Source organism: Oncorhynchus clarkii, chromosome 12 (assembly GCF_045791955.1).
Source record: "Oncorhynchus clarkii lewisi isolate Uvic-CL-2024 chromosome 12, UVic_Ocla_1.0, whole genome shotgun sequence".
Taxonomy (NCBI): domain Eukaryota; kingdom Metazoa; phylum Chordata; class Actinopteri; order Salmoniformes; family Salmonidae; genus Oncorhynchus; species Oncorhynchus clarkii.
This window is the reverse complement of record NC_092158.1, coordinates 31,570,191-31,838,947: the sequence shown is the minus strand read 5'-3', so window position 1 is coordinate 31,838,947 and position 268,757 is coordinate 31,570,191. Positions and strand designations below refer to the sequence as shown.

General features: G+C 42.5%; 13 protein-coding genes across 19 annotated transcripts; 4 read left to right on the top strand and 9 right to left on the bottom strand.

Annotated features, from left to right (window-relative positions):
- Positions 1 to 6,657: 6,657 nt before the first annotated feature.
- LOC139421994 (immunoglobulin superfamily, member 5a) lies at positions 6,658 to 28,466 on the bottom strand. Its single transcript, XM_071173137.1, has 8 exons — positions 28,421 to 28,466; positions 19,151 to 19,462; positions 12,357 to 12,647; positions 8,897 to 9,010; positions 8,062 to 8,086; positions 7,861 to 7,952; positions 7,520 to 7,587; positions 6,658 to 7,008 (listed from the first exon to the last, which is right to left on the bottom strand). Exons 1-8 carry the CDS (start codon positions 28,461 to 28,463, stop codon positions 6,901 to 6,903), a joined length of 1,053 nt encoding a protein of 350 aa, XP_071029238.1. The 5' UTR covers positions 28,464 to 28,466; the 3' UTR covers positions 6,658 to 6,900.
- Positions 28,467 to 38,449: 9,983 nt separating this feature from the next.
- On the bottom strand, positions 38,450 to 50,697 carry LOC139421993 (guided entry of tail-anchored proteins factor 1-like). Of its 2 annotated transcripts, none has more exons than XM_071173135.1 (5): positions 50,573 to 50,697; positions 48,400 to 48,565; positions 39,904 to 39,971; positions 39,601 to 39,715; positions 38,450 to 38,942 (listed from the first exon to the last, which is right to left on the bottom strand). In XM_071173135.1, exons 1-5 carry the CDS (start codon positions 50,660 to 50,662, stop codon positions 38,869 to 38,871), a joined length of 513 nt encoding a protein of 170 aa, XP_071029236.1. In that variant the 5' UTR covers positions 50,663 to 50,697; the 3' UTR covers positions 38,450 to 38,868. The 2 variants fall into 2 exon arrangements, with proteins under 2 accessions (XP_071029236.1, XP_071029237.1); XM_071173136.1 differs by having other exon boundaries at positions 39,655 to 39,715.
- Positions 50,698 to 51,114: 417 nt separating this feature from the next.
- Positions 51,115 to 54,786, top strand: LOC139423070 (non-histone chromosomal protein HMG-14-like). Its single transcript, XM_071174692.1, has 6 exons — positions 51,115 to 51,318; positions 52,893 to 52,919; positions 53,111 to 53,140; positions 53,238 to 53,273; positions 53,385 to 53,492; positions 53,824 to 54,786. Exons 1-6 carry the CDS (start codon positions 51,301 to 51,303, stop codon positions 53,869 to 53,871), a joined length of 267 nt encoding a protein of 88 aa, XP_071030793.1. The 5' UTR covers positions 51,115 to 51,300; the 3' UTR covers positions 53,872 to 54,786.
- A 14,156-nt stretch (positions 54,787 to 68,942) lies between these two features.
- LOC139423067 (mitochondrial intermediate peptidase b) lies at positions 68,943 to 92,772 on the top strand. 2 transcript variants are annotated; one of them, XM_071174690.1, is made up of 20 exons: positions 69,177 to 69,597; positions 69,823 to 69,996; positions 70,080 to 70,168; positions 70,277 to 70,363; positions 70,579 to 70,642; positions 70,832 to 71,014; positions 71,174 to 71,330; positions 71,475 to 71,523; positions 71,649 to 71,709; positions 71,825 to 71,877; positions 72,119 to 72,272; positions 72,453 to 72,530; positions 72,615 to 72,819; positions 73,101 to 73,210; positions 73,704 to 73,778; positions 73,854 to 73,970; positions 75,440 to 75,561; positions 78,355 to 78,428; positions 92,565 to 92,594; positions 92,681 to 92,772. In XM_071174690.1, exons 1-19 carry the CDS (start codon positions 69,460 to 69,462, stop codon positions 92,588 to 92,590), a joined length of 2,016 nt encoding a protein of 671 aa, XP_071030791.1. In that variant the 5' UTR covers positions 69,177 to 69,459; the 3' UTR covers positions 92,591 to 92,594; positions 92,681 to 92,772. The 2 variants fall into 2 exon arrangements, with proteins under 2 accessions (XP_071030790.1, XP_071030791.1); XM_071174689.1 differs by lacking the exons at positions 92,565 to 92,594; positions 92,681 to 92,772 and adding an exon at positions 82,725 to 85,143 and having other exon boundaries at positions 68,943 to 69,597.
- LOC139423069 (tumor necrosis factor receptor superfamily member 19-like) lies at positions 83,477 to 92,017 on the bottom strand. The gene is made up of 7 exons (XM_071174691.1): positions 91,691 to 92,017; positions 91,495 to 91,605; positions 90,860 to 91,038; positions 90,688 to 90,773; positions 84,586 to 84,747; positions 84,295 to 84,411; positions 83,477 to 84,131 (listed from the first exon to the last, which is right to left on the bottom strand). Exons 1-7 carry the CDS (start codon positions 91,751 to 91,753, stop codon positions 83,920 to 83,922), a joined length of 930 nt encoding a protein of 309 aa, XP_071030792.1. The 5' UTR covers positions 91,754 to 92,017; the 3' UTR covers positions 83,477 to 83,919.
- LOC139422449 (gamma-sarcoglycan-like) lies at positions 92,653 to 123,268 on the bottom strand. Its single transcript, XM_071173625.1, has 9 exons — positions 123,178 to 123,268; positions 120,207 to 120,223; positions 103,301 to 103,486; positions 102,776 to 102,877; positions 101,498 to 101,588; positions 94,477 to 94,596; positions 94,207 to 94,279; positions 93,063 to 93,186; positions 92,653 to 92,826 (listed from the first exon to the last, which is right to left on the bottom strand). Exons 1-9 carry the CDS (start codon positions 123,266 to 123,268, stop codon positions 92,653 to 92,655), a joined length of 978 nt encoding a protein of 325 aa, XP_071029726.1.
- A 6,990-nt stretch (positions 123,269 to 130,258) lies between these two features.
- On the bottom strand, positions 130,259 to 147,147 carry LOC139423066 (glucose-6-phosphate exchanger SLC37A4-like). Its single transcript, XM_071174688.1, has 10 exons — positions 147,074 to 147,147; positions 145,384 to 146,110; positions 143,278 to 143,510; positions 137,671 to 137,908; positions 137,329 to 137,484; positions 135,853 to 135,938; positions 135,659 to 135,772; positions 135,440 to 135,505; positions 134,351 to 134,489; positions 130,259 to 134,227 (listed from the first exon to the last, which is right to left on the bottom strand). The coding sequence occupies exons 2-10, from the start codon at positions 145,529 to 145,531 to the stop codon at positions 134,061 to 134,063; spliced, it is 1,347 nt and encodes a 448-aa protein (XP_071030789.1). The 5' UTR covers positions 145,532 to 146,110; positions 147,074 to 147,147; the 3' UTR covers positions 130,259 to 134,060.
- A 2,057-nt stretch (positions 147,148 to 149,204) lies between these two features.
- Positions 149,205 to 173,900, top strand: LOC139423065 (nuclear pore complex protein Nup98-Nup96-like). Of its 5 annotated transcripts, none has more exons than XM_071174684.1 (33): positions 149,205 to 149,378; positions 150,645 to 150,751; positions 150,921 to 151,019; positions 151,685 to 151,732; positions 152,305 to 152,490; positions 156,106 to 156,248; positions 156,511 to 156,618; positions 157,206 to 157,392; positions 157,479 to 157,657; positions 157,759 to 157,902; positions 157,998 to 158,130; positions 158,257 to 158,349; positions 158,533 to 158,673; positions 158,886 to 159,207; positions 159,443 to 159,562; positions 159,650 to 159,809; positions 159,952 to 160,153; positions 160,245 to 160,383; positions 160,620 to 160,797; positions 160,882 to 161,037; positions 162,864 to 163,091; positions 163,202 to 163,331; positions 163,630 to 163,895; positions 164,179 to 164,360; positions 164,504 to 164,736; positions 164,925 to 165,191; positions 168,126 to 168,283; positions 169,824 to 170,107; positions 170,257 to 170,478; positions 170,850 to 171,091; positions 171,178 to 171,332; positions 171,633 to 171,744; positions 172,400 to 173,900. In XM_071174684.1, the coding sequence occupies exons 2-33, from the start codon at positions 150,673 to 150,675 to the stop codon at positions 172,585 to 172,587; spliced, it is 5,484 nt and encodes a 1,827-aa protein (XP_071030785.1). In that variant the 5' UTR covers positions 149,205 to 149,378; positions 150,645 to 150,672; the 3' UTR covers positions 172,588 to 173,900. The 5 variants fall into 5 exon arrangements, with proteins under 5 accessions (XP_071030785.1, XP_071030788.1, XP_071030784.1 ...); XM_071174687.1 differs by having other exon boundaries at positions 157,995 to 158,130; positions 158,602 to 158,673; XM_071174683.1 differs by having other exon boundaries at positions 157,995 to 158,130.
- Positions 173,901 to 174,926: 1,026 nt separating this feature from the next.
- LOC139421992 (neuronal acetylcholine receptor subunit alpha-10-like) lies at positions 174,927 to 186,998 on the top strand. The gene is made up of 6 exons (XM_071173133.1): positions 174,927 to 175,137; positions 182,462 to 182,607; positions 182,767 to 182,921; positions 184,439 to 184,685; positions 185,049 to 185,334; positions 186,147 to 186,998. Exons 1-6 carry the CDS (start codon positions 175,077 to 175,079, stop codon positions 186,992 to 186,994), a joined length of 1,743 nt encoding a protein of 580 aa, XP_071029234.1. The 5' UTR covers positions 174,927 to 175,076; the 3' UTR covers positions 186,995 to 186,998.
- Positions 186,999 to 201,188: 14,190 nt separating this feature from the next.
- LOC139421991 (olfactory receptor 8G17-like) lies at positions 201,189 to 211,855 on the bottom strand. Its single transcript, XM_071173132.1, has 2 exons — positions 210,945 to 211,855; positions 201,189 to 201,207 (listed from the first exon to the last, which is right to left on the bottom strand). The coding sequence occupies exons 1-2, from the start codon at positions 211,853 to 211,855 to the stop codon at positions 201,189 to 201,191; spliced, it is 930 nt and encodes a 309-aa protein (XP_071029233.1).
- Positions 211,856 to 218,711: 6,856 nt separating this feature from the next.
- On the bottom strand, positions 218,712 to 219,650 carry LOC139421990 (olfactory receptor 52N5-like). Its single transcript, XM_071173131.1, has one exon. It carries the CDS (start codon positions 219,648 to 219,650, stop codon positions 218,712 to 218,714), a length of 939 nt encoding a protein of 312 aa, XP_071029232.1.
- Positions 219,651 to 244,225: 24,575 nt separating this feature from the next.
- LOC139421989 (olfactory receptor 52N4-like) lies at positions 244,226 to 245,164 on the bottom strand. The gene is given in 1 exon segment (XM_071173130.1): positions 244,226 to 245,164. A coding segment is annotated over 1 exon segment (939 nt).
- Positions 245,165 to 256,549: 11,385 nt separating this feature from the next.
- Positions 256,550 to 257,931, bottom strand: LOC139422448 (olfactory receptor 52D1-like). Its single transcript, XM_071173624.1, has 3 exons — positions 257,498 to 257,931; positions 257,069 to 257,295; positions 256,550 to 256,902 (listed from the first exon to the last, which is right to left on the bottom strand). Exons 1-3 carry the CDS (start codon positions 257,929 to 257,931, stop codon positions 256,550 to 256,552), a joined length of 1,014 nt encoding a protein of 337 aa, XP_071029725.1.
- Positions 257,932 to 268,757: the final 10,826 nt, after the last annotated feature.

The following is a 268,757-nucleotide window of genomic DNA, read 5'->3' as shown; positions in this document are numbered from 1 at the left end:
TACAAGGCACCTAAATATTTTGTCTTGCCCATTCACCCTCTGAATGGCACACATACAAAATCCAATTCTCAATTGTCGCAAAGCTTTAAAATCATTATTTAACCTGTCTCTTCCCCTTCATCAACACTGATTGAAGTGGATTTTACAGGTGACACCAATAAGGGATCATAGCTTTCAACTGAATTCACCTTGTCAGTGTACAGTATAGTCAGAAGATAGCTGTGAGATGTGCTCTGACCTGAGGATAGGTAAAGGATAAAATAAGTTATTTTGATTAGTTTGTAATGAAATCTTAGCTGTGAAAATGGAAGGTGAATGAGGAAAATCATTCAAAGAGGAAAGAGAGACAGCAAAACATTATGCAAGATTGTCATTATGCAAGGTTCTGGGAGAGAATCTGGGCTCAACTGGTGCTGCCTGGTCCTGCCACAGGCCAGCCCTCCACAGCCCCTCCCCTCCCACCAGGACCAACCACCTTGGGCTCAACATGTCTCCTCATTACCCATCTAGAGTCATCAGGAGCTGGGAAGGACTGAACTTTCCACTGAAATGTCAGTCAGTCTCTATAGACCTCAAGAGCCTACAGAGGATTCATGCACTCTGTCAACTGTAAAGATGTTCAGATATGTGTCCCTATAGCGATTCCAATGTATTGTCTATCATAATTTCTCCTGTAAAGCAACAATCTTCTGTTATGTTTACCACAAATGTGAGTTGGGTTGCAGTCATGAGATGTATTACATAGGAGCTTTCTATCCATGCCACTGAGTCCGCTGAGAAAGAGAACACATTCCTTAGATCCTTAGTTACTCATTCAAGGGTTTTTCTTTATTTTTACTATGTTCTACATTGTAAATGAATAGTGAAGACATCAACACCATAAAATAACACATATGGAATCATGTAGCAACCAAAACAGTGTTAAACAATTCAAAATATATTTTAGATTTTAGATTGTTCAAAGTAGCCACCCTTTGCCTCGATGACAGCTTTGCACAGTCTTGGTATTTTCTCAACCAGCTTCACCTGGAATGCTTTTCCAACAGTCTTGACGGAGTTCCCAAATATGCTCAGCACTTGTTGGCTGCTTTTACTTTACTCTGCGGTCCAACTCATCCTAAACCATCTCAATTGGGTTGAGGTCAGGTGATTGTGAAGGCCAGGTCATCTGATGCAGCACTCCATCACTCTCCTTCTTGGTCAAATAGCCCTTACACAGCCCAAATAAAATAAAATCTAATTATATTGGTCACATACACATGGTTAGCAGATGTTAATGCAAGTGTAGCGAAATGCTTGCACTTCTAGTTCCGACTCTGCAGTAATATCTAACAAGTAATCTAACAAATTCACAACAACTACATTATACACACAAATACACACAATTGTTAAAGAATGAATAAGAATATGTACATATAAATATATGGATGAGCGATGGCGTGCAGCATAGGCAAGATGCAGTAGATGGTGTAGAATACAATATGTACATATGAGATGAGTAATGTAGGATATGTAAACATGATTAAAGTGGGGTTATTTAAAGTGACTAGTGATACCAAAATGTAAACATTATTAAAGTGGCGTTATTTAAAGTGACTAGTGATACCTTTATTAAGTACATTTATTTAAATGGCAAGAGATTTGAGTCAGTATGTTGGCAGCAGCCTCTCTATGTTAGTGGTGGCAGTCTGATGGCCTTGAGATATAAGCTGTTTTTCAGTCTCTCGGTCCCAGCTTTGATGCACCTGTGCTGACCTCGCCCTCTCGATGATAGCAGGGTGAACAGAAATGTCTCTGTTGGTTGTTGTCCTTGATGATCTTTTTGACCTTCCTGTGACATCGGGTGCTGTAGGTGTCCTGGAGGGCAGGTAGTTTGCCCCCAGTGATGCGTTGTGCAGACCGCACTACCTTCTGCAGAGCCTTGCGGTTGAGGGCGGTGCAATGGCCGTACCAGGCGGTGATACAGCCCAACAGGATGCTCTCGATTGTGCATCTGTAAGAGTTTGTGAGCATTTTAGATGACAAGCCACATTTCTTAAGCCTCCTGAGGTTGAAGAGGTGCTGTTGTGCCTTTTTCACCACGTTGTCTGTGGGTGGACCATTTCAGTTTGTCCGTGATGTGTACGGAGAGGAACTTAAAACTTTCCACCTTCTCCACTGTTGTCCTGTCGATGTGCTCCGTCTGCCGTTTCCTGAAGTCCACAATCATCTCCTTTGTTTTGTTGAAGTTTAGTGAGAGTTTTTTTCCTGACACCACACTCCGAGGGCCCTCACCTCCTCCCTGTTGGCCGTCTCGTCATTGTTGGTAATCAGGCCTACAACTGTAGTGTCATCTGCAAACTTGATGATTGAGTTGGAAGAGGGAACAAGGAGTACAGAAGAGGGCTGAGAACGCACCCTTGTGGGGCCCCAGTGTTGAGGATCATGAATATGAATATGTCCATAAACACACCAGTCACCTGGTCTGCACATGCTCTGAGGACATGGCTAGGGATGCCGTCTGGGTTAACACGTTTAAATGTTTTACTCACGTTGGTCACGGAGAAGGAGAGCCCACAGGTTTTGGTAGCGGGCTGTGTCAGTGGCACTGTATTGTCCTCAAAGCGAGCAAATAAGTTATTTAATTTGTCTGAGAGCAAGACGTGGATGTCCGCGATGGGGCTGGTTTTCTTTTTGTAATCCGTGATTGACTGTAGACCCTGCCACATACGTCTCGTGTTTGAGCCGTTGATTTGCAACTCTACTTTGTCTGACGCTTCGATAGTTTGATTGCCTTGCAGAGGGAAAAGCTGCACTGTTTGTATTCGATCATGTTTCCGGTCGCTTTGCCATGATTAAAAGCGGTGGTTCGCGCTTTCAGTGTTGTGCGAATACTGCCATCAATCCACTGTTTCTGGTTAGGAAAGGTTTTAATAGTCACAGAGGGTACGACATCTCCGATGCACTTGCTAATAAACTCGCTCACCGAGTCAGCGTATACATCAATGTTGTTGTCTGAGGCTTTCCGGAACATATCCCAGTCTCCGTGATCGAAGCATTCTTGAAGCGTGGAATCCAATTAGTCAGACCAGCTTTGTATTGACCTGAGCATGGGCGTTTCCTGTTTTAGTTTCTGTCTATAGGCTGGGAGCAACAAAATTGAGTCATGGTCAGACTTGCCGAAGGCAGGGCGGGGGAGGGCTTTGTATGCATCGCGGAAGTTCGAGTAGCAATGATCCAGAATACTACCAGTTCGAGTCACGCATTCGATATGCTGATAGAATTTAGGAAGAATTGTTCTTAGATTAGCTTTGTTAAAATCCCCAGCTACAATAAATGCAGCCTCAGGATGAATGATTTCCAGTTTACATAGAGTCCAGCAAAGTTCTTTCTGGGCTGGCGAGGGATCTGCTTGGGGGGGGGTATACACAGCTGTAACTATAATCGAAGAGAATTCTCTTGGAAGATAATGTGGTCGGCATTTGATTGTAAGGAATTCTAGGTCAGGTGAACAAAAGGACTTGAGTTCCTGTATGTTGTGATTACGCCATGAGTCGTTAATCATAAGGCAAACCCCACTCCTTCTTCTTACCAGAGAGATGTTTGTTTTTGTCGGCACGATGCGTGAAGAAACCGGATGGCTGTACTGACTCTGACAACAAATCCCAAGTGAGCCATGTTTCCGTGAAACAGAGAATGTTACAATCTCTGATGTCTCTCTGGAAGGAAACTCGTGCCCTAATTTTGTCCACCTTGTTATCTAGAGATTGGACATCGGTGAGTAACATGCTCGGAAGCGGTGGATGGTGTGCTCGCCTTCTGAGTCTGACCAGTAGGCCGCTCCGTCTGCCTTTCCTGCGGAGTCCGTTTTGTTTTGGGTCGGCCTCTGGGATAAGATCACGTGTCCAGGGTGGAGGTCCGAACAAAGGATCTGCTTGAGACGTATTCCTGGTCGTAATGATGGTAAGTTGACATCGCTTTTATATCCAATAGTTTTTCCTGGTCTGTATGTAATAAAACTTTAGATTTTCTAGGATAACAATGTAAGAAATAATATATAAAAGAACAAATAACTGCATAGTTTTCTAAGAACCTGATGAGAGGCGACCATCTCTGTCAGCGTCATTTCACTGGAGGTATGTTGGGTATGTTGGGTCATTGTCCTGGGTCATTGTCCTGTTTAAAACTAATGATAGTCCTACTAAGCCCAAACCAGATGGGATGGCGTATCAATGCTGTGGTAGCCATGATAGTTAGGTGTGCCTTGAATTTTTTTTTTAAATCACAGACAGTGTCACCAGCAAAGCACCCCCACACCTCCTCCTCTATGCTTCATGGTGGGAACCACACATGCAGAGATCATCCGTTCACCTACTCTGCGCCTCACAAATACATGGCAGTTGGATCCAAAAATCTACATTTGGACTCATCAGACCAAAAGGACAGATTTCCACAGTCTAATGTCCATTGCTCGTGATTCTTGGCCCAAGCAAGTCTCTTCTTCTTATTGGTGTCCTTTAAAGGTGGTTTCTTTGCAGCAATTTGACCACGAAGGCCTAATTCACACAGTCTCCTCTGAACAGTTTATGTAGAGATGTGCCTGTTACTTGAACTCTGTGTAGCATTTATTTGGGCTGCAATTTCTGAGGCTGGTAACTCTAATGAACTTGTCCTCTGCAGCAGAGGTAACTCTGGGTCTTCCTTTCCTGTGGCGGTCCTCATGAGAGCCAGTTTCATCATAGCGCTTGATAATTTTTGCGACTGCACTTGAAGAAACTTTCAAAGTTCTTGACTGACCTTCATATCTTAAAGTAATGATTGACTGTCATTTCTCTTTGGTTATTTGAGCTGTTCTTGCTATAATATGGACTTAGTCTTTTACCAAATAGAGGTATCTTCTGTATACAACCCCTACCTTGTCACAACACAACTGATTGGCTCAAACACATTAAGAAGGAAATAAATTACACAAATAAATGTTTAACAAGGCACACCTGTTAATTGAAATACGTTCCAGGGGACTAACTCATGAAGCTGGTTGAGAGAATGCCAAGAGTGTGCAAAGCTGTCATCAAGGCAAAGTGTGGCTACTTTGAAGAATCTTAAATCGAAAATATATTTTGTTAACACTTTTTTGGTTATTACATGATTCCGTATGTGTTATTTCATAGTTTTTAAAAAATCTCTTCACTATTATTCTACAATGTAGAAAATAGTAAAAATAAAGAAAAACCCTTGAATGAGTAGGTGTGTCCAAACTTTTGACTGGTATTGTAGGTTTGAGATAGAACGTCCTTGTATGTGTGGTTGAGTGTATTTCTGTCAACCATCCTCTTTAATTGCTTCATAAGTCCAAGCAGCATTGTTATGCGACACCATGATGCAGATGATGTCATTTCAGATTAGAAAGCACTGAGATCCACTGATGCAGGCTGACCGATTGACTCTCCGTGGCTTTTACACCCCATGGCTTTTGGTCATTATTATTTCCCATGCTTATGTTGCACTCTGAAAGTTCATATTAGTCACGGTAATGTCCTTGGTAGGAAAATTAGAAAGTGTTTATTTGATTACATCATACATCACTACACTTGACCCGGTCAAAACAATTTGACATACTTCATCTGGTAAATCCCTACCTCACAATTACAAGATGTTGCATATTACAGTAAACAATTGTTAAATGGAATGGAGGTCACTCATATGGAATTGTTGTTATTTTTATTATAAATATATAATTGATTTATGATAATGTAGTTATTACACTATGATAATGATGGAAGACTCTTATAGGAAACTTTGTTATGGGTAGGGTTAAAATACATTCCCTGGTTTTCCGGATGATTCCTGAAATTAAGAGGGAATAAGCAGGAAATGGAATCCGCCTTCCTGGATTTCTAGAAAACCTGGACATTTCTAGAAAGTTACAAGAATTTTTCAGCCCTAGTCTCGGGTAATTGCACTTCTCAATATGTCTACCGAATCACATTGCATTCATGCCATTAACAAAATAGACCTATGGGGTAACATTCCAGAAGAGAATATGTTTGAACATTGATATAGGCCTAAACCTGAATGGCTGGAGCAGTGAGAGTTCCAACAGACTCTGACACCTTCTTATGGGCTGAAGGGAATGTGGAGGATTCTCTCTGAGCACTTCAGCTCACTGTCATAAACCTCTAGTTCAATCATGCTGAATTTATGAGGCCCACCACAATGCTATCTGGTACAGTAGATAGAAATGTGGCGGTGCTGGGGCTGTGGGGGGACAAGCTCTTAACCTAACAGAGTTATGGAGCCCTGTGCTCATGACGGAGTATTGAGAGGCAGGCCTTGGTGCATCAATCAGTTTGTCAGAGTTTCCATCACATTTACCTTACTGTCAAAGAGAATTTGGGTGCGTGCTTATGGACTAATTTACACCCAGTTTGCCATTATATAAAACCCTATAGAAATGAATAGCTTGCTCAGTGTGACAATTATTTATCTTCCATGTACTTTAATAAACATTGGCCCCCTCCAGGTCTCCCTTGTGAAAGAGATCTTTCAACCTCAATTGGTCAACCTGGTTTTTCAAGTTTACACTGCTCCTAATACAGAAATTTAAAAAACAGATGATGTCCTTTACCCCTCTGATGTTCTCCTAAAACTCAAGGAGAATTTGTTTGGTTGGCATCATATGCTCCTGCCCTTAGTTGATATAGATGTGTTTTGACATTATTTGGCCTGGTAGGTTGCCCTACAAGCAAACCCTTTGAGGCTTAGTTCCAAAATAGAGGCACCACTTTGTTTCAAAAGTTGGGGAAGTTTCCAAAATGATAACATGAAGAGCAGAGAAGGGCAACATTAAAACATTTAGAGAACATTTTACATATTTTACAGCTTGATTCTGCTGTATGTGAGTAAGATTGTACAATTCCTTCACACAATAGTAACATGTCTGTGTTTCCTGACACCAGTTACACCCAGGATGTTGTATGCACTGGCATGGCCATTTGCTGCCTGGTTACCGTTGACAAGATCAGGAATCTGGTAAACAAAAGTAAAACATAGTTTACAGTGTATACTCTTCCCTAAATGTGTCCCAAATGATGCATGTGGTTTACAGTTTATGTTTAACTTCTCCCATTTAGGTAATGAAAGAGCCCAGTAACACTTTACAGCTCTCTCGCACTCTCTCTTTTAGGGTTGTTGGTTTGATTCCCACGCGGGACCAGTACGAAAAAGTACATATGCATTCACTATTGTAAATCGCTCTGGATAAGAGTGTTTGCTAAATTACTAAATTGTAAAATAACTAATAATCTTCAGCTGAAAATGCAATCACCCTGAAATTCTTAGGTTATGACTTATTACAGTTGACTTTAATATTACATTTGTTAAGTTTTATGAGGTACTTCTTACCAGACTCATTACTGTAATGAAAACTAATCAATTACACTGTAAATAAATCATACAGAATAAATTGGCATCTGAACAAATGAATAAATCCACATCTAAATCTAGAGGCCACCTTATGTGTCAATGTATTATTACGTACCTCAAAATGTTTTGTATGGTTAGTCTGGATGTAACCACTGTCGTTGAATTCACTGTGGGTGACACCTGCTGTAAGAAAGATACATCTCAGTATTTTACCAGTGGAGTGTTTTCAGGGATAGAAGAATGTGTACACATGTGACAGCATGGCTGTGAACATGTGACAGCAAGAGGCTGATATAAACATACCACGACATAACTTAAAGAATTTTGTTAACATTAAAAATGTGTTCTGTTAATCGAAAATGTCATTATAATCTGTGTGTAGGCATAAGTGCCTATGCGAGTGCATGTGTGTGTGTTTGTGTGTGTGTGTGTAAAGACAGAAATGATAGCTCCTACTTGTTTGGCCGTCTATCACGTATGCAGGGTTTTCCTTGCCCTGTCCCTGTCCCACTGCACCACCACTCATCTCAATCTGGGACCTCGTTCTCCTGGGATACATCAAACACTTCACTGCAACAATCACACTATAAACCTCACATAATGATCAAGGTAACTGATCTGGTAATTTGGGACAAAATGGTAGCAGAACTCTCTTACCCCATTTCCTTCTGGTAGCTGGATTCTGAAATGAACCCCCGAGAGAAAATAATAATGAATCAGGTGTTGCTTTTGGTGATGGTAATTATGCCATGATGAATGTAGTAGGTCAAACTTTATTTGGATAGTCCATCTGTAGATGCTATCTACAGACTATCAGTAACATTTCAACTAACTATCTACTAACCCTAACACTAGCTCTAACCCTAACCTTAACCTTACCCTAACCCTTATTCTAAACCTAACCCTAACCTTAGCAAGCACTTGCTTATCAACAGATAGTTTGTTGATAGTATGACCATCAGTAGAGCATCTACAGATGGAAAATCCGGACTTTCTAAATCAAGTGACCGAATTAATTCTCCAACATTTGTCCCTAGACATATAGGCCTATAGGTGTTATAGACCTATAGTCAGAGTTTTGATATTAGACCTCATGTGTACCCTTTCAGACAGTGAGTAATCTATATCCACAAATTATCATACATTAACCTTTATACTCATTAGAAGGTTTACTGCAAGTCAACCTCTTTGTTAGCATCTCCTTGAAGTCTGTTGCTTGTTGAGCTTTCCTGTATGCATTGCACATATGAGAGGCAAGCAGCGGGAGCCAAACAGTCCTAACGTTACTATATTTTCTGACTGGTGTGTCCTGTATTTAGATGAAGGCCTCTGCATATATCTCACCCTGGCATTGTCCTAATAGAGGACCTCAGTCTACTTGTTTTCTACTTTCTTCAGTGAAACAGAGCAAGAGGCTCGATTTGGGCATGACTCCTGCTCCTTGGACTACAGGAGGTTTGACCTTGATACAAGCTAAAGAAAGGCTTCTTACTTGCTTCTTTTCTGCGTTTGCAGCAGAAGACGATTCCAAGGATGAGCAGCACCAGCAGAGCGAAGCCACCGATGGAACAAACGACAGCGATGAGCACAGTCCAGTCTTGGGGCTCTGGTGAAACAGTGGTCTCGAGATAAGTAAGAGTTAGTGAGTTAGTATGTATGGTTAGTAAATATCACAATGTAGACTGACATCTTAGCCTTAAACTCAGTTGGCTATTGAGACAGTAGGTTATATTGTAAGTCCAACCTGCCACTAGTTGTTAATGTACTGAACCAATCAAATGTGTGACGGAGCTACAGAAAATGATACATGGCAATGTGCTCTTGGAAGAAATACACAACTTGTATCATGTAAGTATCTACCTGCATAAACAATTAATTCATTCACTTATTTATTAATGTAATAAGTAATTATGGAAAAATAATCACAGTCCCACAGAACAGTACAAAGGCATATGTTAAGGGAGGTAGCTCTTATCCTTTCTCAGAGGATTATCTCAAATTTTTTATTGCTCTAAAAATTGTAAGGCCAGCCAGGATCATCAACTTTTAATTGTGATTTTTGGCAGCACCTCAACTTGGCCAGGAACCCATAAAATCCCTTTCCTGACTCAGCAAGGGTTCCCATTTCTAACAGTGTAAGCAGACCTCACTAAATCCTATCCATGTTGAAGGTACTGTCCAGGCTACTGGAAGTGACCAGACAGGGCCGGCACTATAGGCTGGCCGTAGGGGGAATGGCCCGCCCTACCTTACCTCGTTCCTTGTCCAAACATTTCAACATTGATAATTTATTTGATCGAGAAGCAAACAGAAAGACTGATTAATCTAAGATTGGTGAGATACGTGCAAAGGTAACCTGAGAAAGAATCCGAGCGATCAAAACGTATCTGATGCTGCCTGGCCAAAAAGAGTATTGCATATCATACTCTTTTTGGCCAGACAGCATCAGATACATGGGCTACACACAGTAAGACAGAAAAACACTATTTCGCACGCTCGGATGGTTTCTCTGGTGAGATAGTTTCAGTCACTTGCGAATTGAAGGAAAGTTGGCGGGTGCACAGGGTACTGTTTGGATCCTGGAATTATTTTGGACAAACGTGCGAAGGTAACCTACTTTTGAAGTGATTTGTTTGACAATCAGATTAAAACATCAGACTGGTTGTGTTCATGCACATTAAAATGTAAGATCATCAAGGACCACAACCACCTGAGCCACTGCCTGTTCACCCCACTACCATCCAGAAGGCGAGGTCAATACAGGTGCATCAAAGCTGGGACCGAGAGACTGAAAAACAACTTATATCTCAAAGCCATCAGACTGTTAAACAGCCATCGCCAACACAGAGAGGCTGCTGCCTACATACAGACTCAAATCCATGGCCACTTTAATAAATGGATTACTATTCACTTTAAATAATGCCACATTAATAATGTTTACATTACTCATCTCATATGTATATACAGTTGAAGTCAGAAGTTTTCTTGCAAATATCTTGTTAACAAACTATAGTTTTGGCATGTCGGTTAGGACATCTACTTTGTGTATGACACAAGTAATTTTTCCAACAATTGTTTACAGACAGATTATTTCACTTCTAATTCAATGTATCACAATTCCAGTGGGTCAGAAGTTTACATACACTAAGTTGACTGTGCCTTTAACAGCTTGGACAATTCCTGAAAATTATGTCATGGCTTTAGAAGCTTCTGATAGGCTAATTGACATCATTTGAGTCAATTGGAGATGTACCTGTGGATGTATTTCAAAGCCTACCTTCAAACTCAGTGCCTCTTTGCTTAACATCATGGGAAAATCAAAAGAAATCAGCCAAGACCTCAGAAAACAAATTGTAGACCACCACACATCTGGTTCCTCCTTGGGAGCAAATTCCAAACACCTGAAGGTACCACGTTCATCTGTTCAAACAATAGTACGCAAGCATAAACACCATGGGACCACGCAGCCATCATACCGCTCAGGAAGGAGGTGCGTTCTGTCTCCTAGAGATGAACGTACTTTGGTGCGAAATGTGCAAATCAATCCCAGAACAACAGCAAAGGACCCTGTGAAGATGCTGGAGGAAACAGGTACAAAAGTATCTATATCCACAGAAAAATGAGTTCTATATCGACATAGCAAGGAAGAAGCCACTGCTCCAAAACCGCCATAAAAAAGCCAGACTACGGTTTTCAACTGCACATGGGGACAAAGATCGTACTTTTTGGAGAAATGTCCTTTGGTCTGATGAAACAAAACTATTTTTTTTATGGCCAAATAGTTCTAACTATAGAACTATTTGGCCATAACGACCATTGTTATGTTCGGAGGAAAAATGGGGAGGCTTGCAAGCCGAAGAACACCATCCCAACCGTAAAGTACGGGGGTGGCAGCATCATGTTGTGGGGGTGCTTTGCTGCAGGAGGGACTGGTGCACTTAGATGATGGAACCATGAGGAAGTAAAATTATGTGGACATATTGAAGCAACATCTCAAGACATCAGTCAGGAAGTTAAAGCTTGGTTGCAAATGGGTCTTCCAAATGGACAATGACCAAAAGCATACTTCCAAAGTTGTGGCAAAATGGCTTAAGGACAACAAAGTCAAGGTATTGGAGTGGCCATCACAAAGCCCAAAGACCTCAATCCTATAGGAAATGTGTTGGCATAACTGAAAAAGCGTGTGCGAGCAAGGAGGCCTACAAACCTGACTCAGTTACACCAGCTTTGTCAGGAGGAATGGGAAAAAATTAACCCAACTTATTGTGGGAAGCTTGTGGAAGGCTACCCCGAAACGTTTGACCCAAGTTAAACAATTTAAAGGCAATGCTTCCAAATACTAATTGAGTGTATGCAAACCGACCCATTGGGAATGTGATGAAATAAATAAAAGCTGAAATAAATCACTCTCTCTGCTATTATTCTGACGTTTTACATTCTTAAAATAAAGTGGTGATCCTAACAGACCTAAGACAGAGAATTCTTACTAGGTTTAAATGTCAGGAATTGTGAAAAACTGAGTTTAAATGTATTTGGCTAAGGTGTATGAAAACTTCCGACTTCAACTGTACTATATTTTATACCACGTATTGCATCTTGCCTATGCTGCTCGGTCATCACTCATCCATATATTTATATGTACATATTTTTATTCCACCCCTTTAGATTTGTATGTATTAGGTAGTTGTTGTGGAATTGTTTGAGTATTTGTTGGATATTTCTGCACTGTCGGAACTAGAAGCACAAGCATTTCTCTACACTTGCATTAACGTCTGCTAACCATGTGTATGTGACCAATAAAATTTGATTTGATACATTTCTACAGTTATATTACATGTATTTCCTATAAAAACGCATTTAAAAATGTGTGCATGCCCTTGTCCCGTGAACAAAACGTGCCCCCATATGGAAATCAAATGCCTGTCTAACTGAAGAGTCAGAAGAGTTCTTACCAACCACCAGGTAGATGGAGCTGGACAGTGGGGTGGTCAGGGCAGATACGCTGGCCAGGCACTTCACTTGGACACTGTTGACCCCACGGACAGTGAGGAGGCTGATGGAGTTATACAGACTGTCCAGGGCCTCACTGCTACTGTTGTAGCTGTTCTTGTCCACCACGACCCCATCCACCACCCAGCTCACTGTGGGCTTAGGGAACCAACCAGAGGCCTCACACTGGACGATGGCCTGGTGGCCCTGGGCCACTGTCATGTTACCTCCCACAATCCTCACTGTGCCGCTCTCTGTGGAGACAGACAGAAGAGAACAGTCAGCAACCGTGAGGGATGACATCTTACATGAAACACAATGAATATACTGTAGTGTTAATGTTGGACCACCTACAGAGTGGATAATTCTACAGATGTTGGAACTTAATTTGAGCCAGTTTGCTTCAGCAGGAAAATAATCCTTCAACTATGTTCTAGTATGGTAAATGCTTCCTGAATGTCCTGACTTAACACTGGTCCCAGCTGAGGGTTGGCCACAATGTAAACAATCAATGTAATATCGACATCCATTCAGTTGGATATTACTACTGCCTGCCTAGGAGTATTGATACATGGAGGGGAATATGTTTGTAATCAGGTAGGTCCAAATCAGGGGAATGAGAAGTCCATCCATGCACCATACTCTATATCAGGTGTGAAGGTACAACCCAGATGCAGACCACGTCGAATAAACAATAGTTTAATATTCCAACGGGGGCAGACAATGGACAGGTCATGGCAGGCAGGGCTCAGTAAACCAGAGGTGGGGCAACGGTACCAGGCAGCAGACAGGCTAAGGGAGACAAAGGGCTGTGAGACATGGGTTTGACTCTGGAGACATGAAAGGTGGGATGAATACGAAGGGTAAGGGGCAACAGAAGATGAACAGCAGAGGGGCTAATGATCTTGGAGATGGGTAACGGGTCGATAAACCGGGGGGAGAGATTGCGGGATTCTGCCCGGAAGGGCAGATCCCGGGTAGATAGCCATACCTTCTGCCCGAGACGAAACCGGGAAGCCAGGGTCCGATGGTGATCCGCTTGTTGTCGATACCTGGAGGTGGTCTTGAGGAGTGCTCTCTTCCAGGTACGACGACAGCGGTAGACAAACATCTGGGCAGAAGGTATGCCAACCTCTTCCTGCTCAGGGAAGAGTGGGGGATGATACCCAAGGGAACATTCAAATGGTGATAGGCTTGTGGCAGATCAGGGAAGGGTGTTGCGGGCGTAATCTACCCACACCAGCTGCTGGCTCCAGGTGGTGGGGTTGGCGGAGAACTGGCAGCGCAGGGTGGTCTCGAGGTCATGGTTGGCTCGCTCCGACTGGCCATTAGACTGGGGGTGGAACCCAGAGGACAGGCTGGCCGACGACCCAATGAGGGTGCAGAACACCTTCCAGAACCGGGATGAGAACTGAGGGCTGTGGTCAGAGACCATGTCCACGGGCAGTCCATGGATCCAGAAGACGTACTGCACCATGAGCTGGGCCGTCTCCTTGGCAAAGGGTAACTTGGGAAGAGGAATGAAGTGGGCGGCCTTGGAAAAGCGATCTACCACGGTCAGGATGGCGGTGTTGCCATCAGACGGGGGGAAACCCGTGATGAAGTCCAGGGAGATTGGGCCCACTCCAGGACCACGGAGTGGACAGCGTCAGGCACGAACATCCGGTTATCTGGGACCCCCTAGGGTTCGGCTGGGACTGCTGTGCCTCCCAAACCTGTTTCCCAATACCCCAGCTGAGTGCCGTCGCCAGGCACGAGATGGGAAGGATGGTCTCGGGCTCCGGGGTGGTAGCTGAGTGGTTATAGCGGTGAGACAGGGCATACGGCTTGACATTCTTGGAACTCGGCCGGTAGGAGAAGGAAAAGTTGAACCGGGTAAACAGCAGGGCCCATCTCGCCTGCCTGGAGTTGAGGCTCTTGGTGGTGCGGAGATACTCCAGGTTTTTGTCGTTGGTCCACACAATGAACGGATGTTCCGCCCCTTTGAGCCAGTGCCTCCATTCCTCCAATGCCATCTTCACCGCGAGAAGCTCCCGATTCCTCACATCGTAATTCCTCTCCGTGGAGGTGAGGTGGTGGGAGAAGAAGGCGCAGGGATGTAGCTTAAAACGTCTTTGGGATAGGTGGGAAGGTAGCGTCCCACCTGGCCAACATCCGGTGAAATGGCCAAATTCAAATTAAATAACTATAAATATTAAACTTTCATGAAATCACAAGGGCAATACATCAAAATAAATCTTAACTTGTTGTTAATCCAGCCAACGTGTCAGATTTCAAAAAGGCTTTACGGCGAAACAAACCATGCGATTATCTGAGGACAGCATCCAGCACACAAATGCATAAAAAATATTTTTCAACCAGGGAGTTGCGACACGAAAGTCAGAAATAGTGATATAATATATGCCTTACCTTTGAAGATCTTCTTCTGTTGGCACTCCAAAAGGTTTCAGTTACATTACAAATGGTCCTTTTGTTCGATAGATTTCTTCTTTATATCCATAAAATCTCAGTTTAGCTGGTGCGCTTCAGTCAATAATTCACTCGGTTTCTGTCAGTCAAAATGCATACAAAATGAATCCCAAACGTTACCAATCAACTTATCCAAACAAGTCAATCAACGTTTATAATCAAGCCTTAGGTACCCTAATATGCAAACAAACAATACAATTTAAGACGGAGAATTGTTATTGTCTTTACCGGAGAAATTTAGGGAAATCTCGGGTGCTCTCGGCCACGGGACCGTCGGGGACTTCTGGCAGGACTCGGAGGCAAGGTGGAGTCCCTGGACGTGCGAGTGAAATCGAATTTCCTCTCGATCTGTCGTTCCCGCAATCGCCCATCGATGTGGATGGTCAAAGCGATGAGGGGGTCAAACTCTGTGGGTAACTCCCGAGCCGCAAGCTCCTCCTTAACCTCCTCCGAGTTGCTGTGCAGGAACATGTCAAACAGTGGTTCCGCGTTCCACGCACTCTCAGCTGCCAACATACGGAATTCCACTGCATAGTCGGCCACAGTGCGGGCATCCTGTCGGAGCTGGATTAGCTTCCGGGCAGCTTCTCTCCAGGAGAAAGGGGCATCAAGGACCTCCCTCACCTCTCTCACAAACCCCTCCAGGCTCTCGCATATGGCCTGCTGCTGTTCCCATACAGCGGTAGCCCAGGTGAGATACCTTCCAGACATCAGCGTGATGAGGTAGGTTATTTTGGAGCAATCCGAGGGGAAGGAGGAGGGCTGAAGCTCGAAAATGAGGGCACACTGAGCTAGAAACACCTGACAGGTGCTCGGCTCTCCATTAAAGCTTTGCGCAGGAGGTAAACGGGGGAGGTGGAGTGGCCGGTGGGGAGGCATTGCTAACCGCCAAATTGCTGAGGCGTGGAGAATAAACAATAGTTTAATATTCCAACAGGGGCAGGCAATAGACAGGTCAAGGCAGGCAGGGGTCAGTAAACCAGAGGTGTTAAACCAGAGGTATAAATACACAGGGGATAATGGGGAAGATGGGCGACACCTGGACGGGGGTGGAGACAATCACAAAGACAGGTGAAACAGATCAGGGTGTGACACCATAGGAACAAGACCAAATCAATATCCAACAAAGGTAATCCAATAGAGCCAGCAGGAGCCGCAATAAGATGAACAGTAAATTGTAACCGTGAATGTGTAAATGGCATACCATCACCCAAGCCACTAGAGCAAGGAGTACAAAACAGAGTCAACCAAGGACGACCACACTCGCATGATGAGTGCCCTTGCCTGAGATTTGAAGACTTGCATTAGCTCCCTAAGCTAATGCATAGGTTTTAGCTCAGCAGGCTAGCAGGATAGTATTCTTATGGCACACAGGAGACCAGGGTTCAAATTCTAGGTCAATCACACATTTTGCTGAAGTGCTAATAAAAACAGATGTCAGCTCTATAAAACAAAAAATGTCAAAAGAGTGTTCAGTAAAGATCAACTGAATTGAGAATATTCATTCCCGTTGCGATTTATAATCAAATACCAAAATGTTTTTCAACATCTTGTCTCCAGGCTGGAATCTTTCTCTCAGAACATCTGATGCTAAACTTTATTACTCTCTTTTTTGTGTGAACTCTACCATGTGGAAATAAGCAAATTTTGCAAATAATGAGCCTCCCCCTATGCATGGTGCAACTCTTCAAAATAGTCCATAAATGCTGAGCCCTACAAGGCATTTGCATATCCACAGTGTGTTTTCCCTATGCTTGGTTGGTTCTTCTATCATTTTGGGGATAGAAAAGTCACCATAAGGGTAGTAAAAAACAGGAAAATTGTCCCTCATGGGGACATTTCCAGCATGCCCATGAGGACAAAGGCTATTCTAAACTCAGGGGTTTGGTTTAGGGTTAGGGTTGCAATTAGGATTAGGGTCAGAATTTGGGTTAGGGCAAGGGGTTAGTGGTCAGGTTTAGATTTAGGGTTAAGGTCAGAAATTAGGTTTAGGTTGGGATTACCGGTTAGGGTAAGGGATTAGGGAACATATTAATTGTAGTTCCACACACAAGAACATAACGTGTGTGTGTGTGTGTGTGTGTGTGTGTGTGTGTGTGTGTGTGTGTGTGGGATGCAGGAGAAACTCGCTGCTCTGAACTAAGCTGACCACTCTGTCTCCCATTCCATGTACCAAAATGCTGCCGTTGGTGAGGACATTCTCACCTTCACTGTTTAGGCGAGGCTGAAATTTCTACCAACAAAATATTATCTGCCACTCTGGTACCCTGAAAATCATGACCAAATCAGTATTCTACATGAGTCAAATATAATGGAGTCTATTGTCCATGTTGTTAATGCACACAAGCATAAACATTATTGTGTAAGGGGAAGCTGGTTGCCATGGGGAGATGCTTGGACAGCCTTCGGGTGTAGGTGCAAGATGGTGGTGCTGATATTTGTCAGTCTCGGCCACCTACACAGGATTGCAGTGCATGGCCTCCAGATTGCTGGCCTGACAAAAACAAGAGCAAAGCAGTTGGCTAGGTACTGCTCTGTTTTCGCTGTCATGTAAAAATCTTCTCAGCGTGAAATAGTTCCCAATCGTTCTGATTGTGACATCATGTTGTAACTTTCCCAGTCAATAATTGCACACGCGGCTGAGCTCCTTTAGATGTTTCTCTCACACCCCCTCGCCCTTGATTTAGCTAGCTAGCTAACTAAGTAACAAATATATGCAGTGTCAATTGAAAAAGTAGCGCCCAAGTCTTTGCAAACGCAAAAAATCTCTCCTCATGTCAATCCTCAGCACTTTGACTCGAGAGTCCGGGTATTTATATGCAGACCTCACGCCTCAACAAGCTTCTGATTGGTCCCTGGCCACCATTGATTTGCAGACATGTGAAGCAAATTTTTATGCTGGGAGAGATATTACAGAATGACGTCACAATCAGAACACAATCAGAATGATCAGAACTATTGGGAACTATTTCAAGCTGGGAAGATTTTTAAATGACACTGGGCAGAAGGAGGTGCTTTCTGTACCCTTGAGTGCCATTCATACAGGGACCTTTGAAATGTTTGGATACTTTTTTAATGTAAACTTGATAGGTGAATTCAAATAAAGTATATAAAGTGTGTGTGGTGTGCGTGACTTGAGGAGATTGCGCTTCAAAGAAATGCTTACCATCAAAGTAAGCAGTAGAGTACAATTAACCATAATGCAAATCCTACAGCTCCCATCCACTAGTGTGTTTTACCTTACCCTTGTCTAGGAGCCAAAGCATACTTGCTGATTGGAAACAACGGATGCAAGGGTGGTGTACAAAGTATTGTGGTGTACAATGTTTCTCTGGGATCCATAGACCAGCACTGTATTTTCTCTGCACAATTGCTAATGTGTAGATCAGACCAGTGAGATTTTTGGCTACAGCAAAAAGACTTACGTTACATGGACTTGGTTCATTGGTTGTTTATTACACTAATCACCTTTGGCAGCTGTGGCAAATTAGCTAGACAGAGAAAACTTTGAACGTCAGTTCAACGTCTGGTTTTGATTTACATTTGGTTGTGCTGACAATTAACGTGAACTCAATGTTCACGGCAGGGTAGCCTAGTGGTTAGAGCGTTGGACTAGTAACCGGAAGGTTGCGAGTTCAAACCCCTGAGCTGAACAGGCAGTTAACCCACTGTTCCTAGGCCGTCATTGAAAATAAGAATTTGTTCTTAACTGACTTGCCTAGTTAAATAAAGGTAAAAAAATAAAAAATAAAAAAATAAATGTGAAATCCACCAAAAATGTCACCCTGCCCCAGTTACTCTGCAGTTTATTAATTTATTTAATTTAATCTCCTCAACAATGGTACTCTATCATTTCAGTAAAGGTGATTATTTAAATGAACTCCATATTCTAACCTTGGATTATATAGAAGCTCATCAAATGTATTTTAAAGAGTTATTTCTGTCTGAATCAGACTGTTCCATCTGCCTAATACATGGATCCTTATTCCTGTGTTGATGATTAGCCAGGACCTGCTGAGAGAACAGATTATTATCCATTTCTATGCTCAGAGTTTACAGTGTGCTACCACTTCTCTACTCTCTGATCTTACAGTGTATACTACTGCTCTCCAGAGCATAGGTCGGTCATTACACCACTGTCATCTATAGTGATACTGTATGTGCACAGCCTATACAGTGCAGGATGAGATGGGAAAAATACATTATTTAACTACTCTGCACATTTTGATTCCAGTAAAGAGGCCAGTCTTCACTTCTAAGGATGAAATATTGAGGAATTGTTCCCAACCTTGGACAAAGAGCTGAGCGGTCTGGGTCGGCTTTTCCTGGACACCACAGCTGACGTCACCAGAGTCGTTCCTCCAGACGTCCCGGATGATGAACTCCCAGCAGTATATGTCGGCGCTGGAGTAGTTTTTAACGGAGAAACGACGGTTGTGCTCAGACACACCGGTGCCGCTGTTGATGGTGAGGACCAAAACAGTTTTAAGCATCCATGACATGGAGTACCAGGCCTCAGACAGGCTGATGTTAAACCGAGCCTCTGAGCCCCGCAGCACAGTCACATTCAGGGGCTCCAGCTGAGGGACTCCTGAGACTCCTGGAGAGGAGAGGAGAGGAGAGGAGAGGAGAGGAGAGGAGAGGAGAGGAGAGGAGAGGAGAGGAGAGGAGAGGAGAGGAGAGCATCATGGTGTGGTTAGAGTTGGGGGTGAGAGGAGATAATGATTATCTATTTGTAATTTGTTATATTTGAGATCATTAAGTTTGCTGACGACACAACAGTTGTAGGCCTGATCACCGACAACAATGAGACGGCCTATAAGGAGGAAGTCAGAGAACTGTCCGTGTGTGGTGCCAGGACAACAACCTCTCCCTCAATGTGAGCAAGACAAAGGAGAACCGCCTGGTATGGCAACTGCTCGGCATTGGACCGTAAGGCACTACAGAGGGTAGTGAGAACAGCCCAATACATCACTGGGGCCAAGCTTCCTGCCATCCAGGACCTATATAATAGGCGGTGTCAGAGGAAAGCTTATAAAATTGTCAGAGACTCCAGTCACCCAAGTTATAGACTGTTTTCTCTGCTACTGCACAGCAAGCGGTACCGGAGCGCCAAGTCTAGCACCAAAAGGCTCCTCAACAGCTTCCACCCACAAGCCATAAGACTGCTGAACAATTCATGAAAACACCACCGGACAATTTACATTGACCTCTCCTCCCTTTTGTACACTCGCTGTTTGTTTGTTACCTATGCATAGTGCCCCCCGTACAGATTACCTCACCTAGCTTGTACCCCTGCACACTGACTCGGTACCGGTGCCCCATGTATATAGCCTCGTTATTGTTATTCTTATTGTGTTACTTTTATTATTACTTTTTATTTTAGTCTACTTGGTAAACATTTTGTTAATGGTTAATGTCTTGTAAGTAAGCATTTCACGATAAAGTCTACACTTGTTGTATTCCGCGCATGTGACAAATAAATTGTATTTATTTAGATTTCATTTGATATATTTGTGAGTTGTTAGGTACAGTTTGCAAGATAAGCACAGATATGATAAGCTTTTGTTGAAGAACATTCACTACAGAGTAAAGTTGAAATAGCTATGAAAGGGCCATATTGTTGTTTATGGCCCTATGTGGGGGGGAATGGACTTAGAAACAATTAACTAATTCTGTTCACAAATCCTTGTTGTTGAGTGTAGTCAACTTGGCTGGTCTCCTTGGAGATGGACGTTCCCCTGAACTTATACATTTGTAATGATTCTGAGCCACTGCACCGCTCAAAAGGAGAGCTCAGAGCCACTTCCACTACTGCTACTACTGGGGTCGGACTGCTGCCACTACGACTTCTGCCGCTGCAATTCCTGGTCCAAGAGGGTGGAGTGGAGTGGAGTGGAGTGGAGCCGAACCGAACCGAACCGATGGTGCTCCAATGCCAGATGACTGATGCAACACATGCTATTTCCCAGAAATGGGATGATTGACTTTCCTAACCCTTGTGAGTGATTTGAGTGACTTGAGTGAGTGATTTGCCTTGGGGCCTTAGTACCTGTATTCTTGTCTGTGCCACACCTTTAGAACAGTAAACCTCGAGAACCCTCTTGACTCATTATTCTGTCGATAGAACAAGTTCCTAACACAGTCTCAGGTGTTTGGAATGTTGGGCTTGTTTACACTCCGGGGTTGCTCATTCATTACATAATAATAGATGCATTTTACAAAGCTCTTTTCATACAGACTACATCACCTAAAAAAAATGCATCTAAGGAGCCCCATGAAGCTCCAATGAGACATGGATAGGCTTTCAGCAAAGTGACTTTCACTTTTACTTGAGTCATTTTCTATTAAGGTATCTTTACTTTTACTCAAGTATGACTATTGGGTACTTTTTCCACAACTGCTTGTAATGACAGAGTTGTGGGTTCGATTCCAACGAGGGACCAGTGTGAATGAAAATGTATGCACTCACTACTGTAAGTCACTCTCGATAAGAGCATCTGCTAAAAGACAAAAAGATGATGAGGCTACTTGTGGCTACTTCGAAGAATCTAAAATGTAAAATATATTTTGATTTATTGCACACTTTTTTGGTTACTACATGATTCCATATGTGTTATTTCATAGTTTTGATGTCTTCACTATTATTCTACAATGTACAAAATAGTAAAATAAAGAAATACCATTGAATGAGTGGGTGCGTCCAAACTATAAACTCAGCAAAAAAAGAAACGTCCTCTCACTGTCAGCTGTGTTTATGTTCAGCGCAATTAACATGTGTAAACATTTGTATGAACATAACAAGATTCAACAACTGAGACATAAACTGAACAAGTTCCACAGACATGTGACTAACAGAAATGGAATAATGTGTCCCTGAACATAGGGGGGGGGGGTCAAAATCAAAAGTAACAGTCAGTATCTGGGATTGAGATCCGGGCTCTTCGCTGGCTCTGGCATAACACTTCCTGCTGATTGCAGGAAATCATGCACAGAACGAGCAGTATGGCTGGTGGCATTGTCATGCTAGGGGGTCATGTCAGGCTGAGCCTGCAGAAAGGGTACCACATGAGGGAGGAGAATGTCTTCTTTGTAACGCACAGCGTTGAGATTGCCTGCAATGACAACAAGCTCAGTCCGATGATGCTGTGACACACCGACCCAGACCATGACCAACCCGAAACCTCCAAATCGATCCCGCTCCAGAGTACAGGCCTCGGTGTAAAGCTAATTATTTCGACTATAAACGCGAATCCGACCATCACCCCTGGTGAAACAAAACCGCAACTCGTCAGTGAAGAGCACTTTTTGTTTTGCCAGTCCTGTCTGGTCCAGTGACGGTGGGTTTGTGCCCATAGGCGATGTGGTTGCCGGTGATGTCTGGTGAGGACCTGCCTTACAACAGGCCTACAAGCCCTCAGTCCAGCCTATCTCAGCCAATTGCGGACAGTCTGAGCACTGATGGAGGGATTGTGCATTCCTGGTGTAACTTGGGCAGGTGTTGTTGCCATCCTGTACATGTCCCTCAGGTGTGATGTTCGGATGTACCAATCCTGTGCAGGTGTTGTTACACGTGATCTGCAACTGCGAGGACGATCAGCTGTCCGTCCTGTCTTCCTGTAGCGCTGTCTTAGGCATCTCACAGTACGGACATTGCAATTTATTGCCCTGGCCACATATGCAGTCCTCATGCCTCCTTGCAGCATGCCTAAGGCACATTCACGCAGATGAGCAGGGACCCTGGGCATCGTTATTTGGTGTTTTTCAGAGTCAGTAGAAAGGCCTCTTTAGTATCCTACATTTTCATAACTGTGACCTTAATTGCCTGCGTCTGTAAACTGTTAGTGTCTTAACGACCATTCCACAGGTGCATGTTCATTAATTATTCATGGTTCATTGAACAAGCATAAGAAACAATGGTTAAACCCTTTACAATGAAGATCTGTGAAGTTATTTGGATTTTTACTAATTATCTTTGAAAGACAGGGTCCTGAAAAAGGGACGTTTCTTTTTTTGCTGAGTTTATATTTAAATATTTCCAATTTCATAAAATGTTGTTACATGTAGTCTTTTGGTTCAACCGTAATGCATAATAAACATGATCAACAGAGGGAACATATTGGGTGTACTCTGATAAGGTGGAGAAAGAATACATTCATTTACAAGACCTGTTCACAGAAAATATAATTGGTCATAAGATGGGCCTGAGATCAAAGTCAATATTCAGACCACTAGGGGTAAATGTGTTTAAAATAGGACATCCAGTAAGCCTCCCTCTAGTAGTTGGATCTCCATGTTACCTCCTCTCCTTGGTAGAGCAACATGCTCAATGCCTGTGTATTTGAGGGAGGAATTGAGATGGTTAGCTTCAACAAAGTAAGCTGCTATTGGATTGTTAGTGTTCTTACACCTGATAGAGCTGCGGTGTTCAGCTATGCATTATTTTAATTGTCTTTTTGTTTGTCCTACCTGGCTTTCCCACATGTACAGGTGATGAGATAGATTACTCCCGTTGTCTTGCATGAGATGATACCCCTAACAGGAATTTTTCAACCTCTATGTGGGAGTCTGAAGAAGGATGTTGTTCTAGTGCTATTGCGCTGTGCACATGAGCCACATTTGTAGTTCCCATTTGGAATGGGTGTCAAGAGTGTCTGAGTGGGCTCAAGGGGCAGGTCAGATCTCACCAAGTTATCTACATTATTGTGACCATGCTTATAGACCACCAGTGGAAGCTCCTTGAAGAGGTGTGCAATTTTTTTGTCTGATTGCAAAATATGCCAGTGCTTTTTCAGGATTGCTTGGTGTACTTAGTGCAACACTTGGTGTACTTAGTGCAAAACACCATTGTTTTTTGTCTTTGATTTAGTTGTTAGCAATTCCTCTCTTGGTTTTTGAGATATTTTCATCATTGCAGCATTAAGAGTTTTGTCCTTGTAGCCTCTCATTTGGAATGTATCTGTCATTGTCTTAGCATTGTTGTCAAAGTCTGACTGGTGGCCACAGATTCGTTTAACTCTGCATAACTGGCTATATGGAAGACCATTCTTGAGGGGAAGGGGATGCATACTATCCGCACATACTGTAGCAGGGTACCCCAGTCTGCAGCAGTCCAATCCCTGTACCTTTTGCAGAATATCAGTCTGTCCCTTATGTTTTCCTGGAGAGAAGTGGCTTCTTTTCTGCCCTTCTTGACACCAGGCCATCCTCCAAAAATCTTAGCTTCACTGTGCGTGCAGATGCATTCACACCTGCCTGCTGCCATTCCTGAGCAAGCTCTGTACTGGTGGTGCCCTGACCCCACAGCTGAATCAACCTTAGGAGACGGCCCTGGCGCTTGCTGGACTTTCTTGGGCACCCTGAAGCCTTCTTCACAGCAATTGAACCGCTCTCCTTGAAGTTCTTGATGATCCGATAAATGGTTGATTTAGGTGCAATCTTACTGGCAGAAATATCCTTGCCTGTGAAGCCCTTTTTGTGCAAAGCAATGATGGCGGCACATGATGTCAGCTGGTCCTTTTGTGGCAGGGCTGAAATGCAGTGGAAATGTTTTGGGGGGATTCAGTTCATTTGCATGGCAAAGAGGGACTTTGCAATTCATCTGATAACTCTTCATAACATTCTGGAGTATTTGCAAATTGCCATCATACAAACTGAGGCAGCAGACTGAAAATTCATGTTTGTGTCATTCTCAGAACTTTTAGGCACGACTGTACATAACCTGGTTCAAGCATTTATGACATTACCCTGAAGAAGGCACAGTGATGCCGAAACGTTGGTGGGTTTTTTTAAATACTGGGAGGTTATACATATGGAGTGTGCGAGTCTCTTTGTTATTATAGTAAAGTACTTAAGTAGAAATACTTTAAAGTACTACTTAAGTGTTTTTTGATGTATCTTTACTTCACTTTACTATTTTTATTTTTGACTACTTTTACTTCACTACATTACTTAAGAAAATAATGCACCTTTTACTCCATACATTTTCCCTGACACCCAAAAGTATTCGTCACATTTTGAATGCTTAGCAGAACAGGAAAATGGTCCAATTGACGTACTTACCAACAGAAAATCATTGCTCATCCATACTGCCTCTGATCTGACGGACTCATTAAACACATATGCTTCGTTTGTAAATTATGTCTAAATGTTGGTGTGCCCTGGCTATCCGTAAAAATAAAAAAATAAAAACTGGTGCCGTCTGATTTGCATAAAATAAGTCATTTTGATACTTAAATATATTTTATTAATTACATTTACTTTTGTTACTTAAGTATATTTAAAACCAAATCATTTTAGACTTTTACTCAAGTAGTTTTTACTGGGTGACACACTTTTACTATATATTTTTTCTTTTTCTATTAAGGTACAGTGCCTTCGGAAAGTATTCAGACCCCTTTACTTTTTCCACATTTTGTTACATTACAGCCTTTTCCAAAATTTATGAAATTGTTTTTTTCCCTCATCAATCTACACACAATACCCCATAATGACAAAAAAATGTAAATATCACATTTACATACTGTAAGTATTCAGACCCTTTACTCAGTACTTTGTTGAAGCACCTTTGGCAGCGAATACAGCCTCGAGTCTTCTTGAGTATGACGCTACAAGCTCGTCACACATGTACTTGGGGAGTTTCTCCCATTCTTCTCTGTAGATCCTCTTCAAGCTCTGTCAGGTTGGAAGGGGAGCGTAGCTGCAAAGCTATTTTCAGGTCTCTCCAGACATGTTCGATCGGGTTCAAGTCCGGGCTCTGGCTGGGCACTCAAGGACATTCAGAGACTTGTCCTGAAGCCATTCATGCGTTGTCTTGGCTGTGTACTTAGGGTTGTGAACTTTCGCACCAGGCTGAGGTCCAGAGCGCTCTGGAGCAGGTTTTCATCAAGGATCTCTCTCTGTACTTTGATCTGTTCATCTTTCCCTCGATCCTGACTAGTCTCCCAGTCCCTGCCGTTAAAAAAATATCCCTACAGCATGATGCTGCCACCACCATGCTTCACCATAGGAATGGTGCCAGGTTTCCTCCAGAAGTGAAACTTGGCATTCAGGTCAAATAGTCTTGGTTTCATCAGACCAGAGAATCTTGTTTCTCGTGGTCGGAGACCTTAAGGTGCCCCATGCAACATTTTGAACTGATACAGTATCGCCTGTCTCCATGCTTGACAAAATTCATCAGCTTACAGCGAGTGTATCAATGAAATTCAGATAATGAGTGGAATATATTTGCATATATAACCAAAGTATTTCAGCAGTGAATTGTACACTGCACTCCAAATGGTAGCACACAAGAGTGAAGCACACTGGCTGATGGAGAATGATGTACAGTATTTACAACCACATCCATATATGATTTGGTTTTACCTTCTAACATAAATTGATGTCAAATTGATACATTTATGAGGTACAAATATATAAATGTACTCAGTCAATCAAACATGTGCTTCGAGTTTTGAAACATGAGCCATTTTGATGATCTGTTTAGATTTCTGTGCTTAGAGTTGTGAAAATGTACCAGCACTATCCTGATGAGACCTGACTCATAAAGTTTCCTTAAGAAGGAAGCAATATTATAGCCTGGTGTAGTCAACGTAAAGCCGTATCCATTAGGCACGTTAAATTAGAGACCTGTATTTCTCTGCATGGCTGTGATAAACACGAGAAGGCCTCCATGCGAAATTAACAGCTTTAATCACTCCCAAACGAGACCAGTCTAACTAGGGCAAGATGAAGCCAGGGATAAATTATATGCTGAGCTGGGTTCTAATGCTCGTTCAGTGAAATAGAGTTGGATGTTTATTCACTATTATCTATTCTCATGAACAGGGAAATGTTTGGGTAATCCCAATTGCGACGTCAACTATGGATTTTGTGCCCATCCTATCATATTCAGTAGATTTGTTTCAATTGTGAGTATATGGGATAGCGCAATGTAGTGTGTCAAATGTGTGTACAGTGCCTTGCGAAAGTATTCGGCCCCCTTGAACTTTGCGACCTTTTGCCACATTTCAGGCTTCAAACATAAAGATATAAAACTGTATTTTTTTGTGAAGAATCAACAACAAGTGGGACACAATCAAGACATTTATTGGATATTTCAAACTTTTTTAACAAATCAAAAACTGAAAAATTGGGCGTGCAAAATTATTCAGCCCCTTTACTTTCAGTGCAGGAAACTCTCTCCAGAAGTTCAATAAGGATCTCTGAATGATCCAATGTTGACCTAAATGACTAATGATGATAAATACAATCCACCTGTGTGTAATCAAGTCTCCGTATAAATGCACCTGCACTGTGATAGTCTCAGAGGTCCGTTAAAAGCGCAGAGAGCATCATGAAGAACAAGGAACACACCAGGCAGGTCCGAGATACTGTTGTGAAGAAGTTTAAAGCCGGATTTAAATACAAAAATATTTCCCAAGCTTTAAACATCCCAAGGAGCACTGTGCAAGCGATAATATTGAAATGGAAGGAGTATCAGACCACTGCAAATCTACCAAGACCTGGTCGTCCCTCTAAACTTTCAGCTCATACAAGGAGAAGACTGATCAGAGATGCAGCCAAGAGGCCCATGATCACTCTGGATGAACTGCAGAGATCTACAGCTGAGGTGGGAGACTCTGTCCATAGGACAACAATCAGTTGTATATTGCACAAATCTGGCCTTTATGGAAGAGTGGCAAGAAGAAAGCCATTTTTTAAAGATATCCATAAAGTGTCGTTTAAAGTTTGCCACAAGCCATCTGGGAGACACATCAAACATGTGGAAGAAGGTGCTCTGGTCAGATGAAACCAAAATTGAACTTTTTGGCAACAATGCAAAACGTTATGTTTGGCGTAAAAGCAACACAGCTGAACACACCATCCCCACTGTCAAACATGGTGGTGGCAGCATCATGGTTTGGGCCTGCTTTTCTTCAGCAGGGACAGGGAAGATGGTTAAAATTGATGGGAAGATGGATGGAGCCAAATACAGGACCATTCTGGAAGAAAACCTGATGGAGTCTGCAAAAGACCTGAGACTGGGACGGAGATTTGTCTTCCAACAAGACAATGATCCAAAACATAAAGCAAAATCAACAATGGAATGGTTCAAAAATAAACATATCCAGGTGTTAGAATGGCCAAGTCAAAGTCCAGACCTGAATCCAATCGAGAATCTGTGGAAATAACTGAAAGCTGCTGTTCACAAATGCTCTCCATCCAACCTCACTGAGCTCGAGCTGTTTTGCAAGGAGGAATGGGAAAAAATTTCAGTCTCTCGATGTGCAAAACTGATAGAGACATACCCCAAGCGACTTACAGCTGTAATCGCAGCAGAATAATTTTGCACGCCCAATTTTTCAGTTTTTGATTTGTTAAAAAAGTTTGAAATATCCAATAAATGTCGTTCCACTTCATGATTGTGTCCCACTTGTTGTTGATTCTTCACAAAAAAATACAGTTTTATATCTTTATGTTTGAAGCCTGAAATGTGGCAAAAGGTCGCACAGTTCAAGGGGGCCGAATACTTTCGCAAGGCACTGTATGTGTGCATAAAATATTGAGGTCTGCTCACCTGTTGCATAGAGTAAAAGCAACGTGAAGAAAACACTGGCCATGTTGCCTAGGTAACAGTCATGCTAATATTCCCTGCCTGTAATATAAAAACAAAAAAGACAATGGCATGGAAACAACACAGCGGGCAGCAAAATACTGTACACATTCAAACAGACCTGAGCTCTGAACGCTACATTTTTCACCAAGGAATGTTGTGCGAGGAACTCCCCTGTTCACAAAAACACATACATTCTCTGATTGATCTCTGATCAAAGACTCACTACAGCCCAACCACAGAACAGAAACATTATATCTTAATAACTTATCTTCTCGAACAAACATTAATCAAACAAAATATATTATTAAAACAATAATAATTTCAATAATTGCAGTCTCATAGATCTGTCCATTCAGAGTACCGACAGAATCATACTTCCTCCCTAAGTCTTTCCCTCAACAACAACAAACAAGATCATTCTGAAATTGCATTTTTCTTTAGGAAATATTCCTACTGAGATCCAATGTACATCGACATACATCATTCTAATAACTTACTTGTTGAAGACTCTTAGAGCGATGACTAAAATGGATCCAAGGTTAATTTCCTGTTGAATCAGGCCTAGTAAATAGAGGGACTCCACCTTCAGGTGAAACCAAATGTAGCTTCACTCCCCCATATACATATACCTCTACAGAGAGCAAGGTCCACCCATGTAACAGTTCCCTTATCAGTCACACTTGCATGAGTGAGTGCTTAAGCGTTTGTTTGAGTGTGTGTCACAGTTTCACCTTCTTGCATAGTGATTATTGGCATAGTTAAGCTTGCTGGTAGAGCAGAAGGTTAGATTACCTTAGGGGGCTTTGATCCCTACATGACACATCTGGGATGTCGTCTGGGGTGAATAATACCACAGAGCGGTGGTGTTGTGACACAAACACACAACAGCCTTTAAGCAGACACACCCATGTGTTGCATTCGCTGCCATGTTTTAGTGTAAGTACAGCAATTTCAATCTGAGGTAATTCAACATGGGGCCACATACTTCTGACCCAGATACAGTGCCTATGGAAAGTATTCAGACCCCTTGACTTTTTCCACATTTAGTTACCTTACATCCTTATTCTAACATTTATTAAATAAATAAAAATCCTCAGCAATCTACACAAAATACAGCATAATGACAAAGCAAAAAAAAGGTTGTTAGCTATTTCTGCAAAACACATTTAAAACAAAAAATTGAGCTCAGGTATATCCTGTTTCCATTGATCATCCTTGAGATGTTTCTTCAACTTGATTGGAGTCCACCTGTGGTAAATACAATTGATTGGACATGAGTTGGAAAGGCACATGCCTGTCTATATAAGGTCCCACAGTTGACAGTGTATGTCAGAGCAAAAACCAAGCCATGAGGTCGGAGGAATTCTCTGTAGAGCTCCGAGACAGGATTGTGTCAAGGCACAGATCTGGGGAAGGGTACCAAAACATTTCTGCAGCATTGAAGGTGCCCAAGAACACAGTGGTCTCCATCATTCTTAAATGGAAGAAGTTTTGAACCACCAAGACTCTTCCTAGACCTGGCCGCCTGGCCAAATTGAGCAATCGGGGGAGAAGGGCCTTGGTCAGGGAGGTGACCAAGAAGCCGATGGTCACACTGAGAGAGCTCTAGGGAACCTTCGAGAAGGACAACCATCTCTGCAGAGCTCAAACAATCAGGCCCTTATGGTAGAGTTGCCAGACGGAAGCCACTCTTCAGTAAAAGGCACATGACAGCCTGCTTGGTGTTTGTCAAAAGGCACCTAAAGACTCTCAGACCATGAGGAACAAGATTCTCTGGTCTGATGAAACCAAGATTGAACTGAATGCCAAGCGTCACATCTGGAGGAAACCTGGCACCATCCCTACGGTGAAGCATGGTGGTGGCAGCATCATACTGTGGGGATGTTTTTTCAGTGACAGGGACTGGGAAACTACTGAACAATGGTTAGAATACAAAAACAACATATCTGATAATTACATATTATACAACGGGTGGTTCTAATCCTGAATGCTGATTGGTTAAAACTGCATTCCAGCCGGTGTCTATTCCTCAAGTTACCACTGGCTAAATCTATGACCTTAAAATGCCTTTTACTCTGTTCCACCTGACTGCGCAATCCACTGTCTCATCAGCCCAGCCAGGCAATGTATAAACTTGATCTCCACTATAAAAAAAACATGTGGACATTATCTCACATTTCTTTTAGATTAACATTTCGTTTTCAACTGCGGAGATTTGGATATACCATGCTGTCTGTCTCTCCGACATTTGCAACATTGTTTACATTTTCAAATTCGATCACCAGCTGTCCCATAGTAATGAACATGTTGGGAGTCGGAACGAGACACAGTCAGGCACAGTTTCTCAGCCAGTGAAATCATGAATCAGCTGGCATAATTTTTATGGATATATACAAAGAAATGTAAATTGAAAGGGTCAAACAAATGTGTAGTCTTTCCAACTTCAGTTTGAAGTGATTGTGTTAGCTGTGTTGTTGACTAGATCTTCTGAACAACAGTGTCCTGACGAGAGAGGACATTTTCTATGCCAGGAGAAATTGCGCCTCATTAGCTCATTGTTATGGATGTATCCAAATAAATGTCACTAGAAAACAGCTTAAACAAATGCAAATGCAGCTACTGTTGTTATTCTTCTGCACTGTTTTACTGTGACTGTAAGTTAGCCGTATTTGGCTAGCTAGCAAGCAAGGGATAAGAATGTTGCCAGCCAGTATGGCAATGGAACGTTTCGAACGAATGACTGGGTCATCTCCATAGACACAGAACAAGAAGACTGAACGACTGGGTCGCGCCTGTGGCAACTGACCCGATAGAACGAATGACCAGCCGGCTTGGGTAGCAATCATTGTGGAAGGTTGAAATAGTATAAATAAAGTAATTTAAAAAAATTAAAATATGTCAGTCATTATTTGAATATGTTGGTAATCCATTGTGTAAAAGTGATAATGTCCTCGAAGCCGGTGTTTGGAGAAGATATTGACACAGTTTGCCGGCCCTCGACACGTAGGTCAATATCACACTGGACAGGTGGTTCCGCAGTGCAGGTGTCATCATCACCAGAGTCCAACTGAAGAGTTCACACTCTTACTAGGGTGGCATGTGGTGCACTGACGCACATTTGATGAGTGTGATGGGTGGGATCTGGTCATGTTCAAAGACAAGGTCAAATGGAGACTGTTTTATGGCTCAGGAGCTGTGTCCATTACTATGGGGTCATTACACAGCAAAGTAGCACACTATTTATTCATTGATAAATTACCCAATGATGTCTGTCCATGTCCTGGCTGTTACAAATGGAAAGGTTCACACACATAGAGAATTAGTTTTTTGAATCCCTAATTGCTGTTCACAATTATAATATGTCTGGGGAAGCTAACCCTATCCTAATAATTATGATAGATCACACAGTATTTCCATCTAAATGAAAGGAAACACCAATGTTGAAGAGTCAAGTTTCAGTCAGAAATCTCTGAGATGCATTTCTCTCCCTCTACCACTAGAATATCTGTAATATCCTAAATTGGAAACACTATTTGCTCCTTTTGCTCACGTCTCTCAATTTTTTTTAGGAGTATCCTTATGTATTTTTGGTAATAAATGTGTTTATGTAGTATCTTCATTTAATTATGAAAAGAGACAGAATAGCTTCACCATTTAAAATTATAGCAAACTACAACCCTGCAAAGGGTAAATGGACAACATATCCTTGCCTTTTTGTACAATGAAGTATAGAGACCATATCTGAACATACTAGGGCGACATCTGGTGGATCCTACCTCCCCTGTGGGTAGGAGAAACAAGAACCTCGTCTGTCATTGTTCATCTGTGGCTCCAAGCTTTGGCAGGAAAGTGTACTACAACAGAGTTTACATATAGAAACATAGCTCCCATCAAAATGGGACAAAATTATAGATTCTCTGCAGATGTATAATACTTCTACAGCATATTGAAACTGACAGTGCATCGCACTGTGATGATGTCAATGGCCCAATACCATTAATATAAATAAAACAGGAATTGCATGAAGGTGGCAGCCAAAATGGAGTCCAGACAGGCTTTTATATCTGTGACGTAAAGGGCAGGGTGACATATAGAGAGACCTTGGAAAGTCTCCAGACACAGCTGATATTGTATAGGGAGAAAGGAAAGCAGACAAGCATGAAAACAGAAAATAGGTAGTGGCGTGAGGGAGGGGCATGCCCTGGAAGTCTGCTGAATCTGGCTGTATGTTGGTTCTGAGGGATCATTACAGCCCTCTTCTCCATTAAAGGTCCTCCTGCTCCTGCTGTTATCTAGATCATGAGTTGTAACCCTTCAACATTTATCCATTGTCTCCGATGGCTTGACTTCTCCTTAAATATCTTCCTACCATTCTGCTTCTTGCCTCTTTTGCAAGTTTGTCACTGCAGATTGGTTAAGCTCAATTATCCCCCATTGTATTTCACCGATAACAAGCATCGAGACTGGGTTGTGACTAGGAGTTATTTTTCGTAGCAGGTCAGGATAGACTTTTAGCTAACCCTAACATTTTCCTTACCTATAGGCGGTGGCCTATAGAAGCCTATTGTCCCATACTAATTGTCTTGTAGTGTCTTGTAGTGTATCTACTAAAAATGTACACTTTAAACTCCAGACAAAGGCTAGAGCAAGTTTGTAAAATATTTCATTTGAATGAAATGGCTCATTTGTGGCAAAAAAAGATCAGCCAGAGACAAAACAGCTGATAAACATTACAGTATAGTGTTTGCCTAGGTTAATACCTAGGTGTCTGGTAAGACTGTAAACTCTCTTTCCAGACTCACATTACGCATCTCCAATCAAAAATACATCTAGAATCGGCTTCCTATTTCGCAACAAAGCCTCCTTCACTCATGCTGCCAAACATATCCTCATAAAACTGACTATGTTACGGATCCTTGACTTCAGTGATGTAATTTACAAAATAGCCTCCAACACTACTCAACAAATTGGATGTAATCTATCCCAGTGCCATCCGTTTTGTCACCAAAGCCCCATATACCACCCACCACTGCAACCTGTATGCTATCGTTGGCTGGCCCTCGCTTCATATTCGTCGCCAAACCCACTGGTTCCAGGTCATCTATAAGTCTTTGCTAGGTAAAGCCCCACCTTATCTCAGCTCACTGGTCACCATAGCAGCACCAAACCGTAGCACACGCTCCGGCAAGTATATTTCACTGGTCATCCCCAAAGCCAACTCCTACTTTGGCCGCCTTTCCTTCCAGTTCTCTGCTGCCAAATACTGGAAGGAATTGTAAAACTCACTAAAGCTGGAGTCATATCTCCCTCACTAACTTTAAGCATCAGCTGTCAGAGCATCTTAAATCAAATCCAATTTATTTATATAGCCCTTCGTACATCAGCTGATATCTCAAAGTGCCGTATCAGAAACCCAGCCTAAAACCCCAAACAGCAAGCAATGCAGGTGTAGAAACACGGTGGCTAGGAAAAACTCCCTAGAAAGGCTAGGAAGAAACCTAGAGAGGAACCAGGCTATGAGGGTTGGCCAGTCCTCTTCTGGCTGTGCCGGGTGGAGATTATAACAGAACATGGCCAAGATGTTCAAATGTTCATAAATGACCAGCATGGTCAAATAATAATAATCACAGGCAGAACAGTTGAAACTGGAGCAGCAGCACAGCCAGGTGGACTGGGGACAGCAAGGAGTCATCATGTCAGGTAGTCCTGAGGCATGGTCCTAGGGCTCAGGTCCTCCGAGAGAGAGAAAGAAAGAGAGAAAGAGATTATTAGAGAGAGCATACTTAAATTAAACCATAGCATCACCCCCCTGTAGCACGCGCTCCAGCAGGTATATCTCTCTGGTCACCCCCAAAACCAATTATTTCTTTGGCCGCCTCTCCTTCCAGTTCTCTGCTGCCAATGACTGGAACGAACTACAAAAATCTCTCAAACTGGAAACACTTATCTCCCTCACTAGCTTTAAGCACCAACTGTCAGAGCAGCTCACAGATTACTGCACCTGTACATAGCCCAACTATAATTTAGCCCAAACAACTACCTCTTTCCCTACTGTATTTATTTTACTTGCTATAATGTATTTACTTTGCCACCATGGCCTTTTTTTGCCTTTACCTCCCTTATCTCACCTCATTTGCTCACATCGTATATAGACTTGTTTATACTGTATTATTGACTGTATGTTTGTTTTATTCCATGAGTAACTCTGTGTTGTTGTATGTGTCGAACTGCTTTGCTTTATCTTGGCCACGTCGCAATTGTAAATGAGAACTTGTTCTCAACTTGCCTACCTGGTTAAATAAAGGTGAAATAAATAAAATAAAAAATAAAATTCACACAGGACACCGGATAGGACAGGAGAAGTACTCCAGATATACCAAACTGACCCTAGCCCCCCGACACATAAACTACTACAGCATAAATACTGGAGGCTGAGACAGGAGGGGTCAGAAGACACTGTGGCCCCATCCAATGACACCCCCGGACAGGGCCAAACAGGAAGGATATAACCCCACCCACTTTGCCAAATAACAGCCCCCACACCACTAGAGGGATATCTTCAACCACCAACTTACCATCCTGAGACAAGGCAGAGTATAGCCCACAAAGATCTCTGCCACGGCACAACCCAAGCTTACCGATCATTGCACCTGTACACAGCCCATCTGTAAAAAGCCCACCCAACTCCCTAATCCCCATACTGTTATTTATTTTGTTTGCTCCTTTGCACCCCAGTATCTCTACTTGCATATTCATCTTCTGCACATCTATCACTTCAGTGTTAGTGCTAAATTGTAATTATTTCACCACTTTGGCCTATTTATTGCCTTACCTCCCTAATCTTACTACATTTGCATACACTGTATATCATTTATTTTTATTGTGTTACTGACTGCACGTTTGTTTACTCCATGTGTAACTCTGTGTTGTTTGTGTCGCACTGCTTTGCTTTATCTTGGCCAGGTCGCAGTTGTAGATGAGTACTTGTTCTCAACTGGCCAACCTGGTTAAATAAAGGTGAAATAAAGAAGAAAAAATATGAAATATTGCCCTAGTTGTGTCTGTTCTTTTGGCATCTCTCCCCATTGAATAGAATTTATTACCTTCTTGTTCGTCTCGGTCACCACCATGTTGATCCACACAGAGCAATGCAAATAGTCTGGGTAGCCATTTGATTACCTGTTCAGGAGTCTTATGGCTTGGGGATAAAAGCTGTTGAGAAGCATTTTGGTCCTAGACTTGGCGCTCCGGTACCGCTTGCCATGCGGTAGCAGAGAGAACAGTCTATGACTGAGATGGCTGGGGTCTTTGACAATTTATAGGCCCATTGATGTACTGGGCCGTACGCACTACCCTCTGTAGTTCCTTGCGGTCAGAGGCCGAGCAGTTGCCGTACAAGGCAGTGATGCAACCAGTGTTGCATCACAATTGCATGCTCTCGATGCTGCAGCTGTAGAACCTTTTGAGGATCTCAGGACAAATGCCAAATATTTTCAGTCTCCTGAGGGGGAATATGTTTTGTAGTGCCCTCTTCATGACTGTCTTTGTGTGTTTGGACCATTCTAGTTTGTTGGTGATGTGGACACCAAGGAACTTGAAGCTCTCAACCTGCTCCACTACAGCCCCGTCGATGAGAATGGGTGCATGCTTGGTCCTCCTTTTCCTGTAGTCCACAATCATCTCCCTTGTCTTGATTATGTTGAGGGATAGGTTGTTATTCTGGCACCAGTCGGTAATCGAATTTAAGTAGTGGTTCTTAGTGGAGCAGAACTCATGGAAAACCACAGGTTCTGCTGGTTTCAGCAGTCAGTCATCTCAGCAGTTTTTACAGGTAGCTTCTATACTGAACAAAAATATAAATGCAATATGTAAAGTGTTGGGCCCATATTTCATGAGCTATTTCTCTATAAAAAAAAGGTGCCCCAATTTGTTTTACAACCCTGTTAGTGAGCATTTCTCCTTTGCCAAGATAATCCATCCAGCCGACACGTGGCATATCAAGAAGCTGATTAATCAGCATGATCATTTTGCAGGTGCTCTTTGTGCTGGGGACAATAAAAGGCAACTCTAAAATGTGCAGTTTTGTCACACAACACAATGCCACAGATGTCTCAAATTGAGTGAGTGTGCAATTGCCATGCTGACTGCAGAAATGTTCACCAGAGCTGTTGGCAGAGAATTGAATGTTCATTTCTCTACGATAAGCCGCCTCCAACATCATTTCAGATGTCAAACCGGCATCACAACCCACAGACACCGTGTAACCAAGCCTGCCCAGGACCTCCACATCTGTCTTCTTCACCTGCGGGATTGTCTGAGAGTGGACAGCTGATGAGTATTTGTCTGTAATAAAGCCCATTTGTGGGGAAAAACTCATTTAGATTGGCTGGGCCTGGCTCCTAGGTGGGTGGGCCTATGCCCTCCCAGGCCCACCTATGGCTGCGCCCCTGTCCAGTCACACGTCCAAACTATATAAACTCAGCAAAAAAAGAAACGTCCCTTCACTGTCAACTGCATTTATTTTTAGCAAACTTAATATGTATAAATATTTGTATGAACATAACAAGATTCAACAACTGAGATATAAACTGAACAAGTTCCACAGACATGTGACTAACAGAAATAGAATAATGTGACCCTGAACAAATGGGGGGGGTCAAATTCAAAAGTAACAGTCAGTATCTGGTGTGCCCACCAGCTGCATTAAGTACTACAGTGCATCTCCTCCTCATGGACTGTACCAGATTTGCCAGTTCTTGCTGTGAGATGTTACCCCACTCTTCCACCAAGGCACCTGCAAGTTCCCGGACACATCTGGGGGGAATGGCCCTAGCCCTCCGATCCAAAAGGTCTCAGACGTGTTCAACGGGAATGAGATCCGGGCTCTTCGTTGGCCATGACAAAACACTGACATTCCTATCTTGCAAGAAATCATGCACAGAACGAGCAGCATGGCTGGTGGCATTGTCATGCTGGAGGGTCATGTCAGGATGAGCCTGCAGAAAGGGTACCACATGAGGGAGTAGGATGTCTTCCCTGTAACACACAGCGTTGAGATTGTCTGCAATGACAACAAGCTCAGTCCGATGATGCTGTGACACACCGCCCAAGACCATGACAGACCCTCCACCTCCAAATCGATCCCGCTAAAGAGTGCAGGCCTCGGTGTAACGCTCATTCCTTCGACGATAAACGTGAATCCAACCATCACCTCTGGTGAGACAAAACCACGACTCGTCAGTGAAGAGCACTTTTTGCCAGTCCTGTCTGGTCCAGCGATGGTTTGTTTGTGCCCATAGTCAATGTTGTTGCCGGTGTTGTCTGGTGAGGACCTGCCTTACAACAGGCCTACAAGCCCTCAGTCCAGCCTCTCTCAGCCTATTGGGGACAGTCTAAGCACTGATGGAGGGATTGTGCATTCCTGGTGTAAACATGGGCAGTTGTTGTTGCCATCCTGTACCTGTCCCACGGGTGTGATTTTCAAATGTAGAAAGGCCTCTTTAGTGTCCTAAGTTTTCATAACTGTGACCTTAATTGCCTACCGTCTGTAAGCTGTTAGTGTCTTAACGACCGTTCCACAGGTGCATGTTCATTAATTGTTTATGGTTCATTGAACAAGCATGGGAAACAGTGTTTAAACCCTTTACAATGAAGATCTGTGAAGTTATTAGGATGTTTACAAATTATCTTTGAAAGACAGGGTCCTGAAAAAGGGACGTTTATTTATTTATTTTGAGTTTATGAACTGTAACTCAGGCAAATCTTTGAAATTGTTGCATTTATATTTTTGTTCAGTGTCGAAACACTTTTAAAAAAAAGTATATTTCGTGTAAGCCTACTGCGTGAGTTTTGATTCACTTTCCAATCGGCATCTAATTTAGAATAGACTAGCTAGAGGTTGACCTTGCACTTTCTATAACAGCCTTAATCTTCTGTGACATTTATCCTTGAAAGGTACTGTATGTCTTAACTTATAAATCCAGGCACAAATAATGTTTGGCATGTTTTTATTGATATGGCAACCACAAGAATAATTCTGGAAGAGGGTTAGAAAAGTAGGCAACCGACAAACACAAATGGAAAGCAGAACACTATCATGTAGGTAAAATAATGATATGGCTTGAATCCTTCAGAATACGAACAAATTGTAACCAAAGTATTAAGCCTCAATTTTTCACACTAGTTTCATGAAGAGGAATGGATTTGGAAAGAAAGAAAATGCAACAAAACAACCCTGCTGGTTTATCGAAATGCAGTGAAACAAAAAAAAAGCAACAGTCTCAACACAAAACATTTAAATATCAAGGCCAGTGTATGAAAAATATTTACAAATCTTCTCATTAAATTGAACTAAATAGCAACAACAATTGCATAATTTGGTCTCAAAGTAGACAGTCAAGTTTAGGCTGTCAAGCCACCGCTTGGAGAATTATAGCCACTACCTTGTTACAAACAACGAGCCAGCATGTGATTCCAACACCACCTGAAACACAGGCACAAGAGCAGGTGAATGAATAATCATTATATTACCGTTTAGATGCAGATCCAGAGACCAGATCAATGTCATCTAACCTCATTTAAAATTGTAAACGATCAAGATTCTCAATCACAGATCAAGCCAAACAATTTAAATCATAAAAATGTGACAAATCCACAGGCAGGGATTTAGAAGTGATCCATAGGTATTACTGTTCTTAGAGAAACATACTTTTGGGTTTAAATTATCCCCATAGGAAACATCTGCTCAAAAATTACTCTTTAAAGATGAGGGAACTGGTATTCATTCTGCTCTCTTTGAGCTTTAAAACAAAACAGACATTGAGTTGAATGGATTGAATAGTACTAATACAATCCTCATTTATCTCCATTACTGTTCATTTATATAAACAGTAGAGCTATCTGCATACCTAAAGGAAGCTACAGGTACAAAGTAGAGTAGGCTATACACTGTACAGTAAGTTCTGTTATCCTGAAATATCCCTGTGTGTCTGAAATAGCACTCTATTCCCTTTCTAATGCACTACTTTGAAGAGTGTCCTTTGGTTAAAAGTAGTGCACAATATAGGGAATAGGGTGGCATTTGAGCCGCAACCCCTACTGGTGTTAGAGCCCCTCTCAGGGCAGGCGCTGTAATGTTTTACCTGCTACTCCAGATGGGAAGGCCACCATTCGCTCTAGAGGAGAAATCCACTTACTGGGCAAGACCGTCACTGGGTCAGCATAGTATTTCCAGATCAGAGAGATCATCAGCACAGCCTTGGAGAGACGGAAGGGGGGGGGGGGGGGGGGGGGGGGGGGTCAGTCATCATCCCCAGTCCCAAATCTCGATTAAATATTTGCATAGTTTCCTATTGCAGGATTGTGAAATAATCCGAGCTACTATAAAAATATACCAATAAATGTAAAAAATAATAATAACAATAAATCTGCTCTACTTCACTTACCTGCAGAATATAATACACTATGTTGACGACCCATTTGATTTTGGTCTGCTGACCAGTTCTGGATTTAACTGAGGGAAGAAAGGAAAATGCAAACTTCAGACAACAAACTGACGACTGGGTGTGGTTTCCCCACAGAGACAATTTGTCACAATGGGACTGTAAAGGTGTACGCAGGCTTCCCATCCGAAACAGTTTGGAACAGTTTGTGCATATATTATGATGGCATTATGTGACGTTTTGGTCTTCGGCAAGGGTTTCTTCGGCTGTTCGTGCACACAAAAGCATTTCTTGAGGTAAAGCGAAGTCGGTGAAACCGATTTGTCTCTCGATGAATGACCACAAACACTTCATTGAAGAATCCCTACTGTTGACCAATCACCGACGAAGGGGCATAGACTTCGGCTACAAACTTTGGCTTGCCACTAGAAACATTTGTGTGCACGAACAGCTGAGAAAACCCTTGACGAAGAACAAAACAAACAAAAAACTATAGTCATAATATATATACACAAACTGTTTCAAACTGTCTTTAAGGCTAGCAGGTGAGACTGTACAACAGCTGGTTAGGAGTTGAGCGAGACAGTGACAGAGAGGTCAGCAGAAGTGTTGCCCCTCCCCAAAGAAGCTTTGGTCAAGCCACTGGAAGTGTCTGACGTCAAGGTCACCTTTATCTTCATTCATCCTCCACCAGCTCTACCCTGAGGATTATGGGAGATTTATAATTCAAAACCCTCCATGGATTCATACCGATAGCTGCATTCACTTAATCACTTTAGCCAACTACCCTAAAGATATGAACATTTCTACTAAGCATTATTTCCCTGTGCCATTGTCCTTGGACTATGAATTTGAAATGATAGGTGGTGTGGTAGAGTTACTGTGACTCCAGTGAGAACAGGAATATGCAGCCAATACAGCACATTCTACCCTTAAACTAAATGTCAACGGAGTGTAGTACGAACTACTTAAAATGGCCTCTACGAGTATATACAGTGCCTTCAAAAAGTATTTAAACCCCTAGACTTTTTTCCCACATTGATGTGTTACAGCCTGAATTTAGAATGGATTACATTTAGATGTTATGTCACTGATCTACAAACAATACTCCATTATGTCAAAGAGGAATGATGTTTTTAGAAATGTTTACAAATTAATTAAAAAATGAAACGCTGAAATGTCTTGAGTTAATAATAATAAGTATTCAACCCCTTTGTTATGGCATGCCTAAATAACTTCGGGAGTAACAAGTCACATAATAAGTTGCATGTACTAACTGTGTGCAATAAAGGTGTTTAACATGAATGACTACCACATCTCTATTAATTACACTTTGAATGGTGTATCAATACACCCAGTCATTACAAAGATACAGGCATCCTTCCTAACTCAGTTGACAAAGAGGAAGGAAACTGCACAGGGATTTCACCATGAGGCCAATGGTGATTTTAAACCAGTTAGAGTTGAATGGCTGTGGCAGGAGAAAACTGAGGATGGATCAACAACATAGTAGTTAGTACACAATAATAACCTAAATGACAGTGTGAAAAGAATTCCAATATTCCAAAACATGCATCCTGTTTGCAATAAGGCACGACAGGGCTCCCGAGTGGCGCAGCGGTCTAAGGCACACCATACTCGTTGCAAGAAGCGTCACTGCAGTCCTGGTTCGAATCCAGGCTGCATTACATCCTGCTGTGATTGGGAGTCCCATAGTGCGGCGCGCATTTGGCCCAGCATTGTCCAGGTTTGGCCAGGGTAGACTGTCATTGTAAATAAGAATTTGTTCTTAACTGACTTGCCTAGTTAAATAAAAAGGTTACACATACTGCTAAAAAATGTGTGAAATAAATTTACTTTTTGTCCTGAATACAAAGCATAACTTTTCATGGCGCTTTTAGGGGCAAATCCAACCAAATGCATCACTGAATACCACTCTTCATATTTTCAAGCATAGTGGTGGCTGCATCATTTTATGTGCTTGTCATTGGCAAAGACTAGGGAGTTTTTTAGGATAAAAAGAAAAGGAACAGAGCTAAGCACAGACAAAGTCCTGAAACAAAACCTGGTTCAGTTGGCTTTTCAACAGGCACTGAGAGACAAATCCACCTTTCAGCAGGACAATAACCTAAAACGATAAGCCAAATATACACTGGAGTTACTTAGAAAGACAACATCGAATGTTTCTGGCTTAGTTACAGTTTTGACTTTAAAAGCGTCATGAAAATCTATGGCAAAACATGAAAATGACTGTCTAGCAATGATCAACAACCAACTTGACAGAGCTTGAATTTTACAAAGAACAATGAGCAAATATTGTACAATCCAGGTTTGCAAAGCTCTTAGACTTACCAAAAACGGCTTAGCTTATACATTAAGAACACCTGGTCTTTCCATGACATAGCTTTAACCTGGATTCACATGGTCAGTCTATGATCCCTTATTGATGTCACTTGTTAAATCCACTTCACATCAGTATAGATGAAGGGGAGGAGGCAGGGTAAAGAAGGATTTTTAAGCCTTGAGACACGGATTGTGTATGTCAAATCAAATTCTATTGATCACATACACATATTTAGCAGATATTGCGGGTGTAGCGAATTTCTTGTTATCCTAGCTCCAACAGTGCAGTAATATCTAACAACTCACAACAATACACACAAATCTAAAAGTAAAAGAATGCAGTTAGGAAATATATAAATATTAGGACGAGCAATGTCAGAGTGGCATTGACTAAAATACATTACAAACTGGGTGCTTCGAGCCCTGAATGCCGATTGGCTGACAACTGTGGTATATCAGACGGTATACCATGGGTATGACAAAAAAAATAATAATTACTGCTCCAATTACATTGGTAACCCATTTATAATTGGAATAAGGCATCTCCAGGGTTTGTGGTGCATGGCCAATATACCACGGCTAAAGGCTGTGTCCAGGCACTCCTCGATGCATCGTGCATAAGAACAGCCCTTAGCAGTGGTGTATTCGCCATATACCACACCCCCTCGTGCCTTACTGTTTTATTGGAATACAGTATATACATATGAAATGAGTAAAAGAGTATGTAAAAATGATTAAAAAGTGACTAGTGTTCCATTATTAAAGTGACCAGTGATTCCATTTATAGGGAAGCAGCCTCTAAGGTGTAGGGTTGAGTGACCGTGATAGTAGCCGGCTAGTGATGGCTATTTAACATTCGGATGTTCTTGAGATAGATGCTGGTTTTGCTGTTTTTTAGTCTCTCGGTCCCAGCTTTGATATATACTTGTTCTGACCTCGCCTTCTAGATGAACAGGCAGTGGCTCGGTGGTTTATGTCCTTGATTATCTTTTTGGCATTCCTGTGACATTAGTTGCTGTAGGTCTCCTGGAGGGCAGGCAGTGTGACCCCGGTGATGCGTTGGGCAGACCGCACGACCTAGAGAGCCCTGCGGTTGCGGGCGGTGTAGTTGCCGTACCAGGCGGTGATACAGCCCGACAGGATGCTCTCAATTGTGCATCTGTAAAGTTTGTGAGGGTCTTAGGGGCCAAGCCGAATTACTTCAGCCTCCTGGGGGTTGAAGAGGCGCTTTTGTGTCCTCTTCACCACACTGTCTGTGTGGGTGGACCATTTCAGAAGCTTTTTGCCATCTCTACTGCGGTCCCGTTGATGTGGATAGGAGCGTGCTCCCTCTGCTGTCTCCTGAAGTCTACGATCAGCTCCTTCATTTTGTTGACGTTGAGGGCCCTCACCTCCTCCCTGTAAGCTGTCTAGTCATTGTTAGTAACCAGGCCTACTACTGTTCTGTCGTCTACAAACTGGATGATTGAGTTGGAGGCATGCAGTCATGGGTGAACAGGGAGTCCATGAGGGGGCTGAGCACGCACCCTTATGGGGCTCCTGTGTTGAGGATCAGCTTAGTGGAGGTGTTGTTTCCTACCTTCACCACCTGGGGGTGGCCAGTCAGGAAGTCCAGGACCCAGTTGCACAGGGCGGGGTTCAGACCCAGGGCCCCGAGCTTAATGACTAGCTTGGAGGGTACTATGGTGTTGAATGCTTGTAGTCAATGAACAGCATTCTTACATAGGTATTACTCTTGTCCAGATGGGATAGAGCAGTGTGCAATGCAATGGCGATTGCATCGTCTGTGGATCTATTGGGGCGGTATGCAAATTGAAGTGGGTCTAGGGTGTCAGGTAAGGTGGAGGTGATAGGCTAGTTAAGGATCCTATCAAAACACTTCATGATGGCAGAAGTGAGTGCTACAGGGCGAGTCATTTAGTTCAGTTAATTTGCTTTCTTGGAACAATGGTGGACATCTTGAAGGAAGTGGAGAAAACAGACTGGGATAGGGAGAGATTGAATATGTCCGTAAACACTCCAGTCAGCTGGTCTGCGCATGCTCTGAGGATGTGGCTAGGGATTCCGTCGGGCCGGGAGCCTTGCGAAGGATGACATGCTTAAATGTCTTACTCACGTCGGCCACGGAGAATGAGAGCCCACAGTCCTTGGGAGCGGGTCGCGTCAGTGATACTGTGTTATCATCAAAGCGAGAAAAGGTGTTTAGCTTGTCCGGGAGCAAGACGGTGTTCAGCTTGTCCGGGAGCAAGACGGTGTTCCCTATGTAATCCGTGATTGTCTGTAGACCCTGCCACATACCCCTCATGTCTGAGCCGTTGACTTGTGACTCCACTTTGTCTCTGTCCTGACGTTTTGCCTGTTTGATTGCCTTACGGAGGGAATAACTGCACTGTTTGTATTCAACCATATTCCCAGTCACCTTTCTGTGGTTAAATGCAGTGGGTTTTAATAGTCACAGTGGGAACAACATCCCCTATAAACTTCCTGATGAACTCAGTCCGTGTATACGTCAATGTTATTCTCAGAGGCAACCCGGAACATATCACAGTCTGCGTGATCAAAACAATCTTGAAGCATGGATTCCGATTGGTCAGACCACCATTGAATAGACCTTAGCATTGTTACAGATTGTCACGGACCAGGATGCCTTGCTCCCAGGCAGACTAAATAACTTTTTTGCCCGCTTTGAGGACAATACAGTGCCACTGACACGGCCCGCAACCAAAACATGCAGACTCTCCTTCACTGCAGCCGAGGTGAGTAAAACATTTAAACGTGTTAACCCTCGCAGGGCTGTAGGCCCAGACGGCATCCCCAGCCGCGCCCTCAGAGCATGCGCAGACCAGTTGGCTGGTGTGTTTACGGACATATTCAATCAATCCCTATCCCAGTCTGCTGTTCCCACATGCTTCAAGAGGGCCACCATTGTTCCTGTTCCCAAGAAAGCTAAGGTAACTGAGCTAAACGACTACCCCGTAGCACTCACTTCCGTTTTCATGAAGTGCTTTGAGAGACTAGTCAAGGACCATATCACCTCCACCCTACCTGACATCCTAGACCCACTCCAATTTGCTTTCCGCCCAAATAGGTCCACAGACGATGCAATCTCAACCACACTGCACACTGCCCTAACCCATCTGGACAAGAGGAATACCTATGTGAGAATGCTGTTCATTGACTACAGCTCAGCATTTAACACCATAGTACCCTCCAAACTCGTCATCAAGCTCGAGACCCTGGGTCTCGACCCCGCCCTGTGCAACTGGGTACTGGACTTCCTGACTTCCCAGGTGGTGAGGGTAGGTAACAACATCTCCACCCCGCTGATCCTCAAGACTGGGGCCCCACAAGGGTGCGTTCTGAGCCCTCTCCTGTACTCCCTGTTCACCCACGACTGCGTGGCCACGCACGCCTCCAACTCAATCATCAAGTTTGCGGACGACACAACAGTGATAGGCTTGATTACCAACAACGATGAGACGGCCTACAGGGAGGAGGTGAGGGCCCTCGGAGTGTGGTGTCAGGAAAATAACCTCACACTCAACGTCAACAAAACTAAGGAGATGATTGTGGACTTCAGGAAACAGCAGAGTGAACACCCCCCTATCCACATCGATGGAACAGTAGTGGAGAGGGTAGTAAGTTTTAAGTTCCTCGGCGTACACATCACAGACAAACTGAATTGGTCCACCCACACAGACAGCATCGTGAAGAAGGCACAGCAGCGCCTCTTCAACCTCAGGAGGCTGAAGAAATTCGGCTTGTCACCAAAAGCACTCACAAACTTCTACAGATGCACAATCGAGAGTATCCTGTCGGGCTGTATCACCGCCTGGTACGGCAACTACTCCGCCCACAACCATAAGGCTCTCCAGAGGGTAGTGAGGTCTGCACAACGCATCACAGGGGGCAAACTACCTGCCCTCCAGGACACCTACACCACCCGATGTCACAGGAAGGCCATAAAGATCATCAAGGACAACAACCACCCGTGCCACTGCCTGTTCACCCCGCTATCATCCAGAAGGCGAGGTCAGTACAGGTGCATCAAAGCTGGGACCGAGAGACTGAAAAACAGCTTCTATCTCAAGGCCATCAGACTGTTAAACAGCCACCACTAACATTGAGTGGCTCCTGCCACTGACTCAACTCCAGCCACTTTAATAATGGGAATTGATGTAAAATATCACTAGCCACTTTAAACAATGCTACTTAATATAATGTTTACATACTCTACATTATTCATCTCATATGTCTACGTATATACTGTACTCTATATCATCTACTGCATCTTTATGTAATACATGTATCACTAGCCACTTTAAACTATGCCACTTTGTTTACATACTCATATGTATATACTGTACTCGATACCATCTACTGCATCTTGCCTATGCCGTTCTGTACCATCACTCATTCATATATCTTTATGTACATATTCTTTATCCCTTTACACTTGTGTGTATAAGGTAGTAGTTTTGGAATTGTTAGTTAGATTACTCGTTGGTTATTACTGCATTGTCAGAACTAGAAGCACAAGCATTTCGCTACACTCGCATTAACATCTGCTAACCATGTGTATGTGACAAATAACATTTGATTTGATTTACAGTACGGGTACTTCCTGTTTGAGTTTCTGCCTATAGGAAGGGAGGAGCAGAATGGAGTCGTGATCTGATTTGCCGAAGGGAGGGCAAGGGGAGTGCCTTGTAGCCATTCTGGAAGGGAGAGCAACAATGGTTGAGAGTTTTTGAAGCGTGATTACTACAGGCAATGTGTTGATAGAACTTCAGTAGTGTTTTTCTCAAATTTGCTTTGTTAAAATCCCCAGCTACAATAAATACGGCCTCGGGGTATGTGGTTTCCAGTTTTCACAAAGTCCAGTGTAGTTCCTTGAGGGCCGTCGTGGAATCGGCTTGAGGGGGAATATACACGGCTGTGACTATTACTGAAGATAATTATCTTGGGAGGTAATACAGACAGCATTTGATTTTGAGGTATTCTAGGCCGGGTGAATACAAGAACTTGAGTTCCTGAACTTTATCACAACCACACCATGAGTAATTAATCATGAAATACACCACCGCCTTTCTTCTTCCTGGAGAGTTCTTTATTCCTGTATGTGCGATGTACTGAGAACCCAGCTGGCTTTATGGACGGGGACAGGATATTCAGAGAGAGTATGTTACAGTCCCTGTTGCCTCTCTGGAAGGAGATCCTCGTCCTGAGCTCGTCTACTTTATTGTCCAGGGAGTGAACATTACCGAGTAATATACTCGGAAGCGGTGGATGGTGTACACGCCTCCTGAGTTGGACTAGAAGTCCACTCCGAATACCTCTTCTCCGCCAGCGGTGTCTTGGAGCAGCCTCTGGAATAAGTTCAATTGCCCTGGGGGGTATGATGAAAGGATGCAATTTGAGAAAGTCATATTTCTGGTCGCAATGCTGGTGAGTTACCGCTGCTTTGATATCCAAAAGTTATTTCTGGCTGTAAGTAATAACACACAAAAAACATTCTGGGCTTATAATGTAAGAAATATCACACAAAACAAATTAAATACTGGAAAGTTGCTGAGATGCTAGCAGAGCTTCCATATCTGTTGGTGCCATTCAGAGGGGGCTAGACTAAATGAACGGGGTATTGTAGTAGGTGCCAGGCGCACCGGTTTGTGTCAGGAACCGCAACTTGACACAACTGTGGGAAGCATTGGAGTCATCATCCCTATGGAATGCTTGACAGCTTGTAGAGTCCATGTCACGACAAATTGAGGCTGTTCTGAGGGCAACTCAATATTAGGAAGGTGTTGTTCATGTTTTGTTCACTCAGTGTACATGTGCCTAGTCCCCAATAGAGACATGGACCAAATTGGTTATTAAAGAGTTTTCCCATCTACTAAATCAGCTGAGAGGGAAGAGAAACAATTGGTGATACCTCCGCCATGTCTCATTATTTTAATAGTGTTGAATTTTGTGAAAATCTAAAAGTTTGGGGAACAATGCATACTTGTCTGTGTTGACTTTAGATAATAAACTATATTGGTTATGTTGAATAAGGTGTTGTGTGAGGCCTTTTGGTGTGACATTTCTAGAACATGTACATAAACGATCATAGCGTTGAGGGGTAGAGACAGAGATATAATGCCGTCCGCTTATTACCATAAGTCTTCAACTTGTCCGTCATCTTGTTGATCTTGCGCTCGAGCCGTGCGTACCTGGCGAACTCGTCCATCATGTTGATGGAAGAAAGCTCCTTCTTCATGGCCTGAATCGCTGCCCTCATCTCTATCTCATCTTCCACATTCTTCTGGAAAACTTTGGACAGCTTCAATAGAAGAAAATACAGCCAAAAATAGAAATCTAATGGTTTCTAAGCATGTTATTCACGAGTTGCATTTTGATTCACTTAACTACTGGGCAGTGACTGGCTGGGGTAGCTTGCTTAAAAGTGAACTATGCAGTAAGGTATCATCACAGATAATTATGTTATCAAACTGCAGGGTGTTAGCACAAAATAAACGCAGGAATTAGCACTAATCAATGGCCGATTAAGAGGGATTCATGTGTTTTCTCCAGTTATTGATTTGATGGCAACATACTTGTGTATTGACAGTATTCTATTTGCTATTAGTGTTTGCATGATATATCGAATATGTCGTTTTTTTTTTTCTAGACCATGACACACGGTTCATACTAGAATTGTTGTTACTTTCGGTACTTCTGTAAAAAGCCTGCACTGGGAGTCTGGGCTGCATTTTGTTAGCTCCCCAATCATGTTGCACCGAAGTTAACACACTTGAATATTGTGACACAGCATGTAGAAATGTTTAAACTGTTCATTACTGTTCGCAAAACAATGTCCATACAGGCTAGAACACTTTACAATGCAAGAAGATACCAGTAGCTTCCAGCTTTGAAGGCTAACTTTCCTTGCTAGCTGACAGCTAAAGCTAACATCAATTCACTTCCCTAGTACTTTGTGATATTATGCAAACCATAACACAAAATATGCTGATTTCAAAGCTGATTGCCTCCAAAAAATGTATTAATTCACTTATTTGGTCTCGGTCTCAAATCTCTCCCAAAGATTATCTATAGCCTCTGTTGCTCTGATGGGCCGCTCCCCTCTTTCCTTTGAATGACGTCATTAACGATTAAAGCAACAGAGCACATTTTTATCAAAGAAGCTACTTCTAAGTAAATGTTGTTGATCAGTACAACAAATAAGTCCCAAATGTAAGGGAAACATATTGTATGTTACCTGTAGCCCCATGAAATCAGCCAAAACAAGCTCAGTAACTTAATGTATGCACACACTCCTACTGAATATGCATTAACTTGTATTGTGGATAGGCCCTAAACTACATCTTAATTCACCCAGTTTATCAAGAGATGCACAATTCAAATACCATTATGTTGTTATGTATTTATATTGGTAAAAACAAAGTCAAACGTATTGTATAATGTATTAATGAATGCATGCATACACGGCTGTCTCAAAAAAACTTTGAAGTAAAACAATTCTAACATAATGATTTCAAGCATTTCACTACACCCGCAATAACATCTGCTAAATATGTGTACGTGACCAATAGAAGTTGATTTGATATTGAGCTCAATATATCCCCAATAATTGAACAGAGTAGTAGTTGAATTTATCTGTCTGGATCAAGCGCCATTCGATTACTTTAGCTCATATGCATTCTTGTTTTGTTGTTAAGGTATCGAGTGTCAAGTATATATTAAACTTGGAAGTCAAAATGCTGGTATCATGACAACATTATCTGCTACTGTGGCCTACTATGTGGCCAACACGGGATTTGGTGTTTAAGGATCTGACAACATTTTACATTAGTTTAAATGTTGCTTATGGAAGAAAAAAAAACACTCATTTGAATCAATATCACTTTGCCATAGCACTAAACACATGAGATATGCACAGCTAGACTCCATTATACACGTGATGTTATTTTCCAGATTTCAAACTCAAATGTACTACATACCCAAATCTAGCATTTCCCCCTGTATCACGGAAATGTATTAGACTAAAAACACCTATGGTGCTAAAAAGAGCAAGGGAGGATCAAGTCAAATAAATTCATAGAGAAGATTACATCGTTTTGGTGAGAGGGAGATGAACAGTCACAACCAGCCATTAACTGCCGGCGGGTCTTTGTCAATCCCGCCCAGTAGAACGAACGTCATGTCATGTCTCTGTGCTAAAATGTTACAGATAAACATGCGGGCGCAATTTTAAAGTTTGAACACACATTTACCGGTACAACTGGGCTACAATTTCTACACAATGTTACCACATGAATGGCATACTCACATAGGAGGAAATTGAAGGTAACAACATTTTGACGAGGTTGCACAAGACCACAGACCCTAAGACCAGCAACCAGACGTACACAGTCGCCATTTTCCTTTGATTATTTACAATAGCCGTCGCTAGGGAAGCACACCCCCTTGTCTTTTTACCCAGTGTAGATAAAAAAAAAACTGATAATTTTGTATTTTTGCCTAGTAACGTTGGCCTGTTTTATTTATTTCCCCAAAAAATCCTACGTGTATGAAAATACTGCATTGTTACTTTGTATTCTGATAATATGGGGTATTGTGTGTAGGGAATCTCTCCATATGTGGAGCTTAACGTTTTAACCAATATGTTGCCATGAAGGGTATGAGCAAAACAGTATAAGGAGTGGGTGTCGTGGTTTCCCACCCCTCGTCGAAAGGCAAATAAATATAGATCTGATTGGCATGTAAAGATATCCACACAGGTAACTCGCTATGATTTGAAAATGTGTTGACGACTCCTAAAGCCAATCAATGGCCAGGGGCGGAGAGTGGTTTGTCCGTCAGGTTAGCGCTGTAATGAATTGAATAGGGGGGGTGGAATCCAATCCGGTTTGAGCTAGTTTTGTTCCAATGGAACATTAACGTCTCGCTACGCTGTAATAGAACGTACTGTTTGAATCTTATACCGAACAGTATTTTTCTTGCTCCGTTTTGGAACATTGCCCTCTTTTTTTCTTTTAACAAATACGCAAAACAGCCATGCCTAAAAGGAGCAAAGTAAGTATAATATTTTTGTATTGATTTTGTGTCATTTGAGAGATAAAACACAATTGCATGAAATGCATTTATTTTTGCACGTACAATTGTTGAAATGTAGCCACAAATGCAAGTTGTTTTGGTCCTCTTCGCTGCAACATTGTTACACTGCTGTTGTGTGCAGTCAGGAGTTTTAAAATGTATCACTCTGTTTTGATTTGCGAAGTGGCGGGTTTTCTTCGTCTTATCTTGGCACGCTGTGACTTTACTCTTCGGAAATTAAGACTGGTTAAATACTTGGTGCTTTATATTTACCTTATCCAGTCTTGTAACTTGGGGGGTTTGTCACTTTTTTTTTCCCATGGTGGTTGTTTAAAAATGACATTTACTTAAAGCCAGACAAAGAGAAGTAGGGAGTTAGCCATGTGAGATGGCCATTCTGCAGAAATAAAGTTGGTGACATCAATCTTTTTTTAAGCAAATATGACTGCACTTATTGTATAACATTGAATTTTAATTTAATTCCGTGTAACCTTTTGACATGTATCCTTTAGTGCAATATCATTCAAATAACTTAATTTGTTGGGATATGTTCAACGCTCGGTGGGCGGTATGGTATGCACATGCAGAAGACTGCTTCTAGGGTTCTTCAAAAAGGGCACAAAGTCGTGTGTCATGGCTGCCCTTGTGAGGAAGACAAACATTTACGTTTTTCTTGCTTTGCAATATCAAAATGTATAGTTACAACGTAATCTGCTTAAGTTGACGCATGCCACGCTACATCGTGTAGAATGTTTGCTTGTGTGATTTTATTTTCGTGTGCCCTTCATTTTGTTGTTTGCTCGAGACAATTCTGAGTTATGCAATGGCGATTCGTCGACATCACAGCGCCGCTCTTGTTGCTGGGGATTTTAGTAGATTCTGTAACCATTGAGTCGCTGAGGATCTCGGAGAGTTCGAAATTCGAATGAATGGCGGGAACGCAGAGTAGACGGGCTGGTCTGCGAAGAGGACAGTAATGTTGCTTGGCAAATGTCCATTTATCACGAATGAATGCGTTGGGGGGAGGAGTCTGATTCCCCTCTGTAGCGAGCACAAGCAACATGGAGAAAATGTCAACTGCATACTCCTTGCGTCCGGTCTCCTTTCTCAAAACCCATTGGAGGAAAAGGTCAGAAGGGCTTTTTCCATCCAATGTTGTTTGAGAAGGTGACCATGGGCACGCAATTGAGTTTTTCCCAGGGTAATAATTATTGGCAAGTTAATTGGTTCATTACTTAAATGACTGAAGCAAGTTGACATGTACTGTATTTGTATTAAATAGTTTATGGATGATGTAAGTGGAACAAACAAGCAGATATGGCAGTGACCATAACACTGTTGCTTCCTTAGGCCCACTTTTGATTACACAATTTCAATTCACAGGGCTTTATTGGCATAGAAGTATATGTTAACATTGCCAATGCAAGTGAGGTAGATATTATACAATTTCTCTAATACTAAAGGCATTTAAACTGCCCCTCCCCCAGTAAAACCCACCTAACACGGTTGCCCTGCTGAGTTGTCACTAACATTCCTCTCTCCTTTTATCACAGGCAAACGCTGATGCTGAGGCAGCAGAGGTGAGTAACATATTACTCAAATATAATTGTATTTGTATTTTATCAAGGCACTGGTTCTTAAGTTCTTAACAAGTATGTAAATGTTGAGTACAATTATGTTGCTTTGCCACCAGGGGCCAGCATCAACCATGTTGTCAATCTGTTCCCATTTTTATTAAACAATTGGTATTTTCTTTTGAAATATTTTGCAGCCCAAGAGGAGATCTGAGAGATTGGTAAATGTAAGTATATTACACACCTTTGTAGACACATTTCATTTGCATCCAAAAACAGACAATTTCAGCTAAGAATCACATGCTAAAATGCCTTTAATTGCAGAAACCAGCCCCTCCAAAGGCAGAGCCCAAGCCAAAGGTGAGGAAGTGCTGACATTAACCACGTTGAATGTACATTTAATAGTAAATTAAGTGCAGTTAAGGACTTAAGGTATTGTGTACATATATACACATACATACACACACACAGAAGGAGAAGGCAGTACCCAAGCCCAAGAAGGCTAAGGAGGTGAAGAAGGCTGCACCTGAGGAGAAGGAGGCGCCTGCAGAGAATGGTGAAGCCAAAGCTGAGGAAGAGGTAAGGGGCTGATGGGATATGTAGGTATTTCTTCTTACAGATAAATGAAAAAACAATCCAATTGTTGTTTTTAAATCTTTATTTAACTAGGCAAGTCGGTTAAGAACAAATTCTTATTTTCAATGACAGCCTAGGAACAGTGGGTTTAACTGCCTGTTCAGGGGCAGAACGACAGATTTGTACCTTGTCAGCTTGGGGATTTAAACTTGCAACCTTTCGGTTACTAGTCCAACGCTCTAACCACTAGGCTACCCTGCCTCCCCATGATATGGTGCTCTTTTTTTTTCTCTCTCTTTAAAAAAAAAAACAATTTTTGTTGTTTGACTTTCAGGAACCAGCCACAGAAGAACCTGAACAGAAAGAAGATGCGGCAGAATAACATCTCTTCAACCACATCTTTTATCACTGCTCCCTATTCCTCTTTCTTGTACAATTCAGGGGAATATTTTTATTGACTATTTTCTAAATGCAAGTTTTTTAGTAGTTTGATTGTAGAAACACATTTTTTTATGGAACAAATACATTTGGAGACGGATTTCATCACATCCCACATTTTTACATCTCCGGAACAATTACGGTTATTGTAAATGTCAAATGTTTTTATTTTTGCCGTGGGGAAGGGGTGGGACTGGGCCAGGTTGCTGCATCAAGAACATGCAAGCACGTTGTTTACAGGATCCGGTCAAAACAGAGAGCTTGCCTGAGAGACTAACATTCCATAGGCTATATGAGGGATGGTATTTGTAACCTGTATTGTGTGGTGGGGATGAATTCCTCAAGGGGCAACACAGTTTTATTGTTTATAATGAGAAATGTTTTAGAATGTTGTAAGCTGTGTTCCGTATGTTAACTATTGTACTCATGCCATTTTTTTCTTACCCATTCTGCTTAATAAACCTATTCCCTAGCACTGGAGTTCCTCCCTATCAGGCCTGTGCATTGCGTGTAATTGGTTTTGTCTCTGTTCTGTGATAGCATTGCAATAAATGTGTACAGCTGCTGTTTAAAAGGGTTTTCAAACTTTCTATATGCAGTGTGTAATGGTACATTGTAAATGGAATTCTTTGTTCTTAGCCAAGCTAATGACATAAGTGTGAAACATACTGTTGACTATGGTTCCTTTTGATGCTGAGAAACTGTACATCCACTTGAGCTGTCAAATACACAAACCAGCAATATTCATGTGGGTTTTAGGTATCAAGTACAAGTGTACAGTTCTTGTATTCTTTGTTTATAGATGTATCTGTGTCATGATTGGTATAAACAAACCAATAAAAATGTGGTTGTAATCGTTTGATCTTTTCTCATTGTGTGCCAAATACAGCGACGTGTGAATCCATACAATCATGTCAATACTACACAGTATTTTAGATATGATAGTTCTGGTTGTCCACAAATGCATATTGCATTAGCTAAAGAAAAACATGCCAGTTTTGAGACTGACATGGCAAGAACCAGTATCTGTCCTCGATGTGAACAATATAAATACATTTAAAGCTCATCTGCCCGTAAAAATAATTTATCGCTGTGGGGCTAGTGAGGGACCATCAGTAAATTGTCAATAGCTTCACATTCCAATGATGAGAAACTGACTATAAATTGTAGAAATGTATAATTCAATATTGAAAGCATTTAATGAGAACTAAAGAATGTGCAACATGAAAATATTGTCCTATTTACATTTGTAATTTATTGACAGCTCGCAACTAGCCCCAGAGATAGGCTATCGGGGCGGCAGGTAGCCTAGTGATTTGAGCATAGGACTAGTAACCGAAATGTTGCAAGATCAAATCCCCGAGTTGATAAGGTAAAAAATATCAAATTAAAAATCTGTTCTGCACCTGAATAAGGCAGTTAACCAACTGTTCATAGCCTGTCATTGAAAATGTGAATTTGTTCTTAACTGACTTGATCTGGTTAGACTGTTTCAAGTTATCTAGAAGGGTGAGTGTCTGTGTACTGTTTTGGCAGAGTGAATGTAGCTACAAAATTTACATGAGAGAAATGTGAATACTTAGGATGTTTAGATGAGCCAAATATATTTATACCAATCAAAGTTTAGAAGATTAACAAAATGGTAATAATAACAGCTAAATCAAACCCAGTTCAGAATTATAGCCTTTTTGAATGAACTTTGGAGATGGCGGTCCTGTGGAAGTCCTTCATCCAAAGGTTGTTGAATGCATGCACTGAAACAACCCGAAAAACAAAAACAGGATACTGAATTTTTTTATTTTGGCATCTTAAAAAGGTAGAAATTGAGTTATGTCTAATACGCCAATTCATATTTTTCCAATATAAATTTTTTACAGTGGGTCAATATTGGTCAAACACCATGCCCCTTGGGTTAAGCGCTTGACCCAGCTGCTGGTAAATTAGTCTATATAGCTGGGTTAAAACAACCCAGCACATTGGGTTGAGGGATTGATCAGGCAGCTGGGTAATTTAACTAATCCTTAGATTACATTCAGTGTAATCCTAATTTCAATTTTGCTTATACAGTGCCTTCGGAAAGTATTCAGACCCCTTCACTTTTTCAGCATTGTTAGGTTACAGCCTTATTCTAAAATTGATTAAATAGATGTTTGTCCTTTAATCTACACACAATACCCCCTAATGACAAAGCAAACAGATTTGTAGGAATTTTTGCAAATGTATTAATAATAAAACACCTGAAATATCACATCTTACGTAGGTGTTCAGACCCTTAACTCAGTACTTTGTTGAAGCACCTTTGGCAGCGATTACAGCCTTGAGTCTTCTTGGGTATGACGATACAAGCTTGGCACACCTGTATTTGGGGAGTTTCTCCCATTGTTCTCTGCAGATCCTCTCAATTTACACGTCTCTCCAGAGATATTCAATCAGGTTCAAGTCTTAGCTCTGGCTGGGCCACTCAAGGACATTTAGAGACTTGTCCTGAAGCCACTCCTGCGTTGCCTTGGCTGTGTGCTTAGGGTCGTTGTTCTGTTGGAAGGTGAACCTTTGCCCCAGTCTTGAGGTCCTCAGGGCTCTGGATTAGGTTTTCATTAAGGATCTCTCTGTACTTTGCTCCATTAATCTTTCCCTCGATCCTGACTAGTCTCCCAGTCCCTGCCATTGGAAAAACCTAGAGAGTTATAGAGTTGGTTGAGAGCGGTGTTAGTGCCAGCTTCGTTCTGTGGTGGTAAATAGACAGCTACAAATAATATAGATGAGAACTCTCTTGGTAGATAGTGTGGTCTACAGCTTATCCTAAGGTATTCTACCTCAGGCAAGCAATACCTCAATTATTTTTTAATATTAGACATTGCACACCAGCTGTTAATGACAAATAGACACACACCCCCACCCCTCGTCTTACCAGAGGTAGCATCTCTGTTCTGCCAGTTCATGGACAATCCCGCTAGCTCTATATTGTCCATATCGTCGTTCAGCAACATCTCAGTGAAACATAAGATGTTCGTTTTTTTATATCCCGTTGATAGGATAATCTTAATCGTAGGTTATCAATATTATTTTCCAATGATTGCACATTAGCTAGAAGTAAATGGAGTTTACTCGCTTGCCTACGGATTCTCAGAAGACTGCCCGATCTGCGGCCCCTTTTCCTGCTTCTTTTCTTCACAAAATGTGTGGATCTGGGCCTGTTCCAGTGAAAGCAGGATATCCTTCACTGTTCTCATGTCCAGAAGTTATTTTCATGTCATAAGAGACGGTAGCAGTAACATTATGTACACAAGTAAAAAAATAAGTTACACAAAATGCAAAAAAACTAACAAAATAGCACAACTGAGCTCAATTTCGAGTCTCATAGCAGGGTCTGAATACTTATGTAAATAAGGTATCTGTTTTTTATTTTTAATACATTTGCAAAAATGTCTACAAACCTGTTCTCGGTTTATCATTGTGGGGTATTGTGTGTAGATTGCTAAAGATCCTTTTTTTTTAAGAATACGGCTGTAAAGTAACAAAATGTGGAAAAAGTCAACGGGTCTGAATACTTTCCAAAGGCACTGTATATTTGTGCCTTCTCTACCATCCCACCCTCTCCTTTTCTGACACAGTCAAGATACAATGTTGAATGTCAAATAATTTGCATTTCAGAACAAACATCACATCCAATGTAGAATATACAAATATATACAAAATATATAAAATAGCAAATGGAATCAAAGCCCGATTGTCTAAATATGTGTTATTTTATAAAATAAGATTTCATAAGATAGGACTATTTGTTAAAATTGAATTGAATTATATTTCAGAAACCAAACAGTTCAATCAGACTAAAGCCTCAGTTGAACTTGATGTGCACACTCAGATTGCAATCTGAGAAAAAACAAAGCATGCGTGTGTGAGACAGTCTGTCTTAAGTAGTATTAACACAGATCTGTCTATCAGACAGTGCCACAGCTAATCAATAGATTAGCACATTCACTGACACACTTCAGCTATTTTAGGCGACAGCACAAACACACACGAGCTGTGTTCGAATACCCATACTAAATACTACACACTTAATGAGTATATACTACACCATTAGTTCATTTTAGCATACTGTAAACCAACGGTATCCTTTCAGTTGAGTGTACAAGCGCTTCACCTGTCTACCAGAAGTTGATGCTGTTGCTATGCAACCTCTTGCTAGCATAACAAATGACTAGCTAGACATTTTACGATTTGGGGTGTGTTCGTAAATTCAATCTGGAGTGCCAGAGTGCACTCTGGGCGTTTGTAAATCCAGAGCATTGTCCGTTTGTAAATTCAGAGCGTTCCGTGCCCGGAGCGTTCAGAGTACACACTGGACGCTCTGGCTTAGGGTGTGATCCGAGGGTTCTGACCTCAGAACGGCAGTTAAGCACCCAAGCTAACTGGCGAACGTTGGCTAGCTTGCCAGCTACTCCCAGACAAAAATGAGGGAACACTTTTTTATTTCACCTTTATTTAACCAGGTAGGCTAGTTGAGAACAAGTTCTCATTTACAACTGCGACCTGACCAAGATAAAGCAAAGCGACAAACACAGAGTTACACATGGAATAAACAAACATACAGTCAATAATAATAGAAGTCTATATAGTGTGTGCAAATTAGGTAAGATTTGGGAGGTAAGGCAATAAATAGGCAGTAGTGGCGAAGTAATTACAATTTAGCAATTAAAACACTGGACTGATAGATGTGCAAACCTCACTCTGACCATTTTACTCGCCCTACCAGAGCTGGTTAGGCTGTTTTCATGTTATCCAGAAAATTGGTGACTAACTGTGCTGCTGGCAACCATTTAATTACGGGTTTTTTTGCCGACGTTTACTGACACCGGCCATATTTAACGGGTGTTGAGCATTCGTAAATTTATCAGTTATTCTGTACTCTGCCACACTCAGTGGCACATTCGTTGAAAGCATACTCGGACCAACGTGCAGGGTGATCTGGGTTCCACATCTTTATTTAGTGAAACGCACAAAACAATAAAGCAAGAACGAAATGTGACGACAATGGAGTGCTGAACTATAACTACCCATAAACAATATCCCACAAAACACAGGTAGAAAGATGCTACTTAAATATGATCCCCAATTAGAGACAACGATAGCCAGCTGCTTCTAATTGGGAATCATACCAAACACCAACATAGAAAACAAAACTAGAACCCCACATTGAAAATATAAACTACACTAACCCCCCAGTCACGCCCTGACCTACTCCACCATAGAAAATAAGGACTCTCTATGGTCAGGACGTGACACTCAGACAAGAGTGCTCTGAAATCAGAGTAGACAGAATTAGAATTAGCTAATGTTAGCTAACATACTGCTGTAATGATATGTCATGTGTTTCATAAGGATAGCGTAGCTAATCAATTGTCATCCAACATAACGTGTAACCTAACTTATTTGAAAAGTCATTACTTTATTACATTGCTCAACATTTTCTTAACATTTGTCATAATTAGTAAAGCAATGAATTAGTAAAGCAATGTATCTGCTCTCGTTGGACTTCGACTGCTTATTTTCTGCCATTTTCTTCAAATCTGAAAACCACTCCCATTTTCTGAAGAACTGCATAATGAGCACTTAATGCACGGATATAGTGTCCACTGCTTGTATACTTTGTATTTTGGCAAATTTAATACGACATCCGGGAACTTTTGGCATACTAAGTATATCTATACTATGACCAATAAGCAGACTACATACTCAAATTACTTTACAAATAGTACGGTTGGCGTGGTTAGTATAAGTATTCAAACACAGCTAAGCTGTTTTGCCATACAATAATGGTCAACATTTGGGTCGAGTCAAAACACTGTTACAAGTGTAAAATGTTATGTTTGAAGGTCACTACTAAGGACATGGACTAATGACTCATAAAGCAATTTTCATAATCACCAAAATGTAACATTTGTATATTAAATACATTGTTGTGATAGAATGAAAGTACCAGAATGCACTTCAGCCCAGCTTGAACAAAAAAAGTAATTATATATTAGTCATATGAAGATTTGTGCAACAGTAGTTGAACTAAAGGCAAACAAGCACATACCGTATAGTAAGGAAAAATGCATTAAAACAAACAAAAAGTCAATTTAACAGGGCTATGCCTTAAGAGCACATTAGCATTGGAATATGAAGGGGAAAGGGCATACCTAGTTAGTTGCACAACTGAATGCATTCAACTGAAATGTGTCTTCCGCATTTAACCCAAACCCTCTGAATCAGAAAGTCACTCATGGCTCATATATACATTGATATATTAATTCACAAGAACACAAACACATGTGCTTTCTCCTGTCACTACTCACACTATATACAAGAGTAGATACTTTTCCACTATTGTTCAGTGGAAAAAAGACATGCTCGCAACAGTCTTACTGAGGGGGATTCTGTTCCTGGCAGCTGATACACTGTGGTTTGTAGGAATTACCATGCTGGGGCACACAATCTGGGAAAGTTGATATCAAACGCATAATAGGATTTGAAGCACACATCCAGTGCCTCAAGCAATGTACCTTGCTCCAATGCCTAACGACTAAACACCTGTGAGCCAACACAAATGGGTAGGGTCTGGTCACCTCCGACTGGCACATGTGCTCAACCATGTTAGATAGAAATCATTACATTTTAGAATATGAGGACTTGTGCAAAGGATGGAGGCACACTGCCAATGCCATCACACACAATTTATTTTGTATACTATATAGCCATTTACACATAAATAAATAAATAAATAATTGTTTGATGCCTACATCTTCCATTCTTTTGGGGCTGATGATAATAGATTCATTTACACAACAATGTCTTGGAGAGTGCAGTTATGCATAACAGATTTTGGAATGCTGTTCCTTTCATTCAAGGTTTACAAATGCTATCATCTACTCAATCTCCCTATGCCTATCCACTATTTAAACTTACAGGCTGCTAGTCAATTAAGGACTTTTTGGTTTTGGTCTCTTCGAAGCTGGTTCGGAATGTCTTCCTGCCAATCTTGTAGACTGGTGTTGGGAGGACCACTGGCAGAAGTCTTAAAACAATGTCACCTTGTGTATCTGGAGAGAATAATGTTTTGTGAATAACTTGTGAATAACTTTATGAGCTTCTGAAGTACCACCAGCAGGGCCATTTCAAACTATACCTGCACTTCGAAGAGAAGATCTTGGGCCTGCTTCTCTCGGCCGGCGAAGCAAAGGTTTTTTGTCCTTGAAGACCACGATCCAGTTTTCAGAGTATCTCCGAGCAGTCTGGGTTTAAAATGCTTCTGAGCAATCTGTAGTAAAGCAGTTAATCATTAGTGTGGCTAACATTTGACTCTCAATGGCCTCCTGACCTCAGTCTGGAATATCTCTTTGATGTTTCGGCACGATGCATCGATAATAGGGCTGCCCCTGACCCCCCAAAAAATCTTGTTGACCGAGAGTCATCTGTTTTTTCGACCAATCGATTGGTAGAAATGTTAAAATGTATATTTTTCCATATATTTAAATAAAATCAAGTATATGTAGGCTACTGAGCTTGTCTGATGCTTTAATAGTGGTGGCAGCATCATGCTGTGGGGATGTTTTTCAACGGCAGGGACTGGGAGACTAGTCAGGATCGAGGGAAAGATGAACGGAGCTAATTACAGAGAGATCCTTAATGAAAGCCTGCTCCAGAGTGCTCACGACCTCAGACTGGGGCAAAGGTTCACCTTTCAACAGGACAACGACCCTAAGCACACAGCCAACACAACGCAGTGGTGGCTTCAGGACAAGTCTCTGCATGTCCTTGAGTGGCCCAGCCAGAGCCTGGACTTGAACCCAATCAAACATCTCTGGAGAGACCTGCAAATAGCTGTGCAGCGACGCTCCCCATCCAACCTGACAGGGCTTGAGAGGATCCCCAGAGAAAAATGGGAGAAACTCCCCAAATACAGGTGTGCCAAGCTTGTCAAATCATACACAAGAAGACTCGAGGCTGTAATTGCTGCCAAAAGGTGCTTCAACAAAGTACTGGGGAAAGGGTCTGAATACTTATATAAATATGATTTCTGTTTTTTATTTTTAATACATTTGCAAAAATTCTTAAAACCTGTTTTTGCATTGTCATTATGGGGTACTGTGTGTAGATTGATGAGGCATAAAAACAATTTAATCAATTTAAAAATAAGTCTGTAATGTAACAAAATGTGGATAAAGTAAAGGGGTCTGAATACTCTCCGAATGCACTGTATGCTGCCTTTATTTATCCTACAGTTCTGACTTGGTGTACAGGGAGAATACTGTAAGAACGGCCCATGTTCTGAATTCTGTCGCTGTACATTTCAAAACTGCTGAACAAATATTATATTGACTGCGTCCGTCCTAGCTCGCTCATTAACGTCTTTATCGAAATTACAGTTTGTCACCGTTGAAGTGCAATTAATGTATTGTTTAGTGTTGTTTTGTGTAGTGGCTTTGCTGGCATACATCTAACATTTTCGGGGGGAGTTTGCCCCACCAAGATTTACATGCTAAAATCGCCCCTGCACACGCACTGCCACACACAGCCCCCAAGCGCCGCCCACTTCTATTACAAAAGTTGGATTTTCAAATCCCAAAAATTAGAGGTCTCAACTCAATTTCTTTTCTAATTTGAGAGAACCAATAAATTTATGAGTGAATATTGCATTAACAAACAGCCTCCTTTGCAGCCCAGTGTGGTTTACAGCTCTCCCTGAGCGGTGAGTCAGCCAGGCTAGCAAACAGAATCAAATTCAAGTCGCATGTTTTTGTAAAAATAATTATCCACCATGCCTGGAGTAACCAGCAGACACGGATACTCTGACTATCTCGACTGTCTTGGCCCCATTCTGTCTTGTCCAATGAGCCCTCTGGATCGCAATCTCCTTCATGTACTCTGCAACTTGATTTGCCGGCCAGATGTTATCTGGGCTGCCCTATCACATTCGACTGTTGTGAGCACAAAGTACTCAATTAATTTAAAATTCCTTTTAACAATCAGTTTTCAATATACACAATAAATATTTCAACATATACCTGGCAAGACCTAGCTACTACTCAAGCTTGGTGTGTCTAGTTGTTGGGTTTAACTGCCTTGCTCATGGGCAGAAAGGCAGATTTCAGTTACTGGCCCAACACTCTTAAACGCTAAGCTTAACCGCTAGGGGGGAGACTTTAAGGGATAGTTTCACCCACATTTCTAAATTACATACTTTGAGGGGGGAAGGATTGATAAGCCAGGGAATGAGGAATAAGCTAAATTAATAGGGGTGGCAGTAGCTTCGAGGTTAGAAAGGCAGGCCAGGCCTCCCGAGTGGCGCAGTGGTCTAAGGCACTGCATCGCAGTGGTAGCTGTGCCACTTGAGATCCTGGTTCGAGTCCAGGCTCTGTCGCAGCCGGCTGCGACCGGAACACCCATGGGGGGAGCACAATTGGCCCAGCGTCGTCTAGGTTAGGCGAGCGTTTTGCCAGGAGGGATGTTCTTGTCCCATCGCACTCTAGCGACTCCTGTGGCGGGCCGGGTGCAATGCACGCTGACACGGTCGCCAGGTGTATCCTCCAACACATTGGTGCGGCTGAATTCTGGGTTAACTTCTTGACGCTACCCATCCCTTAAGCGGGATAATTGTCATCAGCAACCGCTGAATAGCATAGCGCCCCAGTCAAATAATATTTTTCGATCACATGACAAAACATTAAGTACACTTAGCATCAGGTAGCTTGGTCACGAAAATTAGAAAAGCAATCAAATTAATCGTTTACCTTTGATGATCTTCGGATGTTTTCACTCACGAGACTCCAAGTTACACAACAAATGTTCCTTTTGTTCCATAAAGATTATTTTTATATCCAAAATACCTGCGTTTGTTTGTCGCGTTATGTTCAGAAATCCACAGGAAAGAGCGGACACGATAACGCAGATGAAAATTCCAAATAATATCCATAATGTCCACAGAAACATGTCAAACGTTTTTTATAATCAATCCTCAGGTTGTTTTTAAAATATGTATTTGATAATATATCAACCGGGAGTGTAGGTTTTTCAATAGGACAAGGAGAAACAATGGCCGCTTTACTCTGTTGCACAAAATTCACTCTGAGAGCCCCCACCTATCCACTTACGATCTTTAAGATCTTTCTCGCTCATTTTTCAAAATAAAAGCCTGAAACTATGTCTAAAGACTGTTGACACCTTCGGGAAGCCATAGAAAAAGGAATCTGGTTGATATCCCTTTAAATGGAGGATAGGCATGCATAGGAACAGAGAGGTTTCAAAATAAGAGGCACTTCCTGATTGGATTTTCCTCAGGTTTTCACCTGCAATATCAGTTCTTTTATACACAGACAATTTTTGGACAGTTTTGGAAACTTTAGAGTGTTTTCTATCCTAATCTGACAATTATATGCATATTCTAGTTTCTGGAGCTGAGAAATAGGCAGTTTCAAATGGGTATGTTTTTTAGCCAAAAACGAAAATACTGCCCCCTACACGCAAAAGGTTAAGCGGGTATTGTGTCAAAAAACAGTGCGGCTTGGCTGGGTTGTGTTTCAGAGGATGCATGGCTCTCAACCTTCGCCTCTCCCGAGTCCTTACGGGAGTTGCAGCGATGAGACAGGACTAACTACCAATTGGATACCACAGAATTGGGTAGAAAAAAAACAGGCAGGCCGATTCCAGAAAGGCAGGTCGATTCCAGCGAGTTATGCAGAATTTGCATCCATCCTCAACTTCACACGTCTGACTAAAGCTGCCACTGTCAGAAACCATTGAAAACCCGTACAGTAACACTAGCTAACTCACTCAATCATATTTAGGTAGTCATATTCCTTGGGTAGTTTGTGGGATCTTATTCTATTTTTAGTTGCCTTTAGTTGCCTGTTCTGCACTTCTCATATTAGCTTCACGTTTCATTTTGTTGTTTTGTATAGTTTGTTCAGTGTTCTTTCTTTAATTAAAGAAGTATGTACGCTTACCACGCTGCGCCTTGGTCTCCTCCATACAATGGCCGTGACAGTTACATTACAACCTGTAATTTAAATTGATTTTTATTTGGATTTCATGTAATGGACATACACAAAAAGTTTCAAATTGGTGAAGTGAAATTTAGAAAATAACTTGTTTAAAAAAATTCAAAAAAATGGAAAAGTGTTGCGTGCATTCACCCCCTTTGATATGAAGCACCTACATAAGATCTAGTGCAACTAATTACCTTCAGAAGTCACATAATTAGTTAAATAAAGTCCACCTATGGGCAATCTAAGTGTCACATGATCTGTCACACGATCTCAGTATACAGTTGAAGTCAGAAGTTTACATACACCTTAGCCAAATACATTTAAACTCAGTTTTTCACAATTGCTGACATTTAATCCTAGTAAAAAAATCCCTGTTTTAGGATCACCACTTCATTTAAGAATGTGAAATGTCAGAATAATAGCAGAGAGAATGATTTATTTCAGCTTTAATTTCTTTCATCACATTCCTAGTAGGTTAGAAGTTTACATACACTCAATTAGTATTTGGTAGCATTGCCTTTAAATTGTTTAACTTGGGTCAAATGTTTTGGGTAGCCTTCCACAAGCTTCCCACAATAAGTTGGGTGAATTTTGGCCCATTCCTCCTGACAGAGCTGGTGTAACTGAGTCAGGTTTGTAGGCCTCCTTGCTTGCACACCATTTTTCAGTTCTGCCCACACATTTTCAATAGGATTGAGGTCAGGGCATTGTGATGGCCACTCCAATACCTTGACTTTGTTGTTGTTAAGCCATTTGGCCACAACTTTGGAAGTATGCTTGTGGTCATTGTTCATTTGGAGCCCCATTTGCGACCAAGCTTTAACTTTCTGACTGATGTCTTGAGATGTTGCTTCAACATATCCACATAATTTTACTTCCTCATGATGCTATCTATTTTGTGAAGTGCACCAGTCCCTCCTGCAGCAAAGCAACACCACAACAGGATGCTGCCACTCCCGTGCTTCACGGTTGGGATGGTGTTCTTTGGCTTGCAAGCCTCCGCCTTTTTCCTCCAAACATAATGATGGTCATTATGGCCAAACAGTTCTATTTTTGTTTCATCAGACCAGAGGACATTTCTCCAAAAAGTACGATCTTTGTCCCCATGTGCAGTTGCAAACCGTATTCTAGCTTTTTTAATTGCAGTTTTGGAGCAGTGGCTTCTTCCTTGCTGAGCTGCCTTTCAGGATATGTCGATATAGGACTCCTTTTACTGTGGATATAGATACCTGTGTATCCGTTTCCTCCAGCATTTTCACAACGTCCTTTGCTTTTGTTCTGGGATTGATTCGCACTTTTCGCACCAAAGTACGTTCATCTCTAAGAGTCTCCTTCCTGAGTGGTATGATGACTGCGTGGTCCCATGGTGTTTGTACTATTGTTTGTACAGATGAATGTGGTACCTTCAGGTGTTTGGAAATTGCTCCCAAGGATGAACCAGACTTGTGGAGTCTACAATTTGTTTTCTGAGGTCTTGGCTGATTTCTTTTGATTTTCCCATGATGTCAAGCAAAGAGGCACTGAGTTAGGCCTACATCCACAGGTACACCTCCAATCAACTCAAATTATGTCAATTAGTCTATCAGAAGCTTCTAAAGCCATGATATAATTTTCAGGAATTTTCCAAGCTGTTTAACCATTGCAAGGCTGCTGGCCCAGACAGCACTCTATCTGTGTCCTCAGAGCATGCCTAGACCAGCTGGCTGGTGTGTTTACGAACATATTCAATCACTCCCTATCCCAGTCTGTTGTCCCCACATGCTTCAAGATGGTTTCCATTGTTCCTGTACCCAAAAAGGCAAAGATAACTGAACTAAATGACTACCGCCCCGTAGCACTCACTTCTGTCACCATGAAGTGCTTTGAGAGGCTAGTCAAGGATCATATCACCTTCACCTTACCGGCCACCCTAGTTCCACTTCAGTTTTCATACCGCCTCAACAGGTCCACAGATGAAGCAATCGCCATCACACTGCACACTGCCCTGTCCCATCTGGACAAAAAGAATACATACTGTATGTAAGAACGCTGTTCATTGACTACAGCTCAGCATTCAACACCATAGTACCCTCCAGCTGTTGTCTGTGCCCTACAATGTTTGTCCTCTGTTTTGTGCTGCTGCCATGTTGTGCTGCTGCCATGTTGTGTTGCTACCATGCTGTGTTGTCATCTTAAGTCTCTCTTTATGTAGTGTTGTGTTGTCTCTCTTGTCGTGATTTGTGTTTTGTCCTATATTTTTTAAATATTTTTTTTATCCCATCCCCGATCCCCACAGGAGGCCTTTTTCCATCATTGTAAATAAGAATTTGTTCTTAATTAACTGACTTGCCTAGTTAAATGAACGTTAAATAAATAAATAAAAAATAAAAACACCTGTATTTGGGGAGTTTCTCCAATTCTTCTCTGCAGATTCAGTAAAAGGAAAAGGAAAGGGGTATACCTAGTCAGTTGTACAACACATTTTAAATTTGGATTAGCTAACACAATGTGCCATTTGAACACAGGAGGGATGGTTGCTGATATTGGGCCTCTGTACGCCTACGTAGATATTCCATTTAAAAAATCAGCTGTTTCCAGCTACAATAGTCATTTACAACATTAACAATGTCTACACTGTATTTCTGATCAATTTGATGTTATTTTAATAGACAAAAAAATGTGCTTTTCTTTCAAAAACAAAGAAGTGACTAAGTGACCCCAAACTAAGTGACCCCAAACTTTTCAACGGTACCAGTCAAAGGTTTGGACACACCTACTCATTCAAGGGTTTTTCTTAATTTTTTACTATTTTCTAGATTGTAAAAGAATAGTGAAGATATCAAAACTATGAAACAACACATATGGAATCATGTAGTAACCAAAAAAGTGTTAAACAAATCTAAATATATTTTATATATGAGATTCTTCAAAGCAGCCACCCTTTGCTTTGATGACAGCTTTGCACACTCTTGACATTCTCTCAACCAGCTTCACCTTGAATGCTTTTCCAGCTGTCTTGAAGGAGTTCCCACATATGCTGAGCACTTGTTGGCTGTTTTTCCTTCACTCTGCAGTCCAACTCATCCCAAACCATCTTAATTGGGTTGAGGTTGGGTGATTGTGGAGGCCATGTCATCTGATGCAGCACTCCATCACTCTCCTTCTTGGTCAAATAGCCCTTACACAGCCTGCATGTCAAGGTGTGGGTGTAGCTGGTGCATTGGAAGTCAGGCGCAGGAGAGCAGAGATGAGTGGACAAGGCACTTTACTGAGGCAATGTATGAATAGAACGCAATGCGTCACAAAACAAATGCCCTCAGAACAAGTGAGGCAGCACTAAGTACAAATAACAAAGTACAAAGTACAGGCTGTCAAAAAGCACGGGTGTAAAATATAACACGGCGCAAACCAGCCGGAAGAGTGCCAACCTGACAATAAACAATTACACACACAGACATGGGGGGAACAGAGGGTTAAATACACGACAAGTAATGAGGGAAATGTAAACCAGGTGTGTGGGGAAACAAGACAAAACAAATGGAAAATTAAAGGTGGATCGGCGATGGCTAGAAGACCGGTGACGTCGACCACCGAACGCCGCCCGAACAAGGAGAGGAACCGACTTCGGCGGAAGTCGTGACAGTACCCCCTCTTGACGCACGGCTCCAGCAGCGCACCGTCACCGGCCTCGGGGACAACCCGGAGGGCGAGGTGCAGGGTGATCCGGACACTTGACATCAGAAGTTACAGGGTGTGTTAAGTGGTGGTGTCCCATCCTTTCAGGTTGTTGGCCTGAAGTAGGACTAAATAGATTTAAATAGTGGAGTCGGTGGTGTTTTTTTTGTGAGAGTAGTGTTAGATGGTAGGGTATTTGTAAAAAAAAATAATTAAGCAAAGTATAAGGAAGTTGTACTCCAGTCTAGTAGGTTGCGGTAATGAAACAATTATTGGATGCCAACCGCCGTTAAACCTCGAAGAAGAAATAAGAAGGCGCACATCACAGAAGAAGCGAACGAGACCAAAAAGACAACATGAGAACAAGATGACATAAACGCTCATAACGAAAAATACAAAAAAACTAGATTATGTGATACATGCATTTCGAATATCGCGCATAAACTTACATTTGAAATAATCGATTTAATTCGATATATCGCCCAGCCCTATGGATAGGGTCTAGTCGCGAAAGTGCAGACACGAAACATCGGAACCATTTTGAGAATTGTGAACATTCGTCATTCATGCTTGGCAGTGCTCGTTGTAGCTCAATTCTCAATGGCAGTGGTGGGCTACTAGCTAGTTAACCGAATAATTATAGAGAGACAGTGAAATAAAGACTAATTTAAAATCCAATACTTTTTTGGTATTATGAAAGTATCAGCATGGATGCAAAGCAAAAGCTTAAAACGTGCTTGCTTATTATAGAGATAATCATTTAGCGCGAGCCAAGTTACTCCCCACGGAATTTCCACTTTGACCTACCTTTCTTTTTCTTTCCACAACAATCAGTTGAAGTTGTTATGATGTTGGCGTGTCAACGATTTTTGAGTGTTGTGAGGAACTCAAGGACACTATCACGACATGTCACTACTTGGTCTCCGGTTGGAGCAGCATTCAATGCCCAGCAGAGGAAAGTTGATTTGTTTCAGAAGAACGTGGTAAGTCAGCTAACGTTAGAACGAGAAGAAGTTAACTAGCTGCATAAAATCCCAACCTATATTAAATGTCCTCATTGTCAAAATCACCCATAATTGTGTTCACTAAAAAAATACTTGCTCTTTTATAAATGTGTCATTTGGGGTTGTTGTAATGATCAGCCTCGAAAACGAAGAGTTGGCCACACAGACTTTTGACATGGCATTGTACGTGCTATATTTGCACAGGGATTATTCGGGGTTCCAGGGTTGAGTACTCCGGCTGGTTTCGAGGTGGCTCAGCAACAAGCGCTCAGGGAAACAGAACAGTTGGTAGAAACAGCCTGCAATAACCCACCAGGCGCCCTGACCGTGGAGACCTTCGATCAACTTTCTGACAGCCTTTGCAAAGTGGCAGATTTGGTAATGGCTCACAGTCACACTCAGAGATCATTGGCATCGTCGTTGTCAAGCCAACCCTTGATGTTGTATTTCTTTTCTTGCAGGCAGATTTTGTCAAAGTTGGCCATCCAGACCCTGCCTTTCGGGATGCTGCTGAGAAGGCATGCATAAACATTGGCACAGTAGTAGAAAGGTATGAACCCTCTTCCGTAGTTTCTCTAGTAAAGTATTACATAATGTCAAGCAAAACACTTTTTTAATACATTCTTTCTTTGATGTTTTCTCTTTTTTGCCCTGATAGGCTGAACACTAATGTTGAACTGTGTAGGAGTCTCAAGAACCTACTAGATAACAAAGAGGTTCTGGATTCTTTGGACCCAGATACAAGGCATGTACAATCATCTTCCTGTTTGTACGATGAGTAGCAGTGCATTTTGTCTTTTGCCTGACGACTCAAACTGAATTCTTCCGCTGCTCAATGTTTGCTACATATTTCAATGCAGAGAAGAAACTAATGTCCGTGGGCGTAGTGTTTGGCAGGAGCAAGGAGGTTGGGTAGACAGGCAATCTTGTTTTACTGATATTTCGCAATACATTTTGCAGGAGAGTAGCAGAACTGTTCATGTTTGATTTTGAGATCAGTGGCATTCATCTGGATGAATCAAAGGTTAGTGATGTGATATAAATGACATTATTAGCCTATCACTTACACTTCATGGAATATATTTTTAAATCAATAATTGTCATGTACACATTGATTATTAGCCTACTAAGCCACATCCTCAGGGAAGTATAACCACAATGTGAGCTTAACCTAAACAGCACCTCTGTTTCAATGTATGAATTTTTTTCCTAGAGAGGGAAGGCGGTGAGCCTCAATGTCAACCTACTGGATCTGAACAATGAATTTCTAAATGGCACCCACCTGCCCAATAGGATAGAGAAGACGGCCCTGCCAGAACACATCCGACACTGCTTCTCCATAGACGGCAACTCCATCCAGATTGGAGGTCTCCATGCAGATTCTCCTGATGAACTGGTGTGTGTGTGTGTGTGCACGTGCGCACAACCCAGAGGTTTATCTCTATACATAATTAGTGGTCTTCCAGCTACTGTCCCATGGTAGGAAATGGTATTGGGCATGTTTGTTTGCTGTGCAGTAGCCTATAGATATTATATGCTTGTCTTTTTCTCTTAGGTGCGGGAGGCTGCTTATAAAATCTTTCTCTTTCCGAATTCAAGTCTGTTGCTTTGTCTGGATGACCTGTTGACTTGTAGGAATGAGCTAGCCAAATTAGTGGGCTATGAATCTTTTGCACACAGGGCTTTAAATGGAACTATGGCCAAGACTCCAGGTAAAGTACTCTGGCTGTTTACCTAATTTCTTTGTGCTCTGCTGCTTGGAAGAAATATTTGTAATTGATTTTATGATTCTTTGAACAGAGAAGTGTGTACTATGCTGTGTTGACCAGTGTGTTTAGTATGTTTTTGTTTTGCAGAGACTGTCATGAAATTCCTTGAATTGCTGACAGACAAACTCTCGGACAGGTATGGTAGGAGTCAGATAGCCAGACACTGGCATGAACACTGTACAATTCATCAATGTTTTGCCCATCTCAAACATACTGTAAGAGTAGCACATGCTCACACAATGTCCCTATTCCTCAATCCAGAACTGCCAAAGATTTTAACCTGATGAGGGATATGAAGATGAAAATGAACTCGAGAAGCACCGTGAGTCATCTTATAAATGCGTATAAGTAGCTCTCATGGTTCTGACATCCATGTGTAGGAGATCATGACAATCTTTCTGCTGTTTGATGTTTCAATGTTAAAAAAAAAATCCAAGGTACTCATGCCATGGGACCACTCCTACTTCAGCAGCGCTGTGCGGGCAGAGAGGTAAGATACCTATACAAAGGTATACAGTACTGTAAACCTATGTGTATATTCTAAGTGGAAATAATATGACTTGTCAACAAGGAATCGTTGGGAATCTCCTAAAGAAACTATTGAAAGGTTGACGGGAGTACCTGAGCTTTACTTTCTACTAAAAGGCCTCTAGAGGGGGCTTGTGTATTGCTTAACATTATTCGGGAAACGGTCTGTAATAACATAGCCTTACAAGTGTTTGTGTGTGCAGGTATAAGATCGATCCCAGCCTGTACAGTCCTTACTTCTCCTTAGGGGCCTGCATGGAGGGCCTCAACATGCTGTTCAGCCAGCTGCTGGGAGTCTCCTTCCAGAATGAACAGCCCATGGCAGGAGAGGTGTGGAGTGAAGAAGTCCGCAAGTTGGTGAGAGAACAGTCTCTGTCTGTATGACACTCAACACCAGTTTCTGGGAGCTCCTTTGAGTGAACCAGCAGAAAATGTAATAGTTGCTGCTTGGCTTTTTGTAATTTTAAGGCCCATCGTTTCTTTTGGGGATGGATTTTATTTTAAGCAGTCCTAAATGTCAGTTGGTTCTCTTAACAGGCTGTTGTCCATGAGACCGAGGGTCTTCTGGGATACATCTACTGTGACTTCTTCCGAAGGCCTGACAAACCACACCAGGTAAGACAAGCTGCTGCAGAAATACTGCCTAAAGCCTCTGCGAAAGTAAGATTCTAATGCTGATCATATTCTCTGTGCTTCCAGGATTGCCACTTCACCATCCAAGGGGGGCGTCTTAAGAAGGATGGGGAATACCAACATCCTGTGGTGGTGCTGATGCTGAGCCTGCCCCCTCCCACACGTAGCACCCCAACACTGCTCAACCCCGGCATGATGGAGAACCTGTTCCACGAGATGGGCCACGCCATGCATTCCATGCTGGGACGCACGCGTTACCAACATGTCACAGGTAACCTGAGTCCAGGCCAGAGCCTACTGCTTTAGGAGGGATTTCCCCTGTCTCTCATTATTGCATTGCATATGTTGCGCATTTGCTTAGCAGACACATTTATTTGCTTAGCAGACACATTTAGTGAACTACCATATGATTCATAGGCCTACAGTCTTGTGTTTGTATGACCAACGATACAGTGCTAGCATGGCATGCTATCGCTAAACATTTTATGACATAGTAGAGTTGGTAAACAATCTCTTTTGTGAGAGACTCATCTTCTGACTGGTCTTTTCCAGGAACTAGATGCTCCACTGACTTTGCTGAAGTCCCCTCCATCCTCATGGAGTTCTTTGCCACAGACTATCGGGTGGTAAATCAGTTTGCACGGCACTATCAGACCGGACAGGTGGGCAGCACAAGTTCATACCTATCCTCTGTAACTTTCCCTCACACACAACACAGTCATTCTTAAGATTATGTCATCTATATGGACTAGCAGTAGTTCTTGAGCTGTTTGTTTACTGCTGTGGTCCACAGATACAGTAGTGTCCTAAGCTGTCCTATCAGACTGTCTGTTATAATAATAATAATATAGACTTTGGCAGCCCTTCTTTGTCCCCTTTGGTATGATAATAGTTCTGAGACGCATCACTAGCTCTGCATCAGCTCTGAACCAAATGCTCTCGGCTGCACTTGAACACACGTTGGTTTTGTGTGAAGTCTTTAGTCATGATTTTGAATCGGACTGAAAGTCTGTTGATTAGACAGACTACAAACAGTCAAGCTAATAGCAAACTATTTATTTAGCCAAATACTGAAGATAGCAGAGGTTCACCACACAGAAGACTCGATAGATGGGTGTGTTTTGTGTTTCTCAGAAATATTTTGTTCTATTTCAGCCCCTGCCCAAGAGCATGGTCTCTCGCCTTTGTGAATCCAAGAGAATCTGTGGGGCTGCCGACACTCAGCTTCAGGTATAGCCACAGTGGCAGTTTGTGTCTTTTCAGTACTTATTAAATAAAATTATTGGCGTGTTTATTTTTTCACAGGTTTTTTATGCTGCTTTGGATCAAGTGTATCATGGCAAGCCACAAAATCGGTCAACGACAGACATTCTAAAAAAGATGCAAGAGAAATTCTATGGACTACCTTACGTTCCAAATACTGTAAGTGCCTAGATATCTTAGTGAGTTTCATAATACTGAAACTGTGGACGATGTACTGATCTGTGAATGTCAGATCCTTGGGGGTAAATAGTAATTAGACTATTCTCTCTACCAGATATAAACCATCCGGTTTGTACCCCCCTTACTGTGTGAGAGAGAATTTATATCCACAGAGAAACATAAAACAGAATAGAACAACCCACAGGCTATTTCTTCTCAACTGTAATTTGGACAATGATATTCTCCCTGAATTGGCTTACCACCACAGCTAACCAATATCTACTCCGTGAGTCCATTTTCTATTAATTTTACATTAGTTTGTTGCCAAATAGCAGAGCTCAGTTTTTCCCTGGGGTAGGATAAAAGTAGTTTCCCAAATGTGAAAAGACCAATTTATGTCGGAATGAAATATTATGCCGTACTTCTGACAGTTTCTGATACTTTTTTTTATTTACAGTTGCAAAATGTGGTATTTTAATTTCAGGTGCAATTTAAGTTAGTGCCTGGCCATACAAACCAAACTGCATCTGTTAACTGCAGTGATCATATGGAGCCACTTTCACCCCGGTCTTAGTTTAGAACATGTTTGGAACTGTGACACTCAGCAAGTCTTTTGATAGGTCCTTATCTGTCATTGACTGTGAGAAGCAAAGGGGAGGGTTCCCACTGGATTTGGATTATAACAAGTCACCACACAGACAGCCGGGCTCTTATCATTAAAATAAGACTGCGTAGGAGTTAGAAACAACTGGCCAGAGAGAGAGAATACACAGAAGCAGCATCATTCCGATAGATACTGCACGTCTCACTTATGTTCTGTAGCCAATTTAGTCATCTTCTATAAGGTGGGAGAGAGGTTTGAAAAAATATTTTCAGATTGACAATGTTGCTTGAATACAAAATATTCAATCGAAAATATGGAAGTGTCTTTCAGTGCTGGGGTTAATTCCACAAATGCAATTCAAATTAAATACCCTCCCTGTAAATTCCATTTAATTAAATTTAAATTCCAGTCCAGTTTTTGAATTAAGAGGTAATTCAATTTCTCTCAATTTCAATGTTATATAAATTCCAATAATACAATTCCCAATTCAATATTATCCCCAACAATTCAACAAATTCAAATTGAATTCAATTCCCTCAGGCTTTCAGGCTGATCATGTCGCTCACTGTTCAGACAGCCTAGCTATACTGGAAATATATAAATACAAGTTGAAATTATTTAAAACAAATCCTGCAGCCCATTTTTTATACTAACTACATTAATTCAATATTTGAACATTTCCCAAAGATAAAAACAGAATTAATTCCAAAAATTGAAGATTGTTGAAATTCGAATTGAAGTCAACGTAAATTCTCTACTTAATGTGTGAATTCAAGAATTTAATTGGAATTTCAAATTAAATTGGAATTGACCCCAACCCTGGTGTCTTTAGATAAAGATGGGTAACTGGTATTCTTGTCCCTAGGCCTGGCAGCTGAGATTCAGCCACCTCATTGGGTACGGTGCTAAGTACTACTCATACCTCATGTCGCGCGCCATAGCCTCCATGGTGTGGAGGCAGTGCTTTCAAAAAGACCCCTTCAACAGGTGAGAGAAACTCACCTGACCTATGTTGTAAATATTTTCTCAAAAGTTATTTAGTCTGCCATGTGAAGTCTCTATTTATTTAACCAGTTAGGCCAGTTGAGAACAAGTACTCATCTACAACTGCGACCTGGCCAAGATAAAGCAAAGCAGTGCGACACAAACAACACAGAGTTACACATGGAGTAAACAAACGTGCAGTCAGTAACACAATAAAAATAAATGGTATACAGTGTATGCAAATGTAGTAAGATTAGGGAGGTAAGGCCAAAGTGGTGAAATAATTACATTTTAGCAATTAAACACTGGAGTGATAGATGTGCATTAGATGAATGTGCAGAGATACTGGGGTACAATTAATTGTACAGTTCATTCCAGTAATTGGCAGCAGAGAACTGGAACAAGGGAGTTGGCTTTGGGGATGACCAGTGAAATATACCTGCTAGAGCGTGTGCTACGGGTGGGTGCTGCTATGATGACCAGTGATCTGAGATAAGGCAGGGCTTTACTTAGCAAAGACTTATAGATGACCTGGAGCCAGTGGGTTTGGCGTCTAATATGAAGCAAGGGCCAGCCAACGAGAGCATACAGGTTGCAGTGGTGGGTAGTACAGTGGGGCAAAAAAGGTATTTAGTCAGCCACCAATTGTGCAAGTTCTCCCACTTAAAAAGATGAGGCCTGTAATTTTCATCATAGGTTCACTTCAACTATGACTGACAAAATGAGAAAAAAAATTCCAGAAAATCACATTGTAGGATTTATTTGCAAATTATGGTGGAAAATAAGTATTTGGTCAATAACAAAAGTTTATCTCAATACTTTGTTATATACCCTTTGTTGGCAATGACAGAGGTCAAACATTTTTTGTAAGTCTTCACAAGGTTTTCACACACTGTTGCTGGTATTTTGTCCCATTCCTTCCATGCAGATCTCCTCTAGAGCAGTGATGTTTTGGGGCTGTTGCTGGGCAACACGGACTTTCAACTCCCTCCAAAGATTTTCTATGGGGTTGAGATCTGGAGACTGGCTAGGCCACTCTAGGACCTTGAAATGCTTCTTACGAAGTCACTCCTTTGTTGCCCGGGCGGTGTGTTTGGGATCATTGTCATGCTGAAAGACCCAGCCACGTTTCATCTTCAATGTCCTTGCTGATGGAAGGAGGTTTTCACTCAAAATCTCACGATACATGGCCCCATTCATTCTTTCCTTTACACGGATCAGTCGTCCTGGTCCCTTTGTAGAAAAACTGCCCCAAAGCATGATGTTTCCACCCCCATGCTTCACAGTAAGTATGGTGTTCTTACCAAAAAGTTATATTTTGGTTTCATCTGACCAAATGACATTCTCCCAATCTTCTTCTGGATCATCCAAATGCTCTCTAGCAAACTTCAGACGGGTCTGGACATGTACTGGCTTAAGCAGGGGGACACGTCTGGCACTGCAGGATTTGAGTCCCTGGCGGCGTAGTGTGTTACTGATGGTAGGCTTTGTTGCTTTGGTCCCAGCTCTCTGCAGGTCATTCACTAGGTCCCCCCGTGTGGTTCTGGGATTTTTGCTCACCGTTCTTGTAAAAATTTTGACCCCACGGGGTGAGATCTTGCGTGGAGTCCCAGATCGATCAGTGTTGGAGGCTATTTTGTAAATGACATCGCCGAAGTCGAAGATCGGTAAGATGGTCAGTTTTACTAGGGTATGTTTGGCAGCATGAGTGAAGGAGGCTTTGTTGCAAAATAGGAAGCAGATTCTAGATTTTATTTTGGATTGGATTTGCTTAATGTGAGTCTGGAAGGAGAGTTTACAGTCTAACCAGACACCTAGGTATTTGTAGTTGTCCACATATTCTAAGTCAGAACCGTCCATAGTAGTGATGCTAGACGGGCGAGCGGGCTACGGGCAGCGATCGGTTGAAGAGCATGCATTTAGTTTTACTTGCATTTAAGAGCAGTTGGAGGCCACGGAAGGAGTGCTGTATGGCATTGAAGCTCGTCTGGAGGTTAGTTAACACAGTGTCCAAAGAAGGGCCAGAAGTATACAGAATGGTGTCGTCTGCATAGAGGTGGATCAGAGAATCACCAGCAGCAAGAGCGACATCATTGATGTATACAGAGAAAAGAGTCGGCCCGAGAATTGAACCCTGTGGCACCCCCATAGAGACTTCCAGAGGTCCGGACAACAGGCCATACGATTTGACACAATGAACACTATCTGAGAAGTAGTTGGTGAACCAGGCGAGGCAGTCATTTGAGAAACCAAGGCTGTTGAGTCTGCCGATAAGAATGAGGTGATTGACAGAGTTGAAAGCCTTGGCCAGGTTGATGAAGCCGGCGGCACAGTATTGTCTTTTATTGATGGTGATTATGATATCGTTTAGGACCTTGAGCGTGGCTGTGGTGCACACATTAACTTGGCTTTCGAAGATTTTACTTTAGGGAAATCTCTACTAGCTGGATTCGCTCACACTAGTCTGAACATGACAGTGACAAAGAAAACACCCACATCACAGATGTCACTGTGACATCAGGGGATTTGTGTTTTGAAATTGAGTATTGTTTTGCCTGGGGTGTTATGTTTTTCTCAGAGCTGTTTTTTTCTTTCTGCTCTTTGTGTCTCTGTCATGGGGGCTTGTAGAGTGGCAGACTACAGTCAGTGGCAGTGAAAGCACAGTTCAACCCACAGGAAAACCAAGCCAGTACAGTATTCAGACATATCCTTATCTGTCTGACATAAACCCCAATCCGATCTCTCTATGCCTCTCTCTCTGCCTATTCACCCCTTCCGTTTAATGTCCCCACACAGGGACATGGGAGAGCGATATCGAAGGGAGATGCTAGCTCATGGAGGTAGTAAGGAGCCCATGCTTATGGTGCAAGGTAAGGACACTGTCACTATTTTTCTTGGCCGCTACCTTCCTCCCTTTCTTTAGAGTTCTTGCACTATTTTTCTCCTATTAGTTCCTTCCCCAGGTCACCACTCCTGTATGTATAGTACAGTGCCTTCAGAAAGTATTCACAACCCTTGACCACTTTTTTTTGTGTTATAACCTGAATTTGAAATTGATTAAATGTTTTTTTATTGTCACTGGCCAACAACACACACTATCCCATAATGTCAGTGGAATTATGCTTTTCAAAATGGTAATAAATCAATTAAAAAGCTGACATGTCTTGAGTCAATGAGTAATCAACCCTTTAGTTATGGCAAGCATAAATAAGTTCAGGAGTAAAAATGTGCTTAACAAGTCACATAATAAGTTGCATGCAATAATAGTATTTAACATGATTTTTGAATACTACCTCATGTCTGTACCCCACACATACAATTATCTGTAAGGTTCCTCAGTCGAACACTGAATTTCAAACACGGACCAATATAGAGCTAAGCACAGGCAAAATCCTAGAGGATTCAGTCTGCTTTCTACCAGACACTGGGAGATGAATTCACCTTTCAGCAAGACAATAACCTAAAACACAAGGCCTAATCTACATGAGTTGATTACCAAGAAGACAGTGAATGTTCCTGAGTAGCTGAGTTAGTTTTGACTTAAATCTACTTGGAAAAACTATGGCAAGACCTGAAACTGTTTGTCTTGCTATGATCAACAACCAATTAGACAGCTTAAAGAATGTTTGGTAAGTTTTGCACAATCCAGGTGTGGATAGCTTTTAGAGACTTAGCCAGAAAGACTCACAGCCACAATCACTGCCAAAGGTGCTTCTATAAAGTATTGACTCAGGTGTGAAGATAAATTAAATATTTCTGTATTTAATTTTCAATAAATCTGCTAACATTTCTAAAAATAAGTTTTCACTTTGTCATTGTGGGGTATTGTGTGTCGATGGGTGAGAGAAAAAAAAATTAAATCCATTTTGGTTTCAGGCTGTAAAACAACCAAATGTGGAATAAGTCAAGGGGATAGAATACTTTCTGAAGGCATTGTATATTATCAACTTATATCATTTTGGCAAAGCCATCAATGCATAGTTTGTTTTGTAAGTGTATATGCCTGAGGCACAGGCTTTGGCTACTTCAAACTCTTAATTATAGCTGTGTGATGATGGCAGTTGCTTTGCTTTTCCCTGGGTTTGGAAACAGGTAAGGGCTCCTACTATGCATCATGGCCTTCTGATGCCTCCCAGGTTATCCTGAACCCACCATAAATCTCAAGACGGGAAGCTTTATTTGTGTTTAAAGGAAAGATTCACCCATTCCCCAGGAATAGATCGAATCAAATGTTATTTGTCACATACGCCGAATACAACAGGTGTAGACAGTGAAATGCTTACTTTCAAGCCCTTAACCAACAATGCAGTTTTAAGAAAATACAACAACAAAAAATGTTAGAGAATAACAAATGATTGAAGAGCAGCAGTAAATAACAATAGCGGGGTTATATACAGGGGGCACCGGTATTGAGGTAAAATGTACATGTAGGTAGAGTTATTAAAGTGACTATGCCTAGATAATAACAAGAGTAGCTGCAGTGTTCTGGGGGGGGGGGGGGAGGCAATGCATAGATAATAAGAGTAGCAGCAGTGTATGGGGGGGGGGGCAATGCATTTAGTCTGGGTAGACATTTTATTAGCTGTTCAGGAGTCTTATGGCTCGGGGTAGAAGCTATTTAGGAGCCTCTTGGACCTAGACTTGGCGCTCCGGTATTGCTTTCTGTGCGGTAGCAGAGAGAACAGTCTATGGCTAGGGTGGCTGGAGTCTTTGACGATTTTTAGGGCCTTTCTCTGACACCGCCTGGTATAGAGGTCCTGGATGGCAGGAAGCTTGGTCCCGGTGATGTACTGGGCCGTACGCACTACCCTCTGTAGTGCATTGCGTTCGGAGGCCGAGCAGTTGCCATACCAGGCAGTGATGCAACCCGTCAGGATGCTCTCGATGGTGCAGCTGTAATACCTTTTGAGGATCCGAGACCCATGCCAAATCTTTTCTGTCTCCAGAGGGAGGTGTTTAGTCCCAGAGTCCTTAGCTTATTGATGAGCTTTGAGGGTACTATGGTGTTGAACGCTGAGCTGTAGTCAATGAATAGCGTTCTCAGATAGGTCTTCCTTTTGTCCAGGTGGGAAAGGGCAGTGGGGAGTGCAATAGATATTGCATGATCTGTTGGTGCCGTATGCAAATTGGAGTGGGCCTAGGGTTTCTGGGATAATGGTTTTGATGTGAGCCATTACCAGCCTTTCAAAGCATTTCATGGCTACAGACGTGAGTGCTACTGGTCGGTAGTCATTTAGGCAGGTTACCTTAGTGTTCTTGGGCACAGGGACTATGGTGGTCTGCTTGAAACATGTTGGTATTACAGACTCCGACAGGGAGAGGTTGAAAATGTCAGTGAAGACACTTGCCAGTTGGTCAGTGCATGCTTGGAGTACACGTTCTGGTAATCCGTCTGGCCCTGCAGCCTTGTAAATGTTGACCTGTTTCAAGGTGTTATTCACATCGGCTGCGGTGAGCGTGATCACACAATCGTCCGGAACAGCTGATGCTCTCATGCATGTTTCAGTGTTACTTGCCTCAAAGCGAGCATAGAAGTTATTTAGCTTGTCTTGTATTCTCGTGTCACTGGGCAGCTCTCAGCTGTGCTTCCCTTTGTAGTCTGTAATGGTTTGCAGGCTCTGCCACATCCGATGAGCGTTGGAGCTGGTGTAGTACGATTCGATCTTAGTCCTGCATTTGATGCTTTGCCTGATTGATGGTTCGTCGGAGGGCATAGCGGGATTTCTTATAATCTTCTGGGTTAGAGACCTGCTCGTTGAAAGCGGCAGCTCTACCCTTTAGCTCAGTGTGAATGTTGCCTGTAATACATGGCTTCTGGTTGGGGTATGTACGTACAGTCACTGTGGGGACGACGTCCTCGATGCACTTATTGATAAAGCCAGTGACTGATGTGGTGTATTCCTCAATGCCATCGGAAGAATCCCAGAACATATTCCAGTCTGTGCTAGCTAAACTTCAGGACTGTTTTGCATCTGACCACTTTTATAGACCGAGTCACTGGTGCTTCCTGCTTTAGTTTTTGCTTGTAAGCAGGAATCGGGAGGATAGAATTATGGTCAGATTTGCCAAATGGAGGGCGAGGGAGAGCTTTGTACGTGTCTGTGTGTGGGGTAAAGGTGGTCTGGAGTGTTTTTCCCTCTGGTTGCACATTTAACATGCTGAATAACGGGGATCTAGGCCTGGTCGGGTTTCTGTATTATATCCCTCCCATCTGACTCATTGAAGAACTCTTTGTCCAGTTTGAGGTGAGCAATTGCAGTTCTGATATCCAGAAGCTCTTTTCGGTCATAAGAGATGGTAGCAGCACATTATGTACAAAACAAGTTACGAACAACATATTTAAAAAAAAATAGTATGGTTGGTTAAGAGCTGATAAGATGGCAGCCTTCCCCTCAGGTGCCATCATGGAACATTGCTCAGAAATGCACAAAAACGAGAACGTTCAAAATGGGTGGATATTTCCTTTAATTTGCACACTTAATTCAAAGCCCTATTTATGGTGATACTTTGGAAACTCTCCAGATAGATTTTTACATCCATTTAGCAAATGTTGAAACTAGATGTTATTCCATCCACTCACACCCAAAAAGCTAAACCCACTCTCAACATTCCCTGGAGTCACTCAGAATTTTGGCACTGGCTCTTGTTTTTCATAGTCAGTTGCAGTGGGGCTCCTATAGTCTCAGTTGAAAGATGGGCTGAAGTTCATGATTTGTCGGTATTTGAAGAAGATCAAATACATGAATCAATGGCATTACTCTCCCATAAGGCCAAAGTGAGTTGTATATGGCTTTCATTTTCAATTGCTGTGTTAACTCGATCAGGCTCTGAGAGGTGACATGCATCTCTGGTAATTAACCTCTTAGTAGCTGTCAACATGACATGAGTACAGCCAAAGCTGAGTTGTTACAATACAGAACCAGCACAGATAATCAGCGGTGTATTTCAAGCCAATTTGACATGAACCTGGTTGGATCTAGTTTAATTTCTGTACATATGAATGAACTCAAACACAATGAATCCGGGTTAAAACAATAGCTCAATAGATTGAGCACTACAAATAAAATATCAAGATTTTCTTTCCCCCAGACAAGTTTCAAATTTGTCATTGAAGTCCTTTATCTAAATCTGTCCCCCTCTCTCCTGGCCTGTTCCATGGTTTGCAGGCATGCTTCAGAGCTCCCCTACCCTTGAAGAATTAGTGGACGCTCTAGTAGCTGACCTGGACACAGACTCAGTAACCTGCCGTGATGATTCCTCATGAGCAGATTGTACTTTTGTTGTTTTTTACCTACTGTGAATTATCACGGGAAATTAGGGGCAGGGCCCCTCCCCACTTACCTCATCCTACGCTTAGCGATGTTGAATTTCAAAATTGATATTACTCTGCAGTGGCCTGATGAGTATGAGGAAATTAAAATATGAAGTGTGTATAATATTGTATTTGACTTGTGATGCATCCTTGTCTCATTGTGAATTATGAACCCTTAACATCCATGTTGCCAGTGCCAACCCTATATTGTCTATTTTTTTTGTCATCTGAACAACTAGTGTTCTCTTACTTGGCTATTACTCTCTAAATCTCTAGCTACAGGTTTCAGCTATTGAATGAATCACTCTTGAATACTCTTTTTTGTGAGATAGACCGTCAGCAGCCTGATTAGTGAAACAAGTGAAAGAGCTGTGGGCCTGCTATTGTTTTCACATAGAGAATAAGGGGACGGAGGATGTCTGAAAGGCTGCAGATAAATGACAGACTCACTAAAGCAATACGGCTCCGTGCTGGCCTCTGGAAGAGCTCTGCTGTATTCTCTGGTTTTCCTTCATACTAACGAACACCATTAAAATAATGCTTGACACCCTGCTCGTAACGGCTTCATAATGTCAAAAACAAAGTATTGAAAAATGGGTGCCATCCATCATTGAGATTTTTTATTATTTGTTAAACTATCTTTTTCTAAGCAATTGTACTACTTTAAAATACAATAGCTCAGAATTGTTTGCTCATCTTTATCAAGGGTGCCAATAATTTTGGATGAGACTGTAAATTACAAGCTTTTTAAATGTATACATATTTAAAATCCAAGAGAATTGGTTAAATTTAAACTTGGACTATATCAGACATTGGCCCACACATATTTGGTAATGGCAATGAGATGAGCTCTGGAAAATAACAGAAGCAGAAAATACAAGTTTGAATGGCTTTGAAACCAGCAAGTCACGTTTCTGTCAGCAGTTGCAATGTCTTTCACATAACCACAAGTCTGTTATGATGACAGTCAACATATCAAAGGTTATCCTCATGAAGAAATGGGCTCTGCTTTTAGGCCTACTCAGTACAGTTTAGTGAATCCCAGATCTTTAGTTTAATACAGCATGGGTCCACGTCTTCTCGTCTTCCTCATCAGACACTTCCCCATCAGTTTGGTAGAGGTCATGGTTCAGCTCACTGGGCAATGTGTTCTTTAATGGTCTTCTCTGTGAGTCCCAGGCAGGATATGTGGCCATACCATTGCTGTTCTCCGTGCTGCAAGGTTCCTCAGAGAACTGATAAGGGAAAAGCTTCACTTGACCTTAGGACAGGAAAATGCAGTTTTAGAGATGTTGATGGGACATGTCAAGTGCAGAAATTCAAGTTATGCACTCTTCTCAAATGTGGATTTAGCGCCATGTGCATATTGGTAAAGAATGACATGAAAAGGTTATTTGCAAGCCCAGGCTAACAGAACAACATACCACAAGTTATGCCCGTGCCATGGTAGCTGTTTGAGGTGATTTCATGTAGCTGATAGACCTGAATATTCTCAAAGCTGGGGAACTTTGCATCATGGCAGCTACCACCCTGGCATGGCTCTGATTAGTGCAAAGACAAAAGTTATTTACTTTTTACATTAACACAAGTGTTTATATCAAATATTTGGCATGGTATAAATACAGCATAATATCTGCATTTAACATTGTTTGACATGATTACAATCTTAGTCGACACGAGGGATGAGTGAGAATCTGTGATTCAGGCAGGGTTACCATGAGGTTTCTTCTCCAGCTGTCTTTTGCAGTAGATGGCACAGAAAAGCATTAGGGCCAGTAGGACAGAAGTCAGAGCGATGCAGATGACTACAGCCAGGACAGTGTCCCTGGAGCTTGCCACAACAGACGAAAGGGGCACCAGGTTCACCCTGCTACTGCCTACACAGTAAACATGCATAAACACAAATATCACTACAGCTGTTTATCCTTGGGTGCAATACAGCACACCCACAAACATGCATTTAATTATAGAACAGTTCTTACCTTGGAATATTGAAGTCTCATGTTAAAAGGAACCACCAACTTTCATATGTTCTCATGTTCTGAGCAAGGAACTCAAACGTTAGCTTTTTTACATGGCACATATTTCACTTTTACTTCTCCAACACTGTTTTTGCATTATTTAAACCAAATTGAACATTATTTATTTGAGTCTAAATGGATTTTTATTGATGTATTATATTATGTTAAAATAAGTGTTAATTCAGTATTGTTGTAATTGTCATTATTACAAATAAAAAATGTTTAAAAAAAAAAAATTGGCCAATTTAATCAGTATCAGCTTTTTTTTGGTCCTCCAATCGGTATCGGCGTTGAAAAATCAATCGGTCGACCTCTAGTTGTTATGACACCCACTTTCTCAAAGTATTTTTAAGTGTGGGATAATTCAGATTTGTAATTGAGTGTGGGTGCAGTGTGTGTTGGCATGTGTATATTAGGTTTTCAGTAAGGCAGTGAATGCTATCTCATATGTCCTCTTTGGTAGTGGCTTCTCAAATCCAAAGACAGCACATTGAGTCTGGTTGTCTTTGTCTCCCCAAATCTTTCCTGCTTATCAGTTCAGATAGAGGACAATCCACTGAAACAAATTTACATGCTGATCTAATCATAACACTGTTCTGTGCCAAAACCCTTTGGTTTGACAACCAAACCGAACATACCCTGGGGCATCACCAAACTGAACCACCAGAACAGAGATGTCTAAAAGGTGTCAGGAAATCAAAAACAAGCACCTATTAATTTTTGTCAAGCTTATTTTCTCAAAAAAGTGATTGGAAGTACAAACTACGGTAAGATCCTTCAGTTGGAAGGATATGCAATAACTTACTTGTGCTGGTCTACACTTTGTTTTTGTTTTATAAAAGTCACTATGAATGAAATGCTGCTCCATCACAACTGGAGGCATGTAGTGAGAATACACTTGGAGAGCACTGTCACTCTGGGATACAACAACCTATTTGTCTTATAAGAATTTCACATTTCAACTACAAGAGTTCTCAGATGGACTTCAAATAAGTTTTTGTAATCTCAAAATCATCTAAATATGCCTTTTATGGTATCAAAGTGTGCTTCAATACCAGGAGTATTTTTCCATACCTAACATCTAACAGTAGGTTGTAACATCTGGGAAATGTGTTCTTATTTCAACCCCATTTGACTGCCAAGTTAAACACAGAGAGAGACGGAAGTTCAACAGCCAGCTAGCTCACACTCCACTACAAAATAGTGGTGGGCATGATTTGATCTTCCAAGAATTTCATTTGAGGCTGGTACATAGTGGATATGTGTGTGCAAACAATCCCAGAAAGATGGTTAAACAGACAGACATCAGTAAAGCACATTTCACATGTTCCCTGGAAATATTTTCTTAAATTATTCTAAAAGTGGTACAGTAACATTAAGCGTGCTTATAGTACATGGACTGAAGCCCAATCTTGCCTATGGGGAAATCAAAATCAAATAAAATGTTATTTGTCACATGCACTGAATATAACAGCCGTAGACTTTTCCCGTGAAATGCTTACTTATGAGCCCTTTCCCAACAGTGCAGTTAAAAAGTAAGAAAAAAAGAAGAGTAAATAAGAAGAAATAAAAGGAAATAGTAACATAATAAAATAATAACGAGGCTATATACAAGGAATACCGCTACCGAGTCAATGTGCAGGACTGCGATTACTCACCATGGACTGGCAGAATCCTTTTTTTCCTTTAACGAGTCTGACGAGGCCGACGCAAACTATATACTGTTTTCTCTGGTACAGGCCCAGATCCCTGTGATTTGCATGGAGAGGAGGCAGAGAAAAAGGGGCCGGAGGGCGGGCTGCCTTCTGAGAATTCATGGGCGATCGAATAAACCCCCACTTTCTTCCATTCTGCAAGCAAACGTGCAATCTTTGGACAATAAAATAGATGACCTACGCGGAAGATTAAACTACCAACAGGACATTAAAAACTGTAATATCTTATGCTTCACGGAAACGTGGCTGAACAACCACACTATCAACATACAGCTGGCTGGTTATATGCTGCACCGGCTGGATAGAACAGCGGCGTCTGATATTTTTGTAAATAACAGCTGGTGCACGATATCTAAGGAAGTCTCGAGCTATTGTGAGATAGTGTATCATGATAAACTGTAGACCACACAACCTACCTAGAGAGTTTTCATCTGTGTGTTTCGTAGTTGTTTACATACCACCACAGTCAGAGGTTGGCACTAAGACAGCATTGAATGAGCTGTATTCCGCCATAAGCAAACAAGAAAACGCTCACCCAGAGCTCGCCCTTGATGGGGTCAAATTGGGGTCATGATAGGGGCTGCCCCAAATGTTTGATGTATTATAATAAAATAATTGATATTCTTATGTTGTATTAATAGAAGGGGAGGGGCTATGGGACCCCTCCTCCTCTACATTTATAGGGTCCTAGACTACAGATTAACAATATTTCATTGTAAGGTTTTAGAATTGTTCCAATCTTTTCTAAGTCTCTGCCTCTTATAAAGAAACGGGGTCTGTGAAAAAGCATTTCAAAGATAAACAAAGAGCCATGCAGGGGATTAGAAGAGATAAGAGGCTAATCAGACATAAATCAACTTGGGGGAGTGGACATTTACTGCTGAGTCCTTAGAAAACACTGGAACTATTGTATCTCTTGCAAGTTATTATAGCTGTGTATGCATGGGCTTGGTCTGAGGAGTAGCAGGTAATGACATATGCAGTGACATCACAGGGGGTTGACTACAAGCATGATAAAAGTAACTTGGACTTTTCCTATTGGGCAAAACTCATGAGAGACATCAGTTGTATGTGTGATGTTTGATCTTTGACTTCTGTTTACAGCTGTATTTTGATTCAAATTGTTATATTTATAAGTGCACATTTTGACCATAATTCTATCTTCCTGATTCCTGCTTACAAGCAAAAATTAAAGCAGGAAGCACCAGTGACTAGATCAATAAAAAAAGTGGTCAGGTGAAGCAGATGCTAAGCAACAGAACTGTTTTGCTAGCACAGACTGAAATATGTTCCGGGATTCCTCCGGTGGCATTGAGGAGTACACCACATCAGTCATTGGCTTCATCGATGACGTCTGTCGTAGCAGAATCAGAATTAGTTAGGTAACATTGATAAATAAGATGTTTTATCTACTTTCATAAATATGCTTATGTGGGTAAAGTCACTTGGGGCCCAGAGAGGGGAGAGGTCAGGCTTGTCTTTATATGTGAACGTTTCTTTTAAACCATGTGAAGGGATGATTGAGGGGGAACCAATTATCTCTTGGCTCCACAATGTCTGTGCTAGTCACTCCCTACTTTTCCCATTTGGGGGAAGAGTATGGCAGTGTCTGGAACCATTGTATGTCTCCTCTGATGTTGCCCTTATCTTGACCTAGAGGCTCACTCTCCTCTCCGTGAGCTTGTCCAGGAGGGATTGTATTTGAGATGGGAGTATCTAGAATTGACAATTGATATATGCCATTGGATGAGGTAATGTTTTGGCACTATGTTGTACCAAGAACAAGATAAGAACTTTGTTTAGGAGACCAAACTGAACGATAATTTATAGCTAATGCTGTCTGGCTATGGGATACTCCTCTCTCAAGTAAAAGTCTTCCTTTATGCAGTTTTCCTAAGACCTGTGTTTCGTCATTGTGAGTTGGGAGGGCTGGATCTTTGCTATAAAAGATCTCAGTTGCCATTTTGTAAGCACTCTCAGAATTCATTTATAGACTGAATTGATCTGAGAGTCAAAGGGCTATGGGGAAGCTCATATTATTAAAATATTAAGTTTAAAGTATAACTCTGACTTGTGTGTGGTTTATAAACTCTCTTTTCACTTAATAATACAGGAAATTACCACGACACGTCGTACCTACAGTAACCGTGATGTCAAGCAAAGAGGCACTGAGTTTGAAGGTAGGACGTGAAATACATCCACAGGTACACCTCCAATTGACTCAAATTATGTCAATTAGCCTATCAGAAGACTCAGTTACACCAACTCTGTCAGGAGGAATGGGCCAAAATTCACCCAACTTATTGTGGGAAGCTTGTGGAAGGCTACCCGAAACGTTTGACCCAAGTTAAACAATTTAAAGGCAATGCTACCAAATATGAGTGTAAGTAAACTTCTGACCCACTGGGAATGTGATGAAAGAAATAAAAGTTGAAATAAATCACTCTCTACTATTATTCTGACATTTCACATTCTTAAAATAAAGTGGTGATCCTAACTGACCTAAGACAGGGACTTTTTACTGGTATTAAATGTCAGGAATTGTGAAAAACTGAGTTTAAATGTATTTGGCTAAGGTGTATGTAAACTTCCGACTTCAACTGTATGTAAAAATGCTGTTCATTGACTACAGCTCAGCATTCAACACCATGGTACCCTCCAAACTCATCATTAAGCTTGAGACCCAGGGTCTCGACCTCGCCATGTGCAACTGGGTCCTGGACTTCCTGAAGGGCCGCCCCCCAGGTTTTGAAGGTAGGAAACAGCATCTCCACTCCGCTGATCCTCAACACTGGGGCCCCACAAAGGTGTGTTCTCAGCCCCCTCCTGTACACCCTGATCACCTACGACTACGTGGCCATGCACACCTCCATCCATGCACGCCTCCAACTCAATAAAGTTTGCAGATGACACAACAGTGGTAGGCTTATTTACCAACAATGACAAGACAGCCTACAGGGAGGAGGTGAGGGCCCACGGAGTATGGTGTCAGGAAAATAACCTCTCACTCAATGTCCGAAAAACAAAAGAGATGATTGTGGACTTCAGGAAACAGCAAAGGGAGCACCCCCCTATCCACATCGACGGGACAGCAGTGGAGAAGGTGTAAATATCACCGACAAACTGAAATGGTCCACGCACACAGACAGTGTGGTGAAGAAGGCGCAACAGCGCCTCTTCAACCTCAGGAGGCTGAAGAAATTTGGTTTGTCACCAAAAACACTCACTAACTTTTACAGGTGCACAATTGAGAGCATCCTGTCGGGCTGTATCACGCCTGGAATGGCAACTGCACCGCCCACAACCGCAAGGCTCTCCAGAGGGTAGTGCAGTCTGCACAACGCATCACAGGGGGCAAACTACCTGCCCTCCAGGAAACCTACAACATTCGATGTCACTGGAAGGCAAAACATATCATCAAGGACAATAACCATCCGAGCCACTGCCTGTTCACCCCGCTTCCATCCAGAAGGCGAGATCAGTACAGGTGTATCAAAGCTGGGACAGAGAGATTGAAACTACAGCTTCTATCTCAAGGCCATCAGATTGTTAAACCGCCACCACAAGCACAGAGAGGCGGCTGCCTACCTACAGACTTGATATCATTGGCCACTTTAATAAATGGAACACTAGTCACTTTAATAATGCCACTTCAAGAATGTTTACATATCTCGCATTACTCATTTCATATGTATATAAAGAATACTGTCCTTCACTATCCATTCTTTACTATCTATTGCATCTCAGCTGCTCTGTCACTGCTCATCCATATATTTTATACCTATATATTCTTATCCAATTCCTTTACTAGATTGTGTGTATTAGGTTTCGTTGTGGAAATATTTTCAGATATTAGGTTTTGTTGTGAAATTGTTAGATATTACCTGTTAGATACTGCTGCACTGTTGGAACCAGAAGCATAAGCATTTCGCTACACTTGCAATAACATCTAATAGCCATGCGTATGTGACTAATACAATTTGTGTCTGTGTGAGTGTGGCGTCAATATGCATGTCTGTGAGAGTATGTAGTGTGTGTGAGTGTGCATAGATCATTTGTATTGATGAAAAGGCCTACTCACAGAGAGGCTCATAGGCATGAGGAGGGTCTCCACAGGGTACACAGTCCATGTCCTGAAACCCACTCAGCTTGGTTTTCCTATAGAACCTGTAATACAACAACAACAGCATATGTGATGGAAAATGGAGACACTTCGGAGATAATGGGGAGGATGAGACAGCAGCTGTCCTCACCCGGGCAGACAGTCTCCACACACAGCGTTTCCTGTGGTGGTGCAGTTGGCTCTATGGAGGCGGCTGGTGTGGGCACATGATAGACACGGCTTGCATTTCTGCCCTCCTGCTTCCTCTTTGTAGCGCCCCGGTCTGCAGGGTGCACAGCGAGCACCCGCCCCATAGCCAAAACCACATTCCTGAGGGGTTTAACAAACACACACAGGAGACCCAGTTGATGGTGAGGAGGTGTGGTGGGGGTTGGGAGTTTGTTAAGGAACAGCAAGCAGAGGTCGCTGACAGTGGTTGAGAGAGAAAGAGACAACTTGCATAGCAACATGTGTAAAATGTTTCATATGTCAACAAAGTATGTAACAGGAAATACATAACATTTTAGTCATTTAGCAGATGCTCTTATCCAGAGCAATTAGGGTTAAGTGCCTTGCTCAGGTTCAGATTGACAAATTTTTCACCTAGTCGGCTCAGGGTTTCGAACCAGCGATTTGTATTATCTTATAGGGGAACCTTTCTTACTGGCCCAAAGCTCTTAACCGCTAGTCTACTTGCGGCGCGCACATTAATTATATTCTTACAACGGCATGACTGGTTGTATCAATAATTTTGACAGGAGGGAATACGTTTGATAGACTACTCACCGTGGATAACTCCTGCCCAGATCCACACTGTCTGCAGGCGACACAGTCCCCTGCTTCATCCCTGTACTCCTGCTCCCTGCATTCTCTATTCTCCACTGCAGTTCCATGAACCTGACCAAGAGCATCACTCACAGACTTCAGATACACTACAACAAATGAAAAACTACATCCGTAAATGAAAAACGTTATGCCTTACCATAGAGCACAAAATAATCACCTCCAGTAAAAGCGACAGCATCTTCTTTAGCTTCCACTCCATGTTAACTATTGTCTCAAAATGTCTGCCAATACCTGGATGGGAATCAATGAGCTAATACTTTTATACCACCCACGCTCATAATAATGCGAGTAAACGGTCCATCTTCTGATACAGTACGTCCAATGTTAATTGACATAAGAAGCTATTAAGTACAGTAATATAAGTAGATATCTGGCGGACATGACATATGATGCTACCATAGGCAAGATAAGGCAACAGCGTTTATTCCATAACAGGTTCCTAGAAAATACCGCGCCCCACTCCTAAATACCCAGTCAGAAGTGTAGTTCGCAGACACGGCTATTGGGTAGGCTACTTTTTCAACAAATACTGTTGCCGCCTGCCAGATACTAGCGCATCAAGCTCCCCCTGAACAATCTTCAATCACATATGTACACTGCATGTTCAAAATATCAACCTGTCTTCAGAGCAATGGGTAGGATTTGGAAAATGCATTTGTTTTCCTCCGTTTAGTATGATATATTACCCTACAATAGGTTACGTTATGGATGGAATAGCGGTCGTACAATATCATATAGGACGTATAGTATCATACATGTTATCCGGTTGTACAACATCATAACCAACATGTTTACTGTGAAAGGGATGAACATATCCACAAATGTAATTAATGAAACTATTCCCAGACAAAACAGGTAACATAGTTGGTGCCACCAGAGTAGAACACCTTGCATGTACATCTTTTAGATATGAAGCTGTGAAAAAAACTATTAAAATATACAAATGTTGTTTTATTAAAAGTTTTCTGAACTTTCATATTTTTCTAATATGCACTTTGCATAATTTTCAGGCAAGACACGACTGACTGCACAATGATGATGTATGTATAAAGATGAACCCAGGTAAATACAAATCTCAAGATAATCGAGTGTGGTCTTTTAACAATTGTGACTGTTGTCATGGCAGGTGGAGGTGTGACCAGCTTTGGACAGGTACAGTCTTCCATCAGGACACACACACACTTCATACAACTGCTCCCCAGGACTCCCTTTCTCTCCTTCTCCACTCAGAGGTAACCTGGGCAGCTGCACCCTCTCAGCATCCAGAATCAACTGCAGAAAGAGAGGAAAATAATATGATGCTATATTCATTATTTGTTTGAGCACATGAACTATAAGACATTCATTTAGTTTTTGCTAACAATAAGAAATATATTTGGAAACAGGACAGTGTCCTTATTCCAATGCAAATGAATTCGTAAAAGGTGTATTAAGTATTGTAATCAGGACACTGAAGTAAAAAGTGTTGCCATGTGTGCTATCCTAGATTTAGTGGTGCCTCTTCTTACCACTCCGTCCATAGAGAGTAGAGAGATGTCCATGCTGGACACGGCCTGGCCGCTGCCGGACACTGCTTTGATGTGGACTCCCTTTGGAGCATCCAGGTGGAGGGACCGGGTGGGGGCCTCTAGCCTGAACACACAGAAAGACAGAGTATACAGTAAAGGATATTAGATAATAAGAGAATGGACACAAGTGGTACATGCTTTACACTTAGAAGGCTGAATTGGACTTGAATTAAGCCTATAGGTGGCAGAAAATCCACACATTACCAGTTTAGCACATTTATTCAGTCTACATTCAAATGTATTTAGTCATGTTATCAATTTGAATACTTGAATTTAATTTGTTGGAAATCGGCAGAGACTGAAAGAACTGTGGACAAATTCACTGGGGGTTTTCACCGAGCAATATGAGCCAATGAGATGAATATTTATGCACACCATCTCCAAGCTGTTGCTATGAGACCCTTTGATCCATCCAAATCAGAAATTAGCTTAATACCTCTTATCTTAATTGAACATGTAAATTGGATTTCCTTATTTCCACAAAAGCATCTCTTTACATCGACAGTAAAGCCCCTAAATACATAAGTCCCAATTTATAGGTCTGCCCACTCATGTACACAAAAGAGGAGGTCTCTACTCCCACCCACTGGCAGTACATGGAGTGTGTGGCATTAGGATTACAATTCGTTAAGGTAGGACACTTTGTATGCTGAGGGAGAGAGAGTGAGCAGAGCGCTGTGCATTCTGAGGGCCACACACTGGGGAAACCAAGATGGAGGGAGAGATAACAACGGCACAGGAAACACACGCTGCTCCTAACCCCAGAGCAGGGGACTGTTGTGCCTGTTACGTCTGTGCTGCAGCCTGCACTCCACCACTGCGGACACTGCTGTTGATGGGACATTTATATTGAAGAGAGAAGATGTCTGGGAAATGTTGCCCTGCTGTGTGATACACATGGTGACTGTAAGACAACAAATTATGTTTAATCGTTATGTTGTTTACCCAAGGTGGGATTATTTCTGTCACAGGAAATGGAGACAAAATTATCAAAACTCTAATTTAACAATAGAAGAAAAGCAAAGGCTTCTCTCCCCTATGATCAGATAAAAACTGACATTAGGTGTCAACATTTTAAAGTTACCTCAAGTCCATGGAATGCTCTGCCCTGACCAGGGATGTCTCTATGGAATGTTCACACTGAGCACCACCAGACCCTGTAGAACACAAATGTAGGAGCACTGCCCAGTTTAGACTATATTCTTATAATAACATCATGTGAATCAGTATGCAGATATTGTATGTATTACCATATCCCTGACAGTTACAGTATATCAGACAAAACTAACAAAGGATGTTTCATGATTAAACAAAGTTGGACTGTTTCTCTGAATAGTGTGAAATGCCCACATACCTGTAATGGTTAGCTTATCCGCTCCAACAACTACCTGTTCTGTACCAGCAGAAAATAACAATTTCCCAGTGCTTGTCATCACCTCAAAATGTTGTCCTACGCTTTCCATGGATTGTGGACCTAAATACAAATAAATTATATGACCAAAGTGATTAAAACACAGTAGGCATTTAATTAACACTTAAGTAAATGGATGCACACAGTGGGTTGAGTTCAAATGTTACAAACACATCTACCCACACAGCAATAACTGTGTTGTGGACTGTTGTGCCTGTTACGTCTGTGCTGCAGCCTGTGGGAGATGCGAGTTAACCCCAATATTTAAAAACGCTTAGATTCTGAAATGAAAGGTGCTTCATAAATGGGATCCATTGAGTTGCCTAATGAGGGTCATTACCGAAACACTTATATTTTACTCAAGTTTACACACACTTAGGTTGGAGTCATTAAAACTTGTTTTTCAACCACTCCACAAATTACTTGTTAACAAACTATAGTTTTGGCAAGTCGGTTAGGACATCTACTTTGTGCATGACACAAGTCATTTTTCCAACAATTGTTTACAGACAGATTATTTCACTGTATCACAATTCCAGTGGGTGAGAAGTTTCCATACACAAAGTTCACTGTGCCTTTAAACAGCTTGGAACATTCCAGAAAATGATGTCATGGCTTTAGAAGTTTCTGATAGGCGAATTGACATCATTTGAGTCAATTGGAGGTGTACCTGTGGATGTATTTCAAGGCCTACCTTCAAACTCAGTGCCTCTTTGCTTGACATCATGGGAAAATCAAAAGAAATCAGCCAAGACCTCAGAAAAAAAATTGTAGACCGCAAGTCTGGTTCATCCTTGGGAGCAATTTCCAAACGCCTGAAGGTACCACGTTCATCTGTACAAACAATGGTACACAAGTATAAACACCATGGGACAATGCAGCCGTCATACCACTCAGGAAGGAGATTGTGTCACGATCGTCTTCAAGGAAATGACCGGACCAAGATGCAGCGTGTTAAGCGTACATTCTTTTATTTTAAATGTCGCCAACAAAATGAACGTGGAGCTCTGTAACGCTATACATGCCACAAACAAAGACAACAACCCACAAATGAGAAAATAAAAAAAGGCTGCCTAAGTATGATTCCCAATCAGAGACAACGATAGACAGCTGTCCCTGATTGAGAATCATACCCGGTCAAAAACAAAGAACCAGAAAGCATAGACTTTCCCACCAGAGTCACACCCTGACCAAACAAACATAGAGAATAGAAGGATCTCTACGGTCAGGGCGTGACAGAACATATTTTGGTGCGAAAAGTGCAAATCAATCCCAGAACAACAGCAAAGGACCTTATGAAGATGCTGGAGGAAACAGGTACAAAAATATCTATATCCACAGTAAAACGAGTCCTATATCGACATAACCTGAAAGGTCGCTCAGCAAGGAAGAAGCCACTGCTCCAAAACCGCGATAAAAAAGCCAGACTACGGTTTGCAACTGCACATGGGGACAAAGATCGTACTTTTTGGAGAAATGTCCTGTGGCCTGATGAAACAAAATTAGAACTGTTTGGCCATAATGACCATCGTTATGTTTGGAGGAAAAAGAGGAGGCTTGCAAGCCGAAGAACAACATCCCAACCGTGAAGCACGGGGGTGGCAGCATCATGTTGTGGGGATGCTTTGCTGCAGGAGGGGCTGGTGCACTTCACAAAATATATGGCATTGTGAGGAAGGGAAATTATGTGGATATATTGAAGCATCATCTCAAGACATCAGTCAGGAAGTTAAAGGTTGGTCACAAATGCGTCTTCCAAATGGACAATGACCCTAAGCTTCCAAAGTTGTGGCAAAATGGCTTAAGGACAACAAAGTCAAGGTATTGGAGGCGCCATCACAAAGCCCTGACGTCAATCCTATAGAAAATTTGTGGGCAGAACTGAAAAGGCGTGTGCGAGCAAGGAGGCCTACAAACCTGACTCCGTTACACCAGCTCTGTCACGAGGAATGGGCCAAAATTCACCCAACTTATTGTGGGAAGCTTGTGGAAGGCTACCCGAAACGTTTGACCCAAGTTTAACAACTTAAAGGCAATGCTCCCAAATACTGAGTGTATGTTAACTTCTTACCCACTGGGAATGTGATGAAAGAAATAAAAGCTGAAATAAATCGTTCGCTCTACAATTTTTCTGACATTTCACATTCTTAAAATAAAGTGGTGATGCTAACTGACCTAAGAAAGGGCATTTTTACTAGGATTAAATGTCAGGAATTGTGAAAAACTGAGTTTAAATGTATTTGGCTAAGGCGTATGTAAACCTGCGACTTCAACTGTAGTACATGGAGAGGACACAGACATTTTAAAGAGCATTGAGCATGAATACATTAAGTTGGGAGATAATTAATGTTAATATCCGCTCTCACCCTCATTATGTTATAACCCGTCACACCCTTATCTGTTTCACCTGTCTTTGTGATTGTCTCCACCCCCCTTCAACTGTCACCCATTTTCCCCATTATCCCCTGTGTATTTATACCTGTGTTCTCTGTTGGTCTGTTGCCAGTTTGTCTTGTTTGTCAAATCGACTAACATTTGTCTCAGCTCCTGCTTTTCCCAGTCTCCCTTTTTCTCGCTCTCTTGGTTTTGACCCTTGCCTGTCCTGACTCTGAGCCCACCTGCCTGACCACTCTTCCTGAGCCTGCCTGCCATCCGGTACCGTTGCCCCACCTCTGGTCTATTGACACCTGCCTGCCTTGACCTGTCTTTTGCCTACCCCTGTTAGATTATTAAACCATTGTTAATTCAACATTGTCTGCATCTGGGTCTTACCTTCATAACTAATATAACCCAGAACAGTCTAAGCCGGGAGAGGGAGTTCTTCTAAACTATATAGAATTGTTTTAAGGTGATACCAAGGATAATTAGCTATTTGATTTAGAATTCAGACCCCTTGAAGTTTCTACAAAAATATCTAAATAAAACACTTTCATGAAAAATTGGCCTGAATGCTATTAGCCTAAAACATATTAAATACAATATTTTCCACACGGACCAACAGATTGTGCCACACCAACTCAAAGAACGAGACGGCCGAGTGCTGAAGCACATACAGTGAGGGAAAAAAAGTATTTGATCCCCTGCTGATTTTGTACGTTTGCCCACTGACAAAGAAATGATCAGTCTATAATTTTAATGGTAGGTTTATTTGAACAGTGAGAGACAGAATAACAACAACAAAATCCAGAAAAATGTATGTCAAAAATGTTATAAATTGATTTTCATTTTAATGAGGGAAATACGTATTTGACCCCTCTGCAAAACATGACTTAGTACTTGGTGGCAAAACCCTTGTTGGCAATCACAGAGGTCAGTTTCTTGTAGTTGGCCACCAGGTTTGCACACAACAGCCAACACAGACTGTTAAACAGCTAACACTAACATTGAGTGGCTGCTGCCAACACACTGACACTGACTCAACTCCAGCCACTTTAATAATGGGAATTGATGGGAAATGATGTAAATATATCACTAGCCACTTTAAACAATGCTACCTTATATAATGTTACTTACCCTACATTATTCATCTCATATGCATACGTATATACTGTACTCTATATCATCGACTGTATCCTTATGTAATACATGTATCACTAGCCACTTTAACTATGCCACTTTGTTTACATTCTCATCTCATATGTATATACTGTACTCGATACCATCTACTATATCTTGCCTATGCTGCTCTGTACCATCACTCATTCATATATCCTTATGTACATATTCTTTATCCCCTCACACTGTGTACAAGACAGTAGTTTTGAAATTGTTAGTTAGATTACTTGTTGGTTATTACTGCATTGTCGGAACTAGAAGCACAAGCATTTCGCTACACTCGCATTAACATCTGCTAACCATGTGTATGTGACAAATAAAATTTGATTTGATTTGATGTCCCACTCCTCTTTGCAGATCTTCTCCATGTCATTAAGGTTTCGAGGCTGACGTTTGGCAACTCGAACCTTCAGCTCCCTCCACAGATTTTCTATGGGATTAAGGTCTGGAGACTGGCTAGGCCACTCCAGGACCTTAATGTGCTTCTTCTTGAGCCACTCCTTTGTTTCCTTGGCTGTGTGTTTTGGGTCATTGTCATGCTGGAATACCCATCCACGACCCATTTTCAATGCCCTGGCTAAGGGAAGGAGGTTCTCACCCAAGATTTGACGGTACATGGCCCCTTCACTCGTCCCTTTGATGCGGTGAAGTTGTCCTGTCCACTTAGCAGAAAAACACCCCCAAAGCATAATGTTTCCACCTCCATGTTTGACAGTGGGGATGGTGTTCTTGGGGTCATAGGCAGCATTCCTCCTCCTCCAAACACGGCGAGTTGAGTTGATGCCAAAGAGCTCAATTTTGGTCTCATCTGACCACAACACTTTCACCCAGTTGTCCTCTGATTCATTCAGATGTTCATTGGCAAACTTCAGACGGGCATGTATATGTGCTTTCTTGAGCAGAGGGAACTTGCGGGCGCTGTAGAATTTCAGTCCTTCACGGCGTAGTGTGTTACCAATTGTTTTCTTAGTGACTATGGTCCTAGCTGCCTTGAGATCATTGACAAGATCCTCCCGTGTAGTTCTGGACTGATTCCTGACCGTTCTCATGATCATTGCAACTCCACAAGGTGAGATCTTGCATGGAGCCCCAGGCCGAGGGAGATTGACAGTTATTTAGTTTTTCTTCCATTTGCAAATAATCGCACCAACTGTTGTCACTTTCTCACCAAGCTGCTTGGTGATGGTCTTGTAGCCCATTCCAGCCTTGTGTAGGTCTACAATCTTGTCCCTGACATCCTTGGAGAGCTCTTTGATCTTGGCCATGGTGGAGAGTTTGGAATCTGATTGATTGATTGATTGATTGATTGCTTCTGTGGACAGGTGTCTTTTATACAGGTAACAAACTGAGATTAGGAGCACTCCCTTTAAGAGTGTGCTCCTAATCTCAGCTCGTTACCTGTATAAAAGACACCTGGGAGCCAGAAATCTTTCTGACTGAGAGGGGTCAAATACTTATTTCCCTCATTAAAATGCAAACCAATTAATAACATTTTTGACATGTGTTTTTCTGGATTTTTTTGTTGTTATTCTGTCTCTCACTGTTCAAATAAACCTACCATTAAAATTATAGACGGATCATTTCTTTGTCAGTGGGCAAACGTACAAAATCAGCAGAGGATCAAATACTTTTTTCCCTCACTGTAGCACGTAAAAACGGTCTGTCCTCGGTTGCAACACTCACTACCCAGTTCAAACTGCCTCTGGAAGCAACACCAGCACAAGAACCGTTCGTTGGGAGCTTCATTAAATGGTTTTCCATGGCCGAGCAGCCGCACACAAGCCTAAGATCACCATGCGCAATGCCAATCATCAGCTGGAGTGGTGTAAAGCGCTCCACCATTGGACTCTGGAGCAGTGAAAACACATTCTCTGGAGTGATGAATCACGCTTCACTGTCTGGCTACCTGCCCGACTGCATAGTGCCAACTGTAAAGTTTGGTGGAGGAGGAATAATGGTCTGAGGCTGTTTTTCATGCTTTGAGCTAGGCCCCTTAGTTCCAGCAAAAGGAAATCTTAACGCTACAGCATACATTACAATCAAGATGATTCTGTGCTTCCAACTTTGTGGCAACAGTTTTGAGAAGGCCCTTTCCTGTTTCAGCATGACACTGCCCCGTGCACGAAGCGATACAGAGATCGGTGTTGAAGGAATTGACTGGCATGCACAGAGCCCTGACCTCAACCCTATCGAATACCTTTGGGATGAATTGGAACGCTGACTGCGAGCCAGGCCTTATCGCCCAACATCAGTGCCCGACCTCACTAATGCTCTTGTGGCTGAATGGAAGCCCCGCAGCAATGTTCCAACATCTAGTGGAAAGCCTTCCCAGAAGACTGGAGGCAGTTCTAGCAGCAAAGGGGGGACCAACTTCATATTAATGCCCATGATTTTGGAATGAGATGTTTAACGAGCAGCTGTCCACATACTTTTGGTCATGTAGTCAGGAATCTTAATTTTTTGACTTTATCCCTTATTTTTGGCACTGAACAGTCTCCATATATACTGTACTTCCATAAATATGTTCAAATGGTTGACGGCGGACCTTCAGACGAGTCTTGTGTTGCTCTAGGACGCCCACAACTGACATGTATGTGTTCGTAAGAGGCATTACCGTGTACACCGAACTGTTTGGATGCTACAGACAGAAGTTGGCAGATCGGCTGTACCGACTTCAGACGAGTCCCAAGATGCTTGTGGGGGTCGTAGAGCATCTTTCCATAGAGGGGTCATAATAGTTTGTGGGCCAAACTGTTCGGACGCTACCGACTATTTTGTGAGAAGACCGATTTCTGGGATGTCTCATGGTCTGACAAACACCGCTCTAGCTCTGTCACCTTTCACCGCAGGTGCAGAAGTGCGACATCGGTGAATGCGGTGGACTGAAATGCATCCAATGCAAAAAAACATATCTCTAGCTTAAACGGACTGATTTTTTGTTTTTTTGGGGGGGGGGGGGGGGGGGGGGGTATTTACTTTGATAAATACTCACAGGCTATTTATATTAGCCATCAAATGTAGGGATCTAAAGTATTAATCATATATATATATATATATGAGCCCATAAACTGAGAATAATATATTTCAGGGCTCATGTGGAGGCATCCCATCTATGGCATTTTGATTTGAATACATTAAAGCCATCCTTTCTGATTATTCAGAGTTGCACCTAGCTTTTTTTGACATCTCCATTTCTCATAAATCTATTTAGTCCAGTAGGTCTGCATCTTATCAGTGCCACAGAGAAACTAATAGATACATCAGCATGAGTTCATTATACAGTCATCTATTAAACATCAAAAGTGTATTTAAAAAATACTAGTTTTGAATTTGATTCCTTAGAAGCATGTTTTGAGTCATAATAGCACTATATATCACATTCTTGTAGCTAGCAAAGATTGACTCTTACCCAGGTTAAGGCTACCTAACACACCTCCTTTCCCATTGCAGGCTTGGAGCGTGACATTCTGGGACTCAGAGTGGATAAGAAGGGAGGTGTCCTGTGAAGCAAGATAACAGTGTTTGAGTGCAGTGTCATTCTGATCAGAGAGGTATACTACAATTAAAGCTAAATCTACTCAGGGTTTTCTAAAACTAGCCAGCTTCAGTCAGCTTCACATTCCAGCTCAGGCTTCATTCATTTACGGTGATACGGCCTGTTCTCTCTGCAGAAGGCAGGGCATTCATATGTGTTGCTCTTCGCAGAGCAGCGCAGAACTGTTGTGAAGGATGTTGTCAAGAATGTGAGTTTGTATTTATACATGACCTTCAGCCCCACCTACCGTCAACCAATCATGTCAATGCGTGGCTATACAGAGTCTCCCGCATTGTTACAAAATGTGTGCGCCGCATGCCAATGCAGTATGGAGCTCAATTTGGCCTCTGCATACTTCTGAAGGCTCCGCAATTTCGCCTCCGACCACATTTTCGGATCAAGCATGAATTGGCTTTAACTAGCTAGTCAAACGCCAAACTCTTCATTGAGACAATGCTGAAACGTCAATCCATGGGTGAGTCAGTTCCACATTTTAATTTGTGGCAAAATCAAAATTATAAAAGTGATCTTGCCAATCAAGCAGGCTACGGTGTGAAATAGGCTTGTTGAACTGCCGTCTTTATTGTATAACGTATTGTTAATGCTGGCTTTGGTGCATCCCACCTCTCCTATAAATAAAATAATTTTATAAAAAGTCATACAAAACTTTTACTGTGGATGAAGTTTGAAATCCATCCTGTCATTTTTTATTTTATTTTACCTTTATTTAACTAGGCAAGTCAGTTAAGAACAAATTCTTATTTTCAATGACGGCCTAGGAACAGTGGGTTAATTGCCTGTTCAGGGGCAGAATGACAGATTTGTACCTTGTCAGCTCGGGGGTTTGAACTTGCAACCTTACTAGTCCAACTCTCTAACCACTTGGCTACCCTGCCGCCCCATTACTAAATGTGATAGTAACATAGGTATTTCAATCTTTTTACACAAAAACATTTGATGAATAAAATATTTAATCCATGGTGAAAGGGATGATGATGCAATCTTTGCAAGGGAATATGATTTCATTGGTCCTCAACTCATGGCTCAGACACTTCATTCAGTATAAGTGGAGTTAGCACTGAGTTAGCCAGAACATTGAGGGAAACAGGAAGATATGTACATTTTCAATGTAAAGAACTTGAATTAGTTTACCTGTTTGGAGTGTATCTCTTGGGCGTAGAGAGAGAAGAGGAACTCGGACACTCCATCAAGCCTCACCCGATCTGATGTTATTCTCAGCTGCCCCATTCCTTCCTGAAACAATCAGGAGGAAATCAACTTTTAATACAAACTCTGTTTTGTCATTCTTGCTCTTGTAATATGCTGATATTCTCCTCCAGAAGAGTTAAAGTTATCTTATCGTACCTCTGAAGTGTTTTGTGAGACTGCCGGCATGCCTTGATGGTCTTTAACTAGACAAAGGTGTACAAATGACTTCCCTGTTTTATTATAGATAAAACCCATTTCAAGATATGCTCTCTCATCCAGGATGTCTAGTAATAAGCAACTGTCACTGATAAATACTGAACTGAGCAAACTAGACTGAGCATGTACTCCTTGTGAGTCTCAAAAGTATTTCATTTGATTTCATGCATCCTTCTCCTGGCCACCTACTCAAAATTGTCAGAGGGAACCTCATAGCAGGCGAGAAGAGAAATACTGTTGAAATGCACTCACTGTGTTGAGACAGGTGACCCTGAGGATCCAGATTGTCAGGGCAATGTTGACGAGCAGGGTGGAGAGCAGGAGAAGCACCAGCAGATAGAGGCAGCGCTTCCTCCAGCCATAGACCCCCAGCCTGTGATCATCATTCTGCTCCTCTGTGTCTGGGCCTTCAGCACCCTCTGCTGGTGGGGGGTATTGCTGCAAAACCATCAGCTGAGAAGGACAGTTATAGCACTGTTGCAGAATAGGCTACCTACAAGCTTGGGGAACATAGCATAAACATGGAGCATCACAATGAAAAATGTTCATACAACATGTAAGGTGTACAAGTCATACAAGTTTGAAGTAAATATGCAATAATGTGCTGCTATATGTGTGACCTCATTGCATTGAATTCATGTAATCTGCTGTTGCATTACATAATTTAGATAAACAATTATTATACAGTACCTTGTTTAGAAACTAATCAGAAAACCGAATGCTTCAAACGTGGTGAGAGTGAAATTATCCTTTTGAGCAGAAGTTTTTAATTTCTGGCATCTCTTCAGTATGATGAAATTATTTTTAGAGTGGATATGAGACCCAAAATCCTAAATGTATTTGTGAACTGTACATTTCTCAATCTATACATTGCATGCTTTAAATAACTGATGGGAACAAGATGAGATGGAAATGATAACTTTGCCTCCAAAAGGATGAACAGCACTGAACACTAATGAGATCTTGTTGTGAAGAACCCCTTAAAAAGAAAAACAGGAACAACTCTGCTAAATCTCCCCAGTAATTACATGTCAGTTCAGTTCCTGTTCAAAGCATCCTAATGAGCTGTTCAGTATTCCCCCACTGAAACAGGGGAACAATCTATGGGAATAAGTGGTGTGATGGTCAAAAATGAATCTTCCGTAACATAACTTTAAACGATTGCTGGTTTTTACATAATCTGACTCATGTTCAGGGGATGTATTACACATTTTTATACCATAGCGACAAAAATAGTTCTGATCTTGAAATAACATATGCTACTTAAAAATAACTTTAATTCATATGACATGCAACATGATAAACAATAGGGCAGAATATTCAGACTACTAGCTTGTTCCTTAACCAATGACAGACAAATCAATGACAATAAGCATCTCTTACCAAAGTCTCAGAGAGAAAGTTTCCCTCCTTTGCAGAGGCAATGGGACTTTTGTATGGAGCTCAGACCCATGGACCTGGCATTTACCAGCAAGATGCCATGAATCACGCTCCGAATCGGCACTGACTGAGTGATGCTTAGCATCCCTCCGCATGAGGACTTTGGCTTGCTCTCCTGCATTATATGGTCTACATTAGGTACCCACATTTCGCTGCCTGCCTCACTTCTCCATTCTCTTTGTTCAGCCTAAATTATGGGCTACCTATGGGTATCCATTGGAGGTGAAAAACCATGTCATTATTCTCTGTCCAAACCTTTTTTGCAGAATAGCAGAAAAAAAACCCAGTCAGGTATATGAGATAAAAGAGACATAAAATATACAGTATTTCAAATGATTCTCAGTCTCATTAGAAAATTAAGATGTTTTCAGTACAGCATTCTGCTGAAGGGTTGCTGATATTACTTCAGAATTACCTATAGATTTTTGTAATAATATTAATAATTATTGCATATGATTCATTATGCATGTTGATATTATTAATTAAAACGTGCTGTTGACAAACAATCAGCACCAAGGACAGGTTTTATAATATCATCAATTTTTATAATTCACTCATTCATAATTTCACACTAGAGAAGGATTGTACCTAAATGTTCGCTCAAAGTGGAGATGCTGTGAACGAACATATCCTAAACTGTACGAATGAACACGAGTCATCACGTTTCCTTTCCGCATTCGATTCTGTCTGTCGGTCAGTGCATGCTTTATTCAAATCCTCCTCATTGTAAACAAAAATACCTCAATGTCTTACCGATTTGACAGACTGCACGACTAGAAAACTCGTCTCTGGCATGTTGGTGTTGGATTTACAGGCGTAAAACCAAATATTCATGGCAAAGAAAGTCGTTTAAAATGAGTGATTGTCTGATACCTACACCAATATTACCTTGTTGCGATAGCGCCAATCCTAAAACTCAGATTGTCGCAAATTCTTAAAGGTGTGACCGTGCCACAGCTTTAGATATTTGGATATAAAGAAGACCCCCGACCCTGTCAACTCAACATCTCTGGACTGGAACTCCACTCCAGAATGAGTGATATGATGCCTTTATGCAATGTTGTGTTAATAATGGGCTGCTTATTCTAAATCCCTGTGGGGGCGTTATCACTACAAACATGCCACTCCAGTGCGCCTGGGTGCCATCACGCAAGGACAGGTTTGTTGATTTGGAGTTTACACATCCCAATGCGCACACATAATTAATTCGGAACTTTAAATCACATTTTGGAAAGTAATTTGCACAGCTGTTTGTTAAGTATACACACATTTTAATGAGCCACTTGAAGACCAATACATGCATTACCAATGTTTTGATTTAGTCCTAAGCCTACAACAACGAATCTCCCTACAGGTGAAGTTACAATGTTTCACCATTAAAATCACCATGGTACCATGGTAAGGGTTATTGGTACAAGAATCATATCTGCATCATATCATTCTATATCTTGAAAACTTGATTGCTGACGTGCAAAACATTTTGGGACTATCAACAGTGGACTAATGAAACAAATACCCCAAAATGTCTATACTTTTACAATAAGGGAGGAATTTCATTGCTATGTGGCCTAAACACTAATGGTATATTGTATATACAGTGGGGTGCGAAATTATTGACACCCTTGATAAAGATTTTGATTAACAATATGCAGTACCAGTCAAACATTTGGACACACAATCTAATTGGTTTTTACTATTTTCTACATTTTAGAATATTAGTGAAGACATCAATACTATGAAATAAGGCACATGGAATCCTGTAGTAACCAAAAAAGTGTTAAACAAATCAAAATATATTTTATATTTGAGGTTCTTCAAAGTAGCCACTCTTTGCCTTGACAGCTTTGCACTCGCTTGGCATTCTCTCAACCAGCTATACCTGGAATGCTTTTCCAACAGTCTTGAAGGAGTTCCCACATATGCTGAGCACTTGTTGGATGCTTTTCCTTCACTCTGCGGTCCAACTCATCCCAAACCATCTCAATTGGGTTGAGGTTGGGTGATTGTGGAGGCCAAGTCATCTGATGCAGCTCTCCATCACTCTCCTTCTTGGTCAAATAGCCAACCAGATTTCAAAATGTCATGATGTTCATGATGCTGTTTAACCTTAACAAGGGCCCCAGGACCAGTGAATTTCTTTTGCCCCATAACATCAAAGATCCACCACCATTCTTACAGTAGGTATGGGATTGTTTTCTGCTCATGCATTCTAATTTCAACTCTTAAACCACCACTGTTATGGGTAGCCAAAGAGCTCCATTTTCATGTCATCCAACAGATGGTATTGCAAATGGTGTTGGCACTTGGATTGGAACCGGTGTTTTGGTGAGATGACATGAAAATAGAGCTCTTTGGCCACACACACCAGTGGTGGTTTTGGCGTGGAAATGAGAATGCATAAGAGGGGCGGCAGGTAGCCTAATGGTTTAAGAGCATTGGGCCAGTAACTGAAAGGTCACTGGTTCGGATCCCCAAGCCAACTGGGGGAAAATTCTGCCAATTGTCCTTGGGCAAGTTACTTTACCCTCCTGTTAGTCGATCTGTGCCCGGTTCCCCGATAGCGATGGAACTTAAGCTTATGAGTGTTTTAATGATGCATTCTAAAAAATAACTGCCAAAGATGTCAAACCCGTTTCCCAAAACGATACAAGACACTTATACTGCATGTACCGACATTTGTTGTTTCTCTAAAATCTGCGATTGTGACACACGGCGCTGCATGATTTACAACTGCCCCGTTGACGGGACTCCTATCCCTAAGAAGTAGGCTAATAGGTAGGTTTACTGATTGCACATGAAATTTGCTTGTGTTTTCCTTTTTTTTAAGTATCCTTGCTTCTTTTATTTATAACACAGCAAGCTTTTTAGGCTATTAATATTCATCTATTACATTTTCGGTGGTCACAGAGAGACAGGTATTCATCTTCATTCTATGTCTAGCTGAGATTTTCTGTGTTGAAGTGACGCAGGAGGACAAATGGTGATCTACACACAAGTGGCTCACTTGTGGCTTTGCTGGCAGCATATAGCAGCAACATGTTGTGCGTCAAGAATTCAGCATAGCAAGTTTGTATGACGGTCTGGTTATTAAGTGGGTAAATAGTTGATTACAGCTCAGCTTTGCATTCTTAGGAAACTATGCAGTATTTCGTTTTTTTATGTATTATTTCTTGCACTGTTACCCCAGATAATTGTAAGTCTTATTACATACAGCCGGGAAGAGCTATTGGATATAAGAGCAACGTCAACTTACCAACATTACGACCAGGCATACGACTTTCCCGAAGCGCATCCTCTGTTTGGACCACCACCCAGGACAGTGGATCGGATCCCAGTAGGCGACCCAAAACAACGGCACCGCAGACGGAGCGGTCTTCTGGTCAGGCTCCGTAGTCGGGCACATCGCTCACCACTCCCGAGTATACTACTCGCCAATGACCAGTCTCTTGACAACAAGGTAGACGAAATTCAAGCAAGGGTTGCCTTCCAGAGGGACATCAGAGATTGTAACATTCTCTGTTTCACGGAAACATGGCTCACTCGGGATAACTTATCAGAGTCGGTACAGCCACCCGGTTTCGACGCATTGCGCCGACAGAAACAAACATCTCTCTGGTAAGAAGAAGAGAGGGAGTGTATGCCTTATGATTAACGAGTCGGGGTGTGATCATAACAACATACAGGAACTCAAGTCCTTTAGTTCACCAGACCTAGAATTCCTTATAATCAAATGCTGACCACATTATCTACCAAGAGAATTCTCTTCGATTATAATCACAGCAGTGTATATCCCCCGCCCCCAAGCAGACACCTCGATGGCTCTGAAAGAACTTCATTGGACTCTATGTAAATTGGAAACCACATTTCCTGAGGGTGCAGTTATTGTAGCTGGGGAGTTTAACAAGGCTAATCTGAAAACAAGGCTCCCTGAAGCATTCTGGATCATTGCTACTCTAACTTCCGTGACGCATACAAAGCCCTCCCTCGCCCTCCTTTCGACAAATCTGACCACGACTCCATTTTGTTGATCCCAGCCTATAGACAGAAACTAAAACAGGAAACGCCCTTGCTGAGGTCTGTTCAACGCTGGTCTGACCAATCTGATTCCACGCTTCAAGAATGCTTCGATCACGTGGACTGGGATATGTTCCAGATAGCCTCAGACAACAACATTGATGTATACGCTGATTCGGTGAGTGAGTTTATGTTAGTATAATTTAATTATGCCAATGTGCTTTCATCAATTGAAAGCCCTTCATCTATTTTATGAGAATTTGTAAGATTTCTTGTTTGCATAAAATAGACGCAGACCAGTCTTTAAATAATAGGTAATAGAATTTATTCTCGGAGCACGCTGCCACTCAAACACATGCATCAGTTTAAATACAGATCATGACGTCATTTCACTGCCTTAACCGAACCCCCTCCTCTCGACAGGACAAAGTAAGGTGAAAAGTTCATTCTAACTTACTAACACACTCCCAGATAACTTTTGACCCCTCAACATTATCGATCACCACTGAACTGACAGTTTTAATTAACAGAAACTCTAGGAATGCACTCACTGCCTAATCTAAAAACCCCAGAGCTAAGTTTCAGGTTGGGTCAACCATAGGCTAACGACCTTATGTGTTTACAGTCCACAACCCATTTGTTCCTGCCCAGTTGGAATGGTGTTCTTTAACATTTTATTACTCCTTTCTCCTGTCACACAATTTCTTCTTATGAACTCATATTGTCTATTAAACATAATATAACAGAGTATAAGTTTACTTACAGTTCCATTTAAAATGATTTGTTCAGTCATATTAATCATAATTTCCTAACAGTTTATTAGAAAGTGCATCGGTGATGTTATACCCACGGTGACTATTAAAACCTTCCCCAACCAGAAACCGTGAATTGATGGCAGCATTCGCGCAAAACTGAAAGCGCAAACCACTGCTTTTAATCATGGCAAGGCGACCGGAAACATGACCGAATACAAACAGTGTAGCTATTCCCTCCGCAAGGCAATCAAATAAGCTAAGCGTCAGTATAGAGACAAAGTTGTCGCAATTCAATGGCTCAGACAAGAGACATATGTGACTGGGTCTACAGTCAATCACGGACACCGACGTCTTGCTCCCAGACAAACTAAACAACTTCTTTGCTCGCTTTGAGGACAATACAGTGCCACTGACACAGCCCGCTACTAAAACCTTCGGGCTCTCCTTCACCGCAGCCAACTTGAGTAAAACATTTAAACGTGTTAACCCTCGCAAGGCTGCCGGCCCAGACGGCATCCCTAGCCGTGCCCTCAGAGTATGCGCAGACCAGCTGGCTGGTGTGTTTACGGACATATTCATTCAATACTTATCCCAATCTGCTGTTCCCACAAACTTCAAGAGGGCCACCATTGTTCCTGTTCCCAAGAAAGCAAAGGTAAGTGCTTTGAGAGACTCATCAAGGATCATATCACCTCCACCCTACCTGACACCCTAGACCCACTCCAATTTGCTTACCGCCCCAATAGGTCCACAGACGACGCAATCGCAATCACACTGCACACTGACATAACCAATCTGGACAAGGTATACCTATGTAAGAATGCTGTTCATCGATTACAGCTCAGCATTAAACACCATAGTACCCTCCAAACTCATCATTAAGCTCGAGGGTCTCGACACCGCCCTGTGCATCTGACGGGCCGCTCCCAGGTGGTGAGGGTAGAAAACAACATCTCCATCTCGCTGATCCTCAACACTGGGGCCCCACAAGGGTGCGTTCTCAGCCCTCTCCTGTACTCCCTGTTCACCCATGACTGCATGGCCATGCGCGCCTCCAACTCAATCATCAAGTTTGCAGACGACACTACATTGGTAGGCTTGATTACCACGACGAGACGACCTACACATCGGCATACACATCACAGACAAACTGAAGTGGTCCACCCACACAGACAGCGTGGTGAAGAAAGCGCAACAGCGCCTCTTCAACCTCAGGAGGCTGAAGAAATTTGGCTTGTCATCAAAAACACTCACAAACATTTACAGATGCACAATCGAGAGCATCCTGTCGGGCTGTATCACCGCCTGGTAGAGCAACTGCTCCGCCCACAACCGTAAGGCTCTCCAGAGGGTGGTGAGGTCTGCACAACACATCACCGGGGGCAAACTACCTGCCCTCCAGGACACCTACACCACCTGATGTCACATGAAGGCAAAAATGATATTCAAGGACAACAACCACCCGAGCTACTGCCTGTTCACCCCGCTATCATCCAGAAGGCGAGGTCAGTACAGGTGCATCAAAGCTGGGACCGAAAAACAGCTTCTATCTCAAGGCCAACAAACTGTTAAACAGCCATCACTAACATTGAGTGACTGCTGCCAACATACTGACGCAAATCTCTAGCCAATGTAATCATTTAAAATTGGATGTAATAAATGTACCACAAGTCACTTTAAACAATGCCACTTTATATAATGTTTACATACCCTACATTACTCATATATATATACTGTACTCTATACCATCTACTGCATCTTGCCTATCCCGTTCGGCCATCGCTCATCCATATATTTATATGTACATATTCTTATTCATTAATTCACACTTGTGTGTATAAGGTAGTTGTGAAATTGTTAGATTACTTGTTAGATATTCCTGCACGGTCGGAACTAGAAGCACAAGCATTTCGCTACACTCGCATTAACATCTGCTAACCATGTGTATGTGACCAATAAAATTTGATTTGATTTAGTTTAATCCATTCTCCATTTAATGGATTTATTCACAGGTAAATAGTAATATGCTCTAAACCGCTCTGCTGACAAACTTTTTGCCCTGTTTCCAATTGTCAACAAGTAAATCAAATTTAAAAAAACGTTTTATTATTAGCAAACTAGCTACAGGGCTGGCCTTCTTTTACATACAATATAGCTAGCTAGATTAGTGAATTAAATATCACCAGCTACCAAACTTCATATTAGCTAGCTATCTTGGTGTATTTATCATTGTAAAAAAACAACTCTAAATGCATTTGTAGGTAGCTAGCTAAAAGCCATGGTGGAGGGTGAAAGAATAGCAGCCCCAACTGTCAAAGTGAGAGAATAGGCTATTCTGCATAGGGCAGGTGCTTTTGTGTAGTTCCTCTCCCAGTAAGCATGCTCATAGATAATAGTAACATTAGTAATATAATGCTCAGTGCTGTATAATTTGAGTATAATGAAGTCTGATTCTTCTGATGTTTTCTGTCCTCAGATACAGAGAGCTGTGAAAGCCTGTATGCAGATGAAGATGTCCCAATAAAGAACAGTGGTTCTCAGTCCTGGTCCTGGGGACTCAAAGGGGTGCACATTGTTGTTTTTGTCTTACCACTACACAGCTGGGTCAAATTTTATTTTTATTTTTTTATTTTACCTTTATTTAACTAGGCAAGTCAGTTAAGAACAAATTCTTATTTTCAATGACGGCCTAGGAACAGTGGGTTAACTGCCTGTTCAGGGGCAGAACGACAGATTTGTACCTTGTCAGCTCATCATCATGCTTCAAGTGGTATTTATGTATTCATTTGTGATGCTATACTTGAAATGATCCTGCTGTTGTCATGCTACACATGCACATGTGTGTGCACATGCATCTATCCCAATGTTATCATGATTTGTTATAAGACATATTATACTTTAGTAATCCACAATGACATGGTGATATAAACGTCTAATAATGACATTATCTTCCATATTCCTACAGACACCTTGCAATTGGAGATTCCTTCAAAACGATTGCCTATGGTTACAGTGCCTTGCGAAAGTATTCGGCCCCCTTGAACTTTGCGACCTTTTGCCACATTTCAGGCTTCTAACATAAAGATATAAAACTGTATTTTTTTGTGAAGAATCAACAACAAGTGGGACACAATCATGAAGTGGAACGACATTTATTGGATATTTCCAACTTTTTTTACAAATCAAAAACTGAAAAATTGGGCGTGCAAAATTATTCAGCCCCTTTACTTTCAGTGCAGCAAACTCTCTCCAGAAGTTCAGTGAGGATCTCTGAATGATCCAATGTTGACCTAAATGACTAATGATGATAAATACAATCCACCTGTGTGTAATCAAGTCTCCGTATAAATGCACCTGCACTGTGATATTCTCAGAGGTCCGTTAAAAGCGCAGAGAGCATCATGAAGAACAAGGAACACACCAGGCAGGTCCAAGATACTGTTGTGAAGAAGTTTAAAGCCGGATTTGGATACAAAAAGATTTCCCAAGCTTTAAACATCCCAAGGAGCACTGTGCAAGCGATAATATTGAAATGGAAGGAGTATCAGACCACTGCAAATCTACCAAGACCTTGCCGTCCCTCTAAACTTTCAGCTCATACAAGGAGAAGACTGATCAAAGATGCAGCCAAGAGGCCCATTATCACTCTGGATGAACTGCAGAGATCTACAGCTGAGGTGGGAGACTCTGTCCATAGGACAACAATCAGTCGTATATTGCACAAATCTGGCCTTTATGGAAGAGTGGCAAGAAGAAAGCCATTTCTTAAAGATATCCATAAAAAGTGTCATTTAAAGTTTGCCACAAGCCACCTGGGAGACACACCAAACATGTGGAAGAAGGTGCTCTGGTCAGATGAAACCAAAATGGAACTTTTTGGCAACAATGCAAAATGTTATGTTTGGCGTAAAAGCAACACAGCTGAACACACCATCCCCACTGTCAAACATGGTGGTGGCAGCATCATGGTTTGGGCCTGCTTTTCTTCAGCAGGGACAGGGAAGATGGTTAAACTTGATGGGAAGTTGGATGGAGCCAAATACAGGACCATTCTGGAAGAAAACCTGATGGAGTCTGCAAAAGACCTGAGACTGGGAGTTATACAGGACACAGGTAGCCTTCACACACCTGAATTTCCCAGGAGACAGTCCCAGATGGCCCTGGTCACCCAAACTTGTACAGTGCCTTGCGAAAGTATTCGGCCCCCTTGAACTTTGCGACCTTTTGCCACATTTCAGGCTTCAAACATAAAGATATAAAACTGTATTTTTTTGTGAAGAATCAACGACAAGTGGGACACAATCATGGATATCAATCATTGGATATTTCAAACTTTTTTAACTAATCAAAAACTGAAAAATTGGGCGTGCAAAATTATTCAGCCCCCTTAAGTTAATACTTTGTAGCGCCACCTTTTGCTGCGATTACAGCTGTAAGTCGCTTGGGGTATGTCTCTATCAGTTTTGCACATCGAGAGACTGACATTTTTTCCCATTCCTCCTTGCAAAACAGCTCGAGCTCAGTGAGGTTGGATGGAGAGCATTTGTGAACAGCAGTTTTCAGTTCTTTCCACAGATTCTCGATTGGATTCAGGTCTGGACTTTGACTTGGCCATTCTAACACCTGGATATGTTTATTTTTGAACCATTCCATTGTAGATTTTGCTTTATGTTTTGGATCATTGTCTTGTTGGAAGACAAATCTCCGTCCCAGTCTCAGGTCTTTTGCAGACTCCATCAGGTTTTCTTCCAGAATGGTCCTGTATTTGGCTCCATCCATCTTCCCATCAATTTTAACCATCTTTCCTGTCCCTGCCGAAGAAAAGCAGGCCCAAAAGATGATGCTGCCACCACCATGTTTGAAAGTGGGGATGGTGTGTTGCTTTTACGCCAAACATAACGTTTTGCATTGTTGCCAAAAAGTTCAATTTTGGTTTCATCTGACCAGAGCACCTTCTTCCACATGTTTGGTGTGTCTCCCAGGTGGCTTGTGGCAAACTTTAAACAACACTTTCTATGGATATCTTTAAGAAATGGCTTTCTTCTTGCCACTCTTCCATAAAGGCCAGATTTGTGCAATATACGACTGATTGTTGTCCTATGGACAGAGTCTCCCACCTCAGCTGTAGATCTCTGCAGTTCATCCAGAGTGATCATGGGCCTCTTGGCTGCATCTCTGATCAGTCTTCTCCTTGTATGAGCTGAAAGTTTAGAGGGACGGCCAGGTCTTGGTAGATTTGCAGTGGTCTGATACTCCTTCCATTTCAATATTATCGCTTGCACAGTGCTCCTTGGGATGTTTAAAGCTTGGGAAATCTTTTTGTATCCAAATCCGGCTTTAAACTTCTTCACAACAGTATCTCGGACCTGCCTGGTGTGTTCCTTGTTCTTCATGATGCTCTCTGCGCTTTTAACAGACCTCTGAGACTATCACAGTGCAGGTGCATTTATACGGAGACTTGAATACACACAGGTGGATTGTATTTATCATCATTAGTCATTTAGGTCAACATTGGATCATTCAGAGATCTTCACTGAACTTCTGGAGAGAGTTTGCTGCACTGAAAGGAAAGGGGCTGAATAATTTTGCACGCCCAATTTTTCAGTTTTTGATTTGTAAAAAAAGTTGGAAATATCCAATAAATGTCGTTCCACTTCATGATTGTGTCCCACTTGTTGTTGATTCTTCACAAAAAAATATCTTATATCTTTATGTTTGAAGCCTGAAATGTGGCAAAAGGTCGCAAAGTTCAAGGGGGCCGAATACTTTCGCAAGGCACTGTAAACTTTGGGCCAACTGGGGGCCCAAGGCTGGTTAGGAGACACCGCTAGAGACACTATTATGTAATTGGGATGAACTGAGAGAATATTAGAGTAGCACTGTGATTCATTAATCATATGCTGTCTTCCTTGCTCCTCTGTTCTTACCTTTTTCCCTTTCTGTTACACTCTCACACCTCTCTCCCCACCTCTTTCTTCCTCTGTTTTATAATGCACACCAGATGTGCATTGAAGTACAGATTGAACTTGTATTTATAATATTATAATGTTAATAATCCATGTGCTATGTATCTATAACACTTGGATAATGAACTTCTTTCAATAAAGCATTTCACATTCTCTACTGATTGAAATTAAGTCTATCATTTGGTGAAATACTACACCTATCCTGCATCCTCAGATCAGTGCAGATGAAGGAAATTATATATTGATATGAACCCGTTTTTTAGTATTTACATGATGCATAGGAAGTGTAGTTTAGTGTTTTTTAGATTCTGTTTCTGCATAGAGCACCAGCCAAGTTCGAACACACCTATAATTTTTACTATTTTCTACATTGTAAAATAGTAGTGAAGACCATGAAATAACACATATGGAATCATGTAGTAACTAAAAAAGTGTTAATATTTGAAATTCTTCAAATTAGCCACCCTTTTCCTTGATGACAGCTTTGCACACTCTTGGCATTCTCTCAACCGGCTTCATGAGGAATGTTTTTCCAACAGTCTTGAAGGAGTTCCCACATATGCTGAGCACTTGTTGGCTGCTTTTCCTTCACTCTGCGGTCCAACTCATCCCAAACCACCTCAATTGAGTTGAGGTCGGGTGATTGTGGAGACCAGGTCATCTGATGCAGCACCATCACTCTCCTTCTTGGTCAAATAGTCCTAACACAGCCTGGAGGTGTTTTGGGTCATTGTCCTGTTGAAAAACAAATGATAATCCCACTAAGTGCAAACCAGATGGGATGGCGTTTTGATGCAGAATGCTGTGGTAGCCAAATTCTCAAATTCGGACTCATCAGACCAAAGGACAAATTTCCCACCGGTCTAATGTCCATTGCTCGTGTTTCCCGGCCCAAGCAAGTGTCTTCTTCTTATTGGTGTCCTTTAGTAGTGGTTTCTTTGCAGCAATTCGACAATGAAGGCCTGATTCACGCAGTCTCCCCTGAACAGTTGATCTTGAGATGTGTCTGTTACTTGAACTCTGAAGCATTTATTTGGGCTGCAATTTCTGAGGCTCGTAACTCTAAAGGAACTTATACTGTGCAGCAGAGGTAACTCTGGGTCTTCCTTTCCTGTGGCGGTCCTCATGAGAGCCAGTTTCATAGCGCTTGATGGTTTTTGCGACTGCACTTGGAAGAAACTTTCAAAGTTCTTGACATTTTCCGAATTGACCTTCATGTCTTAAAGTAAAGATGGACTGTCATTTCTCTTTGCTTATTTGAGCTCTTCTTGCCATAATATGGACCAAATAGGGCTATATTCTGTATAACACCCCTACCTTGTCACAACACAACTGATTGGCTCACACGCATTGAGGAAAGAAATTCCACAAATTAACTTTTAAGAAGGCACACCTATTAATTGAAATGTATTCCAGGTGACTACCTCATGAAACTGGTTGAGAGAATGCCAAGAATGCAATCAAGGCTACTTGAAGAATCTCAAATATAACATATTTTGATTTAACACTTTTTTAGTTACTACATGATTCCATATGTGCTATTTCATAGTTTTGATGTCTTCACTATTATTCTACAATATAGAAAATAGTCTAAATAAAGAAAAACCTTTGAATGAATAGGTGTCCAAATGTTTGACTGGTACTGTGTATGAATTACAAATCTGCCTTTAACTAGTCAAATCATGTTTCTAGTCTATTGCATAGTTACAATGTGCAGACATGCAGACACAGGATCATTCAAAGACTGGAATTTGATACTCCTGGTATTAGATAGGACTGAAAAAGAATGTCTCACAGACATTCATACCTGAACTACACCTTTATTTGCTAAGGTAGAGTACATGATCAGTGGATATATTCAATATACAGGCTACAATGTGGGGATCTCATGCATGGTAATAACCACATGTATATATATATATAACTTGTATGCAGGGCAAAGTTATATTGTAGTATACTCAATCCATAGGCTTCTTTAATTTCATTCAGACCGTTTTGAAGTTGATACAACCGGCTATGATAGCTGAGGTTCATAGCTAGTTTCTGAACTAATATGTATAGCAAACGTTTTAGGGTCCATACACAAATCAGCTACATAGCTAGCTACACATCCATACATGTAGTTTTATCCTCCACTGCACAATAAGCAAGAAAATAGTAAGCTAGCTATGTTATTTCGGCTGCATTGCATGGCAAATATCAGCAAGTGAAGATTACAACATTTTACATTCATTTTGCAGTAAATGCTTTAGCCAGCTAGACTCTTTACATCCACTGTTTCAAAATACCACAGCCTGGTTTGCTGGTTGTTTCAGGAGTCCCTAAAACATTAAAACAAGCAGAATTATAATTTCATACTCACCCATAAAGCTAGCTGGCTAATGTTAGCTCGTCAGCTAGCTTGCTAAATAGTGATTTTTGTAAATTTACTCTGACCAAAAAATATGTACAATAATTCTCAACATTAACATATTCAACAACTTTATTGCATGATTCATTATGACGTTATATTTACTTCCATCCTAGTATTTTTGTCAGCCATCTTTGCTGAATAAAGTATCCTACCTTGGATTGCATAGCGTCAAATTCATCATGGGAACCACTTGATATGATTGGTCAACGCCCAGTGGTCACCACTGGTGATTTGCATGACGTTGGGAAATGAACTTTTTCACTGCCTCCCATGCCACTTTTGCGCCGCACAACGATCCTCCGCCCTCTCTGCTTTCCTTCCATTGGAAATTAATGGGAAGCTGTGTTTCACCGCGTGCTAGTGTACACTGGGCATTAGCTGATCTACCAGTGGTCTGAGGCAGGCATTACTATTAAAGGCTGATATGTAATTCATATACACAGAAACAATGTAAAAACAGTACACTACACTTCCAATGCATCAGCAAGTGACTGATGTGGTGTATTCCTCAATGTCATCGGAAGAATCCCGGAACATGTTCCAGTCTGTGATAGCAAAGCAGTCCTGTAGTTTAGCATCTGCTTCATCTGACCACTTTTCTATAGACCGAGTCACTGGTGCTTCCTGCTTACATTTTTGCTTGTAAGCAGGAATCAGGAGGATAAAGTTGTGGTCGGATTTACCAAATGGAAAGCTTTGTACGCGTCTCTGTATGTGGAGTACAGGTGATCTAGAATTGTTTTCCCTCTGGTTGCATATTTAAGATGTTGATAGAGATTTGGTAGAACTGAATTCAGTTTCCCTGCATTAAAGTCTCCGGCCACTAGGAGCGCCACCTCTGGGTGAGTGGTTTCCTGTTTGCTTATTTCCTTATACAGCTGACCGAGTGCGGTCTTAGTGCCAGCATCTGTCTGTGGTGGTAAATAAAACAGACACAAAAATTATAGCTGAGAACTCTCTAGGCAAGTAGTGTGGCCTGCAGTTTATCACAATATTCTCTACTTCAGGCAACCAAAATCTAGAGACTTCCTTAGATTTTGTGCACCAGCTGTTGTTTACAAATATGCACAGACCGCCCCCCCCTCATCTTCGTCCTCTGCGTCGCTTCCTTTTGTGAATAATTGGGATGTCTGCCCTGTGGGGTGTTCGGAGAATATCGTGTGAGTCCTGCTTGCTGCTGTTGAAGAAATCTTTGTCTAATCCGAGGTGAGTGATCGCTGTCCTGATATCCAGAAGCTCTTTTCTTCCGTAAGATACGGTTGCAGAAACATTATGTACAAAATAATTTACAAATATCGCAAAACCCCCCACATAATAGCACAATTGGTTAGGAAACCGTAAAACGGCGGCCATCTCATCCGGCACCATTTTGCAATGCTCCATCCCCCACGCCACATGTAAATAGTCTAAAACCGGTCAATCTGCACTGATCTGAGGACACAGGATAGGTGTAGTATTTAAATTAGACTTCATTTCAAACCAGAGAATGTGAAACGCTTTATTGAAAGAAGTTCATTATCAAAGTGTTATAAATACATAACACATGAATTATACATATTATTATTGTAATATTATAAATACAATTTCACTCTGTACTACAATGCACATCTGGTGTCCATAATAAAGATATAGGAAGAAAGGAGGTGGGGAGAGAGGTGTGAGAGTGTAAAAGACATAAATGGAAAGAGGTAAGAACAGAGGAGCAAGGAAGACAGCATATTAATGAATCACAGCGCTACTAAACTTAAAATTCTCTCAGTTCATCCCAAATACATAAGTGTCTCTAGCAGTGTCTCCTAACCAGCCTTGGGCCCCCAGTTGGCCCAAAGTGTATCTTAAGAGCAGGTGAGGTGGCGATGATGGGACTTGGAGTTGGCATCCTCTCTCACATCAAAACAGACAAGACAGATGGAGAGAGTGATAGCATGATTTAGTTTTTTTTTTTATTCTAACACTGTCAGTCATCATAATAATCAGGAGGTGAAATACAAAACTGACCTTGGATCATTAACTCTGGGACTACTACATCTCTCTGTAAAGCATCTCTTTAATAATACTTCCTGTTGACCCAACTAAGTGACCTCTCACCTCTGATAATGCTGTGCCCTCTATGTAGCCAGTTCAGATGCAGGAGGGCTTCACCGACACAGTTGACATAACCTAGAGGATTTAGGGAGAAGAGGGAGGGGGATGAAGTAAAGGAGAGAGACTATTGAGAAAATAAGGTAGTTAAAGAAAGTGTTCAACAAGAATATGTGTGTGTGGCCTCACCTGGTGCCCACATTAAGTGGCTGCAGAGTACTTTATACTGATAAACATGCACAGACACACAAGTACAAATAATATAGCATAGTCATAGAAATAATGACATACTATTCTCTATGGTTGGTCCTCTTGCCTATTCTTTGAAGGTGGAAGGAGCAACAGTAATACACCTGAACCTGCACAACACAATCCATCAATCAGATTGATACACGTGTGTAGGTGTGGGTTATAGGGTGTCTAATTGTTTTTTTTTTATCTTAAAAAAGAGCCTGTTTTGTTTTTGTACAGACATCCATCCCCCTTACGTAAACAGTATCCTCACCTGAGAAATAGAAAAGGAGAGAAACTGAGAATTCAATAACTGTGTTTGACATAGCTAAGTAAATGGAAAAATACTCTTATTGCAATGTGGATGGCTCTTAAAGAACCTTTGGTTGTGTATAGAGTAGTCTATGGTGTTGCCAGGGAGCAGCACCCTCTTCAAAGAAGTAGGTGGTGAAGAGCTCCCACACACGGGAAACATCCTGCAGAGCAGCAGACCTCTCCTCTGGCACACGCCGGCAATCTACAGATCCCCTCCTGGTCCTCGTGTATATCCTTATTAAGTTATGCAGGACACAGGTAGCCTTCACATGCCTGAATTCCCCTAGGAGGCAGTCCCAGATGGCCCTCATCACCCAACCTCACCAAACACAGTAACTGTAGGCAATCAATTTGAAGGAATCTTCAGTTGCATGGTATCTGTAGGAATAATGGAAGTCATTAGACTTTTACGTCACCAGGTCATTGTGGATTACTGAAGTATAATAACAAATCATGATAACATTGAATAGATGTGTGTGCACGTGTGGCATGTGACAACAGCAAGATCATATCAAGGATAGCATCACAAATTAAATACCACTTGAAGCTTGATGAGTTGATCATTTGACGTAGCTGTGTAGCGCTGAGGAAAAAACAAAAGGACCAGGACTGAGGACCACTGCGCTTCATTGGGACCTCTTCATCTGCAGACAGGCTCTCACAGCTCTCTGTATCTCAGAACAGAAAAGATCACAAGAAACATACTTTATTATACTCTAATTAGACAGCACTGAATATTATGTTACTATTATCTCCATCCTCACTTCTAGGGACTGGAACTACACAAAAGACCTGCCCTATGCAGAATAGCCTTTTCTCTCACTTTGACAGTTGGGGCTGCTATTCTTTCACCTTCCTCAATGGCTGTTACAGTGCCTTGCGAAAGTATTCGGCCCCCTTGAACTTTGCAACCTTTTGCCATATTTCAGGCTTCAAACATAAAGATATAAAACTGTATTTTTTTGTGAAGAATCAACAACAAGTGGGACACCATCATGAAGTGGAACGACATTTATTGGATATTTCAAACTTTTTTAACAAATCAAAAACTGAAAAATTGGGCGTGCAAAATTATTCAGCCCCTTTACTTTCAGTGCAGAAAACTCTCTCCAGAAGTTCAGTGAGGATCTCTGAATGATCCAATGTTGACCTAAATGACTAATGATGATAAATACAATCCACCTGTGTGTAATCAAGTCTCCGTATAAATGCACCTGCACTGTGATAGTCTCAGAGGTCCGTTAAAAGCGCAAAGAGCATCATGAAGAACAAGGAACACACCAGACAGGTCCGAGATACTGTTGTGAAGAAGTTTAAAGCCGGATTTGGATACAAAAGATTTCCCAAGCTTTAAACATCCCAAGGAGCACTGTGCAAGCGATAATATTGAAATGGAAGGAGTATCAGACCACTGCAAATCTACCAAGACCTGGCCGTCCCTCTAAACTTTCAGCTCATACAAGGAGAAGACTGATCAGAGATGCAGCCAAGAGGCCCATTATCACTCTGGATGAACGGCAGAGATCTACAGCTGAGGTGGGAGACTCTGTCCATAGGACAACAATCAGTCGTATATTGCACAAATCTGGCCTTTATGGAAGAGTGGCAAGAAGAAAGCCATTTCTTAAAGATATCCATAAAAAGTGTCGTTTAAAGTTTGCCACAAGCCACCTGGGAGACACACCAAACATGTGGAAGAAGGTGCTCTGGTCAGATGAAACCAAAATTGAACTTTTTGGCAACAATGCAAGACGTTATGTTTGGCGTAAAAGCAACACAGCTCATCACCTTGAACACACCATCCCCACTGTCAAACATGGTGGTGGCAGCATCATGGTTTGGGCCTGCTTTTCTTCAGCAGGGACAGGGAAGATGGTTAAAATTGATGGGAAGATGGATGGAGCCAAATACAGGACCATTCTGGAAGAAAACCTGATGGAGTCTGTAAAAGACCTGAGACTGGGACGGAGATTTGTCTTCCAACAAGACAATGATCCAAAACATAAAGCAAAATCTACAATGGAATGGTTCAAAAATAAACATATCCAGGTGTTAGAATGGCCAAGTCAAAGTCCAGACCTGAATCCAATCGAGAATCTGTGGAAAGAACTGAAAACTGCTGTTCACAAATGCTCTCCATCCAACCTCACTGAGCTCGAGCTGTTTTGCAAGGAGGAATGGGAAAAAAATTCAGTCTCTCGATGTGCAAAACTGATAGAGACATACCCCAAGCGACTTACAGCTGTAATCGCAGCAAAAGGTGGCGCTACAAAGTATTAACTTAAGGGGGCTGAATAATTTTGCACGCCCAATTTTTCAGCTTTGGATTTGTTAAAAAAGTTTGAAATATCCAATAAATGTCCTTCCACTTCATGATTGTGTCCCACTTGTTGTTGATTCTTCACAAAAAAAAACAGTTTTATATCTTTATATTTGAAGCCTGAAATGTGGCAAAAGGTCGCAAAGTTCAAGGGGTCCGAATACTTTCGCAAGGCACTGTAGCTAGCTACCTACAAATGCATTTAGAGTTGTTTTTTTACAATGATAAATACAACAAGATAGCTAATATGAAATTAGGTAGCTGTTGATGTTGGCTAGATAGCTGGTGATGTTGGCTAGATTGTTAGCTAGCTACATTAGCAGCTCATTTGAGTTAGCATGCACTGTAGCTAGTTAGAGTTGTTTTTTAAACTCTTTATAAAGGGTGTAAATAATTTAGGACTCCACTGTATATAAAAAATAAATGTGACGTTAAGTTAGAGGCCACATTCAATAGACGCAAAGATGGCTAAATGTTCTGTAACCACGGATGTAGTCTACTAAATGTCCAATATGAACACACGTTTGTTCCTACTGAGTGCCAACCACCATCTATGCAGTGCTATTGAAAGGATCACCTAATTTCTTCCTTACCTTCCTTCTCCTCCTTTTCTGCGCCTTCACCCTCCTCAGTGCCCCTTGTGTAGATCACCTGTGCTCTGTGCTTGGACACCAGCTTGATCATACCTGTGGAAAGCAGATAGGAAGAATATGCTGGATAAGAACACACAGCACATTTATAGGAGCACAGAGGCTATTAACAAATTACTTCCAGTGAGCTTCAATCTGCAGATTCATGGAGAAGAACATGTCCAATAGATGGGTCACATGTATGCAACTAATATACTGACAAAGCTACATACTGATTAACCAAATTCATTCTTAACTTGGCAATTTGCTATGTTCCAACTCTCTACCCTTTCCCTCAGAATGTGCAATCATTCACTCCCCCCCAAGTACTTAAAAAAATGTGCAGGAGGGTTTTTTGACCATATTCCTTACACTGGTAGATTCCTTTAAATATTTGATGTTCAGGAGGAAGAAGGGTAGAGAACAGGACTGAAGCCAGTTTGAGGTATACCTTTAGACAGCAGTTCCTGGATGGCTACCCTGGCGAGACAGCCTCTGACCTTTAGCCTTTCAGATACAATAGTTGGGGTGATGAGTTTGTAGTTGGGCACTTCCTTGAGCAGTTTGTTGTAGGTGGCTTTGCCAAAGAGGACCAGGTTATTGAGCGTGTCCCTCACTTATCCTTAGGAACACTTCTACTCAGGACAGAGAAAGAAGATATTAACTACTTATTATACAAGGCCAAACGGTGAGTTATTATAGCAACCTATACCAATAGCTACATTTCCATTGATGTTAAAGTTACATCAAATCCAATCAAATTGTCACGTTCGTCACATTGATGAGACCAAGGCGCAGCGTGATAAGCATACATTCTTCTTTTAATGAAGGAAAAACACTAAACAAACTAACAAAGAAACAAACGTGAAGCTATATTACACGAGTGCTGCCAGGCATAGACACAGACAATAACTCACCAAACCCAAAATGGAAAATGGCAACCTAAATAGGATCCCCTCTCAGAGACGACGATAAACAGCTGTCTCTGATTGGGAACCAATTCAGGCCACCATAGACCTACATACAGTGGGGCAAAAAAGTATTTAGTCAGCCACCAATTGTGCAAGTTCTCCCACTTAAAAAGATGAGAGACCTGTAATTTATAATATGACAGACAAAATGAGAAAAGAAATCCAGAAAATCACATTGTAAGATTTTTTATTAATTTATTTGCAAATTATGGTGGAAAATAAGTATTTGGTCAATAACAAAAGTGTCTCAATACTTTGTTATATAACCTTTTTTGGCAATGACAGAAGTCAAACGTTTTCTGTAAGTCTTCACAAGGTTTTCACACACTGTTGCTGGTATTTTGGCCCATTCCTCCATGCAGATCTCCTCTAGAGCAGTGATGTTTTGGGGCTGTTACTGGGCAACACGGACTTTCAACTCCCTCCAAAGATTTTCTATGGGGTTGATATCTAGAGACTGGCTAGTCCACTTCAGGACCTTGAAATGCTTCTTACGAAGCCACTCCTTCATTGCCCGGGCGGTGTGTTTGGGATCATTGTCATGCTGAAAGACCCAGCCACGTTTCATCTTCAATGCCCTTGCTGATGGAAGGAGGTTTTCACTCAAAATCTCACAACACATGGCCCCATTTATTCTTTCCTTTACACGGATCAGTCGTCCTGGTCCCTTTGCAGAAAAACAGCCCCAAAGCATGATGTTTCCACCCCCATGCTTCACAGTAGGTATGGTGTTCTTTGAATGCAACTCAGCATTCTTTGGTCCTCCAAACACAACGAGTTGAGTTTTTACCAAAAAGTTATATTTTGTTTTCATCTGACCATATGACATTCTCCCAATCTTCTTCTGGATCATCCAAATGCTCTTTAGCAAACTTCAGACGGGCCTGGACATGTACTGGCTTAAGCAGGGGGACACGTCTGGCACTGCAGGATTTGAGTCCCTGGCGGCGTAGTGTGTTACTGATGGTAGGCTTTGTTACTTTGGTCCCAGCTCTCTGCAGGTCATTCACTAGGTTCCCCCATGTGGTTCTGGGATTTTTGCTCACCGTTGTTGTGATAATTTTGACCCCACGGGGGTCAAAATTGCGTGGAGCCCCAGATCGAGGGAGATTATCAGTGGTCTTGTATGTCTTCCATTTCCTAATAATTGCTCCCACAGTTGATTTCTTCAAACCAAGCTGCTTACCTATTGCAGATTCAGTCTTCCCAGCCTGGTGCAGGTCTACAATTTTGTTTCTGGTGTCCTTTGACAGCTCTTTGGTCTTGGCCATAGTGGAGTTGGGAGTGTGACTATTTCAGGTTGTGGACAGGTGTCTTTTATACTGATAACAAGTTCAAACAGGTGCCATTAATACAGGTAACGAGTGGAGGACAGAGGAGCCTCTTAAAGAAGAAGTTACAGGTCTGTGAGAGCCAACAATCTTGCTTGTTTGTAGGTGACCAAATACTTATTTTCCACCATAATTTGCAAATAAATTCATTAAAAATCCTACAATGTGATTTTTCTTGATTTTTTTTCTCTCATTTTGTCTGTCATAGTTGAAGTGTTCCTATGATAAAAATGACAGACCTCTCATCTTTTTAAGTGGGAGAACTTGCACAATTGGTGGCTGACTAAATATTTTTTGCCCCACTGTATACCTAGACATACCAAAACCCCATAGAATACAAAAAACCCAAGACAAGACAAAAGCACACATACCACCCTCGTCACACCCTGACCTAACCAAAATAATAAAGAAAACAAAGATAACTAAGGTCAGGGCGTGACACAAATTGTATTTGTGTCAGGTGTAGACCTTACCGTGAAATGCTTACTTACAAGTCCTTAAGCCCTTAACCAACAATGCAGTTCAGAAAATACAGTTAAGAAAATATTACCAAAATAACTAAAGTAACAATAAAACCCTACAAAAACTAATTTAATTTCCCCATAGGCCTTGTCAACCAACCATGGCAGAGTTAGTACCTACCCCAGACACCATTACTATTGCTCTCTATTTGTTGTACTTCCGGGAAACCCTGAGTCGCCGCCTCCTTCTTCTTCGTGTGGTGTTCCAGCAGACGCCTCTTTGTTGCGTATTGCTCCCTTTCACAATTCGGAAAATGCATTGCACATTTGTTCTCAAAAAAAGGGAAAATGGGAATGGGGGAAAAATGGAAATTGCGCCACCATTTAACCCTATATATACACATCCACAACACACCTCACCACCCCTTCCCACTACTTTGGCCCTAACAGATCCTACTTCAGGCTGTTGGCCTGGAACCCCTTTTCTCAAAACCCTCTACAGTTCTTCTGCACTAAAATCTCTGACACCCAAAACTTCTCTGCTGCTGCTACTACCAATTACATTTGAGATTATCTTTTAATTTGTCCGGTACAATTAATGACCATAGCAATAAACGGCAAGAAGTCAACCTTAGCAAAGCACAAACAGTTCGGGTCACTCTGTACTGACCTACTACTCACATGGATTCTCTCAGGCTCCGTTAAAATTTGCCCTCCATTCTCTACTTTCCTCACTGCCTCAGCATATGACACATTCTGCACTACTATCACCCTGGAAACTTGAACCGGTGTCACTCGCACAGGACATTTCTGATCCCCAGCAACATGGCCACCCCCACAATTGAAACACTCCACTTTTTCCACTGAAACTACACTCCTTAGTCCCATGCCCTCCTGCTCATACCTCAGAATAACACTCAGAGCCATTGGGCTTGTACGACATTGCAGGCAGCTTTCCATACCTTAAGGGATCATTTTGACATTTGCCATATGGTTAGTGAGAAAGTCCACATTGCAAATGTACGGTCCCTTACTAGAAGTCCGCCAACGTTTCTAAAATTTGCGGATGGCGGCGGGCTGTGCAGCAGGGCCGGATCTTCCGAGAAGTCATCAAACGAAGTCTCTCGGACATTCGGTTTCCGTTTTATAAAATGTTCAAATTTTGGTCATTTTTCCGCTGTCCCGGTAAATCCCACAAGAGGGCGAATAGAATCATATTGCAAATGTACAAAACATCACCAATCACGACTTGGCCTTATCTCCTAAACGGAAAAGACTTCGAAGACGAAACTTGGTGAGCATAGGTTTGGCATAATGGGCAGTTGGCCCCGAACAAGATGGCGTCTAGGCCTCAACGGTTTTTGAGTTATGGCCATTTTTCTGGGATTAAAGGTAAAAAATGAAAATAGAAAAATTATTTTACCGCTTCACGTCAAAGTAAATGAACCTACGGTGTCAGGAAAAAAAGAACCAGCATTTATCGATCGTAATTTATAAGAAATCGTACAATGTATAATTGGTGATATAATTTTTTAAACATTTTTAAAAAAAGTTACAGATCCAGTTGCAGTGTGTTCAGACAAATCTTTTTGAAGTTGTTTCCGAGCTCTGCGAGATTTCTGTGATTTTCTGAAAAAACACACACTCATTCAACCCTCTGTAAATAAGTCAGTTCTTTACATAAACACTTAAAACTCAATATTCTATAAGTGCCAACCCCAAGGAGGATATGTGTTCACTTTCAGCTTCCTGTGTGAACCGGAAGTGCCTTAAAATGGTGTCATAGGTGCTGTTTTGAAGGGTTAAAAAGGTCAGATCTTTTCAAAACTTCATATGTGTGATTAGGCAACCCTCATGAACTGGAAGTCAGTCATTTCTCCCAATAGTCAAAGAAAAGCTCTCTCTCTCACACACACACACAGCAAGGATGGAGGATGCCGAGTTCAACGAGATGCCCCGCTTGACCGTAGCTCGCTCGGTCTAAGCGCAGCGACCATGAGAAAAAGTAGGCCCAAAATGAAGCCTGGCCCTAAATTTAATTTGCTTTTGGGTGACCGTGGGAGAACCTTTAGGGTGAGAAGCACAATTTGACCCCAGGAACATTCCTGAGGTCCTCCCAATCTGTGCAAGCCTAACCTTGACCGTGTGGCATTAACCCTTAACAGTTAAAAGAAGGTGTTTACATCAAACAGTTTTCAATGACTTCTCTCCCCATAGGAATACATTGCCTGCACCCCTAAATTCAACCTGAAGCCTATGTGGGTTATGAATGCCGTATGAACCTGTCTTCAATGACAATCCATCAGGCCACTATGAGGTCTACCTGTGTTCATTCTAAGCTTCATGAAGCAACCAGAAGTGATTAAATTCACCCTAAAAGTGTTTTGCCATACTCAACCTGATGTTTGATAGAAATAGTGCATTCAACCCTGTGTAAATCAGTCAGTTCTTAACGTAAAGACTTAAAACTCAGGATTCTGTAAAACCATACCCCAATGAGGATATGTGTTTACTTTTAGCTTCCTGTGCCAACCAGAAGTGCCATAATTGGTGTAACAGGGGCTGTTTCGAAGGGTTAAAAAAGTCAGATCTTTCCAAAACTTCATATGTGCGATTAGGCAACCCTAATGAACTGTAAATCAGTCATGTCTCCCATAAAATTTCCAAGAAAAACTCACACACACAGCTTGGACAGAGGGACATAGTGTGGTGCGTAGAGAGACAGAGGCTGCAATAGTTACCTTTGTTCGAACTATTAAAGAACCGTCAGACCTAGAGTTCTGAAACTTTAGAAACCTGTTCTAGAGCTCAGGTCGATAGTGCGTGGTGAGTTATGTGGCTCTAGAAGGTTCTCGGACCGAGAAACAGCCTCGTACATTTGCAATAACTTCAATTCAATTTGACAAAAGTATATTCATACAGTTCTTACACGTGTAATTGACAACAAAAAAAATCAATTTTCAAAATGTAACTCTTGGGTCTTGACTTGTGTTACATTTGCAATATGAAAAATTACGGTGGAGCGCACTCGCCATCTGTTGGATTTTTGCAGTCTAACACTTGACATTTACCATGTGGCATTTGCAATCAACTTTGAATGAAACGACGTCCAATTGAGTGGTATTGGACACCGTGTATTTGTTTCGTACGGTGCCAATATGTTCCCATTCATTTTTTGTACATTTCAGGGGGTGTTCCCTTACATTAGATAGCACAGCCACAAAGTCAAAATTGTATGTATCGTAAAAAATGTATGTAAACAAAAATGAGCTTGGTCATCATTTAAGGTTAGGTTAAAAAAAATCACATCTTAAGAAGATAAATTGTAGAAATAGCTGGGGTTTGACTTTGTGGCTGTGGTAACTAGTTTTGACCTTGCAGGTGACTGCTGACTGACTGATCGACAAAGAACCTTGCATCATAAATAACTACTCATTATTATTTGTAGAGAGTCGGACTCATAATACATTACGATTTGATCCTCTCGAACATGAGGTAACCTAAATAGCTTGCGTTCCTGGGACATTGAGTTTCTCGTTGGTACCTCACATTTTTTTCTTCATATCCACCCATATCACATTGTAGAGATTTTGTGTTGTTGTATACACTGACCAACATCTACGAAGGTTTTTGTACTATGGGACTAATATATATATACTGAAGAAAAATCTAAACGCAACATGTAAAGTGTTGGTCGTATGCTTCATGAGCTGAAATAAAAGATCCCAGAAATGTTCCATACCCACAAAAAGCTTATTTCTATCAAATTTGGTGCACAAATGTTCTTGAGCATTTCTCCTTTGCCAATATAATCTATCCACCTGACAGGTGTGGCATATCAAGAAGCTGATTAAATAGCATCATTACACAGGTGCAACAGACGCCTCACAAGTCCTCAACTGGCAGCCTCATTAAATAGTACCCACAAAACACTAGTCTCAACGTCAACAGTGAAGATGCGACTCCAGAATGCATGCCTTCTTGCCTTCTATTAGGGCCAAAATGAATTTATTTAAATTGACTGATTTCCTTGTATGAATTGTAACTCAGGAAAAACAAATGAAATTGTTGCATTTATATTTTTGCCCAGTACATATTTTTTTTCATTTAGTCCCATAGTGCAGAACCAACAAATATGTGCAAAATGTGCCCAATTTGGTTACTTCTATTTCTGTGGTAAATGTAACCTACAAGGCACATTGGATTAGAAAACCAGTACGTTTTATGATTAATGGTCTGTCCATAACAGGCTTTAGGGTGAAATAAGAACAGGGTGACAATACATTCATAGCTCTTTATTAGTTTTCCTTAACATTTCAATAATTCCAGTTAGACAAATATGCCTGAGTGGCACAGAATAGTGAGATAAATATTTTTCAGTTAAAAACTGCTTGTGAAAAGGTCCAATGCAGCCATTTTTTTACCATTTTAAAACAAACAAAAATAACTTCTTAGCAATGAGCAATTTCTCAAGTAAGAATTTAGCTAAGACTGTCTTGGGAGGGAAAACTGTCAATTTAGCGATTATTAGCCAAGATGTCTGTAACTCTTTCTTATTGGTCTATTAACTAATTTACCGCCTGGTGATAACACCAGGAAGGCCAAAACTCCATTCCACCAAAACAGGCTGAAATTTCAGGCTGTCTTTTCAAACAGCTCTTACACAAAAAAAATTGCATTATCATAATTTCACAGTATTACTATAATTAATGGATAAAGATCTGAGATGATTGGCCGAAATACCAATTATTGGCAAAAGATCAGAATAAGGCTGCCTGTGTAAACGCAACCATTGGGCGCAATGCTCAGCCCAGGCGTTGCTGATGCATGCCAGATCTTACAGAGCCTGAATAGGTATTTTAAGTATCAGCTAACCACATCATATGTTATAGCAATCTGTCAGTCAATGACAGTCGATGACGTGGAACGAAACCATTGCTTGATGCATGCAACATCTGAGCAGGGGAATGTAACCAGCGGATGTGTTGACACAGACAGCCCAATTCTGATTTTTTATTTCACTAATTGGTATTTTGACCAATCAGATCAGCTATTTTGCCAATAATTGGGCAAAAGATTAGAATTAGGCTACCTGTGTATAAATGCAACATTTCACACTTTTGTGAGAATATCAGGATGATGCGAGCCTGGTGTTCCAGTCTGATTAGCCTCTTTGGCTGCATTTACACAGGCAGCCCATTTCGGATATTTTTCCCCCCCAACTAATTGGTCTTTTGACCAATCAAATCAGCTATAAAACAATATCTGATCTATTTCAGAGACCAATTAGTGAAGAAATAAACATTAGAATTGAGCTGCCTGTGTAAATGCAAACATAGAAGAGTTGGCCACAGCTCATACAGTATGTGACCAGGCTCAGAAATCTAATTCTGATATTTTTTCACAAATCAGATCAGCTCTTCTACCAATAATTGGGGAAAAGATCAGAATTGGTATACCTGTGTAAACCCAGGATCTGTGACCACAGACCTTTAATGAGAATGTTGTATGTGATACCTAGCCTCTTCCCTCCCGAAGTGGCTAAGTGATATCTACATTGTAACCACTGCATGAACAACCATGCCCACAGCTAGAAAGTGTTGCATCCGCAACAGCATAGGCTACAGAACTTGGGTGATTCTGAAATTACTATACAGTGGGGCAAAAAAGTATTTAGTCAGCCACCAATTGTGCAAGTATTTGGTCAATAACAAAAGTTTCTCATTACTTTGTTATATACCCTTTGTTGGCAATGACAGAGGTCAAACGTTTTCTGTAAGTCTTCACAAGGTTTTCACACACTGTTGCTGGTATTTTGGCCCATTCCTCCATGCAGATCTCCTTCTAGAGCAGTGATGTTTTGGGGCTGTTGCTGGGCAACACGGACTTTCAACTCCCTCCAAAGATGTTCTATGGGGTCGAGATCTGGAGACTGGCTAGGCCACTCCAGGACCTTGAAATGCTTCTTACGAAGCCACTCCTTCTTTACCCTGGGCGGTGTGTTTGGGATCATTGTCATGCTGAAAGACCCAGCCACGTTTCATCTTCAATGCCCTTGCTGATGGAAGGAGGTTTTCACTCAAAATCTCACAACACATGGCCCCATTCATTCTTTCCTTTACACGGATAAGTCGTCCTGGTCCCTTTGCAGAAAAACAGCCCCAAAGCATGATGTTTCCACCCCCATGCTTCACAGTAGGTATGGTGTTCTTTGAATGCAACTCAGCATTCTTTGGTCCTCCAAACACAACGAGTTGAGTTTTTACCAAAAAGTTATATTTTGTTTTCATCTGACCATATGACATTCTCCCAATCTTCTTCTGGATCATCCAAATGCTCTTTAGCAAACTTCAGACGGGCCTGGACATGTACTGGCTTAAGCAGGGGGACACGTCTGGCACTGCAGGATTTGAGTCCCTGGCGGCGTAGTGTGTTACTGATGGTAGGCTTTGTTACTTTGGTCCCAGCTCTCTGCAGGTCATTCACTAGGTTCCCCCATGTGGTTCTGGGATTTTTGCTCACCGTTGTTGTGATAATTTTGACCCCACGGGGGTCAAAATTGCGTGGAGCCCCAGATCGAGGGAGATTATCAGTGGTCTTGTATGTCTTCCATTTCCTAATAATTGCTCCCACAGTTGATTTCTTCAAACCAAGCTGCTTACCTATTGCAGATTCAGTCTTCCCAGCCTGGTGCAGGTCTACAATTTTGTTTCTGTTGTCCTTTGACAGCTCTTTTGTCTTGTCCATAGTGGAGTTTGGAGTGTGACTATTTCAGGTTGTGGACAGGTGTATTTTATACTGATAACAAGTTCAAACAGGTGCCATTAATACAGGTAACGAGTGGAGGACAGAGGAGCCTCTTAAAGAAGAAGTTACAGGTCTGTGAGAGCCAGAAATCTTGCTTGTTTGTAGGTGACCAAATACTTATTTTCCACCATAATTTGCAAATAAATTCATAAAAAAATCCTACAATGTGATTTTCTGGATTTTTTTTCTGGATTTTGTCTGTCAAAGTTGAAGTGTTCCTATGATGAAAATTACAGACCTCTCATCTTTTTAAGTGGGAGAACTTGCACAATTGGTGGCTGACTAAATACTTTTTTGCCCCACTGTATGTTGAAAAATGTGTAGGGGAAATCAATTTCTGTGTAATAATAACAGTATTTGAAACAACAATAGAGAAAAAAATTATAGCCTAAATATATTTCACCCCCATAGATTACACATTTTTTCACACAGCTACATCACCTTAAGTTAGCAATTTCCTTCAAACTGCACGTAGATACATTAAAATGTTCATCTGACTCTGGGGATCCTGAACTAACCCTTTTAGGTTGATGCATTTAAATATTTTCATAGACAACTAGCTAAGATCTCTAAACTTTAAAAGTCCATTTAGTAAAGCCAGTATGTCATCAAAAATAGATGTTGTGTTTGTCGTAAAGTATCTATTTTCCTGACTGAACATTATTTTATAAATGAAGAATTAGTGAAAGGGAAATACTACTGTGATCGTCAAACATTACTATTTTGTGCAAATTTCTATACATATATCTTTTTAATGCTGGCTCATCAATGAAGCATTCGGGAACTTCAAGACATTTGGCATCCACTGAAGGCAATCAATGCAATGGACAGCAGATTCACTGTGTATCAACAACATGCTTCAAATAATATTAGTTATTATACCGACTAAATAAGTGGTAAGAGAACAGATTATTTGAAATTTAGGACTTAGGCCTACATGATATACTATACTTTTTGAAGTCATTACTGTGAGTGGATGCCGTAGGTGTAGATTCCATAGGTGCTTAGAACTGTACGGCTTGTGAGGAGTTTGATTCTGACGGTGCATTAAATGGCAAACTAAAGTGTATCAAAGTATCCTTTTAGAAAACATGGTTGCTAACATCTAAAACGTCTCGAGGTGAGATCACTTTGACACAGTGTTGTGTTTCCAGGGATAGGAGGCTAGTACTTTAGGGGCTATGTAATGTGCAGCCAGTCCAACAACCCTTGCTGTAGAATATTCACCCAGTCACACAGCAGGAACCTGTGCATAGCTCAGGAGATGCAGAGATCAATCAATCCATTTTCTGGGGGATGTGGCCCATTTTGGTGCGAATGTTACGGAACAGAAAGAAGATGACTGTCGTCACGGCAATGGTCACTTCAGCTACCCAGAAGGCCATGTCCCAGCTGTAGTACTTAGCGATGGTGCTGAAGGGGAGTCCCGCAAAGAAAGCCCCAACTGCAACCAATAAAAACACAGCTAGCTTACGGATATGAATGTCTCAGAGAATTGCAGAATTCCAGAACCATGCGTTGTCTTTTTGAGAATACAGATAAAAAGGAACCAATATAGGAGACTTACCATTGGCCATGAGAGCTACGATGGCATGGGAGGACCCACAATAGTTTGCTGGAGCACTTTCATTGGCTATCACACCAAACAATGCGATGGGTCCATAAGAGGAGAATCCGAACATAGCACCCAGGGAAAGTATCCAGATCTAGATGAGAGAATATGAAACAGAATATAAAACGTAATGAATGTTTTTTCATATACATAATTTCAAATTGGTTTACAACTCAGATAAATATATACTGAATAAAAATATAAAAACGCAACATGCAACAATTTCAAAGATTTTACTGAGTTACAGTTCATATAAGGAAGTCAGTCAATTGAAATCAATTCATTAGGCGCTCATCTATGGATTTCACATGACTGGGCTGGGGTGTAGCCATGGGAGCCAGGTCCACCCACTGGGGAGCCAGGGCTAGCCAATCAGTTTATTCCCACAAAAGGGCTTTATCACAGACAGAAATACTCCTCAGTTTCATCAGCTGTCCGTGTTGCTGGTCTAAGACGATCCCGCAGGTAAAGAAGCTGGATGTGGAGGTCCTGGGCTGGCGTGGTTACACGTGGTCTGAAGTTGTGATGCCGGTTGGATGTACTGCCAAATTCTCTAAAACAACGTTGTAGGTGGCTTATGGTAGAGAAATTAACATTACATTATCTGGCAACAGTTCTGGTGGAACTGTCAGCATGCCAATTGCACACTCCCTCAAAACTGTGGCATTGTGTTGTGTGACAAAACTGCACATTTTAGAGTGGCCTTTTATTGCCCCCAACACAAGGTTCACCTGTGTAATTATCAAACTATTAGCTTCTTGATATGCCACACCTGTCAGGTGGATGAATTATCTTGGCAAAGGATAAATGCTCAGTAACAGGGATGTAAACACATTTGTGCATTTTAGAAAAATAAGAGTTTTGTGCATATGGAACACTTCTGGGATCTTTTATTTCAGCTCATGAAAAATGGGACCAACACTTTACATTTTTTGTTTATATTTTTGTTCAGTATAAATATTCCTGTTCTTGCAACCAATATACATTTTTCAACAGATAGTGTAAGCTACAAACACATTTGAGTAAATTTGTTATAATGGCTACCTCTTTCTCTGACAGGCCAATAAGGACAGAGAGAGGATGAAGGGCCACTACCCAGACGGGAGCTTCCTGTGGGAACAGTGATGTGACGAGAAAATATAAATGGCACAGATTATAGTTTTACATACTCCTCGTTTAAATAATAATGTAACAACTGAAAACTTGCAAAAACACCACCATGAAATGACTGGGATTTTAATGGGATTGTTGAATTGAATGTACCTTTAGGGCCTCAGCTGTGATAGTGACACGGAACAGGTATAGGGACAAAAACATGCCAGCCATCATGGAGAGGAGGAGGACATGGCGAGGGTTACCATGGGTACCCAAACCTTGCTGTGAGACAATAAGACAATAAAAACAATGCAGAGTGATGTAAACACTTATTTTGATGTGTGATTGGTGTTGTCACTCACCCTTGCAACAGCCCTGTCAGACAGGAAGCCAGCTGCGAGGCTGCCCACCAGACCTCCAACCTCCAAGGCACTCATGTAGGAACTGCCTTTGGATGACATACAGTACCAATCAAAAGTTTGGACACGCCTACTCATTCAAGGGTTTTTCTTTATTTTTACTATTTTCTACATTGTAGAATAATAGTGAAGACATCAAAACTATGAAATAACACATATGGAATCATGTAGTACCCCAAAAAACTGTTAAACAAATCTGAGATTCTTCAAAGTAGTCACCCTTTGCCTTGATGACAGCTTTGCACACTCTTGGCATTATCTCAACCAGATTCATGAGGTAGTCACCTGGAATGAATTTCAATTAACAGGTGTGCCTTGTTAATATGTGAAATGTCTTTCCTTTTTAATGTGTCTGAGCCAATCAGTTGTGTTGTGACAATGTAGGAGTGGTATACAGAAGATAGCCCTATTTGGTAAAATACCAAGTCCATATTATGGCAAGAACAGCTCAAATAAACAAAGAGAAACAATAGTCCATCACTACTTTAAGACATGAAGTTCAGTCTGCTACAGAGGATAACTTCATTAGAGTTACAAGCCTCAGAAATTGCAGCCAAAATAAATGCTTCACAAGGACATCAACAGTTCAGAGGAGACTGTGTGAATCAGGCCTTCATTGTTGAATTGCTTCAAAGAAAACACTACTAAAGGACACCAATAATAAGAAGAGACTTGCTTGGGCAAATAAACACAAGCAATGGACATTATACTGGTGGAAATCTGTTCTTTGGTCTGATGAGTCCAAATTTGAGACCACCGTGTCTTTGTGAGACGCAGAGTAGCATAGAGGAGGAGGTGTAATGGTGTGTGGGTGCTTCGCTGGTGAAGCGGTCAGTGATTTATTTTGAATTCAAGGCACACTGCAGCGATACGCCATCCCATCTAGTTTGTGCTTAGTGGGATTGTCATTTGTTTTTCAACAGGACAATGACCTAACACACCTCCAGTCTGTGTAAGGGCTATTTGACCAAAGATAGTGATGGAGTGCTGCATCAGATGACCTGGCCTCCACAATCACCCGACCTCAACACAAATGAGTTGGACAGCAGAGTGAAGGAAAAGCATCCAACAAGTGCTCAGCATATTTGGGAACTACTTCAAGACTGTTGGAAAAGCATTCCAGGTGAAGCTGGTTGAGGAAATGCCAAGAGTGTGCAAAGCTGTCACCAAGGCAAAGGGTGGCTACTTTGAAGAGTCTCAAAAATATTTGATATGTTTAACACTTTTTTGGTTACAACATGATTCCATATATATTATTTCATAGTTTTGATGTCTTCACTATTATTCTACAATGTAGAAAATTGTAAAAATAAAGAAAAACCCTTGAATGAGTACGTGTGTCCAAACTTTTGACTGGTACGGTACATGATGTTAGGCAAATACCTAGATATACACTTGTAAATTGTGTGTGTGCATTACCTATGAGGACAGTCTGGCCCTTATCCTGAATGAGATAGAGCTGGCCCCAGTCAGTGCATGCCGTCTTCACCCCGAACACTACCAGGTAGCCTAGGGACAGCACCCACAGGTATGGAGACAGCAGGAACTCACTCAGAGTACTGTCACAGTTGGCTACTGCAGGATAAAACAAAAAGAAAACATGTTTTTAATGATTATGCTCCAAGTCTGTTGGACAGAGTAACCAGAGCAATACATATGGATATAGCCAATCAAAATGTACACATGGATCTTAAAACACACAAAATCAACAAATGCAAAACAGTCCCTCTGTCCTGCGGTAACAGCTTTTTTTCTCCTCACCTCCTTTCTTGGCTGAGGCCTCAATGCTGGGCAGGCCCACGTCTTTGGGTTCGTTCTTTATGAACACCAGGCAGATGACAGAAAAGGATGCACAGATGATGCCTGACATGGACAGGATAGTCCTCCAGTCGTAGTACTGAAGCAATACCATAGCCAGGAGAGGACCCAATCCACCGGCCAGGTTCATGCTGCAGGACAGCACTGCCCACCATGTCCCAAACTGAGACGGCTCAAACCACTAAGAACAGAGAACAGATATGTTGATGGCATGAATATGTAAACTATAGAATGAGAACACTGAGAACAGTAAAATAGATCTGACATCTAGACATGTGGAAAGGCAAGTCAAAACATTTTCACTTTGATACTAAATTTAGACCACTGTGGATACTTATTTTATGGTTTTATCTGTCAATACTGTAACCAGTGTCATCAGTTAACAACCTCTGAAGCTGTGCCGAGTTGTCTAAAGTGATGTAATGTAGCTCAAGCCATAACGCCACTGAAATGGTGACCGCAGCAATTAACAGTAACATAACAATCAATTTGCCGGCTGACCACTTAATCCTGCCTGCAGGTTGCTTTAATACCATATTGATCCAGAGTGCTAAGCACAGAACCAGCAGTCCACCACTACCCCCTGCACTGTTCAAACAGTCCGGCTGAGGTGCTATCTGCATTGTTCTTATTCCATTTTTACAAATTCCCCCCACGTCCCTTCTACACTGGAGGGGAGCCTGCCACCTATTGGTCACCACACACCTCATTCAATGTAATTATTCAGATCACCACCACCTAAAAGGGGTGGAACTAGCCCTTTAAATGCCCCACCACGAGCTGTGTGCTCTCGTTCTCTGTGGCCGACGTTAGTAAGTCATTTAAGCGGGTTAACCCTTGCAAGGCTTCCGGCCCAGAAGGCATCCCAATCCACGTCCTCAGTGCATGTGCAGACCAACTGGATGTTTACGAACATATTCAATATCTCCATATCCCAGTCTGTTGTACCCACTCGCTTCAGGATGTTCCTGTACCCAAGAAAGCAAAGGTAACAACTAAATATTGGTTGCCCACGTAGCACTCACTTCTGTCATCATGAAGTGCTTTGAGAGGCTAAGTTAAAGATCATATCACCACCTTACCCGACACCCTAGACCCACTACAATTCGCATACCGCCTCAACAGATCAATGGACGACGCAATCGCCATTGAACTGCACACTGCCCTATCCCACTTGGACAAGATAAATGAGAATGCTGTTCCTGTGAAGGGCTTGTAAGTAAGAGTTTCGCTATAAGGTCTACACTTGTTGTATTCGGCGCATGTGACAAATAAACTTCGATTTGATCTACTACAGCTCAGCTTCCAACACCATAGTGGCCTCCAAGCTAAGCTTAGAGCCGTGGGTCTGAGACCCTCCCTGTGCAACTGGGTCCTGGACTTCCTGAAGTGGGCCTACCCCAAGTAGGCAACAACTCCGCCATGCTGATCCTCAATACCGGACCCTACAGGGGTGCGTGCGCAGTCCTCTGCTGTACTCCCTGTTCACCAACGGTCTCCAACTCAATCATCAAGTTTGCTGACGACAACAGTGGTAGGCTTGATTACCAACAATGACGAGGCAGCCTACAGGGAGGAGGGGAGAGCCCTGGTGGAGCGGTGCCAGAAAAATAACCTCTCCCTCAATATCAACAAAACGAAGGAGCCGAGTGTGGATTACAGGCGACAGCAGAGAGAACACGCCCCTATCCACATCGATGGGGCTGCAGTGGAGAGGGTCAATTCAAAAGCATCAAGTTCCTCGGCTTGCACATCACTGACAACCTGACATGGTCCCTTCACACAAACAGTGTTGTGAAGGAGGCTGAAGAAATGTGGCTTGACCCCTAAGACTCTTATTAACTTTTACAGAAACACCATTGAGAGTATCCTGTTGGGCTGTATCACTGCCTGGTACGGCAATTGCGTCGTCCGCAACCGAAGGACTCTCCAGAAGGTGTTCCAACTCATCACTGGGGGTACACTGACAAGTCCAGGACTTCTACAGCACCTGGTGTCACAGGAAGGCCAAGAAGATCATCAAGGACCTCAGCCAACCGAGCCACGGCCTGTTCACCATTTACCATTTAGGAGGCGAGGACAGTAAAGGTGCCTCAGAGCTGGGGCCGAGAGAATGATAAACAGCTTCAATCTCCAGGGCATCAGAATGTTAAACAGTCACCACTAGCCGGGCTCCGCCCAGTACCCTGCCTTGAACCTTAGCCAATGTTACTAGCAGGCTACCACCTTGTACTCTACCATGCACCTTTGACACTCCTGCCCTATGTACATAGTCATTGATCACTGGTCACCTTATTAATAATGTTTACATACTGTTTTACCCACTTTATATGTATATACTGTATTCTGGTCATGGCTCATTCTATATAACTACTACTGTAAACATTTCTATTTATACACACACCATTATTTTTTACACACACTACCAGTCAAAAGTTTTAGAGCACCCACTCATTCAAGGGTTTCTCTCTTTTTACAATAATATTGAAGTCATCAAAACTATGAAATAACACATATGTAATCATGTAGGAACCCAAAAAGTTAAACAAATAAAAATATATTTTATATTTGAGATTCTTCAAATAGCCACCCTTTGCGTTGACGACAGCTTTGCACACTCTTGGCATTCTCTCAACCAGCTTCATGAGGTAGTCACTTCGAATGCATTTCAATTAACAGGTGTGCCTTGTTAAAAGTTAATTTGTGGAATTTCTTTCCTTCTTAATGCTTTTGAGCCAATCAGTTGTGTTATGACAAGGTAGGGGTGGTATACAGAAGATAGCCCTATTTGGTGAAAGACCAAGTCCATATTATGGCAAGAAGAGCTCAAATAAGCAAAGAGAAATGGCAGTCCATCATTACTTTAAGACATGAAAGTCAGTCAATGCGGAACATTTCAAGAACTTTTAATGTTTCTTCAAGTGCAGTCGCAAAAACCATCAAGCGCTAAGATGAAACTGGCTCTCATGAGGACCGCCACAGGAAAGGAAGACCCAGAGTTACCTCTGCAGAGGATAAGTTCATTAGAGTTATGAGCCTCAGAAATTGAAGCCCAAATAAATGCTTTACAGAGCTCAAGTAACAGACATCTCTACATCAACTGTTCAGACGAGACTGCGTGAATGGTCAAATTGCTACAAAGAAACCACAACTAAAGGACACCAATAATAAGAAGAGACTTTATTGGGCCAAGAAACATGAGCAATGGACATTAGACAGGTGGAAATCTGTCCTTTGGTCTGATGAGTCCAAATTTTAGATTTTTGGTTCTAACCGCCGTGTCTTTGTGAGACGCGGTGTGGGTGAACGGATGATCTCTGCATGTGTATTTCCTACCGTAAAGCATGGAGGAGATGTTATGGTGGAGGGGTGCTTTGCTGGTGGCACTGTCTGTGATTTATTTAAAATTCAAAGCACACTTAATCAGCATGGCTACCACAGCATTCTGCAGCGATATGCCATCCCATCTGGTTTGCGCCTAGTGGGACTATCAGTTGTTTTTCAACAGGACAATGTGTAAGAGCTATTTGACCAAGAAGGAGAGTGATGGTGCTGCATCAGATGACCTGGACTCCACAATCACCCGACCTAAACCCAATTGAGATGGTTTGGGATGAGTTGGACAGCAGTGTGAAGGAAAAGCAGCCAACAAGTGTACAGCATATGTGGGAACTCCTTCAAGACTGTTGGAAAAGCATTCCAGAATGCTGTGGTACCCATGCTGGTAAAGTGTGCCTTTAATTCTAAATAAATCCCAGACAAGTTCACCAGCAAAGCACCCCCACAGCATCACATCTCCTCCTCCATGCTTCACGGTGGGAACCACACATGCAGAGATCATCCATTCACCTACTCTGCGTCTCACCAAGACACGCCGGTTGGAACCAAAAATCAAAAATTTGGACTCATCAGACCACAGGACAGATTTTCACCAGTCTAATGACCATTGTCCATGTTTCTTGGCATAAGCAGGTCTCTTCTTATTAGTGTCCTTTAGTAGTGGTTTCTTTGCAGCAGTCTCATCTGAACAGTTGATGTTGAGATGCGTCTGTTACTTGAACTCTGAAATATTTATTTGGGCTGCAATTTCTGAGGCTGGTAACTCTAATGAACTTATCCTCTGCAGCAGAGGTGACTCTGGGTCTTCCTTTCATGAGAGCCAGTCTTTTACCAAATATGTCTATCTTCTGTATACCACCCCTACCTCGTCACAACACAACTGATTGGCTCAAATGCAATAATAAGGAAAGAAATTAGAAAAATGTACTTTTAACAAGGCACACCTGTTCATTTAAATGCATTCCAGGTGACTACATCATGAAGCTGGTTGAGAGAATGCCAAAAGTGTGCAACCTGTCATCAAAGTAATGGATGGCTACTATGAAGAATCTCAACTATAAAATAACACTTTTTAGGTTACTACATGATTCCATGTGTTATTTCATAGTTTTGATGTATTCACTATTATTCTACAATGTAAAAATAAAGAAAAACCCTTGAATGAGTATGTGTCCAAACTTTTGACTGGTACTGTATATAAATCAAATATGTAAGTGCCTTTGAACAGGGTTTGGTAGTAGGTGCCAGGTGCACCAGTTTGAGTGTGTCAAGAACTGCAACACTGCTGGGTTTTTCACATTCATCAGTTTCCTGAGTATCAAAAATGGTCCACCACCCAAAGGACATACGACCTCCCGGTCGCGGCCAGTTACGACAGAGCCTGGGAGCGAACCCAGAGTCTCTGATGGCACAGCGCCCTTAACCACTGCGCCACCCGGGAGGCCCCCTGTTGTCTTAACTCATTGTGATATTAATTGTATCAGGAAATAAAGGATTGACATGAATGGTTGAGGGTAAGGAATGGGGGAAAACACCAATACATTACATTTATATAAGCGGTATATTCTTTTTATTTCTCTCACATGTTGAATTCATATAGCACTCAAATCTACTTCAGATATTGTACAAATAGACAACAGTATAATCTACACTGTAGTTCATTCAAATACATATGACAGAAAACAAGTGTGAAATGTAATAGGAAGGCTGTAGTATATGCTGATTGAGAACAGTATTGCTCAATCTCCATAAAATAGTAATTTCCTTGTGGCCCCTAACTCATGGACATGGCACCATGAGCACTCAGTGTTCCAAGATTACAGTTGGCATAAGCTGTTGTGACTTCATGCCAGAAATCACCATCTCTAGCCCAAAAGGTCACTGCTATGTCATGGCAAGGGTTCGAATTCCTGACCACACTTGGGGGAGGTGAGTGACAGGTACACTCTAAAGGCAAAGGGTGAAGCACATTCTCGTCACTATTCTTTTCGAAGGGATCTGTTTTTTGGGTGTGGTGTAAATATCTTCCCAAAATAATAGTGTGCATATTGTAAAGCCAAGTGTTAAAACACAGATGGCTGATGGCGCAAGCCTTCAGGTGTGAGAGTTTCCTTACTTCAGGGATTTCCTGAATGGTTTTCATTATGTATTGATTGTGAATTCACCTCAGTCTGTTACAGGAGCCTCTCCCTATAGGAGCAACAGTCTTACCTTGCGCAGCACCTTCCCACATGGTGGCCAGCCTAAGCCCTGGCCCAGACCGTTGACAAACCACAGAGCAGAAAACACAGTCACAGTGGAAGACCATGAGAAGATCACGTTGATGCCCCCCACCACCAAGAGGCCAATGGAGAAGAGCCAGCGAGCGCTGATCTGGTCGGACAATACACCACTGATGAACTTACTGATGGCATAGGCCATGGTCTGACTACTGGTGATCAGGCCTAAGAGGACAGGAGAGGAAAACACATTCTTAACAGGACATCAATCACAAGGGATATAGATCTTAACATGGTTCTAAACCTTAGATAGAAGACCCAAACTGATTTTCTTATGTGATTTTCTTATGTGGGTCAGTGAATTGACTAAAGATAAATACAATGTCATCTCTATACAGAGTGTGCTTAATAAAAGTTGCTTACAGTGACTGCTGCACATTCTCTCACATAATATTGAATGAATTGACACAGCATTTCATAGGATGCATGTCACAATAAAGATGAACTACAGTTGAAGTCCGAAGTTTACATACTTAGGTTGGTGTCATTAAAACTTGTTTTTCAACCACTCCACAAATTACTTGTTAACAAACTATAGTTTTGGCAAGTTAGGACATCTACTTTGTGCATGACACAAGTCATTTTTCCAACAATTGTTGACAGATTATTTCACTTATAATTCACTGTATCACAATTCCAGTGGGTCAGAAGTTTACATACACTAAGTTGATTGTGCCTTTAAACAGATTGGAACATTCCAGAAAATGATGTCATGGCTTTAGAAGCTTCTGATAGGCTAATTGACATAATTTGAGTCAATTGGAGGTGTACCTGTGGATGTATTTCAAGGCCTACCTTCAAACTCAGTACCTCTTTGCTTGACATCATGGGAAAAACAAAATAAATCAGCCAAGACCTCAGAAAAAAAATTTAAGACCACAAGTCTGGTTCATCCTTGGGAGCAATTTCCAAACGCCTGAAGGTACCACGTTCATCTGTACAAACAATAGTACGCAAGTATAAACACCATGGGACCACGCAGCCGTCATACCGCTCAGGAAGGAGACGCATTCTGAATCCTAGAGATGAACGTACCTGCGAAAAGTGCAAATCAATCCCAGAACAACAGCAAAGGACCTTGTGAAGATGCTGGAGGAAACAGTAAAAATGAGTCCTATACTGACATAACCTGAAAGGCCGCTCAGCAAGGAAGAAACCACTGCTCCAAAACCACCATAAGAAAGCCAGACTACGGTTTGCAACTACACATGGGGACAAAGATTGCACTTTTTGGAGAAATGTCCTCTGGTCTGATGAAATAAAAATAGAACCGTTTGGCCATAAATGACCATTGATATGTTTGGAGGAAAAAGGGGGAGGCTTGCAAGCCGAAGAACACCCATCCCAACCGTGAAGCACGGGGGTGGCAGCATCATGTTGTGGGGGTCATTGCTGCAGGAGGGACAGGTGCACTTCACAAAATAGTTGGCATCATGAGGAAGAAAATGATGTGGCTATATTGAAGCAACATCTCAAGACATCAGTCAGGAAGTTAAAGCTTGGTCGCAAATGGGTCTTCCAAATGAACAATGACCACAAGCATACTTCCAAAGTTGTGGCAAAATGGCTTAAGGACAACAAAGTCAAGGTATTGGTGTGGCCATCACAAAGCCCTGACCTCAATCCTATAGAAAATAAATGGGCAGAACTGAAAAAGTGTGTGCGAGCCAGGAGGCCTACCAGCCTAATTCAGTTACACCAGCTCTGTCAGGTGGAATGGGCCAAAATTCACCCAACTTATTGTGGGAAGCTTGTGGAAGGCTACCCGAAACATTTGACCCAAGTTAAACAATCTAAAGGCAATGCTACAAAACACTAATTGAGTGTATGTAAACTTCTGACCCACTGGGAATGTGATGAAAGAAATAAAAGCTTAAATAAATCACTAGTATTATTCTGACATTTCACATTCTTAAAATAAAGTGGTGATCCTAACTGACAGGGAATTTTTACTAGGATTAAATGTCAGGAATTGTGAAAAACTGAGGTGGCTGTAAACTTCCGACTTCAACCGTATATAGCATAAGACTGCTCTTACCCAAGTCATCCTTGTCCAGTTTAATCTCCTCCATCACAGAGGGCATGACAAAAGAGAAGGTCTTCCTGTTGAAGTAGTACAGGGAGTAGCCAGTAAACATGGAGAAGAAGATAACCATACGATAGTATCCATAACCAGTGGCCCCCATGATTCCAGAGGTAATCAGTCCAATCTCTTGGAGCAAAAATCTAAAGGTTGTAAACTGTTAATTTCCAAGGTAAAAAATAAATACAAATACTTTAGATTTGCTCTCTCCAAATGATGCAAACCACCGTTTTAGTGAATGCTGGCTCTGAAATTCTTTAGCGTTTGTAACAAAACCAATCACATTGCATGATGCCGTTTCCAGTGTATGGGGTTACTGGCCGACTTTCCTTTGGGTAGAGATACCACGCTCATGTTTACTGAGCAACAATTGAGACGTGGTACTGAGTTGATAACACTGATTCAATCTTGCCCAGGTGGATGGACATTGCAGAAAAGCAGCTATCACCCTGTTAATCTCTGACATAGATGGTGCTTCTACTGTACTACACATTCAGGACTGTCCCTTCTCTTCCAGTCCACCTCTATGAACTTCCAAGCTATTATTTCTCCTGTATGTGGACGTTGCTGTCTGTTCTCTGTCCCAGCTGTCGTTCTTTCTGAGGGATGGGAATTCCACAGCAGGCCCGGTCTCTGTGGAGGTCCAGGTAGCATCAGAAGAAGGGACCCTCACACGCAATGCCTAGAAACACAAACCAATACTTCAGAATACACATAGATCAATAATCAACAATTGATTAATCAATGAACAATTCACATTTTTGTTTCCACAATACAAAATCAGGCCAGCCAATGCATGATTCATAATGAAATTATGACTAAAGAAACAATGGCAGGAATAAAGCCAGTTTTCAAGACCCTCTCTGGTCAGCTAATCCCCAGTAGGCTACTGTATAATGTTGGGTGATTTAAAGTCTGGGGTGCCTCTTTAATCTCGTATCGGACAAACTCTTGAACTTTGACATTGATCACCACCACACATTGCCAAAGCATTTAATTGAATCACTCCAGCAATACAATCTAACTTAGATTTTGCGGTTGAGACCCAGTGATAGACTATTTAATGCTTTAAAACTCAATAAATTATCAAAGGCAGTGGAGGCTGCTGCAAGGATGCCTCATAATAATGGCTGGAATGGAGTAAATGGAATGGCATCAAACACATGGAAACCATGTGTTTAATGCATTTGATACCATTCCACCCCCTGCTCCAGCCCTTACCATGAGCCTGTCTGCCCCAATTAAGGTGCAACCAACTTCCTGCGGTCAAAGGAAAAATAACATTTAAAAAGATAATTATTCTGGATAGTTTGCATGCAAAGAATAGTCGATTCTAAAATACTGAAGCAAACTCTCTTTTCTGTTATTAATACACCAGGGTCAAGTTTGATATATTGTAGTAGCTAGGAAATAAACATAGAAAATAACTGAATACCAAAACAACACATCCTCAATCATAGTTTTGGAAAAGTGACTAGAGAGCACAGAAAGTAACGCATCCACTCTCTCTAGCAAACGCCAACTTCAATGTAGGCCTACATGAGTTCTGACGTTATACTTCATTGAAACACTTTTGCATGACCTCCGTGGACAACATCTTGATAGTTACATTTTATCTACATAACAATATGTACATGTTTGGTACCTTGTTTCGACAGGATCCCTCTCGCTGCTTAGGCTAACATACCCACCGAAACAGGAACTGCTGTCTTGCTCTGTGCTCTCATTGGGCAATTGAGCTGACATTCATGGAAGGAGGCGTTCCTACCGGATAGTTTTCTTCTGTACGTAGGTTCAAGGTTGAAGAAACGAACCGACTGCAAAATATAATCCATTGAGTTTGCACTGTCTGGCAGCACGCAGGGGCTGAGAAAAGGTTTACATTATATCCAAAAGAGCTACTACCAAAAACTCACATTTTATTAAACATTTTTTTCAGTTTATTAAACATGTCATGATGACATTCTGGAAGATGTATATTCTATAGTATTCCATGATATTTTATCGTATTCTGTTTTATTTCTATCATAAAATGAAACAACCATATTTTTAACATTATGCTTTACTCACAAAGGTTGGTGCATTTCAGCCAATCAATATACATTTGAATCATGATCTGAATATGACTGAGGACATCTAGTGGTCAAAGGACAACACCTTGAAAGACGCGCTCCTGCTAATGTTGAATTTATCTTGTTGAAAAACAATATCCCACGTATAATAAATACAGTAATATAGGCTTACACAAACTTAAGGTTAAAAATACATGTTCTTAGCAAAATAGTGTATTTTTAGACATAACTGCAAAGTTCAAGGAGTAGGCCATTCAATGAGGTGGTATGATGGTGCCCTCTGATGTCATCGGCCTCCACACTCACTTGTGGGAACAAAAGAGAAGCAGGTGTTGCTATGTTATTCAGGAACGTGTCAAGACCTGACCCTCAGAGCCTTCCTTCTATTGACCCTGTTGACTCATCAGTAGGAAAGATTTGTTTCTCTTTTGGTCCATTCAACAACAGAGCGATACAAACCTTGTTTCAGCAGGATGTCGTACCTTATGTCATGCCTTATTGGAATGGATTTATTGATAATATCTGTTGGGTAAAAAGTTTGGATTTTGCTACACACATACCTACTTGTTAACAAAATTAAGGAAGTTGCCAAGTGTTGGCTGGAGTGGTGTAAAGCTTGTCGCCATTGGACTCTGGAGCAGTGGAAATACGTTCTCTGGAGTGATGAATCACGCTTCACCATCTGGCAGTCCGACGGACGAATCTTAGTTTGGCGGATACCAGGAGAACACTACCTGCCCGAATGGATAGTGCCAACTGTAACATTTGGTGGAGAAGGAATAATGGGCTGGGGTTGTTTTTAATGGTTCGGGCTAGGGCTCTTAGTTCCAGTGAAGGGAAATCTTAACGCTACACCATACAATGACATACTAGACAAGTCTGTGCTTCCAACTTTGTGGAAACAGTTTGGAGAAGGCCCTTTCCTGTTTCAGCATGACAATGCACCTGTGCACAAAGCGAGGTCCATCCATAAATGTTTTGTCGAGATCGGTGTGAAAAAACTTGACTGGCATGCACAGAGCCCTGACCTAAACCACATCGAACTCCTTTGGAATGAATTGAAATGCTGACTGTGAGCCTAATCGCCCAACATCAGTGTCTGACCTCACTAATGCCCTTGTGGCTGAATGCAAGCAAATCCCTGCAGCAATGTTCCAACATCTAGTAGAAAGAATTCCCAGAAGAGTTGAGGCTGTTATAGCAGTAAAGGGGGGACAAACTCCATATTAATGCTCATGATTTTGGAATGAAATGTTCGACTGGCAGGTGTCCACATACTCTTGGTCATATAGTGTACATCAAGTGCCTTCGGGAAGTATTCATACCCCTGACTTATTACATATGTTATGTTACAACCTGAATTCAAAATTGATTAAATAGATTTGTTTTCTCAGCCATATACACATAATATCCCATAATGACAAAGTGAAAACATGTGTTTTTAGAAATGTTTGCAAATGTATTGGAAGTGAAGAAATATCAGAAATATCTCATTTACATCAGTATTTACACACGAGCCAATACATGTTAGAATCACCTTTGGCAACGATTACATCTGTGAGTCTTTCTGGGTTAGTCTCTAAGAGCTTTGCACACCTAGATTGTACAATATTTGCCCATTATTATTTTCAAAATTATTTAAGTCTAGGACCGATAAAACGTTGGTGCGCGTCGACATATTCCGAACGTAACCGCCGTGCGTCGTGACGCATTTTGGCCTCGTTACCGCAGTTTCCCTCCTCGTTGTGCAACGAAAAGCCGCAGTTTCGGAAAAAGAACATTACAATCTATTCCAGTTTAGAGACGTCGACCCAATTTACACCCATATTGTGACTGGATCACAAGACACGTATTGTATTGAACATAATCTTATTTACGGTGAGTTTTAACATTGTCCTTCCTTCCCCTTTTCAACTGGGTTACATATCAAGCTAGTTAGCACAACATCACAACTAGCTAGCAATGAGTTCTTTAACAGCTAACGTTAGCTAGCAACTTTGGTCGGTTAAAGTTGTCAATATATCTAACTATATTGTTGACGTGAACGACCTAGATACATTTGTTGGATATCAAAGATTGTTATCATGTCAGAGAGTTGGCTAACAGGAGCTAGCTAATTAGTGAGCTAGCTAACTGTTAGCCACCGTCAACAGATTTGCGGTTCTGACTCACCAGCGACATTTGCGGATGTTTATAACTAACGCTAGCAGGTTAAACTGGTCATATCTGGTTTTATCTTGTGCGACGTTGGTGTGATCATTTTCTTAATGTTTTGAGGTGGGCAATTAACTGGATAAAGACCGTTTTAATATCAGTCTGTAAGTAGTGCGCTAGCAGCTAGTTAACTAACGACGTCTGCCAGGCCTTGGTTTAGCGTGATGAGAACACATTCTGGCGCCTATCTGGCTTTCAAACGTAATCTTTACTTAACAAGCCAACGGAGCGGTGAGCACTATTTGTTAGCGAAATCTAGCTAAAGTAGTTAAACTGTTTCTACATGGACTCTTGGCCTTTGCTCTAAAAAATATATATATCAATGAACTGAGGGACTGGCAGGTAGTGAATGTGCGGACGGTGGTTAATTAACTAACGTTACAGTAGCTGAGTAAACTAGCTCGCTAACTAGGTTCTCATGACAGGAATTATATTGGAACTAACGTTAGTCCTGTCTTCTGGAACTTCGCACCGCCAGAACTAATTAACTATACACTGCTTCTCTCAACTCCATTTCTCAACTAACTTTAATTCGTTTTTGTGTTACTATGTGTGTTATTATAACTGCCATATAGGCCAGGTTATGCTGAAACACAGCTTAACATCTAACAAAACATTTTACAGGCCAATCGGCTGTCTCATAGAAAACCTTAGCTTCTAATGGAAATCCCTTTGTAACGTCAACGTCATTCACGCACTGATATAAATCAGGTACTGTGTTCAGCCAGAGCCATCTACTGCTCTCTTCTTGGCTACGGGAGTACCCATGCCCAAAAATCATGCATAGCCAGCTGTATCGAGCTAGATTTGGTAACTTAGAACATTTATGTGATTACTATAATTGTATTCAGTTACTGTCAGGTATGTTTGTCAGTTATTTTTGTCTGCTGATATAAGCTGAAGTTTGTCATTTTGTGAAATTCTGAGCAGACATATGCAGTCCTGCTAGCAGGAGAAGATGTTCAACAAGTCATTTGGTGCTCCTTTCGGGGGAGGGACCGGAGGATTTGGAACTTCATCCACGTTTGGACAACAAAGTAAGTAACAACAGTGTGCGCAAGTGTAATTTTAATGTATCCCTGACAAGTTGAGTACCTTTATGGTTTCCTGCTTGTCTCATCAATGTCTTCGCCTCAGCATTCACTCTCAAGTAAAGTTAAATTGTTCCGGATTATAAAAGGGGTGGTGTTGACCCTGTGTTTGCAGACACTGGCTTTGGTGCGACGACAGGTGGCTTCGGGGCCTCAGCATTTGGGGCGACCAACAACACTGGAGGACTCTTTGGTGCGACGCAGAATAAACCAGGTTTGCCACATCTCCCTGATCCTGACTATAACACATGTTAATAACTCAGTACCTGCCTAATCCTGTCAAATATCTGTTCTTCTAATTAACGTTCTGTAGTGCAGGGGCCATAGCTGCTTTCCTGAATACTTTTTTCACTATAATCTGCTGAGGCCCTATAGCAGTATGGTTTCTGCAACTATCTTCTGGGTTTAGGACCAGGCCAGTTCTCCATTGCAGTGGTTTAGGGGTTAACTCTGCTGACGGTTCAGGACGACCGTGTTCTTCATTTGAATGAATAGCCACATAAGAAAGGTGTCTGTGGCATACGGTCTTTTGTATAACTTTTGCATAACCTACAGATTACATTATGACATTTCCTACTGGCATTTTAACCACAAAGCTTCAGGGGGATTTCCATGTGTCAATATGATAGCACTGATAAAGTATGACGTTGAACATGTTTAAGACTAGCTTTTGTACTGTGACGTATGCCTGAACAGTGAACCTGCATGATCACACTGCCACTCGCAGTAGACAGAGAGCTGACTAGGTGCTCTATACATTTATCTATTATTCAATATACAATGGTGAGTGTTTTTTGTGCCCACCGTGATGCTGCTACTGACATGTGGTGGTTGAATGTGTGTCTAACCCCACCCTGTAATGCTTTACTCTCTCAAAAGTGGTGACAGCCAATCCTCAACAAATCCACACTGGTGCAGGTAGAGGAGGTAAGCATGGGTTGACGCGCGCGCACACACACGGCCCGCTGTTAAACAGGCGGATGTGCACACACAAAAAGGCTGCGCACCCACAGTCCCTGTTATACTCTTGAAAGGGTTTTCCGTACATACAAAGTATATACAATATGTAGTATTTGGTTTGGAGCAAAGCCACAGTCTGCATTCTGCTCTTAAAGGGAGTGTGATCATGTAGACAGGTGGCACTGTGTATGGCCCTATTGTCTGTAATATATGTGAGAGTTCGTGGGTTATTTGTGCTGAGTGAGAGGAAAGAAAAGGTGGGACAAGGGGGATGAAGGCTGCAAGTTATTTGAGACAACCTCTCTTGTGATGAGTGAAATGATTAGGGGCTCCCATAAACTAGTTCAGATGGACCTAAAGGCCCATCTGGCTGGCTTAGTCAGATCATGGATGCACAACTCCAGTTCTAGAGGATCCTCAGTGAACATGAAACCAAACCATTAGCCCGGGTCCTACAAGAATTTGAGTTGAGCACTCCTACACCTGGCCATAGGGACCTGTGTGTGAGCTGGTTTGAGGTGGTGTGTGTCCCTCCCCAGGTGGCCTGTTTGGTTCCAGTACGTTCAGCCAGCCCGTAACGTCGTCCACCAGTAGCGGCTTTGGGTTTGGCACGGCCAGCGGCACGTCCACTAGCCTGTTCGGCAGCACCAACACGGGCGGCGGTGGAGGACTCTTCTCCCAGCAGAGCAATGCTTTCGGAGCCGCCAAACCAGCCTCCTTTGGCAGTCAGTGTCTATTTTTACTGTCTAGCATTGAGGTTGTTCAAACAGGTTTACCATAGAATTAGTTGTACTATAATGCATTCCCATTCAAAGGAATGTTCCGTGACCAGAGGGACAGTGGTCATATTGGGTGTACTATGTAGTCCCAGTCGGTATTCACGTATTAATAAGGAATTCTCCTCGACCACACCCACAAATTGGGGGAAACCAACTTTCTTTCCTATTGAGCCTCATTGTAAAAAAAAAAATTGGTTTGTTATACAGAAATATCAAATGACGAAAAGCTGCTGTCAGTGGTGGAAAAAGTACTCAATTGTCATACTTGAGTAAAAGTAAAGATAACTTTTTTTAAAGAATTACTCAGGTAAAAGTGAGTCACTTAGTAAAATACTACTTGAGTAAAAGTATTGGGTTTTAAATATACTTAAGTATCAAAAGTAAATGGAATTGCTAAAATGTACTTTATCAAAAGTAAAAGTATAAACCATTTAAAAATATTTCCTTATATTTTGCAAACCAGGCGGCACAATTTTCTTATTGCGGATAGCCAGGGGCATATTCCATCACTCAGACATAATTGACAAATGAAGCATTTGTGTTTGGGGAATCTGCCAGATTAGAGGCAGTAAGGATGACCAGGGATGTTCTCTTGATAAGTATGTGAATTGGGACATTTTCCTGTCAAAATGTAAAGAGTACTTATGGGTGTCAGGGAAAATGTATGGAGTAAAAAGTACATTTTCTTTAGGAATGTAGTGAAGTAAAAGTTGGCAAAAATATAAAGTCAGAACCCCCAAAAATGACTTTAGTACTTTAAAGTATTTTTTACTTAACCTTAACCTGGAACCCTGTTCTGCTAGCGGAACCCCTCGCCAACAGCCAATGACATTGCAGGGCGCCAAATACAAATCAACAGAAATCTCATAAATCAAACTTCTCAAACGTACAAGTATTAGGCACCATTTTAAAGATAAATTCTTCTTAATCCAGCAACAGTGTCTGATTTCAAAAATGCTTTACAGCGAAAGCTCCACAAATTATTGTTAGGTCACCGCCAACTCACAGAAAAACCCAGCCATTTTTCCAGCCAAAGAGAGGAGTCACAAAAAGCACAAATGGAGATAAAATTAATCACTAACCTTTGATGTTCTTAATCAGATGACACTAATAGAACTTCATGTTAGACCATGTTTTGTTCGGTAAAGTTAATATTTATATCCAAAAATCTTATTTTACATTGGCGTGTTGCGTTCAGTGGTTCCAAAACATGCAGTGATATCACAGAGAGCCACATGAATTCACAGAAATACTCATAATAAATGTTGATGAAAATACAACTAATATACATGGAACTTTAGATACATTTCTCTTTAATGCAACCGCTGTGTCAGATTATTATTTTTTTTATTCGGAAAAAGCATAATCTGAGAACGGCGCTCAGAGCCCAAACAGCCAGAGAAATATCTGCCATGTTGGGTAGTCAACATTATTCATAAATAGCAGTATAAATATTCACTTCCCTTTGATCTTCATCAGAATGCACTCAGAGGAATCGCAGTTTTTCAATAAGTGCTTGTTTTGTTCGATAATGTCCATTTATGTCCAATAGCTTCTTTTGTTAGGGTGTTTGGTAAACAAATCCAAAAGCGCGATCAGGTCCTGTCGGACGAAACGTTTAAAAAGTTATATTACAGATCGAAGAAACTTGTCAAACTAAGTATAGAATCAATCTTTAGGATGTTTTTATCATAACATTTCAATAATGTTCCAACCGGAGAATTCCATTGTCTGTAGAAAAGCAATGGAACGAGAGCTACCTCAAGTGAAAGAACGAGGCTGTAGGCAGACCCCTTAGTCAAACAGCTCCCATCCGGCCCCTCACATGAGCAGCCTAAAACAATGTTCTGAAGACGGTTGACATCTAGTGGCAGCCTTAGCAAGTGCAAAATAACCCATATCCCGCTGTGTATCGATAGGGGTGAGTTCAAAAACGACAAACCTCAGATGTCCCACTTCCTGTTTGGATTTCTTCTCATGGTTTTGCCTGCCATATGAGTTCTGTTATACTCACATACATCATTCAGACAGTTTTAGAAACTTCAGAGTGTTTTCTATCCAATACTGATATTAATATGCATATATTAGCATCTGGGACTAAGTTGGAGGCAGTTCACTCTGGGCACGCTATTCATCCAAAAGTGAAAATGCTGCCCCCTATCCCAAACAAGTTACGTACTTTACACCACTGGCTACTGTGTTGTTCAATGTAGCCAGGCCAAAAATCCAGACCTGTAGTTCGCAATGCTCCCACATAGGGAAATGGAGCCTGCAAGAAGAGCCCTGTGGCTTTAGGCTATTCGGTGTGGGAGAGTGGAAAATGCGGGGACGCTGTGTTCAAGTAGGCTACACGTATTTCACCTTTATTTAACCAGGTAGGCTAGTTGAGAACAAGTTCTCATTTGCAACTACGACCAGGCCAAGATGAAGCATAGCATTTCGACACATACAACAACAGTTACACATGGAATAAACAAATTACAATCAATAAGACAGTAGAACAAAATAAAAAGTCTATGTGCAGTGATCTGTGAGCTGCTCGGACAGCTGGTGCTTAAAGCTAGTGAGGGAGATGAGTCTCCAGCTTCAGAGATGTTTGCAGTTTGTGCCATTCATTGGCAGCAGAGAACTGGAAGGAGAGGTGACCAAAGGAGGAATTGGCTTTGGGGGTGACCAGTGAGATATACCTGCTGGAGCGCGTGCTACGGGTGGGTGCCGCTATGGTGACCAGTGAACTGAGATAAGGCGTAGCTATTTGTGGAAAACATTACATCACATGTAAGATATTTAACTTGTTTAGTACAGTTCGATTTAACTCCACTCACTACTTGTAGCTGTATAGGCCGTTTGTGTTGTTGGTTGGGGCAGGCTTCATGTTCCGGTCGGTAGCGAGCTAGCGCTCACTCGCTCAATTGGCTGCTAGCATCGTAATGAAAAGGGGCATGACTGAAGCCTCACTATTGTTTTTTTTAACACTAGGGACCAGGCACTTTTGAAAAGTAATTTACTAAAACAAGCAGACACAATAAAATTGCATTTGAAAAAGGGCACGTTTTTGCTGTGAGTCCATGGGGTAACCGCAGGTTGTTTTCCCCGCTGTTGGGCAGGGTCGCGACGTTCTATCTAATACCGACTGGGTCTATGGAGTGTAAGCTTAGAATTCTGTGCCTTTCTCAGAGTTCCATACATGCAACAATGGCAAATAGAACTGGTTTAGAAAATTGATTATTTTGTGGTGGCACTCCTATGGCCACTCCAGTGCCTTCTATTTAGCCTGTAAAATTGTAGTAGATAGCCCTGTGGCTTCTGGTCCGTTGTAGTAATTGTGTGACAGCTGGTGTTCAATGAAATACAATGAGATCATGATGTGTAATACCTTACATTTATTTTCTTTGAATATTTGTTTATCTTTTGATTAGATGCATTTGATGTTGTATATTGCTCATATTTCAGACAATTTTTAGATCACTCATGAGGGGCAGGAGTTATCTTGGTCAGGTCACATGGTCCTACATCATTATCGATGTCTGGCTAGATCGTTAAGATGTTTTTTTTGTCTAGCGTTTGGCACGAGCACGGCCAACACCGGGGGGCTGTTTGGGGCGACCAACTCCAACCCCTTCGGAGGGGCGTCTGCTTCCCTGTTCGGAGCTTCAGGGTTCACCCAGCAAGCCGCTCAGCCAGGCACCACTGTCAAGTTCAACGTGAGTTTGGCCTGACCTAGGCTAGCCCATTACACCTCGACCAAACTACTGTACTAGGACTCTGTCTAGTGTCGTGTATGGAATGTTATTTTATCTAGAAAGGTCTGTACTTACTGCTGTATGTCATGCAGCTCTTTACTGTAATCCTCAAGAAAATCATAGGTCAGCTTTCTCTGCAATGTGTACGAGTAATCAGTTTATCCTGCTACAATACAGTAAAGGAGTTTGTATTCCAATGAATGTCCTCTTCTGTCCTCCTCAGCCTGCAACAGGAAGTGACACCATGGTGAAAGGGGGTGTGACCACGAGCATTAACACCAAGCACCAGTGCATCACGGCCATGAAGGAGTACGAGAACAAGTCACTGGAGGTGGGTCATTATTATGCAGTTACTTTCAGGTGCCCTCTGTCTTTTAGAATAGTTCAAATGAAAGGGAAAGAGACGAGGAGAGGAATCCACTTTAAAGTATTGAATCAAAATCAAGTTGAATTTGTTACGTGCGCAGAATACAACAGGTGTAGATTTTACTATGAAATGCTTGCTTACAAGCCCTTCCCAACAATGCAGTTTAAAAATATATATATATATGTGTATGTGTGTGTGTGTATATATATGTGTGTAACGAGGAATAAAATACACAAGAATTAAGCTAAGCTATGTACAGGGAGTACCGGTACCAGATCACTGTGCAAGGGTACGAGGTATTTCGGGTTGATATGAACATTAATGCAGGGTAACGTGACTAGGCATCAGGATCGATGAGTCAAATATAGAACAGAGTAGCCGCAGCATATGAGTGTAAAAGTGTGTTTTTGTTGTCTGTATGCGTATGTGGTGATTTTTGTTTTGTTTTTGTGAGTGTCAGTGTAGGGTGTGTTTGGAGCCAGTGCAAGATGGGATCAGTGCAGCCCAGGCCTCACTCACCCTCTCTCCTGTGTGGTGTTTACTATGTGTAGGAGCTGAGGTTGGAGGACTACCAGGCAGGAAGGAAGGGGCCCACTAACCCCATGGCTGCACCAACGGGGGGTCTCTTTGGGACTGCGGCCGCAGCCACCCCCAGTACGGGGGCTGCAGGGCTGTTTGGCTCCTCGGCCACCAACACAGGCTTCTCCTTCGGCCAGGCCAAAACTAACTTCGGCACCAGTAAGTCACATAGGCCCATAGACAGAGCTCAATAGAAAATATAAATACAAATGTATTATATATTAGTTTTAACTCCCTGTCCCCAGGTACTGGTGGGTTTGGTACAGCCACAGGCAGTCTGTTTGGCCAGCAGCAACAGCCCCAGCAGGCCCAGCAGGCAGCCAGCCTGTTCAAGCCCTTCGGTCAGGCCACAACCACACCCAACACAGGATTCTCCTTCGGCAACACCAGCACCATGGGCCAGCCCCAACAAACCAGCACCATGGTGAGAGCTCACACGTACATGTTAATACACTCACACACCTAACATTAGCTCTGTCTGTGTTGTTGTACCGTTCCACTAGAGTAACTCTCTCTCCATCCCAGGGGGGTCTGTTTGGGAGCACCGCGGCGTCCCAGGCAGGGGGGTTGTTTGGAAACACAGCTCAGACCACACCAGCCACAGGCTTTGGGACAGGCACCGGTCTCTTCGGACAAACCAACACCGCCTTCGGGAACGTCGGCACACAGGTATTAATCGACTCGACTGCGCGGGCTTTTACACAGTTGTTAGGTGCAGGCATGGTGGGATGGGTGTGTATTAATCCGCTCTCTATCCCTAGCAGAGCTTGTTTGGTAATAAGACGGCAGGGTTTGGCGCCACCACCACCAGCGCCTCGTCGTTTGGCACAGGCACCGGCCTCTTTGGTAACAAATCCGCCCTCAACCTCGGAACAGGCACCAACCCATCTAACTTTGGTGAGTTGATCATCTGCTCTTATTGGAGTGCACCTGTGTGATAAAGGCTAGTACTTGCAAATAAATAGTCTATCGATAATCGTATTGGCAATTTAAGTGATCGTGTTTTCTCTGTGTTGTGTGAAGGTTTTGGACCCACTGCTGCTGGCGGAAGCCTCTTTGGGAACAAGACGGCAGCAGGAGGACTGGGGACCGGACTGGGAGCCGGCTTTGGAGCAGGTATGAACAGGAAGAGCGCCATAGGTCTGGGATACAATAATAAAGAAAATACATGAAATATCGATCGTGTAAATAAAAGCAAAAACAAACACCTGCCTGTTTGGGTGTTTTACCGGAGTCTGTATTGTCAGTCATTAGTAGTCCCCTGTGAATGTTTCTCTAAGTGTGTTCTGTGTTTGTTAGCGGTGGGCACTGGGCAGATGTCTCTGTTTGGGAATAACAAGACACTGGGTTCCACTCTGGGAACAATAGGAGCGTTCGGACCGCAGGGATTCAGCACAGGAACCAGCACTCTGGGCTTCGGAGCACAACAACAGCCTGTTGGTAAATACCACTTCCATCTACCACCTTTATCTCCTCTGCCCAGTCTCAAGCTGATTGTGAAAGCACGTTCTCTAGCACTTTCCTTTAGTACCTAGTTGTATTACTCTTTCAGTGTACTGAAGAAACTGGCTGGATAACATTACACTGTGGTGGAAACTTCCAGTAGCCCTTGAAGGCTAGGTGAAGCTATAATTGTCTCTCTCTCCTCCCAGCACTGACGGACCCTAACGCGGCGGCGGCCCAGCAGGCAGTGCTGCAGCAGCAGATCAATGCTCTGGCCTACTCCCCCTTTGGTGACTCCCCCCTCTTCAGAAACCCCCTCTCTGACCCCAAAAAGAAGGAGGAGCGTCTAAAGCCCACCAATCCGGCAGCCCAGAAGGCGTTGACCACGCCCACTCACTACAAGCTGACGCCGCGGCCTGCGACACGTGTGCGGCCCAAAGCTCTGACATCTTCGGGCTCCTCCAAGTCTCAGCTGTTTGACGGGCTGGATGATGACGAGCCTTCTCTCACCAATGGAGCCTTCATGCCCAGGTGGAAATCTGTGGAAATTTGCTTGTAGCTAGTTGACATGTTTCTGTTTCAACTGATTTACCGATTTTGTTTTTTTTATTTTGTTTTTTAAATATTTTTCTGTTGTGTTTTTCTTAGTGAATACTACAACTTGGTTTTCGGTAGCTTTTTTGCTATTTGCTTCTGTCTGTATTCTGACAGTGATGTTGGTGTATGGTGTCTGATCTATGTGTTTCTCTGTGGTGTTGTAAACCAGGAAGAGCATCAAGAAGCTGGTGCTGAAGAACCTGAATGGCAGCAGCCTGTACAGCAGCCCAATCAACAGAGACACAGATGACCTGGCATCTCCACCGGAGTACCCCCTCAACGGACTCAGGTCAGTCACGCGCCCACACACACCGTCAGTGATATTGATCTGTGTGATGTTTGTTGCTGAACCATGTCTCCCCCACCCCCCCTACAGTGCCAGTGTGGACGAGGATGATTATGTGAGGGAGGTGGTGGAGGGAGGGGCCGAGGATGACCTGGAGATCAACAAGTTCTACACCAAGCCCAGCCTGCAGGACACCATCTCAGAGCTCAATGCCCATAGGGTGGGGGCCAGGGGCAGGAATGGCCTGGAGGTGAGCTGATAGAACAGAGTAGACAGATGATGAATATGGTCGTCTCAAGTGACACCCTATTCCCATTAAGGGCACTTCTTTTGGCCATGCTTCTCATATAGTGCTCTACTTTTGAGGTTTGACATGAGTGTTCTGATTCCAGGTGAGCAGCGAGGACATATCGCTGGGAGAGGACTCCATACAGGAGGAGCGAGAGGAGGAGGTGCAGGAGGTTCCCCCACACCCTGCAGGTATCGTTCTGTGGCGTGTGGGCTACTATACCATCCCTGCCATGGATGAGCTGGCCAAGATGGTGGACGAGAACGGCGTGTGTGTGGTGGAGAACTTCACCGTGGGCAGAAAAGGCAAACGATTTTCTTGATTGGTCGGGTGGAAACAGCTCTGGGGAAATAATTGGTCCGTAGCTCACTGCTCTGCTCTTTGATTGGCTCTCAGGTTACGGCTCAGTGTTTTTCCATGGCGAGGTGAATGTGACTGGGCTGAACCTGGATGAGATTGTTCACTTCAGACGCAAAGAGGTTATCGTCTACCCCGACGACAAGAACAAGCCTGCTGAGGGGGAGGGGCTCAACAGGTCAGTGACAGGGAAACTTACTACCCTTCACACTGGGGGTGTGTTATCAGTTTCCTTGTAATTTCATCACAGAAGTCATAAACTGATTCAACATATTCTGATAGTGATCACAGCTGAGATGTAACTCAAATTGATATTCTCTTTCTCATCCTTTACCTCTCACCTCTTTACTACACTATGTTATTTTATACCTCTTTCTCCCTCCCCACCTTTCCCTCACTCCTCTCCTCTGCCAGGCGAGCGGAGGTGACTCTGGATGGGGTGTGGCCTAATGATAAGACCACTTGTACTCAGATAAAGAACCCTGAGCGTCTGTCTGAGATGAACTACGAGGGCCGTCTGGAGAACGCCTCACGCAAACAGGGCGCCCGCTTCCTTGAGTACCGCCCCGAGACCGGCTCCTGGGTGTTTGAAGTAAGCATGCCTAGACGCATACGAAAGGTGTGTCTCCATATCTCCCTTCCAATGTCTGTAACTCATCTCTCTCTGTCTCTGCAGGTGGCCCACTTCTCTAAGTATGGCCTGCAGGACTCTGATGAGGATGAGGAAGTGCCTCTCAAAGTGGACCCCAAGAAGCTGAAGACGGCCACAACACTTCCCCCGGGGCTGCAGCAGCTTCCTCCCTCCCAGCAGCAGGTGGCGCCACAGGCTCAGGTAGACGGAGCAGCACAGCGCGCCCACCCACACTGACAGTCACACCCACTGCTCTCTACATCACCTGGAAGGCCTTAGTCAATATACAACCTAAATATACATGATCTGAATTGAAGCCATTTCCTTTCCACTACCATTACAGCCACATGCAGTGTGTGGGGTTCTCTGCCTAGATCTCAGCTGTTTCACCACTTCTATAATGGGTTGTATTCAATGGGTTTATATGGAAAGGTTTTAAGTTTGGTAGCCCTTGATGCAGATGGTCTTGGTGATCTCTGCACCCCAAATAAGGCTGCTAAACATTGATCTGACATCAGTTGGATGGGCTGTTGAGTATAGTGACTGATCAGATGGGACACCCCACATTATCTGTTTATCAGTGGAGGTGTGGGGAAGGCTGGGTTCTCCTCTCCCAGGTTCAGCTGTACCTGAGGTGGTGGAGGCCACAACCCACCCACAGACAGGTGGGCAGGGTAGTCTGTCAGTCCTGGTTAGTGGTTACGTTCTGCCCCTCACAACTGATTCAGGAACATCAACTTCATCTGTGCTCTAAATATAAACGGTCCTTAGCTAAACATCACCCTGAATCAATAACTATGGCATGAAGTCATCCGTGGATTGAAAATAAGGTGTTTTAAAGGGATACTTCTGGAATTTTTGTCTGCATGCAAAGACATAAAAGTTGTATCCACTAGTTCACCTGAATTTGGAGAAGTAGATTAAGGGCCTCATTGCCAAAATCCTGAAGTATCCCTTTAAAGGCTGTGTTAAATGATTTTTTAAATCAGAGAATCTAACTGGCAATCTGCAGTTCGAACAATAACAAAGCGCTACCCCGCCACTGATTTGGTAAACAGCTAAGGGATGGGGCGGGAAAAATGTAACCACTCCCAAACACATGGGCAGTGCTATGGATACAGGGACTGACCATCCATGATATTGAAATTGTAGTTTTAACCATGTTTTGAGGCTATACAGTTTGTTTAAATTTACATTGTAAAATGTACATTGTTCAAACAAAGGAGTAACACAAGCTTATATTTTGGGTGGTGATGGTGTATGACAACTATGCTCATGAGGCATCTGTTATATTTTTCAAGAATCAATGTTTATATCATTACTTTCCAAGTCTAAAAATGGATGTACCAACTGCAGATTTCCCCTTTTTAAGGAAATGTTTGAAGTGAAGTCTTAACTCAGAAATAGTTTGTTTGTAAGGTTTTAAGATTTCTTAAAAGAAATCTGTATTTTATTGTGAAATGTTTGTATTTTGCCAACTGTTCCTTCCATTGTTATGTTTTAAAATCCAATATAATTTGCCCATGTGTAGTACTGATTATGGTCACTTCAGAAAACCTCACATTATCATGGTTGTATCTCGTAGAAATCTACACAATGTATTTTTGATTATTTGTTATGAATATTAGTTTATCTCTTTGAAACGAGCTTTGAGATGATGACCAAAGATAATGAGTGTGTGATAAGCTGCCAGTCCTGCAGAATATATTCAAGGTTGGGTCTTTTTTCTGGTTGAGGGTTTAAGAAGCTACAACATCTACTCTTGGGGTAATATTTTAATATGTAAAACATGCTCCTATATACATCTGTGATATCTTGTATTTGATCTGATAAAGCTAAGAAATAAACGGATTAAAGATCACACTTTGCTGGTCTGTCTGACTTGTGCTGACCATTTTCATTTATTTACACTAAACTGATTTTGTCTGTGTGTGTCTCTCTTCTTGGTGTGTGTCACCTTACTATGTGTGTTTGGTTGCACTTTCCCTGCTGTGTGTGTATCCTGTGTCCATTCGCTCTGTATCCAGTCCACGGCTGTGCTGGAGCTGCTGAGCCGCATGTCTGAGGTTGACAGTGACATGGCCGACATTACCCAGGATGCCCCAGGGGAGAGCATGTTGGAGGAGGTTGGGGAGAGCGGCATGGGGGAGGATAAGGGCAGTCGGCTGGGTACTGTGACCCCCACAGAACACAACCCTGTCTCTGCATCCAGTCAGATTGCCTCCTCGATGGGAATCAACCCTCACACTCTCCAGGTAAAATACTACTGTACACCCTCACATTCTACCTTTTTGTTGAGGCTAATGGAGCCCTCAATCACATCATGAAGACAATGTGTTTGTGATGTGTGTTTCTCTGCTCTCAGATCATGAAGGCATCTCTGTTTGCTGAGGATGATGATGGTGACATGTTCCTTGAGCAGGGAGGGATGAAGAGCTCTCTAGACAGGGCCTCCCCTCGCATCCTCCTGCCTGGCACTCAGGGCAGGCCCTCCAGTAAGTGTGTCACACACAGCCCTAACATTGATTTCTACCCTCACACACAGTCACCCATCCTTCACTCAGAGACCCTAACATGTCTTAAATGCTATTATAAACTGGCTGGTTCGAGCCCTGAATGTTGATTGGCTGACAGCCGTGGTATATCAGACCGTATACCACGGGTATGATAAAACATTTAATGCGTCGTGCCTAAGACCAGCCCTTAGCCGTGGTATATTAGCCATATACCACAAACCCCCAAGGTACCTTATTGCTATTATAAATGCTCATTGATCTCTCTTTCTCTCTCCAGTCGGTGGTCTCTTGCAGACTCGTTTCAGCGGGGCAGGTCTCTTCCCTCAGCTCCCTGACGTGCCCTTTGGAGGGGGCCTTCCCGGGAGGCTGTCCATGTCTCGGCCTTCCGCGGTGGTTCCTGAGCCCTCGCGGCTCTCCCCCTGGCCCTCGCTGGGGCCCTCTTTCCTGCTGCCGGCCCCAGCGGCAGAGGCCACTGTACGGACGGTGGGGGCTCGACGCCTGGGGGGCCCTGTGGCCCCAGAGAACTCAGTCACACTGGGGAAGGTAATGATAACTATACTACTAGTATTTAATTAGTATTTTTCAGGTGTCTTTCTAGACACTTCATCCTACATCATGATACATTTATGATAGTTAAGAGTTTAAATATGTGACAGTACAGTAGACTGAACACACAGGGATACATGAGGTACATGGAGAGAACATGGACATTTGTTGGATCATTTCAATGAATCCACTGTGGTTTTCGTATGTGTGAACATAGCTGTACAGTACGGGCAGTTTTAAATCATCTAGACAACATAATCAACACATTCCCTCCACCCAGGGCCGTCTGCTGATGGATGCAGCTCTGTTCACGGGCCGGTCGTTCCGGGTTGGCTGGGGTCCAGGCTGGACTCTGGTCCACTGTGGAGACCGGCTGAGTGTGGCTGGGGACAAGGAGCAGGACCAGGGAGACGCAGGAGCTGGAGGTTTTGGATTTTTGCCTAAACATGCCAAGAGCAAACTGTGAGTAACAGACAAACACCAACCACTCATTTACACAATTCTGTAGGAGTGTCAGAATGGGATCCAGACTTACTGTATCAGAGCAGTGGTTATGGGTGGTAGAAACTGAACCCTAAACTCCCCTCTTTCCCCTCCCCATACAGACTCTCAGACAGTCCGTTCAAGGTGGTGATCGAGCAGGTGGTTGGTCTGGAGCCGCGGGACAGTGAGGAGAGCCAGGCGGTGTACCAGCGGCCCCTGGAGATTGGCCTGAAGCACAGCACCATCAGTACAGAGGGTGCCTGCCCCTTCATCCAGCCCCAGAGTGGGGTGGCCGCCTTGCACGAGTACGTGGAGTGGATCACTGACCTCAACCAGGAGGCTGGTGCCGGAGACGGTAAGCGATGCAACACTCTCCTACACACACACACAATGGTAGATGGCTCGCACTTTATTGGTCCAATTCCAAAACTTCCCTATGATTCTAACATCACCCCTGCTACCTCTGTTTTAATTCTCTCTCCCATTGCTGTCTCAATGAGTTCAGATATAACTTTATGCTATCCTATCTCTCTCTCCCTGTAGGGGTCTTGGCTCACTGGGCTCTGGTGTGGACTCTGTGTGAGGCCCTGTGGGGTCGGCTGGGTACGACAGAGCCAGAGCCTGGTACCAGCGGCTACCTGCAGCAGCTGGAGAGGAGGAGGAGCTTCTCAGCCTGGCTGTCCCACAGCGCCACCCAGAGGATCGAGCAGGAGGTGGGCCTGAGCCATGGGGGAGGACATGTGGAGGCCATCTTCAGCTACCTCACTGGACACCGCATCAGTGACGCCTGCAGGCTGGCTCAGAAGAGTGGTGAGGAGAGGGGGGATTGGAGGGGTGAGAGGTGGGGGAGATCGGAGTTTGAGGGGATTGGTAAGAGAGGAAGGGGAACATAGATCAGGAAGAAAGGGGATGGATGGATGAGGGGTGGGAAGGTAAAGCCTGCTGCAGACCTGGGGCCTCATTTAGAAATGTTGCCTACACACAGAATATGCCCCCAACTGGCGTTATGTTACCCTCCCGCACACCGTACACTGTTTCTAGTGGTTGCAGAATCTATTTATTTTCTTTGCATTCTAAAATAATTTGAAATCCTATTCATTCCCATGATCATTGAAGAATAAATTCCGCAGCTTTTTGGACTGTGATGGTTTCTTACTTGCAAAATAGCCTATAGGCTACAATTTGTCCTAACTTGTTGGATGCCTATCTAATCTCTCATTTAATTCCACCCACTTCAGTGGTAAATAGATGAAATAGTGGTAGTTTAAGTATTTTGCTCTGTGGTCTGATCTGAAGAGTTTAACGGTAGAACAGACAGTTCACCTTTTCCAATTACATTTGTAGGCTACGTCTGAATTTTGTAATGTCAAATTTCTCCAGTAAACAAGACATAATATAACCTTTTCTGGCCATGAGTTCATATTCCCGAAGAAGCCATACAGCAAATGACCATGAGCATCTCTCGTTTAATTGGCCTATTAGATAGGCTATTATAATTTCAAGTTTTTGCTTTATGCATCCTAAAAGGAGTGTGGTTTATAACATACATATGAACAGACAGTTGATCTTTTGCATTGAAGTGTGTAGACAATCACTGTAAGTGGGCCTACTCCTATTTAATAAATATATTTTTTTAAATGGATTTTTAAATAGTTACTCAGAATTTGCGAGCAGTGCAGCATGTTTAGGTTCGGGAGAAAGTAAATACAAAACACTGCAACAATTTGCACTTTTTGTGTATCAAAGTGTCAGATACTGCAAATGTTAATTGGGGGGGGAACTCTGCCAATACCTCAAGACATTTGATCATGTTTGCCATTGATATTTCCTTTATATACACTGCTCAAAAAAATAAAGGGAACACTTAAACAACACAATGTAACTCCAAGTCAATCACACTTCTGTGAAATCAAACTGTCCACTTAGGAAGCAACACTGATTGACAATAAATTTCACATGCTGTTGTGCAAATGGAATAGACAACAGGTGGAAATTATAGGCAGTTAGCAAGACACTTCCAATAAAGGAGTGGTTCTGCAGGTGGTGACCACAGACCACTTCTCAGTTCCTATGCTTCCTGGCTGATATTTTGGTCACTTTTGAATGCTGGCGGTGCTTTCACTCTAGTGGTAGCATGAGACGGAGTCTACAACCCACACAAGTGGCTCAGGTAGTGCAGCTCATCCAGGATGGCACATCAATGCGATCTGTGGCAAGAAGGTTTGCTGTGTCTGTCAGCGTAGTGTCCAGAGCATGGAGGCGCTACCAGGAGACAGGCCAGTACATCAGGAGACGTGGAGGAGGCCGTAGGAGGGCAACAACCCAGCAGCAGGACCGCTACCTCCGCCTTTGTGCAAGGAGGAGCACTGCCAGAGCCCTGCAAAATGACCTCCAGCAGGCCACAAATGTGCATGTGTCTGCTCAAACGGTCAGAAACAGACTCCATGAGGGTGGTATGAGGGCCCAACGTCCACAGGTGGGGGTTGTGCTTACAGCCCAACACCGTGCATGACGTTTGGCATTTGCTAGAGAACACCAAGATTGGCAAATTCGCCACTGGTGCCCTGTGCTCTTCACAGATGAAAGCAGTTTCACACTGAGCACATGTGACAGAGTGGAGACGCTGTGGAGAACGTTCTGCTGCCTGCAACATCCTCCAGCATGACCGGTTTGGCGGTGGGTCAGTCATGGTGTGGGGTGGCATTTCTTTGGGGGGCCTCCATGTGCTCGCCAGAGGTAGCCTGGCTGCCGTTAGGTACCGAGATGAGATCCCCAGACCCCTTGTGAGACCATATGCTGGTGCGGTTGGCCCTGGGTTCCTCCTAATGCAAGACAATGCTAGACCTCATGTGGCTGGAGTGTGTCAGCAGTTCCTGCAAGAGGAAGGCATTGATGCTATGGACTGGCCCGCCCGTTCCCCAGACCTGAATCCAATTGAGCACATCTGGGACATCATGTCTCGCTCCACCCACCAACGCCACGTTGCACCACAGACTGTCCAGGAGTTGGCGGATGCTTTAGCCGAGGTCTGGGAGGAGATCCCTCAGGAGACCATCGGCCACCTCATCAGGAGCATGCCCAGGCGTTGTAGGGAGGTCATGCAGGCACGTGGAGGCCACACACACTACTGAGCCTCATTTTGACTTGTTTTAAGGACATTACATCAAAGTTGGATCTACCTGTAGTGTGGTTTCCCACTTTAATTTTGAGTGTGACTCCAAATCTAGACCTCCATGGGTTGATACATTTGATTTCCATTGATAATTTTGGTGATTTTGTTGTCGGCACATTCAACTATCTAAAGAAAAGTATTTAATAAGAATATTTCATTCATTCAGATCTAGGATGTGTTATTTTAGTGTTTATTTTTTTGAGCAGTGTATATTTACTGTCTTGACCTAATTCCAGTACTTCCAAAGTATACAGCAAATATGGGTGTTGTCTTTACCATAAAAGGTGAATGATGGGCATTATTCAAGCTTAGTTATAATGCTCGCTCAAACATGCACCGTTTTAAAACTGATCTGATTTATAACTGGAAACATGCGTATGGATGACGTGCTCTGACTTCAGAAATCAATTATTTTTTGTGAGTGTGCATTCTCTTTTCAGAAATGGCACACACAGATATTTAGTGTGAAATTTACGCAGCGGCTATAATAAATAAGGCCCCAGGGGCATCTCACAAGTGAGTTGGGCCAGGCTGTAGGATCTCATTAAGATGTCTTTAACCTGTGTGTGTAGGGGACCACCGCCTCTCCCTGCTGCTGTCCCAGGCGGTGGGCTCTCAGTATGGCCGGGAGCTGCTGGCGCTGCAGCTTGGCGATTGGAACAGAATGCAGACAGACTCATTTCTGCAGGAGGAGAGGCTACGCATCTTCGCCCTGCTCGCCGGGAAACCTGTAAGTAACCGCGTGTGCGCATGCAGCTGTTGCCGTTGTGTTCAGACCACCATTAACTGGGTTATCCTTTGCTATGTTTATGTGTGTAGGTTTTGCAATCCACATATTTGTTGTAATATACAGTACCAGTCAAAGGTTTGGACACACCTACTCATTCAAGGGTTTTTCTTTATTTCTACTATTTTCTACATTGTATAATAATAGTGAAGACATCACAACTATGAAAAAACACATATGAAATCATGTAGTAACCAAAAAAGTGTTAAATAAATAACAATTTATTTGAGATTCTTCAAATAGCCACCCTTTTCCTTGATGACAGCTTTGCACACTCTTGGCATTTTCTCTACCATCTTCACCTGGAATTCTTTTCTAACAGTCTTGAAGGAGTTCCCACATATGTTGAGCACTTGCTGGCTGCTTTTCCTTCACTCTGCGGTCTAACTCATCCCACACCATCTCAATTTGGTTGAGGTCGGGTGATTGTGGAGGCCAGGTCATCTGATGCAGCACTCCATCACTCTCCTTCTTGGTCAAATAGCCCTTACACAGCCTGGAGGTGTGTTGGGTCATTGTCCTGTTGAAAAACAAATGACAATCCCACTAAGCGCAAACCAGATGGGATGGTGTATCGCTGCAGAATGCTCTGGTAGCCATGCTGGTTAAGTGTGCCTTGAATTTTAAATAAATCAGTGTCACCAGCGACGCATCCCCCTCACCATCACACCACCTCCATGCTTCACGGTGGGAACCACACATGCAGAGATCCTCCGTTCACCTACTCTGCGTCTCAAAGACACGGCGGTTGGAGCCAAAGATCTCAAATTTGAACTCATCAGACCAAATGACAGCTTTCCACCAGTCTAATGTCCATTGCTCGTGTTTCTTGGCCCGAGCAAGTCTCTTCTTATTGATGTCCTTTAGTAGTGGTTTCTTTGCAGCAATTCGACCATGAAGGCCTGGTTCACACTGTCTCCTCTGAACACTGAAGCATTTATTTGGGCTGCAATCTGAGGTGCAGTTAACTAATGAATTTATCCTCTGTAGCAGAGTTAACTCTGGGACTTCCTTTCCTGTGACATTCCTCATGAGAGCCAGTTTCTTCTTAGTGCTGGATGGTTTTTGAGACTGCACTTGAAGAAACTTCTTGAAGTTCTTGAAATGTTCTGGATTGATGTCTTAGTAATGATGGACTGTCGTTTCTCTTTGGTTATTTGAGCAATTCTGCAAATACATTTTTAACAAGGCACACCTGTTAATTGAAATGCATTCCAGGTGACTACCTCATGAAGCTGGTTGAGAGAATGGCAGGAGTGTGCAAAGGGTGGCTACTTTGAAGAATCTCAAATATAAAATATATATTTGGTTACTATATGATTCCATATGTATTATTTCATAGTTTTGATATCTTCGTTATTAATTTACAATGTAGATAATAGTAAAAAATAAAAACCCTTGAGTGATTAGGTGTCTAAACGTTTGACTAGTACTGTACATTAGTACTAAATGTTTTCTGAGCTGTATGTACTTGTCTCTCTAGGTGTGGCAGTCTACAGACTGTGTGGTGAACGTGTGTTCAGAGCTGGACTGGAAGCGTTGCGTGGCGGTTCACCTGTGGTACATGCTTCCTCCCACCGCCTCCATCGCTGACGCCCTGGCCAAGTACGAAGCCGCCTTCCAAGGCTCTGCAGAGGGTCAGAAGTACGCCTGCGCCCCCCTGCCCCCCTACCTTGACCAATCAGTCCCGCTGGACATGGAGGAAGAAGAGTCTAAACGGCCACTCTACGACATCTGTTTCCACCTGCTCAAACTATACAGCGACAGGTACTACATTTCCCACAACACACTGCATAGGTTTCTCAAAATAGATTAGAATTAATCCTACATTTCCATTCTCAAGGAGATTTAACAGAATAAAAGTGAAGTACCGCTATAGTGGGGTTTAAATGATAAGTGACGCCTCTCCCTCCCAGACACTACAGCCTGCAGGAGTTGTTGGACCCGCTGACGGTGACGTGGGAGCGTCTGGACTACCGTCTGAGCTGGCACCTGTGGTCGGTCCTGCAGGCGCTGCACTACACACACCTGAGCCCCGCCCGACAGGGCCTCATACACACCAGCTACGCTGCCCAGCTGGAGAGCGCTGGCCTCTGGGACATGGCCATCTATGTACTGCTGCACATATCTGAGGACATGTACGTACTGCAACACACACCTTACAACATACACACAGGAAGAGACTTCACACTCAACTTTAACATGAATCATGACGAAGTTTAAATTGATTAGTCACAGGAAGATTTTAGGGTCAGTGCACTCAGCAGATGCCCAGGATGGACCGATAGGCTGAACACGGTTTATCATAATCTCACACAAGTGCTACTGTGACCAGCTGGGTTCCAATTCCAACTGTGAATTGTCTGTAATGTGTTATCTCTCTGTGCTCGGTGAGCTAACGGATGTAATAATCTCAGGCAAGCTTACACATTACGTGAGCAAGCCCTGTTGGGATACTTATAACATGGAAAGTTGTATTAAGTTAAACCTGCTAACATGTCCTCTCCAGGCTCCGTGAGCGTGCGGTGAGGGAGATGCTCCAGCTGCACTGCCCTTTGCTGGAGACGGAGGAGTCTGCCCAGAAAGAGCGCTTCCTCACAGAAAGACTACTGATCCCAGAACAGTGGCTCCACCTGGCCAAAGCTACTAGAGCCAGAAGAGAGACAGACAGACACAGAGAGGCCCTGCACCTGTACAGAGCAGGCCACTGGAACCTCTGCCACAGGCTGGTCATACAACACCTAGCCTCAGGTGTGTATATGCATGCACACACACACATGCACGCACACACACACACACCTCTAACCCTATTCAACCTGTATGTGTTTCCCCTGTAGATTGTATCATCAATGATAACCATGAGTACCTGTTGGAGTTCTTGGAGGGGCTGGCTGTTCCAGAGCGCTGTGCTGTGATCCAGGACTGGGACACGGCAGGCAGAGTCTACCTGGACTACATCAGAGTCATACAGACCTTACACGCCATACAACAGGTACATCTGTCTGGCGTTATGTTGACTCCATTACAGTTGATTATGTTAGCCAATTAGCTATGCTGCTGATCTTCTGATTATCTATCTGTCAGTCTTAGCCACCATTGTCCATCGGTATATGACTATGATCTGGAACACATTGAGGCTGTATGGGTTTTTTAAATGGAAGGATGTGTGTTTGTGGGTGGGAGGGTGCGTGTGTTGGCGCTGCATGGATAGAAAGTGCTGGAATGCTTCATATTGATGTTTGTATGTAATGGGTCTCTGTCGTTCTCGGTCTCACTCTCCGTGTGTGTTCAGATGGACAGTGCTGGTTATAAGCTGGAACGTCTACACACCGAGGTGACATCACTCTGCAGCAGGATAGAGCTCCTCCCCTGCTCCACCGCCAAGGACCGCCTCGCCCAATCAGGTGAGATGGAGCCGTCTGCTCCAATCAGAGGGTAGCTGATCTTTCCTAGGACAGATCTATATACGTAACATTAATTGTAATGTTCTGCGTTGTCCTGTCTGCCCTAGCCCAGTTTCTAGACCTGAATGGAACTCTGATCTTATAACATATACCTTACAAGTTATTTGTCGGCCTGCACCTGTTTGTTGTCACTTTTCCCACGTCCAAGCCTATAACTGCTATCAGTAGACAGTTCTGATTAGGAAGTAATTGTTTGCGGTTCCCAAGAATGAATTCAATACAAATCAAAACCAAACATGGATTCCATGTTGTGTTTTAGCTTTGTGTACACACCTGTCTGTTTTACACCTGTTTGTCCTAGCTAATCAGCTTTGTAATATGGGCACCATGCTGCCACAGACAGGAAGTAAAATGGAGCGTGTGGGCGCAGACATTGACATCGACATTCTTTACAGGGCACCGCTCAGCGGAGCAAACAACACATTATTTATCCGAGCAGTCCACCAATCACGGATATACCCTCTAATGGGAAAAGTGTCGGTAATTAAGTTGTATGTGGGCTACTGCTAGACTGAGATACAATCTCGGTCTAGAGAAGCTGGACTATAGGTGTGTTCCGAGACCTACCTAAACTTCTCCTCTCTCCTGTCTCCAGAGATGGCCAAGCGTGTGGCTAACATCCTGCGTGTGGTGTTGAGTCTGCAGCAGGGTGGTGAGGGTGGCGAGATCCCCTTGTCCCAGCTAGCGCCCCACATCGGCCGTCTGCCCATGCCTGAGGACTATGCCCTCGAGGAGCTCCGCAGCCTCACCCAATCATACCTGAGACAGCTCATTGTCAGCTAATGATCTTCCCCCGAACCTTCAGCCCCCCGCCCAATAGGAACTGAGGTAGTTTGTTGGGAGCCAATGAGAACAGTAGGGGTAGGAGGGGACTATCTGGCACTGTTTAGTAGGACTGCTGGGGTTGATTGAAATAGGAGGGGAAGTTTGGTTGAGAAGGCAGCGATGGACTTGCGGTGTATCCCATGCTCCTTTGGGGCTTTGGTTTCTCCTGAAGAAAATGGCACAAGATAATTGGATGAAGCATTCCTCCGTGTGTGTGTGTGTGTGTGTGTGTTTGGAAATGAATGACTTGCAAGTTGTTTTCTTTCATTATGTTTTTGTATAGCTTTTTTGTACTTAGGAGGCCTGAGATGTGTGTTTGTGTATGATGTGCATTTAAATATTAAACTGCTGAACCATCCTGATAAGAGCTCTCTTCTCCCAACCTTTGACCCTGTTTAAAGGGACACTCACTCACTGGCTGGTGTTAACGCTGTCATCCTGCAATTGATATTTCCAGTATAAATACTATATGCAAACTACGTGTTTGTTTGACTCCTACATCCCCATGGAAACGGAAAGTTTAATTTAGTAAAGATTGTTTACCAGGATTTTGTTAGTGAGCGGAATCGCACTCGCCTGATGAACTTTCAATATGTGTATACATAGGGAAGATCTATCTTGCTTAAAATGGAGACTCATTTTAGTGATGTAATCTTGTACAAACAGCCTGCTTGAAGTGAACAACTTGTTTTTGCGTACCAAAAGAGAATGTAAAATGAGATTGGATAAACTTCTATTTTTGTATTTTATTTTTTGGGGCTGAAAACCTGTGTGAGTCTATTGGAATGGAGATCGAGAATGGAATCTAACCATCTCAAATATATGGTTTCATATTTCTATTGTATGGGGGACTACCAGAGCTATGTTTGTTCCTTGGTGTTGCTAGGTTTTTTATTTTTCTTGTAATCAGCCAGTTGGGACAGTTTCTCTGTGGTCCTTGCAAGGAGTTTGATTAAAAATATCATATTTCAAATATAATTTACAATTCCTTGGGGTCCTTGGTCTCACCTTCACTCACACACCCTCCATTTTCTCAACCTCCATTCCCCCTTACCCCCGGTTTTTCTGTTTTTTGATGTTTAAAGTGAAACTGATGTATGTAGTTATTGTTTGGTGTGTGCTGCCGCAGTATGTTTGGCGGGAGACCGCTCCCCGCGCGCACAGTGCCTTTCACGAGGAGGGTCTCCGGACTTCTGTTACCGCCGTTACTGTGCATGATTGTGATGACGGTGATAACGTTTTTATTAAAGTCTGAATAAAATGTTTGTCCTGAATTAATGCATCTGTTCTCCTTTAGGCTATAGTACAGGATGTCATGTCTATTATTCTGCATACGGCAGCATCAGCGTTTACTTTTGTTTTTAAAGAGGTTTAATGCATTTTTCTAATGCTTGATTTAATAAATGTTCCTTGCATACGTTATAACAATGAGACAGGTTTCTGAGTGGAACCATGTGTGTTAATAGACTGAATCGGATGTGTTAATTTGGCTACTTGCTGCGTGTCCACAGTACAAGCAGCTTTTGGCTACCATTACATTGAAATCTGACAAGTGGCCCATCTTCAGTTCAATTATTCACATCACCTGCCCTTCATCACTGATGCATTTAAAAAAAAAAAAAAAAAAAAAAAAAAATAACATTTGCCAACTCCTCAGGGTAGGCTAAGCACCATCACCTTGCTCTTCAGAGTTGCTTCAAATGAATGGAGGTCAATTGGGCAATGGCCACTTTCCTGATGGCACTCTTATGTTACAGGAGTCACGGAGTCAGTGCCATTCAGATATGATGAATCAATTAAATGTATTAAGCACTTTTTTACATCAGCTGATGTCACAAAGTGCTTATACAAAAACCCAGTCTAAAGCCCCTAAGAGCAATGCAGATGTAGAAGCACGGTGGCTAGGGAAAACTCCCTAGAAAGGCAGGAACCTAGATAGGAACCAGGCTCTGAGGGGTGGCCAGTCCTCTTCCGACTGTCACTGGAGATTATAAGAGTAGCCTGCATGGCCATTAAGGCTAGATCGTTCTCCCAAGATGTTGAAACGTCCATAGATAACCAGCAGGGTCAAATAATAATCACAGTGATTATAAAGGGTTAACAGTCAGCACCTCAAGAGGTTTCAAACCTATTTAAAGTATCGCATGTACCTTTAAGTGTGCACATTATATACAAGCACGTGTTATGTTGCAAAATGTTTTGTCGCTCACCACAGCGCGGGAGGGAAAAAAACGATGCTACTGGACACAGCAGCAGTCCATCCATAATCAGTTCTGTGTGCGCAGCTGTCTCTTCGCGGCGCGTTTCAGTAGTGCGCTAAAATCAATAGATACGGCAAATCATCTTTCAATCGCTTTAGGACGGTATCTCAGACGTAGGTGACTATTTTGCTCCTCTTCTGCCTGCTGGATCAAGCAAAAAGCGGCACATTGTGCCAGTTCAAAGCCATGCATCTATGGAGCTTATTTCCTATGTTGCTGTTCTTCATCGGTGTAAGTTTTCTTCCAGGTACGTGCTCTTTGTTGCTTAACAAACTGACAACATGAATTGCATTACAGAGATGGTTCTGATTGCTTATCCATGGCTTAAATACGGAATAGACTTTGAGGGCAAATTTCCTCACTTTAGTCAGTCAGTAGACTAATTTACAGTAAGTAGGCTATTTCATGTTTTCCCAGTGTTATAAAATGCCACCTACAGTATAGTGACCTAACTGACCTCACGTTGAAAATGTGGCAGACGAGCTATGGTCACATTGGATGATGAATTCATGTATAAACTATCCCTCACAGATTTATTTACAGGCAAAGGTGGACAGGATATAATGGCATGCATGGACTACACACTCTGGGTTGGTGATTTCAGGATGAGAATTTAGTGTTTTATCCCACTGGAATGGAAATATGGAGTTAACCTGATATTACTTGATGGGCTACCATGTCATAGTGCCTGACTCTTTTGGTGTTATTGCTGGTTTCACTCTTCACAAAGCTGTGGAGATTATGGCGTGTTTCTTAATTAATACCTGATTGCTGTACTTGTGGCAAGCTGTTCCTCATCATTTATTTATCTATCGCTCTCTCTTTTCCATATCATCCCCTGTTAATCTTAACCATCTGGTGTTTAAACCTGCAGTGAGAGTGTGTTCTGACGTGACCACTGGGCTGAAAGAGAAGACACACACACACACACACACACACACACACAGAGATCAGATGAGAGAATTACACTGTTGTCCGGACACGTGATATCTGCCACTATCAACAGGTTAATGCTATCATCCCAGTGACCGCTGACCCAGACTCATGCCTGGTCATGCACATACTGACAGGAGACAAGAGAAGATATGAATGAAGGGGAAAAAAGAGAGGAAGAGGAGAACCGAGAAGATGACAGGGTCTGGACTCTATGGTCAAAGACTTCCGTATCAATACATTGCCCATAAGAAATTTTTAAAAATAGTCTCAAGGACTTTGATAGTTGCTCTTCCTGTTTTTTATTTTTGTTTTTTTTTGTTTAATTGGTAGCCTCAATTTGTAAGAATCAATATCACTAATGTTTCTTTCCAGGAAAGAAGAGGGAGTGGACATAGGGAGGTAAAGCGAAAGGAGAGGAGAGATTGAGGGGACAAGGAGTGGTAAAAGGAGAGGAGAGATTGAGGGGACAAGGAGTGGTAAAAGGAGAGGAGAGATTGAGGGGACAAGGAGTGGTAAAAGGAGAGGAGAGATTGAGGGGACAAGGAGTGGTAAAGGGAGAGGAGAGATTGAGGGGACAAGGAGTGGTAAAGGGAGAGGAGAGATTGAGGGGACAAGGAGTGGTAAAGGGAGAGGAGAGATTGAGGGGACAAGGAGTGGTAAAGGGAGAGGAGAGAGAGGGAGGGGACAAGGAGTGGTAAAAGGAGAGTAGAGATTGAGGGGACAAGGAGTGGTAAAGGGAGAGGAGAGGGAGGGTGAGAGGGAACAAGGAGAGGGAGAGAGGAAGGGGACAAGGAGTGGGAGAGGGAGAGAGGAAGGGGACAAGGAGTGGTAAAGGGAAAGGAGAGGGAGGGAGAGAGGGGACAAGGAGTGGGAGAGGAGAGGGAGAGAGGAAGGGGACAAGGAGTGGTAAAGGGAGAGGAGAGGGAGGGAGAGAGGGGACAAGGAGTGGGTGAGGAGAGGGAGAGAGGAAGAGGACAAGGAGTGGGAGAGGGAGAGAGGAAGGGGACAAGGAGTGGTAAAGGTAAAGGAGAGGGAGGGAGAGAGGGGACAAGGAGTGGGAGAGGAGAGGGAGAGAGGAAGGGGACAAGGAGTGGGAGAGGGAGAGAGGAAGGGGACAAGGAGTGGTAAAGGGAAAGGAGAGGGAGTGAGTCGATGATGTAGAGGGGGAGAGGAGAGGGAGAGAAAAATAGTGTTGTGTTTACGTGAGAGACCTTTCCTCTGACCTTCTTGTGTGTAAATAATGAGTGTTTACTATTCCCTACAGCGTACACCCAGAGAGAGGCTACAGGGACACCCTTGTTCATTAATAATGAATCATCAGGATGTCCCTGGGCTCACGCGCGCACTGACACACCCAAAGTATGGATCCTAAATAGTTGGCATCTTGTTCTGATTATGTTGTGCATTTTCAATCACTTCACACAGTCAGAGGATAGAATAGAGATATTAGGGTCTGGGTCAAATTCAGTAAAAAGTTAAACAAAATAAAATTTAAAAATTGGCAGTATCACTTTAATGATAAAATGTATGTGACCTAGGATTAAGGTTAGGTTTAAAATTAGGGTTAGTGATTAAAACAATTATTTGTGGTTAGAAATCGTTTAAATTCTATGACCAGATGGTGATGACCCAGAGTTAGTGTAGATGAGGTCTGGGCTTCTGAAACTACCGTTAGAGTTGATGTCAGAGTGCTCCCTGCCTTCAAGGAGTGGCTGGTGTGTGTGTGTATCCAGATGCTAGAGGAGAGAGGGTACAGTGAAGGGCATGAGTGGGATTATAGCAAATAATCCCACAATGCCTCTGGCAGGGTAGGAGTACAGGCTTTGATGCTTCACTGCCTCATGGCATGATGGGACAGATAATACAACCCGGTCCTGTCAGTCTGACAATACACATTCAGACAGTTCTTCTTATTCCAGGACTAGTCTTAATCTATATCTGGGAAACCAGCCAATACAGTGTAATGTCTACTCTTATGTATGTTTTGTTAGGCTCTACAGTAGGCCTACATGTGTTTGTGCATGTGTGTGCTAGTTGGTACATGCATCTGGGTTTCTCCATGTGTATGTTCCCTCTCATGTCTGTGTGTTGTGTGCACTTTGGGCAATACAGTAGGTAGTTAGACAAGTGTCTGCCAGCTGGCATGTGATGGTCCGTTAGCACCAGGGCCCTTAGATTAATGCTGGAGAAAAACGCTGACTAAACTCACACCTCATGAACCCACCAAACAACTGAACCTGCTTTTCTAGAGATAGGGAGAGAGAGAGAGAGGAGGGAGAAATAGAGAAAGGTGGAGAGAGAGAGGAGGGAGAAATAGAGAAAGGTGGAGAGAGAGAGAGAGAGGAGGGAGAAATAGAGAGAGAGAGAGAGGAGAGAGAAATAGAGAGAGAGAGAGGAGGGAGAAATAGAGCGAGAGAGAGAGAGGAGGGAGAAATGGAGGTGGAGAGAGAGAGAGAGGAGGGAGAAATAGAGAGAGAGAGAGAGGGAGGGAGAAATAGAGAGAGAGAGAGAGAGAGAGAGAGGAAGGAGAAATAGAGAGAGAGAGAGAGAGGAGGGAGAAATAGAGAGAGAGAGAGAGAGAGAGAGGAGGGAGAAATAGAGAGAGGTGGAGAGAGAGAGAGAGAGAGGAGGTAGAAATAGAGAGGTGGAGAGAGGGAGGGAGAAATAGAGAGGTGGAGAGAGGAGGGAGAAATAGAGAGAGAGAGAGAGAGGGAGAAATATATAGAGAGAGAGAGAGAGGAGGGAGAATAGAGAGAGAGAGGGAGAGAGAGGAGGGAGAAATAGGGAGAGAGAGAGAGGAGGGAGAAATAGAGAGGTGGGGAGAGAGAGAGAGAGAGATGAGGGAGAAATAGAGAGAGAGAGATAGAGAGGAGGGAGAAATAGGGAGAGAGAGAGAGGAGGGAGAAATAGAGAGGTGGAGAGAGAGAGAGAGAGAGATGAGGGAGAAATAGAGAGAGGTGGAGAAATAGAGAGAGAGAGGAGGGAGAAATAGAGAGAGAGAGGAGGGAGAAATAGAGAGAGAGAGGAGGGAGAAATAGAGAGAGGTGGAGAGTGCGTAACTGAGATAAAGAGAGAGAAAGAGCGAAGGAGAGAATGAGAAGGAAAGGTGATTACAGTGGCAGAGAGAGAGAACACATAAGAGGGATAGAAACAATGAGGAGAACGAGGAACTAAAGAACAGATGAGTAAACCTGCTGTTCCATTAGGAGTTGAGAGAGAGAGAGAGCTGTGGCCCAGTGAATGTAGTAGTGGGACAGCAGCCCTCTGCAGTGTGGCTGCAGCACTTTATACTGGCACAGAGATGGATGCTGAGCTGGACTGAGAGAGAATGGGGCTATGACAGCCAGTGAGCTGCTGATGGGGTGCTGACTGATCTCAGAAGCAGATAAACATGTTAATGGACCACTCTGTGTGCCATACACATTATTACACAGAACAAAAATAGGACAGGACTTATTTGTATTGTCGCCAAACATTTAGGGTATAAGACCTTCTTCAGTGTACATAGGAGGCAATGGCAATCAATGTCACGGCAACAATACAGGCCACACACAGGTGGACATAATTATAGAATCTCAAAGTAAGTTTTACTAGTACATTATCACACACACACACACACACACACACACACAGTATTAGAGCAGCAAGCCATTTTGCACAATGTGTGAGATGAAGAGCATCCAACCATTAAGCACGAACACGTGCACTCACAGTCACACTGAGACAGATACAGAGTTTTCTGTATGAGAGGCTAGAACAATTTTTCACTTTTATAGGTGACACAGTCAAGGTAACTTTCACATTCTTATGCTGAGTTTACAGGCTCCCAAGGCAGGACAAGTAAATACTATCTATGAATATAAATAAAATGCCATGAATCAGCAGACTGAAGAAGCTACTCACAGATGTATGATGCCTTATGACTTGTGGCAACACACACCACACTATATGGATTAGAAAATGATGGAGTAGCTACTCAAGTCCTTAAGAGCACTGCGAAGGAGCCATAATGCCCCTCCTGTACTCTTTTAGACTAGATGTACAGGCACCCCATGGTACCCAAAAAAATAATTCCCCCTCTGTGTCACTGATGATGCATCAGTTGGGGTAACGTTCAGGAACTTGATCAAGGACAGCAAGTTCCCTGTATAACGCTGCACCAACTGTACAGACAAAAGGTTGTAGTTCAACCCCAATATCGCTGGAATTAGATTGGTCTCATCGTTCCCATTCATTTGGATTTGAGGTATAGAGATTTTTCTGAATGTGTGATTTACACAGAAGATGGTATGGAATAATGAGTGGACTTTAGATCACTTTTGAAGTATGACAACACTTGACAAACATTGATTTAGTGGTGAACTGTCTCTTTAACTTAAGGTAAACAGACGCATCTGGTCAGCTTTATATGCAACGTAGCTCTACCCAGAGCCAACCTCCAATCCTTAACACTGCTGCTTATTTACTGTGTGACGTGACCAGGGAAAACTGTGGAACCTAGTCATAATGGGCTCGGGGATAGGGGTTGAGGTTATGGGATGAATGCTATGTGATGAGGGGGTAGGTTTACAGTGATGGCCTGGTTCACAGATGTGGTTGGTGCTGTAACCAAGTCCTCTTGTTGGTTGACATGCAATCCATGGTGTATGTACAGGATATTACAGAGGCTCTATGACATTCACACATGTATAGAACTACAGATGGGTAATCAGGCCAACAAGTCTTATTCTAACTACATTCTCTTTCTCTATTCTCTCTCTCCCTCTCTCCCTCTCTCTCCCTTCCTCCATCCTATTCAAAGGGCTTTATTGGCATGGGAAACATATATTTACATTGCCAGAGAAAATGAAATAGATAATAAACAAAAGTGAAATGAACAATAAAAATGAACAGTAAACATTACACTCACAAAAGTTCCAAAGGGATAGAGACATGTAAAATGTCATTATGTCTATATACAGTGTTGTAACAATCTGCAAATAGTTGAAATACAAACGGGAAAATAAACATATGTTCTACACTGGTTGCCCTTTTCTTGTGGCAACAGGTCACAAATACTGCTGCTGTGCTGGCACACTGTGGTATTTCACCCAATTCTAGTTTGCTCTGTGTTTTTGTTAAGTCTTTCCAATGTGTCAAGTAATTATATCTTTGTTTTCTCATGATTTGGTTGAGTCTAATTGTGTTACTGTCCTGGGACTTGTGAACAGAGCCCCAGGACCAGCTTGCTTAGTTAATTCTTCTCCAGGTTAATCTCTCTGTAGGGGATGACTTTGTTATGGAAGGTTTGGGAATCACTTCCGTTTAGGTGGTTGTTGAATTTAGCGGATTTAAATGGATTTTTATCATTAGCGGGTATCGGCCTAATTCTGCTCTGCATGCATTATTTGGTGTTTTATGTTCTACATGGAGGATTTTCTTGCAGAATTCTGCTTGCAGTCTCAATTTGGTGTTTGTCCCATCTCTCTTTCTCTCTTTATCTCTATCTCTATCTCTATCTCTATCTCACACACACACACACACACACACATACACTGATTTGTTACATGTACAGACACACACACATGCATTGTTTGAGATTGAGTGACAATAATGTTTGGCAGTAGTAAGTGTAGAGGCACTGATTGTGTCTAACTTTCTGCAGTGGGGGTTGTAGTGGCACACAAGGCGTGCCTGTGCCTGTGCTGCGCTGTGCTGTCTACAGTAGGAAGTGAATGGACAGGGATTTAGCCGTTCTAGATGGACACACTATCTCATTTACTGTTTGTAATTAACTTTCCGCTTATCTGCCTCTGTCCCCCTCTCCCCCGTTCCCCCTCTCTTTCCTTCTCTCTCATATATCCAGCGTTTCTCTTCTGTGCGTTGAGTAATTAACTCCTTCCCTCCATTCCTCCAACCCTTTCTCTCTTTCCTCCCCTCACGCTAAAGTCCACCTTAATCTTTTTGTCCTTTTCACCTCTGTTTACTTCTCCCTGTTAATCTCTCTAACATTTCCCCTTTCTCTATCTCCATCTCCCTTGTCACTTTCTCTCTCACCCTCGGTCTGTCTCTGTCAAATTGAATTTCTAAATAATAAAAAATTAACATAAGGTTTAGAAACATGAGTGTTGCCATTGTTTGTGTGTTTTCTTGCCAAACCAAAATCCAAATATTAAGGGACCTCAAGAAGCTGGCCCAAACCCCTACAGGAACTCTTTCAAGAAAGGCTTGAGAGACTACAGGACTTCCCACCAGTTCCATCAATGCAGCGATTAAGGGAGAACATCTGGAGCAGGGCTTCTGCCAGTGACCCTGCAGTTAAAGGGCAACCGCACAAAAGGGCAATACCTTAAATGTGCCTACATATAGGAAGAAGCCTAACCAAAAGATGCTGTAACATTATCAAATGTAATGACTGTCGTGAGTCATGCATGGGGGACCAGGCAGACATGTAGAGCTAGCTTTGTGATCAGCTTATCAAATGACTGGACATCATTAAGTGGATTCCAAGGTCGTTCTAAGGTTAATCGAGCTAGGATACTGCAGAGACATATCTTCCCATTCCTTTGAGAAACTAAGACTTGGATTTAAATATTGAATAATATAACCCCCCCCCCCCCCCCCCCCCTCTGTCTTTCTCTCTCTCTGTGTGGCAGTGAGTCTTGGTGCTCATGGGAGGTATGCTCAAAAGTTGCTGACTGATTTGTTCGCTAACTACACCAACGCTCTGAGACCAGTGGAGGACACGGACCACATCATCAATGTCACACTGCAGATCACCCTCTCACAGATAATCGACATGGTAAACACACAAACACATGCACAAGGTCACCATGATGACCCCACATCACATGCACACCTCAGCCTCCTCTGATACTACCATTTCTGTATGTTTTCAGTACCTGTAGTCATTGGACCTGTGTGTTTCAGTACATGTTGTCTCTTGTGTGTTTTTCTGCAGGATGAGCGTAACCAGATCCTGACCACGTACCTGTGGATCCGGCAGGTGTGGACGGACGCCTACCTCACTTGGAAGAAGGAGGACTACGATGGTCTTGATACCATCCGTATACCTAGTAGTTATGTATGGAGGCCTGATATTGTCCTATATAACAAGTAGGTCTGGCTGGTATTGAGACATATCGGTTCTCCCTGCACGGGTTTGTTGTCCTCTTCCTCATACTCCTCTTCACCCTCATCGTCAAATTTCTGTTGTGTTGCCATGGACACAAGCTGGACACCCTAAAAGCCGTTACTCACGGGGTGTCCAGGCAGCCAGTCTACTTCTGATGCTCATCACAGTGTATTGGAGCTAGACTTTCTTGTTGTTGCACCATGACTAGTGCCAGGGTTTGTCTTGGTTAGGCCACCTGGTCAGGAAAATCTCTTGGCACTTGTTATGATTTATGGCCACCTACAGCCTTTCAAGTTTTTCATTGCTGCAATGTGCCAATTCAACTTTGACAGTGTTTCTAGCCAGAATCAAGTCTTAATCAATAACGCAGTAGGCACCAGCCCTGTCCCACCAATGGACCCTGGCCCACAGTTGGGAAACTCTCCAAAAACAACTGTAAAACTGCACACTAGAAAATACAGACATCTGACCTTGACTTCTGTTTATTTTTCATTTTTTAACCTTAAATGGAAAATAAATATAACTAAAGACAAGGTTGGTTGCCTGTCTTTTCTAGTATGCGGTTTTTAAACTTGTTTTTGGACACTAGTTGTTCCTACCTAAACCAGGACCCAGACCTAGATGCACAGGGTTTTCTCATATATATACCGGGAAACACTGTATTAGCGGAATAATCCAGCTTTTCATTCTTTCACAGTCTTGTTATGTTTTAATCTCCCTTTGTTGTTATTACAACTGAATCAGTAATCCTTTTACAACAGGCTAGACTTTCTACATCATTTGTCCTGGAAATATCTGGACAAGTTTGAATGTTGTGTGTTACATGAGACTCACAATAATCCCATACCTAAACTAACACTTTACATGTTTAATTACCAAACCCCTGTTGGAGGACGATTGATAGTAGGGAGATGCCACGCAATGCAGATTCAGTTCCTAAGCTTTGATTTCTGAGAAGAATCAAACTTTTAGGGTAATGACTATTAAAGTTCTAAGTTCAGTCCAGTCCCTGTGATGAAGGTCAGAAGTGTAGTGATATTTCTGAGTGTAGAAGTGGGCTCTGAGGGGTGGGCTCCACCCCTGCTCTCCCCTCTCTCCTTGCGCCCCGGCAATCATCTTTCAATCATCCTGCCTGACCGTCATCACATCCTTTGTCTCTCTGTGAGACACTCCATGCCCATCTTCCTTCCCTCCATTTCTGCTCTCTGTCCTTTCCCAGTCACTCCTCTAAAGAGTCTTTAGTGACTTGACGGTATCTATTGTAGATAAGAACACATTTTCTATGCTTTTTATTGCCTTCTTTGTTCACCAATGAATTCCTCACACACTCTGCCTCTTCTCCCTCTCTTCCTTCCTCCCTCCGTCTCTCCTTCTCCCACCATCCCTGTCCTCCTTCTCCCCCTCTATCCTCCATCCATACTCCTAATTTTCCGTTCAACCTCCCCTCTCTCTCACTCACACACTTTCCCTTCCTCTCGCCTTGCTCTCCTCCTCTCAGTGCTGATGACCAGTTCGCCAGCTCCATGGAGACCAATGTGGTGATCCGTAACGATGGACAGATCATGTGGGACCAGCCGGCCATCACTAAGAGCTCGTGCTCAGTGGATGTGTCCTTCTTCCCGTTCGATGCCCAGCAGTGTCGCCTAACCTTCGGCTCCTGGACACACAACGGCAACCAGATGGACCTGGTCAACGCCCTGGACAGTGCTGACCTGGCCGACTTCGTGGCCAATGTAGAGTGGGAGGTCAGATTTATTAGTTCATTTAGACATTTTTTTATCCTTTATTTATAGCAGTGCTTTTGCTGATATTTGTATGGGCAAAGCCTGATATGTATTCCCTATGTGCACTTTATTGATTGAAAACACTTTTGCATTTATAAGACTGTCTTATCTAGTTGTTTCTATAGTTTCTATTCAACAATGCACAATACATGTATTTTATTTGTTTATTGGATAGGACAGAGAGAGATAGGTGGAGTGTGCTGAAAGAGCATTGGATTGGATTTGAACCCATGCTGGCAGAGGTTCAAAGTATCAGTGTTCTTAAACCGCTAGATCACCGCAGGCCATTCATTTATATTCTATTCCATGCTATCCTAACTATAGGTTCTGGGCATGCCAGCCAAGAAGAACGTGATCCTGTACGGCTGCTGCTCGGACCCCTACCCAGACATCACCTACACCCTGCACCTGAAACGCAGGGCCTCCTTCTACATCTTTAACCTGCTCATCCCCTGTATGATGATCTCCTTCCTGGCCCCGTTGGGCTTCTACCTGCCAGCTGACTCTGGGGAGAAAGTGTCCCTTGGGGTCACCGTGCTGCTGGCACTGACCGTGTTCCAGCTGCTAGTGGCAGAGAGCATGCCACCCTCGGAGAACGTACCACTCATAGGTGAGAGAAGGGGCGAGAGATGGGCAGAGAGAGAGTGCCATGAGTAGAGCAATCAGATAATATATACTCTCCTCTGGGCTTTTGAGGCCATTTTAGCTCCTTTTCCAACACTAACTGAGACTGACTAGCTCTCCTCAGAGACTTTTGTAGGTCTTCTCCCATAAACTCACAGGCAGAGATGCTTAGTAAATATTTAATGGGTCTTACTCAGCACAACATCCTCATACAGCCTCTCTCTGCTGCTAAATTGAATTGCCTGGCTAGTGTATAGATGAGATGTGATACAGAGCAGGGAGACCTTATGAATACAGAAGAAGCATATTTTGTATGTTTATTCAGTATATTATTCCATATCTTATTGTGAAATAGTATAGGGACAAGCAAAAAGTGCTTATGCATTTTGAATCAACATTGAGATGCAGGCAGAGTAAAACAAAAGTGAAGTAGGACCTTTTGCCATAGGATTTCAACACATTTGTTTTTTACATTTTCAATAAAGAAGGTATCAGCAAAGTGATAAATTGTGTTGGTGTTTGTGGGATAATGTCAATGTAATGGTACAGAGGCCAGTCGATGGTGGCTGTCCAGCGAATTTAATGTGCCGCAATCACAACTCGATAACCTATACTCTGTCTTTCCTCTGTGGAGCAATTATGCTTGTCTGTCTATTTAACACTGTCTAGAATCCTGAAGGCAGTGATATTATGTAAGTCAATGTACACCATTACATTGAATAATGATGATTATGTTTGAATGTGTGAGAGTTGTTATACATGGAATTGACTGTATTGCTGATCACTACTTCCCCACAGGCAAGTACTACATTGCTACCATGACGATGATCACTGCGTCGACCGCCCTGACCATCTTCATCATGAACATCCATCACTGTGGTCCGGAGGCGCGTCCCGTCCCTGAGTGGGCCCGCCGCTTCATCCTGCACTACCTGGCACGGATCTGCTTTGTCTATGAGGTGGGAGAGAACTGCTTCACCGGCATCCCCAAGAAACGGGCCCCGCCCGAGCTCCCAGCTGACCACAATATCAACCCCCAAACCAGAAGTACCAACTGGGATGTGAATGGGGAGTCCTTGGGAGGGAGGGGTGGAGAGGAAGGGGTTGGGGTGGGCGTAAAAACACAGAAAGAGGAGGGGGATAGACTGGATGTGAAAAGAGGCTCATACCAAACGTTTGAGCCCAGTTGGTGGAAAGACGACCTGTTTGTGAGTATAGATGCTGGAGAGGAGGAGGAGGGAGCAGCAGGAGGTGAGAAAGAAGGAGGAGGAGAGGCAGAAAGAGAGAAGGGTTTCAGAGGAGAAAGTGGGTGCATGGGCGGAGCAGTGGCGGCAGAAAGAGGCAAAGGCGGAGGAGGAGAGAGAGGCTGTGTGGGAGGAGGTGGAGAAAGAAGGAAAGGATCATTAGGAGGCGCAGAGGCTAGGGTTAGGAGAGAGGTGGTGGTGAGGGCCCAGTGTGTGTGTCAGCACCAAGCGCTATGCAGGAACATCGAGTACATTGCCAGCTGCTACCACGACCAGCGCTCTACCCAGAGACGTACGGGTGAGTGGAGGAAAGTGGCCAAGGTTATGGACCGACTCTTCATGTGGCTCTTCTTCATCATGGTCTTCCTCATGAGCCTCCTCATCATGGGCAAGGCTGTCTGAGCACGTGCAGAGAGAAAAGGGAGAAGGCTCCGGGTACAAGTTACCCTTAGGCACAGATCTAGGATCAGATCATACCCTTCCCAAATACTGACCTTAACCATTAAGGGGGATCCCAAACAGACCTTAGCTCAGTTTCTAATGGCAACATTATCCTACTCCGAGGGGCAGTAGCGGCCAACTAAACCATTCACAAGTTTACCACAGGAGATACTGTATGTGGAAATGTGTTTTTGTACCTAGTATACTAGCTGTTTATGTTCCAAGGCTGTGACGAATAGGATTAATTGGAGGATAATCTCTTGATACAGTGGTGGGGAACTTGGCAGTTTCTCTGTATCGCCACCATACATATGTTTTCTACGTGGATCTAAAGTATTTGTAGAGGGGACAGGAACACACTTAATCTGTGGAATGGAGCCAAAGCAAATCTTCTGCCACCCTGAGACTGTTATCAATACACACACATGCAAACAGTCAATCAATTAAATGTATATATAAAGCCCTGTTTACATCAGCATTTGTCACAAAGTGGTCATACAGAAACCCAGCCTGAGACTCCAAAGGGCAAGCAATGCAGTGGTAGAAGCACGGTGTCTAGGTAAAACTACCTAGAAAGGCAAGAACCTAGGAAGAAACTGAGAGAGGTACAGTCCTCTTCTTCACACACACACACACACACACACACACACACACACACAGAGTCTTGTACAGCTAACCTTGTAGCGACACACAATTCAGTCCCATTCTAAATCCTATTTTCCCTAAACCTTAACCTAACCCAAAATCCTAACCTTTACACTAACCCTAAAACTAACCCTAGCTCCTAACCTTAACACTAATTCTAACCTTAACCCTAAACCCCCTAGAAATAGCATTTGACCTCGTGGGGACTAACAAAATGTCCCTAATTGGTAAAATTTTGGTTAGTTTACTATTCTTCTTTAACAAGAATAGTTAAACACATTCACACACACACACACATGCTCTTCTTTTTGTATTAATATAATATAACCGCTCACTGTCCTTTTACTGTATGTGAAAAATCCAGTACACTCCATATGGACTGTGTCATTGGACAATTGTGTGTTAAGTGTACTTCTCAGGCCTGCCAGTCACTGCATGGGAATCACAGCACTTTACAAGTGCGCACTTTCTCTGAGTGCTCACTTGACACTTTTGAAGACCTTGATGTGTAAATACAGTATAGTATGACAATGCTAAAATAATAGGTATGGGCCATGTTTAAGAATAATGTATCTGATGTTTATCACTTGTCTTGTACCATATAGAAGTATCCAAAATGCATAGCAGCATATGTGCAACCACGCCATTAAATGTATTGAATATTTAATACTTTTCAAAGCCCTCTGACTTTTTCCACTTTATAAGCCCAGATAAACATTTCAGCGAGCCATGAATGGGAAAGGAATACTGTTATACACTCATACATTCCAGTTGTGAGGAATAGGACAGGATACATGAAAGAGAACCAGCGTGAAGCTAAATTAGGACATGTAGAGTGTAATCCAATAACCCTTTAACATCATTAGAGCTTTGTGAATTAATTGGAAAAATAAATGTAATCTCAACTTTAAAACCATTCAGAGAGTCCTGGGTAATCTCCTTTAGACACTAATCCTGCTTACGATGACAACCGTTCACATACACTCCCAAACTACACACACGGTTGAAAACAGGGTTTTCATAGGCTGAATTCAGATGGCGACTCTTTGAACCGGACCGCTTAAAATACTAGTCTATTGATGCACCTGTGCATCAATCTAATAAAAATAATACAAAAATCCCCATCAGATCTGTCAATTTAAAATAGGGATATCAGTTTTTTGAATGGGCTGCTTCTCAATCCAACACATCTGCCTTGGCAGCAAAATGGCGCCGGAGGAGATGGCCACCGTTTTACGGTCTCCTAACCAATTGTGCTATTATGTGGTTTTTTTCTCGATATTTGTAAATTGTTTTGTACATAATGTTTCTGCAACCGTATCTTACGGAAGAAAAGAGCTTCTGGATATCAGGACAGCGATCACTCACCTCGGATTAGACAAAGATTTCTTCAACAACAACAACAACAACAACAGCAGCAAACAGGACTCACATGATATTCTCCAAAAACCCCACAGGGCAGACATCCCAATTATTCGCAAAAGGAAGTGACACAGAGGACAAAGAGCCGGATGCCTCGTCCAGACCCGCAGAAGACAACTAGGAAAGCTGCCGTTACCGTCAATATTACTCGCCAACGTGCAATCATTGGACAATAAACTAGACGAGGTAAGATCACGAATATCCTACCAACGGGACATCAAAAACTGTAATATCTTATGCTTCATGGAATCGTGGCTGAATGACGACATGGATATTCAGCTAGCGGGATACACGCTGCACCGGCAGGATAGAACAGCACACTCCGTAAGACGAGGGGGGGGGGTGGTCTATGCATATTTGTAAACAACAGCTGGTGCACAAAATCTAAGGAAGTCTCTAGATTTTGCTCGCCTGAAGTTGAGTATATTGTGATAAACTGCAGGCCACACTACTTTCCTAGAGAGTTCTCAGCTATACTTTTTGTGGCTGTTTATTTACCACCACAGACAGATGCTGGCACTAAGATCGCACTCAGTCAGCTGTATAAGGAAATAAGCGAACAGGAAACCTTGAGAGCTGCCGCTTTCAAGGTGCGAGACTCTAACCCGGAAGCTTCCAAGAAATCATGCTATGCCCTGCGATGAACCATCAAACAGGCAAATCGTCAATACAGGGCTAAGATTAAATCATACTACACCGGCTCCGACGCTCGTCGGATGTGGCAGGGCTTGCAAACTATTACAGACTACAGAGGGAAGCACAGCCACGAGCTGCCCAGTGACACGAGACTACCAGACGAGCTAAATCACTTCTATGCTCGCTTCGAGGCAAGCAACACTGAGGCATGCATGAGAGCATCAGCTGTTCCGGACGACTGTGTGATCACGCTCTCCATATCTGACGTGAGTAAGACCTTTAAACAGGTCAACATACACAAGAACACAAAGGCAACCTGCCTAAATGACTACAGACCTGTAGCACTCACGTCCGTAGCCATGAAGTGCTTTGAAAGGCTGGTCATGGCTCACATCAACACCATTATCCCAGAAACCCTAGACCCACTCCAATTTGCATAACGCCCAAACAGATCCACAGATGATGTAATCTCTATGGCACTCCACACTGCCCTTTCCCACCTGGACAAAAGGAACACCTATGTGAGAATGCTGTTCATTGACTACAGCTCAGCGTTCAACACCATAGTACCCTCAAAGCTCATCACCAAGGTAAGGATCCTGGGACTAAACACCTCCCTCTGCAACTGGATCCTGGACTTCCTGACAGGCTGCCCCCAGGTGGTGAGGGTAGGTAGCAGCACATCTGCCACGCTGATCCTCAACACTGGAGCTCCCAGAGGTGCGTGCTCAGTCCCCTCCTGTACTCCCTGTTCACCCACGACTGCATGGCCAGGCACGACTCCAACACCATCATTAAATTTGCTGACGACACAACAGTGGTTAGTCACCGACAACGACGAGACAGCCTATAGGGAGGAGGTCAGAGACCTGGCCGGGTGGTGCCAGAATAACAACCTATCCCTCAACGTAACCAAGACTAAGGATATTATTGTGGACTACAGGAAAAGGAGCACCGAGCACGTCCCCATTCTCATCAACGGGGCACGACAAAGCCTATTCCCCCTCAGGAAACTAAAAAGATTTGGCATGGGTCCTGAGATCCTCAAAAGGTTCTACAGCTGTAACACAGAGAGCATCCTGACCGGTTGCATCACTGCCTGGTACGGCAATTGCTCGGCCTCCGACCGCAAGGCACTTCAGAGAGTAGTGTGTACGGCCCAGTACATCACTGGGGCAAAGCTGCCTGCCATCCAGGACCTCTACACCACGCGGTGTCAGAGGAAGGCCCTAAAAATTGTCAAAGACCCCAGTCATAGACTGTTCTCTCTACTACCGCATGGCAAACGGTACCGGAGTGACAAGTCTAGGACAAAAAAGCTTCTCAACAGTTTTTACCCCCAAGCAATAAGACTCCTGAACAGGTAACCAAATGGTTAACTGGACTATTTGCATTGTGTACCCCCTCCAACCCCTCTTTTACGCTGCTGCTACTCTCTTTTTATTCTTTATGCATAGTCACTTTAACTATACATTCATGTACATACTACCTCAATTGGCCCGACCAACCAGTGCTCCCGCACATTGGCTAATAGGGCTATCTGCATTGTGTCCCACCACCCGCCAACCCCTCTTTTTACGCTTCTGCTACTCTCTGTTCATCATATATGCATAGTCAATTTAACGATACCTATATGTACATACTACCTCAATAAGCCTGACTAACAGGTGTCTGTATATAGCCTTGCTACTCCTTTTTCAAATGTATTTTTAGTGTTTTATTTCTTAACTTACCTACACACACACACATATCTTTTTTCCCGCACCATTGGTCAGAGCCTGTAAGTAAGCATTTCACTGTAAGGTTTACACCTGTTGTATTTGGCGCACGTGACAAATAAACTTTGATTTGATTTGTTGCCCTTCTGCATCAGGGCAACAGTTGCAGATCTACAGCGCTGTTTGTCAGACCAGGAGATGAAAATTGATCTTCTCACAAAATGTCTGTAGTGTCCGAACAGTGGCCTACTAATTAATATGACCCCTCAATGGAAATAACACGATGGTGTTCTCTGTTTTGCTCTATGACCCCCACAAGTGTCACGGGACTTGTCTGAAGGTAACCCATACAAATGAATGGAAGTATGGAGGTAGTTTTGTACCAACAAAAATAAGGGGTTAAATACAGTACCTTCAGAAAGTATTGACACCCTTTGACTTTTTCCACATTTTGTTGTTACAGCCTGAATTTAACATTGATTACATTTAGATTTGTTTTGTCACTGGCCTACACACAATACCCCATAATGTCAAAGTGGAATCATGATTTTTGAAATTTTTACAAATTCATTAAAAATGAAAAGCTGAAATGTCTTGAGTCAATAAGTATTCAACCCCTTTGTCATGGCATGCCTTAATAAGTTAAGAAGTAAAACATTTCTAAACAAGACACATAATAAGTTATATGTACTCACTGTGCAATAATAGTGTTTAACATGATTTTTGAATGACTACCTCATCTTTATACCCCACACAAACAAAATACCAGGGAGGTTTTCCAATATCTCGCAAAGGGCACCTATTGGTATATGCATAGAAATAAAAAAGCAGACATTGAATATCCCTTTGAGTATGGGGAAGTTATTAATTACACTTTGTATGGTGTATTAATTCACCTAGTCACTAAAAAGATACAGGCATCCTTCCCAACTCACTTGCTGGAGAGGAAGGAACCCGCTCAACATTGTAGTCACTCCAAAATACTAACCTAATTGACAGAGTGAAAAGAAGGAAGCCTGTAATGAATACAAACAATTCCAAAACATGCATCCTGTTTGCAACAAGGCACTAAAGTAATTCTGCAAAAGAATTTGGCAAAGCAATTAACTTTTTGTCCTGAATACAAAGTGTGTTCGGTGCAAATCCAATACAACACATTACTGAGTACCATTCTCCATATTTTTAAGCATAGTGATGGCTGCTTCATGTTATGGATATGCTTGTAATCATTAAGGACTGGGGAGTTTTGTTTCATTAAGGACTGATATGTTTCACCTGTCTTTGTGCGTGTCTCCACCCCCTCCAGGTGTCGCCCATCTTTCCCATTATCCCCTGTGTATTTATACCTGTGTCTCTGTCTGTTGCCAGTTTGTCAAGTCAACCAGCGTTTTTCTCAGCACCTGCTTTTCCCAGTCTCTCTTTTTCTCACCCTCCTGGTTTTGACCCTGCCTGTCCTGACTCTGAGCCCGCTTGCCTGACCTCTCTGCCTGACCCTGAGCCTGCCTGCATGCCCCTGACCCTGAGCCTGCCTGCCGGCCTGTACCGTTGCCCCACCTCTGGATTATTAACCTCTGCCTACCCTGAACCTGCCTGCCGTCTGGTACAGTTGCTCCACATCTGGTTTACTGACCCCTGTCTGCCTTGACCTGTGTATTGCCTGCCCCTGAAGGATTATTAAATCATTGTTAATTTGACGTTGTCTGCATCTGGGTCTTACCTTCAAACCTGATAGTACAAACTGGCCATGATGCAATGCCATCTTTTCCAAAGGAGCCTCCATTTGTAGGAACGAGGAATTGCTTTGTGGTCTTATGGAGGGGGTCAGAATGTTGGCTGAGCGCCATGAACGGGCGTTGGACATGCTCCTGGAGCAATTCCGTGAGTTGTCTGGGGGGCAGCCTACCATGGTGGTAACCCCACCGCCCCTCAGTAACTTGGCGGTTAGCAGCGCCGCCTCACAGGCCACTCCACCTTCCCGGGGGCCCCGTTTACCTCCCCTGGAACACTTTAATGGAGAGCCGAGCACCCGTGGGGCATTTTTAGCTCAGTGTGCACTCATTTTCGAACTTCAGCCCTCCTCCTTCCCCTCGGATCACTCCAAGATAGCCTACCTCATCACGCTGATGTCTGGGAGGACTCTCACCTGGGCTACCACCGTATGGGAACTACAGCCGGCCATGTGTGTGAGTCTGGAGGTGTTTGTTGGGAGAGGTGAGGAAGGTTTTTGATGCCTCATTCTCCGGGAATGAAGCTGCCTGGAAGCTAATCCAGTTCCGGCAGGATACCCACAGAATGGTCGACTATGCGTTGGATTTCCGCATGTTTGGCAGCGGCGAGTGCGTGGAACCAGGAAGCACTGTTTGACATGTTCCTGCACAGCGTCTCAGAGGTGGTTAAGGATGAGCGTGCTGCTCGGCAGTTATCCACGGATCTTGACTCCCTCATCGCTTTGACCATCTGCGGGGATGACGGATGGAGAGGAAATTCGATTTCGCTCTGTCACTTTCCCTAGTTTCTGTGTTGTGGGTTTGTATGTGTGTCTATTTCAGGAAATGGCTTCCTGGATTCCTAAAGCAGCTGATTGGTCGGCCCCATCGCTGATTGAGCTCTGACCCCTCCCTCTCGTCAGGGGATACTGTTTCTTCAATTACCAACTCCTTCTCCAGCTTGATAAAAGCTAGTGTTCCTTCGTCAGAGAGGAGCGCTTCATTTTATGTCCTATGTGGATTGTTGTGGTGGTCAGTGAAAGTTTTTTAAATATTATTTTGTAGCCGCTCCTTCAGAGGTATGTGTATGACAATAGGATTTCATACTGAAATTTCATACTTAGAGTATTGGTAAATTATTCTGTGTTTCATTTGTTCCCAGTGTGGGAAGGGGAACGCACCTTGGGAGTGTTTAGACAAGAGGCCTGAGGGCATATAAAAACCGTAGTATTTAATCTGTCTATGCACACTATGTAAGACCTGGGCGGACCACCCCCTGTATTTTGGTTAGCGCACCAGGTGGTGCTAAAGGTTAGGTTAGAAGTGGGAAGGCAGGTAAGGTATGAAAGGGTGGAATCTTTTACTTTTCCCCTTTTCCTCAAATTACGGTGTGAAGGACGAATAAATTCCCTGTAAACGTTAATATTCTCTGCCTTTGTCATCCTTACCCGCACCTGTAATCACATACCTCTTTCACTCCATGGGGAGTTAAGTGTAGCAGGGTGTCGCATTCCCTCCTCCAAGAGGCGTGCGTAACACGAGCCTATGAAACTTGCCCAGTAAAAGATCAGGCTCACTGGTAGGAGAGAGTACTCTGGTGGGCCATATAGATAACATTTCTCCTTTCCTTACCCGCACCCCTTTTCATGTGATTATGTTGTGGGAAAACCAGTCCAAATCTCTCCGGGTCCTCATTGACTCTTGGGCCGATGAGAGCTTTTTGGACACCACACTGGCTTCCGAGCTGAACATCGCTACTCAGCCCCTCTCCATTCCCATGGATGTTAGAGCGCTGGACGGGTGCTCTATAAATCGGGTCTCCCATAACACCACTCCCATCAACCTACATGTTTCAGGGAATCACAGAGAGACTATTCAATTCGTGCTCATCAAGTCCCCCCAGATTTCTGTGGTGTTGGGATTCTCTTGGCTCCAGCGACACAATTCCCTCATCAACTGGTCTATGGGTGTTATCATGGGCTGCAGTCCGTTCTGCCACACCCATTGTCTGAAGTCGGAACAACCTGCCCCAAGACGTCTTCCTGGGGGCTCGGAAGTTGTTCTGGACCTCTCCGCCATTCCCTCTGAGTACCAGGACCTCCGGGAGGTGTTCAGCAGGTCCCGGCCACTTCCCTTACGCCGCACTGCCCCTATTACTACAGGATTGATCTTCTCCCGAGCACCACGCCGCCCCGGGGACGTCTGTACTCTGTTGGGACCAGAGACCAAGGCTATGGAGACCTACATTGGGGACTCCCTAGCTACAGGATTTATCTGTTCCTCTTCTGCTTGCGCAGGTTTCTTCTTCATGGAGAAAAAGGACAAGACCCTGCGCCCATGCATTGACTACTGGGGACTCAATGACAATACTGTGAAGAGCCGTTATCCGCTAACACTCATTTCCTCGACCTTCAAGCCACTTCAGGGTGCCACTGTTTTCTCCAAGCTGGATCTACGAAATGCCTACCACCTGGTGCGGATACGAGAGGGGGACGAGTGGAAGACCGCCTCCAACATGGCCAGCGGCCACTACGAATATCTGGTCATGCCCTTTGGCCTCACCAATGCCCCTGCCGTGTTCCATGCTCTGGTGAATGATGTTCTCTGCAACATGCTGAACTGGTTCCTCTTCGTCTACATTGATGACATCCTCGTCTTCTCCTGCTCCCCACAAGAACACGTGCTCCATGTCCGACAGGTTCTCCAGTGCCTTCTGGAGAAACAGTTGTTTGTTAAGGTGGAAAAGTGCGAGTTCCATCGCTCCACCATTCCCTTTCTGGGGTACATCATCTCTGCTGAGAGTGTCCAGGGATCCCAATAAGGTGAGAGCGGTGGTGAATTGGCCTCAGCCTACGTCCAGCCTACGTCCAGGGTGCAGCTGCAATGCTTCCTGGGGTTCGCCAACTTTAATCACTGCTTTATCTGGAGTTGCTTTATCTGGCCTCCCTGGTCTGCACTCAACTCTACCAAAGTTCCGTTCACGTGGTCATCTGCCGCTGACCGAACATTCCAGGACCTTAAATACCGCTTCACCAAATCAAAATGTATTTGTCACATGATGTGGTGATTTCCAACCGCTGCCTGTCCCTTACCGTCCCTGGTCCCATATATCCCTGGATTTTGTCACGGGTCTCCCCCGTCTGAGGGCAACACTACCATCCTGACTGCAGTGGACCAGTTTTCTAAAGCCGCCCACCTCGTCCCTCTCCCCAAACTACCCTCGGCCAAGGAGACGGCCCAGCTTATGGTGCAGCACGTCTTCCGGATCCACTGACTCCCAGTGGACATGGTCTCTGAACCAGGGTCCGCAGTTCTCGTCCCGGTTATGGAAGGCGTTCTGCACGCTCATCGGGTCGTCGGCCAGCCTGTCCTCCGGATTCCACCCCCAGTCCAACGGCCAGTCGGAGCGAGCCAATCAGGACTTAGAGACGACTCTTCTCTGCCTAGTCTCTGTCAACCCTACCACCTGGAGTCAGCAACTGGTATGGGTTGAGTACGCTCGCAACACCCTTCCTTGCTCTGCCACAGGTCTTTCGCCCTTCGAGTGTTCCTTGGGTTATCAGCCTCCGCTCTTCCCTGTGCGGAGGAAGTCAGCAATCCCTCTGCCCAGATGTTCATCCGCCGCTGTCGCCGTACCTGGAAGAGAGCCCGGGCCACTCTGTTGAAGACCACCTCCAGGTATAGGAGACAAGCGGATCACCACCGAACCCCTGCTCCACGCTATCGGCTCGGGCAGAGGGTATGGCTCTCCCGTAAACTTTCCCCCCATTTCATCGGCCTGTTCCCCATCTCTAGTCTCTAGAGCCCCACTGCTGTTCGTCTTTTGTTACCCCGTACCCTCCTTATTCACCCTACTTTCCATGTGCCTAGGATTACGCCTGTGTCTCACAGCCCTTTGTCTTCTGTTTCCAGGCCCACCCCTCCTCCCCGTGTCATTGATGGCCATCCAGTGTACATGGTGAGATGCCTCCTGAGTGTTCGACCACGGGGCAGGGGTTTTCAGTACCTGGTTGACTGGGAGGGTTATGGCCTGGAGGAGAGGTGCTGGGTCCCCGCTAGAGACATCCTGGACCCAGCCCTCATCGCTGACTTCCACCACTGTTACCCTGGTCAAACAGGTATGCGACCAGGCAGGATGCATACCTGCCCAGGTAGGACGCCAGGTGGCACCAGGTACTGTCACACCCTGATCTGTTTCACCTGTCTTTGTGATTGTCTCCACCCCACTCCAGGTGTCGCCCATCTTGCCCATTATTCCCTGTGTATTTATACCTGTGTTCTCTGTTTGTCTGTTGCCAGTTCGTCTTGTTTGTCAAGTCAACCAGTGTTTTTGTCTCAGCTCCTGCTTTTCCCAGTGTCTCTTTTTCTCGCCCTCCTGGTTTTGACCCTGCCTGTCCTGTCACTGTTTTTAGTTTTCGACAAATATCAATATTGAAAACTGGGGCTTAATCAGGATGCAGCTTTGCAGAATGATCAGACATAAATGTGTTCTGTAGAACAGTGCCGACCAAAATGTGGCTCACCAGAAGGATCCAGATTTCTGTCTGATCGTTCTGCAGAGCTGCATCCTCCCAAATAAGCACCAGTTTTCACCATCAATATATGTCGGAAACCAAACAAATTGAGAAGTGGTCTGTAATAATGCCTCTAAAAATGGTATAGCGGTCTAAGGCACTGCATCTCAGTGCTAGAGGCGTCACTACAGACCCTGGTTCGATTCCAGGCTGTATCATAACCGGCCATGATTGGTAGTCCCATAGGGCAACGCACAATTGGCCCAGCGTCGTTAGGGTTTGGCCTGGGTAGGTCGTCATTGTAAATAAGAATTTGTTCTTAACTGACTTGCCTAGTTAAATTAAGGTTAAAAATAAAATAAAATAAAAATGCCCCGCTCTCTTCAGGCTACACCCTGATTAAAACACGACTTGTGTGCAGGGAACTCTATTGAGTGGTCCCTATTCTGTGGTTGTGTGTGGCCCTCCTCATGGCAGACACAATATTCTGCAGAGAGCTACAGTTACCTACAAGTGAACTACCCTTCAGATGAATTCCCCCCACCATTCCCAAATAAAGGTACACAGGTTTTAAGATTCACTAAGCATTCCCAAAACCAGTCCTACCCTTCTAAATCTTTCTGTCATATATCTTAGATACAGGTCACCACCTCAATAAGTTCTTTAAATCTCCATCTCTCTAATGAAGATCCCATGTTAAATCAGGCTGTCATGGTGTTGAGAGAGGGTCAGTGCTCCTGTAATCTGTCTAACTCTCTGCAGTTCTATTGAATAGGTGTTTTAAATCATCCTGCCACTCCGTGAGAGGGATTTCGACCTTGAGGTGGTTCTCTGCGTTTCTTGCTTACTCCTTAACTCTGATTCAGTCTTAGAGGGTGCCAAAGGAGGAAAGAACAGCCATGCTGCACTTCTGCCCTGATTACTACCACAGCCTGATCCGCTGACTCAGAAACCTGCTCCCTCTCTCGGTCCTTCCTTCCCCCTCTGGTTGTCTGTCTGTCTGCTTCTTTCTACCTCTTTACATATACTTTGCCTTATGTTCTCGCATTCTTCCAAAACAGACTCTTTTCTCCTAATGTAATTATAGCTATATTTTTTGTATGTGTAAAATACACTACCGTTCAAAAGTTTGGGGTCACTTAGAAATGTCCTTGTTTTTGAAAGAAAAGCACATCTTTTGTCCATTAAAATGTAATCAAATTGATCAGAAATACGGTGTAGACATTGTTAATGTTGTAAATGACTATTGTAGCTGGAAACAGCTGATTTGTAATGGAATATCTACAGTACATAGGTGTACAGAGGCCCATTATCAGCAACCATCACTCCTATGTTCCAATGGCACGTTGTTAGCTTATCCAAGTTTATCATTTTAAAAGGCTAATTGATCAGCTGAAAAAAAAAACTTGTTTGATTAAAGAAGCAATAAAACTGGCCTTCTTTAGACTAGCTGAGTATCTGGAGCATCAGCATTTGTGGATTCGATTACAGGCTCGAAATGGCCAGAAACAAAGACCTTTCTTCTGAAACACATCAGTCTATTCTTGTTCTGAGAAAATAAGGCTATTCCATGCGAGAAATTGCCAAGAAACTGAAGATCTCATACAACGCTGTGTACTACTCCCTTCACAGAACAGCGCAAACTGGCTCTCGCCAGAATAGAACGTTTGGGAAGCTCCGGTGCACAATTGAGCAAGAGGATAAGTACATTAGTGTCTAATTTTATAATCAGATGCCTCACAAGTCCTCAACTGGCAGTTTCATTAAATAGTACCCGCAAAACACCAGTCTCAACGTCAACCGTGAAGAGGCGACTCTGGGATGCTGGCCTTCTAGGCAGAGTTCCTCTGTCCATTGTCTGTGTTCTTTTGTCCATCTTAATCTTTTATTTTTATTGGCCAGTCTGAGATGTATTTTTCTTTGCAAATCTACCTAGACGGCTAGAATCCCGGAGACAACTCTTCACTGTTGATGTTGATACCGGTGTTTTGCGGGCACTTGTGAGGCTTTCTCAAACTAGACATTCTAATGTGCTTTTCTTTTTGTGCACTGGGGACTCCCACTCTTTCTATTCTGATTAGAGCCAGTTTGCGCTGTTCTGGGAAGGGAGTACTCAATTTATTGGCAATTTCACACATGGAATAGCCTTAATTTCTCAAAAACAAGGACATTTCTAAGGGACCCCAAACTTTTGAACAGAAGTGCATATATTTTTTATTTATTTTATATATCTAATTACTATCTTGTCTCATTGCTGCAACTCCCCAACAGGCCCGGGAGAGGCGAAGGTCAAGTCATGCGTCCTCCAAAACATGACCCGCCAAGCCGCGCTTCTTAACACTCACTCGCTTAACCCGGAAGCCAGCTGCACCAATGTGTCAGAGGAAACACTGTTCAACTGACAACCGTAGTCAGCCTGCAGACGCTCAGCCCACCACAAGGAGTTGCCCCAGGGGTACGTGCAATGCCATCGGGGGTACGCCAAATAAAAATGTGATTCACATTTTTTCTTCTTCACATTTTCAAACAGTCCATTTATATTTTCCAACGGGGCTATACTGTCATGACTTCCGCCGAAGTTGGTCCCTCTCCTTGTTCGGGGGGGGCATTCGGCGGTCGAAGTCACCGACCTTCTAGCCATCGCTGATCCACTTTTAATTTTCCATTGGTCTTGTCTTTCATCACACCTGGTTCCAATTCCATCAATTTCATGTGTATTTAACCCTCTGTTCCCCCCCATGTCCTTGTCGGTAATTGTTTCTTGTAGTGCTTATACATGGTATGCTGGTATTTACCGGGTTTCGTTTCACCCATTTATTGTATTGTTCTGTTGACGGTGGTTTATGGATATTAAATGACACTGTTGTAAATCAGTTTCCACTCTCCTGCGCCTGACTTCTCTGCCGCCAGTACGCACCTCACTACATATACATATGGGTGAGGTTTCTTTCCTCGCCTGAGTTGAGTCGATTCACTGCCAAAGATCTAGTGTTCAGCGAAAATAACAACATAATGTCAAATACAGGTAGCCTAGTCAAATAATTAACAACCAATCACATTAACTGTTACTCTCTCGCAGGAATTCCACTAACGGTCCGTATGTAGCCAAACGTAGCTACTGCTCATTCCGTTTGCTTGAAAATTGATAAATGGTTTAAAAAAGTAAGGCCATAGAGACACATACCAGCTCTACTGGTAGTACTGCTACTACCAGCAGTATTACACCTGCACCTGTCGACGACACAAGTTCTGCTTCCACGAGCACATCCAATGCTAGCATTAGTAATTCTACATTTGTTGTTAGCCTAGCTAGCATGGACACTGACACTTGTGAATCTGATGCAGCCAAAGAGCTACTGCCCCCTTACCCGGGAAAGCACCGAACAAAAGACCGGGACATTGAATCATCGAAGAGGCGAAAATATGATGAGAACTACATTGATTTGCGGTTCCCTTATATTGGGAGTAGTGCCTTTTCTAAGCCGCAGTGTGTTATATGTGCAAAAGTACTATCTCACAACTTGCGCAGACATCTAGAAACAAAACATGGCAATTTGGAAATAGGCCACGGGAGTTTTGAGCGAGAATTAAGGCGACTTTCGAGTAGTAAGACATGTATAAAAGCAACAGATACCATTAATAAGAAGGGGCTAGAAGCATCTTATATGGTGAGCTACCGAGTGGCTAGGACAGGCAAGCCACATACTATTGTGGAGGACTTAATTCTTCCTGTTGCCGCAGATATGGCTGGGACAAAAGACCAAAAATAACTATACAGACAATGTCTTCATCAAACAACACTGTTTCACGACGCATCAGTGACATGGCAGGAGATGTTTTGAAACAATTACTGCTTTGCATACAAGCCAGTGAATTCTATGCGTTACAGCTGGATGAGTCAGACGTGGCGGGCCTGGCACAGCTCCTGGTATATGTCCATTACGTTTCTGGGTGGCCAATTAAGGAAGACATCCTCTACTGCAAACCACTAGAAACCAGGACAACAGGGCAGGATATTTTTAAAGTACTGGACAGCTTTGAGACCTCAAATGGACTTTGGTGGTCAAGATGGTTTGGTATCTGTACTGATTGCTCAAAAACCATGTCAGGGAGACATAGAGGAGTGGTAATGCGTGTGCAAGGAGTTGCTCCTGACGCCACTTCGGTACACTGCAGCATCCACTGAGAGGCACTTGCTGCCAAGAGAATGCCTGACAGCTTGAAAGACGTTTTGGAAACTACAGTCAAAATGGTTAACTTTGTTAAAGCAAGGCCCCTGAACTTGTGTGTATTTTCTGCACTATGCAATGATATGGGCAGCGACCATGTAATGCTTTTACAACATACAGTGGGCTGGTTGTCAAGGGGCAAAGTATTGACACATTTATTTTTTATTATTGAGAGACGAGCTTAAAGTTTTCCCTTACTGACCATAATTTTCACTTGTCTGACCTCTTGTTTGATGATGAGTTTCTCACACGACTGGCCTATCTGAGTGATATTTTTTCTCACCTGAATGATCTGAATCTAGGATTACAGGGACACTCCGCAACAATATTCAATGTGCCGGACAAAATTGAGGCTTTGATTAAAAAGTTGGAGCTCCTCTCTGTCTGCAATAACAAGTCAACACGCATGTCTATTCCATCATTGTATGATTTTTTCTGTGTGCAAATGAACTCAAGCTTAGGGACAACGTCAAATGTGATATAGCAAAGCACCTGAGTGAGTTGGGTGCTCAATTACGTAGGTACTTTCCCGAAACGGATGACACAAACAACTGGATTTGTTATCCCTTTCATTCCCTGCCTCTAGTCCACTTATCGATATCTGAACAAGAGAGCCTCATCGAAATTGCAACAAGTGGTTCTGTGAAAATTTAATTTAAAACTGAAGCCACTGACAGATTTCTGGATTGGGCTGCGCTCAGAGTATCCTGCCTTGGCAAATTGTGCTGTTAAGACACTGATGCCTTTTGCAACCACATACCTATGTGAGAGTGGATTCTCATGCCTCACTAGCATGAAAACTAAATACAGGCACAGAGTGTGTGTGGAAAATGATTTAAGATTGAGACACTCTCCAATACAACCCAACGTTGCAGAGTTATGTGCATCCTTTCAAGCATATGCTTCTTATTAACCTGTGGTGAGTTATTCACAATTTTCGATGAACAAATAAGGTTTTATATGTAAGATGGTTAAATTAATAGCAACAGTATTGATTATTATTAGTTGTGCCCTGGTCCTATAAGAGCTCTTTGTCACTTCTCACGAGCCGGGTTGTGACAAAAACAAACTCATTCTTATGTTTAATAAATGTATTGTATAGTCTGTGTGTGGCAGGCTTACAATGATGGCAAAAAAACAACATTTGAGAGAGTGCTGACCCGTCATGTATTAATGTAACTACTTTAGTAACCAAAATATAACTGTACTAAACCATGTTCGTTCAGAATGTGCTTCTTCTATGTGTACACACAGTGGTGTGAAGTACTTAAGTAAAAATACTTTAAAATACTACTTAAGTAGTTGTTTTGAGAATCTGTACTTTACTTGACTATTTATATTTTTGACAACTTTTACTTTTACTTCAATACATTCCTAAAGAAAATCATGCACTTTTTACTCCATACATTTTCCCTGACACCCAAAAGTACTCGTTACATTTTGAATGCTTAGGAGTGTAGGGAAATGGTCCAATTCACAGACTTATCAAGAGAACATCCCCGGTGATCCCCACTGCCTCTGATCAGGCGGACTCACTAAAGAAACATGCTTTATTTGTAAATTATGAGTGTTGGAGTGTGCCCTTGGCTAAACATACATTTAAAATTCAAGAAAATTGTGCCGTCTGGTTTGCTTAATAGAAGGAATAAGAAATAATTAATACTTTTACTTTTGATAATTAAGTATAATTTAGCACTGTACTTTTTATACTTAAGTATATTTAAAATCAAATACTTTTATACTTTTCTCAAGTAGTATTTTACTGAGTGACTTTCACTTTTACTTGAGTCATTTTCTATTAAGGTATCTTTACTTTTACTCAAGTATGGCAATTGGGTACTTATTCCACCACTGTGTACACTGTATCAATGTCTTTCTCTGTCGGCACTCGGTTTGTCAAGTTCCTATCAGGCTCACTGGCCCAGCGGTATGAACAGCACCCGGCCCAGCCCTGTCACCTTCTTCATCATTCAGGGCCTGGTGGAAAACAGAATGGTTCTGTTTGTCATCTTCCTGCTGGCCTATTCCATCATCCTACGAGGAAACAGCATGATCATCTGGTATTGTACACTGTACACGCACACCCCTGTACATCAACTCGGTACTGGTACCCTGTGTATATTGCCAAGTTATCGTTACTCATTGTCTATTTATTCCTTGTGTTGTTATTTTTTTCATTCCTTGTGTTTTTATTATTATTTTAAATTTTTTCTACTATTTCTATGTTTTCTACTATTTATATTTTTCTCTCTGCATTGTTGGGAAGGGCCTGTAAGTAAGCATTTCACTCTTAGTCTACACCTGTTGTTTACAAAGCATGTGAGAAAAAAACATTATGTTATAAAAGAGAACAAGTGTTGTAGTAAGTGTAAGTGATTCAAAGGTTTCCTTCAGGTCCGCTCACTGAGGGCCTGTAGACTACACTATACTCCTCAGGAGTCAGGACTCTTGAACCCAGATTCTTCCCTGGACGAGTCACATTGTCAGTAAAATGTCCCTGCTGCGCCTATCTATTACATCACAGTTTAATCCCTCTCTTTATCTCATCCTACAGCTGTAGACCGACCCGAAGCTGGGCTCCCCCGTGTACTTCTTCCTCCACAACCTGTCCTTCATGGAAATGGTCTACACCACAGTCACTGTCCCCAACATGTTGTCAGGCTTCCTGACTGAGGTCAAGACTGTTTCCGTCCCCGGCTGCTTCCTCCAGATGTACTGCTTCATCATCTCCTCTACACCGCTGTGATGACCCAACCCGTCCGCCTGCCCCTCATCATCGGGGCGTGGACCTTAGACCCCATCTGCACCCTCTCGGCCACTGCCATTGCAATGCGGCTTTTGTTTTGCAAACACAACGTGGTGCGCCACTGCTTGTCCGACCCATCCTCGGCTGGTGGATAGTATCATGTTGCGGTCTTTTGCCGTTGTAGCGCTGCTCATCTTTACTTCCTACATCCTCATCGGTGTGGCGATAGCTAACATGGGCGCCGCCCAGCGACTCCTACCTTGTGGGAAACTTCTCTCCAGAGGTGACCCTCCTTTTCATTCTCCCCCTCCCTCTCTTCCCATGTCTGTTTAACTCTGCCATCAGACATCCTTCAGTCAACACTGTGAATTCTACAATCACCAGCTGAAGAGTTTGTCTGATATTTGTGCCATTACTCTGGTTACCCATGTCCTCAGATTTGTGTCCTTTCACTGTTAATGTCTACCAGTATGCAAAATGCGTTCCCACCAGGAGATGGTAGTGTTGTATTAATTGTGTGTCGCATATTGTATTGATGCTCTTCAGTCGTTGTTGGTTGAGAGAGGTCTGTGTCATGGTGGCAGGGCTGTGATAATCCTAATAACAGGGTTGGGGTCAATTTAATTTAAATTCCATTCAATTCAGAAATGTATTCATCCAAATTCCAATTTGAATGATTTTTTCCTTATTGAAAAGCATGGGCAAGAATTGGAATTTCAGAGTACTTCCTGAATTGACTGGAATTTAAATGGAATTGACCCCAACCCTTCCTAATAATGCTGTGTAAATGCTTATGGGTAAATATGATCCAGGTCGTGCTGTTAATAATGTTGTGATAAGGTTGGATAACATTGTTGATGTTGTAGGTGCGTATCATTGTTGTATAATAATGTGTAACTTTGCATTTATTCTATTTTTTGGGGGCGGGGAGGTATCATTGTCACATTGCGGTTGTCTTAATGTTGCATTAATGTTGTGTTAATGTTGTAGGTGTGTATCATCGTGTCAGTGCTGTACTCAGCTCTGACTCCTTTCAAGAACCCGATTATCTACAGCCTGAGGAACAAGGAGCTGAGAAAGGCTATCACAGGGCTGCAGAAAACTCAACACACTGTCCTGGCCACAAAATAGTAAGCAAATTCTCCTGACCGCAAAACACTCAATACAGTCTACTTTTAAAATACTAAAGAAAAAAATATGTTGATGCTGGAGAGTAAACAATACCAGAAAAGCCTTTGTGCAAACAAACTTCCAGAAGTAATCAAGGCACTATCATTTAATGTAAAAATTCAAAAGCCTTTATTGTTTTACGGATTATGCATGGAAAAAACCACACGCGTTACGGCTACAACAGCCTTCATCAGGGTAATAAAGAGTATTGGTGGAGAAACAGGTGTATATGCCAACTCTCACAGGAAGTGACTCAGTTCATTACCAAATGTAATAGAATTGGGAAAAAACACATTCAAGATACAGAGATACAGAAAAAAAAAAAAATTGAGAACAAAAAATAAACCACATATCTCTTACAGGATGGGAGAATAACTTCAAATCAATTTATTTGTCATGTGCTGAATACAACAACCTTACAGTGAAATGCTTACTTACAGGCTCTAACCAATAGTGAGAAAAAAAGGTATGTGTGTGCGTGTGTTTGTAGGTAAGTAAAGAAATAAAACAACAGTAAAAAGACATTTGAAAAAAACAGTAGCAAGGCTATATACAGACACCGGTTAGTCAGGCTTATTGAGGTAGTATGCACATGTAGGACGGGTTAAAGTGACTATGCATATATGATGAACAGAGAGTAGCAGTAGCGTAAAAATAGGGGTTGGCGGGTGGTGGGTGGGACACAATGCAGATAGCCCGATTAGCCAATGTGCGGGAGCACTGGTTGGTCGGGCCAATTGAGGTAGTATGTACATGAATGTATAGTTAAAGTGACTATGTATATATGATAAACAGAGAGTAGCAGCAGCATAAAAAAGGGGTTGGGGGGCACACAATGCAAATAGTCGGGGTAACCATTTGGTTACCTGTTCAGGAGTCTTATTGCTTGGGGGTAAAAACTGTTGAGAAGCCTTTATGTCCTAGACTTGGCACTCCGGTACCACTTGCCATGCGGTAGTAGAGAGAACAGTCTATGACTGGGGTGGCTGGGGTCTTTGACAATTTTTAGGGCCTTCCTCTGACACCGCCTGGTGTAGAGATCCTGGATGGCAGGCAGCTTTGCCCCAGTGACGTACTGGGCCGGACGCACTACCCTCTGAAGTGCCTTGCGGTCGGAGGCCGAGCAATTGCCGTACCAGGCAGTGATGCAACCGGTCAGGATGCTCTCGATGTTGCAGCTGTAGAACCTTTTGAGGATCTCAGGACCCATGCCAAGTCCTTTTAGTTTCCTTGCCATGAGAATGGTGGCGTGCTCGGTGATCCTTTTCCTGTAGTCCACAATCATCTCCTTAGTCTTGGTTAAGTTGAGGGATAGGTTGTTATTCTGGCACCACCCAGCCAGGTCTCTGACCTCCTCCCTATAGGCTGTCTCGTCGTTGTCGGTGATCATCACTGTTGTGTCGTCTGCAAACTTAATGATGGTGTTGGAGTCGTGCCTGGCCATGCAGTCGTGGGTGAACAGTGAGTACAGGAGGGGACTGAGCACGCACCCCTGGGGAGCTCCAGTGTTGAGGATCAGCATGGCAAATGTGTTGCTATCTGCCCACACCACCTGGGGGCGGCCCGACAGGAAGTCCAGGATCCAGTTGCAGAGAGAGTTGTTTAGTCCCAGGATCCTTAGCTTAGTGATGAGCTTTGAGGGTACTATGGTGTTGATTGCTGAGCTGTAGTCAATGAACAGCATTCTCACATAGGTGTTCCTTTTGTCCAGGTGGGAAAGGGCAGTGTGGAGTGCAATAGAGATGGCATAATTTTGGGATCTGTTTGGGCGGTATGCAAATCGGAGTGGGTCTAGGGTTTCTGGGAGAATGGTGTTGATGAGTGCCATTACCAGCCTTTCAAAGCACTTCATGGCTACAGACGTGAGTGCTACGGGTATGTAGTCATTTAGGCAGGTTGCCTTTGTGTTCCTGGGCACAGGGACTATGGTGATCTGCTTGAAACATATTGGTATTACAGACTCAATCAGGGACATGTTGAAAATGTCAGTGAAGACACCTGCCAGTTGGTCAGCACATGCCCAGAGCACACATCCTGGTATTCCGTCTGGCCCCACATCCTTGTGTATGTTGACCTGTTTAAAAGTCTTACTCACGTCGGCTACGGAGAGCATGATCACACAGTCGCCCGGAACAGCTGATGCTCTCATGCATGCCTCAGTGTTGCTTGCCTCGAAGCGAGCATAGAAGTGATTTAGCTTGTCTGGTAGTCTCGTGTCACTGGGCAGCTCGCGGCTGTGCTTCACTTTGTAGTCTGTAATAGTTTGCAAGCCCTGCCACATCCGACGAGCGTCGGAGCCGGTGTAGTAGGATTCAATCTTAGCCCTGTATTGACGCTTTGCCTGTTTGATGGTTCGTCGCAGGGCATAGCGGAATTTCTTGTAAACTTCTGGATTAGAGTCCCGCTCCTTGAAAGCGGCAGCTCTACCCTTTAGCTCAGTGCGAATGTTGCCTGTAATCCATGGCTTCTGGTCTGGGTATGTACGTACAGTCACTGTGGGGACGACATCCTTGATGCACTTATTGATAAAGCCAGTGACTGATGTGGTGTATTCCTCAATGTCATCGGAAGAATCCCAAAACATGTTCCAGTCTGTGATAGCAAAACAGTCCTGTAGTTTAGCATCTGCTTCATCTGACCACTTTTTTATTGACAGAGTCACTGGTGCTTCCTGATTTAATTTGAGCTTGTGAGCAGGAATCAGGAGGATAGAGTTGTGGTCGGATTTACCAAATGGAGGGCGAGGGAGAGCTTTGTAAGAGTCTCTCTGTGTGGAGTACAGGTGATCTAGAATTTTTTTCCCTCTGGTTGCACATTTAACATATTGATAGAGATTTGGTAGCACGGATTTTAAGTTTCTCTGCATTAAAATCTCCGGCCACTAGGAGCGCCGCCTCTGGGTGAGTGGTTTCCTGTTTGCTTATTCCTTATACAGCTGACTGAGTGCGTTCTTAGTGCCAGCATCTGTTTGTGGTGGTAAATAAACAGCCAGGAAAAGTATAGCTGAGAACTCTCTAGGCAAGTAGTGTGGCCTGCAATTGATCACAATATACTCTACTTCAGGCGAGCAAAATCTCTAGACTTCCTTAGATGTCGTGCACCAGCTGTTAATAAATATGTGCAGACCGTGTGGTAACTGCAATCACTGCCATCATATCGTAAAAACAAATACCAAGTGCAACTGCTACACTACCTACTGTATATGGTGTACAGGCTGGATTATTTATAGCCCCATGTGGGTTATTTTACATAGGACGTACTAAGAGAAGGCTTGAGGACAGGGTGTTTGAACATGCTTATGCTATAAGAACTGCTAACGATAAGTTTCCGAAGGCTAAACATTACAGACATGCTGGCCATGGCAGCCCAAACTCTCTGAAAGCAATGGCCATCTCAAACGTCTCCTACAACGTGGAACGTTCTGGATCTTTAAATTAAATCAACAGTATTGCAGGGCCTAAATTGGGAAATGTTTTATTCTCCCTTCCTGTAAGATATATGTGATTTTCTTTTTCTTCTCAATTTTTTGTTCTCCATTCTTATTTAAGTTTGGTAACATGAACGCATGTGTACATAGTATGTATTTTTCTTTTATGATTTTGCATTTCTTTTGAGGTGTTGCATTCTCGTTATGCAATGTTTGTTTTGTTTATCTCTGTATTTTGAATATTTTTTCCCCAATTTTAGTTGTTGTTGCCTTTACATTTTAAATGTAGGCCGTCATTGTAAATAAGAATTTGTTCTTAACTGACTTGCCTAGTTAAATAAAGATATATATATATATATATATATATATATATATATATATATATATATATATTATTTTATTTATTTTTATATATATATATATATATCATTTATTGAACCACTTCCTGTAAAAGTTGGGATATACACCTGTTTGTTCAACAATATTCTTTGTCACCAGGATGAAGGCTGTTGTAGCCACAGCGCTGTGTTTTTTTATTCTTGCCATACATAAGCCTTAAAACAACAAAGGCTTTTACATGTTTTACACTAAATGAGAGTGTCTTGATTCATTCTTGAAGTTTGTTTGCACAAAGGCTTTCCTGGCATTGTTTACTATCCAGCACCAACTTTTTATATATATATAGTATCCCTTGATCAAAGTGCACCTCATTTATTAAATATAAACCAAAGAAGTGCTCCTCTCCTGTGCCTCTACTTTTAAAATAGTTTAGTATGGGCTAAAAAGAGTAATCATTTTCAGATTCCAAAATAATACCAAGTCACTACTTTCAATTATTGATTGTTTTTCGGAAGGCAGAAAAACTAAATGTTTAACGCTTTTAGAAACTAAACATTATTGTTCACCATTTGGTTCATGATGTATATTGCACAACTCTATACATTTGATTTAATAGTTTATTGATAAGGAACACAAAAATAATAACAACTGTACATTCCTGTTCATTTGCATTGTACAGACTACCAGATACAGTACTATATGTTTTGTAATGATACATGTCTTGAATTCATCTAAAAGAAACCAAAGAGTAATCATTAGGTGATTTCTTGTGTACCTACAATCTGACAATGTTCTTTCTAAATATCAGGGAAATAGCACACTGTAAAATAAAGTATCAACACATTTCATTTTTGTGCCTCTGCCTTTTCTGTAAGTGTCACAAATTAAAATAAAACTTTGCACAACAAGGAAGACCTCTTGATGGAATAATTGAAAGTAATACTCGTGTATGATGGTTTGCATGTGGACATTTAATCTATAAATGATTCATGGAACACTCCCCAAAAACCTTGCACCGGATAAAAATAAAAGTCAATTTGAAAACCACATAGATCTCTTCCTAGTTTTATATTTGCTTTAGAGCAGGAATGAGGACATTTTTCAGTAGTACTAACACATACAAGGGTGGCTGTATGTTATACATTTTAAAACATATTTTTAATGTGGAATATCACTGTAGAAATAATGGTTTTCAATTAATTTTAGCATCCAATTCAAGAGAACTGGTCCCTCAGCTGGTGGCTGAGAAGACACCCCACCCTTGTTTCATGAATGCCACACACAGTTCTCATCATATGAAATATCATTTATTTTCCTGTCAGATTAACACATCATGCAGCCACCTTGGCTCTGTGAAACACTCTAAAGATCCTCTGTTTAATCTCTTTAGTCTGTAAACCATATATTATGGGGTTGAGACAAGTAGGGACCACACTACCCAGAACACTGCTCACTTTGCGCAGGTCTGCAAAGGCTGGGAAACGGTGGAGGACGATAATGGTAAACCCACATCCCAGCACGATGAGATAGACCAGTAAGTGTGTGCTGCAGGTTGTCAGGGCCTTGCTGTTTAAAGAGCTGTTTTTACTGCTCAGACATACAATGGCGATCTTGAGATAGGTGAGACTGATGCTGCCTATGGACGAGACAAACAGCACAACAGTAAAGATTAAGCCATATATGTTATTTATGAACACGTTCTCACAGGAGAGCTTGAATAAGGAGGCGTTGTCGCAGTAAGGGTTAAATATGTTAGACCTGCAGCGTGACAGGCGGATGGTGAGGCCCAGCAAAATCCCCACTAAGACTATGGCCACCCCCCAGGCAGACATAGACAACCTGATAACCATTTTGTTTGTCATGATGGTAGCGTACCGCAGGGGGTTGCAGATGGCCACATACCTGTCAAAGGCCATGATCATGAGAACGGTGTGTGATGTTGTAGCATAAACATGAGTATAGAAAGCCTGAATGACACACTCCGTGTAAGTGATATATCGCTCAGGAGCTGTGGTCAAAATGTCCCATAACAGACGAGGTATCATCACTGTAGCACCAACTATGTCATTAAGAGGCAGGTTGCAGAAGAGGATGTACATGGGCTGGTGCAGGCTCCTCTCCATGGAGATCAATGATATGAGTCCGATGTTGGCTACCATTGTGAAGATGTAGATAATGAGGAAGAGGATGAAGGCAGGGTACGCAGACTGTTGTGTGACCTTTAACCCCTCCAGAAGGAGAACGTGGTTAGGGTACGTGTGGTTCTCCATTCGTCAGTCAGGGAGTAGCTCAGAATCTTGAGAGGAGAATTTGAAAAGATTAGTCGTACAACTTGGGGAATCAGTTTCAAAACACAAACTTAAAAAGCAATCTACTGATGTTTGTGGTAGCAGTAGCAGATAAACCGTTTTCTTAAAGGGGCAGACTGTGGGGCAGCTGCCCTGCCAGTTCATTTGGAAAACAGCGGAGGTATGGGGCTTTTTCGGGGTTAGCTTCTATCCAGCTCCAGCTGGTAGCTGTATAGCTTTCATGAGTCAGACGAGATGTAGCTAGCTAGCAAAGAAAGCTATACATTGTTATGGAAGGTTTATATGACACAAGTGATTTCAGCTATTTAGCTAAATAGCTATATTCTGCAAACAGCTGACCTAAGTAAGCTAATATCCTTACTTGATAGCCAGATAACTAGACAACAATACCCAAATAAGATTGTATGTATGGACATTTCATACACCAAAACACATTCAATTATATATATGAATCACTCAATTCCACACTAGATAGCAAAATAATAACTGTCCTTGACATGAAGAGTTGAAGTTAAGCACTAACATAAGCAAGTAGGTTTTCTACAGTTTTCTTCAGTGTCTTCAGTGTTCCAAGATGATTCCTGTGTTCTATCCCACCCCTCCAGACTTACTACAGAAACAACATCACAGCCTTTTATTTACAACAAAACCCACAATGTGATGACGAATATGTCAGTCAAGATGTAAACATGTACGTCATGACTCCATTGACACAAATTCCCAGTAGAAGCTAATGAGGAAAGTAACAAACATGACTTGTGGGATGTTGTCCACTTGGGCGTTGCAAATTTACAAAATATTACAAGGTAATTTGTCTTCAAGAGATTAAAGGGGAAGTTCAGTAGTTTACAACTTGATGTTAGATGGTTTGTCACCCTGACCAGGAGGAACTGTAATCCACTGTTTAGTTTTCTTTAAACAGCCACAAATGTCCGCTAGCTTTAGCCACCACCATCTAACAATCAATCAAAGTAATAGGGGCATTTGTGCATTCTTTTTATTGTTTAAGGTCCATTATGTAGCTTTGTGGGTGACCTCACCAAATTCACATAGAAGTGTGAGTTATAGATCTGTCATTCTTATTGGAAGCAAGTCTGATAAGTGGTAGATCCGTTCTATGCCCCAGCAAACAGGGGATGTCTAAGGACATTAGGCAACGTTCCCTTTGGGCCCCTTTAAAGATTTTCTGAAACGTTCTGAAAATGATTTAGGAACATTAAGACATCATGTTTTTCTCAGGATCATAAGAAGACATTCAGTACAGGTCCCCGTTTGGTCAAGGTATAATTTTATAATACGGTATTTTGATGTCCATTAGGGAACCTTATGAAAAGGTTCCTATTTGCTTCTGATAGGACGTTATCCATGGTACATTCAATGACCACAAGCGGAAATTTCATGGTGGTCAAGGGAGACATCGCATGATGGTCCCATGGTAACATTCAGGACCTTTTTAGGACATTCTCTCACAAAATGCCATTGGGGATGTCGCTGGAACAAACCAAGAACTAGATAAAAACCTCCAGGGGATCATGACACAATGTTCTGAGAATGTCCTAAAAACGTACTTGGGGATGTCGCTGGAACAAACCGAGAACTAGAAAAAACCTCCAGGGAACCATGGCACAACGTCCTGACCACTTTAGGAAACCATTTCGTGAAGTTCCCGGGGATGTCCTAACGTCAAATTTTGGTTTGCAGGGGTGCTATTTCTATGCTTCTCCTTCTTAAGTCTCGATTTAGTCTCTTTTTACTTTTGTTTTTTTCACCAGCAAGTATTGGATACAGCCTATTATTTGATACTATGTTGAAATTGTTTCATATATAATGGCCCTGTGATTTCACATATCACACTCTACACAGTGTTGCTTTTTGTGCTGATTGATGTACTGTGCCAGTCAAAAGTTTGGACGCACCTGCTCATTCCAGGTTTTTCTTTATTTTTACTATTTTCCATATTGTATAATAATAGTGAAGACATCAAAACTATGAAATAACACATATGGAATCATGTACTAACCAAAAAAGGGTTAAAACGAATCAAAATTGTCTTCGATTATAATCACAGCCATGTATATCCCCCCCAAGAAGAAACCTTGACGGCCCTGAAATAACTTAATTGGACTCTATGTAAACTTGAAAGCACATAACCTGAGGCTGCATTTATTGTAGCTGGAGATTTTAACAAAGCTAATCTGAAAACAAGGCTCCCTAAATTATATCAGCATATCAAATGCGCAACCCGGGCTGGAAGCATTCTGGGTCATTGCTACTCTAACTTCCGCGACGCATACAAAGCCCTCCCTCGCCCTCCTTTCGACAAATCTGACCACGACTTAATTTTGTTGCTCCCAGCCTATAGACAGAAACTTAAACAGGAAACGCCCTTGCTCAGGTCTGTTCAACGCTGGTCTGACCAATCTGATTCCATGCTTCAAGAATGCTTTGATCATGTGGACTGGGATTTGTTCTGGATAGCCTCAGACAACAACATTGATTATACACTGATTTGGTGAGCGAGTTTATTAGCAAGTGCATCGGTAATGTTGTACCCACAGTGACTATTAAAACCTTCCCCAACCAGAAACTGTGGATTGATGGCAGCATTTGTGCAAAACTGAAAGCACAAACCACTGCTTTTAATCATGGCAAGGCGACCGGAAACATTACAGAATACAAACAGTGTAGCTATTCCCTCCGCAAGGCAATAAAACTAGGTAAGCGTCAGAATAGAGACAATGCAGAGTCGCAATTCAACGGCTCAGACACAAGACATATGTGGCAGGTTCTACAGTCAATCATGAATTACAAAAAGAAAACAGCCCGGTCGCGGACACCGACGTCTTGCTCCCAGACAAACTAAACAACTTCTTTGCTGGCTTTGAGGACAATACAGTGCCACTGACACGGCCCGCTACCAAAACCTGCGGGCTTTCCTTCACTGCAGCCAACGTGAGTAAAACATTTAAACGTGTTAACCCGGCCCAGATTGCATTCCTAGCCGCGTCCTCAGAGCATGCGCAGACCAGCTGGCTGGTGTGTTTACAGACATATTCAATCAATCCCTATCCCAGTCTGCTGTTCCCACATGCTTCAAGAGGGCCACCATTGTTCCTGTTCCCAAGAAAGCAAAGGTAACTGAACTAAACGACTATCTCCCCGTAGCACTCACTTCCATCATCATGAAGTGCTTAAAGAGACTAGTCAAGGACCATATCACCTCCCCCCTAGCTGACACCCTAGACCTACTCCAATTTTCTTTCCGCCCCAATAGGGCCACAGACAACGCAATCACAATCACTCTGCACACTGCCCTAACCCATCTGGAACAAGAGGAATACCTATATAAGAATGCTGTTCATCGATTACAGCTCAACATTTAACACCATAGTACCCTCCAAACTCATCTTTAAGCTCGAGACCTTGGGTCTCGACCCCGCCCTGTGCAACTGGGTACAGGACTTTCTGACGGGTTGTCCCCAGGTGGTGAGTGTGGGAAACAACATCTCCACCCCGCTGATCCTCAACACTGGGGCCACACAAGGGTACGTTCTCAGCCCTCTCCTGTACTCCCTGTTCACCCAGGTGGCCATGCACACCTCCAACTCAATCATCAAATTTGCAGACGACACTACAGTGGTAGGCTTGATTACCAAAAACGACGAGACGGTCTACAGGGAGGAGGTGAGGGCGCTCGGGAGTGTGGTGTCAGGAAAATAACCTCACTCTCAACATCAACAAAACAATGGAGATGATCGTGGACTTCAGGAAACAGCAGAGGGAGCACCCCCCTATCCACATCGACAGAACAGTAGTGGAGAAGGTGGAAAGTTCCTAGGCGTACACATCACGGACAAACTGAAATGGTCCACCCACACAGACAGCATGGTGAAGAAGGCGCAACAGCGCCTCTTCAACCTCAGCAGGCTGAAGAGATTTGGCTTGTCACCGAAAACACTCACAAACTTTTACAGATGCACAATCGAGAGCATCGAGAGCATCCTGTCGGGCTGCATCACCGCCTGGTACGACAACTGATCCGCCCATAACCGTAAGGCTCTCCAGAGGGTAGTGAGGTCTGCACAACGTATTATCGGGGGCAAACTACCTGCCAAAAAGATCATCAAGGACAACAACCACCCGAGCCACTGCCTGTTCACCCCGCTATCATCCAGAAGGCGAGGTCAGTACAGGTGCATCAAAGCTGGGACAGAGAGACTGAAAAACAGCTTCTATCTCAAGGCCATCAGACTGTTAAACAGCCATCACTAACATTGAGTGGCTGCTGCCAACATACTGACTCAAATCTCCAGCCATTTTAAAATGTTTAAGTTGTATGTAATAAATGTATCACCAGTCACTTTAAAGACTCAATTGTTACTACCTATTTAGTTTGCTACTATGTATTTACATTAGAGGTCTGTAAAATGAAAAGTTACCCAATATTCTCCTCCAGCCACTTCCAACTGCCTCCTGTTCTCACATTTTTATAGCCCCATGAAAATGCTTATCTTGCATTGTATGATAAGTAATAAAGATGCACATCTGGAACATGGGCAGTTTTTTATAGTACATGATTGTGTCTTTCCAGAAGAAGCCTGAAAATAAACAGGTTATCTCTTTAAATCAATGCTGAGGGAATTGAAGTGGTATAACTGACATGAGAAAAGAAAGTCTATGGAGTATGTTCATCTTTATCACCTCTGCTCTACCGCATAGTGATAAAGGTAAAACTGTCCATCTCTTAATGTCAATCATCCCTGATGGTTTTTATTAAAATATCTTACTGATTAGTGACCTGATATTTATCCCAAGGCATTTCATACCATTTGATTTCAATACGAAATGAGCAGTACCAAGTTGGGCTGGAAAAGTCTGGTGGGTCAGATGAATAGCCTCGCTTACTCCAACGTAGCTAACAACAAACGTTCCCACACCATTAGAGAACATTCTCTTAAGTCTCATTTGGTCATTACCTAACATTTTCATAGGAATGTTACAGTGATCTGCAAGGACTGTTTCCAAGAGACCATTCCCTTAATGTCAAACAGAACTTACCCGTGGTTACCATGTTCTCTGACTATTCAATATTCATGTTCTAGACATGTTTTGTTGTTACGTTTCAAGAATATTCCTGTTTCCAGTTTTCTAAGGGTTAGGAGAATATTCTGTCAACCTCCTACCAAACATACACAGACCATTTCTTTGGGACCATCAGGTGACATCCTGCCAACTGATACACAAGAATGTTCTTCCATGAAACGTGTTTAGAACATTAATATCTTAAATTCTGAGAACATGGTAACCAAGTTCTGGGTAAGTTTTGTATGATCCCCTAACTAACGGAAAACTGGACACTCAAACGTCAGGGGAACTTTACGGGTAACATAAAAAAAATATTCTCTCTCTCTTGTACTGTTAGCTGGGAATTCACTTTATATCCAGACTTGGTATTGAACAGCTGGGATATGACAGTGTTAGTAAGATATCATCAGCGTATAGGTTGTGGGCATTGTTTGTAATTAACTAATACTCTTGTATGATGATTTGCATGTCAAAATCTATAAATTATTCATAGAACACCCCCCCCCCCCCCTTCCTGTTTCTTTTTCATCCTGAAAAACTCCTCAACGATTACAATAACATGATGCAGCCACCACTATGCTTGAAAATATGGAGAGTGGTACTCAGTAATGTGCTGTATTGGATTTGCCCCAAACATAGTACTCTGTATTCAGGACAAAAAGTGAATTGCTTTACTACATTTTCTGCACTATTACTTTAGTGTCTTGTTGCAAACATGATGCATGTTTTGGAATATTTTTATTCTGCACAGGCTTCCTTCTTTTCCCTCTATCAATGACGTATTGTGGCGTAACTACAATGCCCCTGATCCATCCTCAGTTTTCTCCTATCACAGCCATTAAAATCTGTAACTGTTTAAAAGTCACCATTGGCCTCATGGTGAAATCCCTGAGCAGTTTCCTTCCTCTCCGTCAACTGATCTAGGAAGGAAGCCTTGATGCATTGGATGCATTGATACACCATCCAAAGTGTAATTAATAACTTCACCATGCTCAAAGTGACATTCAATGTCTGCTTTTTTATTTGTACCCATCTACCAATTGGTGCCCTTTGCGAGGCATTGGAAAACCTCCCTGGTCTTTGTGGTTGAATCTATGTTTTGAAATTCATTGCTCGACAGAGGACCTTACTTATATATATATATATATATAGATATTTTTTTCCCCCCCATTTATTTATTTTTTAAAAACTGCCCCAAAAAATCCCAATGTCAACATAACCCTTCAAAATACAGTTCAGCATTGTATTTCAAAACAGTTTACACAGGCAGCGCAATTCTGATATTTTTTCTAATTGGTCATTTTACCAACCACATCAGATCTTTTTCAGAGCTGATCTAATAGATAATTGTATGTGCGGGGTACAGAGGTAGTCATTCCGAATAAGGGAGTCATTCAGAAATTATGCTAAACAGTAGTAACACTAGTAACACTGAGCATATTTTTACTCCTGAACATATTTTGGCTTGCCATAACAAAGGTGTTGAATACTTATTGGCCCAAGACATTTCAGTGTACATTTTTTTTTATTAATTTGTTAAAATTTCGAAAAACATAATTCCACTTTGACATTATGGGGTATTGTGTGTGGGTCAGTGACAAAAGTCTCAATTGAATCCATTTTAAATGCAGGCTTTGTTGTAACACAACAAAATGTGGAAAAAGTCAAGGGATGTGAATACTCTCTGAAGGCACTGTATATCATATATTTTTGTTAAAGATTTAACACAACATCATGCAGCCACCTTGGCTCTGTGAAACACTCTAAAGATCCTCTGTTTAATCTCTTTAGTCTGTAAACCATATATTATGGGGTTGAGACAAGTAGGGATCACGGGGAACAGCACACTACACATTTGGCCAAGTTCTGCATATTTTGGGAAGCGATGGAGGATGATAATGGTGACTCCAAATCCAATTACAATGAGGTAGACTAGTAAGTGTGTGCTGCAGGTTGTCAGGGCCTTGCTGTTTAAAGAGCTGTTTTTACTGCTCAGACATACAATGCCGATCTTGAGATAGGTGAGACTGATGCTGCCTATGGACGAGACAAACAGCACAACAGTAAAGGTGAAACCATATATGTTATTTATAAGCACACTCTCACAGGAGAGCTTGAATAAGGAGGCGTTGTCGCAGTAAGGGTTAAATATGTTAGACCTGCAGCGTGACAGGCGGATGGTGAGGCCCAGCAAAATCCCCACTAAGACTATGGCCACCCCCCAGGCAGACATAGACAACCTGATAACCATTTTGTTTGTCATGATGGTAGCGTACCGCAGGGGGTTGCAGATGGCCACATACCTGTCAAAGGCCATGATCATGAGAATGGTATGTGATGTGGTAGCAAATAAATGAGCACAGAAAGCCTGAATGACACACTCTATGTAAGTGATATATCGCTCAGGAGCTGTGGTCAAAATGTCCCATAACAGACGAGGTATCATCAATGTAGCCCCGACTATGTCATTAAGAGGCAGGTTGCAGAAGAGGATGTACATGGGCTGGTGCAGGCTCCTCTCCATGGAGATCAATACTATGAGTCCGATGTTGGCCACCATGATAAAGATGTAGGTGATGAGGAGGAGGGTGAAGGCAGGGTACGTGGACTGTTGAGGGACCTTTAACCCCTCCAGGAGGAGAACGTGGTCATTGTATGTGCCGTTTTCCATTCCCCAGTGAGAGGGCAGCTCAGAACCTTGAGAGGAGAATTTAAAAAGATTAGCAGTAAAAACCTGGGGAATCAGTGTCAAAACACAACGTGTGGGTGCTTAAAAAGCAATCTACTGATGTTTGTGGTATCAGTAGCAGATAAACAGGGTTACTTAGAGGGGCCGTCTGCCCCGCCACATTATTTGGTAAACAGCTGAGGGATAGGGCTGGAGAAATGTTTGTTTTCTATCCAACTCCAGCTTGCAGCTGTAACATTAGCTATCATCAGTCAGATGAGAGCTGGATAGCTAGCTAGCCAGCAAAGAAAGCTATATATTGTTTTGGAAGGTTCACATTTCACATATCATAGGTAGCTAGCCAACATTACCCTAACAAAACTGTATGGACATTATGTGCACCAAAACACATTACATTTGTCATTAGAATCACCACATTCCACACTATATAACAAAATATGAATTGTCCCTGATGTGAAGAGTTGGAGTTCAGCACTAACATAGGCAATTAAGTCTTCCACAGCTCTTTTCAGTGTTCCACGTTGATTCCTATGTTCTCTTTCACCCCTCCAGACTGTGTGCACAAACAACATCACAGCCCTTTATTTACAACAAAACCAACAACAGGAAGAGGAGTCTGTCAATCAAGATGTAAACATGGACGTCATGACTCTAGTGACATTTCGAGGAGAAGCTAATGAGGAAAGCAACAAGTTAGAGCCTGTGGGATGTGGCCCATTTGGGCTTTGAGATTAAATAGAATGTGTGAGTTCCTTTCTCCATGCTACTCCAGTTTTGCTCATGTCATGTCCTTCAGCTAAATTGCACCTCCATAAGCAATAGATAGTGTCTTCCTTGATCACCGTGTAGCTGGTTTGAAAAGCTGTAATGAACTATGAATGGAAATGACTTTTTAGTCCGGGTCAAGCCGTATTCTGTGTCTGGTGATTCTAACAATGTCGTAAATATATTTTACCTTCCTTTTCATATCTACCCAATGTAAATTGCTCCTCAAAATGTTAAAAGTAATCTTACTAATGAACTAGAAATCATCTTTGTTTACATTAAAATGCATTATTAAAGTGGCAATATGTAGTTCAAACAATAACAGAGGGCAACCTCTCCAGTTCATAAAAGGAAATCAGTCAATTGAAATTAAAATTCATTAGGCCATAATCTATGGATTTCATGACTCAGAATACAGATATCAATCTGTTGGTCACAGATATCGTAAAAAAAAAGGTAAGGACGTGGATCAGAAAACCAGTCAGTATTTGGATATTGGCAGGAACTGGAACACGCTGTCATATAATCAATCCAGAGCATCCCACATATGCTCAATGGGTGACATGTCTGGTGAGTATGCAGGCCATGGAATAACTGGGACATTTTCAGCTTCCAGGAATTGTGTACAGATGCTTGTGACATGGGACCGTGCATTATCATGCTGAAACATGAGGTGATAGCAGCGGATGAATTGCACAACAATGGGCCTTTGGATCTCGTCACGGTATCTCTGTGCATTCAAATTGCCATCAATAAAATGCAATTGTGTTAGTTGTCCGTAGCTTATGCCTGCCCATACCAAACCCCACAGCCACCTTGGGAACTCTGTTCACAACATTGACATTGGAAAACTGTTCACCCACACGACAACATACATGCTGTCTGCCATCGACCCGGTACAGTTGAAACCGGGATTCATCCGTGAAGAGCACACTTCTCCAGCGTGCCAGAGGCCATTGAAGGTGAGCATTTGCCCACAGAATTTGGTTATGACCCCGAACTGCAGTCAGGTCAAGACCCTGGTGATGAAGACAAGCATGCAGATGAGCTTTCCTGAGATGGTTTCTGACAGTTTGTGGAGAAATTCTTTGGTTGTGCAAACCCTAACTTTCATCAGCTGTCCGGGTTACTGGTCTTAGACGATCCCGCAGGTGAAGAAGCCGGATGTGGAGGTTCTGGGCTGGCGTGGTTACACGTGGTCTGCAGTTGTGAGGTCGGTTGGATGTACTGCCAAATTCTCTAAAACGATGTTGGAGGCGGCTTATGGTAGAGAAATTAACATTAAATTATCTGGCAACAGCTCTGGTGGACATTCCTGCTGTCAGCATGCCAATTGCATGCTCTCTCAACTTGAGACATCTGTGGCAATGTGTTGTGTGACAAATATTTAGTGGCCCTTTATTGTCACCAGCATAAGGTGCTGTGTAATGATCATGCTGTTTAATTAGCTTCTTGATATGCCACACCTGTCAGGTGTGCTCACTAACAGGGATGTAAACAAATTTGTGCACAACATTTGAGAGAAACAAGCTTTTTGTGGGTATGGAATTAGTGCACAAAATTTGAGAGAAACAAGCTTTTTGTGCGTATGGAAAATTTCGGGTATCTTTTAGTTCAGCTCATGAAACATGGGACCAACACTGTACATGTTGTGCTCGTATTATATATTTTTTAATTTTTGGAGACTATTGTCCAAGTCATTGTTATTAAGAGTTTGTAACTCTAGCGTTGTAGTCTGATACTAGCTACCTAAATCTATTAGGTAATGTTATTTTGCAAGCTATTCTTAAGCTAGCTAGCTAGTTAGCTAACGTTAGCTTGATTATGTATGGAACCATAGCTAGCATAGTCATTAGAAAATTAATCATTCGTCTGCTAATAATACTTACAAAAGTAAGTCTGTACTTACTGGGCACCAGTCCAATCATACCTTTCTATTCTAATGTTGCTGACAGTGGCTTGAACTACAGTAGTTATAGTAGATATCATTGATGCTACATGACAAGATTGTGTCCCTCCTCACCTGGTTCCTCAATTAATACTTACAAAAGTCTTTACTGCCCTCTCTGTGACTCATATATAGGCCCCCGTGTTTTGGTTTATCATGTCACATGACCTTGATTTTAACCTTTTATTTAAAGGTATTCTCAGTGTTATGTTCTGTTAATTACTGATGTCCCCTTTAAGGATGGAGCACCCTTGGTCATGCGCAGTGTTGTTCTATGTTATTCTGGTACTAACTAGTTTGAGTAAATGTGAAGCTCCAGTTCAATTGCTTGTATTCCGAGTCTTTCTTATTACATAAATAAGTACTAAGTGTTAAGACACTACAATGGCGACGAGGATGATTACCTACAGTGTGCATCACGAATACAGATGGAGTTCGTAGGAAGAGAGGAAGATTTTGACCCTGTAGCACAACAGCTAGCAAGCAGTGAAGACGAGGGGAGAGCTGACGAGAACGAGGCGGCAGATCAAAGACCCGTGGAGCCGGAGGTAAAGAGAATGGCTAGCATCGGGAAAATAGATGTGTTTGATGACACGCAAGAAAACTGGGCAACTTACATTGAACGACTGGAACAGTACTTCATTGCAAACGACATTGCTGATAACAAAAGAGTACCAGCGTTGTTGAGTTTAATTGGCCCAAAAACATACAGTTTGCTAAGAGATCTGACTGCCCCTCTGAAGCCCTCAAATAAAACATTCACAGAGATTGTGGAGATATTGCAAAATCACCTATCACCTAAACCACTCCTCATCGCGGAACGTTTTCGTTTCCACAAGAGAGATCAGAATGAGGGGGAGGGTGTTAGTACATATGTAGCAGTGTTGAAGAAACTGTCTGGACATTGCCAGTTGGGAGAGAACCTAAATGACACATTAAGGGATAGATTTGTGTGTGGACTGAAACATGAACACATTCAAAAACGTTTGCTCACAGAATCAGAGCTCACGTTTGCAAAGGCTGTTGAAATTGCTGTGGCTATGGAAATCGCGACTAAAGATGCATTTGAGTTGCAAAGTAAAAGAAGTACTGACCTGTCACAAATTTCCCTGCACAAGTTTTCACGCAGTCGACAGCGCCCCCGTGTGGCCGAAAAATGCAACAGGTGTGACAGAGATGGTCGCAAAGCAGAGGACTGCCGTTTCAAAGACGGAATTTGTCACAAATGCAGTAGAAGGGGGCACATTCAAAGAGCATGCAAAGCAAAATTCAGTCACAACAGTAAAACTGAGAAAATTAAAGGGTTGGTGAATGCACTAGCAGAGAACAGTGGCAGTGATTCAGATGAACGATTAATTGGTACAATGGAGTTAAACACAGTGACTTCTCCCAGCAGTAGCATAATATGGGTGACACCAGATATCGAAGGCAAACCCCTCAAAATGGAGCTGGACACAGGATCTGCAGTGTCTATAATTTCCACTACTGTCTACAATGAGCACTTTAAGGCTATCAAGCTGAAGAACACAAATGTGTTGCTGAAGACATAGAGATTAGAGGAGAGAGATTGAGCCCAATGGGGGCGTTGCAGGTCAGAGTGCATTATGGGGGGCAAACACAGCAGTTACAGCTGTATGTGGTGCCTGGAACTGGCCCCCCATTATTTGGCAGGGAATGGCTTTCAAAAATAAAGCTGAATTGGTGTGACTTGAAAATGCTCCACACGTTCCAGTCCAAAGAGAAAGGCACAGACCAAACACTGGAACACTTGCGGAAGAAATACAACACAGTTTTCAGTGATCAGATGGGAACAGTAAAAGGCTTCACAGCAAAACTTGTACTAAGAGATGACGCAACCCCGAAATTCTGCAAAGCCAGATCTGTTCCATACTCCCTGAGACCAAAGGTGGAAGCGGAAATCGATCGCTTGCAGGATACAGGGATCCTGACGAAAGTGGACAGAAGCGAATGGGCCACACCCATAGTTCCTATTGTGAAGAAAGACGGGTCTGTTAGAATGTGTGGGGACTTCAAGGTAACTGTGAATTCAATGTTGCATGTGGACCAATACCCCCTACCACGTCTGGATGACATCTTTGCTGCACTAGCTGGTGGGAAACACTTCAGTAAAATCGATCTGAAACAGGCTTACCTGCAGCTACCGGTTGAAGAGAGTTCCAAAGGTCTAAGGTCTATACAGGTATACACACAAAGGTCTATACAGGTATAACCGCCTGGTTTTTGTCATTGCATCAGCCCCAGCCATTTGGCAACGAACTATTGACCAGATTTTGCAAGGAATCCCAGGAACCCAGTGTATCCTGGATGACATGATCATAACAGGACGCACCGACAAAGAGCATCTGGCTAACCTGGAAGAGGTCCTGAAAAGACTGAAAGAGTATGGTCTACAGGCAAACTTAAAGAAGTGTGAGTTCTTCAAAGACAAGATTGTCTTCTGTGGACATGAGATTGACTGCAATGGATTGCACAAAACACAGGACAAAATCGAGGCAGTGGTACAGGCACCACGACCACAAAATATCACAGAAGTAAGATCTTTCACGGGACTGATCAATTACTACAGAAGATTCCTCCCAAACCTTTCAGCAGTACTCCAGCCTCTAAATCAGCTCCTGGAAAAGAATAGGACATGGCGGTGGACAGAGCAGTGTGAAAATGCATTTCTGGAGGCAAAACGGCTCATAACATCTGAACAGGTCCTGATGCATTACGACCCTGAAATGCCAGTGAAGTTGGCTTGTGATGCGTCCCCTTATGGATTAGGGGCAGTCCTTTCACACACACTGAAAGATGGGTCAGAGAGGCCAGTTGCATTTGCGTCACGAACATTGAATGATGCAGAGAAAAACTACTCACAAATCGACAAAGAAGCACTGGCACTAGTGTGGGGCGTCAAGAAATTCCACGCATACCTATATGGCAAGCGTTTCACACTGGTTACAGATCACCAGCCGTTGCTTTCCATTTTCAGTCCAAAGAAAGGCATTCCGGCAAAGACAGCAGCCAGGTTACAGCGATATGCCCTGTTCCTTGCCAGTCATATGTATGACATTGAGTTTAAGCCGTCATCCCTCCACACAAATGCAGATGGATTATCCAGACTGCCGTGTACAAGAGAAAGACAAAGGAGGGTGGATGCAGTTCCATACCGCTCAGCTCGAGGCCCTACCAGTCACAAGCACAGTTATCAAACAGGAGACAAGGAAAGATGTGACCTTGTCAAAAGTGTACACCTACACCATGTCAGGATGGCCAGCTACTGGCAGAAAGGAGCTGACTCCGTATTTCCAGCGGAGAAACGAAATTACAACGTACCAAGGATGTTTGATGTGGGGAATGAGAGTCATGATACCCCAGAAATGCCAACATCTAGTCTTGCAGCAACTACATGAAGGTCATGTTGGAATTGTCAAAATGAAGCTGCTCGCAAGGAGCCACTTCTGGTGGCCAGGTCTGGACCAACAGATAGAAAATATGGCAAAGAACTGTAGTGGATGTTTGGAAACCCTTCACATGCCTGCTCCTGTCCCAGTCCACCCATGGGAATGGCCCGCAGAGCCATGGCAGAGAATTCATGTGGACTACGCTGGTCCTTTTGAAAAGCACATGTTTCTGGTTATAGTTGATGCCCATTCCAAATGGCCAGAGGTGTTTTGCACTGACTCCTCCACCTCAGCTCAGACGATAGAGTGTCTCAGAACAACGTTTGCACGCTTCGGTTTGCCACTGCAGCTGGTAAGTGACAACGCGCAAGCTTTTGTAAGTGACGAGTTTACAAGATTCATGTCAGTAAATGGAATCAAACACTCAACCTCAGCTCCGTACCACCCTGCCACCAATGGGCTGGCAGAACGCTTTGTGCAAACCCTAAAGCAAGGACTCCGTGCAGCAAAACGAGACGAAGGGACTTTGCAAACAAAACTGGCCAAGTTCCTGGCCTCCTACCGAAACACCCCACATGCCACGACAAATGAAAGCCCAGCCGCACTGATGTTCGGGAGGCCTCTCCGCACACAGCTGGACATCATAAGCCAAGATGCTCTCCGGTGGCCGGGAGCGCCATCTCCAAACAGGACAGGAAGTGATGGTGCGAGACTACAGAAGAGGAGGGAAATGGACAAGAGGGACCGTACACACACAAACGGGATCCAGAACTTACCAGGTTCAAGTAAGCCCAGACATAATGTGGCGGCGTCACATTAACCAAATGCATTCCAGGGAAAACAGCACAACAATCGAGAGAGAACAGGCACAGAGAGCTCCTGAGAGTGACACACAGGGAACTGTAGAGGACGGTGGGGCAGTAGAGAGACCCCAGGCTGAAAGAAGGGAACGTGTTGATGAAGGTGCTGCTATAGCAGACGCTATAATGGAACAAGCACACACTGAGGATGTTCAGGAGCCTCCAGACAATCTGAGGCGCTACCCAGAACGAAGGCACCGTCCACCAGACAGACTAGACTTATAAACAAACAAGCAAAAACGAACTGTTCAAGTTCAAATTAAAAGATGCAAAATAACTACAACAAGTTCTGGGAAATGTTTTAGTTGTGGTTTGGTAAAAGTAACTCTGATTGTATAAGAGAAGGAATGTTATGTTCTGTTAATTACTGATGTCCCCTTTAAGGATGGAGCACCCTTGGTCATGCGCAGTGTTGTTCTATGTTATTCTGGTACTAACTAGTTTGAGTAAATGTGAAGCTCCAGTTCAATTGCTTGTATTCCGAGTCTTTCTTATTACATAAATAAGTACTAAGTGTTAAGACACTACACTCAGCAAAGTGACGTTGCAGCATCACAAATATTGTGACAAGTGAGATGCAAAACTTCACTCTCCCACAGAGTATCTGCGCATCTGCACGAGTTTGCTTCACACAGTTACCTGCTACATAAGGGACCAAAACAGCTGAGAAGTTGAACCTCCCACTTCAAAGCTCTTAGTAGTTGTGGAGATTGACCCACTCAGCTGTTTACTTTCGGCATCTACGTTAAATCTACCTTTAAAGACAGATCTTAGTGAAACATTCATTATTGGTTCCAGGTGTATTAGGCCAAGGCCAAAGTGACAACCAACAGTATGTCATGTCTGACCCCCAGGGCCAGGACTGAGCAACCCAGCAGCTAGGGATTGACTAAATAGTTATCTCTCCTGACGTGGGCATGTTTTCAACACACACTCCTTTTGTCGTTCTGTATTCCATATAAGGCATCCAGAACTTATGAAAGTTGCACATTACATGCCATTAATCTTGTTATGAATCAAATCAAGTGATACATAACTTGACATTTCTTCCATCCATTGTGGGAGGATAACCAACCTTCCAATTAATGCCAATGAATTTCTTAGCAACTATAAATTACACAGATTCTTCTGATAACAGTCTCCAGTATCAACATTTCCAAGCAAACAAAAACAGGGAGAAGGTAGAATCTGTAGACATGCTGAGATAGAAGAACATACTATTCACAAGACCATGTCATATGCAAATATGTCCCGTTTTGTGTTTTACACCTCCGGCAGAAGAATTACATTTCTGAGTGCATGATATTCAGTTTTACTGGCATATAGTACATTCTATGGATGGTCTAAAAGTGCAGTCATTTATTTCTGAGATTATATGAACATGACAGAGCATTCTAACATTCTAACAGAGCATTCTATCTTTATACATTCATCAGTATCAATAATATCTCCCAGGTCTTCCTCACATTTTTGTTTTACATGTTTTGTGTCATCAGGAAATAGTTTGGAAATCAACTTTAGAGGTTTGTCAGACTGCCTTAAATAGTATCAATCTTTGAAACGTCTTGCTTGTCCAGTGTTTTTCTCACAGAGAAAATAGTGCTGTATCGGCAAAAAAAGCTCCATCGCAGACTGGTCTTCCCTGACTGCCTGACCCTGATGAGACCCCTATCACCATATGATCGTGCTCAGATGTGGCATGACAAAGAATGACCTTGGTGTACATTTATACATTATATTATCCATGATTAGAATCAATGGTTCAGTAATTGAAATTACCATTATTTCCAGATCCCAGACTATAGCCTACTCATCAACTCAATATGGAACTTTGTATCCATTCACTGATTGCTATAATATACAGCAAAATGTTCCTGAGCCCTGTAGACTGGTCTTCCCTGGCTGTCTGACCCTGCAGGGGAACCTGTCCTGCTAAGACATGATGAGCATAGTGTTATGCAATGACTGCACCATGACAGTGAAGCCTGTAAAGCTGTGTATGTTGTGTAAGTGTGAAAAGTAGGGAATTAGCTAGGGAAAATAACAGATCAATAACGTTAGATTGCTATACAGACTAATAAAAACTCACATTGCGCTGAAAAAAAAATCAGAATATTGGTCTTCAATGGTTTGGCTGCTGGTTTCATCATTTGATTCAGGTCTAGTGAGATTGAGGCAAAAGTAAAAGCTCATTTTAGTTGGCTAGCTCTGCTAACTAATGGTACAATAGTACATCATCAAATGTACTTCTGTTGAAACGGGACAAAACATTTCCATACACACAACAGCTGTTAGATACTGCTACCTGACAGATAGGTAGAGGCTAGCTAGAGCTGAACTGGCTGTTAGTCTAGTTCATTCACTTCAGCCAAAGGGGGTGAAACATTAGCTAACGTAAAATTTCAGTTACACTACTAGCTCAGCACTGGACATATTTGTTTCTTCTTCTTTCTGTAAAACAGCAGTTACCTTGCCAGCTAAATCTGTCAACTAAAGAGTAGCCAGTCTCTGCTCTCCTTGCTTTTACAACTTGGACTTAAAGCACAACACAGACAGCAGCTGCCTCTGTTCATCTCTCCCGTGCTGGTCCTATAAACCAGCCTATCAGAAGCTTTGCCGTTTGTGTGGTCCTAAATTCAGCCGGCTCAAACCAGAAAACAGCCTACCCGACCACTCTGAGGCGTCCGCAAGGTCCTAAAGCATACCGGAGCTGTGTTTTTTGTATCACAGTGCAATGATAACATTTTTAGAATGCGTGTGTGTGTGTGGGTGTGGGTGGGGGGGGGGGGGGGGGGGGGGGGTTAACTTTCACCCATGCCCAGTGAAAGTTGCGCCCCTGTATTATGATGACAGCACACCACACATCTTAGAGGACTGGGTCAAAATGGCCTAATTCTCATGGTGTACAGATGGTGAAAATGAGCATTAGTTACAACTGAATGCTCTGTTCTGTGTCAACTTTTCCAGATAGCTTTATTAGATCAACTTGCACAGACTAACTGCACAGAACCCTGTTTGTGTTGATATTAGTACAATTATGATACTAGCACACCTAACATTTTAGGTGAATGTGTCAAAATGGCCCAATTCTCATTGTATACAGCAGGCTGCTCATTTCATCAAGACACTTTTGGAAATGATGTTCAAAATCAAATAAAATCAAATGTTATTTGTCACATGTGCTTAACTTCTTTGGGGTAGGGGGCAGTATTTTCACATCTGGATGAAAAGCGCGCCCAGAGTAAACTACCTGCTACTCAGGCCCAGATGCTAGGATATGCATATTATTAGTAGATTGGGATAGAAAACACTCTGAAGTTTCTAAAACTGTTTGAAGGATGTCTGTGAGTATAACAGAACTCATATGGCAGGCAAAAACTTGAGAAAAAATCCAACCAGGAAGTGGGAAATCTGGGGTTTGTAGGTTTTCAAGACTTAGCCTATCCAATATACAGTGTCTGTGGGGTCATATTGCACTTCCTAAGGCTTCCACTAGATGTCAACAGTCGTTAGAACCTTATTTCAGGCTTCTACTGTGAAGTGGGAGAGAATGAGAGCTGATTGAGTCATGGGTCTGCCAGAAGGCCATGTGCTCAGTCAGGCGCACGCACGTGAAAGTTCGCTCCGTTCCCTTTCATTTCTAAATACAAAGGGATTCTCCTGTTGAAACATTATTGAAGATTTATGATAAAAACATCCTAAAGATTGATTCTATACATCGTTTGACATGTTTCTACGAACTGTAATATAACTTTTTGGACTTTGTCTGGACCTAGTGCCTGCGCATTTGGATTACTGTACTAAATGCTCAAACAAAAAGGAGGTATTTGGACATAAATGATGGACTTTATCAAACAAAACTAACATTTATTGTGGAACTGGAATTCCTGGGAGTGCATTCTGATGAAGATCACCAAAGATAAGTGAATATTTATAATGCTATTTCTGACCTTTGTTGACTCCATAACATGGCGGGTATCTGTATTGCTTGTTTTGGTCTCTGAGCGCTGTACTCAGATTATTCCATGGTGTGCTTTTTCCGTAAAGCTTTTTTTGAAATCTGACACAGCGGTTGCATTAAAACCCCTCTAGGGTATATGGGACGCTAGCTTCCCATCTGGCCAACATCCAATGAGGTTGCAGAGCCCCATATTCAATTACAGAAATGTTCATTATAAAAATTCAAAACATATTTTACATAGGTTTAAAGATTAACTTCTTGTTAAACCAACCACAGTGTCATATTTATAAAATGCTTTTCGGCAAAAGCATACCTAGCCCAGAACATACCTAGCCCAGAACATAGCTCAGTTGACAAATTATTACAAACAGTAACTAGCCAAGCAGAAGCGTTACAAAACTCAGAAATAGACATAAAATGAATCCCTTACCTTTGATGAACTTCATTTGGTGTTAATCAGAAGACATTCATTTACTCAATAAATGTTCCTTTTGTTCGATGAAGTCTCTTTATATCCAAAAACCTCTGTTTTGTTAGCGCGTTTTCTTCAGTAATCCACAGGCTCAAACTCAGTCAAAACAATCAGACAAAAAATCCTAGTTGTATCCGTAAAGTTCATAGAAACATGTAAAACAATGTTTATATTCAATCCTCAGGTTGTTTTTTAGCCTAAATGATCTATAATATTTCAACCGGACAATAACGTCGTCAATATAAAAGATAAACAAGAAATGCACATGCGCCTGAAAAAACTCTGCGTCACGTTTGGGTACACTCATTCAGACTGGTCTTACTCCCTCATTTATAAGAATACAAGCCTGAAACGATTTCTAAAGACTGTTGACATCTAGTGGAAGGCATAGGAACTGCAAATGGAGTCCTATGTCAATGGATACTGTAATGGCATTGAACAGAAAACTACAAAACCCCCCAAAAAACTACTTCCTGAATGGATTTTTCTCAGGTTTTTGCCTGCTAAATCAGTTCTGTTATACTCACATACACTATTTTAACAGTTTTGGAAACTTTAGAGTGTTTTCTATCCAAATCTACCATATATGCATATCATATATTCTGGGCCCGAGTAGCAGGCCGTTAAATTTGGGCATGCTTTTCATCCAAAATTCCGAATGCTGCCCCCTACCCTAGAGAGGTTAAGGAGAAGTATATCTTTAATTCCATGCATCACAGTTGTTTTTTCATCAACATTTATGATGAGTATTTCTGTAAATTGACGTAGCTCTCTGCACTTTCACCGGATGTTTTGGAGGCAAAACATAACGCGCCAATGTAAACAGAGATTTTTGGATATAAATATGAACTTTATCGAACAAAACATACATGTATTGTGTAACATGAAGTCCTATGAGTGCCATCTGATGAAGATCATCAAAGGTTAGTGATTCATTTTCTCTCTATTTCTGCTTTTTGTGACTCCTCTCTTTGGCTGGAAAAATGGCTGTGTTTTTTTGTGACTAGGTACTGACCTAACATAATCGCATGGTATGCTTTTGTCCTAAATCCTTTTTGAAATCGGACACTGTGGTGGGATTAACAACAAGTTTATCTTTAAAATGGTGTATAATACATGTATGTTTGAGGAATTTTAATTATGAGCTTTCTGTTCTTTGAATTTGGCACCCTGCACTTTCACTGGATGTTGGTCAGGTGGGACGATAGCGTCCCACGTACCCTAGAGAGGTTAATAAAACAGGTGTAGACCGTACAGTGAAATGCTTACTTACAAGCCCTTAAACAACAATGCAGTTTTAAGAAGAAAAAAAGTGTTAAGGAAGTATTTACTCAAAGTAAAAAATAAACTGAGCATGCACCCCTGAGGGCCCCCGTGTTGAGGATCAGCGTGGTAGATGTGTTGTTACCTACCCTTACCAACTGGGGGCGGCCCGTCAGGAAGTCCAGGATCCAGTTGCAGGGGGAAGTGTTCAGTTCCAGGGTCCTTAGCTTAGTGATGAGCTTTGAGGTCACTATGGTGTTGAACGCTGAGCTGTAAATGAATAGCATTCTAATGTAGGTGTTCCTTTTGTCCAGGTGGGAAAGGGCAGTGTGGATTGCAATAGAGATTGCATCATCTGTGGATCTGTTGGGGCGGTTTGCAAATTGCTGTGGGTCTAGGGTTTCTGGGATGATGGTGTTGATGTGAGCCATGACCAGCTTTTCATAGCACTTCATGGCTACAGACGTGAGTGCTACAGGTCGGGAGTCATTTAGGCAGGTTACCTGGGGTTCTTGGGCACAGGGACTATGGTGGTTTGCTTGAAACATGTTGGTATTACAGACTCGGTCAGGGACGGGTTGAAAATGTCAGTGAAGACACTTGCTAGTTGGTCAGCGCATGATCGGAGTACATGTCCTGGCAATCCATCTGGCCCTGCGGCTTTATGAATGTTGACCTCTTTAAAGGTCTTACTCCTATCGAAACAGCTGATGTTCTCATGCATGCTTCAGTGTTGCTTGCCTCGAAGCGAGGGTAGAAGTTATTTAGCTCATCTCGTCGGCTCGTGTCACTGGGCAGCTCGTGGCCGTGCTTCCCTTTGTAGGCCCGTAATAGTTTGCAAGCCCTGCCCTATCCAGTCGAGCGTCGGAGACTGTGCAGTGCGTTTCAATCTTAGTCATGTATTGACGACTTCATCGATGCATTTATTAATGAAGTCAGTGACATATGTGGTGTACTCAATGCTATCGAAAAAATCCTAGAACATATTCCAGTCTGTGCTAGCAAAACAGTCCTTTAGCTTAGCATCTGCGTCATCTGACCACTTCTTTATTGAGTGAGTCACTGGTTCTACCTGCTTTAGTTTTTGCTTTCATGCAGGAATCAGGAGGATAGACTTATGGTCAGATTTGCCAAATGGGGGGCGAGGGACAGCTTTGTACGTGTCTCTGTGTGTGAAGTAAAGGTGCGCCATAGTTTTTTCCCTCTGATTGCACAATTTAGGTAAAACAGATTTAAGTTTCCCTGCAATAAAGTCTCCGGCCAATAGGAGTGAGCATTGGATGAGCATTTTCTTTTTTGCTTATGGCTTTATATAGCTCGTTCGATGCAGTCTTAGTGCCAGCATCGGTTTGTTGCGGTAAATATACAGCTACGGGAAATATAGATAACTCTCTTGGTAAATAGTGTGGTCTACAGCTTATCATGAGATACTCTACCTCAGGTGAGCAAAACCTCAAGACTTCCACCAGCTTTTATTTACAAATAGACACATACCTTCACCCCTTGACTTACCGGAGGCAGCTGTTCTATCTTGTCGATGGACCGTAAACCCTGCCAGCTGTATGTTATCCATGTCGTCTTTCAGCCACGACTCGGTGAAACATAAGATATGACAGTTTTTAATGTCCCGTAGGTAGGACAGTCTTGATGGGAGCTCATCAATTTTGTTATCCAATGATTGCACATTGGCTAATAGGATTGATGGACTAGGTGGGTTACTAACTCGCCGTAGGGTTTCCAATGCACCCCGAGCTACGTCCCCAATATCTCTGTCTCTTAATGTGAATGACAGGGATTTGGGCCTTGTCGGGTGTCTGAGGTGAATCCTTTGCGTCCGACTCGTTAACCAAAAAAATCTTTGTCCAGTACGAGGTGAGTAATCTCTGTCCTGATATCCAGAAGCTCTTTTCGGTCATAAGAGAAGGTAGCAGAAACATTACGTACAAAAAAAGTTACAAATAAGCGAAAAAACATACACAATAGCACAATTAGTTAGGAGCCCGTAAATTGGCAGCCATCTCCTCCAGTGCCATCGCCATACATTGTTTGTACTCAGCCTGTCCATTTGGTGATGGAAAATCCCTCATTAAATACATTGGAAATGGACAAATGTAAACTGTCCATTTGCAATGTCTTACAATGGGCATTTACCATCACGAATTGGACATGGTCTAATATACAGCAGAAATGCCCAATTGACTGGCTCGTGTAACTCGGGATTTCCGAGCAGTGATAGTGGTTCCTCTCCATCGCTCGTTGGTGTTGATTTCAGCATGTCCATCATAAAAAACGTCCGAAATTACCATTGACAGGACCCGGGTGGGGGGTGCTCCCTACCCGGCCATGGACCCCTAGCACAGCCCTGAAGCCATTAACCTTTTCACACGTACCATCACATGTACCATACATGTACCACACATCACACGTTGTACAGTGGTCCCTGAAGCGTACGATCACACCCGTGTGATTAGAACGCTCATTTAGAATGCTTTTTTCGAACAGGCAGTTTCGAATGATGCAACAATCAGCATTTGTGCTGGCCACACTTTTTTCAGAAACTATTTACACAAACACAGTCCTTACAAAGTTATGTCCAGATGTGAGCAGTTTATGTTTGGATGCAATGTTCAGATATTCCCAGAAATATATATAGCATAACACAATCATCCAAACCGGAAAAAAGTAGGCTACATTTGTCCTAGCGCTAACTGAGGAAAGATTGACGCAACACAAGCAGTCATATTTTATACATCTCGGCTGACATAAACTACAATATGAATTAGCTAATAGCAATTACTATGTATAATTAATCACATCACGGGCGAGCTCACCATTGTTTGAAATAATTGAGTAAAACACTTTCTAGAAATCGAAAATAATCCGACAACGATTAGTTTCAGCGCACAGCCATGCTTTTTTCTCCTCACATAAACCAAAGATAATAAGAGAAGACAAGATGAGTTTGGTCTGTTTATAGTATGCATGTTGAAGGGGTGTGTCGTCTACCATCGTTCACATCCCACCATTCACTTCCTGAAGTTCTAAAAATAATTAGTGTACCCTTACTCACCTCATTTTGTTATAGCATCTTTGGTCCAACAGACGATTACGTGAAACCCAGAATGCATTGTATGTCAACAAACATGGCTCCACACATAGCTGATATTAGCTTAGCTCATCATAATCAGAACAACCTTCAAAAAAGTATTTTACACACATACTATGTGCCTATTACAATCTATGCAAGAATCGGAATGCATGATTTATCACGGGTAATTGAAAAACATGTGAATTAAACAGTAAATGTATCAATAATTATCACACAAAACATTTTCTGATAGTGATTTATTGATACAAATGGTGCGTGCAGGCAGTCAATCACATAACCTCTCTCTCCCACTCTGAGCCATTCAGTGTTGTTGTTTTATGTATGTAGCTAGTGAGGTAAGCTATAGCATTAGCAATGTCTTTCAAAAGGAGACAACTCACAAATGTGGAAACTCTGGAGATTTAAAAAAATCTGAAAGTCAGGTTCTGACAGTGACAGTGAGGAGCTGCCCCCCAGCCAATGAGAACCCTGAATTTGAGGACCCCTTGTCCACTGTCAAAGTCCTAGTTCCCTTTGAAGATGCTGGTGGTGATGGAGGCAGACCGAAAGTCGATGAAGTACAGGTTCTGTGGTAGCTGGAAGGCTGCCAGCCATTTCACCCCTCCTGGCCCTGCTGTTTGCTTTGATGAGTCCCAGTATGGAGTGCAACACCCCTTGCCATTTCCATCTGAGGCAGAGTGCTTCAAGTTGTTTCTGACAGAGGAGCTGGTGGGAGACATAGCAGAGACCAATCGCTATGCCTTGGACATTTGGGAAAAGAGAGAGCCAGGAGTTGGGGGAACAACCACAATTAGTGAAATGTATACCTTCCTGGTGACAGTCCTCATGGGGATAGTAAAGAAGAACTCCCTAACAGAATTCTGGAACACAGATCCTATGTTTGCAACTCCCTTCTTTGCAACTCCCTTCTTTGCCACCCTCTTTTCCCAAGACTGCTTCCTAGTTCTGCTGTTATGACTGCATTTCATTAACAATGCTATTGCCATCCTAAATGACCTGTTATACAAAATAAGAAATGTTAACAGCTGGCAGTAAAGTGGCATGACAAACGATGTAACGTTCTTGGTGTAGTGGGTGAGAAGTCAGGCGCAGGAAGCAGAGAGTTCAGGGTAGTGCTACTTTAATGAACAAAACGGCGAACATAAGCCAACCCACCAAACCACAGGGCGCACAACAAAACAAATGCCCCAAACACGGGGACTTAAACTGTCCAGCAAACCCCACGAAAATGGGAAACACGTAACCCACAGACGTGCACACAAGTACCACAAAAACAATCCCGCACACAGAGCAGGCGGGCCTACCGGTAAATAAAGCCCGACTAATCAGCCTAAAACACAAACAGGTGAAACCAATAAACAGAAAGGGGAGAAAGGATCAGTGGCAGCTAGTAGGCCGGTGACGACGACCGCCGAGAGCCACCCGAACAGGAAGGGGAGCCACCTTCGGTAGGAGTCGTGACCTCCTGGTTCGCTCTCTCCACCTGCCCATTACTCTCGGGGTGATAACCGGAGGTCAGGCTGACCGAGACCCCAAGACGCTCCATAAACGCCCTCCATACCCGGGACGTGAACTGGGGACCCCGATCAGAGACCTTGTCCTCCGGCACCCCGTAGTGCCGGAAGACGTGGGTGAATAGCGCCTCCACAGTCTGTAGGGCTCTTGGGAGACCGGGCAACGGGAGGAGACGGCAGGACTTAGAAAACCGATCCACAACAACCAAGACCGTAGTGTTCCCCTGAGACGGGGGGAGATCGGTCAGAAAATCCACTGACAAGTGAGACCATGGCCGTTGAGACCGGGGCTGTAACTTCCCTCTAGGAAGGTGCCTAGGAGCCTTACTCTGGGCGCACACCGAACAAGAAGAGACATAAACCTAACGTCCCTAGCCAAGGTGGACCACCAATACTTTCCCCTGAGACCCCGCACTGTCCTCGCCACGCCAGGATGCCCCGAAGAGGGTAGTGTGTGAGCGCATCGAATCAGTTGGTCACGAACACTAAGCGGCACGTACTTACGACCCGTGGGACACTGAGGAGGCGCAGGTTCCGCCCGTAATGCCTGCTCGATGTCCGCGTCCACCTCCCAGACCACTGGTGCCACCAGCCTAGAGGCTGGAAGGATGGGAGTAGGATCGGTGGGCCAACAAAAATATTATGCTACAGTAGAAACGACATAACACGACATGCAGAAACTATTATAACGTAATAAGGCACTTACTTTGATAGAAATGCACACATTTCCAAAGTTATTATTGGTAACGAAAACAACTATGACTACGATGCAGGCAACAGACGGAAAATGTGAACACGTGTGTGCAGGATGGGAGATGAGCAAATGTCTGCAGACTTGAACAGCACAGACAATTGGGAAGTTTTCGGGGAATTTTGTCCGGGTCAAAAATGTATTGGTCGGCAAAAGTGAAAATGACTACTTTTATGTGAATGAATTCAATCTGTTCTTAGAAAATAAAAAACTTGTTCGAAAATAATTTGAAATTGACAAATTGAAAACAGCCTATAAATAAAAACAGGCTGCGTGCTTTGATTTGAGGGCATCGCGGATTAAATGAACTGTTGCGTAACAATCACATTCTGGAATGGAGAGAACGTTCTAACATCACGTGCATAAAAAAACTCACGCTGGGGCGGTCGTTAGAGATATTTGGAACTCATGCATGAAAGGCAGATTACCAGGTGCACGGCTGTCCATTTGCATTGTCTTACAATGGGCATTTACCATCCCGAATTGGATATGGTCTAATATACCGCAGAAATGTCCAATTGACTGGCTCGTTGAACTTAGGATGTTCGAGCAGTGATAGTGGTTCCTCTCCATCGCTCGTTGGTGTTGATTTCAGCCTGTCCATTTGGTGATGGAAAATCCCTCATTAAATACATTTGAAATTTACAAATGTAAACTGTCCATTTGTAATGTCTTGCAATGGGAATTTACCATCATGAATTGGACATGCTCTAATATTCTACATTGGGTTCCCAGGTGCTGGTGGTTGAAAAAGTCCAAAATGACCAGGGGCGACCACTGTTGGTTGGACCCGGGTGGGGGGGTGCTCCTTACCCGGCCATGGACCCCTAGCACGCCCCTGAAGCCATTTAGAGCTGTTCAATTACCAGCTGCACGGCTGTCCATTTGCAATGTCTTACAATGAGCATTTACCATCACGAATTGGACATGCTATAATATACTGCAGAAATGCCCAATTGCCCGGCCCGTTCAACTCAGGATGGTCGAGCAGTGATAGTTGTTCCTCTCCATTGCTCGTTGGTGTTGATTTCAGCATGTCCGTTTGGTGATGGTATATCCCTCATGAGACTTATATTTCCCTCATTAACTTGAAACATCAGCTATCTGAGCAGCTAACCGATCACTGCAGCTGTACATAGTCCATCTGTAAATAACCCACCCAATCTACCTACCGCATCCCCATATTGTTTTTATGTACTTTTCTGCTCTTTTGCACTCCAGTATTTCTACTTGCACATCATCATCTGCTCATTTATCACTCCAGTGTTAGTCTGCTAAATTGTAATTACTTCGCTACTATGGCCTATTTATTGCCTACCTCCTCACGCCATTTGCACACACTGTATATAGACTTTCTATTATGTTATTGACTTGGCTTGTTTATTCCATGTGTAACTCTGTGTTGTTGTTTGTGTCGCACTGCTTTGCTTTATCTCGGCCAGGTTGCAGTTGTAAATGAGAACTTGTCCTCAACTAGCTTACCTGGTTAAAATAAATGTGAAAAAAATTACAAATAAAATTCAATACATTGGAAATGTACACTGTACAATGGGCCTTTACCAACACGAATTGGAAATGCTCTAATATACTGCAGAAATTCCCAATTGACTGTCCGAGCAGTTCTAGTGGTTCCTCTCCATTGTTCTTTGGTGTTGATTTTAGCCTGTCTATTTGGTGATGGCATATCCCTCATTAAATACATTGGAAATGTACACTGCCCATTTGCAATATAAAATAGACAGTGCCAATATATTATACTGCCATCAAGTCAGCCATCAGTCAATAAGATATCATACTGACACCAAACTTATAGATACTGACACCAATCTCACTTTGTCCAACTCTTTTAGAAGCCAACTGTCACATATTTCAAAGCTGACCCACAATTCATAGCGCCTTCTGTTGAAACCATTAAAAAAACTTCAAAAACATAGCTACTTCCGAGCTGCGGGCCCAGGTCTGACAATATGATTGGGCCTAGCTGAGGCGATCCCGAATCCCGTGTTTTGGGTCAATAGGTCATTCGAAGCCCGAGCAGCTTTTTGGGGGGTTGTTACAGGGTCCCTGGACGAGCTATTGGCCAGAAACTTTAGGGTCAGTCTCTATGGGCCGAGGCAGTTTAAAGTCTTGTGATTCTGGGACTTTTCTGAATGTTGTCATTTTCGCGACGTTCAAAATTAATTGAAGTTATTGCAAATGGACGAGGCAGTTTCTAGGCCTGAGAACCTTCTAGAGCCACATAACTCACTGTGCACTATCGACTTAAGCTCTTGAACAGGTTTATAATGTTTCAGAGCTCTAGGTCTGACGGTTCTTTGATAGTGTGAACGCCGGTATCTATTGCAGGCTCTGTGGGTCTGTAAGCCCCACATTGTGTCACTCAATCCTGGCTGTGTGTGTGTGTGAGTTTTTTCTTGGACATCTGATGTGAAAACTGACTGATTTACAGTTCATAAGGGTTGCCTAATCACACATATGACATTTTGGAAAGATGTGACTTTTTTAACCCTTCGAAACAGCCCTTATTTAAGGCACTTAAGGCACATATCCTCATTGGGGCAGGCTTTTACAGAATCCAGAGTGTCAAGTCTTTACGTTAAGAACTGACTGACTTACAGAGGGTTGAATGCAGTGTTTTCACTAACTGCAGGTTGTGAAATCAAAACCACTTTTGTTATTGACCAAATACTTATTTTCCACCATAATTTGCAAATAAATTCATTTGATTTTTTTTCCTAATTTTGTCTGTCATAGTTGAAGTGTACCTATGATGAAAATTACAGGCCTCTCTCATCTTTTTAAGTGGGAGAACTTGCACAATTGGTGGCTGACTAAATACTTTTTTGCCCCACTGTATGTGTTTGTGAGGTCCAGCCACAGCAGAGCAAAGTCTCTGTTCTCCCGGAATTCCCTGATTAGCTGTGTGACCACGCCTGTGTGCTCCAGACACCCTAGCACCTTCGGGATCCCTCCTTTCTGGACTGATGTGTCGATGTAGGAACTCTTCAGGAGGTAGTCTGTCAGACACCTGGCCACAATCCTGAAGATTATATTTCCTTCAACAATGAGCAGCGAGATAGTTCTGAACTGCTTGATGTTCTTAGAATTCTCCTCCTTTGGAATCAATACTCCTTATGCACATCTCCACTGTTGAGAAACTTTGCCCCTCCTCCAGATCACCTTCAGGATTCTCCAGAGCTGGATGTAGTAACATTTGTAGACCTTGTAGGGCACACCACTCAGTCCAGGGGCTGAGCTTGCCCTCTTGACAACCTCCTGTACCTCCTTCCAGCTGGGCTCCTTCTCGTTGGAACTCTGTGGTTGGTACTGGTGGAAATATTAAGGCCTTGCAGTGCTCCAAATCTTGCTCTCTGATCCAAGTTTATCATCTATGAATTATGTTTACGTAATCTAGCATGGGTAGGATGGTCATCTGAATCAGGGTTAGTTTGGCAGCTGGGGTGATAGAGGAAACCAAGTCTAGATTTAACTTTAGCCTGCAGCTTTGAAATGTGCTGAGAGAAGGACAGTGTACCATCAAACTAAATGTGTTGAGCATTTAACACAAAATCTAGGAAGGAGCCAGCTGAGTATAAGACTGTATCATCTACATATAAATGGAAGAGAGAGCTTGCTACTATCTGAACTATGTTGTTGATGTAAATTGAGAAGAGCGTGGGGCCTAGGATCGAGCCTTGGGGCAGGCTGTGGCTGAGACAACAGATGTTCTGACATTATAAACTGCACTCTTTGAGAGAGGTAGTTAGCAAACCAGGCCAAGGACCCCTCAGAGACACCAATACTCCTTAGCCGGCCCACAAGAATGGAATGGTCTACCGTATCAAAAGCTTTGGCCAAGTCAATAAAAATAGCAGCACAACATTGCTTAGAATCGAGGGCAATGGTGACATCAGCGAGAACCTTTAATTTCTTATGGGCAGGTGGGATGGTAGCATCCCACCCGGCCAACATCCGGTGAAATTGCTGATCGCTAAATTTCTAAATACACCATTCGTAATATTAAACATTCATGTAAATACATGTGTCTTACATCATTTAAAAGCTTTACGTCTTGTTAATACAGCCGCTTTGTCAGATTTCAAAAGGGCTTTATGGCAAATAGCATACCATGCGATTATCTGAGGACAGCGCCCAGCACACAAAAGTATTAGTAGCATTTTCCAACCAAGCATCAGCGTCACGAAAGTCAGAAATAACAATAAAATAAATTGCTTACCTTTGAAGATCTTCCTCTGGTGGCAATGCCAACTGTCCCAGCTACACAGTGAATGTTTGTTTTGTTTGATAAAATCCATTTGTATAGCCTAACACGAAACATTTGTAAACCTCTTGTGTCGTGAATTCCTTCTCATTCAAATTAATTTTTTTATTTTATTTTTTTATCCCCTTTTCCCTCCCCAATTTTGTGGTATCCAATTATTAGTAATTACTATCTTGTCTCATCGCTACAACTCCCGTACGGGCTCGGGAGAGACGAAGGTCGAAAGCCATGCGTCCTCCGAAACATAACCCAACCAAGCCGCACTGCTTCTTAAAACCTCTTGAAGCTAGGGGTACTATTTTTATTTTTGGAAAAATAACGTTCCCAAAGTAAATGGCCTATTTCTCAGGACCAGATGCTAGAATATGCATATAATTGACAGCTTAGGATAGAAAACACTCTAAAGTTTCCAAAACTGTAAAAATATCGTCTGTGAGTATAACAGAACTGATATTGCAGGCGAAAGCCTGAGAAAAATCCAATCAGGAAGTGACTCTTATTTTGAAAGCTCTGTGTTCCTAAGCATCCCTATTGACCATTGAAATAGATATCCACCAGATTCCTTTTTCTATGGCTTCCCTAAGGTGTCTACAGCCTTTAGACATAGTTTCAGGCCTTTATTTTGAAGAATGAGCGTGAACGACCTCATTACATAAGTGGTCAGGTGGGGGCTCTCAGAGGGATTTTTGCGGCCATTGTCCTAGTGAAAAGTCAACTGTCCCGGTTGATATATTATCGAATAGATATTTGAGGTGAGGGATCGCTGTCCTTATATCCAGAAGCTCTTTTTTTGTTGTAAGGTACTGTTGCAGAACCATTATGTACAAGCGCTCTGTTTGATGTTTAAGTGCTCTGTTTGATGTTTAAGTGCTCTGTTTGATGTTTAAGTGATCTGTTTGATGTTTAAGTGTTCTGTTTGATGTTTAAGAGCTCTGTTTGATGTTTAAGTGCTCTGTTTGATGTTTAAGTGCTCTGTTTGATGTTTAAGCGCTCTGTTTTATGTTTAAGTGCTCTGTTTGATGAAAGATATAAATGACTCAAGAGGGAGCCAGAGACAAAGATAGCCAGAAAAAAACGTGACGACAGAATGGCTTTTGCCGATTCTGTCGTTACTCTCTTGAAGTTGCTGGTAACAGGCTACAACGACTCTTCAACCTTTGTGGAATGCCAATGTGGAATTCCAATTCATCTCACCATTTTTACCAATCTGTGTGCCAGTTATGGTTTTCGTATGCACATTTAAATCTAAATAATATTTACAATGGATCAGACCATGACATTTTTCCCTTCACCCTGAGGGGTTATCGAAAAAAATTCTAATACTTTGAGGAATGATTATCCAAAGAAAAGACAATGACTAAATTGACAAAACTCATAAATTGAATGAAATTAACCAAAACTTGTTTCTCACAAGTGTAGCATAGGTTTTGCATTTAGCTAACAACGTGTCCACTCCGACAATGAGAACCACAACCAAACAATACAATTATAGGAATCAATGGTAAATGTACTACTGGTGATATATGTAATGGGGAATTGATAGACACTAACAATCAAATGTCAACAATGCACAGAATGAAGTTATGAAACATTGAATGTGCACAAATTGGCGGGAGAGAGCGCATTTTGGAGAGAGACATGCATTGTGCATCTAAAACCCAATTTATGCTTGATTGGAAAATGTGGTCAGAGGCTTGGTATGACACAATTGCAGAGCCTCCGGAGGCATGCAGAGGCCAAATCAAACTCTATACCGCATCACCTTGTGCCTCTCAAATGTTGTAACAATGTGGAGGGCTCCATATAGCTCCGCATTGATATGATTGGTTGACGGTAGGTGAGGGTGAGCGATCTTGTATAAACACAAACTTGACAACTTCCTTTACAACAGCTCTGCTCCGCAAAGCGGAAGAAGTATGTTTGCTCTGACTTCCGCAGAGGCCGCATCGCAGTAAATGCTGATTGACCATGCAGAACCTTTTAGCCACACTCCCCTTCTTCTTGGACTGTGTCATCCCCGTGGCCTCTGCAATGGATTAGTCTCGGACTCCACAATGGATTCATTCAATGAGATGGGCGCAAATAAGACAGGTGTCTTATGTGCCATAATCCTATATATATATATATATATTTGCTACTGCTCGACTAAAAAAAATCTTGTTTGACCAAAAGCCTATTGACCAAACAATCGCCAGTCGACGAATTGGGGTCAGCTCTAATTGCAATCAAGGTGAAACTTTCTTGGAGAAGGACATATTGACTACTACTTGGCGTATCTCTTTGGACTGAAGTCCGTAGATGATGGGGTTCAGGTTCCCGGGGATGATGTGGAAGAGCAGGGCTGCCACCGTCCTGTAGTCTGAGTACTGAGGAAAACGGTGCAGGATGATGATGATGGAACCACTAATCATCATGATCAGGTACACAGTCAGATGTGTGCTGCAGGTCTTCAGGGCCTTACTGTTCATAGCCTTGTTCTTACTGGTAAGGTACTCGGCTGCGATCTTCATGTAGGTCAGTGCGATGCTGCCAATTGAGGAGACAAAGAGGACAACGGTGAAGGTGAGGCCATACATGTTGTTGAGGAACACGCTCTCTCAGGAGAGCTTGAATGTTAAGGTGTTAATGCAGAAATTGTTTAATATGGTCGACCTCCAGCGTGAGAGGCGGATAGTGAGGCCCAGCAGGATCCCCACTAAGACTATGGCCACCCCCCAGGCAGACACAGACAACCTGATAATCATTTTGTTGGTCATGATGGTGGAATATCGCAGGGGGTTGCAGATGGCCACATACCTATCAAAGGCCATGATCATCAGTATTGTATGAGAGGTCGTCCCAAACATTTGTGTGCAGAAGGCCTGGACCACACACTCTGAGTAGGTAATGTAGCGCTCAGAGGCAGGGACGAGGATGTCTGCCAGCAGACGGGGGAACGTGATGGAGATGCCGATGATGTCTTCGAAGTGCAGGTTACAGAAGAGGATGTACATGGGCTGGTGCAGGCTCTTCTCCATGGAGATGAGGACCACTATTCCCACATTGGTAAACATGATGATGACGTAGGAGAAGAAGAGGATGATAAAGACAGGGTACATGGTCTCCTCCGTTACCTTTAACCCCTCCAGCTGGAGCTTGTAGCTGTTGCAGGTCAGGTTAACCATCGAATGTCTGAGAGAGGAGGAGAGGAAAGAGAGAAACGATGTGAAACACATTGTGTCACACCGAGGTCCAGACAAATGTAAAGGTAAATGATGACTTACAGGGAAATAGACAAAGGTCCCCCAGAGAACCTTCCCTTGGGAGCATCATACAAAATCCCCTTGACCATCATGAAACGTCCCCTTTTGGTCATTGAATGTCCCATGGATAATGTCCTATCAGAACCAAATAGGAACCTTTTCAGAATGTTTCTAATGGACATCAAAATACCCTATTATAACATTATTCTGCGACAAAATAAGGCCGCTCATTAACCTGGAATTACAAGAACGAAACATATATCGAAACATATATCACAGAGCGATATATTTTAGTGTGAATGCTGCAGCCGACACAACCTCTGCAGCGCACTCTTACCCACCATCTCGTGTGAAAATACATTGGCTGGGAAACGGCTACACATTGGCCGGTAAACAGTTGCTGGCTCGGCAGGGAAACTCACTATTTGAAGGCTGATATCAAATCAAATCAAATTGTATTAGTCACATTCCCCGAATACAACAGATGTAGACCTTACAGTGAAATGCCTACTTATGAGCCCCTAAACAACAATGCAGTTAAACAAAATACAGATAAGAATAAGAGATAAAAGTAACAAGTTATTAAAGAGCAGCAGTGAAATAACAATAGTGAGACAATATACATGGGTATCGAGACTATATGCAGAGACTATATACAGAGTCTATATACAGAGTCAATGTGTGGGGGAACCTGTTATTTGAGGTAGTATGTACATGTAGGTAGAGTTATTAAAGTGACTATGCGTAGATGACAACAGAGTAGCAGTGGTGTAAATAGGGGGGGGGCACTGCAAATAGTCTGGGTAGCCATTTGACTAGATGTTCAGGATTCGTATGGCTTGGGGGTAGAAGCTGTTTAGATGCCTCTTGGACCTAGACTTGGCGCTCCGGTACCGCTTGCAGTGTGGTCAGAGGTCGATTGGAGGTCGGAGGCCGAGCAGTTGCAATAGCAGGCAGTGATGAAACCAGTCAGAAACCATGCTCTCGATGGTGCAGCTGTAGAACCTTTTGAGGATCTGAGGACTCATGATAAATCTTTTCAGTCTCCTGAGGGGGAATAGGTTTGGTCATGCCCTCTTCACAACTGTCTTGGTGTGCTTGGGCCATGTTAGTTTGTTGGTGATGTAGACCAAGGAACTTGAAGCTCTCAACCTTCTCCACTGCAGCCCCGTCAATGAGAATGAGGGCGTACTCAGTCGTCTTTTTCCTGTGGTCCACAATCATCTCCTTTGTCTTGATCATGTTGAGGGAGAAGATGATGTCCTGTCACCACACGGCCAGGTCTCTGACCTCCTCCCTATAGGCTGTCTCAACGTTGTCTGTGATCTAGCCTACCACTGTTGTGTCATCAGCAAATTTAATCATGGTGTTGGAGTCGTGCCTGGGCGTGCTGTTATGAGTGAACAGGAAGAACAGGAGGGGACTAGCACGCACCCCTGAGGGGCCCCCGTGTTGAGGATCAGCGTGGCTGATGTGTTGTTACCTACCCTTACACGAAGGGGATCCAGTTGCAGAGGGAGGTGTGTAGTCCCAGGGTCCTTAGCTTAGTGATGAGCTTTGAGGGCACTATGGTGTTGAACGCTGATCTGTAGTCAATGAATAGCATTCTCACATAGCTGTTCCTTTTGTCCAGGTGGAAAAGGACATTGTGGAGTGCAATGGAGATTGCATCATCTGTGGATTTGTTTGGGAGGTATGCAAATTGGAGTAGGTCTAGGGTTTCTGGGATGATGGTGTTGATGTGAGCCATGTCCAGCCTTTCAAAGCACTTCATGGCTACAGATGTGAGTGCCACGGCTCGGTAGTCGTTCAGGCAGATTACCTTAGTGTTCTTTTTTTCACATCTTTATTTAACCAGGTAGGCTAACCAGGTAGGCTAGTTAAGAACAAGTTCTCATTTACAACTGCGACCTGGCGAAGATAAAGCAAAGAAGTGCGACACAAACAACAACACATGGAATAAACAAACGTACAGTCAATAACACAATATAAAAAAGTATATATACACAGTGTGTGCAAATGAGATAAGATAAGGGAGGTAAGGTAATAAATAGGCCACAGTGGCGAAATAATTACAATTTAGCAATTAAACACTGGAGTGATAGATGTGCAGAAGATGAATGTGCAAGTAGAGATACTGGTGCTTAAGGTTAGTGAGGGAGATATGAGTATGAGTCTCCAGCTTCAGTGATTTTTGCAATTCGTTCCAGTCATTGGCAGCAGAGAACTGGAAGGAAAGGCGGCCAAAAGGAGGAATTGGCTTTGGGGGTGACTAGTGAAATATACCTGCTGGAGCGCGTGCTACGGGTGGGTGCTGCTATGGTGACCAGTGAGCTGAGATAAGGTGGGGCTTTACCTAGCAAAGACTTATAGATGACCTGGAGCCAGTTGGTTTGGCAACGAATATGAAGCGAGGGCCAGCCAACGAGAGCGTACAGGTTGCGCCATACACTCCTACGGACCAGACATCACCCTACCATGCGCCTGCTTTGCCACTTTGCATGGACAGCTGATTGCCTCATCGCATGGCATCCCAAAGCCGTTTTTGCCCCATTTTGAGAGTGGCAGAGAGAATGACTTTGCCCTCCTCCAAATGGTCCTAGACAACATGATGAGCAATCACAGACATGTGAAAGAGCGGTACAAGTATCAAGTGCTCCTTGGACACCTAAAACTACAGAGGGTACTCCAGCACACTAAGGCCTACATGCATTACCCAAGACCTTGCACGGATGATTTTGCACTGTCTACCTACGCCCATGCTTAGATCCCTACGAGTTCAGATGCGGATCCCATGTCGACCGACTCTTAAAAGCAAGATGCCACAGAACTACCAGAATGCCATCGTAGAGTATTGCTTTACTCACAGCATTCTCTAGACCGGCACGGGCCAAACGTACACCTTGTCTGACCTGGCAGCCTGGTTGCAGAGGAAGTCCCAGGTTAAGTGTATTGCAAGCAGAGCTGCGGCACTCTACAAATATGACATGCCCGTGCCAGCAAAGAAAACCAACGTGCCTCTTCTAGACCAAAGGAGAGATACACTTCGATCTACTTCAACTCTAGCAAAGACCCCAGCTCTTAGGAGCCTGCATCATCCAATCCCCCTTCCAAGCCATACTCTCCTCACTGTGACAACAAACACTACCTCACCGTCTGTCCCGAGTTCAAGAAGCTGAACACAGGACAGATCATTGTGTGGATAAAGGATAGACAACAGTGTTGGAAGTGCGGACTATCCCACAAACTATATGCTTGAGACGACCCAGACGACCCTGCAAGAAATGCAACGAGCTGCACCTAACGGTGCTTCAATATTCCATCCACCAAGACCAGAAGAGTGTTCTCATGATGAGTGTACTTACTACAAATGTGTACCAAGATGGACCAATATTATGAAAATACAATCAAATTAAATGCCATTAGCCATGAAACAGATTTTTGGTGGTGACAGGTGTTCTTCTCCTTCATCAGAAGAAAATTCAAAATTGCAACAGGTGATCTGTCAGTTGAAGGCGAGCTGGGGCTATTTTTTAAATACACACAGCTAAACTTACTATGTTTTGTAAGTGACAGGTAGGCTATACCTCAATAGCTGCACAATTTATCTTAAACTATAACTCAATTATTTAACTTTTGCATTCAAACTCCACTTTTGCAACCTAATGCTAAGGTACCAGAGGTAAAGAAAAGCTAAAAGTATATTAAATTACCAGATATTTTAAAATATATGCCATGTTCTAAAATGTGCTCAAGTTTTATATTTCATAAATATATTCTGGACAAATTAGATGGCATGTCATATCGCTGCAGAATGCTGTGGTTGCCATGCTGGTTAAGTGTGCCTTGAATTCTAAATAAATCACCAACAGAGTCACCAGCAAAGCATCCCCACACCATCACACCTGCTCCACGCTTCATGGTGGGAACCACACATGTGGAGATCATCCATTCACCTACTCTATGTCTCACAAATACATGGCGGTTAGAACCAAAAATCTCATATTTGGACTCTTCAGACCAAAGGACAGGTTAACACCGGTCTAATGTCCATTTCTCATGTTTCTTGGACCAAGCAAGTCTCTTCTTCTTATTGTTGTCCTTTAGTAGTGTTTTCTTTGCAGCAATTTGACTATGAAGGCCTGATTCACGCAGTCTCTCTGAACAGTTGATGTTGAGATGTGTCTGTTACTTGAACTCTGCGAAGCTTTTTTTGGGGCTGCAATTTCTGAGGCTGGTAACTCTAATGAACTTGTCCTCTGGAGCAGAGGTAACTCTGGGTCTTCCTTTCCTGTGGTGGCCCTCATGAGATCCAGTTTCATCATAGCGATTGTTGGTTTTTGCGACTGTACTTGAAGAAACTTTCAAAGTTCTTGAAATGTCCTGTATTGACTGACCTTCATGTCTTAAAGTAATGATGGACGGTCCTTTCTCGTTGCTTGTTTGACATGTTCTTGCCATAATATGGACTTGGTCTTTTACCAAATAGGACTATCTCTGTATAGCACCCTTGTCCCAACACAACTGATTGGCTCAAACGCATTAAGAATAAAAATACACCTGTGAATTCAAAATGCATTCAGGTGACTGACTACCTCATGAAACTGGTTGAGAGAATGCCAAGAGTGTGCAAAGCTGTCATCAAGGCAAAGGGTGGCTACTTTGAAGAATCTCAAAACGTAAATATATTTTGATTTGTTGAACACTTTTTTGGTTACTACATGATTCCATATGTGTAATTTCATAGTTTATGTCTTCACTATTATTCTAGAAATTAGTAAAAATAAAGAAACATCTTTGAATGAGAGCATGCGTCCAAAGTTTATTAACAATATTTTGACCTGTAGGGTCTTTGTCAGGTTTACATCATCATACAGCATCCCTGACATGAGATCAAAGCCATGGTATGATGTTAGTCAGTCAGTTCTAAACTCAGAAAGTAAAACTTTAGTTGATTAGTCTAATTGGATGGACAATGAGTGAGTTTCTGCACAGTGCTGAGTCACTAGTAGCTGTATGGAGGAGGTGAGGAGTCTGTGTCCCTAGAGTCCTCATTAACCCCTTGGTGTTACATGGTGTGATTAGTGGCTCTATGCCAGTGACTGGGGTAGTCATTAGTCAGACTGCAGCAACAAGATGCAATCCTGACAAACAAATGTGTTTTGAAACAGCAGAGTCATCTCGCTTCCCCTCCTTTCCTTTATTTCTTCCTTCCTATTTTCCTTCCTCATTTCCTTCTTTCTCTCAGATGTTCACTGATATGAGAAGATCTGGGCCCAAACTCATAAAGCATCTCAGAATAGGAGTGCTGATATAGGATCAGATCCCCTCTGTCCATGTAATCTTATAAATTATGATCTGAAACTCAAACCTAATCCTAGTTCAGCCATCATACTCTGAGATCCTTTGTGAATATGGTCTCTAATAAGTGAACACTTTTTTATTATTGAATCAAGTTCTCCAGTGTATTGTGGAGAGACTTACTGTATTTTAACCTCTCTAGGCTAGGTATTTTCACATCCGGATGAAAAGCATGCCCAAAGTAAACTGTCTGCTACTCAAGCCCAAAAGGATATGCATATTATTTGTATATTTGGATAGAAAACACTCTGAAGATTCTAAAACTGAATTATGCCTGTGAGTATAACATAACTTATTTGGTAGATGAAACCCCGAGCACAAACCAACCAGGATTAATTTTTTGAGGTCACTCTTTTTTCAATGGGTTTTCTACGGGGATCTAGATTTCTAAGGCACTTGCTTGCAGTTCCTATCACTTCCACTAGATGTCAACAGTCTTTAGAAATTGGTTGATGTTTTTCCTTTAATAAATGAAGAAGTAGGGATGTTCAGAACGAGGGTCGAGTGTAGTGTACTGTTGTGGTTGGGGCTCGCGACCTGAAAGCTCGCTACACTTTGTTTGTATCCACTATTGAACGCAGTTTATCCCGTCTTAAATTGTATCAATTATTTACGTTAAAAAATACCTAAAGCTGTATTAGGAAAGTTGCTGGAAATGTTTGGACAAAGATTACAGGTCATTTATTAGATATTTTGTAGTCATGTTGTGCGAGTTGGAACCAGTGTTTTTCTGGATCAAACGCGCCAAATAAATGGACATTTTGGAGATATAACAGCGGAATTAGTCAAACAAAAGGACCATTTGTGATGTTTATTTGACATATTGGAGTGCCAACAAAAGATGTTCTTCAAAGGTAAGGCATGAATTATGTCGTTATTTCTGAGTTTTGTGTCGCGCCTGACGGGATGAAATATGATTGTCTGTGTTTGTTTGATGGGTGCTGTCCTCAGATAATAGCATGGTTTGCTTTCGCCGTAAAGCCTTTTTGAAATCTGACACGGTGGCTGGATTAACAAGAAGTAAAGCTTTAATTTGGTGTATTGCACTTGTGATTGTATGAAATATTTATAATAATTTAATTTTAATTTGGCGCTCTGCCATTTCACCGGATGTTGTCAAATCGATCCCGTTAACGGGATTTGATCCCTAAGGAGTTTTGAGAGATGGTACATACAGTTGTCGTGATTTGACTTTCATTAATCTGATGACTGTTATTTATTTAATCCACTAATTATGTTTAATTGTTACAAGATTAAATCAATCATGAAACATTTAACTAATTTGGAAGAAGTTGTTTAAAGAGTTACCATCTCCCGAATTTACCTACAACATCCATAAAACAGTCAACATATTAATCATAACTTCTTAACTCTGACTTGCCTAGAAAATGGGGCTAAGCATCCCGCTAGCTGGACAACTTCCGGTGAAACTGGAGGGCGCACAATTCAAATAAATAATCATAAAAAATATGGATAATAAACATTTAGGAAAATACAAGTCTTATATCGGTTAAAAGCTTAAAATATTGTTCATCTAACTGCACTGTCCGATTTACAGTAGCCATTACAGCGAAAGTATGCCATGCGATTGTTTGAGGACGGCGCCCCACATCAAAATATTGTTCCACCAGCACAGGTTTCATAAATTCACAAATAGCATTTAAATATTCACTTACGTTTTGAAAATCTTCCTCTGATTTGTCATCTAAAAGGTCCAAGCTATAACATGTAGTGTCATTTTGTTAGATAACACCCTTCTTTATATCCCAAAAAGTCAGTTTAGTTGGCGCCATCGATTTGAGTAATCCACTCGTTTAACATGCAGAGAAAGGAATTCGAAAATATACTCCTAAAATCTATTTCAACAAGTCAAAATACGTTTGTATTTACTCCTCGGATATCCTAAAATGTAATCAAACTATAATATTTCTTACAGAAAAAAGTATGTTCAATAGGAAACCGATTTTAGCAGGTGCGTTCTGTCTTCATCGCGCGTGCATACACTATTTCCAAGACTGTGTCCCTATACTAAAACTAATAAGCCTGAAACTTTGATAATAGACTGCTGACACCCTGTGGACGCCATAGGAATTGCATCCTGGGACCTAGAATTCAGTATGCCCCTATACTTTCCATTGTAAGAGCATGGGCTCTCAAAAAAAGAACATTTCCGGGTGGTTTTTCTTTGGATATTCTCCTACCATGTCTATTGTGTCATATTCTCCTACATTATTTTAACATTTCTACAAACTTCAACGTGTTTTATTTCCAATGGTACCAATTATATGCATATCCTGCCTTCAGGGCCTGAGCAACAAGCAGTTTACTTTGGGCACATTTCAGGCGGAAATTGAGAAAAAAGGGGCCTAGCCCTAAGAATGATATGAAGGTTAAATATAAAAAATACAATAAAAATGATCATATCATCATCATTCTGAACAGTCGTACCCTCATGCATCTGCAAAAACCCAGCCTTGCTCATTATTCAGTACTACACAAATTGGTTTAATGATTTATTTACTAGCTAACTAAATAATAAAACAGACTAGAAACACACTTATTACATGAGACAATGGTCCCTATTGGACTGACAAAATATGGTGGCTTATACACAACGAATGAAGAGGGGTGGGGAAAAGAGAGAGATAGAGAAAAGGGACATTTATCGTGGACACATTCTGCAACTATTCTCACATTAATCATATACTTTGCACACAAACCGCCGCCCGTTTGGAGTAAGAAATCATGAACGTATTTAAGTGTGAAATGCCTTCGTTCGTTGTTTATCTCTGTCGAAACCAAGCCTTCTTGGAAAGAAGCATGCCCACTTGTACATGCTCTGATTGTCCACCAGAGGTCACAATGTCCTTCTTCTTAGTTGTCAGGTCTCCATGGGTTGTTCATTCCTCAGAACAGCTACTTAGCTGTACCAGTGATTGTCTGAGGTGAGCTTCTCCTTTCTCCACCTCGTGTAGATAGTCAAAGTTTGTAATCACTGTACACGTGCAGCTGCAGACTGGCGGGGTTCTGGTCTGGTAGGTGAGTTCATTTTCTTCACCTCGTGATGAGGTTGAAAGTTTCAACAATTTCAAACATGTAGCTCTCCGCTTCACATTTCCTGGTCTAAAGGTTGATTTCTCTTCCAAGCCTTTATGCAGTCTTGGTCAAAAAGGGCATTCCGTTAGGCTGACAAGTTCTCTGAGCTCACTCTGGGCATGGCTAGTTACTGTGTTAAATATTATCCAAAACGATTACCTCATTAGAAAACTAAAATCACATTCCTATCTTAACACAAATACCTTCATCACTTTTCATATTATATGCTCAACGTACCGGATGAAACCTCATACCTGTAATGGCCATACTTTCCAAGTTACAATATTTCCTCCATAAGATTTTCAATGACATCACAAAATAATCAACCACATTAAATTTGTTTTCCATATCTCCCCACTGACCATTCCCCACATTCTTAATGTTAGAATTATTGTTCCGGTAACCACTTTTTAGACGTTAGAGTTTTGGGTGGGTAAAAGTCTCTGGAGACAAGGGGACTTTCCTTTAGCCAATACTGGAGGGTAGAGAGAAAGTCCTCTTCTGCTTAATTTACGACTGGGTGTTAAAACGGCCATTGCCCTCCTCCCCCCTTTGCAGGGGGGAGAGGGTCTGGATATTGTCAGTCAATGCAAAGCTGATCTGACCCATTGTGATCCTCACATGACAGTCATGACACAGTGCATTCTGAAAGTATTCAGACCCCTTCCCTTTTTACAAATTCTGCTATGTTACAGCCTTATTAAAAAATGGATTGAAATAATTGCTGTCCTCATCAAACTACACACAATAACCCAAGAAAAAGTAGGTTTTTAGAAATATTTGCAAATTTATAATAAAAAAAAATAAAAAAACAGAAATACCTTATTTACATAACTATTCCGACCCTTTGCTGTGAGACACGAATTTGAGCTCAAGTTCATCCTGTTTTCATTGATCATCCTTTAGTTGTTTCTGCAACTTGATTGGAGTCACCCTGTGGTAAATTAAATTGATTGGGCATGATTTGGAAAGACATACACCTGTCTATATAAAGTCCCACAGTTGACAGTGCATATCAGAGCAAAAACCAGGCCATGAGGTGGAAGGAATTTTCCGTAGAGCTCCGAGACAGGATTGTGTCGAGGCACGGATCTGGGGAAGGGTACCAAAAAATGTCCCCAAGAACACAGTGGCCTCCATCATACTTAAATGGAACCACCAAGACTCTTCCTAGAGTTGGCCACCAGGCCAAACTGAGCAATCGGTGGAGAAGGGCCTTGGTCAGGGAGGTGAGTAAGAACCCGATGGTCACTCTGACAGAGCTCCAGAAGGACAACCACCTCTGTAGCACTCCACAAATCAGGCCTTTATGGTCGAGTGGCCAGACGGAAGCCACTCATCAGTATAAGGCACATGACAGCCCGCTTGGAGTTTTCTAAAAGACACCTAAAAGCCTCTCAGTACATGAGAAACAAGATTCTCTGGTCTGATGAAACCAAGATTGAAATCTTTGGCCTGTATGCCAAGAATCACGTCCGGAGGAAACCTGGCATCATCCCTACTGTGAAGCATGGTGGTGGCAGCATCATGCTGTGGGGATGTTCTATAGCGGCAGGGACTGGGAGACCAGTCAGGATCGAGGCAAAGATGAACGGAGCAAAGTACAGAGAGATCCTTGAAGAAAACCTGTTCCAGATGCTCAGGACCTCAAACAGGACAACAACCCTAAGCACACAGCCAAGACTACACAGGATTGGCTTCAGGACAAGTCTCTGAATGTCCTTCAGTGTCCCAGCCAGAACACAGACTTGAATCCGTCTAACGTATCTGGAGAGACCTGAAAACAGCTGTGCAGCGACGCTCCCCATCCAACCTGACAGAGCTTGAGAGGATCTGCAGAGAAGAATGGGAGAAACTCCCCAAGTACAGGTGTGCCAAACTTGTAGCGTCATTCCCAAGAAGACTTGAGGCCGTAATCACTGCCAAATGTGCTTCAACAAAATACTGAGTAAAGGGTCTGAATACTTGTGTAAATGTGATATTTCCGTTTTTTATGTTTTTATAAATGCGCATGAAATAATTACAACCTGTTTTTGCTTTGTCATTATGTGGTGTTGTGTATAGATTGATGGTGAAAAACAAAGATCTTAATCTATTTTAGAATAAGGCTGTAACTTAACAAAATGTGGGAAAAGTCAAGGGGTCTGAATACTTTCTGAATGCGCTATAAGTGCCTTGTTCAAGGGCACATTGACAGATTATTCACCTAGTCGACTTGTGCTACCTGCCACTAGGCTACCTGCCACACGTCATAGTCCCATCATTCCTTATTTCATATTATTATGTTCCAAGTGATGGTGCAAATCAAGAAACTTGTGTTTCAGTTGTATATTATTATAAGGGCTGCAAAAATATTATTTTTTAAAGTAGGCATTCCCAATTAATGGTACCATGTATGTTTACTTATTATTCACATTGAACATGCTGTCATTTGTATAACAAAACAAATGTAACAGCTACACAAATTCACAATGGCACAACAAAGTCATGTGTCATATTCTAACCACCATGGAAATTAAACAGCATGAGCTAGAGACACACATCATGTCATGCTTGTATTATCTGCTATCTCTTTTGGAATGTAACTTTTAATTATAATTGTTTTCAAACAAATACTGTATTCCTACTACAAGCCCCACTACACATTCAATGCTCACTAAGCCATACTGTACAGCACTTTGGGGACCCACTGGAGGCCACTACAGTAAATTCACTTCATTCAGGTTTATTTTACATTGGCCATATTTTTTTCCCTGCAACCTGTTAGATGACCTCTGTTATTATTATATGCATGTTCTCTATCTGGAACGATGGGTACGGTAGGGATGCCACAGTAAACTGTCAAACATTTTACAGTTTGGGTGCGACCCGTGTTTTCAACAGCTTTATAATGCTTGTGCGTAACTCTTTAGTGACAAATCCATAGATGATAGGGTTAATTAGAGGGGGAACGATGAAGATCAGGATAGTGCAGAACTTCTTGATGTTCATTGGGACCTGGGGGAAGCGGTTACTGAGGATAATGATGAGGCTGACAATTTCGAAGATCAAGTAGATGACCAGGTGAGAGGCGCAGGTCTGTAAGGCCTTACTACGACTGCCCTTGTCACTCTTCCTCATCAGACAGGCTGACAGGATCTTGGAATAGCAGAAAAAGATGATGAGGAAGGAACTGCTGCTGAGAATCCAAGTCATGCACAAACCTGGAATGAGATGAAGATGTCATAATGCAAGTCATGCATAGACCTGGAATGAGATGAAGATGTCATAATACAAGTAATGGGAAAGAAAAGGTGAATGACAAAACAAGATAAAATTGCAGTGATATTACATAATGGCGGGGGTCAATCCTCATTTACACAAACTTGCCATAGATATCGTTAATGGGGGTGGGCACACAGGCCAGGTTCAGGATGGAGCGGTTGCTGCAGTAGACATGCCTGATGTAGGTGCCACATAGTGGAGTACCCACATTCAAAGCGAAGAGCACAGCTATAAGGATGATTGCTACAGCCCAGGCCAGCAAGATCACAAAAACCATGTGGGCCGTGGTCATGATTGCATGGTACCTCAATGGTTCACACACTGCCACATACCTGTAATTTGAGTATAATGCATTATTTTACTACTATTAGTATTATTCCTTCTTAACAATAACAGATTCCATTTTTGCACTTGTGGAAACAACTTAATACATGTGGCCCTGAGAGAACATTTCACTCTCCCATAGACGAGTACAGCTAGGCAGAACTTTACTTTAATGTGAGACATTTTCATCTACCATGACCTGCTGCATACCTGTCATAGGCCATGGCTGACAGTATGGTCTGTACAGCTGCACCATAGGTGTGAACACAGATGGCCTGAGCATAGGCACTGTTGTATGGAATCCTCTTCTCCCCCATCAGGAAGATGACCATGAGCTGAGTCATCACAGCCGTTCCTCCCAGCAGGTCACAGGCAGCCAGGTTACATACCATCACGTACATAGGCTTGTGTAGCGTCTTATCTATTGCAATCACACCCATCACAACCACGTTCCCCAGCAGCACCAGGAAGTAGATGGCCAGGACCAGGGCAAACAGGGGGTAACCATGGCTCCGAGACACTTCAAAGCCCTCCAGCTCAAACACGATGGGCTGCCTCAGGGCCACGTAGGACACGTTCTCCATGCGCAACATCAGAGTCCTGTAAAAAGCATAGCACAGGAGGAACCTCCTCAGAACACACATGCTTTAGAAAGAGAGCTGTGTACAGTCCCCTAGTCACCTAATAACTATGAGAGCTATTCACAATGAGTTTATCATTGATTATCTACACAGCATAGTCAATTTATTATTGTATTACTTTGCTATTTTATTTTGCATAGCCCATAGTAACAATATTAGTTGTAAATTACTATCTACCTATCTGAGCAGACGGTGATTAAGTCCTTACTGGGCAAGAGGTGACTGTCCTTTATACTGTTCATGCTCCTCCCCCCAGTAGGAGTTGTTCCATCTTTCTATCCATCCATCATACGACACCCTGAGAACACCAACAAGTAGTCAAGTGTCGGGATTCTTAGGGGGCATCTCTGGAGACAGATGACAGCTTAGAACACTTTAAGAATGTTCCTTTAACCTTTTCATGTGTGAGTTCCAAATATCTCTAATGGTCGCCCCAGTGTGAATTTTGTTTATGCGCATGATGTCGGAATGCACTCACTGTTTCAAAATGTTATTGTTTCGCAACAGGACAGTTAACCTGCGCTGCCCTCAAACCAAGGCATGCTGCCTTCTTATTATGTATAAGCTATGTTACAACTTGCCAATTTCAAATTATTTTCGAACAAGTTTGATTTTCTAACAACAGTTTGAATTGAGGTGTTTTCGGCCTCCTCAATAATTCACGTAGGGAGTAGCCCATTTATTTCACTGTTATGGACAATTTAGGTTTGAGACTTTACTGAGCTGGACAGGCTTCTCTCTCTCTCAAGTGTGAATACATTGCGCATCTCAATCAATCAATCAAATTTATTTATAAAGCCCTTTTTACATCAGTCACAAAGTGCTTTGCAGAAACCCAGCCTAAAACCTCAAACAGCAAGCAATGCAGATGTAGAAGCGCGGTGGCTAGAAAAAAACTCCCTAGAAAGGCAGGAACCTAGGATGAAACCTATAGAGGAACCAGGCTCTGAGGTGTGGCCAGTCCTCTTCTGGCTGTGCCGGGTGGAGATTCTAACAGTACATGGCCAAGATGTTCAAAAATTCATAGATGACCACCAGGGTCAAATAATAATAATCACAGTGGTTGTAGAGGGTGCAACAGGTCAACACCTCAGGAGTAAATGTCAGTTGGCTTTTCATAGCTGATCATTCAGAGTTAGAGAGAGCAGGTGTGATAGAGAGAGAGTCGAAAGCACAAATGCTTTCCCCCTGGCACTTTTTTTCTGGTTGGTGCTCGCATTGCCTTCATTGTTGTTTTCCGTGCAAATAATAACTTTGGACGTGTGTGCGTTCCTATCAAAGTAAGTGCCTTATTTTCTGTAGATTGTGTTGTTGTTTCTACTGTAGCATACTGTATATATGTATGGAGCATAATGTACTTACTGTTTAATTCACATGTTTTCAAGTTCTGGTGACAAATCATGCATTCGGATTCTTGCATAGATTGTAATGGACACATGTGATGTGTGTAAAATGCTTTTTTGATTATGATTATGTACCGATTATGATGAGCTAATACTAAGCTATATGCCAGCTATGTGTGGCGCCATGTTTGTATAAATCAAATCTAATTTTATTTGTCACATGCGCCGAATACAACAGGTGTAGTAGACCTTACCATGAAATTCTTACTTACAAGCCCATAAACAACAATGCAGTTTAAAGAAAATAGAATTAAGAAAACATTTACTAAATAAAATAAAGTAAAAAATATAAACAATAAAATAGCAAAAATTAGGCTGTATACAGGGGCTACCGGTACTGAGTCAATGTGCGGGGGTACAGGTTAGTCAAGGTAATTTGTACATGTAGGTAGGGGTAAAGTGACTATGCATAGATAATAAACAACGAGTTGCGGCAGTGTAAAACAAAGGGGGTGTGTCAATGGAATAGTCCGGTTAATTGTTCAGCAGTCTTATGGCTTGTGGCTAGAAGCTGTTAACCCTTTGGTGCGTACGATCACATATTTGTGATCATTGTTGAGTGGTCCATGCAGTGTACAATCTCAAATATGTGATTGGGACAATAGCAAAAGAACGTATGACACAATACAGGCGTCTAAACACCATTGTTGTCTGAACAGCATCTAAATCTTTTTTTGTACTGATGGAAAATAAAGGTCTTAAACTTTATCCCTCAATTGTACCATTTATTGTAAAAGATAAATGCAAACTTCATCATCCAAGCATCACACGGAACCCCTCCACAGCCAAACTCACTCCATAAACCAGTCTCAATGACAGGTTGCGCTGACAAAAAAACAAAACATAAGTTAGCGACCTAACAGCTAGACTTGTTTACAATGTATCACATCTCTGGTGAGCACAAGGGACTTATGGAATGTTGTTTAGAAAATAAATGCATGTCAACTAAGCTAACAGCAGCTAAATTCTTTATGATGGCAGCCATGTTTTTTTACGTATGACAAGAGAAAACTCCCCAATCCCAGAATGCCATTCACTATAATGTCGCATTCAAAACAACTGGGAAATATGAAAACTATATACAAGAACCGATGCACATGACTTAACAAGTTGTTTACAGTTTTTGACCAATCACAAAGCAAATAATATGACACCAAAAACAAGAAGAGACTTGCTTGGGCCAAGAAAGACGAGCAATGGACATTGGACCGGTGAAAATCTGTCCTTTGGTCTGATGAGTCCAAATGTTTGATATTTGGTTCCAACCGCTGTCTTTGTGAGACGCGGTGTAGGTGAACAGATAATAAATAAAAAAAATAAATCCTTGAATGAATAGGTGTTCTAAAACTTATTACAGACTCGGTCAGGGAGAAGTTTAAAAAGTCAGTGAAGGCACTTTCCAGTTGGTCTGCGCATGCTCTGAGTACATATCCCGCGGCCTTGTGAATGTTGAGCTATGTAGAGAATGATAGCACAGTCGTCTGGAACAGCTGGTGCTCTCATGCATGCTTCAGTGTTGCTTGCCTCAACACGAGCATAAAAGGCATTTAGCCGGTCTGGTAGGATCGCGTCAGTTGGCAGCTGACAGCTGGGTTTCCCTTTGTAGTCCGTAATAGTTTGCAAGCCCTGCCACATCTGACTTGCGTCAGAGCCGGTATAGTAGGATTCAATCTTAGTCCTGTATTGAGGCTTTGCCTGTTTGATGTTTCGTCTGAGGGCATAGCGGGATTTCTTATAAACATCCGGATTAGTGTCCCGCTCCTTGAAAGCGGCAGCTCTAGCCTTTAGCTCGGTGTGGATGTTGCCTGTAATCCATGGCTTCTGGTTGGGATATGTACGTACGGTCACTGTGGGGACGACATCGTCGATGCACTTATTGATGAAGCCGGTGACTGAGGTGGTATGCTCCTCAATGCCATTGGATGAATCCCGGAAAATACAGTCCTGTAGTTTAGCATCTGTTTCATCTGACCACTTCCGTATTGAGCGAGTCACTGGTACTTCCTGCTTTAGTTTTTGCTTGTAAGCAGGAATCAGGAGGATAGAATTATGGTCAGATTTACCAAATGGAGGGTGAGGGAGAGCTTTGTTCGCGTCGCTGTGTGGGGAGTTTTCCACATGTGACATGCTGGTAGAAATGATGTAAAATGGTTTAAGTTTGCCTGCAGTAAAGTCCCCGGCCACTAGGAGCGCTGCTTCTGGATGAGCATTTTCTTGTTAGCTTATGGCGTTATACAGCTCGATGAGTGCCAGCGTCGGTTTGTGGTGGGAAATAGATGGCTACGAAAAATATAGATGAAAACTCTCTTGGTAGATAGTTGTAACGTTTGTCTGAAAAAGTAGACCAAGGCGCAGCGTGGTAAGTGTTCATGATCTGTAATACTCAGAACACCAAACAAAAACAACAAAAGGAATAACGAACGTCACGTTCTGCCGGCTTCACAGAGCTAACAAAAAACAAGATCCCACAACATAGGCGGGAAAACAGGCTACCTAAGTATGATTCCCAATTAGAGACAATGATAGACAGCTGTCTCTGATTGGGAACCACACTCGGCCAAAACCAAAGAAATACAGAACATAGAAAGCCCACCCCACATCCCACCCTGACCTCACAAACTAAGGTCAGAGAAATAAAATGTCTCTCTAAGGTCAGGGCGTGACAATAGTGTGGTCTACAGCTTATCATGAGGTACTCTAAGGCAGCCGTGCTTCTAGCTCCTAAGCAACTTTGCAGTATACTCCCCCTCAAGCCGATACAGATGTTCTACCAACACATTTAATGTAGCACTCGCTCTGACAAAACATTGGACCACTGCTACTCAGCTTTTTGAAACGCCTACAAGGCCCTCCCCTGTAATCCCTTCGGCAAACCTGATCATGACTCCATTTTGCTCCTCCCTTCCTGTAGGCAGAAACTCAAACAGGAAGTACTCGTACAACGGACTATTCAACGCTGGTCTGACCAATAGTAATCCATGCTTCAAGATTGTTTTGATCAGACAGACTGGGATATGTTCCGGGTAGCCTCTGAGAATAATATCGACGAATATCCGGATAAGGTGACTGAGTTTATCAGGAAATTTGTAGGAGAAGTTGTACCCACTGTGACTATTAAAACCTACCCAAACCAGAAACTGTGGATAGAGATGTGCTTAACAAGACACATAATAAGTTGCATGGACTCACTCTGTGTGCAATAATAGTGTTTAACAAAAACATTTCCATAACTACCTAATCTCTGTACTCCACACATCTGTAATGTCCCTCAGTTGAAAAGTGAATTTCAAACACAGATTCAACCACAAAGACCAGGGAGGTTTTCCAAGGGAGGTTTTCCAAGGGAGATTTTCCAATGCCTCACAGAGAAGGGCACCTAATGGTTAAAAATACAGACATTGAATGGTGAAATTTTTAATGACATTCGATGGTTTATCAATACACCCAGTCACAACAAAGATACAGTTGTCCTTCCTAACTCAGAGAGGAAGCAAACTACTAAGGGATTTCAAAATGAGGCCAAAGGCGACTTTAAAACAGTCACAGAGTTTAATGCCTGTAACTCTGGAGAAAACTGAGGTTAGATCAAAAACATTGTATTCTGAACAAAAATATAAACGCAGCATGTAAAGTGTTGGCCTCATGTTTCATGAGCTGAAATAAAAGATCCCAGAAATTTTCCATATGCACAAAAAGCATTTTTTCTGTCAGATGTTGTGCACAAATTTGTTTACATCCCTGTTAGTGAGCATTTCTCATTTGCCAAGATAATCCATCCACCTGACAGTTGTGACATGTCAAGAAGCTGCCTAAACAGCATGATCATTACACAGGTGCACCTTGAACTGGGGACAATAAAAGGCCACTCTAAAAGGTGCAGTTTTATCACACACCACAATGCCACAGACGTCTCAAGTTTTGAGGGAGCGTGCAATTGGTATGATGACTGCAGGCATGTCCACCAGAGCCAGATAATTTAATGTTAACTTTGCTACAATAAGCCACCTCCAACGTCGTTTTAGAGAATTTGGCAGTACATCCAACCGGCCTCACAACTGCAGATCACGTGTATGGCGTCAAGTGGGCAAGCGGTTTGCTGATGTCAATGTTGTGAATAGAGTGCCCCATGGTGGTGGGGTCATGTTATGGGAAGGCATAAGCTACGGACGACGAACACAATTGCATTTTATCGATGGCAATTTGAATGCAAAGAGATACCGTGACGAAATCCATTCATCCGCCGACATCACCTCATGTTTCATCATGATAATACACGGCCCCATGTTGCAAGGATCTGTACACAATTCCTGGAAGCTGAAAATGTTCCTGTTCTTCCATGGCCTGCATACTCACCAGACATGTCACCCATTGAGCATGTTTGGGATGCTCTGGATATACGTGTACGACAGTGTGTTTAAGATCCCGCCAATATCCTACAACTTCGCACAGCCATTGAAGTGGAGTGGGACAACATTCCACAGGCCACAATCAACTGCCTGATCAACTCTATGCTAAGGAGTGTCACTCTGCAAATGTTGGTCACACCAGATACGGACTATTCTATGCTATTCTAACTGCAGGTACAGCATGTGGCAGTTCACCACTGTGGCGGTGAACCACTGAGGTACCATGCTATCATGACCATTGCCCATGGTGTTTGTGATCGTGCTGGCCAGGAGCAATCAGCTTTATAGCTGTGCTCTTCACTTTGAATGTGTGTACCTCCCTATGTGGCAACCTCATCAGGCATGTCTACTGTAGCAACCGCTCCATCCTGAACCTGGCCTGCTTACCCACCCCCATCAACAACATCTACGGCAAGTAAGTGTATTCTTCATGTCATTCCAGGTTTGTGCATGACTTGTCTTGGACTCTCAGCAGCAGCACCTTTCTTTATCATCAGTTTCTGCTACGCCAAGATCCTGTCAGCCTGTCTGATGAGAAGGAGTGACAAGGGCAGTCCACGTAAGACCTTACAGACCTATGCCTCTCACCTGGTCATCTATGATCGTCATTCTTATGATCATCATCAGCTACCGCTTCCCACTAGCTCCAATAAATGTTAGGAGGTTCTACAGTACCATAATCCTGAGAAAAATGTAGATAAGGAACACACATTTGATGATGATAGTCATGGATGGTGACATAAATTAGTAATGGATTTAAAATGTTTAAAAAACATTTGTATCAGTGCCTTCCATCATGTCCCAAACACTTTAATTGTACAAATTTTAGGCTAAGCATTGGGTGTGTCGCTGGCTAGCAGGGATATTGGTCAGAAAAAATGTATTGTTTCAAAATGCATATTTAAAGGGGCAATCCGGAGTTGAAAAAATAACAAAGCAGCCATCCAGCCTCTGTTTTGGTAAAAAGCTGAGATGAGCCTGAATAAATGTAACCACTCTTAAATTCATACTGTAGCTATTGATGCAAGGACTGACCATCTAAGTTATCCAATTTAGTTGTTTTAAGCATATTTTTAGGATTGAACAGTGTTTGTTTACATTTACAATGTTTTCAAACATTGGAGTAAAACAATCTTATATTTTGAGTTCTGATGGGGTACCAGTTGAACTAAGCTCATTGAGCTTTTATAAGTTGTATTCTGAAGGAATCGATGAGTATATATAATTGGTATGATATATCCTTATTTATACGTTTTTTAAAATTATTTAGCAATTGAGTTGCAAATACATATCAGAAATGTTTTGCTATTTTGCTTGTTGTTTGAAGCAGGGCTAAGGTCAATTCAAAGAAAGTGATTTGAATTTTTAATTACAAAACTTGAAATAAATAGCTTCTCCTTTTCAGTCTATTGAGAAGTCACTTAAGATAGATGTAGTGCCAACAGTTTACTTCCTGAATTGACTGATTATATCCAAATTGACCCCAACCCTGGTGTATAGGCATATCTGTGTGTAAGATTGACTCTGCTATTTCATCACACATGCTTGTTTGTCAGTGTTGCAACTTGTTGCTGCAGTATAGAGCCCATGTCTGACTAATGAGTTCCCCAGTCACTGTCATAGAGCCACTAATCACACCATGTAACACCAGGGGGTTAATCAGGTCTCTGTAGGGACAGCCTCCTCACCCCCTCCAAACAGCCACTGGTGAGAAAGCACTGTGCAGACTCACTCATTGTCCGGTCAACAAACTAAAGTTTTACTTCAGAAGATCAGAGATGACTGCACTGTACTCCTTTAGGGACTATGGTTGATGTGGTCAGTGTGAGTGTGTGTGCTTCTGTATGTATGTATGTGTGTGAAGGAGGTGGTGTGTGTGGTCTTGTAGGTAGTGAACGGTCCCTCTGGCCTCATAGGTGTTGCTGATGACCCAGAGATAATTGAATTAGAGGTGGTGAAGTGATGCACCCTGGGATGATGCACCCTGGGATGGCCCTCCAGGGCATTCTCTTCCTTTCTCAGCAAGGTTTTCCACTGGACACTACAGCGTTATAGAGCATACTTTAGGTAGGAGTGAGGACATAGAAAATAGTATCACAACTACAGACAGAAAATTTAAGTTTATGTAAGCCTATTATTGTCTGAAATAGGAGTGGGATTCATTATGAACACAGACTATATAATACTGACTGAGCAAAATTCAAAGCGTGAACTGTTGTCTAAACTATATCACTCTAGTAGACAATACAGAAAAACCCAAGGCCCAAAAGCCAAACACCAATCAGTCTTGTGACTATGAGGTAGAGGTGGAGCTGTTGGGCCTCAAATACCAGGAGACAACATTATGGCCTTATCTCATTAGTATTAACGTAGCCGTCTGATTAACACAATCTCTGGCTCCCAAAGACTAATTACTATCAGACCCTGTTAATAGGTGTTTGTTGAAGTCCTCTCACAATGGAGCTTGATAATGACAGTGCAACAGTTCCACTCATCCCTATGGGTGTTAGGCAGAGCCATTAGGTTAGTGTTCATTATGGATCCTCTAGTCTCTCAGAGGTCCATGCTATTCTAATGGGGGGCGTGTTGACTGGGGGCAGAGGTGATGAAACAGCAGACTTTAGGGAGCCAATTTTTCCCTTGAGCTCCTTGTTAATAACAGTGTTCCATGGTGCTAGGAGGAGAAAGATGCAAACAAAACTTTAGTTGTCATAGAAACTCAAGGACATGAGAGTAAGAACTGTCCCTAACTCAAGAATTTGACCATCTGAAAATAAGTACATAATGTTGTCAATTCAGCTGGACATCTGTGCTGTCCTGTTACTCTCTCACCAAATATGTTCCTTTTCACTAGTAGGCTACCCCTAGTCCTTGACACATTTAATTACAATTAATTGACCATTGAACCGGCGTCCACTACAACATCGGAGGTGATGATGATGATAATGATGACTTTAATGTATCAAATCAAAATCAAATCAAATCAAATTTATTTGTCACATACACATGGTTAACAGATGTTAATGCGAGTGTAGCGAAATGCATTTCCTTTATTGTATAAGAAAATGACTGCCAAGGTCAGATTCTGAAAACCTATTACTTTGCTCTGGAAAGATTCACAGTATTTGAGAGGCTGTAATTGATTTATTTAACTTGTCAAGTCAGTTAAGAACAAATTCTTAGTTACAATGACAGTCTAGGAACAGTGGGTTAACTGCTTTGTTCAGGAGCAGAACAGCAGACATTAACTTGTCAGCTCAGGGATTCGATCTAACAACCTTTCGGTCACTTGCCCAACGCTCTAACCACTAGGCTACTTGCCACCCTGGTAAATCACAGCTGGTTGTGATACAGCCTGGAATTGAACCAGGGTCTGTAGGGACACCTCTAGCACTGAGAAGCAGTGCCTTAGACTGCTGCGCCTCTCAGGTCTTATACCTCTTGCACAATTAAAAAATCAGTCTAAGCAACATTCAATGAAAAGTAATATAATAGATATGGACCCTGTAGTGTTGTGTCCACTGCAGGGACAACAGGAAACGTGTGGCGAGCAGGCATTTGCCTCAGCACTTTTCAATTTGGTGGGGTAGCCCCCCACCACTTTTGATTTGGTTTATTAAATTGAAGCAAAAGCATTGAAAACAGGGACAAAGTAGGCCTACTGTTTTTTAGACTGACTTGCCTCATAATTCGTCAACTTGCACTCTATGTCCTTCTCATCAGAGTGATGCTGGTTTGTGTGTGTGTGAGTGTGAGTGTGAGTGTGAGTGTGAGTGTGTGTGTGTGTGTGTGTGTCTTGATCAGATTCACTGAAATCACAGGTTGCGTGTGTCAAGCATCTATAGAAAGCTCACTCCCATCAGACAAAAGCAAAAACTCTTTACAGAAATGTTGTAGCAGCCTACACCTACACATTAACGATCTGGCATGCTGTATCAGGCTGATCAACTGCGTGCCTGGCCTCTATGCGCCCTGTCCCATCTGACCATGGGAAACAAAGTGGAAAACAGGGAGCGCTGCTCGAACCCTCAACATTCTCCATATCCGCACTTATAAACCAGGATCACTACAGTATTTATAGCCTAAGCAAATATATTTGTGTTAAAATGTGAAATGTTGTTTATATTTTGTTTAAAATGTTGTTTATATTCTAACTTTAGTTGGCTAGGCTACCTGGGCCATTTTTTATTTAAAAAATGTATTAAATCAACAAATAGTGATTACATAGGCTAGACTGTGTTAATGCACTTATAACGGAAACCCCTATTAGTTTACTTTTAAAATATAATTCCTTGAACAAGTACAAGGTTGCTACAGTTTGACAGGGTTTTCATCCTCCCTATAGGGCCAGGAGTTTTTCTAGTTTAAAACTATGTGACCTGATTAGAAAAACTGTCATCATAAAACCGTTTTGCAACTGATTAATCATTATGTCACACATTACACAGAGACTGAAAAGCACTTTCCCATTGGCCAAGTCAGCAGTATTTTTTGGTTGCCCGAAGATTATGGTCACTTGCCTTGAAAATGGGAAAACAGTTGTTTACACAAAGAAATGCCATAATGAATTAGACAACAAAATCTGTTTTACTGGCCCGCAACATCGGACGTCGGACATCCAGGTAAGTCAGTTAAGAACAAATTCTTATTTAAAATGACGTCCTACCCTAGCCAAACCCGGACGATACTGAGCCAATTGTGCACCGCCTTATGGAACTCCCAATCACAGCCGCATGTGATACAGCCTGGATCCGACCCATTGACTGTAGTGATTTCTCTTGCACTGAAATGCAATGCCTTAGACCGGAAGCCAAAATCAGGAGTGGGCTGAACGAGAAATTAAACAATTTTGACAGGTTTGGATTTTGCAGTTAACTTGAATAGTCCATCTTTAGATGCTTGACAGACTATCAGTAACATTTCAACTAACTATCTACTAACCCTACCCTTAACCTAAACCTAAGTGTAGGCCTGTGATTCAGTAGGCCTGTGATTCAGACCAAGATATCATTGCTTTTCA

Bases quoted from the DNA above. Each gene is read 5' to 3' on its own strand.
- LOC139422449 (XM_071173625.1), bottom strand. From the start codon at position 123,268: ATGATCAAGCTGGTGTCCAAGCACAGAGCACAGGTGATCTACACAAGG. The intron at 101,589-102,775 runs GTAAACTAATTC...CTTGCTTCACAG, and splicing joins AAGAGATACACTCCAAACAG to GACACCTCCCTTCTTATCCA. The intron at 92,827-93,062 runs GTAAGAAGAGGC...CTCTTTCTGCAG, and splicing joins TACTCTCTATGGACGGAGTG to TTGATTCTGGATGCTGAGAG.
- LOC139423067 (XM_071174689.1), top strand. From the start codon at position 69,460: ATGATGTTGGCGTGTCAACGATTTTTGAGTGTTGTGAGGAACTCAAGG. The intron at 70,643-70,831 runs GTTAGTGATGTG...TTTTTTTCCTAG, and splicing joins TTCATCTGGATGAATCAAAG to AGAGGGAAGGCGGTGAGCCT. The intron at 71,331-71,474 runs GTAAAGTACTCT...TTTGTTTTGCAG, and splicing joins AACTATGGCCAAGACTCCAG to AGACTGTCATGAAATTCCTT.
- LOC139421994 (XM_071173137.1), bottom strand. From the start codon at position 28,463: ATGGCCAGTGTTTTCTTCACGTTGCTTTTACTCTATGCAACAG. The intron at 19,463-28,420 runs GTGAGCAGACCT...TCTCCTCTCCAG, and splicing joins GCTTTTACTCTATGCAACAG to GAGTCTCAGGAGTCCCTCAG. The intron at 7,009-7,519 runs GTACGTAATAAT...TTTGTTTACCAG, and splicing joins ACCATACAAAACATTTTGAG to ATTCCTGATCTTGTCAACGG.
- LOC139423069 (XM_071174691.1), bottom strand. From the start codon at position 91,753: ATGGAGTGGAAGCTAAAGAAGATGCTGTCGCTTTTACTGGAGGTGATT. The intron at 90,774-90,859 runs GTGAGGACAGCT...GTTGTATTACAG, and splicing joins TGTGGAGACTGTCTGCCCGG to GTTCTATAGGAAAACCAAGC. The intron at 84,748-90,687 runs GTGAGTAGGCCT...TTTACTGTGTAG, and splicing joins TCATGCCTATGAGCCTCTCT to GCAGTAGCAGGGTGAACCTG.
- LOC139421990 (XM_071173131.1), bottom strand. From the start codon at position 219,650: ATGGAAAACGGCACATACAATGACCACGTTCTCCTCCTGGAGGGGTTA.
- LOC139422448 (XM_071173624.1), bottom strand. From the start codon at position 257,931: ATGTGTGTTCTGAGGAGGTTCCTCCTGTGCTATGCTTTTTACAGGACT. The intron at 257,296-257,497 runs GTATGCAGCAGG...CTCAAATTACAG, and splicing joins TCAGCCATGGCCTATGACAG to GTATGTGGCAGTGTGTGAAC. The intron at 256,903-257,068 runs GCAAGTTTGTGT...ATCTCATTCCAG, and splicing joins CCCCATTAACGATATCTATG to GTTTGTGCATGACTTGGATT.
- LOC139421991 (XM_071173132.1), bottom strand. From the start codon at position 211,855: ATGGAGAACCACACGTACCCTAACCACGTTCTCCTTCTGGAGGGGTTA.
- LOC139421993 (XM_071173135.1), bottom strand. From the start codon at position 50,662: ATGGCGACTGTGTACGTCTGGTTGCTGGTCTTAGGGTCTGTGGTCTTG. The intron at 48,566-50,572 runs GTGAGTATGCCA...CTTCTATTGAAG, and splicing joins TACCTTCAATTTCCTCCTAT to CTGTCCAAAGTTTTCCAGAA. The intron at 39,716-39,903 runs GTAAGTGAAGTA...CGTCTCTCCAAG, and splicing joins TAGTGTATTATATTCTGCAG to GCTGTGCTGATGATCTCTCT.
- LOC139423070 (XM_071174692.1), top strand. The intron at 52,920-53,110 runs GTGAGTAACATA...AATATTTTGCAG, and splicing joins CTGATGCTGAGGCAGCAGAG to CCCAAGAGGAGATCTGAGAG. The intron at 53,493-53,823 runs GTAAGGGGCTGA...TTTGACTTTCAG, and splicing joins AAGCCAAAGCTGAGGAAGAG to GAACCAGCCACAGAAGAACC.
- LOC139421992 (XM_071173133.1), top strand. From the start codon at position 175,077: ATGCATCTATGGAGCTTATTTCCTATGTTGCTGTTCTTCATCGGTGTA. The intron at 182,608-182,766 runs GTAAACACACAA...GTTTTTCTGCAG, and splicing joins TCTCACAGATAATCGACATG to GATGAGCGTAACCAGATCCT. The intron at 185,335-186,146 runs GTGAGAGAAGGG...ACTTCCCCACAG, and splicing joins GGAGAACGTACCACTCATAG to GCAAGTACTACATTGCTACC.
- LOC139423066 (XM_071174688.1), bottom strand. From the start codon at position 145,531: ATGGGGGCCACTGGTTATGGATACTATCGTATGGTTATCTTCTTCTCC. The intron at 143,511-145,383 runs GTAAGAGCAGTC...CTGTCCTCTTAG, and splicing joins ACTGGACAAGGATGACTTGG to GCCTGATCACCAGTAGTCAG. The intron at 134,490-135,439 runs GTAGCCATTATA...TCTCTCATCTAG, and splicing joins TTGGCCTGTCAGAGAAAGAG to ATCTGGATACTTTCCCTGGG.
- LOC139423065 (XM_071174683.1), top strand. From the start codon at position 150,673: ATGTTCAACAAGTCATTTGGTGCTCCTTTCGGGGGAGGGACCGGAGGA. The intron at 163,092-163,201 runs GTAAAATACTAC...CTCTGCTCTCAG, and splicing joins TCAACCCTCACACTCTCCAG to ATCATGAAGGCATCTCTGTT. The intron at 170,108-170,256 runs GTACTACATTTC...TCTCCCTCCCAG, and splicing joins CTCAAACTATACAGCGACAG to ACACTACAGCCTGCAGGAGT.